The following is a 288,358-nucleotide window of genomic DNA, read 5'->3' on the forward strand; positions in this document are numbered from 1 at the left end:
TCTAATGTCCATTCCTTGTGTTCTGTAGCCCAATCAAGTCTCTTCTGCTTGTTGCCTGTCCTTAGCAGTGTTTCCTAGCATCTATTTTACCATGAAGGCCTGCTGCACAAAGTCTCCTCTTAACAGTTGTTGTAAAGATGTGTCTGCTGCTAGAACTCTGTGTGGCATTGACCTGGTCTCTAATCTGAGCTGCTGTTAACCTGCGATTTCTGAGGCTGGTGACTCAGATAAACTTATCTTCAGAAGCAGAGGTGACTCTTGGTCTTCCTTTCCTTGGGCGGTCCTCATGTGAACCAGTTTCTTTGTAGCGCTTGATGGTTTTTGCAACTGCACTCGGGGACACTTTCAAAGTTTTCCCAATTTTTGGACTGACTGGCCTTCATTTCATAAAGTAATGATAGCCACTCATTTTTCTTTACATAGCTGCTTTTTTCTTGCCATAATACAAATTCTAACAGTCTATTCAGTAGGACTATCAGCTGTGTATCCACCAGACTTCAGCTCAACACAACTGATGGTCCCAACCCCATTTATAAGGCAAGAAATCCCACTTATTAAACTTGACAGGGCAAACCTGTGAAGTGAAAACCATTTCCGGTGACTACCTCTTGAAGCTCATAGAGAATGCCAATAGTGTGCAAAGCAGTCATCAAAGCAAAATGTGGCTACTTGTCAGGACTCTGAACATTTTTTACCTTTTGTGCATTACTGCCCTTTTCCAAGATGGCATCTTTGGTCTCATGTGCACTGTGTCTTCCTGCTATAAAACTCCGCCCCAGCCTTCAGTCTGTGCTAGAGTATTCTGCCTTGCATCCAGCTCCTGACCTCTGATTACTCCCTGGCTATATACCTGCTCCTGTGAACCTGTGTGGAGATCCTGCTACTCTCCTCTGAGTTCCTGCTGCATACACCAGTTCCAGTAATCCTCCTTCATCTGCTGCTCGTATTTACTTCCATCTGCATTTGCTGGACATGTATGCTGTTTGCTGGTTTGCAAAAACCTGAGACTATTAACCAGGCCTCCCTGGTTGAGCTAAGATATTATTTGAACTGCCTTATAAGCTTATCTATCTGTGTTTGGACTAAGACAAGGATTTATTTGTGTCAAGTATCCTCAAGAATAATTGTGCTTCATAGACTTTCTGCGTGATTGCATTTTCCTCTGAAGTTTCCTATAGACTGCTGAGCTGCATTTGATATTTGCACCAAGTGTTGTGGACTTGAGTTTTTCTCTGCACCTGTTTGAATCACCGTGTGATAATATAGACTTTACCACTTATAAAACTGTGTCCTGTAGTTGTCTTGTTCCACGCAAAGAGTCTTTTGAGTTATCCCCTATAATTATTACACTACTTTGAAGAACCTAGAATATAAGACATAATTTCAGTTGTTTTACACTTTTTTGTTAAGTATATAATTCCACATTTGTTAATTTATAGTTTTGATGCCTTCAGTGTGAATTTACAATTTTCATAGTCATGAAAATACAGAAGAATCTTAAAATGAGAATGTGTGTCCAAACCTTTGGTCTGTACTGTACATAAACACTGCTCAAAAAAAAGGAACGCTTAAACAACAGAATATAACTGCAAGTAAATCTAACTTCTGTGAAATCAACAAATCAAACTGTCCACTTAGGAAGCAACATTGTTTGACAATCAATTTCACAAGCTGCTGTGCAAATGGAATAGACAACAGATGGAAACTATTGGCAATTATCAAGACACACTCAATAAAGGAGTGGTTCTGCAGATGTGAACCACAGACCACATCTCAGTACCAATGCTTTCTGGCTGATGTTTTGGTCACTTTTGAATGCTGGTTGAGCTTTCACACTCGTGGAAGCATAAGACGGACTCTACAACCCACACAAGCGGCTCAGGTAGTGCAGCTTATCCAAGGATGCCACATCAATGCGTGCTGTGGCAAGAAGGTTTGGTGTGTCTGTCAAAGTAGTGTCCAGAGGCTGGAGGCACTACCAGGAGACATATGACGTGGTGGGCGCTGTAGGAGAGCAAAAACCCAGCAGCAGGACCGCTACCTCAGCCTTTGTGCAAAGAGGAACAGGAGGAGAACTGCCAGTGCCCTGCAAATTGACCTCCATGAGGCCACAAATGTGCATGTGTCTGCACAAACGGTTAGAAACCAACTCCATGAGGATGGTCTGAGTGCCTGACGTCCACAGATGGGGGTTGTGCTCACAGCTAGTGTTGAGCATTCCGATACCGCAAGTATCGGGTATCGGCCGATACTTGCGGGTATCGGAATTCCGATACCGAGATCCGATACTTTTGTGGTATCGGGTATCGGTATCGAAACAACATTAATGTGTAAAAGAAAGAATTAAAATAAAAAATATTGCTATACTCACCTCTCCGACGCAGCCTGGACCTCACCGAGGGAACCGGCAGCGTTCTTTGCTTAAAATGCGTGCGTTTACTTCCTTCCGTGATGTCACGGCTTGTGATTGGTCGCGTGCCGCCCATGTGGCCGCGACGCGACCAATCACAGCAAGCCGTGACGTAATTTTCAGGTCCTCAATGCCTAATTCTAGGCATTCAGGAGTTTAAAATTACGTTCCGGCTTGTGATTGGTCGCGTCGCGGTCACATGGGCGGCACGCAACCAATCACAAGCCGTGACGTAATTTTAAAATGCGTGCGTTTCCTGCCTCCCGTGACGTCACGGCTTGTGATTGGTCGCGTCGCCCATGTGACCGCGACACGACCAATCACAAGCCGGAACGTAATTTTAAACTCCTGAATGCCTAGAATTAGGCATTGAGGACCTGAAAATTACGTCACGGCTTGCTGTGATTGGTCGCGTCGCGGCCACATGGGCGGCACGCGACCAATCACAAGCCGTGACGTCACGGAAGGAAGTAAACGCGCGCATTTTAAGCAAAGAATGCTGCCGGTTCCCTCGGTGAGGTCCAGGCTGCCTCGGAGAGGTGAGTATAGCAATATTTTTTATTTTAATTCTTTCTTTTACACATTAATATGGATCCCAGGGCCTGAAGGAGAGTTTCCTCTCCTTCAGACCCTGGGAACCATCAGGGATACCGTCCGATACTTGAGTCCCATTGACTTGTATTGGTATCGGGTATCGGTATCGGATTAGATCCGATACTTTGCCGGTATCGGCCGATACTTTCCGATACCGATACTTTCAAGTATCGGACGGTATCGCTCAACACTACTCACAGCCCAACACCATGCCGGATGCTTGACATTTGTGACAGAACAACAAGATTGGCAAATTCGCCACTGGTGCCCTGTGCTCTTCACAGATGAAAGCAGGCTCACACTGAGCACCCGTGACAGAGTCTGGAGATGCCGTGGAGAGTGATCTGCTGCATGCAACATCCTTCAGCATGATCAGTTTGGCAGTGGGTCAATAATGGTGTGGGGTGGCATTTCTTTGGAGGGTCGCACAGCCCTCTATGTGCTTGCCAGATGTAGTTTGACTGCCATTAGGTACCGAAAAGAGATCCTCAGACCCCTTGTGAGACTATATGCTGGTGCGGTTGGATCTGGGTTCCTCCTAATGCAGGACAATGCCAGACCTCATAGGGCTGGAGTGTGTCAGCAGTACCTGCAAGATGAAGGCACTGAAGCTATGGACTGGCCCGCCCATTCCCCAGACCTGAATCCGATTGAACACATCTGGGACCTCATGTCTTGCACCATCCACCATCGTCACGTTGCACCACAGACTGTCCAAAAGTTGGCGGATGCTTTAGTCTAGGTCTGGGAGTAGAACCATCAGGAGACCATCCGCCGCCTCATCAGGAGCATGCCCAGGCGTTGTAGGGAGGTCATACAGGAACGTGGAGGCCACACACACTACTGAGCATCATTCCCTTGTCTTGAGGCATTTCCACTAAAGCAATTTTTTAAATTATATTACAAATATTATGTTATTGTTGGCTTTATTTGGTAGAAAAGACAGGTATCGTTTTAGTGGAAATTTTTTCTTCACATTCGAAGATTTATAAAGAATTTGGGGACGTGTATTTATAGTAACATAGTTTTTAAGGTTAAAGGTAGACTTTAAGTCCATCTAGTTCATCCCATAGCCTAACCTAACATGCCCTACCATGTTGATCCAGAGGAAGGCAAAAAAAAAACAAAAGAGCAAGCTCCACACTGGGGAAAAAAATTCCTTCCCGACTCCACATATGGCAATCAGACTAGTTCCCTGGATCAACGTGCTATCAAGGAATCTAATATATATAACCTGTAACATTATACTTTTCAAGAAAGGCATCCAGTCCCCTCTTAAATTTTAGTAATGAATCACTCATTACAACATAATACGGCAGAGAGTTCCATAGTCTCACTGCTATTATAGTAAAGAATCCGTGTCTGTTATTATGCTTAAACCTTCTTTCCTCCAGACGTAGATGATGCCCCCTTGTTCCTGTCTCAGGCCTATGATTACAAAGATCATCAGAAAGGTCTTTGTATTTTCCCCTCATATATTTATACATTGAAATAAGATCACCCCTTAGCCTTCGTTTTTACAAACTAAATAGCACCAAGTGTAATAACCTATCTTGGTATTGCAGACCTCCCAGTCCTCTAATAACCTTGGTCGCTCTTCTCTGCACCCGCTCTAGTTCAGCTATGTCTTTCTTATACACCGGAGACCAGAATTGTACACAGTATTCTAAGTGTGGTTGAACGAGTGACTTGTATAGACGTAAAATTATGTTCTCCTCATGAGCATCTATGCCTCTTTTAATACATCCCATTATTTTATTTGCCTTTGTAGCAGCTGCCTGACACTGGCCACTAAATGTGAGATTGTCATCCACCCATACTCCTAGGTCTTTTTCATTGACGGTTTTGCCCAGAGTTTAAGAATTAAGCACATAGTTATACATCTTATTACTTCTGCCCAAGTGCATGACCTTACATTTATCCCCATTAAAGCTCATTTGCCATTTATCAGCCCAAGCTTCTAGTTTACATAAATCTGTTGTGATTTTGCTTTTTGCTCCCTCTAGTGGTCATTAGTGATTTGACTCTGGAGCTTCTGTCTTTTCCTATATCATCACCTGGGCCGTTAGTTCAGAGGCGTTGCTATATAAGCTCCCTGGACCTTCAGTTCAATGCCTGGCATCGTTGAAATCAGAGCTAATCTGTTGTGCTCTTGTCCTATGATCCTGGTTCCTGTATTTCAAGCTAAGTCTGCTTCCTTGCTTTTGTTTTGTTTGGTATTTTTGTCCAGCTTGTTCCAATCTGTATCCTGACCTTTGCTGGAAGCTCTAGGGGGCTGGTGTTCTCCCCCCGGACCGTTAGACGGTTCGGGGGTTCTTGAATCTCCAGCATGGATTTTTATAGGGTTTTTGTTGACCAGATAAGTTATCTTGCTATATTCTGCTATTAGTAAGCTGGCCTCTCTTTGCTGAACCTGGTTCATTTCTGTGTTTGTCATTTCCTCTTACCTCACCGTTATTATTTGTGGGGGGCTTGTATCTTGCTTTGGGGTCCCTTTCTCTGGAGGCAAGAGAGGTCTTTGTTTTCTTCTCCTAGGGGTAGTTAGATTCTCCGGCTGGCGCGAGTCATCTAGCAATCACCGTAGGCATGATCCCCGGCTACTTCTAGTGTTGGCGTTAGGAGTAGCTATTTGGTCAACCCAGTTACCACAGCCCTATGAGCTGGATTTTTGAATCTCGCAGACTTACACGTTCCTCTGAGACCCTGTCCACTGGGGTCATAACAGTATGCCAGGCCAGTATTAAATGTTTAATGCATTGCAGAAGTGGGATTATAAGAAAGAAAATTTTGAGGTTTTTTTTTCCCTCTCTCATTTTTTTTTTTTTTTTTTCTTTTCCCCTTTACCTCAGAGTGGCTTAAGCTTGCTGCAGACATGAATGTCCAGACCTTGATTACAAGTGTGGACCAGCTTGCCGCTCGTGTGCAGGGTATACAAGATTATGTTACCAGAAATCCTAGGTCTGAACCCAAGATTCCGATTCCTGAACTGTTTTCAGGAGACCGATTTAAGTTTAGGAATTTCAGGAATAATTGTAAATTGTTTTTGTCCCTGAAACCTTGTTCGTCTGGAGACTCTGCTCAACAAGTAAAAATTGTTATTTCATTCTTACGGGGTGACCCTCAAGATTGGGCTTTTTCGTTGGCGCCAGGAGATCCGGCATTGGCTGATATTGATGCGTTTTTTCTGGCGCTCGGTTTACTTTATGAGGAACCCAATCTTGAGATTCAGGCAGAGAAAGCCTTGCTGGCTATGTCTCAGGGCCAGGACGAGGCTGAGGTGTATTGCCAAAAATTTCGGAAATGGTCCGTGCTGACACATTGGAACGAGTGTGCACTGGCCGCTAATTTTAGAAATGGCCTTTCTGAGGCCATTAAGAATGTTATGGTGGGTTTTCCCATTCCCACAGGTCTGAATGATACCATGTCTGTCATGATTCTCAATGGCGAGAGAACATAGCCCAGCATATATGAGAACTAGCTCTTGGAAGATGGAAACTATACTGACCATGAACTAAACCTGCCGCACAACTAGAAGTGGCCGGGTAGCATGCCTACGTTTTTTTATCCCTAGATGCCCAGCGCCAGCCGGAGAACTACCTAATCCTAGCAGAGGAAAAGACAGTCCTGGCTCACCTCTAGAGAAATTTTCCCAAAAGGCAGACAGAGGCCCCCACATATATTGGCGGTGATTTTAGATGAAATGACAAACGTAGTATGAAAATAGGTTTAGCAAAATCGAGGTCCGCTTACTAGATAGCATGAAGACAGAAAGGGCACTTTCATGGTCAGCAGAAAACCCTATCAAAACACCATCCAGAAATTACTTTAAGACTCTAGCATTAACTCATAACACCAGAGTGGCAATTTCCGCTCACAAGAGCTTTCCAGACACAGTAACGAAACAGCAGCTGTGAACAGGAACAAAATGCAAAAACACACAAGGACAAAAGTCCAACTTAGCTGGGAGTTGTCTAGTAGCAGGAACATGCACAGAAAGGCTACTGATTACATTGTTGACCGGCATGAAACTGACAGAGGAGCAAGGTTATATAGCGACTCCCACATCCTGATAGGAGCAGGTGAACAGAGGGGATGATGCACACAAGTTAAATTCCACAAGTGGCCACCGGGGGAGCCCAGAATCCAATATCACAACAGTACCCCCCCCTCAAGGAGGGGGCACCGAACCCTCACCAGAACCACCAGGGCGATCAGGATGAGCCCTATGAAAGGCACGGACAAGATCGGAGGCATGAACATCAGAGGCAGTGACCCAAGAATTATCCTCCTGACCGTATCCCTTCCATTTGACCAGATACTGGAGTTTCCGTCTGGAAACACGAGAGTCCAAGATCTTTTCCACAACGTACTCCAACTCACCCTCAACCAACACCGGAGCAGGAGGCTCAACGGAAGGCACAGCTGGTACCTCATACCTGCGCAACAATGACCGATGAAAAACATTATGAATCGAAAAGGATGCAGGGAGGTCCAAACGGAAGGACACAGGGTTAAGAATCTCCAATATCTTGTACGGGCCGATGAACCGAGGCTTAAACTTAGGAGAAGAAACCCTCATAGGGACAAAACGAGAAGACAACCACACCAAGTCCCCAACACAAAGCCGAGGACCAACACGACGACGGCGGTTGGCAAAAAGCTGAGTCTTCTCCTGGGACAACTTCAAATTGTCCACCACCTGCCCCCAAATCTGATGCAACCTCTCCACCACAGCATCCACTCCAGGACAATCCGAAGATTCCACTTGACCGGAGGAAAATCGAGGATGAAACCCCGAATTACAGAAAAACGGGGACACCAAGGTGGCAGAGCTGGCCCGATTATTGAGGGCGAACTCCGCCAAAGGCAAAAAAGCAACCCAATCATCCTGATCCGCAGACACAAAACACCTCAAATATGTCTCCAAGGTCTGATTAGTCCGCTCGGTCTGGCCATTAGTCTGAGGATGGAAAGCAGACGAAAAAGACAAATCTATGCCCATCCTAGCACAGAATGCCCGCCAAAATCTAGACACGAATTGGGTCCCTCTGTCAGAAACGATATTCTCCGGAATACCATGCAAACGAACAACATTTTGAAAAAACAGAGGAACCAACTCGGAAGAAGAAGGCAACTTAGGCAAGGGAACCAGATGGACCATCTTAGAGAAACGGTCACACACCACCCAGATGACAGACATCTTCTGAGAAACAGGCAGATCCGAAATAAAATCCATCGAGATGTGCGTCCAAGGCCTCTTCGGGATAGGCAAGGGTAACAACAATCCACTAGCCCGAGAACAACAAGGCTTGGCCCGAGCACAAACGTCACAAGACTGCACAAAGCCTCGCACATCTCGTGACAGGGAAGGCCACCAGAAGGACCTTGCCACCAAATCCCTGGTACCAAAGATTCCAGGATGACCTGCCAACGCAGAAGAATGAACCTCAGAGATGACTCTACTGGTCCAATCATCAGGAACAAACAGTCTACCAGGTGGGCAACGATCAGGTCTATCCGCCTGAAACTCCTGCAAGGCCCGCCGCAGGTCTGGAGAAACGGCAGACAATATCACTCCATCTTTAAGGATACCTGTGGGCTCAGAATTACCAGGGGAGTCAGGCTCAAAACTCCTAGAAAGGGCATCCGCCTTAACATTCTTAGAACCCGGTAGGTAAGACACCACAAAATTAAACCGAGAGAAAAACAACGACCAGCGCGCTTGTCTAGGATTCAGGCGCCTGGCAGACTCAAGGTAAATTAAATTTTTGTGGTCAGTCAATACCACCACCTGATGTCTGGCCCCCTCAAGCCAGTGACGCCACTCCTCAAAAGCCCACTTCATGGCCAAAAGCTCCCGATTCCCAATATCATAATTCCGCTCGGCGGGCGAAAATTTACGGGAAAAAAAAGCACAAGGTCTCATCACGGAGCAGTCGGAACTTCTCTGCGACAACACCGCCCCAGCTCCGATTTCAGAAGCGTCGACCTCAACCTGAAAAGGAAGAGCAACATCAGGCTGACGCAACACTGGGGCGGAAGAAAAGCGGCGCTTGAGCTCCCGAAAGGCCTCCACAGCATCAGGGGACCAATCAGCAACATCAGCACCCTTCTTAGTCAAATCAGTCAATGGTTTTACAACATCAGAAAAACCAGCAATAAATCGACGATAAAAGTTAGCAAAGCCCAAAAATTTCTGAAGACTCTTAAGAGAAGAGGGTTGCGTCCAATCACCAATAGCCTGAACCTTGACAGGATCCATCTCGATGGAAGAGGGGGAAAAAATGTATCCCAAGAAGGAAATCTTCTGAACCCCAAAAACACACTTAGAACCCTTCACACACAAGGAATTAGACCGCAAAACCTGAAAAACCCTCCTGACCTGCTGGACATGAGAGTCCCAGTCATCCGAAAAAATCAGAATATCATCCAGATACACAATCATAAATTTATCCAAATAATCGCGGAAAATGTCATGCATAAAGGACTGGAAGACTGAAGGGGCATTTGAAAGACCAAAAGGCATCACCAAATACTCAAAATGGCCCTCGGGCGTATTAAATGCGGTTTTCCACTCATCCCCCTGCTTGATTCGCACCAAATTATACGCCCCACGGAGATCAATCTTAGAGAACCACTTGGCCCCCTTTATACGAGCAAACAAATCAGTAAGCAGTGGTAACGGATATTGATATTTAACCGTGATTTTATTCAAAAGTCGATAATCAATACACGGCCTCAAAGAGCCGTCTTTCTTAGACACAAAGAAAAAACCGGCTCCTAAGGGAGATGACGAAGGACGAATATGTCCCTTTTCCAAGGACTCCTTTATATATTCTCGCATAGCAGCGTGTTCAGGCACAGACAGATTAAATAAACGACCCTTAGGGTATTTACTACCCGGGATCAAGTCTATGGCACAATCGCACTCCCGGTGCGGAGGTAGTGAACCAACCTTGGGTTCTTCAAAAACGTCACGAAAGTCAGACAAGAATTCAGGAATCTCAGAGGGAATAGATGATGAAATGGAAACCAAAGGTACGTCCCCATGAGTTCCTTTACATCCCCAGCTTAACACAGACATAGCTCTCCAGTCGAGGACTGGGTTATGAGATTGCAGCCATGGCAATCCCAGCACCAAAACATCATGTAGATTATACAGCACCAGAAAGCGAATAACCTCCTGGTGATCCGGATTAACACGCATAGTCACTTGTGTCCAGTATTGTGGTTTATTACTAGCCAATGGGGTGAAGTCAATCCCTTTCAGAGGTATCGGAGCCTCCAATGGCTCCAAATCATACCCACAGCGTTTGGCAAAGGACCAATCCATAAGACTCAAAGCAGCGCCAGAGTCGACATAGGCGTCCGCGGTAATAGATGACAAAGAACAAATCAGGGTCACAGATAGAATAAACTTAGACTGTAAAGTGCTAATTGAAACAGACTTGTCAGGCTTCTTAGTACGCTTAAAGCATGCTGATATAACATGAGTTGAATCACCACAATAGAAGCACAACCCATTTTTTCGTCTAAAATTCTGCCGCTCGCTTCTGGACAGAATTCTATCACATTGCATATTTTCTGGCGTTTTCTCAGTAGACACCGCCAAATGGTGCACAGGTTTGCGCTCCCGCAGACGCCTATCGATCTGAATAGCCATCGTCATGGACTCATTCAGACTCGCAGGCACAGGGAACCCCACCATAACATCCTTAATGGCATCAGAGAGACCTTCTCTGAAAATCGCCGCCAGGGCGCACTCATTCCACTGAGTAAGCACAGACCATTTGCGGAATTTTTGGCAGTATATTTCAGCTTCATCTTGCCCCTGAGACAAGGACATCAAGGCCTTTTCCGCCTGAAGCTCTAAATGAGGTTCCTCATAAAGCAACCCCAAGGCCAGAAAAAACGCATCCACATTGAGCAACGCAGGATCCCCTGGTGCCAATGCAAAAGCCCAGTCTTGAGGGTCGCCCCGGAGCAAGGAAATTACAATCCTGACCTGCTGTGCAGGGTCTCCGGCAGAGCGAGACTTCAGGGACAAAAACAATTTGCAATTATTTTTAAAATTTTGAAAGTGAGATCTATTCCCCGAGAAGAATTCAGGCAAAGGAATTCTAGGCTCAGACATAGGTGCATGAACAACAAAATCTTGCAAATTTTGTACCTTTGTGGCGAGATTATTCAAACCTGTAGCTACACTCTGAAGATCCATTTGAAACAGGTGAACACAGAGCCATTCAAGGATTAGAAGGAGAGGAAGAGAGGAAGGCTGCAGTATAGGCAGACTAGCAAGTGATTCAATTAAGAGCACACTCAGAACTAGAGGGAAAAAAAAAAAAAAAATATTGTAGCAGACTTCTTTTTTCTCTCCTTTCTCAGCCAGTAATTTAACCCTTTTTTGGGCCGGTCAAACTGTCATGATTCTCAATGGCGAGAGAACATAGCCCAGCATATATGAGAACTAGCTCTTGGAAGATGGAAACTATACTGACCATGAACTAAACCTGCCGCACAACTAGAAGTGGCCGGGTAGCATGCCTACGTTTTTTTATCCCTAGATGCCCAGCGCCAGCCGGAGAACTACCTAATCCTAGCAGAGGAAAAGACAGTCCTGGCTCACCTCTAGAGAAATTTTCCCAAAAGGCAGACAGAGGCCCCCACATATATTGGCGGTGATTTTAGATGAAATGACAAACGTAGTATGAAAATAGGTTTAACAAAATCAAGGTCCGCTTACTAGATAGCATGAAGACAGAAAGGGCACTTTCATGGTCAGCAGAAAACCCTATCAAAACACCATCCAGAAATTACTTTAAGACTCTAGCATTAACTCATAACACCAGAGTGGCAATTTCCGCTCACAAGAGCTTTCCAGACACAGTAACGAAACAGCAGCTGTGAACAGGAACAAAATGCAAAAACACACAAGGACAAAAGTCCAACTTAGCTGGGAGTTGTCTAGTAGCAGGAACATGCACAGAAAGGCTACTGATTACATTGTTGACCGGCATGAAACTGACAGAGGAGCAAGGTTATATAGCGACTCCCACATCCTGATAGGAGCAGGTGAACAGAGGGGATGATGCACACAAGTTAAATTCCACAAGTGGCCACCGGGGGAGCCCAGAATCCAATATCACAACACATGTCCCTGGCTATTCAAATTGACCGGCGGTTGCGGGAGCGCAAAACCGCAAATTCCCTCATGTTGTTGTCTGAACAGACACCTGATGTGATGCAATGTGATAGAAAAACCGCAAATTCCCTCATGGTGTTGTCTGAACGGACACCTAATTTGATGCAATGTGATAGAATCCTGACTAGAAATGAGAGGAAAATTCATAGACGCCGGAATGGCTTGTGCTACTACTGTGGTGATTCTACACATGTTATCTCAGCATGCTCTAAACGTATATCTAAGGTTGTTAGTCCTGTCACCGTTGGTAATTTGCATCCTAAGTTTATTCTGTCTGTAACTTTGATTTGCTCACTGTCATCTTATCCTGTCATGGCGTTTGTAGATTCAGGTGCTGCCCTGAGTCTTATGGATCTCTCATTTGCTAAGCGCTGTGGTTTTATTCTTGAACCATTAGAAAATCCTATCCCTCTTAGGGGTATTGATGCTACGCCATTAGCAGAAAATAAACCGCAGTATTGGACACAGGTTACCATGTGCATGACTCCTGAACACCGCGAGGTGATACGTTTTCTCGTTCTACATAAAATGCATGATTTGGTTGTTTTGGGGCTGCCATGGTTACAGACCCATAATCCAGTCCTTGACTGGAAGGCTATGTCAGTGTCTAGTTGGGGCTGTCGTGGTATTCATGAGGATTCCCTGCCTGTGTCTATTGCTTCTTCTACGCCTTCGGAAGTTCCGGAGTATTTGTCTGATTATCAGGATGTCTTTAGCGAGTCCAGGTCCAGTGCATTGCCTCCTCATAGGGAATGTGACTGTGCAATAGATTTGATTCCAGGCAGTAAATTTCCTAAGGGAAGACTGTTTAATCTGTCGATACCTGAACATACCGCTATGCGTTCATATATCAAGGAGTCTCTGGAGAAAGGACACATCCGTCCGTCTTCTTCCCCTCTTGGTGCGGGATTCTTTTTTGTGGCTAAAAAGGACGGATCTTTGAGGCCTTGTATTGACTATCGGCTTTTAAATAAGATCACTGTCAAATTTCAGTATCCTTTGCCGCTGTTGTCTGACTTGTTTGCCCGGATTAAAGGTGCCAAGTGGTTTACCAAGATAGACCTTCGTGGTGCGTACAACCTTGTGCGCATTAAGCAAGGGGATGAATGGAAAACCGCATTCAATACGCCCGAAGGTCATTTTGAGTACTTGGTGATGCCTTTTGGGCTCTCTAATGCCCCTTCAGTTTTTCAGTCCTTTATGCATGACATTTTCCGGAACTATCTGGATAAATTTTTGATCGTTTATCTGGATGATATTCTGTTTTTTTCTGATAATTGGGACTCGCATGTGGAGCAGGTCAGGATGGTCTTTAAAATTTTGCGTGAAAATTCTTTGTTTGTCAAGGGCTCAAAGTGTCTTTTTGGTGTACAGAAGGTTCCCTTTTCGGGGTTCATTTTTTCCCCTTCTGCTGTGGAGATGGACCCAGTCAAGGTCCGAGCTATTCTTGATTGGACTCAGCCCTCGTCAGTTAAGAGTCTTCAGAAGTTCTTGGGTTTCGCTAACTTCTACCGTCGTTTTATCGCTAACTTTTCTAGCATTGTGAAACCTTTGACGGATATGACCAAGAAGGGCTCCGATGTGGTTAATTGGGCTCCTGCTGCCGTGGAGGCTTTCCAGGAGTTGAAACGTCGGTTTACTTCGGCGCCTGTTTTGTGCCAGCCTGATGTCTCGCTTCCCTTTCAGGTTGAGGTGGATGCTTCAGAGATTGGAGCAGGGGCCGTTTTGTCGCAGGGAGGCCCTGGTTGCTCTGTTATGAGACCTTGCGCCTTTTTCTCTAGGAAGTTTTCGCCTGCTGAGCGAAATTATGATGTGGGCAATCGGGAGTTGTTGGCCATGAAATGGGCATTTGAGGAGTGGCGTCATTGGCTCGAGGGTGCTAAGCATCGTGTGGTGGTCTTGACTGATCACAAAAATCTGATGTATCTCGAGTCTGCTAAACGCCTGAATCCTAGACAGGCCCGCTGGTCATTGTTTTTCTCCCGTTTTGACTTTGTTGTCTCGTATTTACCAGGTTCAAAAAATGTGAAGGCCGATGCTCTTTCCAGGAGCTTTGTGCCTGATGCTCCTGGAGTCGCTGAACCTGTTGGTATTCTTAAGGATGGTATTATCTTGTCAGCTATTTCTCCAGATCTGCGACATGTGTTGCAGAGATTTCAGGCTGATAGGCCTGATTCTTGTCCACCTGACAGACTGTTTGTGCCTGATAAGTGGACCAGCAGAGTCATTTCCGAGGTTCATTCCTCGGTGTTGGCAGGTCACCCAGGAATTTTTGGCACCAGAGATCTGGTGGCCAGATCCTTTTGGTGGCCTTCCTTGTCTAGGGATGTGCGGTCATTTGTACAGTCCTGTGGGACTTGTGCTCGAGCTAAGCCTTGCTGTTCTCGTGCCAGCGGGTTGCTCTTGCCCTTGCCTGTCCCTAAGAGACCTTGGACACATATCTCCATGGATTTCATTTCTGATCTTCCGGTGTCTCAAGGCATGTCTGTTATCTGGGTGATATGTGATCGCTTCTCCAAGATGGTCCATTTGGTTCCTTTGCCTAAGCTGCCTTCCTCTTCCGATCTGGTTCCTGTGTTTTTCCAGAACGTGGTTCGTTTGCACGGCATCCCTGAGAATATTGTGTCAGACAGAGGATCCCAGTTCGTTTCCAGATTCTGGCGATCCTTTTGTAGTAGGATGGGCATTGACTTGTCGTTTTCGTCTGCTTTCCATCCTCAGACTAATGGACAGACGGAGCGAACTAATCAGACTTTGGAGGCTTATTTGAGGTGTTTTGTCACTGCTGATCAGGACGATTGGGTGACCTTCTTGCCGTTGGCTGAGTTTGCCCTTAATAATCGGGCTAGTTCCGCCTCCTTGGTTTCGCCGTTTTTCTGCAACTCTGGTTTCCACCCTCGTTTTTCTTCGGGTCATGTGGAACCTTCTGACTGCCCTGGGGTGGATTCTGTGGTGGATAGGATGCAGCGGATCTGGAATCTTGTGGTGGACAACTTGAAGTTGTCACAGGAGAGGGCTCAGCGCTTTGCCAACCGCCGCCGCGGTGTGGGTCCCCGACTACGTGTTGGGGATTTGGTGTGGCTTTCTTCCCGCTTTGTTCCTATGAAGGTTTCCTCTCCCAAATTTAAACCTCGTTTTATTGGTCCTTACAAGATATTGGAAATCCTTAATCCTGTATCCTTTCGCCTGGATCTTCCTGTGTCGTTTGCTATCCACAACGTGTTTCATAGGTCCTTGTTGCGGCGGTACGTTGTGCCTGTGGTTCCTTCTGCTGAGCCTCCTGCTCCGGTGTTGGTTGAGGGCGAGTTGGAGTACGTGGTGGAGAAGATCTTGGATTCTCGTCTCTCCAGGCGGAGGCTTCAGTACCTGGTCAAGTGGAAGGGCTATGGTCAGGAAGATAATTCCTGGGTGGTCGCCTCTGATGTTCATGCGGCCGATTTAGTTCGTGCCTTTCACGCCGCTCGTCCTGATCGCCCTGGTGGTCGTGGTGAGGGTTCGGTGACCCCTCACTAAGGGGGGGGTACTGTTGTGATTTTGCTTTTTGCTCCCTCTAGTGGTCATTAGTGATTTGACTCTGGAGCTTCTGTCTTTTCCTATATCATCACCTGGGCCGTTAGTTCAGAGGCGTTGCTATATAAGCTCCCTGGACCTTCAGTTCAATGCCTGGCATCGTTGAAATCAGAGCTAATCTGTTGTGCTCTTGTCCTATGATCCTGGTTCCTGTATTTCAAGCTAAGTCTGCTTCCTTGCTTTTGTTTTGTTTGGTATTTTTGTCCAGCTTGTTCCAATCTGTATCCTGACCTTTGCTGGAAGCTCTAGGGGGCTGGTGTTCTCCCCCCGGACCGTTAGACGGTTCTGGGGTTCTTGAATCTCCAGCGTGGATTTTTATAGGGTTTTTGTTGACCAGATAAGTTATCTTGCTATATTCTGCTATTAGTAAGCTGGCCTCTCTTTGCTGAACCTGGTTCATTTCTGTGTTTGTCATTTCCTCTTACCTCACCGTTATTATTTGTGGGGGGCTTGTATCTTGCTTTGGGGTCCCTTTCTCTGGAGGCAAGAGAGGTCTTTGTTTTCTTCTCCTAGGGGTAGTTAGATTCTCCGGCTGGCGCGAGTCATCTAGCGATCACCGTAGGCATGATCCCCGGCTACTTCTAGTGTTGGCGTTAGGAGTAGCTATTTGGTCAACCCAGTTACCACAGCCCTATGAGCTGGATTTTTGAATCTCGCAGACTTACACGTTCCTCTGAGACCCTGTCCACTGGGGTCATAACATAAATCCTCCTGTAGTATAAAATTGTCCTCCTGTGTATTGATTACCCTGCAGAGTTTAGTGTCATCTGCAAATATTGAAATTCTGCTCTGTATGCCCCTTAAAAGGTCATCAATAAATATGTTAAAAAGAAGAGGGCCCAATTCTGACCTCTGTGGTACCCCACTGCTAATTGTGACCCAGTCCAACTGTGCTCCATTAATAACCACCCTTTGTTTCCTATCCCAGAGCCAGCTCTCAACTCACTCACACATATTGTCCCCTATCCCCATTATTCTCATTTTATGCATCAACCTTTTGTGTGGCACTGTTTCAAAAGCTTTTGAAAAGTCCATATACACTACGTCCACTGCATTCCCTTGGTCCAGTCTGGATCTTACCTCTTCATAAAAACTGATCAGATTAGTCTGACAGGATTGGTCCCTAGTAAACTCATGTTGATATTGGGTCATGAGGTTATTCCTCTTCAGATACTGCAGCATAGCGTCCCTTAGAATACCCTCCAGGATTTTACCACCAGTAGAGGTTAAGCTTACTAGCCTATAATTTCCTAGCTCAGTTTTTGTCCCCTTTTTGAATATTGGCACCACTTTTGCTATACGCCAGTCCTGTTGTACAGATACTGTTATTATGTAGTCTTTAAAGATTAAAAATAATAGTCTATCAACTTAAATGGAACCTGTCACCCCGTTTTTTCCGTATGAGATAAAAATACTGTTAAATAGGGCCTGAGCTGTGCATTACAATAGTGTATTTTGTGGACCCCGATTCCTCACCTATGCTGCCGAAATACGTTACCAAAGTAGTCGTTTTCGCCTGTCAATCAGGCTGGTCTGGTCAGATGGGCGTGGTGTCTTCCCCCAGATCTTGCTTAGTTTTCTGTTGGTGGCGTAGTGGTGTGCGCATGCCCAAGTCCAGAATCCACTGCACAAGGGAGGGAAAATAGCGCGATCTGCGCTATTCCCCTGGTGATCGGTGGGGGCGGCCATCTACCTGTGGCCGCGCGTGCGCAGATCGAGCGCTCTGCTGCCCGGGGCTTCAGGAAAATGGCCGCGGGATGCCGCGCGTGCGCAGATGGAGATCGCGGCGGCCATTTTCCTGAAGCAGAGTTCGCATCTCTAAGGACTATTACACCTGTGAAACAAACTTTGTGGTATATATCATAAAGTGCCCTTGCGGGTTACTTTATGTGGGGGAGACCACCCAAGCGGTTAGAGATCGTATCTCTAACCATAAATCAACTATCCGCTGTGGGAAAATATGGCTCCCCCTCCCTCTTCATTTCAAGGAAGCTAACCACAATATAGCACAATTAAGATTCCAAGTCTTAGAGCGAGTTCCTCGACCTAGGCGAGGAGGGAATCTCATAAAATTATTAAAGCAACGAGAAACCTTTTGGATTTACACGCTCGACACCCTGCATCCACGAGGCCTAAACCGCGAGATGGACTGGCTAATTTGATTTTTCTCCTATATAGGCCAACTGACCACTTGCACAACCGTCTTCAATGACAAACGCGTTGTGGCTGGTAAGATACATACCCTAGGGCATGTTTCCTTACATGAGTTTTTCATTTTTTCTTTTTTGAAAAAATTTTTTTTCATCTTTTTCATTTTCTTCATTTATTTTATTTTTTTCATTATTTTTTTCATTTTTTTCATTAGTTTTCATGTTGGTAACAATTTACTACATAGTATTTTTCATCCTCAAGCACGAAAAGTGTGTCCCTCCCTGGCAGCCCTTTTTTTATTTATCATTTTTTATTTTTCATTTTATTTTATTTTTAGTTTATATTCATTTTTTCATTTCATGAGTTCATTTCATTTCCTTTATTTCTTTATTTCATTATTTCATTACTTTTATTTCATTTCTTTTCTTTGACTTTTTCTTATTTTCTTCATTAAGGTTTGGACTCCTACCATTACGTATGTCATTGTACTGTATCTCATGTGATCTGTTGTATATTTATGACTGTGATGTGTTCACTCATGCAGCCTTGGGCCCTCTAAGGTTGGCATTACTCTGAACCCCCATATAGGATCCATTTGCATTTAGCATACTCTTCCTAGACACCATTCTCAATCATTTGAACAATAGGTGCTGATGTGCCATTATAATGCACAGCATGCTAGCATAGATCAGTGGGGCCACACGGTATAATGCACAAGTGCCAAACATCCACATTCAGGCACGAACATTCCACACACTATTCTGTGCGCAGATGCCTGGCCTGAACACACACATAACCCGATCAGCTTACAAACGCAGGCACTGTAAACCAGCGTCCAGCCGGGTGTGGTGCGCAGGCGCCGCTTTGCCTGTCCACACACAGGGAGAGAACTCTCGTGCGCAGGCGCCAGCTCTGGGAACGGACGCAGGCGCGGTATACCAGCGCTCTGCCATGTGTGATATACGCAGGCGCCGCCCTGCCTGCCCACACATAGTAAGGGAACCCTCGTGCGCAGGCGCCGGTGTCCCCCTGCACTTCCGGTCATATGACCGACTGGGGATACAGATAAAACGCCGGGTGCCATGCAGCACGCCGAGCTGCCTCACCGCCGTGACACAGGACTGTGTCGGCTTCCTCCACTACGCCAGAACTTTTGTGGTCCCCTGCATTAAATAGTGACACAGGTACTTAGTAATACCTTGAATGGATATTATAACGGGTCCTTCATACCATTTCCCATATGATACATGGTCCCATTTATAATTGCTCCCCCCTTTTTTTTCCTTGCACATAGCGCTATACCCTCTAATTACGTCTGGGACACTGCAAAATATACAGAACGGATACAGGCTGACATCCAGTATTGACTGCATCCTTAGGACAGGTATTCCTATGATTCCGTATACCCCTCATTTCAACCAGTCCACACCATTGGGCCTCGTTGTTCCTATATGTATATATTACAGCCACAAGTCTGGGTCCAGCCGCTGATACGGTTTTTGTGCATGGGCTTATATTCGCTAGCACTCCGGCTAGGTCAGTATCGCTATGACATACTACTCTATTTGGGGTGGAGACAATAATAACCAGGCCCTAAAGAGGGAATTATTGTCAACACTATACTGTATACTATACATATATGCAGGGTCGGACTGGAGTACCTTGGGCCCACCAGAGAAAAATCTTTCTTGGGGCCCACCATGCCGTTTAAAAATACCACACAGGATAGATCCTATATACCACACCACACCGGAGAGCTGACGGATCCTCTATATACTACTCCACACGGGACAGCAGACAGATCCTCTATATACTACACCACACAGGAGAGCTGACAGATCCTCTATATGCTACACTACACAGGAGAGCTGACAGATCCTCTATATACTACACCACACAGGAGAGCTGACAGATCCTCTATATACTACACCACACAGGAGAGCTGACAGATCCTCTATATACTACACCACACAGGAGAGCTGATAGATCCTCTATATACTACACCGCACAGGAGAGCTGACAGATCCTCTTTATACTATACCACACAGGAGAGCTGACAGATCCTCTATATGCTACACTGCACAGGAGAGCTAGCAGATCCTCTATATACTACACCACACAGGAGAGCTGACAGATCCTCTATATACTACACTACACGGGAGAGCTGACAGATCCTCTATATACTACACCACACGGGAGAGCTGACAGATCCTCTATATACTACACCACACAGGAGAGCTGACAGATCCTCTATATCCTACACCGCACAGGAGAGCTGACAGATCCTCTATATACTACACCACACAGGACAGCTGACAGATCCTCTATATACTACACCGCACAGGAGAGCTGGCAGATCCTCTATATACTACACCACACAGGAGAGCTGACAGATTCTCCATATACTACACCACACTGGAGAGCTGACAGATCCTCTATATACTACACCACACAGGAGAGCTGACAGATCCTCTATACACTACACCACACGGGAGAGCTGACAGATCCTCTATATACTACACCACATAGAAGAGCTGACAGATCCTCTATATACTACACCACACAGGAGAGCTGACAGATCCTCTATATACTACACCACACAGGAGAGCTGACAGATCCTCTATATCCTACACCGCACAGGAGAGCTGACAGATCCTCTATATACTACACCACACAGGACAGCTGACAGATCCTCTATATACTACACCGCACAGGAGAGCTGGCAGATCCTCTATATACTACACCACACAGGAGAGCTGACAGATTCTCCATATACTACACCACACTGGAGAGCTGACAGATCCTCTATATACTACACCACACAGGAGAGCTGACAGATCCTCTATACACTACACCACACGGGAGAGCTGACAGATCCTCTATATACTACACCACATAGAAGAGCTGACAGATCCTCTATATACTACACCACACAGGAGAGCTGACAGATCCTCTATATACTACACCACACAGGAGAGCTGACAGATCCTCTATATACTATACCACACAGGAGAGCTGACAGATCCTCTATATGCTACACCGCACAGGAGAGCTGGCAGATCCTCTATATACTACACCACACAGGAGAGCTGACAGATCCTCTATATACTACACTACACGGGAGAGCTGACAGATCCTCTATATACTACACCACACGGGAGAGCTGACAGATCCTCTATATACTACACCACACGGGAGAGCTGACAGATCCTCTATATACTACACCACACAGGAGAGCTGACAGATCCTCTATATCCTACACCGCACAGGAGAGCTGACAGATCCTCTATATACTACACCACGCAGGAGAGTTGACAAATCCTTTATATACTACACCACACAGAAGAGCTGACAGATCCTCTATATACTACACCACACAGGAGAGTTGACAAATCCTTTATATACATACATACATATATACAGACATCTCTGTATACTACACTACACAGGAGAGCAGTAATGTAGGTCCACTGTGTGTAGTAAAATACTTACCGGTGGCCATATTCCACTGCAATTAAGACACAAGCAACGACACAGCGGTAGAACACGGCGACTGCTGCATATTTTATTACACACAGGGAAGCTTTCTGTTGGGGTGAGACATTGTTTTTATTAGTATGATTTTGGGATAGATGTGATTTTTTTCATCACTTGCTACAGCTTTTTTTGTGTAATTGTGGCGAACAGAAAAAAGGACATTTGGCGTTCTTGAGTTGTTTCTGTTTACGGTGTTTACTGATCGAGTTAATTGTTTTTATAGTTTGATAGATCGGACTTTTCTGAACCCAGCAATACCAAATACGTGTTTTTTATTTTTTAAATATATTTATTTTCAATTGGATAAAAAGGGGTGATTTGAACTTTTAGGAATTTTTAAAATTTTGTTTTTACCTTTCACTGGTACAGTTAGCCCCCTTAGAGGACATGAAGATGCGATCATCCGATCGCATGTGCTATTATATACAGTGATGCCACAGCATCACTGCATATAGAAGAAATTATGGTCTCCTTTAAAGCCTGGCCACTGGAAGAAGACCCCTGGCTGTCATAACAACCCATTGGCGACCCACGATCACATCATGGGCGCCAATGGGTGAGAGAATGACGCACATATGTTGGCATGTGTTATATGCTGCTGTCAGAGATTGATGGTGGGATTTAACACGAGCCATACATGTAAGGCGGATGTCGTAAAGGTGTTAATTACCTGAGGACCCCCTCCCCCACTGTGTCACCTAATATCCCGTGGACCCCTCTCCCACTGTGTCACCTCTATTTTCCTGTGTGTCCCCTCCCCCACTGTGTCACCTCTATTTTCCTATGGGCCCGCTCCCCCACTGTTTCATCTCTATTTTCCAGTGTGTCCGCTCCCCCACTGTGTCACTTCTATTTTCCTGTGGCCCCCCCCCCCCACACACACACACTGCGTCACTTCTATTTTCCTGTGGGCTTACTGAGAGAGGGAAAGGGGAGCCACAGTAAAATAGAGGTGGTTGACAAAATGGGGAGGGGACCCACAAGAAAATTAGAATATCACTGTGGGCCCCCTCCCGTGTAGTGTCACCTTTAGGTTGTATGGGGCCCCCTCCCTTAACTGCCTCTATGGCCAGAGATCTACTCGGGGTGCAGGCATCAAAAAGTTCTGTACTTACAGTCACACTGACTGCAGCCATCAGACTCCCTCTGCTCCTCTGTGTACAATACATGGCTGTGCCGTGTGCTGCTTGGGTAGGACTGCTGACCAATCACAGCACAGCTCCTTGCCTGAGCTGTGCTGTGAGCTCACACAAAGAAAACTAACGCTGATTGGCTGAATTGCAGCCAATCAACGTTTACACTGCTGCCCAGGGCTTTGTGGAAGAGGAGCAGAGATACGAGCACAGGAGACAGGTGACTGCGGGACAACTGTCGTGTGCCAGTGCGTGTCTCCTCTCAGACTCAGCCTCACAGTCAGCTGTTCCTCTGACTGTGCTGGCTGAAGTGAGGGTCGGCACTCGGCACGCACACACAACTCTCAGTAATGGCAGCGGCAGCAGGTGATGTGAAGGAGCTGCGCCTGCACTTCCCATCACCTGTGCAGTCTGCCAGTGCGGTGCCACTGCCGGCTATACAATAAAGTGCGCCCTGCTCTCCGCAGCTATGAGCATGCAGGGCAGGCACAGATGAAGGAGGCAGGAGCTGGGGGCGGGGCCCACCGGAGAATTCTCTGGTGTCCCGGTGCCCCAGTCCGACGGTGCATATATGTGTCGGGTGCAGACCCCCTTCTGCCGTGGACCTAGTGTCTCTGCTGCCTCCTTTTGCTATATTGTTCTTTTCAGGTTATGCTTCTTCATCATTCTATTTGACTCACCAAACGTAAAGGGTCCTTTCTTTGTGTACAATACAGTTCCATTAGGGTATGTTCTTCCTCCATAATTGTGTACTCCAGATCCAACATGAACTCCTTCCCTCAACTCCTTCTCTCAATTGTCTAGTAATTCATGATATATTTTGTTCTTTGAAATATATGATCCCTAGTCGTTAATCTTTACAGAATATGTCAAACTATCGGCTATTGAATTACCGTGATATGGATTTCTTTCCTTTATGTACAATTGTAAATATGTATATACTTACTTGTGAGTGACATTATTTTATTTTCTACTTGTTACAGCGATTTTGTGAACAAGGCTACGGGTTAGCCGAAACGTCAATTCGCCAAGTACCTTTTTCCTCTGATATAAATTTAATAAACTTTTGGAATTATGCATTTGAAAACCATATGAGTGCAGTGATTTTTTGGAATTTAATAAAGGATACATGGAAACTTATTATTTTGTTATCACTATTACCAAAGTGACCCCCAACCCTTATATTTGATATGCGGTCTGGCCTGTTGGTTAATATTAGGTCTAGCAGTGCCCCCCTTCTTGTTGGGTCCTGAACTAGTCATGAAAGGTAGTTGTCTCTCATAGTTGTCAAAAACCGATTACCTTTGCTGGAGTTGCAGGTTTCTGTTCCCCCATAATAAAGACTTCTCCTTGAGTCACAGCTTCATCTATTTGCTTTATGAGGATATTCTCTGTTGCTTCCAATATTTTTGGAGACTTATCACAAACCCCTATCAGTAATTTATTATTTTTTCCCCCTCCCCTTATCTCCACCCACAGGGACTCTACATTTTCATTAGATTCACCTATATTATTACGCAGGATGGGTTTTAAGAATGATTTTACATATAGACACACATCTCCCCCTCGCTTATCTGTACAGTCATTTCTGAATAGACTATAGCCCTGCAAGTTAACAGTCCAGTCACGGCTCTCATCCAGCCATGTCTCAGATATCCCCATCATGTCATAATTATGCTCCAACAAAATTAATTCTAATTCCTCCATTTTGTTGGCGAGGCTTCTGACATTAGTATACATGCACTTGATGTATCTCTCTGTACCTCTATTCTTTCTTAAATTATTAACTGTTCTAACCCCAGCCCCCATGCCACCACCACCCCCAACTTCCTTATTTGTGCCTAGGTCTCTATCTGCACTATCGTCCCCTCATATAAAATAAATACCCTTCCCCCAAATCCCTAGTTTAAACACTCCTCCAACCTTCTACCCATTTTCTCCCCAGCACAGCTGCACCTTCCCCATTGAGGCACACCCCATCCCTAGCATGTAGCCAACTGAGAAGTCGTCCTAGTTCTCCAGGAACCCAAACCCCTCCTTCCTACACCAATTCTTGAACCACTAATTAACCTCCCTAATCTCCCGTTGCCTCTCTGACGTGACACGATGTACAGGCAGTATTTAAAAGAATACCACCTTGGAGGTCCTTGCTTTCAGCTTGTAGCCTAATTCCCTGAAATCATCTTTAAGGACCTTCCACCTACCTCTAACTTCGTCATTTGTGCCAATGTGCACCATGACCGCTGGGTCCTCACCAGCCCATCCCAGTAATCTGTCCACCAGATTAGCGATGTGTCGGACTCAAGCACTAGGTAGGCAGCACACCGTTCAAGGATCCCTGTCTTTGTAACAGATTGCCCTATCTGTTCCCCTAATAATTGAATCCCCCACTACCAGCACATGTCTGGCCTGCCCTGCTCTCCTATTTCCCTCCTAACTGTAACAGACACTCCTCCAGCTTTCAGTGGACATGCCGGGCTGCAGCAGTGCTACCCCGGTACTGGCACCCCCTCATCTGCTAATTTAGCAAACTTATTGGGGTGTGCCAGATCACGGCTAGCCTCCCTGGCACTCTACCTTCTACCCTGCTTCCTAACTGTCACCCAGCTTTCTGATTTGCTGTCCTGCAGCTCCATCCTACCATCCCCCCTCATCAATCCCATTGAGCGTCTGCTCAGTGAGCAGAAGGCTCCTCTCTATATTGTCTATGGATCTCAGTCTTGCCAGTTGCACATTTAGATCCAGTATCTAGGCTTCCAATCGCACAACATGCTCACATCTCGCACAGTAGTAGGCACCCTTGACCGGCTGATCAATGATTGCATACATGTGGCAAGATGTACCCTGGATGGCATTAACAATAGTGGAGCACATTTCCTAATGGGGATTGCACCAGAGAGAAAAGTTAAATAAAAATAAATACAAAGCATTAATAAAATGCAGACAGCAATTCAGCAATTCCTCCTTTGGAAACTCCCTGAATCCAAAGTCACTGAATCACAAGTCACACTTACCGCTGGTCGCATTTACGCTAAGGTTACACTCAGCTTGTTCACACTCGCTAAGCTGAATATTTAAAGAGATTTTTTTTCCCCCCAGCAGCAATCCACCTTGCTGTTCAATGCTCTTCCACTTTTTTTTACTTTCTTAAGCATCTATTCCAGATAGTTATGTTCAATAGTCAACTATGATAATGATAATGGTACATGTAAAGCGCTGTTGAAATTAATGGCACTATTTAAGAGTGTAAAATATATAAATACTATTTGTAGCTGTGCAATGTCTGGCATATTACATATTATTGGAGCAATTCTCTTTGACATAGAATAGCACCACTTAAGAAATACCCTTAACAAAATGTAGGGGTAGGACTAATTTTGAATCTAAAGGTACCGTCACATTAAGCGACGCTGCAGCGATAGCGACAACGATGCCGATCGCTGCAGCGTCGCTGTTTGGTCGCTGGAGAGCTGTCACACAGACCGCTCTCCAGCGACCAACGATGCCGAGGTCCCCGGGTAACCAGGGTAAACATCGGGTTGCTAAGCGCAGGGCCGCGCTTAGTAACCCGATGTTTACCCTGGTTACCAGCGTAAAAGTAAAAAAAACAAACAGTACATGCTCACCTGCGCGTCTCCCAGCGTCTGCTTCCTGACACTGACTGAGCAAGCTCCGGCCCTAACAGCACAGCGGTGACGTCACCGCTGTGCTTTCACTTTCACTTTAGGGCCGGATCTCAGAGCAGGAAGCAGACGCTGGGAGACGCGCAGGTGAGCATGTACTGTTTGTTTTTTTTACTTTTACGCTGGTAACCAGGGTAAACATCGGGTTACTAAGCGCGGCCCTGCACTTAGTAACCCGATGTTTACCCTGGTTACCAGTGTAAAACATCGCTGGTATCGTTGCTTTTGGTGTCAAACACAACGATACACGGCGATCGGACGACCAAATAAAGTTCTGGACTTTATTCAGCGACCAGCGACATCACAGCATGATCCTGATCGCTGCTGCGTGTCAAACTAAACGATATCGCTAGCGAGGACGCTGCAACGTCACGGATCGCTAGCGATATCGTTTAGTGTGATGGTACCTTAAGACTGTTACTAGCTGTAGATACATATGAATAACCCCAGTTTGCACCAATCTCACCTGAACAAAGCTAAAAAAAACTGTGTCCAGAAAACAAATATTAAGTGGTTTGCAGGAATGGGTAAGAGAAAGCATTCAGTAGTTTACATTAAAGTAGGCATATGCAGGTACGGTAGCCACAGCTGTTGATCACATTATAAGCAGGTTATCCAAGTAATGACCGTACCAAACAAATTAGTAAAATGGATATGGGTATTGGAAATGACATTTTACTCCCACCAAGCCATAAAAAAAGTAGTTTTAGATGGAGGAAATTTGGGCCATGTTGACGATACTGTAATGTCAAAAAGAAAAAAACAGTTAATGAAGATAAAAAAGTTGTGTTGTAGGAGGTAATAAACTGTGACACATAATTTGTGAAATCCAAACTATATTTACTATATGCATTTAAGAACAAAAAGTGTCCTAAAATAGCCATCTTGTGTGGTATTACAGCATATAGGGACACAACATCCACCATGATTCAAATACAATTGTCCTCCCAGAAGATTTGATCTGATTGTTGGAGGGCATTTTAATATGTCATTTTACTTGTGGAATTAACAGGAGACTGTCTACCCAGGCACAAAAAATTTCATTAAGGCAGCCAAAAGACATCTTATTCTTTTCACGCAACGGTTTTCACCTTTCTTTCCCTAACGAGAGTTTTTTGTCTTAATTCCACAAATGTCAAGAATAGGGTTGAGCGAAACGGACCGGTCATTTTCATAAGTCGCCGACTTTTGGAAAAAGTCGGCGTCTCATGAAACCCGACCCAATCCCTGTGTGGGGTCGGCCATGCGGTACGCGATCTTGGCGCCAAAGTCGCGTTTCGTATGACGCGTTTAGCGCCATTTTTTCAGCCAATGAAGGAGCGTGGGCAGAGTGATGACATAGGTCTTAGGGGAGTGAACGTCTATCGCCATTTTATCGCTTGTGCGCAGTAGGGATTTGCAATGTGCAACATGAAATTTTCTGTGCTGGGACGGAGGAGAGAGAGAGAGAGAGAGAGAGAGAGAGAGAGATATTTTCTCCATTGACGTGCAAAGGGTTTCGTGTTCCGGCCGATCCCAGACTTTTCGCAGTAATCGGCCGATTTCGTCCGACTCGACTTTTCAAATAGTCGGGTTTCGCGAAACATGACTCGACCCTAAAAAAGTCAAAGTCGCTAAACCCTAGTCAAGAAATATTACAGATGTCTTTTAACAACTAGATCAAATCTTCTGGGAGGACAATCTTGCCACTGATCCACTTGTTGACTCAGGTCTACTATATGCTAGAGTCAAATCTATGCATGCTCGACTTGTCAACACAGTGGAAAATAAAGAATGTGCATGAAGTTAGATATGTAAAATTAAAATAAATAGATCAATAATATACATGAGAAAAACCAAACAAAAAAAAACATAAGGTATATTTTTTTCCTAAAGATTAAGAATAAGTTAACTTTAATGTGGAGCATAAAAATACCAATATTGACATTTATGAGATTATTAATGTCCCCTATATACCTTAATTAAGCTAAAGTATAAACAGGTAAAGTGCATATGTGCCTTGAGCAATCAAAACAAAATTAATGTGCACACTCTCTCAACATCATTGTGTACTCATTTTAGTTTTTAGGGCTGTATGTAGATATTTCAACACCAGGTCATAATCCTGATCTGTTTCCCCTCGCTTTGAATTGAAGATTCATCAGGAGAACAGGGAAGATCCTTTGTCAAGATATATTGGAGGCAATAGAGGCCATATCACCCAGCTCTGCACTGGAACTACACCTGGTGTCTGTGTTTGTTAAAATGATATGTCCCCTATAAATATGATAGCTGAGGGAGGAGATGACGCAGGTTTCTGGTGGCATGTGTTCAGGGCCGGACTGGCCATAGGGCACTTCTGGCAAATGCCAGAAGGGCCGGTGCCAGTGGTGGGCCGCTCAATCCGCCGCCCCCGCCGTCGCATTCAACTATACCGGCGTATAGACGCCGGTACAGTTGAATGCAATGATGGAGGAGAGAGCGTCTACAGACGCTCCTCTCCCATCATTCCCCGCTCTGCCTCTGACACTGCGGGTGCGCGATGATGTCATATCATCGCGCACCTGCTGTGTCCCGGGCAGACTGCAGCTGCTGAGACAGGAGCAGGAACCAGGAAGCAACGCTGGGCACGAGGAGAGGTGAGGAGAGGTTTTTTTTTTTCTGGACTGTGGGGCCATTCTCGGAGGAGGTGAGGGGAGGAAGAGAAGAGATGTGGGCTGTATATAGTTCTCTGTAGGCTGTGCTCTGTGCTGTATACTGCTGTGGGCTGTATATAGTTCTCTGTGGCTGTGCTCTGTGCTGTATACTGCTGTGGGCTGTATATAGTTCTCTGTGGGCTGTGCTCTGTGCTGTATACTACTGTGGGCTGTATATAGTTCTCTGGGCTGTGCTCTGTGCTGTATACTACTGTGGGCTGTATATAGTTCTCTGTGGGCTGTGCTCTGTGCTGTATACTACTGTGTGCTCTGTGCTATATATAGTTCTCTGTGGGCTGTGCTCTGTGCTGTATACTACTGTGGGCTGTATATAGCTCTCTGTGGGCTGTGCTCTGTGCTGTATACTGCTGTGGGCTGTATATAGTTATCTGTGGGCTGTGCTCTGTGCTGTATGCTACTGTGGGCTGTATATAGTTCTCTGTGGGCTGTGCTCTGTGCTGTATATAGTTATCTGTGGGCTGTGCTCTGTGCTGTATACTACTGTGGGCTGTATATAGCTCTCTGTGGGCTGTGCTCTGTGCTGTATACTGCTGTGGGCTGTATATAGCTCTCTGTGGGCTGTGCTCTGTGCTGTATACTACTGTGGGCTGTATATAGTTCTCTGTGGGCTGTGCTCTGTGCTGTATACTGCTGTGGGCTGTATATAGTTCTCTGTGGGCTGTGCTCTGTGCTGTATGCTACTGTGGGCTGTATATAGTTCTCTGTGGGCTGTGCTCTGTGCTGTATATAGTTCTCTGTGGGCTGTGCTCTGTGCTGTATACTACTGTGGGCTGTATATAGTTCTCTGTGGGCTGTGCTCTGTGCTGTATACTACTGTGTGCTGTATATAGTTCTCTGTGGGCTGTGCTGTATATAGTACTCTGTGGGCTGTGCTGTATATAGTACTCTGTGGGCTGTGCTGTATATAGTACTCTGTGGGCTGTGCTGTATATAGTACTCTGTGGGCTGTGCTGTGTATAGTACTCTGTGGGCTGTGCTGTATATAGTACTCTGTGGGCTGTGCTGTATATAGTACTCTGTGGGCTGTGCTGTATATAGTACTCTCTGGGCTGTGCTGTATATAGTACTCTCTGGGCTGTGCTGTATATAGTACTCTGTGGGCTGTGCTGTATATAGTACTCTCTGGGCTGTGCTGTATATAGTACTCTCTGGGCTGTGCTGTATATAGTACTCTCTGGGCTGTGCTTTATATAGTACTCTGGGCTGTGCTGTATATAGTACTCTGGGCTGTGCTTTATATAGTTCTCTGTGGGCTGTGCTGTATATAGTTCTCTGTGGGCTGTGCTGTATATAGTTCTCTGTGGGCTGTGCTGTATATATTACTTTGTGGGCTGTGCTGTTTATATTACTTTGTGGGCTGTGCTGTATATATTACTCTGTGGGCTGTGCTGTATACTACTGTGTGGTCTGTGCTGTATACTACTGTGTGGTCTGTGCTGAATACTGCTGTGTGGGCTGTGTTATCTACTACGCGAGCTGTGCTATAGTATGCAGGCTGTGCTGTATACTATGCGGTTTGTGCTATATAATATGCGGGCTTTGCTATATACTATGGGGAGTATATTATATTCTATGGGGGAGGCCATGTTATGTACTATGTGGCTGTGTTATATACTATTGTGGGGGTATATTATATTCTATGGGGGAGGCTGCGTTATATACTATGGGGGGCTGCATTATATTCTATGGGGGGCTACATTATATATTATGGGGAGGTGGGCTGTATTATATTCTATGGGGGTTACATACTCTGGGGTGGCTGCATTATACTCTGTGGGGTGGCTGCATTATACTCTGGGGTGGCTGCATTATACTCTGGGGTGGCTGCATTATACTCTGGGGTGGCTGCATTATACTCTGGGGTGGCTGCATTATACTATATGTGGGCTGCATTATACTGTATCGAGGACTATGGGGAATACGTTATACTATATGAAGAACTATGGGGTGCATTATACTATGGGAAGTGAATTGTACTACATGGATGACTGTGGCGGTGCATTATACTATATGGAGCACTATGAGGATTGTATTATGCTATATGGAGGACTATGAGGATTGTATTATGCTATATGGAGGACTATGAGGAGTGTATTATACTATGTGGAGGACTGAGCAGTGTATTTTAATATATGGAGGACTATAGGGAGTGTATTATACTATATGGAGGACTATGGAGCACATTATAATATATGGAGGACTATGGGGTGTATTTTACTAAACAAGTAAAATGCTGCATATTCGGATTGTTTTTGCTGGAACAAAAAGCCTTGTTGTCAGCAGCACATTGCCAGTGTAAACTGTAGATGTGCTGCTGAAAACATGATACTGTATGGTGATCTATTAGTGATCGTTCTGTCTCATCATTATTCCTCAGCTGGTGGAAAGAGGCCGGGAAACAAGCGTTGAACAACTTCAGTATTGTCGATCAAACTCGTTTAGCGGCCTGAACTCAGCGCACGTAAATACAACAGAAAGGCTTCTGTGTGATGTGCAATATGTTAGCATTTGGGGACCCATTTTAAACTTTGCCTAGGGCCCCACTTTGCCTAAAACCGGCCCTGCCTACAAGTGTACAAAGATATTATACAGTCACCATGTGACAAGTGGGCCTGTGTAACTTCAAATGCCAGGGCTGAATTTTAGTCCCAGTCCGGCCCTGCATGTGTTCCACTCATCTCAAATGTAGATGTCAACATCTTTTTGTGGTGCATGTGGAGCGCCCCCAGACGCAGGGCCACGGGGTACTCGGTACCGGGCCTCTCTCTCTCAGTTCTGGGGTTGTCACGGTGGCTAGACCCGGTCCGTGACCCTGCTAAGGGGCGTCCAATGAAAGGAGTGATGGTGTAGATCGCGGTGAATAACGAGGACACAGGGTTGCAGTCTCTTTACCTCTTTACTGATGGCTTCAGGATCCTCAATCCAGAGTACTGTTAACAGGGCTGGCTGAGACCGGCCGGTCCGATGGCACCTCCAGAGTTCCCTTTGCAGGTGGAAATCTGTGCCTACCTTCTAGTGCCTGTGTGTTGTAGTACTTCCCTGCTGAGCACCACGGGATAGTCCTCACAACTGTTGTGTCTGTTTCTGATGTTCTTTCTCACAACTTTTATCTGTTCTGATGTTCTTCTCCATCCCCCAGACGATATGGCTAGGACGCACCTGTATGACGGGTAGGCCTGGAGTTCTTCCAGGACCCTAGTGACGCTTCTCTCCCACAGTTGCCCCCTATGTCTGCTTAGGTGATTTAGGTGAGACAGCCAACCTATAATTAACTGTCCTGCCGTTGGTTTGAAGTAATGCTTGGAGCCCAATACTTCCTCGGCGTTCCGGCCACCGGCTATGTGCCTCAGTAGGATGTTGCCTCGATCTTACGGCACGACTCCTACTGGTGTTATCTCCTTTTTGCTATGTTTTCGTTTCTCACTCTTCACAATAAACCTCGCTTCTTGTCCTTTCTTGAGATACCGCCGCAATGTCGTGCAGGCGCGGTTCCTTAACGCTCTGCCTTGTTCGCTAGGCCTCTGTCAGGATCCCACCCCTGACAGGGACCCCCCTGAATCTTTCCCCTGCAACACCCCCTGCCACAGGATGTTGCCTTGTTCCAACCCAGTCAGATTCTGTCTAACTTCCTATCCAACCCCCAGTTTTAACAGATTGTGAGGAGTGGCCTAATACATGGTACCCTTTGCTCCCCCTGGAGGCCAGACTGTGAATTGTATTGGTGTCTGTGATAACTGGTCAGGTGAACTCCTTAAGTGCCATAAGACTTACCATCACTCCCCTTAGCGGCGGAGCGTCAGTACTGCAACGACCAGGACTCTGGGACGCTGCACTCCCCCCCCCCCGGTTAAATCCAGTACTCCCGGACTGGGAAGAAAACAACAATACATGTCAGCAAAAAGACATACAAATTTTGAAATGCAATAAACAAGTATTAAGTAATAATAACAGTGCTTCCCTTTATGGGAGGTGAGGACTCTTGAACGTTACAAACAAAACATGGTTAAATATTTTAAATAACATGCTATAAATAACTTCTGTTACCCAGCCGGGTATTCTACTAAGTGCAAATTCTGATCAATTATTTAACTTTGCCTTTAAGGACGTATAAGCTGGATCCACTAAAGGCCTATTATAAAACTCTAAGGTATAAATTAACTTTTCTTTATTTTTCTCTTCTAAGTGCAACATTTTCTTTTTACTCTCTGATTTGTCTTATGCAGGACCACCTGTCTATCTGCCCAGGCCTACTGCCTCTTCTCTTAGTACAAAATCACTGAGCCATCTCTCTATGGCTCCTAGGAGGACTCACCCACTAACCCCTACGGATCTACTTCCTGTCCTCAATTTCTAGCAACATTATCAAACATTTTCTATAACTGAGTAGCTGGCTACATATATCTTGCTATGTAGAACATTATTACTATTCACTTTCTTTTAAGGCAACATTATACATTAAGTGCAACTGGTGAACATCCTCTTTAAGAGGGAACCAAGTCTCTTTAAAGTAGTACAACTTCTCAAGTTGCAAGTCCGTCTACAGCAGGAACTCCTGTGCTGTTTCCAGGAACAGTTTCTTCGCAAAGAGTTCTTTTTCTTGTAAAACCAGTAGGGGGCACCCATAATAGGGTGCAAACTATTTACAGCACAGTTTGTTAACCATTCACCGTCCATGATTAGGCAGTCTCTTTTCAAAATAGGGGGTGTAAAAGGAGCAAAAAGGAAAGTAAAAGCAAAAATAAAAACAAGAGCGAAAATAAAAAGCAATAGGGATCCCGGGTAAACAAAGGGATCGCTTTAAGAATAACCCAGGTTGGGTATAAGCAGCAAAAAAAGCAGGGAAACAAACATTTAACTATTTACATACTCGTGGTTCCCTAGGTTTTGTTGGACGGCTTCCAGTGCTGCACCTGGCACTTAACCCTTCTTGGCCTGGGAAAAGTGAGGTCCAGGGTTACACCCAGTGCTGGACAAACGCCGTTAATCCATCTTTCATGTATGGTTAAATCATGCGCAGCGATGGAGGTCTGCGCAACTTGAGTATTGGCATTTGCTGCAGCAGAGGTAGCGGCTGCTGCAAGATCAGTCACTGGAACGGAGTCAGCAGCTGTGGCACTAGCAGTCGCTGGAGTGGTGTCGGTCATCAGGACAGGATATATAATAAAACCTGGCACTCAACTTTTTTTAACTGGAAATATATTTATTATCAGCAACAAAACGTTTCGGTCCCGGACTGGACCTTCATCAGTTACTGAAAGTGCAAATCAAACAATATACAAAAATTGAAATAATATACAAAATGCAAAAAGTAAACAAACAAATTGAAATAAACAAAGTATATACAGAGCTGGACATCCAGTATATAAAGGATATGGCAAAATAGTTATTAAGATAGTACAAAAAAACATTCAGAACCGTCCAATATTGGCACAATGCTACCTCGGGTGGTGAATGGCTTATATATTGAAAGTGAGAGGATAGTCACATACCGTGCTATGAAGGATATTTGGGAGAGACGTGCTCATATGAGCAGATGATAGTTAGTTATCTGAAAATGGAGGTTAAAATATATAAGTGATAGGCCAAGAGGTGTGATGATGAAGAAGGAGCAGGACATACCCATAAGGATGCAGATTGTTAACCTGTGTAGAGATGTACGGGCAAAAAACCTCCTGGGTATAAAGTGCAGAGTAGGTTAAGTAACAGACATCGGTATATGTGACCGGTCAGTGTGTGGGGTTACCTTACCGTATAGAGGTGGCGTGGCTGACGCGGTGTCCACCGCTAGTCTGACGCCATTAACGCTGGAAATTCGCTATATATACATGCTGCCCAGGAGCGCCTGTGTACCGCTAACCGGAAGTGGGCGTGTCCGGCGCGCAGTGATGTCAGCTGGGGCCAGGAACGACATAACCAGCATGGTGGTGCATTCCAGGGAGCTGCGCTTGCGTGTCACACTAAAATGCTTGCCTAGTAGGAGGAGGAACGACGTAACCAGCATGGTGGTGCGTTCCAAAATGCAGCGCTTGCGTGTCACACTAAGGGGTGTGCCCAATAGGAGGATGTGCTCCCTTTACCAGAACGGTGATATGCCTAGGGTGGTAGAATATCACCAGGAATAGTGCATGTGCCTGGTCGTAAATAAGTATATATGCTGGGTGGCACGTTAGAGCAATGAACTATGTGGAGGCATGCACTGGAGGGACAGTGGTTGGTTAAAGATGTATATACATGTAAACTCACACATATATATACACATACGCATGTATATATCTACATATATATACACACACATGCTATGGTGGAACCCAATGGATGAAAAAATATACAGGGAGGCAACAATACATTCATTACGCTGAACCAGTGCAGGTGGATAGAGGGTGAGCCGTCAGGTTATAGTGAGTGCCAAGTAGGAGGATTCTGGATCCAGAGGTCAATACAGGCGATTCTAAAACAACAGAAAAGGGGAATAATTAGCACATACAAGGCAAAAGAGGCAAAACAGATAGATATTAAGATCACATACAGTAGTTGCCCAATGATTTAAATAAAAGCCAGTAAGTCATAATCCCTGTTTAACCCTTTTGGTGATAGGGTTTCCAGGGTCTGTATCCAGAACGCTTCCCGTTTTTTTAGGAGCGCAATCCTATCACCTCCTCGTCGTTGTGGGGGGGTTGAATCAATAACCTGGTATTTCAATTGTGAAATGGTGTGACCATGGGTGGAAAAATGATGAGGTACTGGCAATAATAGATTATTGCAGCGAATAGTAGATTTATGTTTGGATATTCTATCTCGCACAGGTTGAGTGGTTTCCCCAACGTATAACAAGCCGCATGGGCATTTGACGAGGTAGATGACAAACGACTATTCGCATGTGTAGTAGTTTTTAATCTGGAAGCTTTTGCCTGTGTGTGGATGTTGGAAAGTGCTACCCTTTTGTACATTTCCACATTGGGCACAATGTAGACATGGGAATGTCCCCATTTTGGGATGTGACAGGAATCTTGATTATTTTGTCGTCTGTGAGGGACCGAAATCCGCCCTAACCAGGGTGTCCCTGAGATTCTGTGGTCTCTTAAAACATGGAAGGAAAGGGAGTTTGAACTCCGGAACTGTGGGATATGCTGTGGAGAGTAAGGGCCAATGTCTTCGGATGTGTTTGTGGAGAATGGAGGTGAACGGGTGGTAAATGTGTACAAAGGGGACTCGTTTACCCTGATCCTCACTCCGGATACGGGGAGGAGGGTTTTGTTGTTCTCTTAAGACTCGTTTGGGGTAGCCACGTCGGTTGAACTTGGCGGTCATGTCCTGTAAGCATTTGTCCCGTAACTCCTGGTCAGAGACAATGCGGCGTACGCGTTGGTATTGTGATCTGGGGATACAGCGTTTGACTGCTGGTGGATGAAAACTATCGTAATGCAAAATGCTATTACGATCGGTGGGTTTAATATGGAGGTCCGTGGTTAAGTGACCCTCCTCGTCCTTCAGAACAACCGTATCTAGAAAACTTACGGAACAGGTGTCATGGGTTATGGTAAACCTTATACCTGGCCATGCTCCATTCAAAAACATGAAGAACGATTCCAGGGATTCCAACGTGCCCCCCAACAAGCAAAATATGTCATCTATGTAACGTGTCCAATAGAGGACGTTGGAGATGAATAAAGGATGTTTATAGATGATGGACTCTTCGAAGTGTGCCATATAGGCATTAGCATACGGGGGCGCAACGTTGGAACCCATGGCGGTCCCGCGTATCTGGAGAAAAAACTGATCCTGAAAGAGAAAATGGTTATTAAACAGAATCAAGGAAAGAAGATCCACACATAAATTTATCTGATTGGAATCCAGGCCGACAGATGTCAATAGGTGGTGGACTGAGTTAATACTCTCTATATGGGGAATCGAAGTGTACAAGTCCTTCACATCCATAGTAACTAGGATGGTCTGAGGTGGTATAGTACCCATAGATTGAATTTTATTCAAAAATGCCCCTGTGTCCAGAAGAAAGGATGGGGTGTTCCGAATAATGGGCGTGAGGACCTTCTCTAAAAAGATTGATAGAGGGGACAAAATGGATTCGGTGGATGCCACTATCAGTCTACCCGGGGGATTCTGTAAATTTTTGTGGATCTTGGGTAGAATGTAAAAAACCGGTATAACCGGATTTCTTTTGGTCAAGAATTCAACGGTTTTAGAGTCAAGAATCCCTAATGCGGAATATTTTTGTAATGTGGCCTGTATCTTGATTTGAATATCACCCGTGGGATTCCTACTAAGTTTAGTATATACCGACTCATCCTGTAACTGACGTGCAACTTCTGACAAGTACATGGATTTATCCATGACCACCAAGGCGCCCCCTTTGTCAGCTGGCTTGATTACGAAATTGCTATCCTCCCGGAGGGATCTGAGGGCCTGTGTTTCAACAATGGACAGATTGGGAAGGAAGAATAGTCTCCCTTTCTCAATGTCATCCCGTATATCAAGAAAGGATTTATATACAAAATTAATAAAGGTTTCAACCGCATGTGACCCCTGTGGTGGACGGAAATTGCTTTTGCACCTTAATCCTAACTTGGAGATGGATAGAGGGTTATTAGGTATACCTTCATCAGGAGGGGAAGGTAGTGTGGTAGAGAAATACGCCTTCAATCTAAGAAGGCGAAAAAAACGTTGCAAATCCATTTCTAATTGGAAGGTCTGACATTTATATGAGGGGCAGAAGGAGAGACCTTTTTGTAACACATTCAGTTCAGCGATGCCCAAGGACCTAGAAGAAATATTAATCACCAATGATTCCATACCCTGGAGCGCGTCACCCGCATCCTGTCCGTGTTGTCGTTTCTGTTGCCGCCCCGCCTCGTTTTCTTTGTGGGAACCGGCGCTTTTGTCCTAAAAAAGGAGCCTGGCTGGAGGAAGGTGCGTCCCGTTCTACATCGGATCCCGAGGTCGAGAAGTCTGTTGAAGATCTTGGATTCCGTGTGGGTGGACGTCTTGTAGAGAAGTTGTCGTGCCATCGATAGATTTGGTTCTGTTCGTAATCGATGGTGTTTCTGGAGAACTTGCTTCTTTTACGATTTTCTGTGTCTCTCTTGTGTTGTTCAATTCGGACCTGGATCTGTGCTTTGAGTGCGCTGAGCTCCTCGGATGTACCTGCTGAAGTTAGTTGTGCTTTGATGTTTCTGATCTCTGCTGCGTTGGCCTCGATCTTCTTGTGTAGGAACTCCACCGTAAGGGTCATCAGGTCAAAGGAACATTTGTTTAGAATTTGTATATACTTAGAACAATAGTCGGAGTTATCGTGAAATAGTGTGGGACGTAGTGCCACCCTCAGCCCCCTGGGAATGCGCTTAACCCTTAGATACTCAGATAGGGTGGCGCAATGGAGCTCAATGCTGACCTGGTGCCGGAGTGCCTTTTCTAGATCCCGATCACGTGTCTCGTGTGGTGGACTTTTTAGAAAGTCACATGAAAAGGTCGATTGTGCCAAAATATTGGAAGATTCTTCCGTGTTATAAGAAAACGTATCTGCGGGCGTAGCCATCTATGGCGTGCAAACACGTAGAGGAGATATAACTTAATCAAGAAACGTGTGCACTGCCTTTCAACTTATGGTGCTCAGGTAGGTTCCAACACCATGACAATATATAATAAAACCTGGCACTCAACTTTTTTTAACTGGAAATATATTTATTATCAGCAACAAAACGTTTCGGTCCCGGACTGGACCTTCATCAGTTACTGAAAGTGCAAATCAAACAATATACAAAAATTGAAATAATATACAAAATGCAAAAAGTAAACAAACAAACTATTCTTCCCTCCCAATCTGTCCATTGTTGAAACACAGGCCCTCAGATCCCTCCGGGAGGATAGCAATTTGGTAATCAAGCCAGCTGACAAAGGGGGCGCCTTGGTGGTCATGGATAAAACCATGTACTTGTCAGAAGTTGCACGTCAGTTACAGGATGAGTCGGTATATACTAAACTTAGTAGGAATCCCACGGGTGATATTCAAATCAAGATACAGGCCACATTACAAAAATATTCCGCATTAGGGATTCTTGACTCTAAAACCGTTGAATTCTTGACCAAAAGAAATCCGGTTATACCGGTTTTTTACATTCTACCCAAGATCCACAAAAATTTACAGAATCCCCCGGGTAGACCGATAGTGACATCCACTGAATCCATTTTGTCCCCTCTATCAATCTTTTTAGAGAAGGTCCTCACGCCCATTATTCGGAACACCCCATCCTTTCTTCTGGACACAGGGGCATTTTTGAATAAAATTCAATCTATGGGTACTATACCACCTCAGACCATCCTAATTACTATGGATGTGAAGGACTTGTACACCTCGATTCCCCATATAGAGGGTATTAACTCAGTCCACCACCTATTGACATCTGTCGGCCTGGATTCCAATCAGATAAATTTATGTGTGGATCTTCTTTCCTTGATTCTGTTTAATAACCATTTTCTCTTTCAGGATCAGTTTTTTCTCCAGATACGCGGGACCGCCATGGGTTCCAACGTTGCGCCCCCGTATGCTAATGCCTATATGGCACACTTCGAAGAGTCCATCATATATAAACATCCTTTATTCATCTCCAACGTCCTCTATTGGACACGTTATATAGATGACATATTTTGCTTGTGGGGGGGGCACGTTGGAATCCCTGGAATCGTTCTTCATGTTTTTGAATGGAGCATGGCCGGGTATAAGGTTTACCATAACCCATGACACCTGTTCCGTAAGTTTTCTAGATACGGTTGTTCTGAAGGACGAGGAGGGTCACTTAACCACGGACCTCCATATTAAACCCACCGATCGTAATAGCATTTTGCATTACGATAGTTTTCATCCACCAGCAGTCAAACGCTGTATCCCCAGATCACAATACCAACGCGTACGCCGCATTGTCTCTGACCAGGAGTTACGGGACAAACGCTTACAGGACATGACCGCCAAGTTCAACCGACGTGGCTACCCCGAACGAGTCTTAAGACAACAACAAAACCCTCCTCCCCGTATCCGGAGTGAGGATCAGGGTAAACGAGTCCCCTTTGTACACGTTTACCACCCATTCACCTCCATTCTCCACAAACACATCCGAAGACATTGGCCCTTACTCTCCACAGCATATCCCACGGTTCCGGAGTTCAAACTCCCTTTCCTTCCATGTTTTAAGAGACCACAGAATCTCAGGGACACCCTGGTTAGGGCGGATTTCGGTCCCTCACAGACGACAAAAAAATCAAGATTCCTGTCACATCCCAAAATGGGGACATTCCCATGTCTACATTGTGCCCAATGTGGAAATGTACAAAAGGGTAGCACTTTCCAACATCCACACACAGGCAAAAGCTTCCAGATTAAAAACTACTACACATGCGAATCGTCGTTTGTCATCTACCTCGTCAAATGCCCATGCGGCTTGTTATACGTTGGGGAAACCACTCAACCTGTGCGAGATAGAATATCCAAACATAAATCTACTATTCGCTGCAATAATCTATTATTGCCAGTACCTCATCATTTTTCCACCCACGGTCACACCATTTCACAGTTGAAATACCAGGTTATTGATTCAACCCCCCCACAATGACGAGGAGGTGATAGGATTGCGCTCCTAAAAAAAGGGAAGCGTTCTGGATACATACCCTGGAAACCCTATCACCAAAAGGGTTAAACAGGGATTATGACTTACTGGCTTTTATTTAAATCATTGGGCAACTACTGTATGCGATCTTAATATCTATCTGTTTTGCCTCTTTTGCCTTGTATGTGCTAATTATTCCCCTTTTCTGTTGTTTTAGAATCGCCTGTATTGACCTCTGGATCCAGAATCCTCCTACTTGGCACTCACTATAACCTGACGGCTCACCCTCTATCCACCTGCACTGGTTCAGCGTAATGAATGTATTGTTGCCTCCCTGTATTTTTTTTCATCCATTGGGTTCCACCATAGCATGTGTGTGTATATATATGTAGATATATACATGCGTATGTGTATATATATGTGTGAGTTTACATGTATATACATCTTTAACCAACCACTGTCCATCCAGTGCATGCCTCCACATAGTTCATTGCTCTAACGTGCCACCCAGCATATATACTTATTTAGGACCAGGCACATGCACTATTCCTGGCGATATGCTACCACCCTAGGCATATCACCGTTCTGGTAAAGGGAGCACATCCTCCTATTGGGCACACCCCTTAGTGTGACACGCAAGCGCTGCATTTTGGAACGCACCACCATGCTGGTTACGTCGTTCCTCCTCCTACTAGGCAAGCATTTTAGTGTGACACGCAAGCGCAGCTCCCTGGAACGCACCACCATGCTGGTTATGTCGTTCCTGGCCCCAGCTGACATCACTGCGCGCCGGACACGCCCACTTCCGGTTAGCGGTACACAGGCGCTCCTGGGCAGCATGTATATATAGCGAATTTCCAGCGTTAATGGCGTCAGACTAGCGGTGGACACCGCGTCAGCCACGCCACCTCTATACGGTAAGGTAACCCCACACACTGACCGGTCACATATACCGATGTCTGTTACTTAACCTACTCTGCACTTTATACCCAGGAGGTTTTTTGCCCGTACATCTCTACACAGGTTAACAATCTGCATCCTTATGGGTATGTCCTGCTCCTTCTTCATCATCACACCTCTTGGCCTATCACTTATATATTTTAACCTCCATTTTCAGATAACTAACTATCATCTGCTCATATGAGCACGTCTCTCCCAAATATCCTTCATAGCACGGTATGTGACTATCCTCTCACTTTCAATATATAAGCCATTCACCACCCGAGGTAGCATTGTGCCAATATTGGACGGTTCTGAACGTTTTTTTGTACTATCTTAATAACTATTTTGCCATATCCTTTATATACTGGATGTCCAGCTCTGTATATACTTTGTTTATTTCAATTTGTTTGTTTACTTTTTGCATTTTGTATATTATTTCAATTTTTGTATATTGTTTGATTTGCACTTTCAGTAACTGATGAAGGTCCAGTCCGGGACCGAAACGTTTTGTTGCTGATAATAAATATATTTCCAGTTAAAAAAAGTTGAGTGCCAGGTTTTATTATATATTGTCATGGTGTTGGAACCTACCTGAGCACCATAAGTTGAAAGGCAGTGCACACGTTTCTTGATTAGGTCATCAGGACAGGGTCGTCCTTCATACCTGCTTCAAATGCGGTCCCTCCGGTGCCGGCTGCTCCGTCCCCGCTAGGGTCTGGAACGCTGGTTGCAGGGCCTTGTGCTGCAGCGTTGTCATCTCTGTTGGCAACATCTCGCTTTCCGGCAGGACCCTGCTTTCTGGCTTCAGGGCGCTGGAACTCCTTTCCTGCTCCAGACCAGGCGAGGCTGCCAACAGGCATCTGGTGAGGCTCCCGATGAAGGTCTTCTTCCACCAGGCCTCAGTGCTCGGCTGCATCCGCCGGAGTTGGTCGCTGAGCTTGTCCACTCTGGCCTGCAGGAATTCAGCATCAGCGGTGGAGGCCTGGTTACGGTGCCCCTCCGGGTAACTGGGGGAGTCCTCTGCTCCGACCCTACGCTCCGGCTCTGGGTGGCTGGCCATGGCATCCTCCACGTGGCTGACTTCTTCTTTGTCCTTTTCCCGCTCTCTCCTTCGTGGGCGGTTTCACTTACTTTGTCTCCGCCCCCCATTGAGGATCAGGAGGCAGATCTCGGCTGCTGACGGACACGTCCTCACGGGACAGAAATATTTAGACTGGGCGGCCATTGTTATTTGTGCTCTTCAGTTCATCCACGCCCACAAATCCATGCCCTTCTTCATCTCCTGTGCTCCCCTTGGCGCTATAATGGCGGCGGTTTTGGCGGGAAGCGGCAATACACAGTCTTTGCAATAAGTCACAGCTCAAGCACAATTCAGACACAGTTCCAAGGCACACATGACCTGATTCTTCAGGCTTAAGTAGATCCTGTTCATGACGCCAAGTTTGGAGCGACCCCAGATGCAGGGCCGTGGGGTACTCGGTACCGGGCCTCTCTCTCTCAGTTCTGGGGTTGTCACGGTGGCTAGACCCGGTCCGTGACCCTGCTAAGGGGCGTCCAATGAAAGGAGTGATGGTGTAGATCGCGGTGAATAACGAGGACACAGGGTTGCAGTCTCTTTACCTCTTTACTGAAGGCTTCAGGATCCTCAATCCAGAGTACTGTTAACAGGGCTGGCTGATACCGGCCGGTCTGATGGCACCTCCAGAGTTCCCTTTGCAGGTGGAAATCTGTACCTACCTTCTAGCACCTGTATGTTGTAGTACTTCCCTGCTGAGCACCACGGGATAGTCCTCACAACTGTTGTGTCTGTTTCTGATGTTCTTTCTCCCAACTTTTATCTGTTCTGATGTTCTTCTCCGTCCCCTAGGTGATATGGCTAGGACGCACCCGTATGACGGGTAGGCCTGGAGTTCTTCCAGGATCCTAGTGACGCCCCTCTCCCACAGTTGCCCCCTATGTCTGCTTAGGTGATTTAGGTGAGACAGCCAATCTATAATTAACTGTCCTGCCGTTGGTTTGAAGCAATGCTTGGAGCCCAATACTTCCTCGGCGTTCCGGCCACCGGCTACGTGCCTCAGTAGGATGTTGCCTCGATCTTACGGCACGACTCCTACTGGTGTTATCTCCTTAATAAGATAATAAAATAAGATAGACCAAACAAGGCAAGTCTTTGTTTTCCAACCACCACAACCCCTTTGTATGAGAGACCAATGCCCAAACCCCATAACTTCACTCTCCAAAATCTCTAAAGGGGAGCTTGTTTATCTTCTCTCCAAATCACACCTCACCACTTGTGCACTTGACCCCATCCCATCCCACCTCCTCCCCAACCTCACCACCACACTAATCCCATCCCTATCCCATCTCTTTAACCTTTCACTAACTTCTGGTACCTTCCCCTCTGCCTTCAAACTTGCCACAATCACACCTATCCTCAAAAAGAACCATGGAAAGTAATGGAAAAGCTAGCACACAATCAATGAAGTTCACGGTGCTAGTGAACGGGATGTTGAGTCCCCCAAGTCATCAAATTCAAAAGATCACTGCACTCGTATAGTTTTCAAATGCATAATTTCAAAAGTTTATTAAATTTGTGTCAGAGAGAAAAAGGTTCTTGGCGAATTTGACGTTTCGGCTAACCCGTAGCCTTGTTCACAAAAATCGCTGTAACAAGTGAAAGATAAAACAATGTCACTCACTGGTCGGCTTCCTCCACTACGCCACCAACGCTTGCCCCCTACCTACACACAGGACCAGGACGTGAGGCCACAGCACAGTGATCTGATAAGTATACCACCAACCCTGGGAACTATATAGCTCATACCATCATCCCTTCTATACAGGTACATTAATCCGGAACCTACAGGCAACATTTCCCATTATAGTGAGGAGACACCACTGTAACCAGTGGCCAGCACTTTTGTGGCCCCCTGCAGCGATTGGTGACACAGGTACTGAATTAGATCTTTAACAGGCATTATAACGTGTCCTCCATACCATTTCCATATAGGAGACATGGTCCCTTATATAACTCTTTCCCCCTTCTCTTTTCTCACACATAGCACTATACCATCACACTATATCTGGGACACTGCAAAAAATACTGAACGGATACAGGCTGACATCAAGTATTGACTACATCCACGGGACAGGTATTCCAATAGCTTCATATACCCCACAGCTCTATCTATCTACACTATTGGACCTCATTGTTCTTACATGTATATATTGCAGCCACAAGTCTCGGTCCAGCCGCTGATACGGTTTTTGTGTATGGGCTTATGTTCGCTAGCACTCCTGCTAGGTCAGTATATCTATGTTGTACTACTCTGTTTGGGGTGGAGATAAGAATAACCAACATCTAAGGAGGGAATTACTGTCAATATTACATTATGGGTTGGGCGCAGGCCCCCCCCCCCTCTGCTATGTACCGTATAACTCTGCTGCCTCCTTATGCTATATTGTTCCTTCCAGGTTATGCCTCTTCATCGTTTTATTTGACTCACCAAATGTAAAGAGTCCTCTCTTTGTATGCAATACAGTTCTAACAGGGTATGTTCTTCCTCCATAAGTGTTTTCTCCAGATCCAACATGAACTCCCTCTCTCAAACTCCCCCTCTCGATCGTCGAGTTGTTCATATGTCTTGGAAAATATGTGATTCCTAGTCGATAATCCCTATATGATATGCCCAACTATCGGCGATTGCATCACCGTGACATAGATTTCTTTCTTTTGTGTACAAATTGTAAATATGTATATACTTACCTGTGAGTGACATTGTTTTATCTTTCACTTGTTACAGCGATTTTTGTGAACAAGGCTACGGGTTAGCCGAAACGTCAAATTCGCCAAGAACCTTTTTCTCTCTGACACAAATTTAATAAACTTTTGAAATTATGTATTTGAAAACTATACGAGTGCAGTGATCTTTTGAATTTGATATCCTCAAAAAGACATCCCTTGACCCAAGTGGTATGTCCAGCTATCGCCCCAAATATTTGTTTCCATTTGCTTCCAAACTCCTTGAGCAGTACGCCCATGCTGAACTTTCCTCTCACTTTGCATCTAACTTTCTCTTTGACAACTTACAACCTGGCTTCTGTCCCTACCATTCCGCTGAGACTGCCCTGACCAAAATTACTAACGACTTACTTACATCCAAACCTAACAGACAATTCTCTATACTCCTCCTCCTAGACCTGTCATCTGCCTTCGACACAGTTAACCACTGCCTCCTACTACAGATCCTCTCTTTCTTTGGGGTCAAAGACCTTGCCCTATCTTGGATCTCTTCATACCTTGCCAACCGCACATTTAGCGTTTCCTACTCCCATACTACCTCTTCATCTTGCCCCCTCTCTGTTGGAGTCCCCCAAGGCTCTGTCCTAGGACCCTTACTTCTCTCAATCTATACACTCGGCCTGGGACAACTCATAAGGTCCTAAGGCTTCCAGTACCATCTATATGCCGATGACACTCAGATCTACCTCTCTGGCCCAGATGTCACCTCTCTGCTCTCCAGAATCCCAGAGTGTCTATCAGCCATATCCTCCTTCTTCTCCTCTCTCTTCCACAAGCTCAATGTGGACAAATCTGAACTCATTATCTTTCCTCCATCACGCATATCTTCCCTACCTGATCTATCTATCAAAATAAATTAAATCACACTTTCCCCTGTCCCCAAAATCTGCTGCCTCGGAAAAACCCTTGACTCTGCCCTGTCCTTTGAACCGCACATCCAAGCTCTCGCCACCTCCTGTCGCCTCCAGCTCAAAAATATTTCCAGAATCCATCCTTTCCTCAACCCACACTCTACCAAAATGCTCGTGTATGCCCTAATCATCTCCCGCCTTGACTATTGCAACATACTCCTCTGTGGCCTACCTTCTAACACTCTCGCACCCCTCAAGTCCATCCTTAACTCTGCTGCCCGACTAACTAATCTCTCTCCTCGCTACACTCCTGCTTCACCTCTTTGCAAATCCCTTCACTGGCTCCCAATTTCCCAGCGTATCCAGTTTAAATTGCTAACACTGACCTACAAAGCCATCCAACACCTTTCTCCTCCGTATATTTCCACACTAATCTCGCAATGTCTTCCCTCATGTAATCTCCGGTCCTCCCAAGACCTCCTTCTCTCCTCCACGCTTATTCGCTCCTCACTCAATCGCCTCCAAGACTTCTCCCGAATATCACCCATCCTCTGGAATTCAGTGCCCCAACACATCCGGTTATGCACTACTTTTGGATCCTTCAAAAGAAACCTGAAAACCCACCTCTTCAAGGAAGCTTACAGCCTATAAAGACCACACGGCCACCTCAACACCATTGGAGCTACTGCAACCCTCGACCTACTGTCTCCTTTCCCATAATCCTGTAGAATGCAAGCCCGCAAGGGCAGGGTCCTCTTCCCTCTGTACCAGTCTGTCATTGTTAGTTTTGTTTACTGTAAGTGATATTTGTATTTTGATGTAACCCCTTCTCATGTACAGCACCATGGAATTAATGGTGCTATATAAATAAATAATAATAATAATAATAATAAGTGAGAGTGGAGACCATAAGCAACAACATAGATACAAGTATTTGGATTCGTTCGGAACTGTCCAGTGAGCTAAAGAGCTCAGAGGGAAGAGCTGCTGACTGGTGCACAGGAGCTGCTGGGTTTGAATCCAGATAGTACTCCCCTCCATCCAGGATGGCTTCTGGACATCCCAGGCACTGGCTTCTCTAGTTGTCTCAGATAAAAAGCTCTTGTAAGCCTGGGTGCATAGATTTTTTCCCTCTGGCTCCCATGAATTATTTTCTGTTTCATAACCCTTTCAATACAGCAAATATTGTAGTCTCCCTCTAAATTTTCTAAAGTCCACAATTTAATTCACGATTAGTGTTGAGCGATACCTTCCGATAACGGAAAGTATCGGTATCGGAAAGTATCGGCCGATACCGGCAAAGTATCGGATCTCGCCGATTCCGATACCCGATACCAATGCAAGTCAATGGGATGAAAATATCGGAATTAAAATAAACCCTTTCTTTCCTTGTAGGTTCATTCTACATGAAGGAAAACAGCTAAGAATAATGTAGGATGTATTGGGGGAGGTGGCGGAGACATGAAAGGCATAGAGGTTTAGCCCAATCAAATAGAATAGCAGGATTTTTCTTTTTTTTAAGACGTTCGGAGTTACAAAGATATAGACTATGTTAAGATTTTTTTTATATTTTGTCAGATACTGATGTTTCACTACTTCCACGCCCTTCACCTTTTTTTTTTTTTTTACTTCTCCCACACTTTGTTCTTCATCATCATCAGCATCTTTGACATCAACGTCTTCTTCACGTTATTCATCTTCTTCTTCATCTTCTACTTATTATTATTTTTTTTACATTGTTCATATTCTTTTTATTTAACTATTATTATTCTTCATATTCAACTTCTTCATCATATTCTTATTTGTGACAGGCATTCCCGTAGTTGTTATCTATAAAAGTTTGAAGATTACACCTTCCGTTCTGCCTGTCACAAAAGAGTTACATTTGTCTGTGTTCAGTTTGGCCTGCAGCATCAGGCTTTATCCAGGGGCACCACGAGGAGGAACGGACTCACCCCCATACACTGCTTAGTCTTCTTCCGCTTATAATTTAGATAATATCTTTTGCTCTGATATTTAGTCTTATGCTTAATGTTCTTCTGCTCTTTGTTCTGCAGCCTCTTGTTCTTCAGCTTCTCGGTCTTCCAGGTCGTCGTCGTCTCCAGGGTCGTCGTCTCCGAGGTCGTTGTCATCAAGTTGGTCTTCAGGGTCTTCGTCTCCAGGGTCGTCGTCATCTCAGTGGTTGTCGTCTCTGGTGTCATCGTCATCTTAGGGGTGGTCTTCCGGGTCATCGTCTTTATGGTCTTGAACTTGGAAATGTAGCAGAAGGTACAAGAAGGCTGAGAAAATGCCGAGAAACAGCTGATGGAACTGGAACTCGGATGGCTACCCGAAGGTCCAAGAGCCAATGGAACTACCGAGGACCAGCTGACGTTACTGGAACCCGGTTACTAAGCAGGAGGTACCCATGCTTGAAAGCACTACCAAGGACCACCTGACGTTGGTGGAACTCGGATACCCAGAGGGAGGCACCTAAGCCAAAGGCTCTGCCCGGAACCAGCTGATGGTACTGGAACCAGGATGGGGAGCAGAAGGTACAAGAGCAAAAGACACTGCCGAGAACCAGCTGACGGTACTGGAACCGGGATGGGTAGCCGAAGGTCCAAGAGCCAATGGAACTACCGAGGACCAGCTGACGTTACTGGAACCCGGTTACTAAGAAGGAGGTACCTGTGCCTGAAAGCACTACCAAGGACCACCTGACATTGGTGGAACTCGGATACCCAGATGGAGGCACCTAAGCCAAAGGCTCTGCCCGGAACCAGCTGACGGTGCTGGAACCAGGATGGGGACCTATTCAAGCTTGTCTTGCTAGAGCCCCAACTATCGGTGTTGGAGCAAAGGGTCAGCAGGGGGAACAGAGTGTAGGCCGAAGCCTGCACTGGAGGCATTTGTAGGTCTGTTGTGTCTGCATGGAATTTGCAGGACACGTTGCTGGCTACACAGCAGGGGAACAGCTGGCGTTGCTGAACCCCACTGACACAGTGGCGAGTCGTTTTCTCTGTGCAGCCAGCACTTCCGGGCACCAACTGGCATTGTTAGAGCCCAGGGTCAGCAGGAGGAGCAGAGGGAGCAGAGTGTAGGCCGAAGCCTGCACTGGCGGCAGCTTTGTGTCTGCGTGGCTTTTGCAGGACACGTTGCTGGCTACACAGCAGGGGAACAGCTGGTGGTGCTGAACCCCACTGACAGAGTGGCGGGTGTTTTGCTCTGTGCAGCCAGCACTTCCGGGAACCAACTGGCGGTGTTAGAGCCCAGGCTCTGCGGGAGGAGCAGAGTGTAGGCCGAAGCCTAATTGAACCAATTTTAAAGGTAACCTTTAACCCCCCTCAGGGGTTACAAACTACAAGAGCCACACCTTGGGCAGCAGTAATGCTGCACAAGTCAAAGGTTGCTCTTTTAATTTTGCTCCTTGCACACGCTGAAAGAATTACGTATAACATTTAGGCCCTTATACAGTCAAACTGTCTTGGAGGCGGGAGTTCCCTTCGTAATGAGACGCAGCACAGCTGGCAAAAATGCCACCTTGGTGCTTTGCGCGGCCTCCTGAGCATCGCATTTTGCTGGACAGGAGTCTCCGGTGTTGCGTTAACCCTTGGCCATGCGCTGTCCGTCTCCTGACATCATTTAATGTCGGCCGGAGCGGTTTGCGATGCCCATGAATCTCAGCCCCGAAGTGTCTTCTCATTTATTCACACTGCGGGGCTGGGATTCATGGCCTGGCGCAGTACATATGTTCGCCTCTCGCTCGGGTCCTTACACCTGCTTCAGACTGTGCGGCATCAGCTGATCCCTTATCACATGCCACGGCCATGAAGCCGCACAGTCTGAAGAAGGCGGAAGGAGATGAGTGACAGCCTGGCGAAGATATGCACTGCTCATGCCCGTCAATCACACCCTCGCAGTCAAAATAAATAAGACACCGAGGGGCGTTGTGTCGGGCAGGGCAGCCGCAGAGGCACAGCCAGCCAAACAATGATGTCAGAAGAAGGGCTGCGCTACCAAGGGGGTCGCTGCGTGTCATTACAAAGAAAAGTCACACCTGAGGGACGTTTTAATGGTCTCAGGGGACACATTTTAGACGTGTTCTGTTCCACGTGTGCAAGGAGAATAAGTTTATGAGCCACCTTGCACACATGCAGCATTACTGCTGTACAAGGTGGCTGTAAAACATACAAACACCTGGGGGAGGGGGGACAGGTTCCCTTCAATTTCAGTTCTTGTGTCTGCGTGGCTGTTGCAGGACACGATGCCGGCTACACAGCAGGGGAACAGCTGGCGTTGCTGAACCCCACTGACACATTGGCGGATGTTTTTCTCTGTGCAGCCAGCACTTCGGGGCACCAACTGGTGGTGTTAGAGCCCGGGGTCAGCAGGAGGAGCAGAGGGAGCAGTGTAGGCCGAAGCCTGCACTGGAGGCAGCTTTGTGTCTGCGTGGCTGTTGCAGGACACGATGCCGGCTACACAGCGGGGGAACAGCTGGCATTGCTGAACCCCACTGACACATTGGCTGGTGTTTTTCTCTGTGCACCGGGCACCAACTGGCGGTGTTAGAGCCCAGGGTCAGCAGGAGGAGCAGAGTGTAGGCCAAAGCCTGCACTGGAGCAAGTTGAAAGGGAACCTTTAACCCCCCCAGGCGTTTGTAGCTGAAAGAGCCATCTTGTACAGCACTAATGCTGAAAAAGGTAAACTTAGCTCTTTTAATTATGGTCCTTGCAAACGCTGAACTTGACACTTATGAAATGTGTCCCCTCACACCGTTAAACCGTCCGGTCGGAGGGACTTTCCTTTGTCATGTGACACAGCACAGCTGTCATTCTTACCCCCTTGGCGATGTGTGCCGCCTCCTCAGCGTTGTTTGAATCTGTCCCGGAGCCTGCGCTGTTATGTTAGCCCTTGGCCATGCACACATTTTGCGCTGCCCGTCTTCTGACATCATTTGGTGTCAGGCTGGCTGCACCTGTGCGGCCGCGCTGGCCAAGATCCCACCTCGCAGTGTCGTCCAATGTAATCCCACTGCGGGCCTGGGATCCATGGGCATGCGCAGTGCATATCCTCGCCTCTCACTCTCCTCCTTCCAGCTTCTTCAGACTGTGCGGCGTCATGGCCGTGGCATGGTATTAGGGATCAGCTGACGGTGCACAGTCTGAAGAAGGCGGAGGGAGATGAGTGAGAGGCGGAGGTTAAGATATGCACTGCGCATGTCCATGGATCACAGGCCTGCAGTGGGATTAAATCAGAAGACACTACGAGGCGGGATCTCGTCCAGCGCGGCCGCACAGGCGCAGCCAGCCTGACACCAAATGATGTCAGAAGACGGGCAGCGCAAAATGTGTGCATGGCCAAGGGCTAACATAACAGCGCAGGCTCCGGGACAGATTCAAACAACGCTGAGGAGGCGGCGCACATCGCCAAGGGGGTAAGAATGAAGGCTGTGCTGCGTCACATGACAAAGGAAAGTCCCTCCGACCGGACGGTTTAACGGTGTGAGGGGACACATTTCATAAGTGTTAGGTTCAGCGTGTGCAAGGAGCATCACGAAAAGAGGCACTTTTTCCTTTTGCATCATTACTGCTGCACAAGGTGGCTCTTTCAGTAACAAATGCCTGGGGGGGGCAGGTTCCCTTAAATTTAAGTTGTTGTGCCTGCGTGGCGGTCGCATGACACGTTGCCGTATACACAGCAGGGGAGCAGCAGGCATTACTGAACCCCACTAACACATTGGCGAGGTGTTTGGCTCTGTGCGGACAGCACTTCCGGACAACAACTAGCGGTGTTGGAGCCCAGGGACAGCAGGAGGAGGAGGTGGAGGAGATAGGAGGGATTGCCACACACACAGCTGGGGAACAGCTGACGTTACTGAACCCCAAGAACAGAGGAGGGACTGGTGAGACTGTGCGGACAGCACTTCCGGACAACAACTAGCGGTGTTGGAGCCCAGGGACAGCAGGAGGAGCAGAGGAACACAGTGTGGGCCGAAGCCAGATTGCAGCAAGTCAAAAGGGAACCTTTAACCCCCCCCAAGGCTTTTGTAGCTGAAAGAGCCATCTTGTGCAGCACTAAGGATGCAAAAGGAAAAGGTGGCTCTTTTAATTATGCTCCTTGCAAACACAGAACTAAACACTTATAAAATGTGTCCCCTGATACTGTGAGACCGTCCCGGAGGTGGGACTTTCCTTCGTAATGGGACACAGCAAAGCCGTCATTCCTACCCCCTTGGTGCCGTGCGCCGCCTTGGCCAGCGCGGCCGCACGGGCGCAGCCAGCCTGACACCAAATAATGTCAGAAGACGGGCAGCGCTAAGTGTGCATGGCCAAGGGATAACATAACAGCGCAGGCTCCGGGACAGATTCAAACAACGCTGAGGAGGCGGCGCACGGCAACAAGGGGGTAGGAATGACGGCTTTGCTGCATCCCATTACGAAGGAAAGTCACACCTCCGAGACGGTCTCACGGTATCAGTGGACACATTTTAGAATAAGTGTTAAGTTCTGCATGTGCAAGGAGCAAAAGTAAAAGAGCTACATTTTCCTTGTGCAGCATTACTGCTGCACAAGGTGTCTCTTTCAGTAACAAACGCCTTGGGGGGGACAGGTTCCCTTACATTTAAGTTGTTGTGTCAGCGTGGCGGTTGCAGGACACATTGCCGGCTACACAGCTGGGGATCAGCTGACGTTACTGAAACCCAATAACACTGGGTCGTATGTTTTGACTGTGCAGGCGGCACTTCCGAGCCTCAACTGGCGGTGTTGGAGCCCAGGAATTACAGTTCAGGGTGTAGAAATATGAACACAACAGGTGGCCTGGATAGTGTAGACAGTCACCCAATATATTTAATCAGGAAGAGGAGTGGCAAATTCCTGCGAGATCCAGGCCTTGTTCATTTTCAGGAAAGTAAGCCGGTCAACGTTATCGGAGGATAGTCGCAAGCGACGGTCTGTTAGTACACCACCTGCTGCACTAAAGACGCGTTCCGATAATGCACTAGCCGCAGGGCAAGCCAGCACCTCCAATGCATACTGGCTTAGCTCTGGCCATGTATCCAGCTTAGAGACCCAAAATTTGAAAAGGGAAGAGCCGTCTGGGAGTACAGCAAGAGGGCAAGACATGTAGTCTGTCACCAAAGAAAAAAGAAGGAGCAGCATCCATTCCAGGTGATAGGTATCAAAAAAAGTCTTTATTCTGCCATCACAGAAAGTTACAACGTTTCGGCCAGATGGCCTTTGTCAAGTATGTAGTCTGTCACCATCTGACGGAACCGTTGCCTCCTGCTGACCGGAGCCGCCAGTGATGGTGTAGACATTTGTGGCGGGCACAGAAAACTGTGCCACAGTTAGGCCATACTGGTCTTGCCTTGGGCAGAGGCACTGCTTCTGCTCCCTCTTTGTGCAGAGCCTCCTCCACTGCCTGGATGCACTGAGCTGCTTTGTAAAGCACTAGCAGCACTGCTCTCAGTTGGAATGGAGAAGATGATGGAATTCACCAGTCTGTCTTGGTACTCCCGCATTTTACGATCCCAGTTCAATGGTGTGATGAGGCTTTGTACGTTGTCCCGGTAGCGAGGATCGAGGAGGGTGTACACCCAGTAGTCACCCATGTTGAGAATGTGGGAGATGCGGCGGTCGTTTCTCAGGCACTGCAGCATGTAATCCACCATGTGCTGCAGACTGAAGCCTGAACGGCGCGGAGTGCGACTTTGCGCCTGATGCAGCTGGTACTCCATTACTGCTTGCTGCTGCTCACCCAACCGCTCCAACATTTGTAACGTGGAATTCCACCTGGTAGGTAGGTCACATATGATGCGATGTTCCGGAAGGCGTAATCGGCGCTGCAGAGCCGCAATGTGCGATTTTGCCGTGCTGGAACGCCGCAAGTGAGCACACTCTAGGAGGACCTTGTGCAGCAGTGCATCAAGATCCGGATAGTCCCTCAAAAAACTCTGCACGACCAAGTTGAGCACATGTGCCAGACATGGGATGTGAGTGAGGTTGCCGAGGCCCAGAGCTGCCACCAGATTTCGGCCATTGTCACACACTACCATGCCTGGCTGGAGATTCGCTGGCACAAACCACACATCGTTCTCCTGCTTGATGGCATTCCAGAGCTCATGCGCTGTGTGGCTTCGATTCCCCAAAGAAATTAATTTCAAGACGGCCTGTTGACGTTTGGCCACGGCTGTGCTCATGTCGGTCGTAACAGGTAAACGTTCACGGGTCCATGTGGATGTGGACTGTGACGGCTCCTGCAGCGATGATTCTGAGGAACTTGTGTAAGAGGAGGAGTCAATGCATACCGACTGGATTCCTGCAATCCTTGGAGTGGGCAGGACACGTCCTGCGCCACTCGCACGATCTGTACCCGGCTCAACAACATTAACCCAATGGGCAGTGAGGGAAAGGTATCGCCCCTGTCCATGGTGACTGGTCCACGCATCGGTGGTGAGGTGGACCTTGCTACTGACGGCATTCAGTAGCGCGTGTTTTATGTGTCCCTCCACATGCTTGTGCAGGGCAGGGACGGCTTGCCTGCTGAAATAAAAGCGGCTGGGCACATTATACTGTGGGACTGCCAATGACATCAAGTCACGGAAGCTGTCAGTCTCCACCAGCCTGAATGACAGCATTTCCAGTGACAGAAGTTTGGCAATGCCTGCACTCAGAGCCTGTGCTTGTGGGTGGTTTGCCGAGAAAGGCCGTCTTTTCTCCCATGCCTGTACTACCGATGGCTGTAGACTGGGCTGGGAGTGTGAGGATGACTGGGAACGTGGTGCTGCGGGTGGAATTACAGTGGGTCTCTGGACAACAGTGCCAGAGGTTCTTCCATGGCGATCCTGTGAGGAAGCCGAACCAGCTGCATGTGAGCTGGAGGAAGAGGCAACATGAGCTGAAGAGGTGGTAGCTGCCACTGTTGGTTGGCCTAGCTCTTCAGTGTGTTTTTCTAACTCCGCCGCGTGCCTGGTCCGCACATGTTTCCACATGTTGGAGGTATTGAGGTAGCTGACATTTCTCCCTCTTTTGACTTTCTGATGACACAACTTGCATTTGACATAGCAAATGTCATCTGCAACTGTGTCAAAAAAGGCCCAGGCACAGCAAGTCTTGGGAGCGCCCTTTTTGGCTGTTGGAAGAGGCATGCTCCTAACGGGTGACAAAGTGGAGGCTACAGGCTGCGCAGTCTTCCCCCTCCCTCTACCTCTTTGGCCCATTCTGGGAATCTCTTCCTCGGAGCTGCTCCCACCACCTTCCTGTCCCTCACGCCATGATGGGTCAAGGACCTCATCATCTACACTACCCTCTGCCACCAACTGCTCCTCCTGGGTAGTCTCAGCAGCAGAGCACGCACCAGAAAGTGGCACCTGAGTGTCATCAGCGGATGCGTTCTGCGGTGTGGTGACCGGAGGCACTGGCCCACCTGCCTCTTCAGACTCAGAGAGAAAAAGCTGTTGGGCATCACTGCACACTGCCTCTTCTTCCATTTCTCCAATGCTGCTTGGCTGGCCCCCTGTTTCCAAGCCAAGAGATTCAGAGAACAGAAGTAGAGACGGCTCCTGTCCTGGTCTCTCTGTCTGCCTGGGCAATTTGGCAGGTGGTGAAGAGACAGATGGGTGTTATGACCCCAATGGCGAGGGTCTCAGAGATATCAGCAAGTCTGCAAAGTACAAAAATCCAGCTCATAGGGCAGTGGTAACTGGGTTGACCATATATCTACTCCTAACGCCAACCCTAGAAGTAGCCGGGGAACATGCCTACGTTGGTCGCTAGATGTCTCGCGCCAGCCGGAGAGCTAACTACCCCTAGAAGAGGAAAACAAAGACCTCTCTTGCCTCCAGAGAAAGGACCCCAAAAGTAGGATACAAGCCCCCCACAAATAATAACTGTGAGGTAAGAGGAAATGACAAACACAGAGATGAACTAGGTTTAGCACAGAGAGGCCCACTTACTAATAGCAGAATATAGTAAGATAACTTATATGGTCAACAAAAACCCTATCAAAAATCCACGCTGGAGATTCAAGAACCCCCAAACCGTCTAACGGCCCGGGGGGAGAACACCAGCCGCCCTAGAGCTTCCAGCAAGGTCAGGATACAGATAATATACAAGCTGGACAAAAAATGCAAACAAAAACGAATTGCAAAAAGCAAAAAAGCAGACTTAGCTTAATCAAGCAGGAACCAGGATCAGAAGACAAGAGCACTACAGATTAGCTCTGATATCAACGTTGCCAGGCATTGAACTGAAGGTCCAGGGAGCTTATATAGCAACACCCCTGACCTAACGACCCAGGTGAGCATAAAAGGAATGACTGACAACCCCAGAGTCAAATCACTAGTAGCCACTAGAGGGAGCCAAAAAGTAAATTCACAACAGTACCCCCCCCTTAGTGAGGGGTCACCGAACCCTCACCAAGACCACCAGGGCGATCAGGATGAGCGGCGTGAAAGGCACGAACTAAATCGGCCGCATGCACATCAGAGGCGACCACCCAGGAATTATCCTCCTGACCATAGCCCTTCCACTTGACCAGGTACTGAAGCCTCCGCCTGGAGAGACGAGAATCTAAGATCTTCTCCACCACGTACTCCAACTCGCCCTCAACCAATACCGGAGCAGGAGGCTCAGCAGAAGGAACCACAGGCACAACGTACCGCCGCAACAAGGACCTATGAAATACGTTGTGGATGGCAAACGACACCGGAAGATCCAGGCGAAAGGATACAGGATTAAGGATCTCCAATATCTTGTAAGGACCAATGAATCGAGGCTTAAATTTGGGAGAGGAGACCTTCATAGGAACAAATCGAGAAGACAGCCATACCAAATCCCCAACACAAAGTCGGGGACCCACACCGCGGCGGCGGTTGGCAAAACGCTGAGCCTTCTCCTGTGACAACTTCAAGTTGTCCACCACATGATTCCAGATCCGCTGCAACCTATCCACCACAGAATCCACCCCAGGACAGTCAGAAGGCTCCACATGTCCCGAGGAAAAACGAGGGTGGAAACCAGAGTTGCAGAAAAATGGCGAAACCAAGGTGGCAGAACTAGCCCGATTATTAAGGGCAAATTCAGCCAACGGCAAGAAGGTCACCCAATAATCCTGATCAGAAGAGACAAAACACCTCAAATACTCCTCCAGAGTCTGATTAGTTCGTTCCGTTTGTCCGTTAGTCTGTGGATGAAAAGCGGACGAAAACGACAAATCTATGCCCATCCTACCACAAAAGGATCGCCAGAACCTGGAAACAAACTGGGATCCTCTGTCCGACACAATATTCTCAGGAATGCCGTGCAAACGAACCACGTTCTGGAAGAACACAGGAACCAGATCAGAAGAGGAAGGCAGTTTGGGCAAAGGAACCAGATGGACCATCTTGGAGAAACGATCACATATCACCCAGATGACAGACATGCCCTGAGACACCGGAAGATCCGAAATGAAATCCATAGAGATGTGTGTCCAAGGTCTCTTCGGGACAGGCAAGGGCAAGAGCAACCCGCTGGCACGAGAACAGCAAGGCTTAGCTCGAGCACAAGTACCACAGGACTGCACAAATGACCGCACATCTCTTGACAAGGAAGGCCACCAAAAGGACCTGGCCACCAGATCTCTGGTGCCAAAAATTCCCGGGTGCCCTGCCAACACTGAGGAATGAACCTCGGAAATGACTCTGCTGGTCCATTTAGCAGGCACAAACAATCTGTCAGGTGGACAAGAGTCAGGCCTACCAGCCTGAAATCTCTGCAACACACGTCGCAGATCTGGAGAAATAGCTGACAGGATAACTCCTTCCTTAAGAATACCCACAGGTTCAGCCACTCCAGGAGCATCAGGCACAAAGCTCCTAGACAGAGCATCGGCCTTCACATTCTTAGAACCTGGTAAATACGAAACCACAAAGTCAAAACGGGAGAAAAACAATGACCAGCGGGCCTGTCTAGGATTCAGGCATTTAGCAGACTCGAGGTACATCAGATTTTTGTGATCAGTCAAGACCACCACACGATGCTTAGCACCCTCGAGCCAATGACGCCACTCCTCAAATGCCCACTTCATGGCCAACAACTCCCGATTGCCCACATCATAATTTCGCTCTGCCGGCGAAAACTTCCTAGAGAAAAAGGCACAACGTCTCATAGTAGAGCAACCAGGGCCTCTCTGCGACAAAACGGCCCCTGCCCCAATCTCCGAAGCATCCACTTCAACCTGAAAGGGAAGTGAGACATCAGGCTGGCACAAAACAGGCGCTGAAGTAAACCGGCGCTTCAACTCCTGGAAAGCCTCCACGGCAGCAGGAGCCCAGTTAGCCACATCAGAGCCTTTCTTGGTCATATCCGTCAACGGTTTAACAACGCTAGAAAAATTAGCGATAAAACGACGGTAGAAGTTAGCAAAACCCAAGAACTTCTGAAGACTCTTAACTGACGAGGGTTGAGTCCAATCATGAATAGCTCGAACCTTGACTGGGTCCATCTCCACAGCAGAAGGGGAAAAAATGAACCCTAAAAAGGGAACCTTCTGTACACCAAAGAGACACTTTGAGCCTTTAACAAACAAAGAATTTTCACGCAAAATCTTGAAAACCATCCTGACCTGTTCCACATGCGAGTCCCAATCATCAGAAAAAAACAGAATATCATCCAGATAAACGATCAAAAATTTATCCAGATACTTCCGGAAAATGTCATGCATAAAGGACTGAAAAACTGAAGGTGCATTAGAGAGCCCAAATGGCATCACCAAGTACTCAAAATGACCTTCGGGCGTATTGAATGCGGTTTTCCATTCATCTCCTTGCTTAATGCGCACAAGGTTGTACGCACCGCGAAGGTCTATCTTGGTGAACCACTTGGCACCTTTAATCCGGGCAAACAAGTCTGACAACAACGGCAAAGGATACTGAAATTTGACAGTGATCTTATTCAAAAGCCGATAGTCAATACAAGGCCTCAAAGATCCGTCCTTTTTAGCCACAAAAAAGAATCCCGCACCAAGAGGGGAAGAAGAAGGACGGATATGCCCCTTCTCCAGAGACTCCTTGATATATGAACGCATCGCGGTATGTTCAGGTACCGACAGATTAAACAGTCTTCCCTTAGGAAACTTACTGCCTGCAATCAAATCTATTGCACAGTCACATTCCCTATGAGGAGGCAATGCACTTGACCTAGACTCGCTGAAGACATCCTGATAATCAGACAAATACGCCGGAACTTCCGAAGGCATAGAAGTAGCAATAGACACGGGCAGGGAATCTCCATGAATTCCATCACAGCCCCAACTTGACACTGACATTGCCTTCCAGTCCAAGACTGGATTATGGGTCTGTAACCATGGCAACCCCAAAACAACCAAATCATGCATCTTATGCAGAACAAGAAAACGTATCACCTCCCGATGTTCAGGAGTCATGCACATGGTAACCTGTGTCCAAAACTGCGGCTTATTTTCTGCCAATGGCGTAGCGTCAATACCCCTAAGAGGGATAGGATTTTCTAATGGCTCAAGAACAAAACCGCAATGCTTGGCAAATGACAGATCCATAAGACTCAGGGCAGCACCTGAATCTACAAACGCCACGACAGGATACGATGACAGTGAGCAAATCAAATTTACAGATAGAATGAACTTAGGTTGCAAATTACCAATGGCGACAGGACTAACAACCTTAGTAAGACGCTTAGAGCATGCTGAGATAACATGTGCAGAATCACCACAGTAGTAACACAAGCCATTCTGGCGTCTATGAATTTTCCGCTCATTTCTAGTCAGGATTCTATCACATTGCATCAAATTAGGTGTCTGTTCAGATAACACCATGAGGGAATTTGCGGTTTTGCGCTCCCGCAACCGCCGGTCAATTTGAATCGCCAGGGCCATGGAATCATTCAGACCTGTGGGAATGGGAAAACCCACCATCACATTCTTAATGGCTTCAGAAAGGCCATTTCTAAAATTTGCAGCCAATGCACACTCGTTCCACTGGGTCAGCACGGACCATTTCCGAAATTTTTGGCAATACACCTCAGCCTCGTCCTGGCCCTGAGACATAGCCAGCAAGGCTTTTTCTGCCTGAATCTCAAGATTGGGTTCCTCATAAAGCAAACCGAGCGCCAGAAAAAACGCATCAATATCAGCCAATGCCGGATCTCCTGGCGCCAGCGAGAAAGCCCAATCCTGAGGGTCGCCCCGTAAAAAAGAAATAACAATTTTCACTTGCTGAGCGGAGTCTCCAGAGGAACAGGGTCTCAGGGACAAAAACAATTTACAATTATTCCTGAAATTTCTAAACTTAAATCGGTCTCCGGAAAACAGTTCAGGAATCGGTATCTTAGGTTCTGACATAGGATTTCTGGTAACATAATCTTGTATGCCCTGCACACGAGCAGCAAGCTGGTCCACACTTGTAATCAAGGTCTGGACATTCATGTCTGCAGCAATCACAAGCCACTCAAAGGTAAAGGGGAAAAGAAAAAAAAATGAGAGAGAGAAAAAAAACTCAGAACTTTCTTTCTTATAATCCCACTTCTGCAATGCATTTAACATTTAGTACGGTCCTGGCAAACTGTTATGACCCCAATGGCGAGGGTCTCAGAGATATCAGCAAGTCTGCAAAGTACAAAAATCCAGCTCATAGGGCAGTGGTAACTGGGTTGACCATATATCTACTCCTAACGCCAACCCTAGAAGTAGCCGGGGAACATGCCTACGTTGGTCGCTAGATGTCTCGCGCCAGCCGGAGAGCTAACTACCCCTAGAAGAGGAAAACAAAGACCTCTCTTGCCTCCAGAGAAAGGACCCCAAAAGTAGGATACAAGCTCCCCACAAATAATAACGGTGAGGTAAGAGGAAATGACAAACACAGAGATGAACTAGGTTTAGCACAGAGAGGCCCACTTACTAATAGCAGAATATAGTAAGATAACTTATATGGTCAACAAAAACCCTATCAAAAATCCACGCTGGAGATTCAAGAACCCCCGAACCGTCTAACGGCCCGGGGGGAGAACACCAGCCGCCCTAGAGCTTCCAGCAAGGTCAGGATACAGATAATATACAAGCTGGACAAAAAATGCAAACAAAAACGAATTGCAAAAAGCAAAAAAGCAGACTTAGCTTAATCAAGCAGGAACCAGGATCAGAAGACAAGAGCACTACAGATTAGCTCTGATATCAACGTTGCCAGGCATTGAACTGAAGGTCCAGGGAGCTTATATAGCAACACCCCTGACCTAATGACTCAGGTGAGCATAAAAGGAATGACTGACAACCCCAGAGTCAAATCACTAGTAGCCACTAGAGGGAGCCAAAAAGTAAATTCACAACAGATGGGTGCTCTCCAGTGCTCTGTGTCTGAGAGGATGTGGCACTAATTGAAGTCAATGCGTTAGCTGCCATCCATCCGACAACGGCTTCAATTTGTTCTTCACGCAGCAGCGGTGTACGGCGCTCTCCGACAAAGCTGCGCATGAAGGACTGTTCCCTGGTGAAACTGGGTGTTGATGAGTCACCGGTGCCCGCAGCAGGCACAGAATCCACATGTCCTCTCCCTGCTCCGCGCCCACGCCCACGTGATTTACTCCCTGCCTTCACTGATAAAGATAAGCAGAAAAGTACTAACGGCTTTGTGTGCTTATTCCTGAACAGCTCCTAACAGGTATAAGAAACACTAATTTTCTAAAGTGTGGACTAGACTTTAATATCAGCTAATGTGGCCTACACAACTGTAAAGTGGTGTGTTTGGTGAACTTTATTATTTATTTATTTTTGGGGGGCTGAACTGACAACAGGGAGAGCTGCACTCACACGGAGACCGTGCGGACAGCCGTAAACGGTGCTGCAAGGCCCCAAAAACCTCCTCTGTGTTATCCTATGTAGTGTTTTTCCACAATTTAGCTGAATACGGGTGGAAAGACACTAATAGGAATTTTTTGAAAAAATGTGCACCTGCCTGCACTACTTAAAAAAAGGAAAATGGATTTTACGGTATGACGTACTGACGCACCCTGAGCTGGCTACAACCGGCTAAGGCTGCACACACACTACAGGGCGAGCTGCAGTCACACGGAGACCGTGCAGACAGCCGTAAACAGCGCTGCAAGGCCCAAAAAACTACTCTACGTTATCCTATGTAGTGTTTTTCCACAATTCAGCTGGATACGGGTGGAAAGACACTAATAGGAATTTTTTGAAAAAAATGTGCAGCAGCCTGCACTACTTAAAAAAAGGAAAATGGATTTTACGGTATGATGCACTGACGCACCCTGAGCTGGATACAACCGGCTATGGCTGCACACAGACTACAGGGCGATCTGCAGTCACACGGAGACCATGCAGACAGCCGTAAACGGCACTGCAAGGCCCCAAAACACTCCTCTACGTTATCCTATCTAGTGTTTTTCCACAATTTAGCTGGATACGGGTGGAAAGTCACTAATAGGAATTATTAGAAAAAATGTGCAGCAGCCTGCACTACTTGAAAAAAAAAAATTGGATAGAACAGTATGAGGCAGTGAACCACCCTCCCTGAACTGAATACAACCAGCTATGGCCTATGGCTGCACACAGACTAGAGAGTGGGCTGCACTCACACACACACACACACACAGACCTTGCAGATCGCTGTGAAAACAGCACTGCAAGGCAAAAGCAAGGTGATTAGTAGGTGAACACAGCGGTTGCTAAATTAGCCTTGGAAAAGAACAATGAAGCAAATCGCTATCTCAACTGGCCCTCAGTCAGCACACAGCGTCCTGTCACTAACTGAATTCACAGCAGAGTGAGCGCAAAATGGCGCCAGCGACTTTTAAACTGCAAAATGACATCATTTCAGCAGCCAATCACAGCCTTGCCAGTATTTACATGCCCACCATGCTGAACAGGATGTGCCCACACTCAGAATCATTCCTCATTGGCTGAATTCGTGCAGTTTGAATCCTGGGAACTTCCGATTCTGGTATCCGATATGCGGCAAGTATCGGATCTTGGTATCGGAATTCTGATACCGCAAGTATCGGCCGATACCCGATACCTGCGGTATCGGATTGCTCAACACTATCCACAATGTACAGTGGGGGAAATAAGTATTTGATCCCTTGCTGATTTTGTAAGTTTGTCCACTGACAAAGACATGAACAGTCTATAACTGCAAAATGCAAATAAATGTATATAATTTATACCATGTGATTTTCTGGATTTTATTTTTGATATTCTATCTCTCAATGTTAAAAGTAACCTACCCTTAAAATTTTAGACTGTTCATGTCTTTGTCAGTGGGCAAACTTACAAAATCAGCAAGGGATCAAATACTTATTTCCCCCCACTGTACTCATCTTTACCATGGACTTTTTCTGGTGGAGGAGGTGGCTGAGTTCTTCCTGGAAATGGGTTCTCACTGAATGGCTTGAGCAAGGACAAATGTACACAGGGTTAATTTTAAGGCTGCTAGGAAGTTTTAAATGGAAAGCAAATGGGTTATTTTATGTAGAAATTTGAAAAGGTCCTATGAATTTTTGACCCAATTTAGCAGACAGTACATTTTTTTCAGATTTTTGGTAGAAAGCCAAACCTTGTCACCGACCTGAAGGGTAGGAGGGGCTTTGCAACATTTATCTGCTGTTTCTTTGTAACATCTCAGTTTTTTTTGAGCTTTTGGCAACTCTTTAAGTCTGTTTGCAACAGCAGAAACCTAAGCATTAAATCACAGATTAGGAATAAATACCGAATGCAAGCCACAATTAACAAAAATTGGGCTTTGGGATGTATAACTGTGTTTGGAGTTATTATAGGCAAATTCTGCAGTCAGTAAATTGTCCACCCAGTCATCCTGCAGGTAAGAAATACAACAGTGCAGGTATTTTTCAAGGGTTTGGTTAGATCTTTTAGTCTAGCCATTGGATTGTGGGTGTAAGGCAGTAGACAAATTGACAGTAACTCCTAATGCTGAATAGAAGGCATGGAGGAATGGGCCAACATACCACCAACAGTGTGTGCCAACCTTGTTTACAGAAAACTTTGACCTCTGTCATTGCCAACAATGGATATATAAGAAAATATTGAGATGAACTTTTGTTAATGACCAAATACTTCTTTTCCACCATAATTTGCAAAATTAGGCCGGGATCACCCATGCAAGAAACACGGCCGAGTCTCACATGTTAATAACTGGCCCTGCCACCTGCACTCCGGAGAGGAGCGTGCGGCCGCATAGCAATAAATGCAGCCGCCCACTCCGCTCCTGAGTGTCGGTGGCAGTTCCAGGTATTAACATGTGAGACTTGGCCGTGTTTCTCGCATGTGTGATCCCGGCCTACATCTTGCCAAATCAGACAAAGTGATTTTCGGGATTTGTTTTCTCATTTTGACTCTGAGAGTTGTGGTCTACCTATGATGTCAATTACAAGACTCTCTCATCTGTTTAAGTGGGAGAACTTGCACAATTAGTGGCTGACTCAGTACTTTTTTTCCCCATTGTACGTACCCGAATGCCATTAGATTCAATGGGAGGCAAAAAACAAATGCATAGACAACACCTTAAGGAGTGACAAAAAGCTTCCCAAACATCTAAAATAAGTGGCAGACACCAGGAAAAGTGGCATCAATTGACCAACAATAGAAATTAGCAAATGGCACAGCAGCACACAGCCATGGGCCATGCATTAGATATCAGGCTCTGGCCCAGCATTTACAGCTTGGAATTGAAGTTTTAACCCTGCTGTGGAACCATGGGGTCATATAGACCCCAGCGCTGAATAAATTTAAATATTTCTAAAACTGGTCAATCTCAGACATTGATCTTCTATGTATTTTCAAGTAACATATTTCTGCTTATGTTGATGATATTTTGAGTTTGTTTTTCAATTTAGTTTCAAATTTATTTTCAATTTTCTGTGTTCGGGACTCTCCTGAACCCATAGTACCTTTATTGTCTGACATTTTTTTTTTATATTTTCTGTTTATTCACAGGTTTTGTAATATAATTGTAAATAAACAATGGCTAGTTCCAAGTGACACCAGCAGTGTTACAGGACAGCATAAACGGTGCTATGTTTGTACTTGATTGAAGGACAAAAAGATGAGATTTGTTTGCAATGACAGCAAGAAGTTCATTTGTGAAGAACATGATACTATGACGTGTAGTGAATGCAAAGGCTAAATTTATTGCCAGATCATTCATTATCATTATGTTTTTACTAAAATCCACACAGTTGCAGTTATTGTGCATTTTTTATCGAATTCAAATACTTTTAGTTATCAGTAAAGCATTTTGGTGTAAATTTCAATTTGTGTTTGATGATGACAAATAAATCACTTCAAAGTTACATTTGATTTCATAACTGTGTTCTGAAATCATGACAGAATAAAACTTGATTATTCTGAATAGCCAGCATGTTCATTTTAATGAAATATGTTGATTTTGAGCCTGGGGTCATATAGACCCCATGGTAGCAAAGCAGTGATATTTTTCATGGTTCCACAGCAGGGTTAATGAGGACCTGCTGGTTGAGGGAGCAGTGTAAACCTTCTTAGCTGGGAGGTCTTACGTCTCATGCAACATCTCCAAGTTTTTTTTTTATTCCAGCCGCACCGAGATGGCACAAACATCAGTTTATTAGACTTCTATTGGTAGAAAAATGTAAAGAAAATAACACAGGCAGTGGACTGAAAGTAAGTGCAGGCCTGCTTGTCTGGGAGACCAACATACACAGCAACAGAGCAAATTGAGACGCAACTTGGAGTTTCTACATTTAAAAAATAATTGTCACACTCCACTAAAGTGGCATCAATTTCCATAGAGTAGAAGTATTATAATACATCTCTGACACACCTTCTACCACAGGCAACCCACCATTTCTATAAATTGTTTGTAACATCATCAGCAGTAGAAACAGCAAGCATAGAAGCCACCACAAAGATGGCAAAGACTGCAATAACGCAAGATTATTTCATGACACTAAAAATTACGCAATCGTCTAATCTGCCCAATCTGCGACTGGGGTGGTAAATTCATCAGTGATCCAAGACTTGTTAATTTTAATGACAGATAGGCAGTCTACACATTGAGGGGATAGTCAGATGGGCTTATCCATCTAGACACCACCAGCAGCGCTAAAAACACATTCTGAAAGAATGCTCACTGCCGGCAAGACAAAACCTTCAAGGTGTGACAGGCGAGCTCAGGCCAATCTTCTATTTTTGAAGACTAAAATGTAAAAGGGTCCAAACCCCCCTGATGGCATTGATATTGAGCTCCAGATACTCCTGCACCATCCTCTCCAGTGATTCACAACTTAAAAACTTGTACTCTGCTCTGCTGGTGCATGGGTTGGTCTAAAAAATGTATTAAATGACTCACATAAATTGCTTACACTTACTCTGCTGCTGCTGCTGCTAATGTTTTGGCAATGATACCTTGTCATTCTCAAGGTTGGACATCTACAACTGGGATGCACACTGTGTGCCTTACTGCTGTTTTGGGAAAAACCACTCTTAAGATTGTCTACAATTGTATTTCGATACTCCAGAATGCGAGTGCAGCGCCCCAGAGACCTGGTCGTTGTAATAACGTTGCTCTGCCGCTAAGGGGGAGTGATGGTACGTCTGATTGCACTAAAAGAGTTTACCTGACCAGGTATCACAGTCACACATTACACTTCACACTCTGGCCACCAGGGGGAGCAAAAGGTTCTATGTATTAGGCCACTCCTCACACTCTGGTAAAACTGGGGGTTGGATAGGAAGTTAGAGAGAAGCTGACTGGGTTTTGCCCAGGTAACGTCTAGTGAGAGGAGAGCGTTACTTGGGAATATTCAGGGGGGTCCCTGTCAGGGGTGGGATCCTGGCAGTGGCCTAGCAAAAGGACAGATCGTTACGGAGCCGTGCCTGCACCTCATTGCGGTGGCATCATAAGAAAGGACATGAAGCGAAGGATATTGTGGAGAAGTGAGAAACGAGATCACAGCACAAAGGCGATAGAACCAGTAGGAGTCGTGCCCCGAGATCGGCAACATCCAACAGCCAAGGAAGTAATAAACTCTATGCATTACTTCGAACCAACGGCAGGGCAGTTAACTTTAGGTTGGCTGTCTCACCTTTTACACCTAATGAAGACAACGGAGGCAATTGTGGGAGAGGGGCATCTCTAGGGTCTCTATAAAATAACTCCAGGCCTACCCCGTCATATGGGTGCATCCTATCCATATCATCTGGGGGACGGAGAGAGAAAGAACAGAAACATACACGACAGTTGTGAGGACTATCCCGTGGTGCTCAGAAGGGAAGTACTACAACACCCAGGCGCTAGTAGGTAGGCTACTGATTTCCACCTACAAAGGGAACTCCGGATGTGCCTTCGGACCGGCCCATCTCAGCCTGCCCTGTTAACAGTGCTCTGGATTGCGGATGCCGAAGCTTTCAGTATAGAGGTAAAGAGACTGCAACCCTGTGTCCTTGAAATTTACTGCAACCTACACCGTCACCTACATCTTTAATTGGGCACCCCTTAGCAGGGCCACGGACCGGGTCAGGCCACCGTGACATTCCCAGAATCGAGAGACCCGGTACCGAGTACCTGCTGTCCTGCATTTGGGGGACGCTCCACGTGCATCCCTTTCCATGGGGAGGAAACATCTGGCTAAATTTACTCTTGTAATGTGGATCTAACAGAGTGGCAACAAAGTAGGCAGCACTATTTCTAACCCTAAGAATACAGGCATCATGTTGAAGGTAGTGCAGCAATAAGGAGCTCATGTGTCAGGTGCCACCATGAAGTCCAAGTCCATGCTTTTTTGGTAGCAGGGTAACATTCAAGGTTGTTTCCTCCATCCCCACCTGCCAACCATGGAAAACAGAGAGCATATCTTGATCTCCTGACTGTTACTCATCCATCACTTCATCCTCCTCAATTTGTTCCTCGGCTCCTGCATCTTCACTAACAGTTGGTGTGGTACCATGAACCTCCCTTGATCGCTGTAAGCCTCTCTCCCATGTAACCCGCCTGTGCGACAACAATCCATAAATTTGAGATATTATTATCTGTTCCGCATCCTCCTATGCTTCCAACACTTCCTATGGGGCAATCACCTTCTCACGCAAACTATTCAAAGAGTGCTTCAGCATGTAGATGACCAGATTAGTGATGCTGATGGCGGCATCGTCAGTGCTAATCATCTTATTAGCCATTTAAAAGTTTTGAAGAAGGAAGCAGAGGTTCTTCTCCTGTGCCCACTCCGCAAGCGTTATTTGCCACATGTCCAGGCTAAATTAGCACAGGCTGTGAAAAAGATCATACTGCACTAGGGCTCGTTGCTGCTGCCACAGCCACTGCAACATATACAGAGTGGAATTCCACCATGTCAGCACATCGCTAATCAAACAGTTAACCGGTAGGCGATGCGATGCGAGTCGATAACCTGCTGGGTGCAATCGTCAGAAGTGAGCACACAGTGACCGTGCTTTATGAAACACTGCATTCAGGCCGGGAAAGTGGTGTAAAAATTGGTATACCACCAGGTTGAGGATGTGAGCCATGCAAGGCACATGTGTGAGGATGCCTTCCCTGGCTCCAAGTTTAGTGGAGACAGCCATTGCTGTCTGGCCTGGATGCCTGGATACTCATTCACAACTAGGGTTGAGCGAAACGGGTCGTTCATTTTCAAAAGTCGCCGACTTTTGGCAAAGTCGGCGTCTCATGAAACCGAGCCGATCCCAGCGTTGCATCGGCCATGCGGTACGCGACTTTCGCGCCAAAGTCGCGTTTCAATGACGCGAAAAGCGCCATTTCTCAGCCAATGAAGGTGAATGCAGAGTGTGGGCAGCGTGATGACATAGGTCCTGGTCCCCACCATCTTAGAGAAGGGCATTGCAGTGATTGGCTTGCTGTCTGCGGCGTCACAGGGGCTATAAAGGGGCGTTCCCGCCGACCGCCATCTCACTGCTGCTGCTCTGAGCTTAGGGAGAGGTTGCTGCCGCTTCATTAGAAGCAGGGAGAGCGTTAGGCAGGGTCCATTAACCACCAAACCGCTTGTGCTGTAGCGATTTCCACTGTCCAACACCACCTTCGGTGTGCAGGGACAGTGGAAGCTACATTTTTTTTTCTCTCAGCGCTGTAGCTCATTGGGCTGCCCTAGAAGGCTCCCTGATAGCTGTATTGCTGTGTGTACGCCACTGTGCAAACCAACTGCTTTTTTCAAAGCACATATCCTCTTGTTCCTTCCTTTCTGCACAGCTATCTTTTTTGTTTGTCCACACTTTTTATTTAATTTGTGCATCAGTCCACTCCTTATTGCTGCCTGCCATACCTGGCTGAGATTACTGCAGGGAGATAGTAATTGTAGGACAGTTTCTTTTTTTTTTTTGTGGGAGATTAAGATTGGCATTTCTGCTAGAGTGCCATCCCTGTGTGTGCCATCTCTCACTCAGTGGGCCATAGAAAGCCTATTAATTTTTTTGCTTGATTTGGGTTCTAAAATCTACCTGAAAAAAAATCACTACATCAATCAGTGGGAGATTAATATTGCCCTTTCTGCTTGTGTGCCACTCCTGACTCCTGTGTGTGCCATCTCTCACTCAGTGGGCCATAGAAAGCCTATTTATTTTTTATTATTTTGTTTCTAAAGTCTCCCTGAAAAAGAAAAAAAAAATAAAACAGTGGGAGATTAATATTGCCCTTTCTGCTTGTGTGCCACTCCTGACTCCTGTGTGTGCCATCTCTCACTCAGTGGGCCATAGAAAGCCTATTTATTTTTTATTATTTTGTTTCTAAAGTCTCCCTGAAAAAGAAAAAAAAAAGAAAACAGTGGGAGATTAATATTGCCCTTTCTGCTTGTGTGCCACTCCTGACTCCTGTGTGTGCCATCTCTCACTCAGTGGGCCATAGAAAGCCTATTTATTTTTTATTATTTTGTTTCTAAAGTCTCCCTGAAAAAGAAAAAAAAAATAAAACAGTGGGAGATTAATATTGCCCTTTCTGCTTGTGTGCCACTCCTGACTCCTGTGTGTGCCATCTCTCACTCAGTGGGCCATAGAAAGCCTATTAATTTTTTTGCTTGATTTGGGTTCTAAAATCTACCTGAAAAAAAAACACTACATCAATCAGTGGGAGAAAAATATTGGCCTCAGTCAGGGCTTGTGTGCCACTCCTGACTCCTGTGTGTGCCATCTCTCACTCAGTGGGCCATAGAAAGCCTATTAATTTTTTTGCTTGATTTGGGTTCTAAAATCTACCTGAAAAAAAAACACTACATCAATCAGTGGGAGAAAAATATTGGCCTCAGTCAGGGCTTGTGTGCCACTCCTGACTCCTGTGTGTGCCATCTCTCACTCAGTGGGCCATAGAAAGCCTATTAATTTTTTTGCTTGATTTGGGTTCTAAAATCTACCTGAAAAAAAAACACTACATCAATCAGTGGGAGAAAAATATTGGCCTCAGTCAGGGCTTGTGTGCCACTCCTGACTCCTGTGTGTGCCATCTCTCACTCAGTGGGCCATAGAAAGCCTATTAATTTTTTTGCTTGATTTGGGTTCTAAAATCTACCTGAAAAAAAAACACTACATCAATCAGTGGGAGAAAAATATTGGCCTCAGTCAGGGCTTGTGTGCCACTCCTGACTCCTGTGTGTGCCATCTCTCACTCAGTGGGCCATAGAAAGCCTATTAATTTTTTTGCTTGATTTGGGTTCTAAAATCTACCTGAAAAAAAAACACTACATCAATCAGTGGGAGAAAAATATTGGCCTCAGTCAGGGCTTGTGTGCCACTCCTGACTCCTGTGTGTGCCATCTCTCACTCAGTGGGCCATAGAAAGCCTATTAATTTTTTTGCTTGATTTGGGTTCTAAAATCTACCTGAAAAAAAATCACTACATCAATCAGTGGGAGAAAAATATTGGCCTCAGTCAGGGCTTGTGTGCCACTCCTGACTCCTGTGTGTGCCATCTCTCACTCAGTGGGCCATAGAAAGCCTATTTATTTTTTATTATTTGGTTTCTCAAGTCTCCCTGAAAAAGGAAAAAAAAATAAAACAGTGGGAGATTAATATTGCCCTTTCTGCTTGTGTGCCACTCCTGACTCCTGTGTGTGCCATCTCTCACTCAGTGGGCCATAGAAAGCCTATTTATTTTTTATTATTTGGTTTCTAAAGTCTCCCTAAAAAAGAAAAAAAAAAGAAAACAGTGGGAGATTAATATTGCCCTTTCTGCTTGTGTGCCACTCCTGACTCCTGTGTGTGCCATCTCTCACTCATTGGGCCATAGAAAGCCTATTTATTTTTTATTATTTGGTTTCTAAAGTCTCCCTGAAAAAGAAAAAAAAAATAAAACAGTGGGAGATTAATATTGCCCTTTCTGCTTGTGTGCCACTCCTGACTCCTGTGTGTGCCATCTCTCACTCAGTGGGCCATAGAAAGCCTATTTATTTTTTATTATTTGGTTTCTAAAGTCTCCCTGAAAAAGAAAAAAAAATAAAACAGTGGGAGATTAATATTGCCCTTTCTGCTTGTGTGTCACTCCTGACTCCTGTGTGTGCCATCTCTCTCTCAGTGGGCCATAGAAAGCCTATTTATTTTTTATTATTTGGTTTCTAAAGTCTCCCTGAAAAAGAAAAAAAAAGAAAACAGTGGGAGATTAATATTGCCCTTTCTGCTTGTGTGCCACTCCTGACTCCTGTGTGTGCCATCTCTCACTCAGTGGGCCATAGAAAGCCTATTTATTTTTTATTATTTGGTTTCTAAAGTCTCCCTGAAAAAGAAAAAAAAAATAAAACAGTGGGAGATTAATATTGACATTTGTGCTTGAGTGACAGTCCTGCGTGTGTGGCATCTCTGTGATTTGGTGCCACAGAAAACAGAGTGTGTAACATTGTGCCTGATTTTCCTTGTGGTCTCACCAACCTGTTAAGGGATATTGAAATCATACTGAAGTTATAGCTCACCGTGTAAGTTGTTTGACAGCAACAAATAAAGTTACTTTGTTTAAGTTTTTAAAACAATGAGGAAGTCTGGTGCAAGAGGTCGTCGTGGCCGTGGGCGTTCATTGTCAGCAGGTAATGATGGTAGTGGTAGTGGGGCATCAGATGGTCGTGGGGATAAAAATATTCCACCTAAGTGTGGAGTTGTGGAGCCAGTTTCGTCGTCTGGCTACACAAGGCCTCGAACGCTCTCTTTTCTGGGAGTACGAAAACCGCTTTTAAAGGCGGAGCAGCAACAGCAAGTTTTGGCTTACATTGCAGACTCAGCCTCTAGCTCTTTTGCCTCCTCTTCTGAAACTGGTAAATGTAAAAGCAGCGCGTCACTTGTGGATGTTCACGGTCAGGGACAAGTCACTTCCTTGTCCTCTTCAGCAAAAACTACAACAAGAGAGAAGGATGCAGCAGGCGACACAACGGGTTACTCCATGGAGCTCTTTACACATACCGTCCCTGGCTTACAAAGTGAAACACTTAACAGGCCATGCCCATTACAAGTAGATTCTGACATGGAGTGCACTGATGCACAGCCACAGCCAGAGTACTATGCTGCTCCTTTGACTCAGACCACCACATTGCCCTCTCAGGGTACTGATCCACAATCAGACCCTGATGAGACTATGTTGCCCCGCCACGAACGCTATACCACCGACCGACACAGTGACACAGACGAAGTTGCACACGAGCTCGAAGAGGAGGTAATAGATGACCCAGTTGTTGACCCCGATTGGCAGCCATTGGGGGAACAGGGTGCAGGCGGCAGTAGTTCAGAAGCGGAGGTGGAGGAGGGGCCGCAGCAGGCATCAACATCGCAACAGGTTCCATCTGCCGGGCCCGTATCTGGCCCAAAACGCGTGTCAAAGCCAAAACCTGTTGGAGGACAGCGTGGCCATCCGGTTAAAGCTCAGTCTGCAATCCCTGAAAAGGGATCCGATGCTAGGAAGAGTGCAGTCTGGCATTTTTTTAAACAACATCCAATTGATCAGCGCAAAGTCATCTGTCAAAAATGTTCAACTAGCTTAAGCAGAGGTCAGAATCTGAAAAGTCTCAATACTAGTTGCATGCATAGACACTTAACCACCATGCATTTTCAAGCCTGGACTAACTACCAAATGTCCCTTAAGGTTGTAGCACCCTCGGCCAATGAAGCTAGTCAGCAACGCAACATCCCTTCCGTCACTGTAAGGCCACCATTTTCCGCACCACCGGCAGTATCTGTGCAGGTTTCTTTGCCAGCCAAAAGCAGTCAGGGTCAGGGAATCACCAGTTTTGTAGGAGGAAATATTGCATCTAGGGCACCGGCGGAAACAATACCGTCTCCAACCGTCTCTCAGTCTGCCATGTCCACCGGCACACCCGAAAGTTCCACGATCTCCAGCTCTCCAGTCCAGCTCACACTACATGAGACTCTGGTTAGAAAAAGGAAGTACTTATCCTCGCATCCGCGTACACAGGGTTTTAACGCCCACATAGCTAGACTAATCTCGTTAGAGATGATGCTCTACCGGTTAGTTGAAAGCAAAGCTTTCAAAGCCCTGATGGAGTACGCTGAACCACGATACGAGCTACCCAGTCGACACTTTTTTCCAGAAAAGCCATCCCAGCCCTGCACCAGCATGTTAAACAGCGCATCGTCCATGCACTCAGGCAATCTGTGAGTACAAAGGTGCACCTGACTACAGATGAATGGACCAGTAGGCATGGCCAGGGACGTTATGTGTCCATCACGGCACACTGGGTGAATGTGGTGGATGCAGGGTCCACAGGGGACATGAATTTCGGGACAGTTGTGCCTAGCCCACGGTCTAGGAAACAGTTGGCTGTAGGCGTTCGCAACCCCTCCTCCTCCTCCTCGTCCTCCTGCAGAAGCTACAGCTCTTCCACAGACCACAGTCGGCCAACCACTCCATCGGCAGATGACACTGTTGCACACCAGTGGTCCCATTATGGGCCAGCTACTGGCAAGCGTCAGCAGGCTGTATTGGCTATGAAGTGTTTGGGCGACAACAGACACACCGCGGAAGTTCTGTCCGAGTTCTTGCAACAAGAAACGCAGTCGTGGCTGGGCACAGTAGATCTTGAGGCAGGCAAGGTAGTGAGTGATAACGGAAGGAATTTCATGGCTGCCATCTCCCTTTCCCAACTGAAACACATTCCTTGCCTGGCTCACACCTTAAACCTGGTGGTGCAGTGCTTATTGAAAACTTATCCTGGGTTCTCCGACCTGCTCCTCAAAGTGCGTGGACTTTGCTCACATATCCGACGTACGCCTGTACACTCCAGCCGTATGCAGACCTATCAGCGGTCTTTGAACCTTCCCCAGCATCGCCTAATCATAGACGTTGCAACAAGGTGGAACTCAACACTGCACATGCTTCAGAGACTGTGCCAACAGAGGCGGGCTGTTATGTTTTTGTGGGAGGATACACATACACGGGCAGGCAGTAGGATGGCAGACATGGAGTTGTCAGGTGTGCAGTGGTCGAAGATACAAGACATGTGTCAAGTCCTTCAGTGTTTTGAGGAATGCACATGGCTGGTTAGTGCAGGCAATGCCATAATAAGCATGAGCATCCCCCTAATGCGTCTGCTGATGCAAAGTTTGACGCACATAAAGGATCAGGCGTCTGCATCAGAGGAAGAGGAAAGCCTTGATGACAGTCAGCCATTGTCTGGTCAGGGCAGTGTACAGGACGAGGTAGCGGGCGAAGAGGAGGTGGAGGACGAGGAGGATGATGGGGATGAGTATATTTTTAATGCGGAAGCTTTCCCGGGGGCACTGGAAATTGGTTGCGTGGCAAGGCCGGGTTCTGGTTTTTTGAGGGACACAAGTGACGTAGATTTGCCTGAAACTGCCCCTCAACCAATCACAACCGGAGATTTGACAACTGGAACTTTGGCCCACATGGTGGATTATGCCTTACGTATCCTAAAAAGGGACACACGCATTACGAAAATGATGAACGATGACGATTACTGGTTGGCCTGCCTCCTCGATCCACGCTATAAAGGCAAATTGCAAAATATTATGCCACATGAGAACTTGGAACTAATATTAGCAACCAAACAATCAACTCTTGTTGACCGTTTGCTTCAGGCATTCCCAGCACACAGCGCACGTGATCGTTCTCACACGAGCTCCAGGGGGCAGCAGACTAGGAGTGTTAGGGGTGCACACATCAGAAGTGGCGTTGGACAGAGGGGTTTTCTGACCAGGTTGTGGAGTGATTTTGCTATGACCGCAGACAGGACAGGTACTGCTGCATCAATTGAAAGTGACAGGCGACAACATTTGTCCAGTATGGTTACTAACTATTTTTCATCCCTTATCGATGTTATCCCTCAACCGTCATTCCCATTTGATTACTGGGCATCAAAATTAGACACCTGGCCAGAATTGGCAGAATATGCATTGCAGGAGCTTGCTTGCCCGGCAGCAAGTGTCCTATCAGAAAGAGTATTCAGTGCTGCTGGTTCAATATTAACCGAAAAAAGGACTCGTCTGGCTACCCAAAATGTTGACGATCTAACATTCATTAAAATGAACCACAACTGGATTTCGAAATCTTTTGCCCCACCTTGCCCGGCCGACACCTAGCTTTCCTATGAAAAGCTCTTGCCTGTGGACTACTGTGAATTACTTTTCTAATGTCTAATTTTCTGCAGCTGATTGGCCAGCATACGACATGTTTACACCTCCCTAAATGGCCAAACTCCCCACACGGGGCCGTGGTATCGCGACTTGGCGCAAGCACCCGTGAGACTGCTGTTTGTCTGAAGAGGTGGGTGTGCTTGCTTTTGGTCGACGGCATTGCTACTGGGTCCCTCATAGTACAATAAAGTGTCTCTGGCGGTGGTGGTGCGCACCCAACGTCAGACACACTGTTGTAACATGAGGGGCCCTGGGCCTGTACCGCCGGCCACAAGAGAGATCACCCACCCCCAGGTCAAACATTGCTCTACCACTTCCACAGTTATCTCTCACACTTCCACCAATGTTTAGTCTATGCGCTGACATCCTTCCATACCTGCCACTGACAATACCATTGTGTTGACATGTATGATGGTACTTAACATAGTCAGGGGCAGTGTCCTCTATTTACCACAGTAAATACTTTGCGCTAAATTAGTAGGTCTGAAACAACGCAGAGGATCCCACCCCTGAACCTAATGATTGCACCCTTTAGTGTTTTTGTTTTGTTTTAATGTGAGACATTCACATTTAATTGTTGTTTTTGACTACTAACTGGCAGACACTCATTACAATCGGCCTCCGTTGACCAGACCACTGCTGCCCGTGTACCCCTGGAAACAATTATAAAGTGCCTACAGCCAGCCCATTTTATTGTGTTAGACCTTCGAAGCCTGTCTGCGGTCCCTCCTTCCACTAGGCCTCCACTGACCAGACCACTGCTGCCCGTGTACCCCTGGAAACAATTATAAAGTGCCTACAGCCAGCCCATTTTATTGTGTTAGGCCTTCGAAGCCTGTCTGCGGTCCCTCCTTCCACTAGGCCTCCACTGACCAGACCACTGCTGCCCGTGTACCCCTGGAAACAATTATAAAGTGCCTACAGCCAGCCCATTTTATTGTGTTAGGCCTTCGAAGCCTGTCTGCGGTCCCTCCTTCCACTAGGCCTCCACTGACCAGACCACTGCTGCCCGTGTACCCCTGGAACCTATTTTACAGTGCCTACAGCCAGCCCATTTTATTATGTTAGGCCTTCGAAGCCTGTCTGCGGTCCCTCCTTCCACTAGGCCTCCACTGACCAGACCACTGCTGCCCGTGTACCCTTGGAACCTATTTTAAAGTGCCTACAGCCAGCCCATTTTATTGTGTTAGGCCTCCGAAGCCTGTCTGCGGTCCCTCCTTCCACTAGGCCTCCACTGACCAGACCACTGCTGCCCGTGTACCCCTGGAACCAATTATAAAGTGCCTACAGCCAGCCCATTTTATAATGTTAGGCCTTCAAAGCCTGTCTGCGGTCCCTCCTTCCACTAGGCCTCCACTGACCAGACCACTGCTGCCCGTGTACCCCTGGAACCTAATTTACAGTGCATAGAGCCTATTTTTTTATTTTTTTTAATATTAATAAAGCCATGATGGACTACGCTGTACCACGCTATGAGCTACCCAGTTGACAATTCTTTTGCGAGAAAAGCCATCCCACCCCTCCACCAGCATGTTAAAGACCACATTGTCCTTGCATTCTGTCAATCTGTGAGTCCAAAGGTACACCTGACAACAGACACATGGACCTGTAGGCATGGCCACGGAAGGTTACGTGTCCTTTGTGGCGCAATGGGTTAATGTATTGGATGCATGGTCCACACAGGGGACAGCCTGCTAAGTCTGTCTGCAGTCCCTAATTCAAGTTGTCCTCAACTGAATACAGCTGAGCTTCTACCTTCTCGCTCTGATTAACTGCTGTTTTTAAAAAAAAATTGGTGGTTCCGGCCTACTAACGGTGTCTGCCCCTGCCTGGTGTTGTCCTCAACTGAATAAAGCTGAGCTTCTACCTTCTGGCTCAGATTAACTGCTGTTTTTAAAAAAAAATTGGTGGTTCCTGCCTACTAACGGTGTCTGCCCCTGCCTGGTGTTGTCCTCAACTGAATAAAGCTGAGCTTCTACCTTCTGGCTCTGATTAACTGCTGTTTTTTTTAAAAATTGGTGGTTCCGGCCTACTAACGGTGTCTGCCCCTCCCTGGTGTTGCCCTCAACTGAATAAAGCTGAGCTTCTACCTTCTGGCTCTGATTAAGTTTTTTTTTTTTTTTTTTTAATTGCTGGATGGGGCCTAATACCTCTGTTTGCTGCTCCCTGGTGTTTGTCCTCAACTGAATAAAGCTGAGCTTCTACCTTCTGGCTCTGATTAACTGCTGTTTTTTAAAAAATTGGTGGTTCCGGCCTACTAACGGTGTCTGCCCCTGCCTGGTGTTGTCCTCAACTGAATAAAGCTGAGCTTCTACCTTCTGGCTCTGATTAACTGCTGTTTTTTAAAAAATTGGTGGTTCCAGCCTACTAACGGTGTCTGCCCCTGCCTGGTGTTGTCCTCAACTGAATAAAGCTGAGCTTCTACCTTCTGGCTCTGATTAAGTTTTTTTTTTTTTTTTTTTAATTGCTGGATGGGGCCTAATACCTCTGTTTGCTGCTCCCTGGTGTTTGTCCTCAACTGAATAAAGCTGAGCTTCTACCTTCTGGCTCTGATTAACTGCTGTTTTTTAAAAAATTGGTGGTTCCTGCCTACTAACGGTGTCTGCCCCTGCCTGGTGTTGTCCTCAACTGAATAAAGCTGAGCTTCTACCTTCTGGCTCTGATTAAGTTTTTTTTTTTTTTTTTTTGTTAATTGCTGGATGGGGCCTAATACCTCTGTTTGCTGCTCCCTGGTGTTTGTCCTCAACTGAATAAAGCTGAGCTTCTACCCTCTGGCTCTGATTAACTGCTGTTTTTTTTAAAATTGGTGGTTCCGGCCTACTAACGGTGTCTGCCCCTCCCTGGTGTTGCCCTCAACTGAATAAAGCTGAGCTTCTACCTTCTGGCTCTGATTAACTGCTGTTTTTTTAAAAATTGGTGGTTCCGGCCTACTAACGGTGTCTGCCCCTCCCTGGTGTTGCCCTCAACTGAATAAAGCTGAGCTTCTACCTTCTGGCTCTGATTAACTGCTGTTTTTAAAAAAATTGGTGGTTCCGGCCTACTAACGGTGTCTGCCCCTGCCTGGTGTTGTCCTCAACTGAATAAAGCTGAGCTTCTACCTTCTGGCTCTGATTAACTGCTGTTTTTTAAAAAATTGGTGGTTCCGGCCTACTAACGGTGTCTGCCCCTGCCTGGTGTTGTCCTCAACTGAATAAAGCTGAGCTTCTACCTTCTGGCTCTGATTAAGTTTTTTTTTTTTTTTTTAATTGCTGGATGGGGCCTAATACCTCTGTTTGCTGCTCCCTGGTGTTTGTCCTCAACTGAATAAAGCTGAGCTTCTACCTTCTGGCTCTGATTAACTGCTGTTTTTTAAAAAATTGGTGGTTCCTGCCTACTAACGGTGTCTGCCCCTGCCTGGTGTTGTCCTCAACTGAATAAAGCTGAGCTTCTACCTTCTGGCTTTTGGCCTATACTATCAGATATTAAACTGCATTTGGCCTACTAGTGTGGTTGGGCCCTTGAAACAGTGTCTGCTGCTCTTGGGTTTGCTACTCCACTGAACAAAGCAATGCCGCCTGTTTAGTCCTGTTACCAATTTTGAACTGCATTTAGCCTACTTTATTCTTTGGCCCTATATATGTTTCCTCTTCATCCTGCCCATTGCCCAGCCACTGCTAGATGAGTCTGCTGGTACATTGACCTAGACCACTACATTCCCCTTGCCCTCTACACAGCCAGAATCTGACCCTGCTGAAAGTAAGGTTCCCCTTCCCGCATGTTATACCACCTTACACAGGGACAAAGAGGAAGGTGCAGATGAAAGTGCAGGTTCCTTCATCAGGTGGGGGGGGGGCATACTCGTTGGCGACGTCACTGGCACAGGGCCCCTCAGAGTACGCAAAAGTGTCGCTGCTGGTGGGAGGCGCCCTGTTATGACCCCAATGGCGAGGGTCTCAGAGGAACGTGGAAGTCTGCAGAATACAAAAATCCAGCTCATAGGGCAGTGGTAACTGGGTTGACCATATATCTACTCCTAACGCCAACACTAGAAGTAGCCGGGGATCATTCCTACGTTGATTCTAGATGACACGCGCCAGCCAGAGAATCTAGCTACCCCTAGTAGAGGAAAACAAAGACCTTTCTTGCCTCCAGAGAAGGGGACCCCAAAGCTGGATAGAAGCCCCCCACAAATAATGACGGTGAGGTAAGAGGAAATGACAAACACAGAAATGAACCAGGTTTAGCACAGAGAGGCCCGCTTACTGATAGCAGAATAAAGAAAGGTAACTTATATGGTCAACAAAAACCCTATCAAAATCCACACTGGAAATTCAAGAACCCCCGAACCGTCTAACGGTCCGGGGGGAGAACACCAGCCCCCTAGAGCTTCAGCAAAGGTCAGGATGTAGATTTGGAACAAGCTGGACAAAAATACAAAACCAAAACAAATAGCAAAAAACAAAAGGCAGACTTAGCTGATATAACTGGAACCAGGATCAGTAGACAAGAGCACAGCAGACTAGCTCTGATAACTACGTTGCCAGGCATTGAACTGAAGGTCCAGGGAGCTTATATAGCAACACCCCTAACTAACGACCCAGGTGCGGATAAAAGGAATGACAGAAAAACCAGAGTCAAAAAACTAGTAACCACTAGAGGGAGCAAAAAGCAAATTCACAACAGTACCCCCCCCCTTAGTGAGGGGTCACCGAACCCTCACCACGACCACCAGGGCGATCAGGATGAGCGGCATGAAAGGCACGAACTAAATCGGCCGCATGAACATCAGAGGCGACCACCCAGGAATTATCCTCCTGACCATAGCCCTTCCACTTGACCAGGTACTGAAGCCTCCGCCTGGAGAGGCGAGAATCCAAGATCTTCTCCACCACGTACTCCAACTCGCCCTCAACCAACACCGGAGCAGGAGGCTCAGCAGAAGGAACTACAGGCACAATGTACCGCCGCAACAAGGACCTATGAAATACATTGTGAATAGCAAACGACACAGGAAGATCCAGACGAGAAGATACAGGATTAAGGATTTCCAATATCTTGTAAGGCCCAATAAAACGAGGTTTAAATTTGGGAGAGGAGACCTTCATAGGAACAAAGCGGGAAGAAAGCCATACCAAATCCCCAACGCGTAGTCGGGGACCCACACCGCGGCGGCGGTTGGCAAAGCGCTGAGCCTTCTCCTGTGACAACTTCAAGTTGTCCACCACATGATTCCAGATCTGCTGCAACCTATCCACCACAGAATCCACCCCAGGACAGTCAGAAGGCTCCACATGACCCGAAGAAAAGCGAGGATGGAAACCAGAGTTGCAGAAAAAAGGCGAAACCAAGGTGGCGGAACTAGCCCGATTATTAAGGGCAAACTCAGCCAACGGCAAGAATGTCACCCAATCGTCCTGATCAGCAGAGACAAAACACCTCAAATAAGCCTCCAAAGTCTGATTGGTTCGCTCCGTCTGTCCATTAGTCTGAGGATGGAAAGCAGACGAAAACGACAAATCAATGCCCATCCTACTACAAAAGGATCGCCAGAACCTGGAAACGAACTGGGATCCTCTGTCTGACACAATATTCTCAGGGATGCCGTGCAAACGAACCACGTTCTGGAAAAACACAGGAACCAGATCGGAAGAGGAAGGCAGCTTAGGCAAAGGAACCAAATGGACCATCTTGGAGAAGCGATCACATATCACCCAGATAACGGACATGCCCTGAGATAGCGGAAGATCAGAAATGAAATCCATGGAGATATGTGTCCAAGGTCTCTTCGGGACAGGCAAGGGCAAGAGCAAACCGCTGGCACGAGAACAGCAAGGCTTAGCTCGAGCACAAGTCCCACAGGACTGCACAAATGACCGCACATCCCTTGACAAGGAAGGCCACCAAAAGGACCTGGCCACCAGATCTCTGGTGCCAAAAATTCCCGGGTGACCTGCCAACACCGAGGAATGAACCTCGGAAATGACTCTGCCGGTCCACTTATCCGGGACAAACAGTCTGTCAGGTGGACAAGACTCAGGCCTATCAGCCTGAAATCTCTGCAACACACGTCGCAGATCCGGAGAAATAGCTGACAAGATAACTCCATCTTTAAGAATACCAACAGGATCAGCGACTCCAGGAGCATCAGGCACAAAGCTCCTAGAAAGAGCATCGGCCTTCACATTCTTTGAACCTGGTAAATACGAGACAACAACATCAAAGCGGGAGAAAAACAATGACCAGCGGGCCTGTCTCGGATTAAGGCGTTTAGCAGACTCGAGATACATCAGATTTTTGTGATCAGTCAAGACCACCACACGATGCTTAGCACCCTCAAGCCAATGACGCCACTCCTCAAATGCCCATTTCATGGCCAACAACTCCCGATTGCCCACATCATAATTTCGCTCGGCAGGCGAAAACTTCCTAGAGAAAAAGGCACAAGGTTTCATAACAGAGCAACCAGGGCCTCTCTGCGACAAAACGGCCCCTGCCCCAATCTCCGAAGCATCCACCTCAACCTGAAAGGGAAGTGAGACGTCAGGCTGGCACAAAACAGGCGCCGAAGTAAACCGGCGTTTCAACTCCTGGAAAGCCTCCACGGCAGCAGGAGCCCAGTTAGCTACATCGGAGCCCTTCTTGGTCATATCCGTCAAAGGTTTCACAATGCTAGAAAAATTAGCGATAAAACGACGGTAGAAGTTAGCGAAGCCCAAGAACTTCTGAAGACTCTTAACTGACGAGGGCTGAGTCCAATCAAGAATAGCTCGGACCTTGACTGGGTCCATCTCCACAGCAGAAGGGGAAAAAATGAACCCCAAAAAGGGAACCTTCTGTACACCAAAGAGACACTTTGAGCCCTTGACAAACAAAGAATTTTCACGCAAAATTTTAAAGACCAACCTGACCTGCTCCACATGCGAATCCCAATTATCAGAAAAAACCAAAATATCATCCAGATAAACAATCAAAAATTTATCCAGATACTTCCGGAAAATGTCATGCATAAAGGACTGAAAAACTGAAGGCGCATTGGAGAGCCCAAAAGGCATCACCAAGTACTCAAAATGACCTTCGGGCATATTGAATGCGGTTTTCCATTCATCACCTTGCTTAATGCGCACAAGGTTGTACGCACCACGAAGGTCTATCTTGGTGAACCACTTGGCACTCTTAATCCGGGCAAACAAGTCAGACAATAGCGGTAAAGGATACTGAAATTTGACAGTGATCTTATTTAAAAGCCGATAATCAATACAAGGTCTCAAAGATCCGTCCTTTTTTGCCACAAAAAAGAATCCCGCACCAAGAGGGGAAGAAGACGGACGAATATGTCCTTTCTCCAGAGACTCCTTGATATATGAACGCATAGCGGTATGTTCAGGTACCGACAGATTAAACAGTCTTCCCTTAGGAAATTTACTGCCTGGGATCAAATCTATAGCACAGTCACAGTCCCTATGAGGAGGCAGTGCACTGGACTCAGACTCACTGAAGACATCCTGATAATCAGACAAATACTCCGGAACTTCCGAAGGCGTAGAAGAAGCAATAGACACAGGCAGGGAATCCCCATGAATACCACGACAGCCCCAACTTGAGACTGACATAGCCTTCCAGTCCAGGACTGGATTATGGGTCTGTAACCATGGCAGGCCTAAAACAACCAAATCATGCATTTTATGTAAAACCAGGAAACGTATCACCTCGCGGTGTTCAGGAGTCATGCACATGGTAACCTGTGTCCAATACTGCGGTTTATTTGCTGCCAATGGTGTAGCATCAATACCCCTAAGAGGAATAGGATTTTCTAATGGTTCAAGAGTAAAACCACAGCGCTTAGCAAATGAGAGATCCATGAGACTCAGGGCAGCACCTGAATCTACAAACGCCATGACAGGATAAGATGACAGTGAGCAAATCAATGTTACAGACAGAATAAATTTAGGTTGCAAATTACCAACGGTGACAGGACTAACAACCTTAGCTATACGTTTAGAGCATGCTGAGATAACATGTGTAGAATCACCACAGTAGTAGCACAAGCCATTCCGGCGTCTATGAATTTTCCGCTCATTTCTAGTCAGGATTCTATCACATTGCATTAAATCAGGTGTCTGTTCAGACAACACCATGAGGGAATTTGCGGTTTTTCTATCACATTGCACCGAATTAGGTGTCTGTTCAGACAACACCATGAGGGAATTTGCGGTTTTGCGCTCCCGCAACCGCCGGTCAATTTGAATAGCCAGTGCCATAGTATCATTCAGACCTGTGGGAATGGGAAAACCCACCATAACATTCTTAATGGCTTCAGAAAGGCCATTTCTAAAATTAGCGGCCAGTGCACACTCGTTCCAATGTGTCAGCACGGACCATTTCCGAAATTTTTGGCAATACACTTCAGCCTCGTCCTGCCCCTGAGACATAGCCAGCAAGGCCTTTTCTGCCTGAATCTCAAGATTGGGTTCCTCATAAAGTAAACCGAGCGCCAGAAAAAACGCATCAAGATCAGCCAATGCCGGATCTCCTGGTGCCAGCGAAAAAGCCCAATCCTGAGGGTCGCCCCGTAAGAACGAAATAACAATTTTTACTTGCTGAGCAGAATCTCCAGATGAACAGGGTCTCAGGGACAAAAACAATTTACAATTATTCACGAAATTCCTAAACTTAAACCTGTCTCCGGAAAACAGTTCAGGAATCGGTATTTTAGGTTCTGACATAGGATTTCTGATAACATAGTCTTGTATGCCCTGCACACGAGTAGCCAGCTGGTCCACACTTGTAATCAAGGTCTGGACATTCATGTCTGCAGCAAGCATAGCCACTCTGAGGTAAAGGGGAAGAAGAAAAAAAAAAAAAAAACTCAGAATCTTCTTTCTTATAATCCCTCTTCTGCAATGCATTAAACATTTAATACTGGCCTGGCAAACTGTTATGACCCCAATGGCGAGGGTCTCAGAGGAACGTGGAAGTCTGCAGAATACAAAAATCCAGCTCATAGGGCAGTGGTAACTGGGTTGACCATATATCTACTCCTAACGCCAACACTAGAAGTAGCCGGGGATCATTCCTACGTTGATTCTAGATGACACGCGCCAGCCGGAGAATCTAGCTACCCCTAGTAGAGGAAAACAAAGACCTTTCTTGCCTCCAGAGAAGGGGACCCCAAAGCTGGATAGAAGCCCCCCACAAATAATGACGGTGAGGTAAGAGGAAATGACAAACACAGAAATGAACCAGGTTTAGCACAGAGAGGCCCGCTTACTGATAGCAGAATAAAGAAAGGTAACTTATATGGTCAACAAAAACCCTATCAAAATCCACACTGGAAATTCAAGAACCCCCGAACCGTCTAACGGTCCGGGGGGAGAACACCAGCCCCCTAGAGCTTCAGCAAAGGTCAGGATGTAGATTTGGAACAAGCTGGACAAAAATACAAAACCAAAACAAATAGCAAAAAACAAAAGGCAGACTTAGCTGATATAACTGGAACCAGGATCAGTAGACAAGAGCACAGCAGACTAGCTCTGATAACTACGTTGCCAGGCATTGAACTGAAGGTCCAGGGAGCTTATATAGCAACACCCCTAACTAACGACCCAGGTGCGGATAAAAGGAATGACAGAAAAACCAGAGTCAAAAAACTAGTAACCACTAGAGGGAGCAAAAAGCAAATTCACAACAGCGCCCCCGCCATGCAAACACACCGCCGTACTTTGAGGGGCCCTGTGCCAGTGCCAATGCGAACGAGTGGGCCCCCCCTGCTTGCTCAGGATCACAGCACTTGCAACGTTGAAATACTTACCTCTCCCTGCTCCACCGCCGTGACGTAGTCCGCGTTTCCTGGGCCCACGAAAAACTTGAGCCAGCCCTACTCCCCCCACAACTTTTGCCAAATGACCCCCAATTTCCAATGCCCAACTATTATTATAAAGTTAATTAAGATTGACAAGCTTCAGAAACAAGAATGGATGTTTTGGCATTAAAATGGGCACTGTAGGTGTTTTCCTGGCCTCCACTCACTGCCGACTATGCTTCCCCATTGACTTGCATTGAGTTTCGTGTTTCGGTCGATCCCCGACTTTCAGCGATAATCGGCCGACTGCACTCGACTCGGCTCGGGACAAAGTCGGGTTTCACAAAACCCGACTCGATCTTAAAAAAAATGAAAGTCGCTCAACCCTATTCACAACTATTGAGCTGTGTGGCTGCAATCTCCAAGGCATATTAATTTAAACACTGCCTGATTGGGGAGAGCCATGGCTATGCAGTACGGAGGTGGGGAGAGTCTATCAGCACTGTTGGAACACATGTCTGATTAAAGAAGAGGTTGAGAGCACAGGTAGAGGCCCTAGAAGAGGTGGAGGAGGCATAAGCAGTGGGGGAACTGTTAGATACAGAGGTTTGTCCCTCAAGCCTTGGAGATTCAAAGACTTGAGGAGTAGCCCCTTGACCGCCTGCCCCCACAACCACCAGAGTCACCCATTGCCCAGATAGCGAGATGTAACACCCCTGCCCATGTTTGCTGCTGTGCTATTAGAGGGTGGAATATGGAGAACAGGACAAACTGCTCAACTGTGAGTGAGGTGCAGTTAGAAATGTTATGGTGGATTGAGAAAAATATGTTGTGCTCGGAGACACAAAAGCAGCAGTCATGTCTACTTCCATAACAACTGACCAGCTCTTACTCACCCCGACTATGGTGGGTAAACAATTGTCATTTCTGTGGCTAGAGTTCTGTGTGTGAACACGTGCAATGGTGATGGAGAAGGAAGAAGCAGCAGATGGGTTGACTGGACAGTTGGTGAAGCCCATTAGTCCGCATTTTATCAAAGTGATTTTCCCACACTAAGACATGTTGATAGCAAATGTGCCAGTTCATGCATGTAGTTGTGAAATTTTTCCAATTTTTGACACTACTGAGGTTTTTTTTTTTGGAGATTTGACAAATAATTTGTGTTGGATCATCCTTTGCGGTCTCAAAAAATGCTAGGAAACCCTTGCTGCCCCTGCAAACCGCACACTCACGACCTGTGCTGGTCAGAGGCAAAGTTGAAGCTGTGGATGCAGTGCTTGCCATGGAGGCATCACTTCATGTCTGTGTGGTAAGCCACAATTTAACCTCATCATCCTCCTTCTCCACCTCTTCTGCTGAGCTACTCAGCTGCATATCTCTGGGTTAACACCAAGTGGGATCTACAACCTCATCATCATCCTCAATGTTCTCACACTCCTCACCCTGAGAGTCACCTCCCTCATCTTACTGAGTACATTATGCATGAGCCTCTGGTATCTGAGTCTCATCAGGATCACTTCCACCCTTGGTGGTTAACGTCTGGTGATGAGGGTCTGGATTCTGCTCAGACCCTACTTTGTCCGACCATGGATCCAACATGAAAACATTTTGCAGATGCTTTTCTTCTCTGGATTCTGTGATTCTTTGGAGTAGAACTATGATGACAATGGAATACACTGTGTGAACAGCTCTTCCACCCAGCTCTTTTTCCTTTTTCCCCACTCATGTTGTAAGTAGCTTTCCCTTCTTGTACCCTGCTTTTTCACAACCTTAGGCCCACAGCTGTCAGTCACTTGTCACTAAATGAACAATCACTATTTAGTTTCTTAGATAGTGTGCCTGAACAACACTGTTATGCATCACATTTTTTAAATGGATATATAGCCTTATGATTTGCCACTTGAACACAGTTTTAGCATAGTTTGAAGTAGCTAATTGCACCTAGTGGCTGCACTACTATAATAGGCCTAACAATTTTTAAGTGGAAATCTGGCATTCTGATATGCCACTGAAACACAGTTTCAGCACAATTGATTCAGTGTAGCTAATTGGGCCTCGTGGTTGCACCACTATATTAGGCCTAATACATTTTTAAGTGGAAATATGGCCTTCTAATTGGCCACCAAAACCCAGCTTTAGCACAAACAATTTAACAAATGGGGCTTCCAGAGACTACCAAACAGTATTTGCACAATCTATTTTGATGCTGGAAGATCAATTTCACACAGGATCCTATCTACAGTGCCTTGCGAAAGTATTCGGCTCCCTGGAACTTTTTAACCTTTCCCCACATATTATGCTTCAAACATAAAGATACCAAATGTAACTTTTTGGTGAAGAATAAACAACAAGTGGAACACAATTGTGAAGTTGAATGAAATTTATTGGTTATTTTAAATTTTTGTGGAAATTCAAAAACTGAAAAGTGGGGCTTGCTATATTTTTCAGCCCCTTTACTTTCAGTGCAGCAAACTCACTCCAGAAGTTCATTGTGAATCTGTGAGTGATCCAATGTTGTCCTAAATGCCTAATGATGATAAATATAATCCAGCTGTGTGTAATCAAGTCTCCGTATAAATGCATCTGCTCTGTGATAATCTTGGGGTTCTGTTTGAAGCACAGAGAGCATCATGAAGAGCAAGGAAAACAACAGTCAGGTCCGTGATACTGTTGTGGAGAAATTTAAAGCTGGATTTGAATACAAAATGATTTCCAAAACTTTAAACATCCCAAGGAGCCCTGTGCAAGCGATCATATTGAAATGGAAGGAGTATCATACCACTGCAAATCTATCAAGATCTAGCCGTCCCCCTAAACTTTGATCAACTTTGAACAAGGAGAAGACTGATCAGAGATGCAGCCAAGAGGACCATGATCACTCTGGATGAACTACAGAGATCTACAGCTGAGGTGTGACAGTCTGCCCTTAGGACAACAATCAGTTGTACACTACACAAATCTGGCTTTTATGGAAGAGTGGCAAGAAGAAAGCCATTTCTCAAAGATATCCATAAAAAGTGTTGTTTAAAGTTTGCAACAAGCCATCTGGGAGGCACACCAAACATGATGAAGAAGGTGTTCTGGTCAGATGAAACAAAAATTGAACTTTTTGGCAACAATGCCAAACGATATGTTTGGCGTAAAAGCAACACAGCTTATCACCCTGAACACACCATCCCCACTGCTTTTCTTCAGCAGGGACAGGGAAGATGGTTAAAATTGATGGGAAGATGGATGGAGCCAAATACAGGACGATTCTTGAAGAAAACCTGTTGGAATCTGCAAAAGACCTGAGACTGGGATGGAGATTTGTCTTCCAACAAAACAATGATCCCAAACATAAAGCAAAATCTACAATGGGATGGTTCACAAATAAACGGATCCAGGTGTTAGATTGGCCAAGTCAATGTCAAGACCTCAATCCAATTGAGAATCTGTGGAAAGAGCTGAAAACTGCTTTTCACAAATGATCTCCATCAAACCTCACTGAGCTCGAGCTGTTTGCCAAGGAAGAATGGGCAAGAATTTAAGTCTCTAGATGTACAAAACTGATGGAGACATACCCCAAGTGAACAAAAAATGAATACACCAGTCCGAAAAATTGTAGATACAAGCAGGGTGTGACTATAACTAAAATATAACTTTTAATAAATAGGTTTAAAAATGGTATAAAATACCCATATAAACACACAAAGACGGACTCACAAGAAGATAACATTCATTAGAATGTAAAACTACAATAATCCCCGAGATATTACACCTCTATTTCACTTTGTCAATCTCATAGGGGAAAAAAGGTTCTCATAATATGAGAATCACCATACAAGAACCATCAACCATCGCATGTCTCATATTCCCAATACCTTTATGTGGGATGGAAACACAGTAGTGGTGATAAATGAATGCAAATGGAACGATCTCACCTCAAAGTTCTCTTTCTTTGTCATCACATCGGAATTTATCTAGATGAAGTTTTGAAAACGTTTTTAACATCGTTGAACTCTTACACAAGGGATTCAATGGATTTACTACGGAAAATTGATGGCCTGTTTTTGGAACCAGGGGCCCTGCTTTGCAGTATCGACGTAGAGGCACTCTATTCGTCTATAAGACATAAGGACGGACTGCGGGCAGTTGAGTTCTTCATTGGAAGCAGGGGCCAACAATATGCTGGACATAATAAATTGATTTTGGACCTACTTGAGTTTTGTTTGACTAAGAACATCTTCCTCTTCAACGGCTCTTTCTTCCACCAGCTCAGGGGCACCGCTATGGGCAATTCTTGTGCGCCTGCGTATGCAAATCTGCTCCTGGGCTGGTGGGAGGAAACCGTAATTTTTGGGGAGTCTTTTATGGAAGAACAGGTCAATATAGGGTTTTGGTCCCGCTATATTGACGACGTGCTGTTAATTTGGAATGGTGACGCTACATCTTTGACTAACTTTGTATCAAAATTGAACAACAATCAGTTGGGTCTGTCCTTTACTTTTGAATATCATGGGGACCAATTACCATTCTTGGACCTACATCTGCAGAGGAGACCAGATGGATATCTGGACACTAAGACCTATAGGAAGCCGACCTCTACGAATGCCCTCCTCAGATGGGACAGCCACCACCCGGTACCCCTGAGGAGAGGCATTCCTAAGGGCCAGTATTTACGAATGAGGCGCAATTGCTCCTCGGACGAGGAGTATAAAATTCAAGCAGATGATTTGCGGACACGTTTCCTAGCCAGAGGATATCCCGATGGCATCCTAAGGAAGGCCTATAATGAGGTCAAAGGGGTGGATAGAAATGGTTTACTTGTGCCAGCCCTAAAAAGGGAAGAAATACCTACTTGCAGATTTATTCCTACCTTTAATAATGGGGCTCAGAGAATACGGTCAATACTGCAAAAACATTCGCCTATCTTGAATATGGACGAGGATATTGGAGAGATGGTGGGGGATTCCCCAAGAATCACTTTTAAAAAAGGTAAATCGGTGGGTGATAGACTTGTACACAGTCACTATTCACCACCAGCAAATGGTACATGGCTCCCGAATCCACCCAAGGGTTGCCATAAATGCAGTGGCTGTGTGGCATGCCCGGTTATTGCAGTGGGATCCAGTTTTGTGAGTGGAGTAACAGGGAGAGAGTACCAAATTTACCACTTCATAAATTGTAGATCAAAAGGAGTGATTTATAGAGCAGTTTGCTTTTGTGGATTGGAATACATAGGCAAAACTATACGCGAATTTAGAAGACGCGTTGGGGAACATCTGAGAGACATTGCTCTAAAAAGAGATACATCCCTGGCCAGACATATTAACAACGAACATAATGGTAACAGTCGGGAGTTAAAATTTATGGGGATTGACAGGATTGGTGCACCCAAGAGGGGAGGCAATTGGGATCAGATGTTACTACAGTGTGAAACCAAGTGGATCTTCCGCCTCAAGACACAAACACCAAGAGGTTTAAATGAAATCCTGACATATAGTTGCTTTCTGGAAGGTTAGGTCAAGTAATTTAATACACCATATTTTCCTATTCTTCCTTCCCCCCTCTTTCTCTCCCCCTCATTAGGGTTCAATAGGGCTGTTAACAGGGTCAGCCGCCGAGGAATGGGGGCGCCATTCTTGCGTTCTTTCTGTCCTAGGGTGCCAACCTCCATATGTTAGGTAGGTAATGAGCATTAGGAGCACTTTAGGGCAAGAATGGGGGTTCACATGTAATACTATCCCTCCATCTGCTTTTGTCCGTGCATCAATCTCCATATTCTTTAGAGAAAACCCACTAAGACTGTTACCCCGCCCTCCCCCTCCATCTCTCTGATATACCCATTCTGGAGTCCTAATTTGGATTATTATATGAATCAAATCTCTTCCCCCCTCTTTAGTGGGGAATATTTTATATAGCCTATCTGACTCAGTTTTTTTTCCTTTTTTTTCCTTTTTTTGGGAATTTAGCCGGCATATGTCTGTTATTAGGATCCTCCCTCCTATTTAGGAGGTTTGTTAGGATCTTTTTGTTTCAGAATTAACCCTATAATGATAATTTGTGGATATACCCTAATTAGGCTTTCCTTAAAAGAAATAGGGGTTATTATACTTCTTCTTTTGTAACGCTGCCTGTAAGGATTAGCATTATTATTTTTCTCTTTTAAGGCAGCGTCGGTATCTGGACTCCAGGAGTCACGTAGCAACCGGCACGCCTCCTGTGAGAATGTGCCTGAGTAACGCGGTGCTATGGAAACATAACTCACACGCGTCACCGGAAATGACGCTTCCGGTTCACCGGAAATGACGCTTGCGGTTCAGCTATGCGCTCCAGCCTGGGCGCTTAGCATATGACATAATCAGCCTGTTACCCTGAGTGAGTACAGGGCGGGGTTTTTAAGAACAGCGGACACTGCTTGCTAATGATTGCCTCATATGTTGTGAAATTGGATTCTGGGCTCCCCCGGTGGCCACTTGTGGAATTTAACTTGTGTGCATCATCCCCTCTGTTCACCTGCTCCTATCAGGATGTGGGAGTCGCTATATAACCTTGCTCCTCTGTCAGTTTCATGCCGGTCAACAATGTAATCAGTAGCCTTTCTGTGCATGTTCCTGCTACTAGACAACTCCCAGCTAAGTTGGACTTTTGTCCTTGTGTGTTTTTGCATTTTGTTCCTGTTCACAGCTGCTGTTTCGTTACTGTGTCTGGAAAGCTCTTGTGAGCGGAAATTGCCACTCTGGTGTTATGAGTTAATGCTAGAGTCTTAAAGTAATTTCTGGATGGTGTTTTGATAGGGTTTTCTGCTGACCATGAAAGTGCCCTTTCTGTCTTCATGCTATCTAGTAAGCGGACCTCGATTTTGCTAAACCTATTTTCATACTACGTTTGTCATTTCATCTAAAATCACCGCCAATATATGTGGGGGCCTCTGTCTGCCTTTTGGGAAAATTTCTCTAGAGGTGAGCCAGGACTGTCTTTTCCTCTGCTAGGATTAGGTAGTTCTCCGGCTGGCGCTGGGCATCTAGGGATAAAAAAACGTAGGCATGCTACCCGGCCACTTCTAGTTGTGCGGCAGGTTTAGTTCATGGTCAGTATAGTTTCCATCTTCCAAGAGCTAGTTCTCATATATACTGGGCTATGTTCTCTCGCCATTGAGAATCATGACAGTTTGACCGGCCTCAAAAAAGGGTTAAATTACTGGCTGAGAAAGGAGAGAAAAAAGAAGTCTGCTACAATTTTTTTTTTTTCCCTCTAGTTCTGAGTGTGCTCTTAATTGAATCACTTGCTAGTCTGCCTATACTGCAGCCTTCCTCTCTTCCTCTCCTTCTAATCCTTGAATGGCTCTGTGTTCACCTGTTTCAAATGGATCTTCAGAGTGTAGCTACAGGTTTGAATAATCTCGCCACAAAGGTACAAAATTTGCAATATTTTGTTGTTCATGCACCTATGTCTGAGCCTAGAATTCCTTTGCCTGAATTCTTCTCGGGGAATAGATCTCACTTTCAAAATTTTAAAAATAATTGCAAATTGTTTTTGTCCCTGAAGTCTCGCTCTGCCGGAGACCCTGCACAGCAGGTCAGGATTGTAATTTCCTTGCTCCGGGGCGACCCTCAAGACTGGGCTTTTGCATTGGCACCAGGGGATCCTGCGTTGCTCAATGTGGATGCGTTTTTTCTGGCCTTGGGGTTGCTTTATGAGGAACCTCATTTAGAGCTTCAGGCGGAAAAGGCCTTGATGTCCTTGTCTCAGGGGCAAGATGAAGCTGAAATATACTGCCAAAAATTCCGCAAATGGTCTGTGCTTACTCAGTGGAATGAGTGCGCCCTGGCGGCGATTTTCAGAGAAGGTCTCTCTGATGCCATTAAGGATGTTATGGTGGGGTTCCCTGTGCCTGCGAGTCTGAATGAGTCCATGACGATGGCTATTCAGATCGATAGGCGTCTGCGGGAGCGCAAACCTGTGCACCATTTGGCGGTGTCTACTGAGAAAACGCCAGAAAATATGCAATGTGATAGAATTCTGTCCAGAAGCGAGCGGCAGAATTTTAGACGAAAAAATGGGTTGTGCTTCTATTGTGGTGATTCAACTCATGTTATATCAGCATGCTTTAAGCGTACTAAGAAGCCTGACAAGTCTGTTTCAATTAGCACTTTACAGTCTAAGTTTATTCTATCTGTGACCCTGATTTGTTCTTTGTCATCTATTACCGCGGACGCCTATGTCGACTCTGGCGCTGCTTTGAGTCTTATGGATTGGTCCTTTGCCAAACGCTGTGGGTATGATTTGGAGCCATTGGAGGCTCCGATACCTCTGAAAGGGATTGACTCCACCCCATTGGCTAGTAATAAACCACAATACTGGACACAAGTGACTATGCGTGTTAATCCGGATCACCAGGAGGTTATTCGCTTTCTGGTGCTGTATAATCTACATGATGTTTTGGTGCTGGGATTGCCATGGCTGCAATCTCATAACCCAGTCCTCGACTGGAGAGCTATGTCTGTGTTAAGCTGGGGATGTAAAGGAACTCATGGGGACGTACCTTTGGTTTCCATTTCATCATCTATTCCCTCTGAGATTCCTGAATTCTTGTCTGACTTTCGTGACGTTTTTGAAGAACCCAAGGTTGGTTCACTACCTCCGCACCGGGAGTGCGATTGTGCCATAGACTTGATCCCGGGTAGTAAATACCCTAAGGGTCGTTTATTTAATCTGTCTGTGCCTGAACACGCTGCTATGCGAGAATATATAAAGGAGTCCTTGGAAAAGGGACATATTCGTCCTTCGTCATCTCCCTTAGGAGCCGTTTTTTTCTTTGTGTCTAAGAAAGACGGCTCTTTGAGGCCGTGTATTGATTATCGACTTTTGAATAAAATCACGGTTAAATATCAATATCCGTTACCACTGCTTACTGATTTGTTTGCTCGTATAAAGGGGGCCAAGTGGTTCTCTAAGATTGATCTCCGTGGGGCGTATAATTTGGTGCGAATTAAGCAGGGGGATGAGTGGAAAACCGCATTTAATACGCCCGAGGGCCATTTTGAGTATTTGGTGATGCCTTTTGGTCTTTCAAATGCCCCTTCAGTCTTCCAGTCCTTTATGCATGACATTTTCCGCGATTATTTGGATAAATTTATGATTGTGTATCTGGATGATATTCTGATTTTTTCGGATGACTGGGACTCTCATGTCCAGCAGGTCAGGAGGGTTTTTCAGGTTTTGCGGTCTAATTCCTTGTGTGTGAAGGGTTCTAAGTGTGTTTTTGGGGTTCAGAAGATTTCCTTCTTGGGATACATTTTTTCCCCCTCTTCCATCGAGATGGATCCTGTCAAGGTTCAGGCTATTGGTGATTGGACGCAACCCTCTTCTCTTAAGAGTCTTCAGAAATTTTTGGGCTTTGCTAACTTTTATCGTCGATTTATTGCTGGTTTTTCTGATGTTGTAAAACCATTGACTGATTTGACTAAGAAGGGTGCTGATGTTGCTGATTGGTCCCCTGATGCTGTGGAGGCCTTTCGGGAGCTCAAGCGCCGCTTTTCTTCCGCCCCAGTGTTGCGTCAGCCTGATGTTGCTCTTCCTTTTCAGGTTGAGGTCGACGCTTCTGAAATCGGAGCTGGGGCGGTGTTGTCGCAGAGAAGTTCCGACTGCTCCGTGATGAGACCTTGTGCTTTTTTTTCCCGTAAATTTTCGCCCGCCGAGCGGAATTATGATATTGGGAATCGGGAGCTTTTGGCCATGAAGTGGGCTTTTGAGGAGTGGCGTCACTGGCTTGAGGGGGCCAGACATCAGGTGGTGGTATTGACTGACCACAAAAATTTTATTTACCTTGAGTCTGCCAGGCGCCTGAATCCTAGACAAGTGCGCTGGTCGTTGTTTTTCTCTCGGTTTAATTTTGTGGTGTCTTACCTACCGGGTTCTAAGAATGTTAAGGCGGATGCCCTTTCTAGGAGTTTTGAGCCTGACTCCCCTGGTAATTCTGAGCCCACAGGTATCCTTAAAGATGGAGTGATATTGTCTGCCGTTTCTCCAGACCTGCGGCGGGCCTTGCAGGAGTTTCAGGCGGATAGACCTGATCGTTGCCCACCTGGTAGACTGTTTGTTCCTGATGATTGGACCAGTAGAGTCATCTCTGAGGTTCATTCTTCTGCGTTGGCAGGTCATCCTGGAATCTTTGGTACCAGGGATTTGGTGGCAAGGTCCTTTTGGTGGCCTTCCCTGTCACGAGATGTGCGAGGCTTTGTGCAGTCTTGTGACGTTTGTGCTCGGGCCAAGCCTTGTTGTTCTCGGGCTAGTGGATTGTTGTTACCCTTGCCTATCCCGAAGAGGCCTTGGACGCACATCTCGATGGATTTTATTTCGGATCTGCCTGTTTCTCAGAAGATGTCTGTCATCTGGGTGGTGTGTGACCGTTTCTCTAAGATGGTCCATCTGGTTCCCTTGCCTAAGTTGCCTTCTTCTTCCGAGCTGGTTCCTCTGTTTTTTCAAAATGTTGTTCGTTTGCATGGTATTCCGGAGAATATCGTTTCTGACAGAGGGACCCAATTCGTGTCTAGATTTTGGTGGGCATTCTGTGCTAGGATGGGCATAGATTTGTCTTTTTCGTCTGCTTTCCATCCTCAGACTAATGGCCAGACCGAGCGGACTAATCAGACCTTGGAGACATATTTGAGGTGTTTTGTGTCTGCGGATCAGGATGATTGGGTTGCTTTTTTGCCTTTGGCGGAGTTCGCCCTCAATAATCGGGCCAGCTCTGCCACCTTGGTGTCCCCGTTTTTCTGTAATTCGGGGTTTCATCCTCGATTTTCCTCCGGTCAAGTGGAATCTTCGGATTGTCCTGGAGTGGATGCTGTGGTGGAGAGGTTGCATCAGATTTGGGGGCAGGTGGTGGACAATTTGAAGTTGTCCCAGGAGAAGACTCAGCTTTTTGCCAACCGCCGTCGTCGTGTTGGTCCTCGGCTTTGTGTTGGGGACTTGGTGTGGTTGTCTTCTCGTTTTGTCCCTATGAGGGTTTCTTCTCCTAAGTTTAAGCCTCGGTTCATCGGCCCGTACAAGATATTGGAGATTCTTAACCCTGTGTCCTTCCGTTTGGACCTCCCTGCATCCTTTTCGATTCATAATGTTTTTCATCGGTCATTGTTGCGCAGGTATGAGGTACCAGCTGTGCCTTCCGTTGAGCCTCCTGCTCCGGTGTTGGTTGAGGGTGAGTTGGAGTACGTTGTGGAAAAGATCTTGGACTCTCGTGTTTCCAGACGGAAACTCCAGTATCTGGTCAAATGGAAGGGATACGGTCAGGAGGATAATTCTTGGGTCACTGCCTCTGATGTTCATGCCTCCGATCTTGTCCGTGCCTTTCATAGGGCTCATCCTGATCGCCCTGGTGGTTCTGGTGAGGGTTCAGTGCCCCCTCCTTGAGGGGGGGGGTACTGTTGTGAAATTGGATTCTGGGCTCCCCCGGTGGCCACTTGTGGAATTTAACTTGTGTGCATCATCCCCTCTGTTCACCTGCTCCTATCAGGATGTGGGAGTCGCTATATAACCTTGCTCCTCTGTCAGTTTCATGCCGGTCAACAATGTAATCAGTAGCCTTTCTGTGCATGTTCCTGCTACTAGACAACTCCCAGCTAAGTTGGACTTTTGTCCTTGTGTGTTTTTGCATTTTGTTCCTGTTCACAGCTGCTGTTTCGTTACTGTGTCTGGAAAGCTCTTGTGAGCGGAAATTGCCACTCTGGTGTTATGAGTTAATGCTAGAGTCTTAAAGTAATTTCTGGATGGTGTTTTGATAGGGTTTTCTGCTGACCATGAAAGTGCCCTTTCTGTCTTCATGCTATCTAGTAAGCGGACCTCGATTTTGCTAAACCTATTTTCATACTACGTTTGTCATTTCATCTAAAATCACCGCCAATATATGTGGGGGCCTCTGTCTGCCTTTTGGGAAAATTTCTCTAGAGGTGAGCCAGGACTGTCTTTTCCTCTGCTAGGATTAGGTAGTTCTCCGGCTGGCGCTGGGCATCTAGGGATAAAAAAACGTAGGCATGCTACCCGGCCACTTCTAGTTGTGCGGCAGGTTTAGTTCATGGTCAGTATAGTTTCCATCTTCCAAGAGCTAGTTCTCATATATACTGGGCTATGTTCTCTCGCCATTGAGAATCATGACACTCATACCCCCGTTTTGAGTGTCCACCACGTTTTTGTAGGGACACCTTGTAAATTTCCCCTGATGAGTTTGGATAACGAAACGCGTAGGGAAATGGTTTCTTTATTCTGGGGCTAAGCAAAAATCCTTTTGGCAGCGTGGGTGGATGATTGTGTGGCCGGAATGTGCCCCCCCTCCCGGATGCAGCGCCAATAGTGAGCGGTTCTTTCCTTTATCAAAGAAAGAGAACTTTGAGGTGAGATCGTTCCATTTGCATTCATTTATCACCACTACTGTGTTTCCATCCCACATAAAGGTATTGGGAATATGAGACATGCGATGGTTGATGGTTCTTGTATGGTGATTCTCATATTATGAGAACCTTTTTTCCCCTATGAGATTGACAAAGTGAAATAGAGGTGTAATATCTCGGGGATTATTGTAGTTTTACATTCTAATGAATGTGATCTTCTTGTGAGTCCGTCTTTGTGTGTTTATATGGGTATTTTATACCATTTTTAAACCTATTTATTAAAAGTTATATTTTAGTTATAGTCACACCCTGCTTGTATCTACATACCCCAAGTGACTTGCAGCTGTAATCGCAGCAAAATGTGGCACAACAGTGAGGGTGATCAATAAGTAGAACAGGCTGCCATGAGAGGTGGTGAGTTCTAATTCAATGGAAGTCTTCAAACAGAGACTGGACAGACATATGAGATGATGTAGTAAATCCTGCATTGAACTGGGGGTTGGACACGATGACCCCGGTGGTCCATTCCAACACTAACATTCAATGACACACATAGACCCATTCACTTGAATGGGTTTGTGCACATGTCAGTGTGTTTCCACGGACCATGTGTCCATGGGAAAAGCTCACTGACATGTCTGTTTTTTCTCATCATCTCAGGCCACCAAATGTCCCTCACTTGTGCTCATGGAGAACACACATGGATGTGTGACGCATACAGGAACCTGAGTTACAGCACTACAGTGATTGCTGTTCCCCGTAGCTGAAGATGGCTCTCATCATTCTCCCCTGCTATGCCAGTGATCAGCACGAACAGTATAGAATAATGAGAGTTGTATTCAGGTGATCACAATGACAGCAGGCGTTGGCTGATGGGGCTATTACTCCCATCAGCCTATGCCTGCTGCCGCTAATAACAGTGACAGCAGGAGTGGCTGATGGAGGTATTCGCCGCCTGTGCTGTTAATAAATAAATACATGAAAAATCCGTCTTGGGTTCCCGTGTAATTTTGATAACCAGCCAGGCAAAACAGCTGGGGACTGCAGTCTTAAGCAGTCAGCTTCAGCAAGGCTGGATATCAAGAATAGAGGGGTCTCCATGCTCTCTTTTTAATTATCTAAATAAATAATTAACTAAATGGGATGGGTCCCCCCATTGCTTACAAACTGCCTTGCTAAACCTGACAGCAGGAGGCTGGTATTCTCAGGCTGTTAAGACGCCATGGATTTTTGCCCCCCAGCCTAAATATAGCAGCCTGCAGCTGCCTAGAAATGTTATACTCACCTAACGCGTAATTCCACTGAATAACTTGCCTTCTGTAATAAAGCAAAAATAAAAAACAACAATATCCCTCACCTCTCCATCGTTCTGTCCCATGCCATTATCCATGTCTGGGGATTAATAGTTTTCAACCTGGACTTTGCTAAGATGCGACCGTCCAAGCTGATAACCACTGATGAATGAGCATGTCAGTGGCAAGTGCTGACATCATCAAAGTTACCTACGGTAACTGAGGCACTTGGCTTTGGGGAATGGCACTTACTGTACCGCTTCTTCCTTGGTGACTGCTGTGTGGTACTAATGCAGCACACAGTTGCCACACTTGTGCCATATGTATTACACACATGGACAATGACATCTCAGGTACCATTTTGACGATTAGCTCTCGCGCTAATGGAAGGTAGGTTAAGTGAGTTAATGGGCTGTGAATTCCCAGGACCTTTCTGATGGCACCGGGAGCATGACATGAGAGTTTTCTCATACTCGTGGTGATGGCAGACAGGTCCTACTGGGATCACCACGAGAATCTTGGCAGCAGTAGCAGATGCTGCTCAGTGTCTCTGCTGGATGACAGGCTGTATGCAACCATGCAGCCTGCCATCTAGATGTAGCAGAGCTAGTCATGGGACAAATGGATTAGCACCATCTCTGTGTAAAGGTGAGGAATATTGTTGTTTTTTCATTTTTAACTTTTTTGCAGGTCACAAGGACGTCGGTGGAATGGGCGAGGTCGTAAGCATGGTTTAATTAAGATTTACTAAAGAAAGTCTGTGTCATTCTTCAACTAAAAGGACTTTATTCTGGGTGTCTGTGTTTTCATGCAATGTGACTATGGGGTTAGTAATGGTGGCATCTTATTGACGCCCCTCCATTACTTACCTTAGGGCTTGATGGCACCTGACAATACAAAGGTGACATTAAACTCTCCAAATATCACCGCACTTGCCAACGCTACAGAGAAAGTGGGAAGAAAAGATGTGCCTTTTCTGGGGTGGCTGAAAGCTGATATTTTTAGCCTGGGGGCAGTATCCATGGCCCCTTCCTAGGCTATTAATATAGGAAAATAGAAAAAATTGGAGTCTGGCTCAAAAGGACTGGATTTTCCTTTTCTTTTTATTTTTCAAAAGAAAATATGGTGCATACAAAAGAAAAATTTAGATAGACGACATGACCCAGTCGACGCTGACATGTTCATGAGTAAGACACCCTAGTGCAGTCAAAACGTGTAGACTGGGTCATGTTGACCATGTCATTTTTTTTGTATGCAACATATTGTCTTTTGATAAATAAATAGAAAAGGAAAATCCAGTCCTGTTGAGCCGGACTACAATTTTTTCTACTTTCCTTGATGTGAAGCCAGGGCGAGGTTGGTGTCTGGGCCCCAGGTGGATGAGCATAGAGCAACTGGGTGAGCTGGAATCAAGTTTCTATAACTATTAATATCAGCCCGCAGCTGTCTGCATAGCCTTTGCTGGTTACTAATTATAGGTGGACTGCACATCATTTTTTTAGGGTCCTCCATTTTAATAGCCAGTAAAGGCTAAGTATACAATTGTGAGCTGATATTAATAGCTTGGGAAGCTCCATGGTATTTTCCCAGGCTTTAAACATCGGCCCCAGCCATTGGTTTTCCCTCTGCTGATTACAAAAATTATGCGGTAGCCCACGCCATTTTTTCAGAAAAATAATCTTTTATGAATTAAATACATGTACAGTAAGCTGTACACACACTGTACTAATTGTATTTGACACAGACATCTGTGTAACTATCTATTCTCTTTGTATTTACTGTATGTAATCCATCTCTTCTATCCTGTCAGATCCTGCTGTGATTTTACATTATGCGGCTGCTGAATTGCCAGCTTGTTTTCTATCTATCGATGTAATACATATACCTATATATATGTGTGTCACTAATATCTATATACTGTATCTATGTATTCTATGTGTATATATTTATTCTACCTATTCTATTCTAACCTGTCACATTGTGATTTTACTGTACGTGGCACATGAATTGCCTACTGTTATTACATCTTTTACCGAATGTTACCGACTTTTTCCAATTTTAAGAAAAATGCTTGTGTTACCGATGACGATTCCAAATATACCATTTTCATGCCAAATTTATATGTGGCGATTGTTTTTCGAACATATTCAATGATCTCTAATTATAACTCTATCTTCCAAGAACTGGGTAAATGGGTGGTTTATTGATAGAGCCTATCAAATCACTAACTCTACGGGGCAATGTTATTGTCTCTAATATTGTTGTCTTTAGAGTGAGTATCTTAAATGTTGTTTGTCTTAGAGGCTCAAAGAGAGATCTTGTTAACACCTTCAGGACTAGGTTTAGATTCTTGGGGGGGGGTATTCTTGAGGCCAGTATGAATCTAGATCTATCACATGCCTTAATAAACCTAATTATTCACCATCTGAAGCTAGATTATATTTATATAAGGCTCCTAGAGCCGACACTTGCACTTTAAGAGTGCTAGTGGCTAGGCCCATTTCTATTCCCTTCTGAAGGAACTCTAATATTGCTTTAATCAGAACTTCCCCTTCCAGGGATGGTCACAAACTAGACAAACATTTTGCCCAAGTCCTACCATATATTTTAGTATTTACTGGCTTCCTGTTCTGAAACAAAGTAGACTAAGGCCTGGGAGAATCATTTTTGGATTAATAACGACCTCTCAAAATCCTGGTAGGTAAATGCAGGCCTGACAGCTGAGGATGACAAACTGGGCTCTGCCTGAGGAGATCCGGAATATCTGGAAGGATCCAGGTATTTAACACAGACATCATTCTCATCCATGTGAACCATGGCCTATTGGGCCAAAAAGGAGCAATTAAAATAACCTTTGCTCGCTTTTCCCAAATTTTCTTCACTACCACGGGATTTAATACTAAACAGAGGGTGGGGGGTGGCATAGACTAGGGAATGTGTAGTGAGTTTATTGCATAAGGAGTTTCTCTCAGATCTAGAGAGCAGAATTTTACCATCTTTTTGTTTCGCTCTATCTCTGGCTGTCTCCAGTGATGCACAATTTTCTGGAATAGTCCAGGATTCAGCCGTTCTTTCATTCAGTTCCCTCAAGGACCAGAAATCAACTGATGCGGAGGATAGGTACTGCCCTTTTGTTCAGTAGACTTCCTGTCATTGATGGGTGGACACCCTCTATCAGGTGGGGCTGTCATGGGAGAAGGGTAAATATATGCTTTCTATGATTACTTGATAAATTGTCCAGAAGAAAAAGCAAAAAAAAATAGTTTGGCAGCATTGCCTTGCATAGAAGTGTTAGATGTTTGTTAGGGCTTTGGCACTGTAAATTGTCATGCTCATGAAATTCAGTATTTCCCAAAAATATGTTTCCACTATACATCTCCTTTCTGTTCTTGCCACTTCAAAGATGGTAAAATTGATGAAAATACATATTGTTCCATGCTCGCTGAAACAAATGGTATTTCATTTTTATAGATACATATGCCTTTCAGTATGAAGTTGTCAACAACTGGAAAGAAAAGTGTCTCTGTATTTTTATAATAACTAGCTGATATAAAGGTGTAGCAAAGATCTGTGCACTTTTTTTTTGTGGGCTGCAGTATGTAGACCTAAATATGCATAGCATGCTGCGACAGAGCAATATTATCTGCCAATCATGCTGGTAATTCAATTCTTGGAGTTGTTGGTGTTATAATAAGAGTGCAAAGGTTTCTTACATATGAATGTTTGCAAGTTTAGATAGCACTTTTCACAAAAACTTTTTTTTACATCTAACATACAAAAATGTAGAAACATGGAAAAACTAATGCTATTATCACATTTAAATTGAAGGTTCTGACACAACATAATTTGTAAGAGCAAAACAGCAAATACTGATATAAAGGACAAAACTGTGTATACAGTGAGTTTTGTGTTGAGGCCTTTTCTCCTTGGTGCAGATAGCATGGTAATCACCTATGTTACCATGGCAGCAGTTAAAAGATTCTTATACTAAATGGTATTTATTTCATCAAGGCCCCATGCTGGCAAAATTTTCGTGGCCACTTGAGCCTCCTCCCGGGCTCCAATCCAGCTCTGCCTCAACCCCCCTAACCTTCCACAGTCCTACAGCCCACTCTTAGAAAAACTATACTTCTGCACCGTCTTCACTAGTGATGAGCGAATATGTACAGAAAAAGATCGACAAACATAAGTTTGGCACGAATACTTTACATTCGGATTTGTGATTGGTAACACAAGCATTTTTCTTAAAATCGGAAAAAGTCAGTAACATTCGGTAAAAGACAGAATAAAAGCCGACAATTCATGTGACACAGTCACTAAAATCATAGCGTGGCAGGTTAGAATAGATAGAAAAGATATACACCCTTAGAATATATATCTATCTATATATATATATATATATATATATATATATATATATATATATATATATATATTGTATATAGACATCAGTGATAGATATATACATATATATATATATATATATATATATATATGTATATATATATATATATATATATATATATATATATATATATATATATACTGTATATATTGTGTCATATATATTACATAGATTGATAGAAGAAAAGCCAGCATTTCAGCAGCTATGTTACTGTAAAATCACACCAGGAGCTGACAGGATAGAAGAGATGGATTACATACAGTAAATATATATATCTATATATATAATTGTCTAAGGGTTTTGCCGTCTGTCTGTCTGTCTTTCTGTCTGTCTGTCTGTCCTGAAAATTCCGCGTCTCTGATTGGTCGAGGCCGTCAGGCCTCGACCAATCAGCGATGGGCACAGCATGGCGACGATGATGTCATAATGGAAAACCCGCGTCTCTGATTGGTCGAAGCCGCCAGGCCTCGACCAATCAGCGACGGGCACAGTATCGACGTAGATGTCATAATAGTTGCCATGGCGACGATGATGTCAAAAAGGTTGCCTCGACCAATCAGCGACGGGCACAGTCTGCCGCGAATGCTGGAATCATCATTGTCCATATCGGGGACATGCATATTCTAGAATACCCGATGCGTTTGAATCGGGCCACAATCTAGTATATATATATATATATATATATATATATATATATATATATATAATATGCAGATATATATTTGTCACTGACAAATACAATTAGTACAGTGTGTGTGCAGCTTACTGTACATGTATTTAATTAATAAAAGATAATTTTTCTGAAAATAATGGAGTGGGCTCTCGCTTAATTTTTGAAACTAGCAGAGGGAAAGCAGACGGCTATCGTTAATGCAGGTAACAAGTTGATTAGGAGCGTCTAACTCGTCTGTAGGAGCCAGGATTCTTAATGATTGGTAAGGGGTCAAATTTTTATTTCTCACTGCATAATCCAAATAAATGTATATAATTTGTACAATGTGATTTTCTGGATTTATTTTTAATATTCTATCTCACAATGTTAAAATTAACCTACCCTAAAAATGACAGACTATTCATGTCTTTGTCAGTGGACAAACTTGCCAAATCAGCAAGGGATCAAATACTTATTTTCCCCACTGTATGTTTTTTAAAAAATGAATAGTAATACTACATACAAGAAACAAATACCGTTACACCCTAGCCAGGCCACATATTACCACCACATAGTGACCGAATAGTAACACATACAAGGAACAAATACTACCGCACCATGACCAGACCACATATTACCACCACATAAAATAATGCCACCTACAATGACACACAAGCCTCCCAAAGAAGCAAATACTGTGAAACGTGCATCGGGCCACGGACTCGGCGGGTACCATATTCACATCCCATATGGGTAAGCACTATATGTAGCACCTTTACAAGCACTCTACACTTTACTATAGTGCTAACATTTTTTGCTAATTAAACAGAGATTTTGCCTTTATCTGGGAAACGCTACGGTTAAGACTCACTGCGAGACTGGTTGTACACTTAGGCTGTGTGCACACGTTGCTGATTTTTCGCGTTTTTTTCACGATAAAAATGCTATTAAACTGCAAAAAAAGCATACAATATGCATCCCATCATTCCGCAATTTTTGTGCACATAATGCGTTATTTCCACGAAAAAAACGCATTGCGGTAAAAAACGCAGCATGTTCATTAATTTTGCGGTTTTTTTGCGGATTTCCCACTATAAAATGCATTGGGAAATGTCCGGAAAAAAACACACCAAAAACGCACCAAACCGCGGTAAAAATGCGCAAAAACGCATGCAGATTTCTTGTAGAAAATTTCAGGTTTTTTTCAGGAATTTTCTGCAAGGAAACCTGAACGTGTGCACATAGCCTTAATATAAAGTGATCTGGTTATGTAGCTACACCATGTGGCTATGTGGCTCAAGAGACAAATTGATACAATATGCTATACAGGCATACAGTATAGATTCTATTTTGTGTACTTTATGAATTGAGTGTTTCTTGCTGCATAGTCCAAATATAGAATTACATGGTACTGCTGTCTCCGTCTGCTGTGTCATCACTAGTGTTGAGCATTCCGATACTGCAAATATCGGGTATCGGCCGATATTCGCTGTATCGGAATTCCAATACCGAGTTCTGATATTTCTGCGATATCGGATACCGGAATCGGAAGTTCCCACAGTGCAAAAATGCAATATAATTGAGTGTGGGTGGTGCGTGGGCGGAGACTGCGTGTCTCTGTGTGGGCGGGGTCTGTGTGGGACCGTGGTTGGTCTGTGCGTGCCTGCCGGGAGGTCTGTGCGGCCTCTCCGGGGTCTGTATGGCCTTTCCGGGGTCTGTGCATGCCTGCCAGGGGGTCTGTGCGGCCTCTCCGGGGTCTGTATGGCCTCTCCGGTGACTGTGCGTGCCTGCCGGGGGTCTGTGCAGCCTCTACGGGGTCTGTACGGCTTGCCAGGGGGTCTGTGTGACCTCTACGGGGTCTGCACGGCCAGCCGGGGGGTCTGTGTGGCCTGCCAGGGGGTCTGTGCGGCTTGCCGGGGGGTCTGTACAGCCTGCCGGGGGGGTCTGTGCGTCCTCTCCGGGGTCTGTGCAGCTTGCCGGGGGTTCTGTACAGCCTGCCGGGGTCTTTGTGTCTGTGCATGCATCGTTTAATGGGACTACAAGTCCCATCGGGCTATGCCTGCTACAATGACAGTGATTGACACATTAGCCAATGATGGGACAGTAGTAGTCCCATCATCCGGCTAATGTGTTGATTGTAAGAAATAAAAAATACTCCATACATGCTACATACATGCTACATGCATGATACATACATGCTACATACATGCTGCATACATGCTACATACATGCTACAAACATGCTACATACATGCTGCATGCATACATACTACATACATTCTACATACATGCTACATACATGCTAAATACATACTACATACATGCTACATACATGCTACATACATGGCCCATACATGCTACATACATGCTAAATACATGCTACATACATGCTACATACAGTACAGACCAAAAGTTTGGACACACCTTCTCATTTAAAGATTTTTCTGTATTTTCATGACTAGGAAAATTGTACATTCACACTGAAGGCATCAAAACTATGAATTAAAACATGTGGAATTATATACTTAACAAAAAAGTGTGAAACAACTGAAATTATGCCTTATATTCTAGGTTCTTCAAAGTAGCCACCTTTTGCTTTGATGACTGCTTTAATAATAATAATAATAATAATAATAATAATAATAATTTTATTTATATAGCGCCAACATATTACGCAGCGCTTTACAAATTATAGAGGGGACTTGTACACTCTTGGCATTCTCTTGATGAGCTGCAAGAGGTATTCACCGGGAATGGTCTTCCAACAATCTTGAAGGAGTTCTCAGAGATGCTTAGCACTTGTTGGCCCTTTTGCCTTCACTCTGCGGTCCAGCTCACCCCAAATCATCTCGATTGGGTTCAGGTCTGGTGACTGTGGAGGTCATGTCATCTGGCGTAGCATCCCATCACTCTCCTTCTTGGTCAAAAAGCCCTTACACAGCCTGGAGGTGTGTTTGGGGTCATTGTCCTGTTGAAAAATAAATTATGGTCCAACTAAACGCAAACCGGATGGAATAGCATGCTGCTGCAAGATGCTGTGGTAGCCATGCTGGTTCAGTATGCCTTCAATTTTGAATAAATTCCCAACAGTGTCACCAGCAAAGCACCCCAACACCCTCACACCTCCTCCTCCATGCTTCACGGTGGGAGCCAGGCATGTAGAGTCTATCACCCGATGTCACTGTTCTATAGGGGAGATCGTCATGGGACACTCGTTATTAATTGGACTACAGCGGACAGGTAGTATACGGTTATTATTTTACGTTTTTTGCAGGTGCTGAAGTATGGTAAGTATAGTGAAATGAAGAATATTAAAATACTTTTTCCTAATGTGTGCGTGTTTTATTAACCCTTTCTTACTATTGGATTAATAATGGATAGGCGTCTTATTGACGCCTCTCCGTTATTAACCCGGCTTAATGTCACCTTACAATAGCAAGGTGACGTTAACCCCTTATTACCCCATATCCCACCGCTACACGGGAGTAGGAAGAGAGGGGCTGTGCCGGAATGGGCGCATCTTACAGATGCGCCATTTCCAGGGCGGCTGCGGACTGGTATTTGTAGCCAGGGGGGCCAATATCCATGGCCCCTCTCTGGCCGGCGTCACACTAGCGAGCTTTACGGACGTATGAGAGGTGCAGAAATTACGGATTGCATACAGTACAATGATTCTCTATGTCCCAGCTCCTATCTGCCGTATTTTACTGATCCGTATTATACGGTCTTGTACGGCCGTAGAAAATCGCAGCATTCTGCGTTTGTCACCGTATTGCGCAAAAAAATTGCCAATGAAAGTCTATGGGGGCGAGAAAAATACGGATTACACATGGACCAGCAGTGTGACTTGCGAGAAATACTCAGCGGTGTTCTATAGAAAAGCTGGTAATTCAATTGCCGGCTTTTTCTTTCTCCTTCAAAAACCGAAATGATATGAGACATGGTTTAGATACAGTAAACCATCTCATATCCCTTTTTTTGGCATATTCCACACTACGAATGTTAGTAGTGTGTATGTGCAAAATTTGGATGCTGTAGCTTGTAAAATAAAGGGTTCAATCACGGAAAAAATTGGCGTGGGCTCCCGCGCAATTTTTTCCACCAGAGTGGTAAAGCCAGTGACTGAGGGCAGATATTAATAGCCTAGAGAGGGACCATGGTTACTGGCCCCCCCTGGCTAAAAACATCTGCCCCCAGCCACCCCAGAAAAGGCACATCTGAAAGATGCGCCTATTCTGGCACTTGGCCTCTCTCTTCCCACTCCCGTGTAGAGGTGGGATATGGGGTAATGAAGGGTTAATGTCACCTTGCTATTGTAAGGTGACATTAAGCCAGATTAATAATGGAGAGGCATCAATTATGACACCTATCCATTATTAACCCAATAGTACGAAATGGTTAATAAAACACACACAAAAAGTATTTTAATGAAATAAAGACACAGGGTGTTTTAATATTTTATTATACTGGTAATCCACCTGAAGACCCTTGTTCCGTAAAAAAGGAAAAAAAAAATCAACAATATCCCATACCTTCCGTCGTTCTGTCAGTCTCACTCTGTAAATCCATCTGAAGGAGTTAAATTATTTTACAGCCAGGAGCTGTGCTAATGGGACTGACAGAACGACGGAAGTTATGGGATATTGTTGATTTTTTATTTTTCCTTTTCTACAGAATGAGGGTCTTCAGGTGGATTATCAGTATAATAAAACTAGCTGTTTCCAGCCAGTTAATGCTCGGCATGCTCATTGCTATCTAATTAACGCTGCTAGTGATTAAACTAAAGTAAATAATTACAACAATCAATAGCACTTACGCAGGTGGTAAATCAACTTAAAATGAAGTTAATAACAATAATAATAATTTAATATCATATAGTATACTAATACATTTTATTCACAGTGTAAAATCAAAAGCAAACTGGATTCATGTGGTATTGTGTGGGGACAGAGCCTCGTGTAGTAATGTGTGGGGACAGAGCCTCGTGTGGTAATGTGTGGGGACGCAGCCTCATGTGGTAATGTGTGAGGATGGAGCCTTGTGTGGTAATGTGTGGGGATGGAGCCTCTTGTGGTAATGTGTGAGGACGGGGCCTCATATGGTAGTGTGTGGGGACGGAGCCTCGTGTGGTACTGTGTGAGGACAGAGCCTCGTGTGGTAATGTGTGAGGACGGAGCCTCATATGGTAATGTGTGGGGACGGAGCCTCGTGTGGTATTGTGTGAGGACAGAGCCTCGTGTGGTAACGGGTGGGGACAGAGCCTCGTGTGGTAATGTGTAGGGACAGAGCCTCGTGTAGTAATGTGGGGAGTGGGATTATGTGTGGTAATATGGTGTGGGGGTGGGATTATGTATGGTAATATGGTGGGGGCGGGATTATGTGTGGTAATGTGGTGGGGGGCGGGATTGTGGGTGGTAATGTGGTGGGGGGGGCGGGGTTATGTGTGATAATGTGGTGGGGGGCGGTGTTATGTGTGGTAATGTGGTGGGGGCGGGATTATGTGTGGTAATGTGGTGGGGGGCGGCATTATATGTGGTAATGTGGTGGGGGGCAGGATTATGTGTGGTAATGTGGTGGGGGGCGGGATTATGTGTGATAATGTGGTGGGGGGAAAGTATTATGTGTGGTAATGTGGGGATTATGTGTGGTAATGTGGTGGGGGGGCGGAAATATGTGTGGTAACATGGTGGGGGGGCAGTATTATGTGTGGTAATATGGTGGGGGGCGGGATTATGTGTGGTAATGTGGTGGGGGGCGGGATTATGTGTGGTAATGTGGTGAGGGGTGGGATTATGTGTGGTAATGTGGTGGGGGGGCGGGATTATGTGTGGTAATGTGGTGGGGGGCAGGATTATGTGTGGTAATGTGGTGGGGGGGCGGAAATATGTGTGGTAACATGGTGGGGGGGCAGTATTATGTGTGGTAATATGGTGGGGGGCGGGATTATGTGTGGTAATGTGGTGGGGGGCGGGATTATGTGTGGTAATGTGGTGAAGGGTGGGATTATGGGTGGTAATGTGGTGGTGGGGCGGGATTGTGTGTGGTAATGTGGTGTGGGGTGGGATTGTGTGTGGTAATGTGGTGGGGGGCGAGATTATGTGTGGTAATGTGGTGGGGGGCAGGATTGTGTGTGGTAATGTGGTGGGGGGTGGGATTATGTGTGGTAATGTGGTGGGGGGCGGGATTATGTGTGGTAATGTGGTGGGGGGCTGGATTGTGTGTGGTAATGTGGTGGGGGGCAAGATTATGTGTGGTAATGTGGTGGGGGGGTTTATGTGTGGTAATGTGGTGGGGTGGCGGGATTATGTATGGTGATGTGGCGGGGGGCGGGATTGTGTGTGGTAATGTGGTGGGGGGCGGGATTGTGTGTGGTAATGTGGTGGGGGTGGGATTGTGTGTGGTAATGTGGTGGGGGGCGGTATTATGTTTGGTAATGTGGTGGGGGGCGGGATTGTGTGTGGTGATGTGGTGGGGGGGCAGGATTATGTGTGGTAATGTGGTGGGGGGCGGGTATATGTGTGGTAATGTGGTGGGGGGTGGGATTATGTGTGGTAATGTGGTGGTGGGGCGGGATTGTGTGTGGTAATGTTGTGTGGGGTGGGATTGTGTGTGGTAATGTGGTGGGGGGCGAGATTATGTGTGGTAATGTGGTGGGGGGCAGGATTGTGTGTGGTAATGTGGTGGGGGGTGGGATTATGTGTGGTAATGTGGTGGGGGGCGGGATTATGTGTGGTAATGTGGTGGGGGGCTGGATTGTGTGTGGTAATGTGGTGGGGGGCAAGATTATGTGTGGTAATGTGGTGGGGGGGGTTTATGTGTGGTAATGTGGTGGGGTGGCGGGATTATGTATGGTGATGTGGCGGGGGGCGGGATTGTGTGTGGTAATGTGGTGGGGGGCGGGATTGTGTGTGGTAATGTGGTGGGGGTGGGATTGTGTGTGGTAATGTGGTGGGGGGCGGTATTATGTTTGGTAATGTGGTGGGGGGCGGGATTGTGTGTGGTATTGTGGTGGGGGGCGGGACTGTGTGTGGTAATGTGGTGTGGGGGTGGTATTATGTGTGGTAATGTGGTGGGGTTCGGTATTATGTTTGGTAATGTGGTGGGGGGGTGGGATTGTGTGTGGTAATGTGGTAGGGGGCAGGATTGTGTGTGGTAATGTGGTGGGGGACGGGACTGTGTGTGGTAATGTGGTGGAGGGCGGTATTATGTGTGGTAATGTGGTGGGCGGGCAGGATTGTGTGTGCTAATGTGGTGGGGGGCGGGATTATGTGTGGTAATGTGGTGGGGGGCGGGATTGTGTGTGGTTATGTGGGGGGGCACAGCTACTGTGCAGGGGGTGGGATTAGCGAGTAATCACGATGCCTCTTATATATATAGATATTAAAACACCCTGTGTCTTTATTTCATTAAAATACTTTTCAATAATGTGTGTGTGTTTTATTAACCATTTCGTACTATTGGATTAATAATGGATAGGTGTCATAATTGACGCCTCTCCATTATTAATCTGGCTTAATGTCACCTTACAATAGCAAGGTGACATTAACCCTTCATTACCCGGTATCCCACCGCTACATGGGAGTGGAAAGAGAGAGGCCAAGTGCCAGAATAGGTGCATCTTCCAGATCTGCCTTTTCTGGGGTGGCTGGGGCAGATGTTTTTAGCCAGGGGGGCCAATAACCATGGTCCCTCTCTAGGCTATTAATATCTGCCCTCAGTCACTGGCTTTACCACTCTGGCGGAGAAAATTGTGCGGGAGCCCACGCCAATTTTTTCCGCGATTTAACCCTTTATTTTGCAAGCTACAGCGCCCAAATTTTGCACATACACACTACTAACAGTAATGTGGAATATGCAAAAAAAAAGGGATATGAGATGGTTTACTGTATGTAAACCATGTCTCATATCATGTCGGGTTTGTGAAGAAGAAAGAAAATGCTGGCAATTGAATTTCCGGCTTTTCACATATCTCGCGCTGAATTAAATATAAATACAGTATATATATATATATATATATATACATATACTGTATATATGTTTTAACAAACATTTGAGCACATAAATCCATTAGATGTTGGTTTTGCAAGCCTGCGAGAAAGCATCGCAGTACGGATGTCATACGGATTACATACGGAGGATGCCATGCGCAAAATACACTGCCACACCCTGCCTACGGATGACATACGGATCACTATTTTGGGAACATTTCTGCGTATTACGGCCGTAAAAAACGGACTGTATTTTCATACGCTGAGTGTGACGCCGGCCTCTAGGCTATGAATATCAGCCCGCAGCTGTCTGCGTAGGCTTTCTGGCTATAAAATATAGGGGGACCCCATGTCATTTTTTTTTGGAATCCCCGTATTTTAATAGCCAGTAAAGGCTACGCAGACAGCTGCGGGCTGATATTCATAGCAGGCTACAAATATTTGCCCCCAGCTGTCGGCTTTCCCCCTCTGGCGCAGATAATTGTGCGGGAGCCCACGCCGTTTTTTTCCATTTTTTTTGTTTTTTTTTAATTCAACGCTCATAAAGGCCTCTTTCACACTTGCGCCGGTACGGATCCGTCGCTATGCGTCGGTCCGACGTACCGACACACGTTGTGAAATTTGTGCACGACGTGGGCAGCGGATGCAGTTTTTCAATGCATCCGCTACCCACTCTGAAGTCCAGGGAGGAGGGGGCAGAGTTTCTGCAGCGCATGCGTGCTAGAAAATGGCGCACGCGACGGACAAAAAACGTTCACTTGAACGTTTTTTCGTGCCGACGGTCTGTCAAAACACGACATGTAGTTTTGGGTGCAGTTTTTGGTGCAGGGTTAGATGCGGTTTTTGATGCTGTTTTTGATGCAGTTTTCATTCCGTTTTTTGACCGGTTTTGATGCAGTTTTTGGAAATAAATACATAAACAGAAAATGTGCATGATTTGAATGGAAACATGCATGAAAAAACGGATTTGGAGGCCGGATTCATCATTTCACATCTCAGTTTCATCCGTTTTTTGCTGGATCCGTCGCTGTGCTTTTTTTTTGCCGGACGGAAAAAACGTTCCTCTGTATGTGTGCGGGAACAGCTTTTTTGATGGATCCTGCAAAAAATGGATGAAATGTGTGGCCATCAGGCGCAATCCGGTGCTAATACAACTCTTTGAGAAAAAAACGGATCTGGCGGAAAAAACTGATCCAGCGGAAAAAAAACGGATCCAGCGGAAAAATGGATCCAGTGGAAAAACGGATCTGGCGGAAAAAAACGGATCTGGTGGAAAAAATGGATCCAGTGGGAAAAAAACGGATCCGGCGGAAAAAAAGGATCCGGTGAAAAAAAAATGGATCTAGCAGAAAATACCGGATCCGGTGGATAAAAATGGATCTGGCGGAAAAAAAACGGATCCGGTGGAAAAAAACGGATCCAGTGGAAAAAAACTGATCCGGTGAAAAAAATGGATCCGGTGAAAAAAAGGGATCCGTTTTTTCCAAAACTCACCGGATTGTGCCTGACGGCAAAACCCTGATGTGTGAAAGCAGCAAGATATATGGATAGATACATCTATGTATCTATAGATATATTTATCTATAAATATATCTATAGATAGATATATCCATAGAAATATAATAGAAAGGCTGATGTTTCTAAGGCTACTTTCACACTTGCGATCCATAGCAATCCGTCGTTTTGGGAAAAAAAGGATCCTGCAAATGTGCTAGCAGGATGCGTTTTTTTTTCCCATAGACTTGTATTAGCGACGGATTGCGATGGATGGCCACACGTCGCGTCCGTCGTGCAACGGATCCGTCATGTTTTGGTGGACCGTCGGCACGAAAAAACGTTCAAGTGAACATTTTTTTGTCTGTCGCGTCCGCCATTTTCTACCGCGCATGCACGACAGAAACTCCGCCCCCTCCTCCCCGGACTTCAGAGTGGGCAGCGGATGCATTGAAAAACTGCATCTGCTGCCCACGTCATGCACAAATTTCACAATGTGCATTGGTACGTCGGCTCGACGCATAGCGACGGACCCGTACCGATGCAAGTGCGAAAGAGGCCTTTATGAGCGTTGAATTTAAAAAAATGGAAAAAACGGCGCAGGCTCCAGCACAATTTTCTGCGCCAGAGGGGGAAAGCCGACGGCTGGGGGCCAATATTTGTAGCCTGCTATGAATATCAGCCTGCAGCTGTTTGCGTAGCCTTTACTGGCTATTAAAATAGGGAGACCCCCCAAAAAAAAATGATGTGGGGTCCCCCTATATTTTATAGCCAGAAAGGCTACGCAGACAGCCGTGGGCTGATATTCATAGCCTACAGAGGGGCCATGGATATTGCCCACCCCGGCTACAAATACCAGTCCGCAGCCGCCTCAGAAATGGCACATCTGTAAGATGCGCCAATTCCGGCACTTAGCCCCTCTCTTCCCACCCCTGTGTAGCGGTGGGATAAGGGGTAATATGGGGTTAATGTCACCTTGCTATTGTAAGGTGACATTAAGCTGGGTTAATAACGGAGAGGCATCAATAAGACACCTATCAATTATTAATGCAATAGTAAGAAGGGGTTAATAAAACACGCACACATTAGGAAAAAGTATTTTAATATTCTTCATTTCACCATACATACCATACTTCTGCGCCTGCAAAAAACATAAAATAATAAACCGTATACTACCTGTCCGCCATAGTCCAATTAATAACGAGTGTCCCACGATGATCTCCCCTATAGAACAGTGACATCGGGTGATGTCACTGCTCTATAGGACCCTCAGTGACACACTGACAGGAGACAATGGCTCCTGCAGTGCATCACTGAGAGGTTACTAGAGTTCAGAGTCTTACTTTATGGCAATTGCTGCCTGGGAAAATTTGTCATACAGCAATGCCATAAGTCAGACTAGGACTTTTTCTTTACAGTGGCGGAGGAATACCTTCCTCCCATCATTGTGATTCTGGGGCCCCTAGAGAGCGGTCACATTATCTGATGCTGCTGCTCTCCACGGGAGATCGTCGTGGGACACTCGTGGATTTCTGCGGACAGGGAGTATATTGGTTGTTTGTTTTTTTCATATTTTTTACAGGTTGACACTGGCTTCTGGGAACAAAATGACAAGTAATGTTGAGTCTGTAATCTATGTTTAATGTACTGTATGTCTGTATGTATGTCATGTATGAATGTATTGTATGGAGTATGTATGTATGTATGTAGTATGTATGGATGTAGTATGTATGGAGTATGTATGTATGTAGTATGTATGTAGTATATATGGATGTTGTATGGATGTAGTATGTATGGAGTATGTATGTAGTATGTATGTAGCATGTATTTAGCATGTATGTAGCATGTATGGAGTATGTATGGAGTATGTATGTAGCATGTATGTAGCATGTATGGAGTATGTATGGAGTATGTATGTAGCATGTATGGAGTATGTATGGAGCATGTATGGAGCATGTATGGAGCATATATGGAGTATGTATGGAGTATGTATGGAGCATATATGTAGTATGTATGGAGTATGTATGGAGTATGTATGTATGTAGTATGTATGTAGTATGTATGGATGTTGTATGGATGTAGTATGTATGGAGTATGTATGTAGTATGTATGTAGCATGTATGTAGCATGTATGTAGCATGTATGTAGCATGTATGGAGTATGTATGGAGCATGTATGGAGCATGTATGGAGCATGTATGGAGCATGTATGGAGTATGAATGGAGTATGTATGGAGTATATATGTAGCATGTATGGAGTATGTATGTAGCATGTAGTATGTATGTAGCATGTAGTATGTATGTATCATGTATGTAGCATGTATGGAGTATGTATGTAGCATGTATGTAGCATGTATGTAGCATGTATGGAGTATGTATGACGTATGTATGGAGTATTTTTTTTCATTCAACACATTAGCTGGATGATAGGACTACTACTGTCCCATCATTGGCTAATGTGTCAATCACTATCAGTGTAGCAGGCATTGTCCAATTGGACTTGTAGTCCCATCGGACGATGCCTGCACACATGCACAGAGCCCCAGCATGCCGCACAGAGCCCCGACCCACCACCCAGAGACCCCCCACGCCACACAGAGACCCCCCACGCCACACAGAGACCCCCCCATGCCACACAGAGACCCCCCCACGCTTCACAGAGACCCCCACACCACAGAGCCCAGGCAGCCCACATACAGCCCCGGCATGCCGCATACAGCCCCGGCAGCCCACATACAGCCCCGGTAGGCACGTACAGATCCCTGGCAGGCCCACACAGACACTCACAGTGTCCGCCCACGCACCACCCATGCACCGCCCACACTCTTCCCCCCTCCGGAACAGCATACTGAAGGATAGAAAGGGCTTATTTACGTTCCGATATTTGTGTCCCATTGACTTGCATTGGTATATGTTATCGGTGTCGGTGATATCCGATATTTTTTGGATATCGGCCGATCCAATCCGATACCGATACTTTTGAATATCGGAAGGTACCGCTCAACGCTAGTCATCACCAATCATCCATCACTTTTACTGAGATTTTATATGTTTTTTTGTATTGTTTAATAAAGTTGCATATTTTTCACTAATTGTGGTACTTTGTAATATATTTTGGGGCATCATACTCCAGTTTTCTCTATAGGTACAATTTACAATGGGAGTTGTCCTGCTTTCCTGTGGTAATTTTGTCATCCTTTTCCATATAGGGTATTAATAGATGTTTCAAATATGTCTGTTTATGTTTAATTGTATGTTTTTTTCATGTATGAGAAAAACAGAATTTGTTTCATCAGTTATTTTGTTCAGAGTTTCATCAGATCTTCCACATTGTCAAAGTTTCATCTGAGTTTCATCAGTTTTTGTCTGATGAGGAAAAAAAAGCAATTGCAAATGTGATCAGCTGCATGTGTGTGCAGAATTATTAGGCAAGTTGTATTTTAGAGGATTATTTTTATTATTGATCAACAACTATGTTTTCAATCAACCCAAAAGACTCATAAATATCAAAGCTTAATATTTTTGGAAGTTGGATTGTTTTTTTTTTTAGATTTGGCTCCTCTTAGGATGATATCTGTTTGTGCAGGTAACTATTACTGTGCAGAATTATTAGGCAATTTAATAAAAACCAAATATATTCCCATCTCACTTGTTTATTTTCACCAGGTAAACCAATAGAACTGCACAAAATTTAGAAACAAACATTTCTGAACTGCAAAAACAAAACCCCAAAAAATTAGTGACCAATGTAGCCACCTCTTATTATGTTGACACTCAACAGCCTTCCATCCATAGATTGTCAGTTGGTTGATCTGTTTATGATGAACATTGCGTGCAGCAGCCACCATAGCCTCTCAGACACTGTTCCGAGAGGTGGACTGTTTTCCCTCCCTGTAGATCTCACATTTTACGAGAGACCACAGGTTCTCTATGGGGTTCAGATCAGGTGAACAAGGGGGCCATGTCATTATTTTTTCTTCTTTGAGACCTTTACTAGCCAGCCATGCTGTGGAGTAGTTGGAGGCATGAGATGGAGCATTGTCCTGCAAGAAAATCATGTTTTTCTTGAACGATACTGACTTCTTCCTGTACCACTGCTTGAAGAAGTTGTCTTCCAGAAACTGGCAGTAGGTCTGGAGGTTGAGCTCCACTCCATCCTCAACCCAAAAAGGTCCCACAAGTTCATCTTTGATGATACCAGCCCATACCAGTACCCCACCTCCACCTTGCTGGCATCTGAGTCGGAGTGGAGCTCTCTGCCCTTTACTGATCCAGCCTCTGGCCCATCAAGAGTCACTCTCATTTTTCAGTCCACAAAACCTTTGAAAAGTCAGTCTTAAGATATTTCTTGGCCAAGTCTTGACGTTTTATCTTATGTTTCTTGTTCAAAGGTGGTCGTTTTTCAGCCTTCCTTACCTTGGCCATGTCCCTGAGTATTGCACACCTTGTGCTTTTTGTTACTCCAGTAATGTTGCAGCTCTGAAATATGTCAAAACTGGTGGCAAATGGCATCTTGGCAGCTTCACGCTTGATTTTCCTCAATTCACGGGCAGTTATTTTGCGCCTTTTTTGACCAAAACGCTTCTTGCGACCCTGTTGGCTATTTGCCATGAAACACTTGATTGCTAGGTGACTACGCTTCAAAAGTTTGGCAATTTCAACACTGCTGCATCCCTCTGCAAGACATCTCACAATTTTGGACATTTCAGAGCCCATCAAATCTCTTTTCTGACCCATTTTGCCAAAGGAAAAGAAGTTGCCTAATAATTAAGCACACCTTATATAGGGTTTTGATGTCATTAGACAACACCCCTCCTCATTACAGAGATGCACATCACCTGATTTACTTACTTGGTAGTTGGTTCTCAAGCCTGAACAGCTTGGAGTAGGACAACTTGTATAAAAAGTATCATGTGATCAAAATACAACTTGACTAATAATTCTGCACACAGTGTATAATAAGTACGAGTGCTCTCCTTGAAATACACAGATAGAACTCGCACGTGAAAAGCTGATGTCTGAAAGAGCCCTGAAGCACAGTTTGTTTTTTTAAGTGAGTTTTCTGAAACTGAGAAAGCCCTTTTAAAAATGGAATATTGAGGGCATTAAAAAAATGAATTACTCACCACACCCAAGCTTGTCGTGGTAGGGAAGGTCAGGGTTAGCACACACGCACACACCTTGGAAGATGTGATTCAGCAGTTATGGGGTCAAAGGGAGAGGACACTGCTGTGCTTTGACTAAGGCCCGCGTCACTCTAAACTTATGAAAATCGATCCGAATCTCCCTGCCGAGAGTCGCACAACTGTTTTCCATATGGTCATCCTTGTATAATGCGTTTGCAATATGATGATGCGATTTTCTCGCACCTATGTAGCCGTATGACATCCGCATGACATGCGTATGGCTTTACATATCTCACTGCTTTTCTACATTGAATTTAATGGCTCAATGGGCTGAATTGAGGAAAATGTGTGCATATTTGTCTCAAGCTAGATGACTGGTCCGTGTGGTGTCTGAGCTTTTCTCGCACCCATAGGCCTGCATTGGCAAGTCTCGGACAATATACGCATACAGTCACAGCATGCTGCGATTTTACATGCATGTCGAATACGCCTGAGAAAAAAATACGGTGATGGGAGCTGCCTTATAAATTAACAATGGTCCGAGTGCTATGTGATTTTTTCTCGCATAGCACTCATCCATATTTTATGGTAGTGTGACTCCAGAATTACACAGCACAAATGCCTCCTACACTGTGTTCCAAATTATTATGCAAATTGGATTTAAGTGTCATAAAGATTTAATTGTTTTGTTTTTCAAATAAACTCGTGGATGGTATTGTGTCTCAGGGCTCAATGGATCACTGAAATCAATCTTAAACACATGTGAAAATTGGTTTTCCAGGTGATTCTAATTAAAGGAAAACTACTTAAAAATGATGTTCCACATTATTAAGCAGGTCACAGTTTTCAAGTAACATGGGAAAGAAAAAGGATCTCTCTGCTGCTGAAAAGCATCAAATAGTGCAATGCCTTGGTGAAGGGATGAAAACATTAGAAATTTTCCAAAAACATAAGCGTGATCATCGTACTGTTAAGAGATTTGTGGCTGTATCTGAGCACAAATGTGTTTGTGCTGATAAAGGCATAATGAGGAAGATTTCTGCCAGGCAACTTCATCGGATTAAGAGAGCAGCTGCTAAAAAGCCATTACAAAGCAGCAAACAGATATTTGAAGCTGCTGGTGCTTCTGGAGTCCCTCGAACCTCAAGGTGTAGGCTCCTTCAAAGGCTTGCTGTGGTGCATAAACCTACTATTCGGCCACGCTTAAACAGTGTTCACAAGCAGAAATTGTTGTATTGGGCCCACACATACATGAAGACTAATTTCCAAACAGTCTTGTTTACTGATAAGTGTTGAGCAAAACTGGATGGTCCAGATGGATGGAGTAGTGGATGGTTGGTGGATGGCCACCATGTCCCAACAAGGCTGCAACGTGTTGTGAATTTGCTTTTTGCTCCCTCTAGTGGTTACTAGTTTTTTGACTCTGGTTTTTCTGTCATTCCTTTTATCCGCACCTGGGTCGTTAGTTAGGGGTGTTGCTATATAAGCTCCCTGGACCTTCAGTTCAATGCCTGGCAACGTAGTTATCAGAGCTAGTCTGCTGTGCTCTTGTCTACTGATCCTGGTTCCAGTTATATCAGCTAAGTCTGCCTTTTGCTTTTTGCTATTTGTTTTGGTTTTGTATTTTTGTCCAGCTTGTTCCAAATCTATATCCTGACCTTTGCTGGAAGCTCTAGGGGGCTGGTGTTCTCCCCCCGGACCGTTAGACGGTTCGGGGGTTCTTGAATTTCCAGTGTGGATTTTGATAGGGTTTTTGTTGACCATATAAGTTACCTTTCTTTATTCTGCTATCAGTAAGCGGGCCTCTCTGTGCTAAACCTGATTCATTTCTGTGTTTGTCATTTCCTCTTACCTCACCGTCATTATTTGTGGGGGGCTTCTATCCTGCTTTGGGGTCCCCTTCTCTGGAGGCAAGAAAGGTCTTTGTTTTCCTCTACTAGGGGTAGCTAGATTCTCCGGCTGGCGCGTGTCATCTAGAATCAACGTAGGAATGATTCCCGGCTACTTCTAGTGTTGGCGTTAGGAGTAGATATATGGTCAACCCAGTTACCACTGCCCTATGAGCTGGATTTTTGTATTCTGCAGACTTCCACGTTCCTCTGAGACCCTCGCCATTGGGGTCATAACAGTTTGCCAGGCCAGTATTAAATGTTTAATGCATTGCAGAAGAGGGATTATAAGAAAGAAGATTCTGAGTGTTTTTTTTTTTCTTCTTCCCCTTTACCTCAGAGTGGCTATGCTTGCTGCAGACATGAATGTCCAGACCTTGATTACAAGTGTGGACCAGCTGGCTACTCGTGTGCAGGGCATACAAGACTATGTTATCAGAAATCCTAGGTCAGAACCTAAAATACCGATTCCTGAACTGTTTTCCGGAGACAGGTTTAAGTTTAGGAATTTCGTGAATTGTAAATTATTTTTGTCCCTGAGACCCTGTTCATCTGGAGATTCTGCTCAGCAAGTAAAAATTGTTATTTCGTTCTTACGGGGCGATCCTCAGGATTGGGCTTTTTCGCTGGCGCCAGGAGATCCGGCATTGGCTGATCTTGATGCGTTTTTTCTGGCGCTCGGTTTACTTTATGAGGAACCCAATCTTGAGATTCAGGCAGAAAAGGCCTTGCTGGCTATGTCTCAGGGGCAGGACGAGGCTGAAGCGTATTGCCAAAAATTTCGGAAATGGTCCGTGCTGACACATTGGAACGAGTGTGCACTGGCCGCTAATTTTAGAAATGGCCTTTCTGAAGCCATTAAGAATGTTATGGTGGGTTTTCCCATTCCCACAGGTCTGAATGATACTATGGCACTGGCGATTCATATTGACCGGCGGTTGCGGGAGCGCAAAACCGCAAATTCCCTCATGGTGTTGTCTGAACAGACACCTAATTCGGTGCAATGTGATAGAAAAACCGCAAATTCCCTCATGGTGTTGTCTGAACAGACACCTGATTTAATGCAATGTGATAGAATCCTGACTAGAAATGAGCGGAAAATTCATAGACGCCGGAATGGCTTGTGCTACTACTGTGGTGATTCTACACATGTTATCTCAGCATGCTCTAAACATATAGCTAAGGTTGTTAGTCCTGTCACCGTTGGTAATTTGCAACCTAAATTTATTCTGTCTGTAACTTTGATTTGCTCACTGTCATCTTATCCTGTCATGGCGTTTGTAGATTCAGGTGCTGCCCTGAGTCTCATGGATCTCTCATTTGCTAAGCGCTGTGGTTTTACTCTTGAACCATTAGAAAATCCTATTCCTCTTAGGGGTATTGATGCTACACCATTGGCAGCAAATAAACCGCAGTATTGGACACAGGTTACCATGTGCATGACTCCTGAACACCGCGAGGTGATACGTTTCCTGGTTCTACATAAAATGCATGATTTGGTTGTTTTAGGGCTGCCATGGTTACAGACCCATAATCCAGTCCTGGACTGGAAGGCTATGTCAGTCTCAAGTTGGGGCTGTCGTGGTATTCATGGGGATTCCCTGCCTGTGTCTATTGCTTCTTCTACGCCTTCGGAAGTTCCAGCGTATTTGTCTGATTATCAGGATGTCTTCAGTGAGTCTGAGTCCAGTGCACTGCCTCCTCATAGGGACTGTGACTGTGCTATAGATTTGATCCCGGGCAGTAAGTTTCCTAAGGGAAGACTGTTTAATCTGTCGGTACCTGAACATACCGCTATGCGTTCATATATCAAGGAGTCTCTGGAGAAAGGACATATTCGTCCGTCTTCTTCCCCTCTTGGTGCGGGATTCTTTTTTGTGGCAAAAAAGGACGGATCTTTGAGACCTTGTATTGATTATCGGCTTTTGAATAAGATCACTGTCAAATTTCAGTATCCTTTACCGCTGTTGTCTGACTTGTTTGCCCGGATTAAGGGTGCCAAGTGGTTCACCAAGATAGACCTTCGTGGTGCGTACAACCTTGTGCGCATTAAGCAAGGTGATGAATGGAAAACCGCATTCAATACGCCCGAAGGTCATTTTGAGTACTTGGTGATGCCTTTTGGGCTCTCCAATGCGCCTTCAGTTTTTCAGTCCTTTATGCATGACATTTTCCGGAAGTATCTGGATAAATTTTTGATTGTTTATCTGGATGATATTTTGGTTTTTTCTGATGATTGGGATTCGCATGTGGAGCAGGTCAGGTTGGTCTTTAAAATTTTGCGTGAAAATTCTTTGTTTGTCAAGGGCTCAAAGTGTCTCTTTGGTGTACAGAAGGTTCCCTTTTTGGGGTTCATTTTTTCCCCTTCTGCTGTGGAGATGGACCCAGTCAAGGTCCGAGCTATTCTTGATTGGACTCAGCCCTCGTCAGTTAAGAGTCTTCAGAAGTTCTTGGGCTTCGCTAACTTCTACCGTCGTTTTATTGCTAATTTTTCTAGCATTGTGAAACCTTTGACGGATATGACCAAGAAGGGCTCCGATGTAGCTAACTGGGCTCCTGCTGCCGTGGAGGCTTTCCAGGAGTTGAAACGCCGGTTTACTTCGGCGCCTGTTTTGTGCCAGCCTGACGTCTCACTTCCCTTTCAGGTTGAGGTGGATGCTTCGGAGATTGGGGCAGGGGCCGTTTTGTCGCAGAGAGGCCCTGGTTGCTCTGTTATGAAACCTTGTGCCTTTTTCTCTAGGAAGTTTTCGCCTGCCGAGCGAAATTATGATGTGGGCAATCGGGAGTTGTTGGCCATGAAATGGGCATTTGAGGAGTGGCGTCATTGGCTCGAGGGTGCTAAGCATCGTGTGGTGGTCTTGACTGATCACAAAAATCTGATGTATCTCGAGTCTGCTAAACGCCTGAATCCTAGACAGGCCCGCTGGTCATTGTTTTTCTCCCGCTTTGATTTTGTTGTCTCGTATTTACCAGGTTCAAAGAATGTGAAGGCCGATGCTCTTTCTAGGAGCTTTGTGCCTGATGCTCCTGGAGTCGCTGATCCTGTTGGTATTCTTAAAGATGGAGTTATCTTGTCAGCTATTTCTCCGGATCTGCGACGTGTGTTGCAGAGATTTCAGGCTGATAGGCCTGAGTCTTGTCCACCTGACAGACTGTTTGTCCCGGATAAGTGGACCAGCAGAGTCATTTCCGAGGTTCATTCCTCGGTGTTGGCAGGTCACCCGGGAATTTTTGGCACCAGAGATCTGGTGGCCAGGTCCTTTTGGTGGCCTTCCTTGTCAAGGGATGTGCGGTCATTTGTGCAGTCCTGTGGGACTTGTGCTCGAGCTAAGCCTTGCTGTTCTCGTGCCAGCGGTTTGCTCTTGCCCTTGCCTGTCCCGAAGAGACCTTGGACACATATCTCCATGGATTTCATTTCTGATCTTCCGCTATCTCAGGGCATGTCCGTTATCTGGGTGATATGTGATCGCTTCTCCAAGATGGTCCATTTGGTTCCTTTGCCTAAGCTGCCTTCCTCTTCCGATCTGGTTCCTGTGTTTTTCCGGAACGTGGTTCGTTTGCACGGCATCCCTGAGAATATTGTGTCAGACAGAGGATCCCAGTTCGTTTCCAGGTTCTGGCGATCCTTTTGTAGTAGGATGGGCATTGATTTGTCGTTTTCGTCTGCTTTCCATCCTCAGACTAATGGACAGACGGAGCGAACCAATCAGACTTTGGAGGCTTATTTGAGGTGTTTTGTCTCTGCTGATCAGGACGATTGGGTGACATTCTTGCCGTTGGCTGAGTTTGCCCTTAATAATCGGGCTAGTTCCGCCACCTTGGTTTCGCCTTTTTTCTGCAACTCTGGTTTCCATCCTCGCTTTTCTTCGGGTCATGTGGAGCCTTCTGACTGTCCTTGGGTGGATTCTGTGGTGGATAGGTTGCAGCAGATCTGGAATCATGTGGTGGACAACTTGAAGTTGTCACAGGAGAAGGCTCAGCGCTTTGCCAACCGCCGCCGCGGTGTGGGTCCCCGACTACGTGTTGGGGATTTGGTATGGCTTTCTTCCCGCTTTGTTCCTATGAAGGTCTCCTCTCCCAAATTTAAACCTCGTTTTATTGGGCCTTACAAGATATTGGAAATCCTTAATCCTGTATCTTTTCGTCTGGATCTTCCTGTGTCGTTTGCTATTCACAGTGTATTTCATAGGTCCTTGTTGTGGCGGTACATTGTGCCTGTAGTTCCTTCTGCTGAGCCTCCTGCTCCGGTGTTGGTTGAGGGCGAGTTGGAGTACGTGGTGGAGAAGATCTTGGATTCTCGCCTCTCCAGGCGGAGGCTTCAGTACCTGGTCAAGTGGAAGGGCTATGGTCAGGAGGATAATTCCTTGGTGGTCGCCTCTGATGTTCATGCGGCCGATTTAGTTCGTGCCTTTCATGCCGCTCATCCTGATCGCCCTGGTGGTCGTGGTGAGGGTTCGGTGACCCCTCACTAAGGGGGGGGGTACTGTTGTGAATTTGCTTTTTGCTCCCTCTAGTGGTTACTAGTTTTTTGACTCTGGTTTTTCTGTCATTCCTTTTATCCGCACCTGGGTCGTTAGTTAGGGGTGTTGCTATATAAGCTCCCTGGACCTTCAGTTCAATGCCTGGCAACGTAGTTATCAGAGCTAGTCTGCTGTGCTCTTGTCTACTGATCCTGGTTCCAGTTATATCAGCTAAGTCTGCCTTTTGCTTTTTGCTATTTGTTTTGGTTTTGTATTTTTGTCCAGCTTGTTCCAAATCTATATCCTGACCTTTGCTGGAAGCTCTAGGGGGCTGGTGTTCTCCCCCCGGACCGTTAGACGGTTCGGGGGTTCTTGAATTTCCAGTGTGGATTTTGATAGGGTTTTTGTTGACCATATAAGTTACCTTTCTTTATTCTGCTATCAGTAAGCGGGCCTCTCTGTGCTAAACCTGATTCATTTCTGTGTTTGTCATTTCCTCTTACCTCACCGTCATTATTTGTGGGGGGCTTCTATCCTGCTTTGGGGTCCCCTTCTCTGGAGGCAAGAAAGGTCTTTGTTTTCCTCTACTAGGGGTAGCTAGATTCTCCGGCTGGCGCGTGTCATCTAGAATCAACGTAGGAATGATTCCCGGCTACTTCTAGTGTTGGCGTTAGGAGTAGATATATGGTCAACCCAGTTACCACTGCCCTATGAGCTGGATTTTTGTATTCTGCAGACTTCCACGTTCCTCTGAGACCCTCGCCATTGGGGTCATAACAGCAACGTCAGCGAGGAGGTGGAGGAGTCATGTTTTGGGCCAGAATCATGGGAAACAGCAGGTAAGGCCCTTTAAGGTTCCTGAAGGTGTGAAAATGACCTCTGCAAAGTATATAGAGTTTCTGACTGACAACTTTCTTCTATGGTCTAAAAAGCAGAAACGTGCCTTCAGGAGCAAAATCATCTTCATGCTGACAATGCCCCATCTCGTGCTGCAAAGAATACCTCTGAGTCATTGGCTGCTATGGGCATAAAAGGAGATAAACTCATGGTGTGGCCACCATCTTCCCCTGACCTCAACCCTATAGAGAACCTTTAGAGGATCATCAAGCAAAAGATCTATGAGGGTGGGAGGCAGTTCACATCCAAACAGCAGCTCAGGGAGGCTATTCCAACTTCATGCAAAGAAATACAAGCAGAAACTCTCCAAAAACTCACAAGTTCAATGGATGCAAGAATTGTGAAGGTGACATCAAAGAAGGGTCCTATGTTAACATGTAACTTGGCCTGTTGGGATGTTTTGGCGTTAAATAGCTTTTTTGTTCAGTTAATGTGACCTCCTAATGCTGCAAATTCCACAAATGAGCTTTTTCAGTTCTTTAAAACATATCAAATGTTTAGAAATTCTACTGTGCATAATAATTTGGAACAGTGCATTTTGAGTTTTTATTCATTTTGGAGATTATACTGTTATCATTGGGAGGTTTCTTCAATAAAATTCCATGTATAATCTAACGGGTGATGACTTTTATTAGACTGACTGTCATTTGCACCGAACATTTAGGAAAATCTGATAAAAATGTAATTTGCATAATAATTTGGAACATAGTGTAGTTCCTATCTCCCATATGCCTCACTTAGCAGATTGACTAGTTACAAGTTATAGGCAGAAGCTTCTAGGCAAGTCAGTGCCTACTACTTCTCATAGATGCTCCAACTAGAGCTGCTCTGCTTTGAAGGATCACAGCAGCTGCTCACTTCCTTCTGCAGAAGCAGCTTCACCAAAAGTAAGACAGTGGAGGCGGGGCTAACAATAGGCTAGCTGTTCACCTTTGATTTCCTGCTCTTCCATTGTTTCTGTCTGGGGCTGCCATTTTCCCACGTCTGGTCTGTCCGTGGGGCTTGGTGAGCAAAAGCAAAAGAGGAAGGCCCAGACGGGGCCCAGGACATCCTTTTTTGCTTCTGCTCACTGGGCCTCATACATCAGTATGGGTAGTAATGCCTTTATGGTGGCCCTGCCTCTGTAGTCTGATCTATGGATTTTTATGTACTTTGTTTATTACATGTAATTATTTTTATCTACTTATAAGACCTTCTAAATTATTATGTCATCCATATAGTATTGCTAAGATATATTTATTGTTATGCCTAACTTCCCCTCTAGTCTCTCACTATATCACTATATACAGTATTATATGGCCTTCAGCCAGTACTTCTCAATACACCCATTTTTATTTTTCACCTATTATTTTTCACATATTATGAGTATGACCTGTGATTATTTCTATATTTTACCTAATAGAGTGCAGACAAATATTTTTTATGATTTAGGTAATAACTATTTGGATTAGTGTGGCGCCCCTAGGGGTATTTGCCACAAAAATAGTTATTGACACCAAATACAAATATTAAAATAGCAAGACTGCACTACCATCTCTGGCCAGAAGGGGGAGCTCCAGAGACTCCCCTTGATCTATTCTGGTCTGAGAAAAGGACTGGCAGTTGGGTTGAGGAGCTGAAAGTGAGAGGTCGTATAACTGAACTCCTAACAGCCCTATGACGGATTATAGGCCCGTAATACCCATAGTAGGAAAAGAGGAATAGAGAAAAAGGACATTGTGAGAACCGGGTAGCAATAACCTCTACCCAGAATAGGCGCAGAGATGGATACCGGATCCGTGGCTATATTTATTATATATAATACGGCAACCGGAAGGAAGTGAGGTGATATCAGCTTCACCAGGGTAAGACGCAGCAACAGACACAGAGTTCAGCGGTACTCCCAGAGGGGGTAAGCCGACAAAAAGGACTTGGGTTGTCCGTCAAACCAGAGCACAGAAGAGACAGATTGGGTCGGCAGCCAGTTCACAAACAGCAGCAGGGCCATATAGAAACTGCGCATAATAAGAGGTGGAAATCCTGACAGGGTCAGAGTAATTCAGAATTCTCATACAGACTCCGGTGACAGTATTGATTGCAATTCCCTTTGTGTTGAAGTAAACTGGTTAAACGTTTCAGCGCCTCAATCTTTCATTTGGACAATAGCCATCGATCCAGGATCAGGGTCATCACAGCTGGGAGGACCTGCTGCTAATAAAGTAAGTGTCTGTTCCTTCATGATACCTCTTACATTGTGCATTGCCTGAGGCCACAGCACCGGGTCAAGTCACTAGTGACATCCCCCTCAAGAGACGGACCTCATTGATCTGGTGCTGGGTACCTCGGTCTCCCGGGCGTCACATTAGCTAATTGGGTCTCCAGCCTGCACCCCAATATTAGGCCTCACAATATTTAAGTAGAAATTTAGCCTTCTGATTTGTCACTGAAACACAATTTTATCATAAATGATTTGGATCAGCTAATTTGGCCACCTTGCTGCACCCAAATATTAAGCCTAACAATTTTTAAGTGGAAATCTGGCCTTCTGATTTGTCACTGAAACACAGTTTTATCACAAGCAATTTCATCATCAAATAGGCCCTCCTCCGACTGCCACATAGTTTTTGCACAATCTAGTTAGATGCTGGAAGATCGAATTCACACAAAACAGGATCCTATCTAGCTAACTGAAAGCTTGATTTGCAGCACTATCAGGAGCTGCTTCACTGCACTGTGACACTGAGAAAATGGCGCCATCAAAACAAGATGTCTGCATTTTATATGGCCAGGGACATGTGACTTTGGCAGCCAATCACAGAAGATCTTGTTTCATGATGTTGTGGATGGTTTCTACGCAGTGATTGGTTACCGGAATCAATACACATTATGTTAAGAGAAGGGAAAAAAAAAGCGCGCAGCTCCTCTAACCTCTCCACACACCCTCCTCTCATGTCCCCCATCTCCTCTTCTCATCATACAGCACCATTATCCTAGCTAAGGTAATAACAAAAGAATTACTGGAAATCCAATGATTAACAAACTTTGATCGAATTTTGCCAACTTTGAGTAAAAATGCTTGTGAAACCTAAACACGAATCCGAATGTGCTATGTTCGTGCCGAATTTGAGATTGGCGAACAATTTCTGAAAAAGTTTGCATATGTTTATTTTCTACCCCCTATTCCATAAGCCTGACAAAATTAGTACTTGCCAGAAATACCTTTCAACCTTTCACCAATTTTTAACAAGACAACCAATTATAGATAATATTGCTCTTTTGTTAAATTTAAGTCATTTTTGAAGATCATCTTTACAGTTTTCCTTGGTAAATCTAATGGCTTGGAATTTTTTTGTACCCCGGTCCTGTTTGATTACTTTCAACAATGAGATCCTTTTGCTACGTTGTAAGCTGTTTCCTGTTCATGGGTTTTGCTGTAAAAAGCAACTAGGAAAATGTTATAAAAATACTACTTGAAAAGTTAATCAGAATCAATTTAAATAATGGCAGCTGTGAACTGACTTCTATTTTACAAGGTATTCACATTTAGGCAATCACATTATTTTGCTTTGTTATTTTAATCCCGCCCCCTCAAAATGATTTCAGTTTCTTTATTAATGAATTTACACAGATTATAGGTGACATTAAAGGTGAAAAATGTTTCTTTCTGTAATCATTTTTTTAATGACAAAAAATGACATTTTAATAGTGATATGTAGACTTTTTATATCCACTTTAGCAAAAATATTTAACCCCTCTCTTCTTTCCGTTATCTCTCCATCCTTCTTTAAATGCACCATGATAACTATTTACTAAAAAAGTTACTACCAAAACTGCTAATTCTACACCTGACTTTAAACTGTCCTACATTTCTTATTTTCTGGAATGCTTGTTGTGCTCTGGTGTAATCCACTATCTTTCCGATTACTCTCATCTTTAATTTTGCAATCTACTTTCTACTCTTTTCAGTCTACAGAAACTGCCCTTACTAAAGTAAATAATCACTGACTGTGGTGGAAAAATATTAAAACTTAACCTTTATTAATAGTAATTAAATAATAATATAACAATCCACCGTGCTCAAGTGTAGTCTGTCCTATATGACCCTTATAAAGGCTTTGAAAAGGACACCAATATATATTTAAAAAAAATGGCACTGTATTTACAAATTGATGAGAGAACATCCCCTGTAATTGTCAGGAGACATCTCCAGGTATCCTATCTCATGGGCAATATTAGATCGGTATTCCACTAAACCTTTATCCTGAGGATATACCATATTCTCATTTCTATTTATTAACAGCCAATTTCCAAACAAACTGTCAATAAACTAAAGTGCTATTATATTGCACATATTCTCAAACGGAGTGGCGATTCTCCATCATACAGTGTCAATCTTTTAACCACACAGTAGCTCTTATGTCCACTTAAGGCAAAAAAGTGACATCCACTAGCCGAGGTGGATGACAAATACCCTTAGTCTCTAGATGTCATCTCTCATAGGCACATGCTATCACATTCATTTTATTATTTAATTACTATTAATAAAGGTTACGTTTTATTGTTTTTCCACCACAGTCAGTGATTTTTGGAATTTTTGGTGGTACATATATATATATATATATATATATATATATACACTCACCAGCCACTTTATTAGGTACACCATGCTAGTAACGGGTTGGACCCCCTTTTGCCTTCAGAACTGCCTCAATTCTTCGTGGCATAGATTCAACAAGGTGCTGGAAGCATTCCTCAGAGATTTTGGTCCATATTGACATGATGGCATCACACAGTTGCCGCAGATTTGTCGGCTGCACATCCCAAAGATGCTCCATACAAGGCAGGATGGATCCATGCTTTCATGTTGTTTACGCCAAATTCTGACCCTACCATCCGAATGTCGCAGCAGAAATCGAGACTCATCAGACCAAGCAACGTTTTTCCAATCTTCTACTGTCCAATTTCGATGAGCTTGTACAAATTGTAGCCTCAGTTTCCTGTTCTTAGCTGAAAGGAGTGGTACGCGGTGTGGTCTTCTGCTGCTGTAGCCCATCTGCCTCAAAGTTCGACGCACTGTGCGTTCAGAGATGCTCTTAGGCCTACCTTGGTTGTAACGGGTGGCGATTTGAGTCACTGTTGCCTTTCTATCAGCTCGAACCAGTCTGCCCATTCTCCTCTGACCTCTGGCATCAACAAGGCATTTCCGCCCACAGAACTGCCGCTCACTGGATTTTTTTTCTTTTTCGGACCATTCTCTGTAAACCCTAGAGATGGTTGTGCGTGAAAATCCCAGTAGATCAGCAGTTTCTGAAATACTCAGACCAGCCCTTCTGGCACCAACAACCATGCCATGTTCAAAGGCACTCAAATCACCTTTCTTCCCCATACTGATGCTCGGTTTGAACTGCAGGAGATTGTCTTGACCATGTCTACATGCCTAAATGCACTGAGTTGCCGCCATGTGATTGGCTGATTAGAAATTAAGTGTTAACAAGAAGTTGGACAGGTGTACCTAATAAAGTGGCCAGTGAGTGTATATATATATATATATATATATATATATATATATATATATATATATATATATATTTATATATATATATAGTTTAAGGGTGCCAATCAGTGATGCTTCCTAAAGTTAAGAATGATCTGCTAACAACTAAATCTAATGGTCTTTCTTTACCCACTTTTAATTCTCCTAGATCTCTAAGCACCATTTCACACTATTAATAACCATCTCCCACTCAATATGCTCCACTGTCAGACTCACGGACACTGCAAACTTTTAGTTCTCTTCTAACCTCTCTGACCTCTATTTCAGTGTTTCTTTTGCTGGTTCTTCTCCTCATTCTTTTTACTATCAAGGTTCATCAGGGCTTAGTCCCATGTGTCACCCTCTTTTCTTTTTACATCACTACTATTGGTAAATCATCAGCAGATTTGGTTTCAGTGCCATCTCTTTGATGACACACAATTATGAACATATTTTCCTGACATCACACCTGCATTTCTACAAAATACCATTGATTATCTGTCTGCTGTCTCTGACATCATTTCCTCCCTCTATCTGAAACTGAATCTGTTTAAAAAACAATTTCTTAAGTTTCCTCTTTCTACTTATTAATCAAAATCTGAAATTGGAATTTCTGTGGATGATGCTAACTTCTAAGCAGCACGCTCACTGTCTTTGGATTGAATTTAACATAGAGCTTTCCTCCACCCCCTGTATCCAACTATTTTCTTATGTAACCTGAACCTCAAAAACATCTTGAGAATTTGTTATTTTCTTTGCTTGAACACTGCAAAAATTATTACTGTTTTTCTGAGTCATTTCCATCTGGACTACTGCAACTCTCTGTTATTCAGATTTTCTCATATTAAATTCTCTCCTCTCCAATCTATTCTGAAGGCAACAGCCATAGCCATATTTCTATCCTGCCATTAGGCCAAGACCTCTTTGCTGTGCCAGTCTTTGCAGTGGTTGGGCATCTACTACAGAGTATAAACTCCTCTTGTTTGAATTGTCGAATAATGTACTGCTGTGAAATTTATTGCATAGTTTGTACATGTCCCATTTGGTTTGAAGTGTACTGTGGAATATATTGGTATTAGAGAAATAATTTTATTAAATAAGTACTCCCATGAATATTTTTAAATTAAATGTATGTAAATGTGTGTGGTGTGTTATATGATTGCATTAATATACTCACCTACCACCACTTTCTCTGGGATCCAGCTCCATTCTTCTCAGTAATGTCACTGCCCTTTATAATCTCATGGTCATGCTGCACTCCATATATGTTATGCAAGTGCTGTGCGAGTGTGCATTTTTTTGTTTTTTTCTCTCCTAGCATCTGTATGACATGCATATGACACCTCTATGCCATGTGTTTTTAACATAATCTTTTACATACTATAATACTGTATGTAACATAAAGCTAGATAGATACATACAAAAATGAAGGCAGCACTCCCAAAATAGAAAATTGGAAAAATGTATAGATGACGTATCAGTGATTGCTGTCATTATGGGCTATTAGATTTTTCTAATTTTCCATTTTGGGAGTGCTGCGTTCATTTTTGCATGTATATTGGAGGATTTGTTTATGCCTGGGAGGCTCTTCACCCCTGCCCCCCCCCTTTTTTTTGGTGGGGAGTGTTGCTGCCTTGATTTTTTTTCAATTTAGATAGATAATTTCACAACCCTCCTAATATTATAAACTTGCACCCATTAGTGCATTTGATGTGGAGTTTATTGTACAGCTTCTTATACTTGTTTAATCTAATAAATACATTTTAAAAATTACATGAAAACAGCAAAGGTAAAACAAACGGCTGTGAGCTGATGTCAGGTTGGGAAATTCCATGGTTATTGGTCCCTTTTCAGCCTAAAAATACCAGTCCAGACCCACCAAAGAAGTAGAACATCAATCACATGAGATGATCCAATTCTGTCTCTTTGCTTTCTTCTTAATTGCCCTGGTGCGGTGGCAATCGGGTAATGCGGTTTGGAGATTACATAAGCTGTAAATTGTCCAAAAACACAGCTGACTTCAAATCCTTGTGTTAGTAATGGAGAGACATCAGGCAACCCTATTACTAACCCAGTAATAAAAAGTAAATAACACACGCAAAATACTTTATTTAAAAAAAAAAACACTCTCATACACTTTCCCTGGTTATCCAATTTCTAAAAAAAAACATACAGGTCCCACGTAGTCCAAGGAATCCAACCTAGTACACAAATGGAAACCTGAATTGAATAAAAAGAGAAAGGTAAGAACAAAAGACTTTCCCTTGCTCATATTTTTGTTAAAAAACAGGTTTGACATAATTCAGTACTTCCCATGATGTTCTCCAATTTTCCTTGTTTTTGAAGAATTCACAGATGACATCAACCCAAAACGCCACTACTCCGATTGTCAACGCACCATGGCAACTGGGAAGAGTGAAGAGAAAGCGCCAGAATAGCGCATGTGATGGTACTCTTCTAAGGCAGATGTGGGCTGTTTTTTTTTAGACTAGGAAGGGACCAGTAACCATGACTTCCCAGCCTGATAATATCTGCTCACAGCTGTCTACTTTATCTTTGCTGGTTTCATAAAATAGGGGGACCCCATATCTTTTTTCAATGATTTATTTAGGCTAGTTTCACACTAGCGTTCAGCAGGGCTGCGGAAGGCTGGATACTTCCTCTGTGAAGCCCCACCCACTTCTCCGCCTCTTCATTCAGCTCCACCTACAGCTGCATGCATCCTGCATACCCTATCTTTAACATTGGGTACGCAGGCCATGCGGATGTATGCGGATGCCTCCACATGCGTCGCTTTGACGGTGTGGCGATGGCAACAAATTGCAATTTATCAAAACGACACATACAGAGGCATCCACATACATCGACATGGCCTGCATACCTAATGGTAAGATAGGCAGAGCTGATCGGAGGAGGTGCGGCAGTGGGCGGAGCTTCATGGAGGATGTACGCAGCCCTCCATCCGCAAATGTGAAACCAGCGTTATTCATTAGGTTAAATAAGCCTAATAAGCTGTACCATAAACTCCACATCAAAGGCACTAAAGAGTGCAAGTTAATAATATGTAGGGGTGTTGTGAAGTCATATATCTATTCTGAGGGTTCTGGCTGTCAACTTCCTTTGCTTGGCCAATGCAATTTCCTGGATCCTTTGAGATGTGTGCATAAAAATCGGATGGTAAATGGTTAGGACCTGGTAACTCACTGCCACTATTCACACTAGGAAGTGGCAGATTTGCCATGAAAAGCGTCAGCAGAATAAAGCTTTTAAGAACATTTCCATCATTCTGTGATTGGCGCGGACACATTGAGAAACCGGTCTTCTTCTTCCTTCTTTGTGACATTATAGTCTAAGGAACAGTTGCATGTACATATTGTCCACACAAGTCTACGGGTCTGTGAAAAATCACTGATAGCACACACTAATATCAGTGTGCAATCTGTGTGCTGTCAGGTTTTAACCCCTTCACGACATCTATCGTACATGTACAGCGCATGCCAGAAGAATGTAAATGGAACGGACTAACACAGTGAGGCTGCCCCATACCTGGCAGATCATGGCTGTGTGTTACAGACAGGACCTGCCTCTAACAATCAGCTGATGAGACTAGAGTTGAGCGAATTTTTTCGGATTTGGTTGCTGAATCTGAATTTGACATATTCATGCCATATTGGTACCCTATTCGTGTTGAATATATGTTTGTCGATCGGTTCTGAACATATTCGGTAATTTCTACTCCCATTGATTCTAATGATGTTCGTTGTGTTAGACAAATATTGTAAAAAGAAAATTCGCTGCTGATCGTATTCGAAACTAAATCTGAACAAATTCACTCAACTCTACTGATGACTCCCTGTGCCTGTCATTATGAAGCTCCTTTGAAACCTTGCCTTTGGGTGAGCTTAATAGGAGACCATGACCTCTGCTTTATGCAGCGATGTTGTGGCATTGCTGTATATAGCACAAGCGATAGGACAATACTTCCCGGTCAGACATCTCTCACACAGCCCAATCAGATCTCACACTTTGCACTGATGAGGGGCAGTACCCCGGAACACAGTGTCTGCAAATTGAGATTCTGGTTTGGCTTTTATCCTAAGTTATGTGACACGGCTCATTAAAGGGTCAACATTGACTGTTAGGATTGCTACCTCCAATAGGTGGCACTAGAGTTCTAGTACTCTTCCTCTCTAAAGAGACAATTTGCATAACTATCAAAGCAAAAGAGTTGTGGCTCTGGGAAGAAGGGGAGGAATAAGCGGAAGCTCAAAACTGGAAATCAGCAGCGGCATGAAGGGATTCAAAATTGTAGTGGATAATGGTTGTTTTTTTATTCTTTTGTACGAAAAAAATTACTGATAAAACACTGATGGTAATAATTAATACATGGACCAAACACTGTTGAAAATTATAAAAAAAAAACATTTTTTGTATACCAGAAATATCACCGAAGTCTGAATGAGATCATAGAAGATTAGGAAGGCAAAGTAAATTTGCAAAAAGTAAAAATTGTCTCCCAAAAGGTAAGACTTAATTGAATTTTAAATGAGGAATCATCATGTAGAGTTTAGAAGCCTCTCCGAAAAAAGTACAGAATGAAATGCTTACAGAAAAAAATATTATGTCACCCTGTTTCTTTAATCTGAGCAGTCTAATAATTGGCTGTCTCATCTATGTCTGGTTTTGTAAAACTCCAGTTTAAATTGAAGTTCCCTGTTGGAATTAATTGCAGGTCTTTCAGAAGTTTGGAATTACTGGATGCTAGATTTGTGTATTTAAACATTGTAAATCTTCTTAAAATATTATTTTTGTTAACAAGACAATTAATTTGGAGCGGATCTCTCCACATCCAGAATGGTCACCTTTTTTATTTATATATTTTTTCAAAACGACACAAGTGTTCATAGTTCTCTGCTGGAGAGAATATAATGTTCTCTGAGTGGAATCATTATGATACTATGAATATAATTAGAGCAAATTGCAGCATTGCAGTTATTAATGTTTAGTAGCAGGCATAAAGTTAGAGGAAAGCACAGATGGAAATGTGATTGCAGCATTTACCAGAAACATATACATTGTGGATCATTTACTTTGGTTCATCATTTCCAGCAACTCACGTAATAAATCAATGCATCAAAAAGAAGCATTGCCCTCCCTCTATGACAAGATAAAACTAATCGGCCAACAATTACAGAAAATTAGTTTTAAATACTTAGGTTACCGTCACACAGTGCCATTTTCATCGCTACGACGGCACGATTCGTGACGTTGCAGTGTCGTATGATTATCGCTCCAGCGTCGTAGACTGCGGTCACACGTTGCAATACATGGCGCTGGAGCGATAATTTCATGACGTATTTGCGATGTAGAAGCCATTGGTTACTGTGCGCACATCGTATACAACCTGTGTCACACGATGCAATCATGCCGCCACAGCGGGACACTAGACGACGAAAGAAAGTTTCAAACGATCTGCTACGACGTACGATTCTCAGCGGGGTTCCGGATCGCAGTAGCGTGTCAGACACTCTGATATCGTAACGATATCGCTAGAATGTCACGAATCGTGCCGTCGTAGCGATGAAAATGGCACTGTGTGACGGTACCCTTACAATAAATTGATAGCAATCATCAAAGAAAATGTGTCACTTGAAGATTGGGTGCACACCACTGTATTTTCCATCTGATTGCGATTCGACAAACTATAGGATCGCAATCGGACCAATATTAGTCTATAGGCCTGGACATATACAGTGGGCTTGGAAAGGACCCCTTTAAATTTTTCACTCTTTGTTTCATTGCAGCCATTTGGTAAATTCAAAAAAGTTTATTTTTTTCTCATTAATGTACACTGTGCACCCCGTCTTGACTGAAAAACAGAAATGTAGAAGTTTTTGCAAATTTAATAAAAAAGAAAAACTGAAATATCACATGGTCATAAGCATTCAGACCCTTTGCTCAATATTGAGTAGAAGCACCCTTTTGAGCTAGGAATCATCACAGGATGAAACGCGTTGGAAGACGCTAATCATGACAGAGGCTTGTTCAATATCTTGCTCCATGACAGAGAAAATATGGATCTTAAGTTTCCTTTGGGTGAGATAAAACCTTGCTGACTACTTTTATGCAGTGCACTGTTCATTGCACGTCAGTCAGTACCCATAACATATGTCGACTACAAAGCATCTAAAACACTATGAATGATTAATTGAATACAGACAAATATTGCAACACTTTTTAGCACTGTTATATAACACCAAAATGTACCACAGTGCACGTAATAGCATATGAATGAGTAACTTAATACAGACACATTTTTTTATGCTTTTTTGAGTGTTCATATACCACCAAAATGTATCAGAAAATACCTAATACTCCATGGATGAGTAATTGAATCCAGAAAAAATTTGAAACACTTTTTTTGGAGTAAAGTCCAGCTCACCATGATTTGCATCCTGGGGTTGTTAGGAGAACGGAATCGCTGCGTCAAGGAGTGGAACATGCGGAATGAAGGAATTCCAGCTCCAAGTATTGTGAATGTTTTATTCACACAAAATGCTTTAGGGACATACAGAATCAACAATACAGCTTACAAGACACGTGGCATCGACTAATTTCAGGTGTCTACACACCTTTAATCATAACCAAGAGAACGTTTTGCGTCATTTGCCCTCTAAGAAAGTAAGTGGCGCAAAACATGCATTGGGGTAATGAGACAGTGTGGTTTTGGACTTTGCTATGGGTAATTACATGCTCTAATATACTTTTCATTAGATGTATTGGTGCAACTTTGCATCAGTTGGGCTTTTGTGGCAACTATTGCAAAGAGAATGACTTTACAAATACACTGGTCAAAAAATAAAGGGAACAGTAAGATACCACATCCTAAATATCACTGAATGAAATATTCCTCTTGCAAATCTCTATTCATGACTTAGTGGAATGCTTTGAGAACAATAAAACAAAAATTGTCAATGTAAATCAAAATCCCATGGAGGTCTGGATTTGGAATGATACTCAAGACCAAAGTGTAAAATCTAATTACAGACTGATCCATATTCAGTAGAAAGACAAGAAAATGATGCTCAGTAGTCAGTGTGGCCTCCACGTGCCTGTATGTATGCATTAAAGTTAGCAGTGGGCAGCCCACCATAGGGCGTCATTAATAGGCTGAGAACGAGATGCTCTACATTCCTTGTGTGAACATTGCCACATACAGATTATATTTTTGCACTGGTGTGCCATACAGCCAATCCCCGATTGAAGGCTGGCTGTCTCATTTGGTATTTTTGCACCTGTGCTGTTGCCATTTTACTTGGGTCCACTGCACCCTGTTAGTGCATTTGTATTGAGGCCCAGTTAGACAGGTAAGTATCTCTGCCTGTTTTTGGTTTTTCTTCATGTTTTAGAGAGGGGCAAGGGCAATAGTATAGTATCTCATCATCCAGTGGATACATAAATCAATGTAAAATTGCTGCTTAATAATATATGATCTAGGTAGTTTGATTTTCCCAGCCGATGTAAATAAATATTATGCATATACAATTGTATATCTTACAATATAATAATTATGTATAGACAATATCCATAATACAATAAGTAGTAAGCCGAACATCTCATTAAACTACCACAGTCATTTAATAAATGTGAATTGCTGTTATGCGAATAACCTTAAGCCGTGAAGTTGCAGAGGCATGAATCTTGCATTGAAGTCAAGTGTATCACAAACAATTTGATACCAGAAAGAAAACAAATACATGTGGAAACATTTGAGATGGTAACTAGAGATGAGGGACCTCCCTAGTGTTCGTGTTCGGTTCGGTTCGTCGAACAGGGAGATGTTCGACGAACTGTTCATCGTACGTTCAACGAACACCGTCAAACCCCATTGAAACCAATGGCAGGCAAACACAAACACATACAAACACATGGAAAACACATAGAAAACACCTTAAAAGGTGTCCAAAAGCTGACAAACTGCTCAGAAGACACAACAAACACATGGAAAAGTCATAACTACATATAGTCATGTGAAAAGAAAAGAGGTGGAGGAGTAAAAGGAGGAGGAGACACAGATATAGGCATGTCATGCCCTTCTAAAATCAAGAAAGGCTGGAGAAAAATCTAAACTCACTCTACCAACACCCAGACGTCTTGACAAAGTTTTTTTAAAAAGAAATATCTTTAGGTAGAATGGCGGGTCCATTCAGAATACTTTCCTTAGATGACGTAGTGGTACCCCTGTTGGGAGTTGTGCCAAAAAATGAACCCAATACATTCAGACTAATCCACCATTTGTCATATCCAAGGGGCAAGTCAGTAAATGACAACATCGATGCGGAACCAAGTACAGTACTATGTACTGTACCTCCTTTGATGAGGCAATCAGGTGGGTCAAGAAGTTGGTAAGGGGCACTCTAATGGCCAAAACAGACATTGAGGGGGCGTTCCGGTTACTACCTGTGCCTCCAAATAGTGTACTCCCATTGGGCTGCTTCTGTGAAGGAGCATACTACATAGATCGCTGTTTGCCCATGGGGTGCTCCATATCCTGCTCACTATTTGAGGCGTTTAGTTGCTTCCTCGAATGTGTCGTCATGGACGTTTGTAAGGCGGCACATATTATCCATTACCTCGATGACTTCTTATGCCTGGGGCAAAGATTCGCCACAGTGTGAAAACACGCAGTAGTCCACCTGTGAGAAGGAGAGAGCTGGAGGGAGAGTGGACACCCCAGAGCCGAGGGGTTAGATTGAGAAAGAAAGAAGGCGGTGTAGCTTGCTTCATGGGTGGGTTACTCTGCTGAGTAGCAGAAATTGCTACTAGGCCCAAAAGGATTTCCTGGGCTAGATGCCGTTAAAAAATAGTACTTAGGTAAAAAGGCGGTGTAGCTTTCTTCATGGGTGGGGTACACTGCTGAGCAGCACTAAATTCAACTAGGCCCAAAAGGATTTCCGGAGCTAGATGCCGTTACAAAATAGAAGTTAGGTAAACAGGCAGTGTAGCTTGCTTCATGGGTGGGGTACGCTGCTGAGTAGCACTAAATTCTACTAGGCCCAAAAGGATTTCCTGTGCCAGATGCCGTTACAAAATAGCAGTTAGGTAAACAGGCGGTGTAGCTTGCTTCATGGGTGGGGTACGCTGCTGAGTAGCACTAAATGCTACTAGGCCCAAAAGGATTTCCTGGGCTAAATGCCGTTACAAAATAGAAGTTAGGTAAACAGGTGGTGCAGCTTGCTTCATGGGTGGGGTACGCTGCTGAGTAGCGCTAAATTCTACTAGGCCCAAAAGGATTTCCCGGGCTAGATGCCGTTACAAAATAGTAGTTAGGTAAACAGACGGTGTAGCTTGCTTCATGGGTGGGGTACGCTGCTGAGTAGCACTAAATTCTACTAGGCCCAAAAGGATTTCCTGGGCTAGATAAAATTACAAAATAGTCGTTAGGTAAACAGGCGGTGTAGCATGCTTCATGGGTGGGGTACGCTGCTGAGTTGCACTAAATTCTACTAGGCCCAAAAGGATTTCCCGGGCTAGATGCCGTTACAAAGTAGTCGTTAGGAAAAGAGGCGGTGTAGCTTGCTTCATGGGTGGGGTACGCTGCTGAGTAGCACTAAATTCTACTAGGCCCAAAAGGATTTCCTGGGCCAGATGCCATTAAAATAGTAGTTAGGTAAACAGGCGGTGTAGCTTGCTTCATGGGTGGAGTACTGTGCTGAGTAGCACAAAATGCTCTTAGGTACAAAACGATTTCCTGGGCTAGATGCAGTTAAAATTAGTAATTATATCAACAGGCAGTGTAGCTTGCTTCATGGGTGGGGTACGCTGCTGAGTAGCACTAAATTCTACTAGGCCCAAAAGGATTTCCTGGGCTAGATGCCGTTACAAAATAGTAGTTAGGTAAACAGGCGATGTAGCTTGCTTCATGGGTTGGGTACGCTGCTGAGTTGCACTAAATTCTGCTAGGCCCAAAAGGATTTTTTGGGCCAGATGCCGTTAAAATAGTAGTTAGGTAAACAGGCAGTGTAGCTTGCTTCATGGGTGGAGTACTGTGCTGAGTAGCACAAAATGCTATTAGGTACAAAACGATGTCCTGGGCTAGATGCAGTTAAAAATTAGTAATTATATCAACAGGCTATGTATCTTACTTCATGGGTGGGGTACACTGCTGAGTAGCACTAAATTCTGCTAGGCCCAAAAGGATTTTTTGGGATAGATGCCGTTACAAAATAGTAGTTAGGTAAACAGGCGGTGTAGCTTGCTTCATGGGTGGGGTACGCTGCTGAGTTGCACTAAATTCTGCTAGGCCCAAAAGGATTTTTTGGGCTAGATGCCGTTACAAAATAGTAGTAAGGTAAACAGGCGGTGTAGCTTGCTTCATGGGTGGGGTACGCTGCTGTGTAGCACTAAATTCTGCTAGGCCCAAAAGGATTTTTTGGGCAAGATGCCGTTACAAAATAGTAGTTAGTTAAACAGGTGGTGTAGCTTGCTTCATGGGTGGGGTACGCTGCTGAGTAGCACTAAATTCTACTAGGCCCAAAAGGATTTCCCGGGCTAGATGCCGCTACAAAATAGTCGTTAGGTAAACAGGCGGTGTAGCTTGCTTCATGGGTGGAGTACTGTGCTGAGTAGCACAAAATGCTATTAGGTACAAAACGATTTCCTGGGCTAGATGCAGTTAAAAATTAGTAATTAGATCAACAGGCGGTGTAGCTTGCTTCATGGGTAGGGTACGCTGCTGAGTAGCACTAAATTCTACTAGGCCCAAAAGGATTTCCTGGGCTAGATGCCGTTACAAAATAGTAGTTAGGTAAACAGGCGGTGTAGCTTGCTTCAAGGGTGGGGTACGCTGCTGAGTTGCACCAAATTCTACTAGGCCCAAAAGGATTTCCTGGGCCAGATGCCGTTACAAAATAGTAGTTAGGTAAACAGGCGGTGTAGCTTGCTTCATGGGTGGGGTACGCTGCTGAGTAGCACTAAATGCTACTAGGCCCAAAAGGATTTCCAGGGCTAGATACCGTTACAAAATAGAAGTTAGGTAAACAGGTGGTGCAGCTTGCTTCATGGGTGGCGTACGCTGCTGAGTAGCACTAAATTCTACTAGGCCCAAAAGGATTTCGCGGGCTAGATGCCGTTACAAAATAGTAGTTAGGTAAACAGGTGGTGTAGCTTGCTTCATGGGTGGGGTACGCTGCTGAGTAGCACTAAATGCAACTAGGCCTAAAAGGATTTCCAGGGCTAGATACCGTTACAAAATAGAAGTTTGGTAAACAATTGGTGCAGCTTGCTTCATGGGTGGGGTACGCTGCTGAGTAGCACTAAATTCTATTAGGCCCAAAAGGATTTCCAGGGCTAGATGCCGTTACAAAATAGTCGTTAGGTAAAGAGGCGGTGTAGCTTGCTTCATGGGTGGGGTACGCTGCTGAGTAGCACTAAATTCTACTAGGCCCAAAAGGATTTCCTGGGCCAGATGCCGTTAAAATAGTAGTTAGGTAAACAGGCGGTGTAGCTTGCTTCATGGGTGGAGTACTGTGATGAGTAGCACAAAATGCTACTAGGTACAAAACGATTTCCTGGGCTAGATGCAGTTAAAAATTAGTAATTATATCAACAGGCAGTGTAGCTTGCTTCATGGGTGGGGTACGCTGCTGAGTAGCACTAAATTCTACTAGGCCCAAAAGGATTTCCTGGGCTAGTTGCCGTTACAAAATAGTAGTTAGGTAAACAGGCGGTGTAGCTTGCTTCATGGGTGGGGTGCGCTGCTGAGTTGCACTAAATTCTGCTATGCCCAAAAGGATTTTTTGGGCTAGATGCCGTTACAAAATCGTAGTTAGGTAAACAGGCAGTGTAGCTTGCTTCATGGGTGGGGTACGCTGCTGAGTAGCACTAAATTCTGCTAGGCATCCTTTTGGGCTAGATTCCGTTACAAAATAGTAGTTAGTTAAACATGCGGTGTATCTTGCTTCATGGGTGGGGTACGCTGCTGAGTAGCACTAAATTCTACTAGGCCCAAAAGGATTTCCCGGGCTAGATGCCGTTACAAAATAGTCGTTAGGTAAACAGGCGGTGTAGCTTGCTTCATGGGTGGGGTACGGTGCTGAGTAGCACTAAATTTTACTAGGCTCAAAAGGATTTCCTGGGCCAGATGCCGTTAAAATACTAGTTAGGTAAACAGGCGGTGTAGCTTGCTTCATGGGTGGAGTACTGTGCTGAGTAGCACAAAATGCTATTAGGTACAAAACGATTTCCTGGGCTAGATGCAGTTAAAAATTAGTAATTAGATCAACAGGCGGTGTAGCTTGCTTCATGGATAGGGTACGCTGCTGAGTAGCAATAAATTCTACTAGGCCCAAAAGGATTTCCAGGGCTAGATGCCGTTACAAAATAGTAGTTAGTTAAACAGGCGGTGTAGCTTGCTTCATGGGTGGGGTACGCTGCTGAGTTGCACCAAATTTTACTAGGCCCAAAAGGATTTCCTGGGCTAGATGCCGTTACAAAATAGAAGTTAGGTAAACAGGTGGTGTAGCTTGCTTCATGGGTGGGGTACGCTGCTGAGTAGCACTAAATTCTACTAGGTCCAAAAGGATTTCCTGGGCCAGATGCCGTTAACAATAGTACTTAGGTAAACAGGCGGTGGGTGGCTGGGCTACTCTGCTGACTAGCAAACACTGAAGCTTTGGAGCAGACCTCTGAATCCCAGGCCATAGTATGAGTAAACAACTCTGCAGGTGACCCCACCCACCTGGAATTGATGATGGCAACGTCATGTAAAACTCAGCAAGGGGACTAAATAAAGGAGTCTCCATTTTTTCAAAAAATTCGGCCACAGACACCACTTAAGTGGCATCAATTTCGCCAGAGTTTTTTAAAATGGTTGGTTAGGTGATTTTCAAAAATCATCAAGCTTTTAGTCTCCCCAAGATGACACAGGGGTAGAAAAGTCCTTGCGGATCCAGGATTTGTTCATCTTGATGAACGTTAGTCTGTCTACATTGTCACTGGACAGCCGTGTGAGCTTATCTGTCAGCACACCACCAGCAGCGCTGAACACACGTTCAGAGAGAACGTTGGCTGCGGGGCACGACAAGATCTCCAAGGCGTGAGTGGCGAGCTCAGGCCATTTTTCAAGATTGGAAGCCCAAAATGAGCAAGGGTCCAGTTCCACAGTCATGGCATCGATGTTAACTTGGAGATCCTCTTGTACCAACCTCTCTAGGCGTTGGCTGTGCGTCAGGCTTCTTGTCTCCTGTGGCCTTGCAAAGGATGGTCTAAAAAAATCTTGAAACAATTGGAAAAAATTGCTGTTACCACCAGATACGATGTTACTGTTATGGTTAGAGTGACGACTCGATAGTCCCACGGTTGGCAAGTTAGAACTCAGAGATTGACTACATGCACCACTGGTGTTTTGTGGAAAAGCAAATGTTAGATTCTGTAACAGTCTCTGCTGATACTCCTGCATGTGTGAATCCCTTTTTATGGCAGGAATTATTTCACCAAATTTGCTTTTGTACTGGGGATCTAAGAGTGTGGCAACCCAGTAGTCGGCATTACTTCGGATTCTGACAATCCGAGGGTCATGTTGCAGGTAGTGCAGCAAGAAGGCACTCATGTGTCTTGCGCATCCAGGAGGACCAAGCCCTTGTTGTCTTGGTGGTGGCGAGGTGATAATCATGCTTCCTTCATCTGCCGTCTCCCCCCAACCTCGCACAACAGAAATTTTATCAAGGTCTCCCTCATCTGATGAGTCTTCCATGCCCAGCGTCAGTTCGTCCTCCACTTCTTCCTCACCTCCTGCACCTTCCTCAACAGTTTGGCTGCTACCATGCACCCTCAGAAATCCCTCTCCCCCAGCCTCCAATGCCAGCCGCCTTGGTGCTGCCAACCTTCTTGACCTTGGAGATATGATCCCTTCTGCATACGACTCCTCCTGTTCCTCCTCCTCTTGTTCCACCACCTGACTCTGGACACTGTGTAAGGTGTGCTCCAGCATGTAAATCACCGGAATGGTCATGCTGATAATGGCATCGTCAGCACTAAACATCTTAGTTGCTATTTCAAAACTGTGAAGAAGGGTGCATAGGTCCCTGATCTGAGACCACTCCTGCAGCATGATTTGCCCCACCTCTTGATCTCGTTGGCCCAGGCTATACATCATAACGTATTGCACCAAGGCTTGTCGGTGCTGCCACAGTTGCTGCAACATGTGCTGAGTTGAATTCCACCATGTGGGCACATCGCATTTCAGCCGGTGAACTAGCAGGCCCAACGACTTCTGTAGAGATGCAAATTGTCGAGCTGGGGGATGCGAATGGCGGAAGTGAGCACACAGCGACCGTGCCCTTTGCAGAAGCCCATCTAGTCCGGGATAGTGGGATAAAAATTGCTGGACAACAAGGTTCAAAACGTGAGCCATACAAGGCACGTGTGTGACATTGCCCCAGCGAAGGGCCGCACCCAGGTTTGCAGCATTGTCGCACACAGCCTTCCCTGGCTGCGGGTTGAGTGGAGACAAATATTGATGGAACTAGGTCTCCAGAGCTGACCACAACTCCTCAGCTGTGTGACTCACATTTCCCAGACATTTCAATGTAAACACTGCCTGATGCTGTTGAGCCCTGGTGACAGCATAGTGAGGAGGTGTGCAGGATTCCTTCTGCGCAATTACAACGCAGGTGGCATTACCAGACAGGCTTTGGGTGCATGTGGAGGACCGAGAGGAGGTTGAGGAGGCAGAAGCAGTGGAGGAACTTCTAGATGCAGAGGATCGATGAGCAACTCGTGGGGTTGGCAAGACTTGGACAGCAGCCCCTTCTCCTGATGTCGCCGTAGTTACCCAGTGCCCAGTCACTGACATGTAATGCCCCTGTCCATGTCTACTCGTCCAAGTGTCTGTTGTGAAATGCACCCTGTCACACACAGAGTTTCTCAAGGAAGTGGTGATGTTGTGTGCAACATGCTGGTGTAGCGCAGACACAGCTTTCTTTGAGAAGTAGTGGCGACTGGGCATCTGGAACTGGGGCACTGCGACGGACATAAGGTCTCGAAAATCCTCTGTGTCCACCAGGTGGAAAGGCAGAATTTCTGTAGCCAACAGCTTGCAGATGGAGAAATTCAACCTCTTAGCTTTGTCATGGCTAGGAGGAAATGGTCTTTTACTTGTCCACATCTGAGGGACTGAGGGCTGGCTGCCGTGCTTAGACGGAGTTGAGTAGGGTGTCCCCGGCAAACTGCTGGTCTGTGAGGAAGGTGCAGGCGGAGATGTTATGTTGCCTTGATCAAAATGTGGTGTCGATGTCGGAGAGCGCTCAACACCAGCAGGTGTTTCCACTTGCAAATGTCCTGACAACCTGCCAATCACACTGGCTGTTGTGGGCAAAGAGGTGGAAGGTCTGCATCCAAAACCAAGTGCGACTGCTGTCCCCACAGTCACAGACGATGAAGAGGACGCGGATACACTTGATGGGGCAGACGGTGGTTGACCCGGCCCACTAGGCCGCATTGTAGCACAGTGAGCTTCCCACTGCAACTTATGCCTCATATCCATGTGATGGTTCATGCATGAGTACTCAAGCTAGTGATTTTTTTACCTCTACTGAGATTTTGTTGACAAATCTTACAGACAACATGAGTTGTGTCATCCTTTGCGATGCCAAAAAATGCCCAGGCTATGCAAGGCTTAGAGCCCGTGCGACCTGAAGAGCCACCATTACTTCTGGTCTGAGGCACAGTTGGGGTTGAGGATGCAGTTGATGACATGCTTCCAGTACTCCGTCTCTGTCCAGGAAGGTGCACCGTTACCTCGTCATCAGACTCATCACTAGCATCCTCCTCCACCTCCTCTGCTGACCTCATGGACTGGCGGACTGGGGGTTGACAGTAAGTGGGGTCTACAACCTCGTCATCATCATCCTGTGTGTTCTCACACCCGTCGTCCTCAGAGCCCCGATCGAAAAGTCACATTTTCGTTCCAATCAGGTATCTCAGTCTCATCATCATCTTCCTCATTGTCTCCACCAACAGGAGTTACAGTTTGGGAACGAGGGTCTACATTATGCTCAGAACCTTCTTCATCTGGGCCTGGATCCAACTCACAAAGATTCTGGGCATCAGTGCAGATCATTTCCTCATCTGGATTCACAGAAGCTCTGGAGCAGACCTCTGATTCCCAGCCTATAGTATGCGTAAACAGCTCTACAGACTCAACCATGTGTGTTACCCCATGCTCAGATGTGCAGCTGGGGACTTGGGAGCTGTGAGGAAGCAAGTGCGATTGGGGTGACAACTCCAATCTGGAGTACTGGAGGACTGGAGTAGTTGTGATGTTGAAGTTGACATGGAGGAGAGCCCACTTGAATGAGCACTTGATATCCGTTCAAGCACCTGCTGTTTTTGTGCCTCATCTGGAATTTTTGGCGATGCTTGTAGCGATGGTCGTAAGAAAGGGATCATATCAGATTGTCCATGAAAAGAAGTAGACATCTTACTTTGGCTGGAAGACGGTCTTTTTTCTGCAGATGTTACTGTTGCTTTATCACCTACCCCACAGACACAACCTTTTTTTCCCTTTCCAACACACCTATTCCCCATTCCACCAGCAGCAGGCCTTTTGCCACTCATTTTAGTGCTTAACTAATTGGCAACTCTGTATCTGTAGTTGTTGGCACAACAACCGATGGATGAAAACCGAGCAGAACTGAATGGCCAAACTGTGGTACTAGGCCCAAAACTATTAACTGGATTAGATGCAGTAAAAATTGAGATACACAGGCGGTATAGTTTGTTTCACAGGCGGGCTACTCTGCTGATGTGCAAACACTGCTACTAAGCCCAAAAGCCCAACACTGTTAACTGGATTAGATGCAGTAAAAATTGAGATACACAGGCGGTATAGTTTGTTTCACAGGAGGGCTACCTTGCTGACGTGCAAACACTGCTACTAAGCCCAAAAAACCCAAAACTATTAACTGGATTAGATGCAGTAAAAATTGAGATACACAGGAGGTATAGCTTGTTTCACAGGCTGACTACTCTGCTGACGTGCAAACACTGCTACTAAGCCCAAAACCCCAAAACTATTAACTGGATTAGATGTAGTAAAAATTGAGATACACAGGTGGTGTAGCTAGCTTCACAGGCGGGGTACTCTGCTGACGTGCACACACTGCTACTAAGCCAAAAACCCAAAAACGATTTACTGGTTTAGATGCAGTAAAAGTTGAGACACACAGGCGGTATAGTTTGTTTCACAGGCGGGCTACTCTGCTGACGTGCAGACACTGCTCCTAGGCCCAAAACTATTATGCCAAAAGGAGAAAAATTCAGAGCAATGATTTATAAAACAAACTTTAATTGCCATAAATAGTACAAAAATATATATCAAAACATTACATTATTTAATGACTAGAGCACAGGATGAATGTCCCAGGAATGCTGGAAAAGCGCCCATCCCCCCACTCCCCCAGATGTAAATACCCTTGTAATGGTATGCATAAGGAAACGCACCTACACTATCCAACCAAGGTCCCCCCAAAACAGTGGGATTCTATAGTAATGCCATTAAGTATGGTGGTAAAAATTGAGATAAACAGGCGGTATAGTTTGTTTCACAGGCGGGCTACTCTGCTCATGTGAAAACACTGCTACTAAGCCCAAACCCCAAAACTATTAACTGGATTAGATGTAGTAAAAATTGAGATACACAGGTGGTGTAGCTAGCTTCACAGGCGGGGTACTGTTGTGAAATAGACTTTTTTGGCTCCCTCTTGTGGTTACTAGTGATATGACTCTGGGATTTCCTTCCCTCAGTTTGCACCCAGCTGGGTCGTTACTTCAGGGGTGTTGCTATATAAACCTCCTGGAACCTTAGTCCAGTGCCTGGCATCGGTGTTATCAGACACATTCTGTTTGCTCCTGTTTGCTGGTCCTGGTTCGTGCAAAATTAAGCTAAGTCTTGCTTCTTTGTTTTTTGGGTTATTTGTTTGCTATCATTTTTGTCCAGCTTGTACTAAATGTGATTCCTGACCTTGCTGAAAGCTCTAGGGGGCTGGTGTTCTCCCCCCGGGCCGTTAGACGGTTCGGGGGTTCTTGAATTTCCAGTGTGGATATTTTTGATAGGATTTTTTGCTGACCATATAAGTTATCTTTCTATATTCTGCTATTAGCTAGTGGGCCTCTCTTTGCTAAATACCTAGCTCATTCTTATGTTTGTCTTTTCCTCTTACCTCACCGTTATTATTTGTGGGGGGCTTTCTATCCAACTTTTGGGGTATTTCCTCTGGAGGCAAGAAAGGTCTTTCTTTTCCCTTCTAGGGGTAGTTAGCTCTCCGGCTGGCGCGAGACGTCTAGGATCAACGTAGGAACGTTCCCCGGCTGCTGGTATTTGTGGTGCTAGGATTAGTTATATGGTCAGCCCAGTTACCACTGCCCTATGAGCTGGTTTTCTGTATTTACAGACTTAGCATTATTCCTGAGACCCTCTGCCATTGGGGTCATAACAGTATGCCAGGCCAACATTGAATGTTTACAGCATTGCAGAAGTCGGATAATAAGAAAGGAAATTCTGAGTTTTTTTTTTTCTTTCCTTCTCTTCCTCCCCTTTACCTTTGAGTGGCTTGTGCTTGCTGCAGACATGAATGTCCAGACCTTGATTACAAGTGTAGACCAGCTGGCAGCTCGTGTGCAGGGTATACAAGATTTTGTTACCAGTAGTCCTATGTCTGAACCTAAAATACCTATTCCGGAATTGTTTTCTGGAGACCGATTTAGGTTTAGGAATTTCAAGAATAATTGTAAATTGTTTCTTTCTCTGAGACCCCGTTCATCTGGAGATTCAGCTCAGCAAGTTAAAATTGTTATTTCTTTTTTGCGGGGCGACCCTCAGGATTGGGCTTTCTCGCTAGCGCCAGGAGATCCGGCATTGGCGAATATTGATGCGTTTTTTCTGGTGCTCGGATTGCTTTACGAGGAACCCAATCTTGAAATTCAGGCAGAAAATGCCTTGCTGGCTATTTCTCAGGGTCAGGATGAAGCTGAAGTGTATTGCCAAAAATTTTGGAAATGGTCCGTGCTTACTCAGTGGAATGAGTGTGCTCTGGCCGCAAATTTCAGAAATGGCCTTTCTGAAGCCATTAAGAATGTGATGGTGGGTTTCCCCATTCCTACAAGTCTGAATGATTCTATGGCGCTTGCTTTTCAAATTGACCGGCATTTGCGGGAGCGCAAAACCGCTAATCCTCTGGTGGTGTTGTCTGAACAAACACCTGATTTAATGCAATGTGATAGAATTCAGACTAGAAATGAACGGAAAAATCATAGACGTCAGAATGGGTTGTGTTTTTACTGTGGTGATTCTACACATGTTATATCAGCATGCTCTAAACGCCTAACAAGGGTTGTTAGTCCTGTCGCCATTGGTAATTTGCAACCTAAATTTATTTTGTCTGTGACTTTAATTTGCTCTTTGTCTTCTTACCCTGTTATGGCGTTTGTGGATTCAGGTGCTGCCCTGAGTCTTATGGATCTGTCATTTGCCAAGCGCTGTGGTTTTGTTCTTGAACCGTTAGTAAATCCTATTCCTCTTAGAGGTATTGATGCTACGCCATTGGCGGAAAATAAACCGCAGTTTTGGACGCAGGTGACCATGTGCATGACTCCTGAACATCGGGAGGTGATTCGTTTTCTTGTTCTGCATAAAATGCATGATTTGGTCGTTTTGGGTCTGCCATGGTTACAGACCCACAATCCAGTCTTGGATTGGAAGGCAATGTCTGTGTCAAGTTGGGGCTGTCGGGGAATTCATGCTGATTCCCCGCCGGTGTCTATTGCTTCCTCTACTCCTTCGGAAGTTCCTGAGTATTTGTCTGATTATCAGGATGTATTCAGTGAGTCCAGATCCAGTGCTCTGCCTCCTCATAGGGACTGTGACTGCGCCATAGATTTGATTCCAGGTAGTAAATTTCCTAAGGGAAGATTATTTAATCTGTCTGTACCTGAGAATGCCGCAATGCGTTCATATATCAAGGAGTCTCTGGAGAAGGGGCATATCCATCCATCCTCTTCCCCTCTTGGTGCGGGATTCTTTTTTGTGGCCAAGAAGGACGGATCTTTGAGACCTTGTATTGACTATCGGCTTCTGAATAAAATCACTGTAAAATTTCAGTATCCTTTGCCTCTCTTGTCGGACTTGTTTGCCCGGATTAAGGGTGCCAAGTGGTTCACCAAGATAGATCTTCGTGGTGCGTACAACCTTGTGCGCATTAAGCAAGGTGATGAATGGAAGACTGCATTTAATACGCCCGAAGGTCATTTTGAGTACTTGGTGATGCCTTTTGGGCTTTCTAATGCTCCCTCAGTATTTCAGTCCTTTATGCATGATATTTTCCGGAAGTATCTGGATAAATTTATGATTGTTTATCTGGACGATATTCTGGTTTTCTCTGAAGATTGGGACTCACATGTGGAGCAGCTCAGGATGGTGTTTCAGGTTTTGCGTGAGAATGCCTTGTTTGTTAAAGGCTCAAAGTGTCTCTTTGGAGTATAGAAAGTTCCCTTTTTGGGGTTTATTTTTTCCCCTTCTGCTGTGGAGATGGACTCAGACAAGGTCCGAGCTATTCATGAGTGGACTCAACCCACGTCAGTGAAGAGTCTTCAGAAGTTCTTGGGTTTTGCTAACTTCTACCGTCATTTTATCGCTAATTTTTCTAGCGTTGTTAAACCTTTGACGGATATGACCAAGAAAGGTTCTGATGTTGCTAACTGGGCTCCTGCAGCCGTGGAGGCGTTCCAGGAGTTGAAGCGCCGGTTTACTTCGGCGCCTGTTTTGTGCCAGCCTGATGTCTCACTTCCCTTTCAGGTCGAAGTGGATGCTTCTGAGATTGGGGCAGGGGCCGTTTTGTCACAGAGAGGCCCTGGTTGCTCGGTAATGAAACCATGTGCTTTCTTCTCTAGGAAGTTTTCGCCTGCTGAGCGGAATTATGATGTTGGCAATCGGGAATTACTGGCCATGAAGTGGGCATTTGAGGAGTGGCGTCATTGGCTCGAGGGTGCTAAGCATCGTGTGGTGGTCTTGACTGATCACAAAAATTTGATGTATCTCGAGTCTGCTAAACGCTTGAATCCTAGACAGGCCCGCTGGTCATTGTTTTTCTCCCGTTTTGACTTTGTGGTCTCGTATTTACCAGGTTCAAAGAATGTGAAAGTGGATGCTCTTTCAAGGAGCTTTGTGCCTGACTCTCCTGGAGTCACAGAACCTGTTGGTATTCTTAAAGAAGGAGTTATTTTGTCAGCCATTTCTCCTGATTTGCGACGTGTGTTGCAGAGATTTCAAGCTGGTAGACCTGACTCTTGTCCACCTGACAGACTGTTTGTTCCTGATAAGTGGACTAGCAGAGTCATTTCCGAGGTTCATTCCTCGGTGTTGGCAGGTCATCCGGGAATTTTTGGCACCAGAGATCTGGTGGCTAGGTCATTTTGGTGGCCTTCCTTGTCACGGGATGTACAATCATTTGTGCAGTCCTGTGGGACTTGTGCTCGAGCTAAGCCTTGCTGTTCCCGTGCCAGCGGGTTGCTCTTGCCCTTGCCTGTCCCGAAGAGGCCTTGGACACATATTTCCATGGATTTCATTTCTGATCTCCCGGTGTCTCGGGGTATGTCTGTCATCTGGGTGGTATGTGATCGTTTTTCAAAAATGGTCCATTTGGTGCCCTTGCCTAAGCTGCCTTCCTCTTCCGATCTGGTTCCTGTGTTCCTTCAGAATGTGGTTCGTTTACACGGCATTCCTGAGAATATTGTGTCTGACAGAGGATCCCAGTTTGTTTCCAGGTTCTGGCGATCCTTTTGTGCTAGGATGGGCATTGATTTGTCGTTCTCGTCTGCCTTTCATCCTCAGACTAATGGACAAACTGAGCGAACTAATCAGACTCTGGAGGCTTACTTGAGGTGTTTTGTTTCGGCAGATCAGGATGATTGGGTGACCTTCTTGCCGTTGGCTGAGTTTGCCCTAAATAATCGGGCTAGTTCCGCTACTTTGGTTTCGCCATTTTTCTGCAACTCTGGTTTCCATCCTCGTTTTTCCTCGGGACATGTGGAGCCTTCTGACTGTCCTGGGGTAGATTCTGTGGTGGATAGGTTGCAGCAGATCTGGAATCATGTGGTGGACAACTTAAAATTGTCACAGGAGAAGGCTCAGCGTTTTGCCAACCGCCGCCGCGGTGTGGGTCCCCGACTTCGTGTTGGGGATTTGGTGTGGCTGTCTTCTCGATTTGTTCCTATGAAGGTCTCCTCTCCTAAATTTAAGCCTCGCTTCATCGATCCTTACAAGATATTGGAAATCCTTAATCCAGTGTCCTTTCGCTTGGGTCTTCCGGTTTTGTTTGCCATTCACAACGTGTTCCATAGGTCTTTGTTACGACGCTACGTTGTGCCTGTGGTTCCTTCTGCTGAGCCTCCTGCTCCGGTGTTGGTTGAGGGCGAGTTGGAGTACGTGGTGGAGAAGATCTTGGATTCTCGTCTCTCCAGGCGGAGGCTTCAGTATTTGGTCAAGTGGAAGGGTTATGGTCAGGAGGATAATTCCTGGGTGGTTGCCTCTGATGTGCATGCGGCCGATTTAGTTCGTGCCTTTCACGCTGCTCATCCTGATCGCCCTGGTGGTCTTGGTGAAGGTTCGGTGACCCCTCCTTAAGGGGGGGGTACTGTTGTGAATTAGACTTTTTTGGCTCCCTCTTGTGGTTACTAGTGATATGACTCTGGGATTTCCTTCCCTCAGTTTGCACCCAGCTGGGTCGTTACTTCAGGGGTGTTGCTATATAAACCTCCTGGAACCTTAGTCCAGTGCCTGGCATCGGTGTTATCAGACACATTCTGTTTGCTCCTGTTTGCTGGTCCTGGTTCGTGCAAAATTAAGCTAAGTCTTGCTTCTTTGTTTTTTGGGTTATTTGTTTGCTATCATTTTTGTCCAGCTTGTACTAAATGTGATTCCTGACCTTGCTGGAAGCTCTAGGGGGCTGGTGTTCTCCCCCCGGGCCGTTAGACGGTTCGGGGGTTCTTGAATTTCCAGTGTGGATATTTTTGATAGGATTTTTTGCTGACCATATAAGTTATCTTTCTATATTCTGCTATTAGCTAGTGGGCCTCTCTTTGCTAAATACCTAGCTCATTCTTATGTTTGTCTTTTCCTCTTACCTCACCGTTGTTATTTGTGGGGGGCTTTCTATCCAGCTCTCCGGCTGGCGCGAGACGTCTAGGATCAACGTAGGAACGTTCCCCGGCTGCTGGTATTTGTGGTGCTAGGATTAGTTATATGGTCAGCCCAGTTACCACTGCCCTATGAGCTGGTTTTCTGTATTTACAGACTTAGCATTATTCCTGAGACCCTCTGCCATTGGGGTCATAACAGGGTACTCTGCTGACGTGCACACACTGCTACTAAGCCCAAAACTCCAAAACGATATACTGGGTTAGATGCAGTAAAAATTGAGATACACAGGCGGTGTAGCTAGCTTCACAGGCGGACTAATCAGATGACTATCAGACAATGCTACTAGCCCAAAAGGATTGCCTGAGCTAGATTACACCAAATGCTGTGACTAACACTTGCACATCACTGGCTCAGACCTGCCTGGCAAACAGTGCTATGAACTGCTGTAACCTACCCTGAAAAGGGCTGATATTACAACTTGTCCCGACTCTCAACTCCCTAAACCTATCTCTCAGAAAATTTGCTGGCAAAAAAAGACTCTTTGACTGTATAGCGCCCACAGCAGCAGCGGTGCCGTCTAACACTAAGCTGCAGCAGTGAGGAAATGGTGGCGATGGGGCAAATGGCTGGTTCTTATAGGGCAAGGACATGTGACATACACAGCCAATGACACATGCCCTTGCTTGTGTGCATCACATGCACATTGCTGTGTGTGTGCGCACCTCTGATAGGCTGAGAGACTGCACCTCCCCTCTGTAAATGCGGGAAAGAAAAAAAAATGGAGATCGGCGTTATTTCAGCACAGATCTATCCCCCACCCGCCCACTATACACTGAAACAGTCCATTAACAATGATAAACAGTTTTAATGTGCAAATCAAGCTGGGCTTTTGGTGAACGAACAGTTATCGAACAGAGACTCGAACAGCCGAATTTTAAGCAAATAGTTCGGGTTCGTCGAACGACTCGAACACCGCCCAAAACAGCTCGAATTTGAACTTGGCGAACAGTTCGACTCAAACACCACTCATCTCTAATGGTAACAAGCTTCAACGTGACAGCAAAGGAAAACTGCAGTACTGGTAATGGTCATATAAAAGGAGTAAATAAAGGTCCCCACGTGTGTCAATAGTACAGCTTCCTCAGGGTTCATACAATTTTTACCTTTACTTATCAATATTTATATATATGTTCTGTGACTTTCTCATGTAATATGTATTAGATTAATTAATATTAGTGTGGGGATTTACTTGCTTATAGCCCACTGGTTTGGACACATAGGCCGGAGTCACACTACCTTAGAATATGGAAGAGTGCTATGCGAGAAAACATCGCATAGCACTCGGACCAGTGTTAATCTATGGGGCATCTCCCATCGCCATATTTTTTCTCAGCCGTATTCGACATGCTTGTAAAATGGCAGAATGCTGTGATTGTTACTGAGACTCGGCCGAGACTCGCCAATGCAAGCTTATGGGTGTAAGAAAAACTCGGACACCACATGGACCATCCATCTAGCTTGCAACAAATACGCACACATTTTCCTGATTTCAACCCATTAAGCCATTAATTTCAATGGGGAAAATCAGTGAGAAATATAAAGCCATGCGAATGTCATACGGATACATAGCTGCGAGAAAATCTCATCATGACATTGCAAACACATTACACAATGACGACCATACTGAGAACACTTGTGCGACTCTCAGCAGGGAGACATGGACCAATTTTCCATACTTTTAGTGTGACACCGGCCTTAAATGGGTTGTTCATTTCCAGTTTTTAGTTTTAGCATATGCTAAAATGTCAATTTATTGCTTTTTTTACTTGCTGTTCAATTTTTTTTTATTGTATTGCAAAAGTTGAATTTTTGGATGTGCCAGAACTTATGAGCATCTTCTTTGTCTTTTTCTTTTGTGCATACATTTATACCCCCTTTCCTGTGCACTCCTTCTATATGCGTTATTTTTCATGGTGCCTAGCTAAGCCTCTTTGTCTAAGGGTACTGTCACACAGTGGCACTTTGATCGCTCCGACGGCACGATCCGTGACGTTGCAGCGTCGCTTGATTATCGCTCCAGCGTCGTAGACTGCGGTCACACTTTGCAATGCACGGCGCTGGAGTGATAATTTCATGACGTAGTTGCGATGTGGAAGTCATACGGGACATTGGGAATATCGTGCACACCTTTGTTACACGCTGCAATCATGCCGCCACAGCGGGACACTTGACGACGAAATAAAGTTTCAAACGATCTGCTATGACGTACGATTCTCAGCGGGGTCCCTGATCGCAGTAGCGTGTCAGACACAGCGATATCGTAACTATATCGCTGGAACGTCACGGATCGTGCCGTTGTAGCGACCAAAGTGCCACTGTGAGACAGTACCCTAACCCTACATGAGTACATAAAGCCAAAAGGCAACACAAAACAGAGCCAAAGATAGGTGCAACGCTGTATCCAGGAAATATGTAATCCTTTTTCTTAATTGTTAATAAAAAAATAAATAATATATTATTATATACTGCTATTTTATTATTACTTATAATTTGTAATAAAATATTATCTTTCAGTTTATGGTATTCATACATTTCTCAGAAGCTAAGAAAGAGATTAACAGAATATTGTTTTATTGGCACACATTGTAAGACTCACTAGTTTATACCAATTAATAATTCAGAGACGTGCAAATGATTAGACTCATTTATTTGGAAGCATTTTGAAAATCACTTTAAAACAGCTGTATCATTTATTTTCTCATGTCAATGACTTTATCCTAATCACACAAAGTTTGAGTTGAAATTAAATGTCATGCAGAAAATGTATTTCATCTAATAAGCTTGGGAATGGAGACGCTTGGCTGAAATAACGTGCAGTCACAGTGGGGGAGGGGTAATGATACGGAGGGGGTTAGGAAATGCTCGTCACTTTAAACTATTGTCGCTGTTATAATACAGGCATGAAACACATATTGTTCGGTGGATCCTGGGGTAGAGGAAATAGAAAGTGATTGAAAAATTATATAAAATGAGAGAGGAGCAATGCAATAATTAGAACATATTTATTTTCTTGTCTGTGTAGATATTTAACAGCTCAAACCTCAAGGCAAAGAGAACTGCCAAATTTCTGCAAACATATTTTATTTGCATCGCATTCTGTTTACCAATGCCAGCAGCAGATTCTGAATCAGATACTGTTGTAAAGCGATTCATTTTTCGGTTGACAACTCAGGAGGATGCTATTTCAGGATTCTGTTTGGAGTGCTTCCATAATGAGTCCTATTGGACAAGTTGTACAGTCTTCCTGACAATTTATCTTCGAAGCGAGGGAGTTGGTATAGCAACATTAATTAATATGCCACAAAGTGAATGCTAAGCTAAAATGCAGAATAACAAAAAGACTCTTTTAATTGTTTGAAATTAAAAGGTTTATTCTCCTTGACACCGGCATTGGTGAGTGATAGATTGCAATATTCTCACAAAAGAATCGGGGAGGGCTGATAAGACACAAATCATATGCAGATTAATTATCAGAATCGACATCAGATATAATTCTGTTAGATCAAATATTGAAAGATATATTGCATAATATATGTGGCTAATTCATTTTTCAAAAAGCTATTTGTATTTACAAATGTAGATCATGTTGATTGCTTGGGGAAACTGAATGATACAGCAGAGGATTTTTTATGCTTCATTAATTTTGCTCATTTCACATTTATTGAAGTTTGCATAGATAGAAGTATTAGTTTAATATTTTAGTTCTCTGCTTACTGGGTCATTCATTTGCCCTTGTCCTGTAGAATATAAAAAATAATCTGAATACTTTTTATTTACTACAGAACGTGGTACGTATTTAACAGAGCAAAGGTAATATTCACAACTTATTTTTTAGACACTAGCGGATCAATTCGCGAATGACTGAGTTTAAATTGATTTTCTTGAAATCCGCAGTTTCATGTCAATTCAAATACTCAGAGATTAACAAAACTAACAAAAATGTGCAACGTCATATTGCACAGGAAGCACACTTAGTGAGCCGGCTAATGTGATGTCATGGGTTTACCACAATAGAGAGACGCCTGAAGACTGCTGTGTCTAATTTCACATACTTCTGCACTAATTAGAAGCACTTCACCATCATGTTAAACAGTTCGGGTTTCTGCTAGCAGTGCAGGTGTTAATCAGTCCAGTTGAGATCTCCTGGAGCTTACCTGCTTTGATTGTCTATGTTGTTCAGTGTTGGCCACTCCCCTCTGCTATATATACTCACCTAAAACAATCAGAGACTGCCAGTGTTGGTTTCATACTGCCTTGTTCTGGAGTTGGAGGTGTTGGTTGTTTGAGGAGGTGTATGGAGTGTTGTTCAGAAGACTGTTGCTTGGTGATTTGTCTGTGTGCATATCTTCATCCTCTCCTTTTTGGTCTTTCCATCCTTTACTTCCAAGTATTCCATTATGTTCTTTGTGAGTGCATATTTGTATGATTGGTATGTTCATTCTCTTGCTAGTCTGATTTGTGTATTCTTATATAGGGAAACTCCTCTCTTCCCTGGGTGGGGGAGGAGACTGATAAGGGCTGATTTAGGACCTCAGCAAGGCATGTGGCCCTGGCATCTTCACCACTAGAAGTTTTCCAGAGAGCAGGGATATCTAAGGAACCCCTAGCTTTAGGGATAGGGAAGGCCTCAAGCCCCAGGATATCCTTCATCAGTGCCGTGACATTAACACTTGTCAAACCACTTTATCATAGATCCAGTGACTGCTCTGGAAGGGCAACTGCAGCAACTCAACCTGGACATGGCAGACTCACACACAGTTGTTTTGAAGCACCCAAACGTGTCTGGGAGTCCAAGATCGCTTTGCCTGACAGATTCTTTTAGGAGGGGGTGAGACAAGTTTGTTTTTTTCAGGGAGGCCTGTAAGTTTTACAGTAAATTATGTCTTCACTACTCAGGAACTGAGGAGCAATAGGTGGGGATCATAATATCTCTCATTCAGGGTGATCCCCCAAAGCCTGGGCATGTTTTCTCCCAGCAGTCACTCAGTTACTTCAATTGATTGTGGAATTTTTTTAGGTGCTGGGTCATACAGTGGGTGAGGAAAGTATTAAGACCCCATTTAAATATTTCACTGTTTCATTGCAGCTATTTAGTAAATACAAAAATGTTCATTTTTTCTCATTAATGTACACTCTGCACCCCATCTTGGCTAAAAAAAACAAACAGAAATACTGAGCAAAGGGTTGAATACTTATGACCATGTGATATATCAGTTTCTCTTTTTTAATAAATTTGCAAAAAAAATCTACATTTGTGTTTTTTTTCAGTCAAGATGCGATGCAGAGTGCACATTAATGAGAAAAAAATGAACTTTTTTGAATTTACCAAATAGCTGCAATGAAACAAAGAGTGAAAAATGTAAAGGGGTCTGAATGCTTTCGATCCCCACTGTATATATGACAACTTTGTGCTTCCCTGGCCATGTCTGCACTTTGTCAGCTTCAGCAGGGAGACTGGCCGGAGGGGGAATATTTCTCCAAACTTCGGAGGTGGTCCACAGATGCTAAGTTGAATGACCCCGCGCTCCATAGCCAGCTCAGTCAAAGGCAATCTCTATGGTTAAAGAATGCCTTTGCTTTGTATGAGACTCCATTTTCCCTTGTGGCAGCCATAAAGGGGAGTGTATTTTTTCTGTAATGGAAAAGGTCATTTTGTGGGTGCTTGTTTTTTCTTATCACACCATAAACAGCCACTGGAAAATGAAATATATGGAGCCCAAGCTGCAGGTAGGTTGGTAACCTGGGTATACACATTTTCTCCGTGGGTGGGTCTCAAATTTTTTTACCAGCCGAGGTCCATTTGGACAAAAATAATGATACTATTTCATTGTTTCTGGACATTGAGACCAAGTTTAATTTGATCCACGTTAGGTTTGTCCAAGTCCAGGGCCTCAAATCATATAAACAATCTGAAACAATACCCACAATCACCATTGACTGTCAGCGCTGGCCATAAAGTAAAAGCAGAGCACAGCAGTGACATCACCGCTGTGCTGTGCTTTACGGCCAGCACTCACAGTCAGTGCGGGAAGCAGACGGCGAGGGACGTGTGACAGACAGCAGAAGGTGAGTATGTACTGTTTGTTTTTTTTATATTTACAATGGTAACCAGGGTAAACATCGGGTTACTAAGCACGGCCCTGCGCTTAGTAACCCGATGTTTACCCTGGTTACCCGGGGACCTCGGCATCGTTGGTCGCTGGAGAGCTGTCTGTGTGACAGCTCCCCAGCGACCACACAACGACTTACCAACGATCACGGCCAGGTCGTATCGCTGGTCGTGATCGTTGGTAAATCGTTTAGTGTGAAGGTATCTTTACAGAAAACGTTTGACCGCTGTCATTGCCAACAAATGACATATAACAAAATATTGAGATTAACTTTTGTTAATGACCAAATACTTATTTTCCACCATAATTTGCAAAATATATCTTGCCAAATCAGACAAGGTGGTTTCTGGATTTGTTTTCTCATTTTTACACTCATAGTTGTAGTCTACCTATGATGTCAAATATAGGCCTCTCTCATCTTTTTAAGTGTGAGAACTTGCACAATTGGTGGCTGACTAAACATTTTTTTCCCCGCTGTACTTTAAGTCAACTACCTGTGTTACTTTCCTTACATTGGTCTACCAATAGTGCTGTGTGAAACTGTTGTTTGTGTCATCTGAGTGTGGCTGGAATAAAAAAAAATTGGAGGTGTTGCATGAGGTATTGGGTCTCCTTGCTAAGAAGGCTTACACTGCTCCCTTATACACCAGATCCTCATTAAAACTTAAATTTCAAGCTGTAAATACTGGGTCAAACCCTGATTCCCTATGCATGGACTGTGGCTGACTGCTTCTGAGCCACCATAAGAGGTTCTACTGTGGGTTAATTGATAAATCAACAACTTGTGTTACTTTCCTTACATTTTTCTACCAATATTACTGTATTAAACTGATGTTGGTGCCATCTGAGTGTGGGTGAAATAAAAAAATAAATGGAGGTGTTGCATTAGGTATCAGGTCTCCCAGCTACGAAGGCTTACTCTGCTTCTTTAACCACCAGGTCCTCATTGAAACTTCAATTTCAAGCTGTAAATGCTGGCTCAGACCCTGTCTCATGCATGGCCCTTGCCTGACTGCTGCGCCATCATAACAATTTTACTGTGGGTCAATTGATGTCACTTTTCATGATGTCTACCACAAATTTGAGTTTTTTGGGAGCCTTTTGCCCTGCCCCCTGAAGGTGTTGTCCTTGTGTTTAATTTTACCTCCCATTGAATTCAATGAGATTCAGATACATTCGAGGAACCGTTCGGCGAACATCGGTCCATTCTGCAATTCCGAACCAAACCAAAGGTTTTCTCATTTCTAATAGAAAATACATAACCAATACTTTGGTGAAGTAGCCTTTGAATTTATGACAGCATTTAGTGTTTGGGTAGAAATCTATCATCATGGCACATCTATAATATTTGCCAAGTGTTCCTTGCAGTAACACTCTAAACTTGTCAGATTGATAGGGCCTCTTCTGTGTAAAGTCCTCTTCAGGTTAACACACAAATTTAAAATTTGATTTGTGTCTGAGCTCTGGCTGGGCCATTTCCAAACTTTAATTTTCTTCTGGCAAAGCTATTCTTTTGTTTTTTTGGAGGTATTCTTAGAATCATTGTCATGCTGGAAGGAGCCATTTCTCTTATACTTTAGCTTTTTATTGTAGGCATGTATGTTTTGCTGCAAAATGTATTTATATTTGAATTGCTCATAATTCCCTCCAGCTTTACTAAAATCCAAGTTATATCTACCAAAAAGTAGCATCAATGCATAATGCTGCCTCTTCCATGTTTCACTGTGGCTATTGTGTTCTGTTGGTGATGTGCAGTGTCGGTTTTGCGCCAAATATACCTTTTAGAATTATGATCAAAATGTTCAACCTTGGTCTCATCAAACCATAACACATTTTTCCTCAAACTTTAGGCACACTTGATTAAGGGTTTGGCAAAACATAACTAGGCTTTAATGTTTTTCTTTATAATAAAAGGATCCTATCTTGCCACCCTATCCCACAGGCCACACATGAAAAATATGAAAAATACAGGAGACTGTTGTCACTAGAGATTAGCGACTATTTCAATATTTGTTTCACCTCAAGATCGCCGCATTTGCAATATTTGCAATATTTGCCGATTTAATCACCAAATACAGCCGAACATACACAGCACAAAAGCCGGTGTTTACCATGCTGTGTGATAAGGTGTGACACTCCAGTGTAGCTCTTCTGATCGGCGGTATCGTTACTGCTGTCAGAGCCCTGTGGGGTCACACTGTTAGTCAGATGTCGGTGTGACCCAGCAGTGATGCAGTAACCCGCGGTAAAAAGTTTACTGCAGGTCAGCAGGCTCTGGCTGATGAGATACTACTTCTCCTGTTGTGAATTCGGTTCTCGAGCTCCCTCCTGTGGTTATGAATGGTACTGCCACCATTGGTACGGTACAGCCAAAATTTCTTTTGTCCGTTACTCTGATTTGCTCTTTGTCGTCCTATTCTGTTATGGCATTTGTGGATTCAGGCGCTGCTCTGAATTTGATGGACTTGGAGTTTGCCAGGCGCTGTGGTTTTTTCTTGGAGCCCTTACAGTATCCTATACCATTGAGAGGAATTGATGCTACACCTTTGGCCAAGAATAAGCCTCAGTACTGGACTCAATTGACCATGTGCATGGCTCCTGCACATCAGGAGGATATTCACTTTTTGGTGTTGCATAATCTGCATGATGTGGTCGTTTTGGGGTTGCCATGGCTACAGGTCCATAATCCAGTATTGGATTGGAAATCAATGTCTGTATCCAGCTGGGGTTGTCAAGGGGTACATGGGGATGTTCCATTGTTGTCTATTTCGTCTTCTCATCCTTCTGAAGTCCCTGAGTTCTTGTGAGATTACCGGGATGTATTTGATGAGAACAAATCCAGTGCCCTACCTCCTCATAGGGATTGCGATTGTGCTATTAATTTGATTTCTGGTAGTAAGTTTCCGAAGGGCCGACTGTTCAATTTATCTGTGCCAGAACACGCTGCAATGCGGAGTTATATAAAGGAGTCCTTGGAGAAAGGGCATATTCGCTAGTCATCGTCACCGTTGGGAGCAGGGTTCTTTTTTGTGGCCAAGAAGGATGGTTCTCTGAGACCTTGTATAGATTACCGCCTTCTCAATAAAATCACTGTCAAATTTCAGTACCCTTTGCCGCTACTGTCTGATTTGTTTGCTCGGATTAAGGGGGCTAGTTGGTTCACCAAGATAGATCTTCGAGGGGCGTATAATCTTGTGCGTATTAAACGGGGCGACGAATGGAAAACAGCATTTAATACGCCCGAGGGCCATTTTGAGTACTTGGTGATGCCATTCGGGCTTTCTAATGCTCCATCTGTGTTTCAGTCCTTTATGCATGACATCTTCCGAAAGTACCTGGATAGATTCATGATTGTATATTTGGATGATATTTTGGTCTTTTCGGACGATTGGGAGCCTCATGTGAAGCAGGTCAGAATGGTGTTCCAGGTCGTTCGTGCTAATTCCTTGTTTGTGAAGGGATCTAAATGTCTCTTTGGAGTTCAGAAGGTTTCATTTTTGGGCTTCATTTTTTCCCCTTCTACTATCGAGATGGACCCTGTTAAAGTTCAGGCCATTTATGATTGGACTCAGCCTACTTCTGGGAAGAGCCTTCAGAAATTCCTGGGCTTTGCTAATTTTTACCGTCGCTTCATCGCAAATTTTTCTAGTGTTGTTAAACCATTGACTGATTTGACCAAGAAAGGTGCTGATGTGGTCAATTGGTCCTCTGCGGCCGTTGAGGTTTTTCAGGATCTGAAGCGTCGTTTTTCTTCTGCCCCTGTGTTGTGTCAGCTAGATGTTTCGCTCCCGTTTCAGGTCGAGGTGGATGCTTCTGAGATTGGAGCAGGGGCTGTTTTGTCTCAAAGAGGTTCTGATGGCTCTGTGATGAAATCATGTGCTTTCTTTTCTAGAAAGTTTTCGCCGGCTGAGCGCAATTATGATGTGGGCAATCAAGAGTTGTTGGCTATGAAGTGGGCGTTTGAGGAGTGGCGACATTGGCTTGAAGGAGCCAAGCATCGTGTGGTGGTCTTGACGGATCACAAGAATCTGACTTATCTCGAGTCTGCCAAGCGGTTGAATCCTAGACAGGCTCGATGGTCGCTGTTATTCTCCCGCTTCAATTTTGTGGTTTCGTACCTTCCAGGTTCTAAGAATGTGAAGGCTGATCCCCTTTCAAGGAGTTTTGTGCCTGATTCTCCGGGAGTTCCTGAGCCAGCTGGTATTCTCAAAGAGGGGGTAGTTTTGTCTGCCATCTCCCCTGATTTGCGGCGGGTGCTGCAGGAGTTTCAGGCTGATAGACCTGACCGTTGCCCAGCGGAAAAGCTGTTTGTCCCTGATAGATGGACTAGTAGAGTTATCTCTGAGGTTCATTGTTCGGTGTTGGCTGGTCATCCTAGAATCTTTGGTACCAGAGATTTGGTGGCTAGATCCTTTTGGTGGCCTTCCTTGTCACGAGATGTGCGTTCTTTTGTGCAGTCTTGTGGGACTTGTGCTCGGGCTAAGCCCTGCTGCTCTCGTGCCAGTGGGTTGCTTTTGCCCTTGCCGGTCCCGAAAAGGCCCTGGACGCATATTTCCATGGATTGTATTTCAGATCTCCCTGTCTCTCAGAGGATGTCAGTTATCTGGGTGGTTTGTGATCGCCTTTCTAAGATGGTCCATTTGGTACCTTTGCCTAAATTGCCTTCCTCCTCTGATTTGGTTCCATTGCTTTTCCAGCATGTGGTTCGTTTACATGGCATTCCAGAGAACATCGTGTCGGACAGAGGTTCCCAGTTTGTTTCAAGATTTTGGTGGTCCTTTTGTGCTAAGATGGGCATTGATTTGTCTTTTTCTTCAGCTTTCCATTCTCAGACAAATGGCCAAACCGAACGAACCAATCAGACTTTGGAAACATATCTGAGATGCTTTGTTTCTGCTGATCAGGATGATTGGGTGTCCTTCTTGCCTTTGGCTGAGTTCGCCCTTAATAATCAGGCCAGTTCAGCCACTTTGGTTTCGCCTTTTTTCTGTAATTCTGGTTTCCACCCTCGTTTTTCTTCAGGGCAGGTTGAGCCTTCGGACTGTCCTGGTGTGGATTCTGTGGTGGACAGGTTGCAGCAGATTTGGACTCACGTGGTGGACAATTTGACATTGTCCCAGGAGAAGGCTCAACGTTTCACTAACCGCCGTCGCTGTGTTGGTCCCCGACTTCGTGTTGGGGATTTGGTTTGGTTGTCGTCTCGTTTTGTTCCTATGAAGGTTTCGTCTCCTAAGTTTAAGCCTCATTTCATTGGTCCTTATAAGATTTCTGAAATTCTTAATCCTGTGTCATTTCGTTTGGACCTTCCGGCTTCTTTCGCCATCCATAATGTGTTCCATAGGTCGTTATTGCGGAGATATGTGGCTCCTATGGTTCCCTCCGTTGATCCTCCTGCCCCGGTGTTGGTTGAGGGGGAGTTGGAGTATGTGGTGGAGAAGATTTTGGATTCTCGTATTTCGAGACGGAAACTTCAGTACCTAGTCAAGTGGAAAGGTTATGGTCAGGAGGATAATTCCTGGGTGGTTGCCTCTGATGTTCATGCTGCCGATCTTGTTCATGCCTTTCATTTGGCTCGTCCGGATTGGCCTGGAGGCTCTGGTGAGGGTTCGGTGACCCCTCCTCAAGGGGGGGTACTGTTGTGAATTCGGTTCTCGAGCTCCTTCCTGTGGTTATGAATGGTTCTTCGGCGAGTTCTGTTCATGGACTCCCTCTGGTGGCTGTGAGTGGAGCTGCTGGTTCTGAGGTTCCTTCTCCAGCTGATCTCGTTTAGGCCTTGGCTGGCTGCTCTATTTAACTCCACTCAGATCGTTACTTGATGCCAGCTGTCAATGTCCTAGTACTGTTTTAGTTCTCTTGGATCTTTCAGATGACCTATCTACTTCAGCAAAAGCTATGTCCCTGCTAGCTTACTTGTTACCACTGTTATTTTGTCCAGCTTGCTATCATGATTTTGTCCTGTTAGCTGGAAGCTCTGGGATGTAGAGTGGCACCACCGCGCCGTGAGTCGGTGCGGTGGTTTCTTTTGCACACTCTGCGTGTTTTTTTTGTTAGTTTTTTATGCTGACCGCAAATATACCTTTTCTATCCTCAGTCTGTTTAGTTAAGGCTGGCCTCCTTTGCTGAAACCTATTTCATTCCTGTGTTTGTGACTTCCATCTTAACTCACAGTCAATATGTGTGGGGGTCTGCCTATTTCTTTGGGGAATTTCTCTGAGGCAAGGTAGGCTGTATTTTCTATCTTTAGGGGTAGTTAGCTCTTAGGCTGTGAAGAGGCGTCCAGGCAGAGTCAGGAACGCTCCACGGCTATTTTTAGTTGTTGTGATAGCATTAGGGGCTGCGGTCAGCAGAGCTCCCACTTCCCAGAGCTCGTCCTGTATTACTAGTTTGCTCATCTGGTCATTTCTAGTGCTCCTAACCACCAGTTCAATCATAACATTCTCCCATCAGCCTGCGTCAGCTGTCACTGATAACAGTGACAGCAGGTGCTGCTGAGGGGAGAAGTAGTCTCTCGTCAGCCACCGTCTGTAGTCAAAGTAAAAAAAACCTTACTGCCATCAGATTCCTGCGGGGTCACTCTCTCAAATGTCAGCGGGACAACCAGAGATACTGTGACCTGCAGTGGTGACCAGCAGTAAAAAGCTTACCACAGGTCACCAGGCACCAACAGATCAGAGACTAATCCTCCCATCAGGCTATGTCTGCTGTCCCTGTTAACAGTGATAGTAGGAGCTGCTGATGGGAGAAGTAGTCTCAGCTGGCACCTGTGCTCAAAGGTTAAAAAAAATAAATAATAAAAAACACAATATATTTACCTAAAGCAATATCCCTGACGCCCTCCTATAAAAAATGTAAAATAAAAAAGCAACATATTTTGTGGTTTCCAAAATGGAGTTCCACTGTTTAGGCACATCAGGGGCTCTTCAAATGCAAAATGGTATCTGCTATCGATTCCAGCCAATTTTGAGTTCAAAAAGTCAATTGATGCTCATTCTTTTCTGAGCCCTGCCATGCACCTAAACAGTGGATTTCCCCACATATGGGGTATAGGTGTACTCAGTAAAACTTTTAAAACAAATTTTGTGGTCCATTATTCTTGTTACCTTTGTGAAAATAAAAAAGGCTGGGTCTAAATTACATTTTTTGTGAAACATGTTTACTTTTTCTTTCCATATTGCTTTAGTTTTTGTGACGCACCTAAAGGGTTAATAAACTTCTTTAATGTGGTTTTGAACACCTTGAAGAGTGCAGATTTTAGAATTTGTCACTTCTGGGCATTTTCTGTTATACAGGCACCTCCAAATCAAATGTGATGTGGTCTCTAAAAAAATTGTTTTGTGACTTTTGTTGGAAAAATGAGAAATCTCTGGTAAAATTTTAACCCTTTAAACTTCCTAACATAAAAAAATTAAGTTTCCAAAATTGAGTTGATGTAAAGTAGACATGTGGGAAATATTATTTATGAGCTATTTTGTAAGCCATGACTCTGATAAGGGCATAAAAATTAAATATTGAAAATTGCTATATTTTCCAACTTTTTACCAAATTTCTGCATTTTTGTTCATAAAAAAAGCAAGTCATATACAAGATTTACCAATATTATGAAGTACAAAATGTGATGAAAAAACAGTCTCAGATCAATGGGATCCATTGAGGCATTCTAGAGTTATTACTAGTGTTGAGCATTCCGATACCGCAAGTATCGGGTATCGGCCGATACTTGCGGTATCGGAATTCCGATACCGAGTTCCGATATTTCTGCGATATCGGAAATCAGAATTGGAAGTCCCCACAGTGCAAAAATCACTATAATGGAAAGTGGGCGGTGCGTGGGCGGAGACTGCGTGTCTCTGTGCGGGTGGGGTCTGTGCGAATGTGCGTGCCTGTCGGGGGGTCTGTGCGGCCTCTCTTGGGTCTGTACGACCTGCCGGGGGGCTGTGTGGCCTCTCCAGGGTCTGTACGACCTGCCGGGGGGTCTGTGCGGCCTCTCTGGGGTCTGTAAGGCCTGCCAGGGGGTCTGTGCAGCCTCTCCGGGTTCTGTACGGCCTGCCAGGGGGTCTGTGCAGCCTCTCCGGGGTCTGTACGGCCTGCCGGGGGGGTCTGTGCGGCCTCTCCGAGGTCTGTACGACCTGCCGGGGGGTCTGCGCGGCCTCTCCGGGGTCTGTGTGACCTGCCGGGGGGTCTGTGCGGCCTCTCCGGGGTCTGTACGACCTGCCGGGGGGGTCTGTGCAGACTGCTGGGGGTCTTTGTGTCTGTGCAGGCATCGTCCGATGGGACTACAAGTCCCATCGGACGATGCCTGCTACACTGACAGTGATTGACACATTAGCCAATGATGGGACAGTAGTAGTCCCATCATCCGGCTAATGTGTTGAATGTAAAAAAAAAAAAATACTCCATACATGCTACATACATACATGCTACATACATACATACATACATGCTACATACATACTCCATACATACATACATGCTACATACATACTCCATACATGCTACATATATACATACATGCTACATACATGCATGCTACATACATACATGCTACTACATACATGCTACATACATACATGCTACATACATGCTACATACATACATGCTGCATACTTGCATGCTACATACTACATACATACATTCTACATACATACATGCTACATACTACATACATTCTACATACATACATACATGCTACATACTACATACATACATTCTACATACATACATACATGCTACATACATACTACATATGTGCTACATACATACTATATACATACATAGATGCTACATACATGCTACATACTACATACATACATACCACATACATACTTACCACATACATACTACATACATACATACTACATACATACATGCTACATACATACATACTACATACATGCTACATACTACATATATACATGCTACATACTACATACATACATGCTACATACATACATACCACATACATACATACCACATACATACTACATACATACATGCTACATACATACATATAACATACATGCTACATACTACATATATACATGCTACATACATACTACATACTACATAAATACATGCTACATACATACTGCATACATACATCCATACATACATGCTACATACATACTACATGCTACATACATGCTACATACATACTACATGCTACATACAGTACATGCTACATACTACATACATGCTACATGCATGCTACATACATACTACATGCATACATACTGCATACATACATACATACAATACATACATATTAGACATACAGTACATTAAACATGGATTACTACTCACCATTACTTGTCACTTTGTTCCCCGAAGCCAGTGTCATCTGTTAAAAATGTGAAAAAAACAAACAACCAATATACTCCCTGTCCGCAGAAATCCACGAGTGTCCCACGACGATCTCCCATGGAGAGCAGCAGCATCAGATAATGCGACTGCTCTCCAGGGGCTCCAGGAACACAATGATGGGAGGAAGGTATCCTTCCGCCACTGTATTCCTCCGCCACTGTAAGAAAAAAAGTAACCAAGTCTCACTTTATGGCATTGCTGTATGAGACATTTTCCCATGCAGCAATTGCCATAAAGTGACACTTTGAACTCAGGTAACCTCAGTGATGCACTGCAGGAGCCATTGTCTCCTGTCAGTGTGTCACTGAGGGTCCTATAGAGCAGTGACATCACCCGATGTCACTGTTCTATAGGGGAGATCGTCGTGGGACACTCGTTATTAATTGGACTACAGCGGACAGGTAGTATACAGTTTATTATTTTACGTTTTTTGCAGGCGCTGAAGTATGGTAAGTATGGTGAAATGAAGAATATTAAAATACTTTTTCCTAATGTGTGTGTGTTTTATTAACCCTTTTCTTACTATTGGATTAATAACGGATAGGCGTCTTATTGACGCCTCTCCGTTATTAACCCGGCTTAATGTCACCTTACGATAGCAAGGTGACATTAACCCCTTATTAACCCATATCCCACCGCTACACGGGAGTGGGAAGAGAGGGGCTAAGTGCCGGAATTGGCGCATCTTACAGATGCGCCATTTCCGGGGCGGCTGCGGACTGGTATTTGTAGCCGGGGGGGCCAATATCCATGGCCCCTCTCTAGGCTATGAACATCAGCCCGCAGCTGTCTGCGTAGCCTTTCTGGCTATAAAATATAGGGGGACCCCACGTCATTTTTTGGGGGGGTCCCAAAGGCTGATATTCATAGCAGGCTTCAAATATTGGCCCCCGGCCGTCGGCTTTCCCCCTCTGGCGCAGAAAATTGCGTGCTCCCACGCTGTTTTTTTCCGTTTTTTTTTTTTTTTTAAATTCAATGCTCATAAAGGCCTCTTTCACCCTTGTGTCGGTACGGGTCCGTCCGTGGTGCAGGTTTTTGGTGCCTTTCTGGGTATAAAATATAGGGGGACCCCACGTCATTTTTGGGGGGGTCCCCCTATTTTAATAGCCAGTAAAGGCTACGCAGACAGCTGCGGGCTGATATTCATAGCAGACTACGAATATTGGCCCCCGGCCGTCGGCTTTCCCCCTCTGGCGCAGAAAATTGCGCGGGATCCCACGCCGTCTTTTTCCGTTTTTTTTTTTTTTTAATTTAACGCTCATAAAGGCCTCTTTCACCCTTACGTCGGTACGGGTCCGTCGCTATGCGTCACGTTGTGAAATTTGTACATGACGTGGGCAGCGGATGCAGTTTTTCAACGCATCCGCTGCCCATTCTGAAGTGCGGGGAGGAGGGGGCAGAGTTTCTGCTGCGCATGCACGGTAGAAAATGGTGGACGCGATGGACAAAAAAACGTTCACTTGAACGTTTTTTCGTGCCGACGGTCCGCCAAAACTCGACGGATCCGTTGCACGACGGACGCGACGTGTGGCCATTCGTCACGATCCGTCGCTAATACAAGTCTATGGGAAAAAAACACATCCTGCGAGCACATTTGCAGGATCCGTTTTTTTCCGCCATATCCGTATTTTTCCGTTGGATCCGTTTTTTTTCACCAGATCCGGTTTTTTCCGCCGGATCCGTTTTTTCCTGCCGGATCCTTTTTTTCCACCAGATCCGTTTTTTTCTCATAGAGTTGAATGATGGCCACACGTTTCATCCGTTTTTTGCAGGATCCATCAAAAAAGCTGTTTCCGCCGGACGGAAAACACATAGGAACGTTTTTTGTCCGTTTTTTTCATGCATGTTTCCATTCAAATCATGCACATTTTCCGTTTATTTATTTTCCAAAAACCTCATCAAAACCTGCATCAAAACTGCACCAAAAACTGCATGAAAAACCGCACCAAAAACCTGCAGCAAAAAAAGCACAAAAAAACTGCAGCAAAAACAGCATCAAAAACCGCATCAAAAAGCTACATCAAAAACAGCACCAAAAACTGCATCAAAAACCGCACCAAAAACCTGCACCACGGACGGACCCGTACCGACACAAGGGTGAAAGAGGCCTTTATGAGCATTGAATTTAAAAAAAAAAAAAAAACGGAAAAAAACAGCGTGGGAGCACGCAATTTTCTGCGCCAGAGGGGGAAAGCCGACGGCCAGGGGCCAATATTTGAAGCCTGCTATGAATATCAGCCTTTGGGACCCCCCCAAAAATGACGTGGGGTCCCCCTATATTTTATAGCCAGAAAGGCTACGCAGACAGCTGCGGGCTGATGTTCATAGCCTAGAGAGGGGCCATGGATATTGGCCCCCCCGGCTACAAATACCAGTCCGCAGCCGCCCCGGAAATGGCGCATCTGTAAGATGCGCCAATTCCGGCACTTAGCCCCTCTCTTCCCACTCCCGTGTAGCGGTGGGATATGGGTTAATAAGGGGTTAATGTCACCTTGCTATCGTAAGGTGACATTAAGCCGGGTTAATAACGGAGAGGCGTCAATAAGACGCCTATCCGTTATTAATCCAATAGTAAGAAAAGGGTTAATAAAACACACACACATTAGGAAAAAGTATTTTAATATTCTTCATTTCACCATACTTACCATACTTCAGCGCCTGCAAAAAACGTAAAATAATAAACTGTATACTACCTGTCCGCTGTAGTCCAATTAATAACGAGTGTCCCACGACGATCTCCCCTATAGAACAGTGACATCGGGTGATGTCACTGCTCTATAGGACCCTCAGTGACACACTGACAGGAGACAATGGCTCCTGCAGTGCATCACTGAGGTTACGTGAGTTCAAAGTGTCACTTTATGGCAATTGCTGCATGGGAAAATGTCTCATACAGCAATGCCATAAAGTGAGACTAGGGACTTTTTTTACAGCGGCGGAGGAATACAGTGGCGGAAGGATACCTTCCTTCTGTCATTGTGTTCCTGGAGCCCCTGGAGAGCAGTCGCATTATCTGATGCTGCTGCTCTCCACAGGAGATCGTCGTGGGACACTCGTGGATTTCTGCGGACAGGGAGTATATTGGTTGTTTGTTTTTTTCACATTTTTTACAGATGACAATGGCTTCGGGGATCAAAATGACAAGTAATGGTGAGTATGTAATCTATGTTTAATGTAATGTATGTCTATATGTATGTATTGTATGCAATGTATGCAGTATGTATGTAGCATGTATGTATGGATGTATGCATGTAGTATATATGTAGCATGTATGTCGTATGTATGGATGTATGTATGTAGCATGTATGTATGTAGCATGTATGTAGTATGTATGTAGCCTGTATGTAGCATGTATGTAGTGTGTAGCATGTATGTATATAGCATGTATGTATGTAGCATGTATGTATGTAGCATGTTTGTATGTAGCATGTATGTATGTATGTAGCATGTATGTATGTAGTATATAGCATGTATGTATGTATGTAGAATGTATGTATGTAGCATGTATGTATGTAGAATGTATGTATGTAGCATGTATGTATGTAGCATGTATGTAGTATGTAGCATATTTATGTAGCATGGATGTATGTAGCATGTATGTATGTAGTATGTAGCACATATGTATGTATGTAGAATGTATGTATGTAGCATGTATGTGGCATGCATGTATGTGGCATGTTTGTATGTGGCATGTATGTATGTATGTAGCATGTATGCATGTAGCATGTATGTATGTATGTATGTAGAATGTATGTAGTATGTATGTATGTAGCATGTATGGAGTATTTTTTTTTTCATTCAACACATTAGCCAGATGATGGGACTACTACTGTCCCATCATTGGCTAATGTGTCAATCACTGTCAGTGTAGCAGGCATAGCCCGATGGGACTTGTAGTCCCATCGGACGATGCCCGCACTGAGACCCTCGCACGCCGCAGAGACCCCCCCACACAGCAGAGACCCCCCATGCCGCAGAGACCCCCCCATGCCGCACAGACCCCCCATGCCGCAGAGACCCCTCCCCACGCTGCAGAGACACCCCCATGCCGCAGAGACCCCCCAGCACGCCACAGAGACCCCTTCACACCGCAGAGACCCCCCCACACCGCAGAGACCCCCCCACGCCGCAGAGACCCCCCCAGCACGCTGCAGAGACCCCCCCACGCCGCAGAGACCCCCCCACACCGTAGAGACCCCCCACGCCACAGAGACCCCCCAGCACGCCGCAGAGACACCCCCCACGCCACATCAAGCCCCGGCACGCCGCATCGAGCCTGGGCAGCCCGGATACAGCGCCACATAGAATGAGTTCCCTGGCAGGCCCGCACAGACCCCGCCCGCACACACACAGACACTCAGTGTCCACCCACGCACCGCCCACACTCTTCCCCCCTCCAGAACCCCATATAGAAGGACAGAAAGGGCTGATTTACATTCCGATACTTGTGTCCCATTCACTTGTATTGGTATCGGGTATCGGTATCGGCGATATCCGATATTTTTTGGATATCGGCCGATCCAATCCGATACCGATACTTTTGAATATCGGAAGGTATTGCTCAACACTAGTTATTACCACATAAAGTGACACTGGTCAGAATTGTAAAATTTGGCTTGATTATTAACCAGTTATTGACCGCCGATACTCCTTTTAATGGTGGCAGCTAAGAGTATTTATTCCTCAGTGTCATTTTTTAATGGCTCTGAGAAATAAGGTTATAGCGCCTCCCAGTGTCGGAAAATCTCCAGGGTCTCGGCTACATGCTTTGGGTCAGTTTATACCGTCCCCAGTCTTGTGATCACTATTATTCATGGAATAATGGTGATCGTAAAAAAAAGTCCAATTTCCCATTCATTTCTCTCTCCTCTGATAAGATCTAGCATACCAGAGGAAAGAGAAATGGTGTCCCCCCGAGCTTCCCCCAGGACCTCTGGTATCCCTGGACCCTCTGGCTCTGTCTCCCAGCACGTGGCATCTTCTTCCTGGAAGAAAATAGTGTGGGCAGTGATCAAAATTAAAAAAAATAGTAAATCAAGCCCTCCTTTATCACCCCCTAAGTTAGGTAAAAATAATAAAATAAAAAAGTATTTGTTTCCATTCTTTGCAGTTAGAGTTAGGGTTGGGGCTAGTGTTAGGTTTGAGTCTAGGGTTGACGTTAAAGATAGGCTTATGGCTGGGGCCAGGGCTGCCACTAGGAATTTCAGGGCCCCATACTGCCAAAATTTCGGGGGCCACTTGAAACTCTGTCCAGGCTCCACCCCCAGTTCCACCTCCACCCTATCTCCGCCCCCACCCCTCAAACCTTCCACAGTTCCTCCGCCCTCTCTTGTAAAAGCTCCACTTCTGGTGAATATTGGTCTGCACTTTGACCGCGGTGCATGGAGCGGCCGCGGGTCTCCTGACCTGAACTCAGCAGCCTCACAGCATGTATGAGGATGCTGGTCAGAAGATCGGCGCCCACTTCATGCACTGCTGTGTGAGCACAGACCGATAGCCACATTTCACAAATTCACAAATAATAAAGATGTTTCCCGATCATACTGTATATACCAACTTGCATCAATAATTCCCCACCCACCTTCCAAACCCCAACCAGAACTTATAAGCTACTGGAGGATCCTGAGTTGCTGCCTGATGTTATAATTGGGCATTTGGTTTTGCAGCAGGTCAGGATCATCCAGTAGCTTATACATCCCACTAGCCTCCCCCTGTGCCCTGTTGGATGCGGCCCCCAGTCCCCACTAGCCTTCTATCATTAGCCAAAGAATACCAGTCCAGACGCAGCCACAGAGAGTCACCTGAAGCCTCTTCTGACCGGAGCGACTCACCCTGCTCGTTCGGTCCGCCTGCCGCCTTCCGCCTGCTCATCTGTCGCCTCCAGTTAGAACAGAACAGAAGAAGCGATGACCTTCAAGACCACCCAACCTGCAACACTGAGAAGGGGTTATACCACTGTGCCCACCAGACAGGGTCACACAGGGGAGAATGAGATACAGCTCAGCAGACAGAATAACACAGGAGAGGATTAGATAAACGGCTCAGCAGACCGTATCACACAGGAGAGGATTAGATACACGGCTCAGCAGACCGTATCACACAGGAGAGGATTAGATACGCGGCTCAGCAGACCATATCCCACAGGAGAGGATTAGATACACGGCTCAGCATACAGTATCACACAGGAGAGGATTAGATACATGGCTCAGCAGTCAGTATCACAAAGGAGAGGATTAAATACATGGCTCAACAGTCAGTATCACACAGGAGAGGATTAGATACATGACTCAGCAGTCAGTATCACACAGGAGAGGATTAGATACACGGCTCAGCAGACTGCATCACACAGGAGAGGATTAGATACATGGCTCAGCAGACATTATCACACAGGAGAGGATTAGATACACAGCTCAGCAGATGGGATCATACAGAATAGGATTAGATACAGCTCAGCAGACGGGATCACACAGAATAGGATTAGATACAGCTCAGCAGACGAGATCACAAAGAATAGGATTAGATACAGCTCAGCAGACGGGATCACACAGAATAGGATTAGATACAGCTCAGCAGACGGGATCAGACAGAATAGGATTAGATACAGCTCATCAGACGGGATCATACAGAATAGGATTAGATACAGCTCAGCAGATGGGATCACACAGAATAGGATTAGATACAGCTCAGCAGACGGGATCAGACAGAATAGGATTAGATACAGCTCATCAGACGGGATCATACAGAATAGGATTAGATACAGCTCAGCAGATGGGATCACACAGAATAGGATTAGATACAGCTCAGCAGACGGGATCACATGAGAGAACTCATCCTGCTGCCCGCCCGCTGCCTCCACCTGCTCATTCATCATCCGCTGTCCGCCCCCGCATGACACACCGCACGCTGCTTTGCTCCAGAATGAGGAAGTGGAGCAGCATGTGATATCAGGAAGGACCATGATGCACCCAGGCCGGCCGCAGCTTAAAGGTGCAGTACCAATTTGAGTTTGCCAGATGCATTAACAACACTGTAGGTGTATCTTTAAAACACCACAGTGTTGTTATGCATCGGGCATTCGGATTGGAAGCCTTGAACAAAATGTCTAGGGGCCCGATGAGGAGAAGCAATGAGAGGGGGGCCCGAGAGGAACGGGCTGTCAGCCCCCCTTTCTGCTTCTAATCACTGGGCCCCATACAGTTCTAAGGGCAGTAATGCCCTGATGGCTGCCCTGGCTGGGGCTAGGGTTAGGGTTGGGAATAGGGCTAGGGTTTGGGTTAGGGTTAGGGTTGGGGTTCGAGCAAGGGTTAGAGTTTTGGCTAGGGTTAGGGTTGGGGCTTTGGTTAGGGCTGGGGCTAGGGTTAAGGTTGTGTTGGAGTTAGGCTTGTGTTGGGGTTACGGTTAGGGTTCTGATTGTGGTGTTGGGGTTATGGTTGTGGTGTTGGTGTGAGGGTTGTGTTTGGGTTAGGGTTGCATTGGGATTAGGGTTTTATTGGGGATATAATTGTGTTGGGGTTACAAATAGGCCTGGGGTCAAAGCAAGGGTTAGCGTTGAGCTAGGGTTAGGGTTGTGTTGGGTTTAGGGTTGTGTTATGGTTACGGTGTTGGCATTCGGGTTAGCGTTGTGATTAGAGTTAGGGATGGAATTATGGGTAGGGTTGGGATTAGAGTCAGGGGTAGGGCTGTGCTAAGGTTGGAGTTAGAATTGAGGGTTTTTCACTGTTTAGGTACATTAGGGGGTCTCCAAACGTGACATGGTGCCTGCCATTGATTCCAGCCAATTTTGCCTTCAAAAAGCCAAATGGTGCTCCCTTTATTCTGAGCCCTGCCTTGCGTCCAAACAGAAGCTTTCCCCCACATAAGGGGTATCTGCGTACTTTGGAAAAATTGCACAACAAATTTTGTGGTCCATTTTCTCATGATAACCTTGTGAAAATAAAAAAGACTTGGTCTAAAGTAAATTTTTTGTGAAAAAATTAAAATGTTCATTTTTTCCTTCCACATTGCTTTAGTTCTCGTGAAGCACCTGAAGAGTTAATAAACTTCTTGAATGTGATTTTGAGCACATTGAGGGGTCAAGTTTTTAGAATAATGTCTCTTTGGGATATTTTCTGTCATATTTACAGCCAAAACTCTCTTCAAAGGTGAGGTGGTCCCTAAAAAAATGGTTTTCAAAATTTTGTGTTAAAAAGAGAAATTGCTGGTCAAATTTAACCCTTATAAGTTCCTAACAAAAAATTATATTTCCAAAATTGTGCTGATGTAAAGTAGACATGTGGGAAATGTTATTTATTGACTATTTTGTGCAATATGAGTCTCTGATTTAAGGGCACAAAAATTAAAAATTTGAAAAATGCAAAATTTTCAAAATTTTTGCCACATTTTCATTTTTTCATAAATAAACGCAAGTTAAATCAAAGAAATTTTACCACTAACATGAAGTACAATATGTCACAAAAAATAATCTCAGAATTAGTACGTCCGAGGTCAGATGCCCTGCTTTGATGTGGGCTCCAGTGGTGAGGTCACATCAAAGCCGTGACATGTCAGCTGTTTTGCACAGCTGACATGTGCGCGCAATAGCGGCGAGTGGAATCACGATCCACCCGCCACTATTAACTAGTTAAATGCCGCTGTCAAATGCTGACAGCGGCATTTAACTACCGCTACAGCCGGAAATGCACTCATCGCCGACCCCTGTCACATGATTGAGGGTCTGCGATGAGTCAGGATAGTAACCATAGAGGTCCTTGAGATCTCTATGGTTGCTGATGCCGGCTTGCTGTTAGCGCCACCCTGTGGTCGACACTCATAGCAAGCCTGTAATTAAGCTACATAGGAGCAATCTGATGATCGCTGCTATGTAGCAGAGCCGATCAGGCTATGCCAGCTTTTAGCCTCCCATGGAGGCAAAAGTAAAAAAAATGTGTAAAAAAATATGAAATAAATAAAAAAATATAAGTTTAAATCACCCCCCTTTCGCCCCATTCAAAATAAAACAATAAAAATAAAATCAAATATACACATATTTGGTATCGCCACGTTCAGAATCGCCCGATCTATCAATAAAAAAAGGATTAAACTGATCACTAAACGGCATAGTGAGAAAAAAACTCGAAACGCCAAAATTAAGTTTTTTTGGTCGCCGTGACATTGCATTAAAATGCAATAATGGGCGATCAAAAGAGCGTATCTGCACCAAAATGGTATCACTAAAAATCTCAGTTCGGCTCTCAAAAAATAAGCCCTCACCCGACCCCAGATCATGGAAAATGGAGACGCTACGGGTATTGGAAATGGTGCAATTTTTTAGCAAAGTTTGGAATTTTTTTCCCATTTTCTAGTGCATGTCAAGGTAAAACCAATGATGTCGTTCAAAAGTACAATTCGTCCCACAAAAAATAAGCCCTCACATGGCCATATTGACGGAAAAATAAAAAAGTTATGGCTCTGGGAATGAGGGGAGTGAAAAACGAACACGGAAAAACGGAAAATCCCAAGGTCATGAAGGGCTTAAGGACAAAATTGGTTCGGTCACTAAGGGGTTAAGGTCAAAATTGGCTTAGTCACTAAGGGGTTAAAAAAATCAATGGTGTAAAGACCCTTTTGGTTCTGCTAGACAATAATGCATATATTAGAGATATATCATTCCATACACTCACAGTTCAGTCATTCCATACAATTCAATAGAAATGTCTGTCTAATTCTTAAATAATTAATCCAATTATGTTCTGTCAAAAATAGCAATTGACAATTATTAATCTTCCAGTATTAGTCACATTAATGTACTTAATGTCAAAACTCAAATAGAAATATCCTACTAATGTCAGTAAAGAGGGGATTTAATATGTGTATGTTAAGAGTTTTATGATCTAAAACTATTATTCAAATATTACCACGTGTTACTAAATGAAGAATAAGAAAGAAGTTGAAATAATATATACTCCATACAATGATAAAATGTATGCACCTGTTTTTGATATTTAATCGGAGAGTAGCATAAACTAGTGCAAGTTAGCCTGATTCCAATGATGTACCACTTAGTTCACTGGATGCAGCAGTTATGGCACAGAGTTTTTAGATCAAGCATGCAGCAGTGCTCAGAAAGCTAACCACGTCCACACTAGGCTCGCTATGTACATATTCTATTGACAGAGAAGTGGGCAATTTTAGACCACTGATCACACGCTGCTGTAGTCCAGCATTGATTATCTCCTTGTAATAAAATTTAATTGTAAGTAAACAAGAGCACACCGCCAAAACAGTGAAACATTGTTGAAGAGAAAAATGCACCATGTCTAGTGTTGAGCGATACTTTCCGATATCGGAAAGTATCGGTATCGGAAAGTATCGGCCGATACCGTCAAAATATCGGATCCAATCCGATACCGATACCCGATCCCAATGCAAGTCAATGGGACGAAAATATCGGAATTAAAAGAAACCCTTTATACACTTGTAGGTTCATTCTACATGAAGGAAAACAACTAAGAATAATGTAGGATGTATTGGGGGACGTGGCGGAGATATTAAAGGCACAGAGGTTTAGCCCAATGTAATAGAATAGCAGGATTTTGCGTTTTTTTTTATGACGTTCGGCGTTAGAAAGAATTTGACTATGTTAATTTTTTTTTTAATGTCAGATATTGATGTTTCACTGCTTCCACGCTCTTCACCTTTTTTTTTACTTCTCCCACGCTTTCTTCTTAATTATCCTCATCATCAGCTTCTTTGACATCAACTTCTTCACCTTATTCATCTTCTTCTTCATCTTCTACCTATTATTTTTTGGGTTACATTGTTCATATTGTTTTTAGTTTACTATTATCTTCATCATATTCTACTTCTTCATCATATTCTTATTTGTGACAGGCATTCCCGTAGTTGTTATCTATAAAAGTTTGAAGATTACACCTTCCGTTCTGCCTGTCACAAAACAGTTACATTTGTCCGCGTTCAGTTTGGCCTGCAGCATCAGGCTTTATCCAGGGGCACCACGAGGAGGAACGGACTCACCCCCATACACTGCTTAGTCTTCTTCTGCTTATAATTTACATAATATTTTTTGCTCTGATATTTTGTGTTATGCTTAATGTCCTTCTGCTCTTTGTTCTGCAGCCTCTTGTTCTTCTGCTTCTCGGTCTTCCAGGTCGTCGTCGTCTCCAGGGTCGTCGTCTCCGGGGTTGTCGTCATCGGGGTGGTCTCCGGGGTCGTCATCATCGGGGTGGTCTTCAGGGTCATCGTCTCCAGGGTCGTCGTCATCACGGTGGTTGTCGTCTCTGGTGTCGTCGTCATCTTAGGGGTGGTCTTCCGGGTCATCGTGTTTAGTCTCTTGAACTTGGAAATGTAGCAGAAGGTACAAGAAGGCTGAGAAAATGCCGAGAACCAGCTGATGGAACTGGAACTCGGATGGCTACCCGAAGGTCCAAGAGCCAATGGAACGACCGAGGACCAGCTGACGTTACTGGAACCCGGTTACTAAGCAGGAGGTACCTGTGCTGAAAGCACTACCAAGGACCACCTGACGTTGGTGGAACTCAGATACCCAGAGGGAGGCACCTAAGCCAAAGGCTCTGCCCGGAACCAGCTGACGGTACTGGAACCAGGATGGGGAGCAGAAGGTACAAGAGCAAAAGACACTGCCGAGAACCAGCTGACGGTGCTGGAACCCGGATGGGTAGCCGAAGGTCCAAGAGCCAATGGAACTACCGAGGACCAGCTGACGTTACTGGAACCCGGTTACTAAGCAGGAGGTACCCGTGCCTGAAAGCACTACCAAGGACCACCTGACGTTGGTGGAACTCGGATACCAAAGGGAGGCACCTAAGCCAAAGGCTCTGCCCGGAACCAGCTGACGGTACTGGAACCAGGATGGGGAGCAGAAGGTCCAAGAGCAAGTGTCTGCGTGGCTTTTGCAGGACACGTTGCCGGCTGCACAGCAGGGGAACAGCTGGCGGTGCTGGACCCCACTGACACATTGGCTGGTGTTTTTCTCTGTGCAGCTAGCACATCTGGGCCCCAACTGGCGGTTTGTTAGAGCCCAGGGTCAGCAGGAGGAGGAGGAGCAGGAGCAGGGGGAGGGGAGTGTAGGCCGAAGCCTGCACTGGCGGCAGCTTTGGGTCTGTTGTGTCTGCGTGGCGGTCGCAGGACACGTTGCCGGCTACACAGCAGGGGAACAGCTGGCGGTGCTGGACCCCACTGACACATTGGCGAGGTGTTTGGCTCTGTGCAGCCAGCACTTCCGGACAGCAACTAGCGGTGTTGGAGCCCGGGCTCTGCAGGGGGAGCAGAGTGTAGGCCGAAGCCTACTTGAACCAATTTCAAAGGTAACCTTTAACCCCCCCTCAGGGGTTAGAAAGTAGAAGAGCCACAGCTTATGCAGCAGTAGTGCTGCACAAGTCAAAGGTTGCTCTTTTAATTTCGCTCCTTGCACACGCTGAATGAAACACGTATAACATTTAGCCCTTTATACAGTCAAACTGTGTTGGAGGCGCGAGTTCCCTTTGTAATGAGACGCAGCACAGATGTCAAGAATCCCACCTTGGTGCTGGGTGCAGCCTCCTGAGCGTTGTTATTTGCTGTACAGGAGTCTGCGCTGTCGTGTTATCCCCTGGCCTAGCGCTGTTAGCGCTGCCCATCTTCTGACATCATTTAATGTCGGCCGGTGCGGTTCGCGATGACCATGAATCCCAGCCCCGCAGTGTCTTAACATTGTAAAAACACTGCGGGGCTGGGATTCAGGGCCTGGCGCAGCACATATGTTGGCCTCTCACACTCGGGTCCTTACACCCGCTTCAGACTGTGCGGCGTCATCTGATCCCTTATCGCATGCCACGGCCATGAAGCCGCACAGTCTGAAGAAGGCGGAAGGAGAGGAGGGACAGGCGAACTGATGCACTGATCCTGCCCATCAATCACACCCTCGCAGTCCCAATAAATAAGACACCGAGGGGCGTTGTGTGGGTCAGGGCGGCCGCAGAGGCGCAGCCAGCCAAACAATGATGCCAGAAGACGGGCAGCGCTACCAAGGGGGTTGCAGCGTGTCATTACAAAGGAAAGTCACACCACCGGGACGGTTAAATGGTCACACAGAGGACACATTGCAGACGTGTTTTCAGTTCCACATGTGCGAGGAGAATACGTTTCTGAGCCACCTTGCACACATGCAGCATTACCGCTGTACAAGGTGGCTGGATAACGTAAAAACGCCTGGGGGAGGGGGGACAGGTTCCCTTCAATTTCAGTTCTTGTGTCTGCGTGGTTTTTGCAGGACACGTTGCCGGCTGCACAGCAGGGGAACAGCTGGCGGTGCTGGACCCCACTGACACATTGGCTGGTGTTTTTCTCTGTGCAGCTAGCACATCTGGGCCCCAACTGGCGGTTTGTTAGAGCCCAGGGTCAGCAGGAGGAGGAGGAGCAGGAGCAGGGGGAGGGGAGTGTAGGCCGAAGCCTGCACTGGCGGCAGCTTTGGGTCTGTTGTGTCTGCGTGGCGGTCGCAGGACACGTTGCCGGCTACACAGCAGGGGAACAGCTGGCGGTGCTGGACCCCACTGACACATTGGCGAGGTGTTTGGCTCTGTGCAGCCAGCACTTCCGGACAGCAACTAGCGGTGTTGGAGCCCGGGCTCTGCAGGTGGAGCAGAGTGTAGGCCGAAGCCTACTTGAACCAATTTCAAAGGTAACCTTTAACCCCCCCTCAGGGGTTAGAAAGTAGAAGAGCCACAGCTTATGCAGCAGTAGTGCTGCACAAGTCAAAGGTTGCTCTTTTAATTTCGCTCCTTGCACACGCTGAATGAAACACGTATAACATTTAGCCCTTTATACAGTCAAACTGTGTTGGAGGCGCGAGTTCCCTTTGTAATGAGACGCAGCACAGATGTCAAGAATCCCACCTTGGTGCTGGGTGCAGCCTCCTGAGCGTTGTTATTTGCTGTACAGGAGTCTGCGCTGTCGTGTTATCCCCTGGCCTAGCGCTGTTAGCGCTGCCCATCTTCTGACATCATTTAATGTCGGCCGGTGCGGTTCGCGATGACCATGAATCCCAGCCCCGCAGTGTCTTAACATTGTAAAAACACTGCGGGGCTGGGATTCAGGGCCTGGCGCAGCACATATGTTGGCCTCTCACACTCGGGTCCTTACACCCGCTTCAGACTGTGCGGCGTCATCTGATCCCTTATCGCATGCCACGGCCATGAAGCCGCACAGTCCGAAGAAGGCGGAAGGAGAGGAGGGACAGGCGAACTGATGCACTGATCCTGCCCATCAATCACACCCTCGCAGTCCCAATAAATAAGACACCGAGGGGCGTTGTGTGGGTCAGGGCGGCCGCAGAGGCGCAGCCAGCCAAACAATGATGCCAGAAGACGGGCAGCGCTACCAAGGGGGTTGCAGCGTGTCATTACAAAGGAAAGTCACACCACCGGGATGGTTAAATGGTCACACAGAGGACACATTGCAGACGTGTTTTCAGTTCCACATGTGCGAGGAGAATACGTTTCTGAGCCACCTTGCACACATGCAGCATTACCGCTGTACAAGGTGGCTGGATAACGTAAAAACGCCTGGGGGAGGGGGGACAGGTTCCCTTCAATTTCAGTTCTTGTGTCTGCGTGGCTTTTGCAGGACACGATGCCGGCTGCACAGCAGGGGAACAGCTGGCGGTGCTGAACCCCACTGACACATTGGCTGGTGTTTTTCTCTGTGCAGCTAGCAGTACCGGGCCCCAACTGGCGGTGTTAGAGCCCAGGGTCAGCAGGAGGAGCAGGGGGAGCGGAGTGTAGGCCGAAGCCTGCACTCGAGCAAGTTGAAAGGAAACCTTTAAACCCCCCCCCCCCAGGCGTTTGTAGCTGAAAGAGCCATTGTGTACAGCACTAATGCTGGAAAAGGTAAACTTAGCTCTTTTATTTATGGTCCTTGCACATGCGGAACCTAACAGTTATGAAATGTGTCCCCTCACAGCGTAAAACCGTCCGGTAGGTGGAACTTTCCTTTGTCGTGTGACGCAGCACAGCCATCATTTTTACCCCCTTGGCGCCGTGCGCCGCCTCCTCAGCGTTGTTTGAATCTGTCCCGGAGCCTGCGCTGTTAGGTTAGCCCTTGGCCATGCACACATTTTGCGCTGCCCGTCTTCTGACATCATTTGGTGTCAGGCTGGCTGCGCCTGTGCGGGTGCGCTGGCCGAGATCCCGCCTCGCAGTGTCGTCTAATGTAATCCCACCGCGGGCCTGTGATCCGTGCCCGTGCGCAGTGCATATCCTCGCCTCTCACTCCCCTCCCTACGGCTTTTTCAGACTGTGCGGTGTCACGGCCGTGGCATGCTATTAGGGACCAGCTGACATCGCACAGTCTGAAGAAGCCGTAGGGAGGGGAGTGAGAGGCGAGGATATGCACTGCGCACGGGCACGGATCACAGGCCCGCGGTGGGATTACATTAGACGACACTGCGAGGCGGGATCTCGGCCAGCGCACCCACACAGGCGCAGCCAGCCTGACACCAAATGATGTCAGAAGACGGGCAGCGCAAAATGTGTGCATGGCCAAGGGCTAACCTAACAGCGCAGGCTCCGGGACAGATTCAAACAACGCTGAGGAGGCGGCGCACGGCGCCAAGGGGGTAAAAATGATGGCTGTGCTGCGTCACACGACAAAGGAAAGTTCCACCTACCGGACGGTTTTACGCTGTGATGGGACACATTTCATAACTGTTAGGTTCCGCATGTGCAAGGAGCACCAAGAAAAGAGGCACTTTTTCCCTTTGCATCATTACTGCTGCACAAGGTGGCTCCTTCAGTAACAAACGCCTGGGGGGGGGGGGGACAGGTTCCCTTAAAGTAAACTTGTTGTGACTGCGTGGCGGTCGCAGTACACATTGCCGTATACACAGCAGGGGAACAGCTGGCGGTGCTGAACCCCACTAACACATTGGCGAGGTGTTTGGCTCTGTGCGTACAGCACTTCTGGACGGCAACTGGCGGTGTTGGAGCCCAGGGATAGGTGGAGGAGGAGGAGGTTGGAGGAGGTAGGAGGGATTGCCACACACACAGCAGGGGAACAGCTGACGTTACTGAACCCCAATAACAGAGGAGGGACTGTTGACTGTGCGTACAGCACTTCTGGACGGCAACTGGCGGTGTTGGAGCCCAGGGACAGGTGGAGGAGGAGGAGGTTGGAGGAGGTTGGAGGAGGTAGGAGGGATTGCCACACACACAGCAGGGGAACAGCTGACGTTACTGAACCCCAATAACAGAGGAGGGACTGTTGACTGTGCGTACAGCACTTCTGGACGGCAACTGGCGGTGTTGGAGCCCAGGGACAGGTGGAGGAGGAGGAGGTTGGAGGAGGTAGGAGGGATTGCCACACACACAGCAGGGGAACAGCTGACGTTACTGAACCCCAATAACAGAGGAGGGACTGTTGACTGTGCGTACAGCACTTCTGGACGGCAACTTGCGGTGTTGGAGCCCAGGGACAGGTGGAGGAGGAGGAGGTTGGAGGAGGTTGGAGGAGGTAGGTGGGATTGCCACACACACAGCAGGGGAACAGCTGACGTTACTGAACCCCAATAACAGAGGAGGGACTGTTGACTGTGCGTACAGCACTTCTGGACGGCAACTGGCGGTGTTGGAGCCCAGGGACAGGTGGAGGAGGAGGAGGTTGGAGGAGGTAGGAGGGATTGCCACACACACAGCAGGGGAACAGCTGACGTTACTGAACCCCAATAACAGAGGAGGGACTGTTGACTGTGCGTACAGCACTTCTGGACGGCAACTGGCGGTGTTGGAGCCCAGGGACAGGTGGAGGAGGAGGAGGTTGGAGGAGGTAGGAGGGATTGCCACACACACAGCAGGGGAACAGCTGACGTTACTGAACCCCAATAACAGAGGAGGGACTGTTGACTGTGCGTACAGCACTTCTGGACGGCAACTGGCGGTGTTGGAGCCCAGGGACAGGTGGAGGAGGAGGAGGTTGGAGGAGGTTGGAGGAGGTAGGAGGGATTGCCACACACACAGCAGGGGAACAGCTGACGTTACTGAACCCCAATAACAGAGGAGGGACTGTTGACTGTGCGTACAGCACTTCTGGACGGCAACTGGCGGTGTTGGAGCCCAGGGACAGGTGGAGGAGGAGGAGGTTGGAGGAGGTAGGAGGGATTGCCACACACACAGCAGGGGAACAGCTGACGTTACTGAACCCCAATAACAGAGGAGGGACTGTTGACTGTGCGTACAGCACTTCTGGACGGCAACTGGCGGTGTTGGAGCCCAGGGACAGGTGGAGGAGGAGGAGGTTGGAGGAGGTAGGAGGGATTGCCACACACACAGCAGGGGAACAGCTGACGTTACTGAACCCCAATAACAGAGGAGGGACTGTTGACTGTGCGTACAGCACTTCTGGACGGCAACTGACGGTGTTGGAGCCCAGGGACAGGTGGAGGAGGAGGAGGTTGGAGGAGGTTGGAGGAGGTAGGAGGGATTGCCACACACACAGCAGGGGAACAGCTGACGTTACTGAACCCCAATAACAGAGGAGGGACTGTTGACTGTGCGTACAGAACTTCTGGACGGTAACTGGCGGTGTTGGAGCCCAGGGACAGGTGGAGGAGGAGGAGGTTGGAGGAGGTAGGAGGGATTGCCACACACACAGCAGGGGAACAGCTGACGTTACTGAACCCCAATAACAGAGGAGGGACTGTTGACTGTGCGTACAGCACTTCTGGACGGCAACTGGCGGTGTTGGAGCCCAGGGACAGGTGGAGGAGGAGGAGGTTGGAGGAGGTTGGAGGAGGTAGGAGGGATTGCCACACACACAGCAGGGGAACAGCTGACGTTACTGAACCCCAATAACAGAGGAGGGACTGTTGACTGTGCGTACAGCACTTCTGGACGGCAACTGGCGGTGTTGGAGCCCAGGGACAGGTGGAGGAGGAGGAGGTTGGAGGAGGTAGGAGGGATTGCCACACACACAGCAGGGGAACAGCTGACGTTACTGAACCCCAATAACAGAGGAGGGACTGTTGACTGTGCGTACAGCACTTCTGGACGGCAACTGGCGGTGTTGGAGCCCAGGGACAGGTGGAGGAGGAGGAGGTTGGAGGAGGTAGGAGGGATTGCCACACACACAGCAGGGGAACAGCTGACGTTACTGAACCCCAGTAACAGAGGAGGGACTGTTGACTGTGCGTACAGCACTTCTGGACGGCAACTGGCGGTGTTGGAGCCCAGGGACAGGTGGAGGAGGAGGAGGTTGGAGGAGGTTGGAGGAGGTAGGAGGGATTGCCACACACACAGCAGGGGAACAGCTGACGTTACTGAACCCCAATAACAGAGGAGGGACTGTTGACTGTGCGTACAGCACTTCTGGACGGCAACTGGCGGTGTTGGAGCCCAGGGACAGGTGGAGGAGGAGGAGGTTGGAGGAGGTAGGAGGGATTGCCACACACACAGCAGGGGAACAGCTGACGTTACTGAACCCCAATAACAGAGGAGGGACTGTTGACTGTGCGTACAGCACTTCTGGACGGCAACTGGCGGTGTTGGAGCCCAGGGACAGGTGGAGGAGGAGCAGGTTGGAGGAGGTAGGAGGGATTGCCACACACACAGCAGGGGAACAGCTGGCGGTGCTGAACCCCACTAACACATTGGCGAGGTGTTTGGCTCTGTGCGTACAGCACTTCTGGACGGCAACTGGCGGTGTTGGAGCCCAGGGATAGGTGGAGGAGGAGGAGGTTGGAGGAGGTAGGAGGGATTGCCACACACACAGCAGGGGAACAGCTGACGTTACTGAACCCCAATAACAGAGGAGGGACTGTTGACTGTGCGTACAGCACTTCTGGACGGCAACTGGCGGTGTTGGAGCCCAGGGACAGGTGGAGGAGGAGGAGGTTGGAGGAGGTTGGAGGAGGTAGGAGGGATTGCCACACACACAGCAGGGGAACAGCTGACGTTACTGAACCCCAATAACAGAGGAGGGACTGTTGACTGTGCGTACAGCACTTCTGGACGGCAACTGGCGGTGTTGGAGCCCAGGGACAGGTGGAGGAGGAGGAGGTTGGAGGAGGTAGGAGGGATTGCCACACACACAGCAGGGGAACAGCTGACGTTACTGAACCCCAATAACAGAGGAGGGACTGTTGACTGTGCGTACAGCACTTCTGGACGGCAACTGGCGGTGTTGGAGCCCAGGGACAGGTGGAGGAGGAGGAGGTTGGAGGAGGTTGGAGGAGGTAGGAGGGATTGCCACCCACACAGCAGGGGAACAGCTGACGTTACTGAACCCCAATAACAGAGGAGGGACTGTTGACTGTGCGTACAGCACTTCTGGACGGCAACTGGCGGTGTTGGAGCCCAGGGACAGGTGGAGGAGGAGGAGGTTGGAGGAGGTAGGAGGGATTGCCACACACACAGCAGGGGAACAGCTGACGTTACTGAACCCCAATAACAGAGGAGGGACTGTTGACTGTGCGTACAGCACTTCTGGACGGCAACTGGCGGTGTTGGAGCCCAGGGACAGGTGGAGGAGGAGGAGGTTGGAGGAGGTAGGAGGGATTGCCACACAGCAGGGGAACAGCTGACGTTACTGAACCCCAATAACAGAGGAGGGACTGTTGACTGTGCGTACAGCACTTCTGGACGGCAACTGGCGGTGTTGGAGCCCAGGGACAGGTGGAGGAGGAGGAAGTTGGAGGAGGTTGGAGGAGGTAGGAGGGATTGCCACACACACAGCAGGGGAACAGCTGACGTTACTGAACCCCAATAACAGAGGAGGGACTGTTGACTGTGCGTACAGCACTTCTGGACGGCAACTGGCGGTGTTGGAGCCCAGGGACAGGTGGAGGAGGAGGAGGTTGGAGGAGGTAGGAGGGATTGCCACACACACAGCAGGGGAACAGCTGATGTTACTGAACCCCAATAACAGAGGAGGGACTGTTGACTGTGCGTACAGCACTTCTGGACGGCAACTGGCGGTGTTGGAGCCCAGGGACAGGTGGAGGAGGAGGAGGTTGGAGGAGGTAGGAGGGATTGCCACACACACAGCAGGGGAACAGCTGACGTTACTGAACCCCAATAACAGAGGAGGGACTGTTGACTGTGCGTACAGCACTTCTGGACGGCAACTGGCGGTGTTGGAGCCCAGGGACAGGTGGAGGAGGAGGAGGTTGGAGGAGGTTGGAGGAGGTAGGAGGGATTGCCACACACACAGCAGGGGAACAGCTGACGTTACTGAACCCCAATAACAGAGGAGGGACTGTTGACTGTGCGTACAGCACTTCTGGACGGCAACTGGCGGTGTTGGAGCCCAGGGACAGGTGGAGGAGGAGGAGGTTGGAGGAGGTTGGAGGAGGTAGGAGGGATTGCCACACACACAGCAGGGGAACAGCTGACGTTACTGAACCCCAATAACAGAGGAGGGACTGTTGACTGTGCGTACAGCACTTCTGGACGGCAACTGGCGGTGTTGGAGCCCAGGGACAGGTGGAGGAGGAGGAGGTTGGAGGAGGTAGGAGGGATTGCCACACACACAGCAGGGGAACAGCTGACGTTACTGAACCCCAATAACAGAGGAGGGACTGTTGACTGTGCGTACAGCACTTCTGGACGGCAACTGGCGGTGTTGGAGCCCAGGGACAGGTGGAGGAGGAGGAGGTTGGAGGAGGTTGGAGGAGGTAGGAGGGATTGCCACACACACAGCAGGGGAACAGCTGACGTTACTGAACCCCAATAACAGAGGAGGGACTGTTGACTGTGCGTACAGCACTTCTGGACGGCAACTGGCGGTGTTGGAGCCCAGGGACAGGTGGAGGAGGAGGAGGTTGGAGGAGGTAGGAGGGATTGCCACACACACAGCAGGGGAACAGCTGACGTTACTGAACCCCAATAACAGAGGAGGGACTGTTGACTGTGCGTACAGCACTTCTGGACAGCAACTGGCGGTGTTGGAGCCCAGGGACAGGTGGAGGAGGAGGAGGTTGGAGGAGGTAGGAGGGATTGCCACACACACAGCAGGGGAACAGCTGACGTTACTGAACCCCAATAACAGAGGAGGGACTGTTGACTGTGCGTACAGCACTTCTGGACGGCAACTGGCGGTGTTGGAGCCCAGGGACAGGTGGAGGAGGAGGAGGTTGGAGGAGGTTGGAGGAGGTAGGAGGGATTGCCACACACACAGCAGGGGAACAGCTGACGTTACTGAACCCCAATAACAGAGGAGGGACTGTTGACTGTGCGTACAGCACTTCTGGACGGCAACTGGCGGTGTTGGAGCCCAGGGACAGGTGGAGGAGGAGGAGGTTGGAGGAGGTAGGAGGGATTGCCACACACACAGCAGGGGAACAGCTGACGTTACTGAACCCCAATAACAGAGGAGGGACTGTTGACTGTGCGTACAGCACTTCTGGACGGCAACTGGCGGTGTTGGAGCCCAGGGACAGGTGGAGGAGGAGCAGGTTGGAGGAGGTAGGAGGGATTGCCACACACACAGCAGGGGAACAGCTGACGTTACTGAACCCCAATAACAGAGGAGCGACTGTTGACTGTGCGTACAGCACTTCTGGACGGCAACTGGCGGTGTTGGAGCCCAGGGACAGGTGGAGGAGGAGGAGGTTGGAGGAGGTAGGAGGGATTGCCACACACACAGCAGGGGAACAGCTGACGTTACTGAACCCCAATAACAGAGGAGGGACTGTTGACTGTGCGTACAGCACTTCTGGACGGCAACTGGCGGTGTTGGAGCCCAGGGACAGGTGGAGGAGGAGGAGGTTGGAGGAGGTAGGAGGGATTGCCACACACACAGCAGGGGAACAGCTGACGTTACTGAACCCCAATAACAGAGGAGGGACTGTTGACTGTGCGTACAGCACTTCTGGACGGCAACTGGCGGTGTTGGAGCCCAGGGACAGGTGGAGGAGGAGGAGGTTGGAGGAGGTAGGAGGGATTGCCACACACACAGCAGGGGAACAGCTGACGTTACTGAACCCCAATAACAGAGGAGGGACTGTTGACTGTGCGTACAGCACTTCTGGACGGCAACTGGCGGTGTTGGAGCCCAGGGACAGGTGGAGGAGGAGGAGGTTGGAGGAGGTTGGAGGAGGTAGGAGGGATTGCCACACACACAGCAGGGGAACAGCTGACGTTACTGAACCCCAATAACAGAGGAGGGACTGTTGACTGTGCGTACAGCACTTCTGGACGGCAACTGGCGGTGTTGGAGCCCAGGGACAGGTGGAGGAGGAGGAGGTTGGAGGAGGTAGGAGGGATTGCCACACACACAGCAGGGGAACAGCTGACGTTACTGAACCCCAATAACAGAGGAGGGACTGTTGACTGTGCGTACAGCACTTCTGGACGGCAACTGGCGGTGTTGGAGCCCAGGGACAGGTGGAGGAGGAGGAGGTTGGAGGAGGTAGGAGGGATTGCCACACACACAGCAGGGGAACAGCTGACGTTACTGAACCCCAATAACAGAGGAGGGACTGTTGACTGTGCGTACAGCACTTCTGGACGGCAACTGGCGGTGTTGGAGCCCAGGGACAGGTGGAGGAGGAGGAGGTTGGAGGAGGTTGGAGGAGGTAGGAGGGATTGCCACACACACAGCAGGGGAACAGCTGACGTTACTGAACCCCAATAACAGAGGAGGGACTGTTGACTGTGCGTACAGCACTTCTGGACGGCAACTGGCGGTGTTGGAGCCCAGGGACAGGTGGAGGAGGAGGAGGTTGGAGGAGGTAGGAGGGATTGCCACACACACAGCAGGGGAACAGCTGACGTTACTGAACCCCAATAACAGAGGAGGGACTGTTGACTGTGCGTACAGCACTTCTGGACGGCAACTGGCGGTGTTGGAGCCCAGGGACAGGTGGAGGAGGAGGAGGTTGGAGGAGGTAGGAGGGATTGCCACACACACAGCAGGGGAACAGCTGACGTTACTGAACCCCAATAACAGAGGAGCGACTGTTGACTGTGCGTACAGCACTTCTGGACGGCAACTGGCGGTGTTGGAGCCCAGGGACAGGTGGAGGAGGAGGAGGTTGGAGGAGGTAGGAGGGATTGCCACACACACAGCAGGGGAACAGCTGACGTTACTGAACCCCAATAACAGAGGAGGGACTGTTGACTGTGCGTACAGCACTTCTGGACGGCAACTGGCGGTGTTGGAGCCCAGGGACAGGTGGAGGAGGAGGAGGTTGGAGGAGGTAGGAGGGATTGCCACACACACAGCAGGGGAACAGCTGACGTTACTGAACCCCAATAACAGAGGAGGGACTGTTGACTGTGCGTACAGCACTTCTGGACGGCAACTGGCGGTGTTGGAGCCCAGGGACAGGTGGAAAAGCAGAGGAACACAATGTAGGCCGAAGCCTGAGAAAGTCGAAAGGGAACCTTTAACCCCCCCCCAAGGCGTTTGTAGCTGAAAGAGCCAGCTTGTGCAGCACAAAAGATGCAAAAGGAAAAGGTGGCTCTTTTCATCATGCTCCTTGCAAACACAGAACTAAACACTTATAAAATGTGTCCCCTGCAACCGTAAAACCGTCCCGGAGGTGGGACTTTCCTTCGTAATGTGACGCAGCACAGCCGTCATTCCTACCCCCCCGGCGCCGCGCACCGGCTCCTCAGCGTTGTTTTATTCCGTCCCGGAGCCTGCGCTGTTATGTTATCCCGTGGCCAGGCACACTTAGCGCTGCCCGTCTTCTGGCATCATTTGGTGTCAGGATGGCTGCGCCTGTGCGGCCGCGCTGGCAGAGAGCCCGCCTCGCAGTGTCTTCTGATTTAATCCCACTGGGGGCCTGGGATCCATGGACATGCGCAGTGCATATCCTCGCCTCTCACTCCCCTCCCTACGGCTTCTTAAGACTGTGCGGTGTCACGGCCGTGGCATGCAATTAGGGACCAGCTGACACCGAACAGTCTGAAGAAGCCATAGGGAAATGAGTGAGAGGTGGAGGTTCAGATATGCACTGCGCATGTCCATGGATCCCAGGCCCCCAGTGGAATTAAATCAGAAGACACTGCGAGGCGGGCTCTCTGCCAGCGCGGCCGCACAGGCGCAGCCATCCTGACACCAAATGATGCCAGAAGACGGGCAGCGCTAAGTGTGCCTGGCCACGGGATAACATAACAGCGCAGGCTCCGGGACGGAATAAAACAACGCTGAGGAGCCGGTGCGCGGCGCCGGGGGGGTAGGAATGACGGCTGTGCTGCGTCACATTACGAAGGAAAGTCCCACCTCCGGGACGGTTTTACGGTTGCAGGGGACACATTTTATAAGTGTTAAGTTCTGCGTGTGCAAGGAGCTAAACAAAAATAGCTACCTTTTCCTTGTGCAGCATTACTGCTGCACAAGGTGGCTCTTTCAGTAACAAACGCCTTGGGGGGGGGGACAGATTCCCTTACATTTCAGTTGTTGTGTCAGCGTGGCGGTCGCATGACACATTGCCGGCTACACAGCTGGGGATCAGCTGACGTTACTGAAACCCAATAACACTGGGTCGTATGTTTTGACTGTGCAGACGGCACTTCTGAGCCTCAACTGGCGGTGTTGGAGCACAGGAATTTAAGTTCAGGTGGTAGAAAGATGAACACAACAGGAGACCTGGATAACGTATACAGTGACCTAATTATTTAATCAGGAGGAGGAGTGGCAAATTCCTGCGAGATCCAGGCCTTGTTCATTTTCAGGAAAGTAAGCCGGTCAACGTTATCGGAGGATAGTCGCATGCGACGGTCAGTTAGTACACCACCTGCAGCACTAAAGACACGTTCCGATAATACACTGGCCGCAGGGCAAGACAGCACCTCCAATGCATACTGGCTTAGCTCTGGCCATGTATCCAGCTTTGAGACCCAAAACTTGAAAGGGGAAGAGCCGTCTGGGAGTACAGCAAGAGGGCAAGACATGTAGTCTGTCACCATCTGACGGAACCGTTGCCTCCTGCTGACTGGAGCCGTCTGTGATGGTGTAGACTTTTGTGGGGGGCACAGAAAACTGTGCCACAGTTGGGCCATACTGGTCTTGCCTTGGGCAGAGGCACTGCTTCTGCTCCCTCTTTGTGCAGAGCCTCCACCACTGCCTGGACGCACTGAGCTGCTTTGGAATGCACTAGCAGCACTTCTCTCAGTTGGAATGGAAAAGATGATGGAATTGACCAGTGTGTCTTGGTACTCCCGCATTTTTCGCTCACGGTTCAACGGTGTGATGAGGCTTTCTACGTTGTCCCGGTAGCGAGGATCGAGGAGGGTGAACACCCAATAATCAGACATGTTGAGAATGTGGGCGATGAGGCGGTCGTTTCTCAGGCACTGCAGCATGTAATCCACCATGTGCTGCAGACTGCCAACTGCCCAAGAAACGCTGTCCCCTGCTGGAGGCGTGATCTCTGCCCGCTCGTCATCACCCCACCCTCGCTGTACACACTGAGTACTGGACAATTCGGTAACTCCCTCCTCTGGACGGATGTCTTCCTCCTCCATTGACTCCTCCTCATCCTCCTCACAAACTGTCCCCTGCCTAAGCGTTTGTGAGGAACCACGTGGCGCTGACTGTCCAGAAGATGATGGAAATGGTGAATCCTCATCCTCCACCTCTTCCACAACATCATCCCTTAGCGCTTGCAGTGATTTTTCAAGCAGGCAGATAAGGGGGACAGTCATGCTGACTAGTGCATCATCTGCACTCGCCATCCGCGTGGAATAATCAAAGGGACGCAAAACCTGGCAGACGTCATTCATAGTGGCCCACTCTGTGGTTGTGAAGTCTGTACGGCGCTGACTGCAACTTTTTTGCGCCTGAAGCAGCTGGTACTCCATTACAGCTTGCTGCTGCTCACACAACCGCTCCAACATATGTAACGTGGAATTCCACCTGGTAGGTAGGTCACATATGATGCGATGTTCCGGCAGGCGGTGTCGGCGCTGCAGAGCCGCAATGCGCGCTTTTGCCGTGCTGGAACGCCGCAAGTGAGCACACTCTAGGCGGACCTTGTGCAGCAGTGCATCAAGATCCGGATAGTCCCTCAAAAAGCTCTGCACGACCAAATTGAGCACATGTGCCAGACATGGGATGTGAGTGAGGTTGCCGAGGCCCAGAGCTGCCACCAGATTTCGGCCATTATCACACACTACCATGCCTGGCTGGAGATTCGCTGGCACAAACCACACATCGCTCTCCTGCTTGATGGCATTCCAGAGCTCCTGCGCTGTGTGGCTACGATTCCCCAAAAAAATTAATTTCAAGACGGCCTGTTGACGTTTGGCCACGGCTGTGCTCATGTCGGTCGTAACAGGTACACGTTCATCACGGGTCCATGTGGAGGTGGACTGTGACGGCTCCTGCAGCGATGATTCTGAGGAACTGGTGTAAGAGGAGGAGTCAATGCGTACAGAATGGATTCCTGCAATCCTTGGAGTGGGCAGGACACGTCCTGCGCCACTCGCACGGTCTGTACCCGGCTCAACGACATTAACCCAATGGGCAGTGAGGGAAAGGTATCGCCCCTGTCCATGTTGACTGGTCCACGCATCGGTGGTGAGGTGGACCTTGCTACTGACGGCGTTCAGTAGCGCGTGTTTTATGTGTCCCTCCACATGCTTGTGCAGGGCAGGGACGGCTTGCCTGCTGAAGTAAAAGCGGCTGGGCACATTGTACTGTGGGACTGCCAATGACATCAAGTCACGGAAGCTGTCAGTCTCCACCAGCCTGAATGACAGCATTTCCAGTGAAAGAAGTTTGGCAATGCCTGCAGTCAGAGCCTGTGCTCGTGGGTGGTTTGACGAGAAAGGCCGCCGTTTCTCCCATGCCTGTACTACCGATGGCTGTAGACTGGGCTGGGAGTGTGTGGATGACTGGGAAAGTGGTGCTGCGGGTGGAATTACAGCGGGTCTCTGGACAACAGGGCCAGAGGTTCTTCCACGGCGATCCTGGGAGGAAGCCGAACCAGCTGCGTGTGAGCTAGAGGAAGAGGCAACACGAGCTGAAGAGGTGGTAGCTGCCGCTGTTGGTTGGCCTACCTCTTCAGTGTGTTTTTCTAACAACGCCGGGTGCCTGGTGCGCACATGTTTCCACATGTTGGAGGTATTGAGGCTGCTGACATTTCAACCTCTTTTGACTTTGTGATGACACACGTTGCATCTGACATAGCAAATGTCATCTGCAACTGTGTCAAAAAAGGACCAGGCACTGCAAGTCTTGGGAGCGCCCTTTTTGGCTTTTGGAAGAGACATGCTCCTAACGGGTGCCAAAGCGGAGGCTGCAGGATCCGCAGTCTTCCCCCTCCCTCTCCCTCTTTGGGCCGTACGGGGAATCTCTTCCTCAGAGCTGCTCCCACCACCTTCCTGTCCCTCACGCCAAGATGGGTCGAGGACCTCATCATCTACACTACCCTCTGCCCCCAACTGCTCCTCCTGGGTAGTCTCAGCAGCAGAGCACGCACCAGTAAGTGGCACCTGAGTGTCATCATCAGCTGATGTGGCCTGCGATGTGGTGACCGGAGCCACTGGCCCACCCGCCTCTTCAGAGGAAGACAGAAAAAGCTGTTGGGCATCACTGCACCCTGCCTCTTCTTCCATTTCTCCAATGCTGCTTGGCTGGCCCCCTGTTTCCAAGCCAAGAGATTCAGAGAACAGAAGTAGAGACGGCTCCTGTCCTGGGCTCTCTGTCTGCCTGGGCAATTTGGCAGGTGGTGAAGAGACAGATGGCTGCTCTCCAGTGCTCTGTGTCTGAGAGGATGTGGCACTAATGGAAGTTGATGCATTAGCTGCCATCCATCCGACAACGGCTTCAATTTGGTCTTCACGCAGCAGCGGTGTACGGCGCTCTGACACAAAGCTGCGCATGAACGACTGTTGCCTGGTGAAAGTGGGTGCTGATGAGTCACCGGTGCCCGCAGCAGGCACAGAATCCCCACGTCCCCTCCCTGCTCCGCGCCCACGCCCACGTGCCTTACTCACTGCCTTCTTCATCTTGGTTGACTGATAAAGATAAGCAGAAAAGTACTAACGGATTTGTGTGCTTATTCCTGAGCAACTCCTCCTAACAGGTATAAGAAACACTAATTTTCTAAAGTGTGGACTAGACTTTAATATGAGCTAATGTGGCCTACACAAATGTAAAGTGGTGTAACTGGTGTGTTTGGTGAACTTTATTATTTATTTCTTTTTTGGGGGCTGAACTGACAACAGATAGAGCTGCAGTCACACAGAGACCGTGCAGACAGACGTAAACGGCGCTGCAAGGCCCAAAAACCCTCCTCTACTTTATCCTATGTAGTGTTTTTCCACAAATTAGCTGGAGACGGGTGGAAAGACACTAATAGGATTTTTTTAAATTAATTAGCAGCAGACTACACTACTTGAAAAAAAATTAAAATTGATTTGGCGGTATGACGCAGTGAACAACCCTGAGCTGGAGACAACCAGGCTACGGCTGCTCACAGACTACAGGGCGAGCTGCAGTCACACGGAGACCGTGCAGACAGCCGTAAACGGCGCTGCAAGGCCCAAAAACCCTCCTCTACTTTATCCTATGTAGTGTTTTTCCACAAATTAGCTGGAGACGGGTGGAAAGACACTAATAGGATTTTTTTAAATTAATTAGCAGCAGACTACACTACTTGAAAAAAAATTAAAATTGATTTGGCGGTATGACGCAGTGAACAACCCTGAGCTGGAGACAACCAGGCTACGGCTGCTCACAGACTACAGGGCGAGCTGCAGTCACACGGAGACCGTGCAGACAGCCGTAAACGGCGCTGCAAGGCCCAAAAACCCTCCTCTACTTTATCCTATGTAGTGTTTTTCCACAAATTAGCTGGAGACGGGTGGAAAGACACTAATAGGATTTTTTTAAATTAATTAGCAGCAGACTACACTACTTGAAAAAAAATTAAAATTGATTTGGCGGTATGACGCAGTGAACAACCCTGAGCTGGAGACAACCAGGCTACGGCTGCTCACAGACTACAGGGCGAGCTGCAGTCACACGGAGACCGTGCAGACAGCCGTAAACGGCGCTGCAAGGCCCAAAAACCCTCCTCTACTTTATCCTATGTAGTGTTTTTCCACAAATTAGCTGGAGACGGGTGGAAAGACACTAATAGGATTTTTTTAAATTAATTAGCAGCAGACTACACTACTTGAAAAAAAATTAAAATTGATTTGGCGGTATGACGCAGTGAACAACCCTGAGCTGGAGACAACCAGGCTACGGCTGCTCACAGACTACAGGGCGAGCTGCAGTCACACGGAGACCGTGCAGACAGCCGTAAACGGCGCTGCAAGGCCCAAAAACCCTCCTCTACTTTATCCTATGTAGTGTTTTTCCACAAATTAGCTGGAGACGGGTGGAAAGACACTAATAGGATTTTTTTAAATTAATTAGCAGCAGACTACACTACTTGAAAAAAAATTAAAATTGATTTGGCGGTATGACGCAGTGAACAACCCTGAGCTGCAGACAACCAGGCTACGGCTGCTCACAGACTACAGGGCGAGCTGCAGTCACACGGAGACCGTGCAGACAGCCGTAAACGGCGCTGCAAGGCCCAAAAACCCTCCTCTACTTTATCCTATGTAGTGTTTTTCCACAAATTAGCTGGAGATGGGTGGAAAGACACTAATAGGATTTTTTTTAATAAATTAGCAGCAGACTACACTACTTGAAAAAAAAAAAAAAAAAAAAAAAAACAGTATGAGGCAATGAACCACCCTCCCTGAACTGAATACAACCAGCTATGGATGGCCTATGTGGCTGCACTCAGACTAGAGAGTGGGCTGCACTCACACACACACACACACAGACCTTGCAGATCGCTGTGAAAACAGCGCTACAAGGCAAAAGCAAGGTGACTAGTAGGTGAACACAGCGGTTGCTAAATTAGCCTTTGGAAAGCACAAAGAAGCAAATCGCTATCTCTAAACTGTCCCTCAGTCAGCAAACAGCGTCCTGTCACTAACTGAATTCACAGCAGAGTGATCGCAAAATGGCGCCAGCGACTTTTAAACTGCATCATGACATCATTTCAGCAGCCAATCACAGCCTTGCCAGTACTTTCATGCCCTCCATGCTAAACAGGATGTGCCCACACTTGGAATCATTCTCATTGGCTGAATTTCTGAATTTTGAATCTTGGAACTTCCGATTCCGGTATCCGATACGCGGCAAGTATCGGAATACCGGTATCGGAATTCCGATACCGCAAGTATCGGCCGATACCCGATACTTGCGGTATCGGAATGCTCAACACTAACCATGTCATGATCACTAAAAAAAAAAGGTTGTCCTCCAAAAGTGGAACTACACGACATTTTATACTGAAGATGTCTTATCCAATTAGAAGTCCAGAAAGAAAATAAAAATCAATTAGAGATGAGCAAATTGATTTGATGCAAATCAAACTTTATGAAATAGATCCGGTGAATTTTAACAATTTCCAATCTGATTTGCATGAATTAACAAAAAACTGACCACTGACTTTTTACACAAAGCAGAAGATTGCATCACCCAGGGAAGGCTCAAATGGTCTCAGGCTTAGCTATGTCGGTTTTCCATATTTTCTTACTGCTATCACATCACATTTTGTCATCATTATAGCTTGCAAAAAATCCAAAGTAAAGGAATGCACCAGCCATTTTATGGTGATTCTAGATAGTACGAGAACATCAGAACTAACAACTCCACATCAGAGATAGGGAGAGAAAGCCACAAAATGTTGGGCAAATACTACACTGTTTGTTGTGCAACTATATCAGTGAAGAAGATAAGCGTAGTCTGCAAATGTGGACATTCAATTGATAGGGGAAGAGAGAGAGAAAAAATTCAGGTATGAGTGCTAGTGATTAATTACACAGAAACATAGTGGGGCTGGAATGTGTCTGACTGCATTTGAATTGCACATTTTTATTTTCTATTCTTTATGCAGAAGAAAGCAGCAAGCTAATACAATATTTCTTAAAGAAATAAAATCTAAAGTCAGTGTATATCTGAGAAAGTGTGCTTGTCATAAATGACTGAACTGAGTTTTTGCAATTCTTGTTCAATACTTTTTGGGAAAGTGGGGAATATATGTGATAAAAAATACAAAAGAAAAACTAAAAAGAATACAAACAATTGACAATGTGTGTGTTACAAAATTCATTTTGTATTTATTTTATTTAGCATAAGTTTAATAGTTAAATTAGATATCACACCAACACTGTAGCATGTTTAGCTTTTTGTACATGTGCATAGCATTTCTTGTTCAGTCCTTTTTTGAAAAGGGGTGCAGAATAATTACCTTTCTTTAATTAAAATCCATAAAATAATTGTATTTTTTTACACACTTGTTTTAGTTTTAGAATTTGATACATATATGCCACACCTATACAGTAGCTTGGTCCTTTGCAGGCTTTTTTGAAGTTTACCTTCATAACATTTCTTGTTCACTTCTGTCCTTTTACACCTCCCCAGTGTATTAGTGGGAACAATCGCTGTCCCTGAGCACATATAGCAACATCCATGGCTCAAGGGAGAAAAGAAAGCAGGTCTGCAATATGTGGAAGGCCCAAGCTGTCCTCCTACTCCTTCTCTTCCTGCTTATCTTACTGGTAACCAGGCCACATTCTAAAGTATTACCTGGTTGGGGTCATCACTATTGCTTTTTTTACTCTGGATTTCCCCTCGCCCTTTTTCTTTGTCACACCATCAGAAATCCATTCCTGATTGTGTGGCCAGGAAATGTAAACTCCCACTTGTCTGATTGCGTGCAGACTCAACTCAACTGTTGAACTTAATTGATTCCACTGTTTTTGAAAAAATTATTGTATTCACTCAGCCTTGATGAAACATACTCAGTTATCAGTACTACTAATAGAAAAGGATTATCAATCTGTGCTCTCACATGTAGGAGAGCGTGTACCACTTTCCAGACTTGACATTTACTTTAAAAAAGCAATGCACCATGGACAGTTGGAGCAGCATTATGGTCATGAAGTGTTAAAGTCTTTCATGGCCCACTGGATGGATGATAAGCCACCATGGTCGAATAATAATAATAATAATTTTATTTATATAGCGCCAACATATTCCGCAGCGCTTTACAACTTATAGAGGGGACTTATACAGACAATAGACATTACAGCATAACAGAAATCACAGTTCAAAACAGATACCAGTAGGAATGAGGGCCCTGCTCGCAAGCTTACAATCTATGAGGAAAAGGGGAGACACGAGAGGTGGATGGTAACAATTGCTTTAGTTATTTGGACCAGCCATAGTGTAAGGCTCGGGTGTTCATGTAAAGCTGCATGAACCAGTTAACTGCCTAAGTATGTAACAGTACAGACACAGAGGCTATTAACTGCATAAAGTGTATGAGAACATGATGGAGGAACGTGATTATGTTGTTGTTTTTTTATTAATAGGCCACACAGGGATAATTAGGTTAATGCGTTGAGGCGGTAGGCCAATCTGAACAAATGAGTTTTTAGGGCACGCTTAAAACTGTGGGGATTGGGGATTAATTGTATTAACCTAGGTCGAATGCTAGGTTATTAGTCTTTTAATTTTTGTAAGGGCTGCTAAGCTGCATTACATCTCACGAGCATGTGTGACAAAAGCAATACAGTAGACAAGTTCCTACTTTGAAACTAGCAACAAAACTTGTGCCGTGACATTGGCTGCACTATGATTAGGCAAAATAATTCATGCTCCATGCGGGCTTCATGCTCTACTTTCAATTGCAAAAAATTCTTAAAGAAAATATATATCTTGGTACCTTTTTAGCCAGTCGATAGAAAAATATTTAGAATTGAGAGTCCTCAGTGGTTGATACCCTTGAATGACTAACTGAAAAGATGGTAACAAATTGCAAGCTTTCGAGACTACTCAGGCCTCTTCCTCAGGCATAGACTAATACAAATTCTGAAGAATTAAACATTTATATACAATACAGCAGAAAGATAATGCAATGGATTAGACAAGTGAGGTGAAGCCGAGCTATCATTATGGGAGAGTGATAAACCGTTGTGTCCATAAATATTGGAACAGTTCATAGATAAGGAGTGTGAATGTTTTATTGTGCTCTGATTGTGGTCCGGTTCTGTGTCATGATGCCCCAACAAGGTCTGAGGAGCAAATTCCTTAATTGATGTAGAAAGACATAAATCCATGTGACAGATTTATTCCTGCACTGAAATTGTCAAAGATCATCATCAGCTATACTCCCAGACCCTTCTGTCTGATTTTAAATTACTCTTTAATATAAGTAATCTTATGTCCATTATGCTGTGATCAGGGAGAAAAAAATGTTTTGCCACAGGTAGATCTATTCTTTTTTCTCTTATTTTGTGGCGATGAGAATTCATCCTTGTTCTCAGTTTTTACTCTATGCTAACATATGGTCTGACTACATTTTGAAACATTTCAATCCTGATGGACTTGCATTAAGCATATGTTGAGGTGCATGTACGAGCCGCTTTTAGCAGTGACAGATTATATCATGAAACAGGTGAGCTGTACCTTGGAATCCAGCACTGACAGCTGATTATGGAAATGTGTTGCTTTTTGAGGCCCTTGAAAAAAATAATTCATTTGTCAGCAATTATATCCATCTCATATTTATATTGATAAAAATGATCACAAGAAAGCAACAGGCTATGGAGTAAGAACAGTAACTTTTTTAATGCTGCCCTGGGACTGTTGGGAAACTTAATGACTATATTACATTTAGTAGCATGTGGAGGAGTTAAAGGGATAAAAGGAGAAGTTCAAGCAGGTGGATTTGGAAGGGAAAACTGATTTTTCTAAACTTAGTTGCAAAGCTACAAAAGAGGACTAAAAAAATAAAAAAAAAACAGCTGAAAAACGAACGGCAGCACCGCTTACCTGCCCTGGTCTATGAACAAATGCACTACAGGATGCAGCAAGCCCACATATTAAGATGTTGCAAAACGCAGGTGCAAAATACTAAATAGACAGCCACTCAGATCCTACCCATTCATGGAGATGATGACTGCTTAGTATACATTTGCACAATAGAGGCTTTTATAGGACGCTGTTCACATGCAGATAATGAATAGTGCCTGTTTCTCAGCCTATTAGTCACGCCCAAACTATTCGATTAGGTGGGCTGGCCAGCACTCTCTCAGTGCATCCCGTGTGAACACCCCTGTATACAAGACCCAATGAGCTGGTTTTGGCTGCACCTTGAAAAATAAATTGCACAAAATACATATAAATATGTGAGGTAGTGGTCGATATTTTGGCCAAGATATGCAAGCTTGCAACCCAGCATCAAGCGTCCTCACACTTGCGAATTCTATCACTAAACTTAGTATCAAAGCCACAAAAAAGGACTAAAAATCCCCCCAAAATGCAAACATACATATTTTCTATATGGGTTGGCTGCATCCTGTAGTGCATTTGTTCAGAGACCTGGGCAGGTAAGCAGTGCTGCCCTTTTTCAGCTAAATTTTAAAACAGAGTTATCCCAGTCATATCCTGAGGACTAGGTTGATGGAAAGTGTGAAATTATTGATGACAATTGACAACAAATGCAACGCTGCCTATGATAACTAGTGATGAGCGAGCGTGTTCGACACTGCTCGGTACTCGCCCGAGCATCTCACTGCTCAAGATGCTCAGAGCTCGCCGAGTATTTCCTGGGTTGTTGGGCAGGAGCTCGGGTCCCTGCTCTGCATGTTTAGTGATCTTTAGAGAGTGAATGAACATTCACGGATTGTCTACCACACACTCTAATGCCGCAGCCATGTTGGTTGTGGAATTACAGTGATTGGCTGGCCGCACAGCATCATCAGACCTGGCACCGCCCTGCTCATCACAGTCTACTCCAAAATCAGGCAGTGTAGGGAGAGTTGCTGCTGAACTAGGAAGAGATTTGCTTGTGTGTTGGTGTAGGTATACCACAATATATTAGACACATATCCATCTCAACTAACAATCCTTCTGAGGACTAATCCAGCTGCATATATATCAAAGCTAGGCAGGCAGGCAGTGTATGTGGCAGACTGCAGTGCATATAGAAAGAGGGTCCATTCCAGTTCTGTCTGTTGCAGCTGCTTTGACAGATATTTCTAGACATAGCCCCAGGTATAAAGGGCCAGGAATATTTCTTATTTGGATCGTAATCCTGATTATTTGCTTAAAAAGCAATCCAGAGAACACCATTTTTGCTCCATTTGCTTGTTGGCACTGCAGAATACAGCCAGATCCTTTCTGTATTACAGTGCTAAAAATCCATCTATTTAAAACTGTGGTTTGTCCATCACATGGATCACATATAAGTGCGCACAAAATTCTGCCATTTCTGGCCTCCATTTAAATTTTGTTGCAGTGTTTTAGTGAAGTTATTGACACCAGTTTGCTGGTGAAACCAGTTGCCTACAGGCCAGCTATTTAAAACTATGGTTTGTCAGTCTGACTGATCACATATAATTGCGCTCAAAATTCTATCATTTCTGGCCTCCATTTAAATTTTGTTGCAGTGCATTAGCAATGTTGTTGACACCAGTTTGCTGGTAAAATTAATTACTTACAGGCCAGTGATTTAAAACTGTGGTTTGTCTGTCACATGGATCACATACACTCACTGGCCACTTTATTAGGTACACCTGTCCAACTTCTTGTTAACACTTAATTTCTAATCAGCCAATCACATGGCGGCAACTCAGTGCATTTAGGCATGTAGACATGGTCAAGACAATCTCCTGCAGTTCAAACCGAGCATCAGTATGGGGAAGAAAGGTGATTTGAGTGCCTTTGAACGTGGCATGGTTGTTGGTGCCAGAAGGGCTGGTCTGAGTATTTCAGAAACTGCTGATCTACTGGGATTTTCACGCACAACCATCTCTAGGGTTTACAGAGAATGGTCCGAAAAAGAAAAAAAATCCAGTGAGCGGCAGTTCTGTGGGCAGAAATGCCTTGTTGATGCCAGAGGTCAGAGGAGAATGGGCAGACTGGTTCGAGCTGATAGAAAGGCAACAGTGACTCAAATCGCCACCCGTTACAACCAAGGTAGGCCTAAGAGCATCTCTGAACGCACAGTGCGTCGAACTTTGAGGCAGATGGGCTACAGCAGCAGAAGACCACACCGGGTACCACTCCTTTCAGCTAAGAACAGGAAACTGAGGCTACAATTTGTACAAGCTCATCGAAATTGGACAGTAGAAGATTGGAAAAACGTTGCTTGGTCTGATGAGTCTCGATTTCTGCTGCGACATTCGGATGGTAGGGTCAGAATTTGGCGTAAACAACATGAAAGCATGGATCCATCCTGCCTTGTATGGAGCATCTTTGGGATGTGCAGCCGACAAATCTGCGGCAACTGTGTGATGCCATCATGTCAATATGGACCAAAATCTCTGAGGAATGCTTCCAGCACCTTGTTGAATCTATGCCACGAAGAATTGAGGCAGTTCTGAAGGCAAAAGGGGGTCCAACCCGTTACTAGCATGGTGTACCTAATAAAGTGGCCGGTGAGTGTATTATTGCTCTCAGAATTCTGCCATTTGTAGTGAACATGGAAAAAATTGTCCTCCATTTCAAATGGGCAAGGCGCATGGCAAGGGATGGAAAATGGATGTGATGGTGCTGGCGATGGTGCTTGCAGAAGCTGAAGCCGTGGGCAAGCTGAAATTGTGCCACAACAAACAGCCACATATTCTTGCCCGACCTTCCTGCCCCAATTACTAGGGGATCACAGCAAACCTCTATTGAACTCAGAGCAGTGTCGGAAGGTTGTTGGTTGGGTAGCAGATAATGCTTCCAGTCACTTTGCCACCACCACTAACACCCCCCCTGTTTTCCACACGGTCAAGTCTCAGTAGTCATGAGTCTGGACTGCATATTCCTCATCCTGATCCTCTTTCCTCCCACCATGCCGAGTGCCTGGAAAAAACTGATCACTTTTCCATTTATAAATTCGGCCTTTTGCCCAGTCCACTTGAACCAAGGCAAGAGGACATCACATGTAGTGATATCCAAATATTTGAGCAGCCACGGTCACACGAAGGCAATAGTGGGAAAGTGTCACATGAGATAGACGATGATGAGACACAGCTGCCAGAAAGTCAGGAGGAGGACCAGGGTGTGGAAGTGTAAGACGAGGTGGTGGATGATATAGTAACTGACCTAACCTGGCAAGAGGACATGCAAAGCGGGGACAGCAGCACACAGGGGGAGGGAGGCATAGCACCCCTACAGGCAGGGAGAAGCGGTGTGGTACTCACAGACAGAAGGCGGGCAACAGTTCCCTGTACCACCAACACAACGGAAGTTGCCAGTCCAACTGTTAGGTCTTCCCAAGTCGGGTTGTTTTTTAAAGACTTTTCTGATAACCCCAAAAAGGCCATTTGCACCACTTGCCAGGCCAGCATCAGCAGGGGTAGCAAAACTACCATCCTGACCATCACCAGAATGATCAGGCACATGGCAGCAAAGCACATTAGCCGTGCCCTCAACAATGAAGTTACTGGGAAAGTCCACCTAACCACAGACACGTGGACAAATGCTTGTGGGCAGGGGTGGTACATCTCGCTGACAGAACATTGGGTTAACATAGTGGAAGCCGGGATCCAGTCAGACCTTAGGATTGAAAATGTCCTCCCGACAAAGAGGATTGAGGGCCCTAGATCAATCAGGGTTGCCCTCACTGTCTACAGCTCCTGCACCTCATCATTCTCATCTTCAGCCTCCATCTCTGAAATAACAACATCAATCACAGGTTGGAAGAACTGCAGCACTGCATCAGTCAAGCGGCAACAGGCTGTGCTGAAACTAATATGCTTAGGTGACAAATTGCACAATGCTGAAAAGTTGAGGACAGTTCTGAAAGAGCAGGCAGGTCCATGGCTAACACCACTGAACCTACAGCCAGCCTTGGATGTGTGTGACATTGGCCAGAACATGGTGGCGGCTCTGAGGCGATGCGAGCTCACACAAGTACAATGCCTGGCCCATGTGCTTAACCTTGTGGTTCAGTGGTTTACAAAATCCTACCCAGAGCTGCCCGATCTATTTGTCAAAGTACGCCGCCTGTTTGCCCATTTTAGAAAGTCAGCTACTGCTTTCGCCGCCATTGCCATGCTTCAGCAGCGTTGGCAGTTCTGGCTCACTGACTGATCTGTGATGTCCCTACGTGTTGGAACTCTACACTGCAGATGTTGGAAAGGATTTGTGAGCAGAAGAAGGCATTTGTTGACTACCAGCATCAACAAGACCATCGGTATTCAGTTCAGACATTACACATAAGACCTCAGGAGTGGACATGGATGTCAGACATATGTACCATCCTCCAAAACTTTGAGGATGCCACAAACATGGTGAGCGGCGATGATGTCATAATTAGCCTCACCATGAAAAAGTAGATGTGTGCACAGCCTTAAAAAGGTGCCAGAGTAGGTTCCCACACCGTAGTATATAGCAAAATCTCGGCATTCAACTTACCATAAGACAGGTGATTTAATGGTGTCCACAAAATAACAGAAACATTTTGGTCCTACATCTGGATGTTCATCAGTCACAGTTGATACTGTGACTGATGAAGGTTCGGATGTAGGACCGAAACGTTTCTGTTATTTTGTGGACACCATTAAATCACCTATCTTACGTTAAGTTGAGTGCCGAGTTTTTGCTATATAATTAGCTTCACCGTCCTGCTTCTCTGTTTTCTGAAACGCTCTCTGCTCACAATCAAAGACTATACATTGCAGGCAGAGCCAGATGAGATGGAGCAAAGAACCATGCAGTGTGTTTACACACAGTGTAGCCTCATCTCATCCCAACATGGATTGGGTGACAATGAGGAAGAGAAGAAGGAGGAGGAAGAAGAACAAGAGCTAGTTTCATGTTCTATAGATGGTACTACCTGCACAACTGCCATACCGTCTGGTTAGCGTGGATGGGCTGAGGACAGGGAGGAGGAGGTTGAGGAGAGCAGGGTCAGTCGTCCTCTTGGTGAGGACATGGAAGTTTTGCCTGTTAGCAGTCTGGCATGCATGGCTGAGTTTACGGTATGTTACGCTGCCTTTCCCGTGACCCTCGCATTCTCAAAATTTTGGTTGACTGTCATTACTGGCTGATGACACGTCTAGACCTACTGTCAGGACTCTGAACATTTTTTATTACCTTTTTGTGCATTACTGCCCTTTTCCAAGATGGCGTCTTTGGTCTCATGTGCACTGTGTCTTCCTGCTATAAAACTCCACCCCAGCCTTCAGTCTGTGCTAGAGTATTCTGCCTTGCATCCAGCTCCTGACCTCTGGTGACTCCCTGGCTATATACCTGCTCCTGTGAACCTGTGGGGTTATCCTGCTACTCTGCTCTGAGTTCCTGCTGCATACACCAGTTTCAGTAATCCTCCTTCATCTGCTGCTCGTGTTTACTTCCATCTGCATTTACTGGACATGTAAGCTGTTGCTGCTCTGCAAGAACCTGAGGCTATTACCCAGACCTCACTGGTTGAGCTAAGATATTATTTGAACTGCTTTATAAGCATATCTATCTGTGTTTTGGACTAAGCAAGGACTTATTCGTGTCAAGTATCCTCAAGAATAATTGTGCTTCATAGACTTTCTGTGTGATTGCATTTTCCTCTGAAGTTCCCTATAGACTGCTGAGCTGCATTTGATATTTGCACCAAGTGTTGTGGACTTGAGTTTCTCTCTGCACCTGTTTGAATCACTGTGTGATAATATAGACTTTACCACTTATAAAACTGTGTCCTGTAGTTGTCTTGTTCCACGCAAAGAGTCTCCTGAATTATCCCCTATAATTATTACAGGATACTTTAGCCTAAAAAAAAGGAGACTGCTGGAACAATGACTGCAGAAAGCAGACTAGAGCAGGTGTTTTCCATAATTAGATCACTGCAGAAAGATGTGGAAGGTCTGCAAAAGAAGTTTGGAAGCTTTGAACACAATCAACAAGTGTTTGGACAGACTTTGCAGGACTTAAGCACCCGCATGGCAGCCCAGGAAAACAAACTTGCAGGCATAGAGTCCCAGTATGGACGGGCTATTCAGGACATAAGCACGCAAATAGCTGCACAAGTGACTTTTCCCTCTGGGCAACCGCCACCAGCTAGCCCACCTAATTTGCCCCCATTCAGATTTAATGGTGATCCCGACAAATTTCGTGGCTTTGTGAATCAATGTATGCTATATTTTGATGTGCATGTTGACCGTTTTCCTAATGATAGATCCAAAGTATTGCGTGTAATAATGATGATGACCGCACGAGCGCTCGCCTGGGCGAATCCGATGATTGAGTCTCGTGACCCACGGTTAAATAACTTGGATGATTTTTTGGCCGCTATGGCATTAATGTTTGATGATCCTAATCGCTGTGCAACTGCTGAATCTGCTTTATTGTCTTTATGCCAGGCTAAACGTTCTGTTATTGAGTATGCCACTGAATTCAGTAGATTAGCGGTAGATACCATTTTGGGAAAGTTATGCACAATTGCCTATTTTTAAAAGGGATCTGTCTAGTATTGTAAAAGATGAACTAGCTCGCTCTGAGTCACCACAAGTGCTGGAGACATTTATACAGCATTGTGTGCACATTGACATTCGCCTTACTGAGCGTAGTCAGGAGAAGTTTGCTTCATATAACCATATTTCTAACTTTTCCCTTCCTTCCAAAGAGCCTGCAGGTAAAACATCTTAGGAGGTGGAGGAGGTGCCCATGCAAATTGATTCTGTTCAGAGGCGCGAGATCAATGAGCACCGGGAGCATTGCCTTCGTGAAAGTGAATGTTTCTACTGCGGCCAGTCTGACCACTTCTTGATCAATTGTCCTAAGTGTCCTAGACGGCCTAACAAGGTGCTAGCAGCAGTAGGGGAGTATGACAACTGTGATTATGAATCTGACATCTCTGAATGTAGCCTGCCTTTAAATGCTGTATTCCATTCACTTTCTATGACTTCACCCCCCAAGGAGCTTAAGGAAAAGAACTCTCACTGTTCTTTACCTATTAAGATCCTGTGTTCAGGACAGTGGATTTCCAGTGCAGCTATGATTGACTCTGGTGCAGGTGGCAATTTCACGGATATCGCATTTGCCAAGGAACATGGTATTGAAATTCAGCAAAGAGCCTCCCCAATTACAATGGAAACAGTGGATGGGTCACCTTTAATCTCTGGGCCTGTGGATCAGGAGACCGTGCCCCTTGAAATTTTGTTAGAGCCTAATCATCAGGAGAAACTTTCTTTCTTGCTAATTTCTTCTCATTTTCCTGTGATTTTAGGCATTCCTTGGTTGCGTTCTCAGAACCCAATCATCAACTGGGAGACCAAGGAGATTATCTTTCCAACAAGGAGCAACTCAGCGTTAACAGAAGCTGTCCCTGAGTCCACGGCTACGGAACCATTGTACAGGTATTTTCTTTACCTCCAGCATATAAAGAGTTCTCTGACATCTGTGACAAGAAGAATGCAAATCAGCTTCCTCCACACAAGCATTATGACTGTCCCATTGAGTTGCTTCCTGGGGCAGCTATTCCTTTTGGTAATGTATACCCTTTGGCGGCACCTGAGCTTCAAGCCTTGAAGGAGTATATTGATGAAAATCTGGCCAAAGGCTTCATACGTCCTTCTTCCTCACCAGCAGGGGCACCTATCTTTTTTGTAAAGAAGAAGGATGGGACACTGAGACCCTGTGTTGACTATCGGGAACTCAATAAGGTAACCGTATGAAACCGTTACCCTTTGCCTCTGATTCCCGAATTACTGGAAAGAGTCCGCCATGCTAAGGTGTTCTCTAAACTGGATCTTCGTGGGGCTTATAATTTGGTGCGTATTCGTCCAGGGGATGAGTGAAAGACAGCATTCAGATGCCGGTATGGACACTTTGAATCTCTTGTGATGCACTTCGGGCTTTGTAACGCCCCTGCAACGTTTCAACACCTTGCTAATGACATTTTCAGAGATTTGTTGGACCAGTTTGTAGTGATCTATTTGGACGATATACTAATCTTTTCTGACTCTCTACAGGAACATGAAGAACATGTCAAAACTGTTTTAAGATGTCTGAAAGAGAACCATCTGTATATTAAGCCTGGGAAATGCGAGTTCCATCGTTCTGAGATACAGTTCTTAGGTTATATCATCTCTCCCCAGGGGCTGAACATGGAATCTGGTAAGATTCAGGCTATCCTTGACTGGCCGGTACCCAAGAACGTTAAGGAGGTCCAATGTCTTATTGGTTTTGCAAATTTCTGCAGACGCTTCATTCGAACTTTTTCTGATATTGTCTGTCCCATTACTTCCTTGACAAAGAAGGAAAAGCCCTTTAAGTGGTCATCACAGGCTCAAGAAGCTTTTGATCGGCTTAAGATCTGTTTCACATCAGCACCGCTGTTGATACACCCAAATCCAACACTTTCTTTCATTATGGAGGTGGACGCTTCTGATAATGCTTTGGGGGCTATTCTCTACCAAAGAACTGGAGAGAAGGGTCTGCTACATCCTTGTGCTTTCTTTTCCCATAGACTAACCTCAGCAGAGAAGAATTACGATGTGGGAGACAAGGAATTGCTGGCTATTATTGCGGCTTTCAAAGAATGGAGGCATCATCTGCAAGGAGCTGCACAACAGATCATAGAGCTAACTGACCATCGCAATTTAGAGTTCCTTAGATCCAATAGATGTCTTTCTCCTCGTCAGGCTCGTTGGAACTTCTTTTTAAATCAATTTAACTTTGTTATCTCGTACCGTCCAGGTTATGGTAATGGGAAGGCTGATGCTTTATCCCGAATCCATACTGCAGATTCCATACCTGGAGCCCTGTCCAAGACCAATCTATCTGATGCCAATTTCATCGGAGCTATCCACGATCAGGACTTGTGGAAGGAGTGCAGGGAGGCCTATGACGGTGATGTATTTCTGGGCAACCGACCTGTGGATATTAATCTTGTCTTTAAGGGTGGCATGGGGTTCAGAGATCGATGTATCTACGTCCCTGAGGTCATCCGTCTGCAGATCCTCAAGTTGGTACATGACTCCAAGTTGGCTGGTCACAGGGGGGTACAGAAGACACAAGCATTCCTGAGCCGATTCTTCTGGTGGCCAACTTGCCTGAAGGATACCAAGGACTATGTTCTCTCTTGCGAGGTATGTGCTCATTACAAGACTCCTCATGTGGCACCTACGGGTCTTCTACAACCATTACCTGTTCCACCCCACCCTTGGAGGTCTATATCAATGGACTTTATTGTGGAGCTGCCTACATCGGGGGGCATGAATACAATCATGGTGGTAGTTGATCGCCTGACTAAAGCTGCTCATTTTGTTCCATGCACCGGCCTCCCCTCAGCTAAAGATACAATGAACTTGGTTATACAGAATGTCTTTCGGTTGCATGGGGTTCTGGATGAGATCATCTCTGACCGTGGAGTGCAGTTCACTTCAAGATTCTGGAAGGGGTTTTGCTCTGCAATCAATATTAATGTCTGTCTCTCTTCCACTTACCATCCCCAGACAAATGGTCAGACTGAGCGTCCCCACCAGACGCTGGAACAATATCTAAGATGCTATGTCAGCCATCTCCAGGATGATTGGTTGGAGTTGCTGCCGTTAGCCAAATTTTCATATAACAATTCTCAGAGCGCCTACACTAAATTTACACCTTTCTTTGCCAATCTGGGTTATCATCCATGTATCTTACCTAGGTCTCCAATTATTTCTCCGGTTCCAGCAGTGGAGGAAAGGCTGACTGCGATGAGGCAAAATCTGGAGGTTCTGAAGGAATCCCTGACCACAGCTCAAGAACGTTATAAGAGATCGGCTGATAGATTCTGTAAACCTGCACCCATGTTCAAGGTAGGAGATTCCGTGTGGTTAGCAACTAAGAATCTGAAGTTAAACATTCCTTCACAAAAACTTGGACAGAAATTCATTGGCCCTTTCAAGCTCAACAGTATTGTGAGCTCTGTGGCCTGCCGGCTGAAGCTGCTTAGGACTATGAAGGTACACCCAGTTTTTCATGTATCTTTACTAAAGCCTGTATCTCCTAATACCTTCCAGGGACGTGTTGTGCCACCTCCGCAGCCTGTGGTGATTGATGGGCAAGAACAATTTGTGGTGGAGGAAATTGTTGATTCCAGGATTCGCAGGAATCGGCTCCAATATCTGATAAGATGGCAGGGATATCCCCCTGAGTAAGACTCTTGGGAACCTGTGGAAAACATCAATGCCTAACAGAAGATTTCTCATTTTTATCAGAGATTCCCTAAAAAACCACGTCCAGGATCGTCCTGAGGCCGCCTCTAAGGAAGGAGTAATGTCAGGACTCTTAACATTTTTTACTACCTTTTTGTGCATTACTGCCCTTTTTCAAGATGGCATCTTTGGTCTCATGTGCACTGTGTCTTCCTGCTATAAAACTCCACCCCAGCCTTCAGTCTGTACTAGAGTATTCTGCCTTGCATCCAGCTCCTGACCTCTGGTGACTCCCTGGCTATATACCTGCTCCTGTGAACCTGTGGGGTTATCCTGCCACTCTGCTCTGAGTTCCTGCTGCATACACCAGTTTCAGTAATCCTCCTTCATCTGCTGCTCGTGTTTACTTCCATCTGCATTTACTGGACATGTAAGCTGTTGCTGCTCTGCAATAACCTGAGACTATTACCCAGACCTCCCTTGTTGAGCTAAGATATTATTTGAACTGCCTTATAAGCATATCTATCTGTGTTTTGGACTAAGCAAGGACTTATTCATGTCAAGTATCCTCAAGAATAATTGTGCTTCATAGACTTTCTGCGTGATTGCATTTTCCTCTGAAGTTTCCTATAGACTGCTGAGCTGCATTTGATATTTGCACCAAGTGTTGTGGACTTGAGTTTCTCTCTGCACCTGTTTGAATCACCGTGTGATAATATAGAGTTTACCACTTATAAAACTGTGTCATGTAGTTGTCTTGCTCCACGCAAAGAGTCTCCTGAGTTATCCCCTATATTTATTACACCTACCCTACAAGGATAACTTTCTATCTCTTATTCCTGAGGCAGACAGGTGTACTAAAATGGTGCAGTACAAGAAGGCCCTTGTTGTGGAATTATTAAAAAAAATCCCAACTGAAAATGCTGGTGGAAGAGGTCTCAGTTCAACTCCAAACCAGCAGAGGTAAGGGAACACTGGCAAAGTTCTGGGAGAGTTTTCTCAGACCCTCCCATCGCACAGACCCTGGGTACTCTCACAAGGAGTGCAAAGTTTGGGAGGATGTTGATGGAGTACCTTGCTGACCATACCAACATCCTCCGTGATTCCTCTGCACCTTATAATTGTTGGGTATCCAAGCTGGACACGTGGCATGAACTAGCTCTCTTCTCCTTGGAGGTCCTGGCCTGCCCTGCTCCTAGCATTTTGTCAGAGCGGGTTTTTAGTGCAGCTGGTGGAATTATAACTGATAAGTCCATCTGCTTGTCAACTGAAAATGCTGACAGGCTGACTCTTATAAAAATGAACAAGGGCTAGATTGGGCCAGACTTCTCAACACCACCGAATGATAGCAACATAACATAACCCCAAATCCACTGTCTTTTTTTGGGAGGTCTGTTGTGAATTCTGTCTGGGCTCCCTCTGGTGGCCTCTAGCTATACTGCGGGTCTGGAGATGGGCTCAGCTGCCTCATTTCCTGCTATGCTGGTTCCTATTTAACTCCACCTGCACCTTTGTTTGTTGCCTGCTGTCGTTGTATTCAGTACTGGTTCTGATCTCTCTGGACTTCCTTGTGACCTGTCTCCATCCGGAGAAGCTAAGTCCTGCTAGTTCATGTTTGCTCATTTTTGTCTTGAAAATGTTTCATTATATGATGAGTTCAGTCCAGCTTGCTTATATGTGATTTTTTGCTTGCTGGAAGTTCTGGGGTGCAGAGTGCGCCCCTCACATCGTGAGTCGGTGTGGGGGTTCTTGTATTTTCTGCGTGGATAGTTTTTGTACTGACCGCACAGATCCCTTGCTATCTTCAGTCTATTTAGCTTTAGCGGGCCTCATTTGCTTAAACCTGTTTTTCATTACTACGTTTGTATTTTCCCCTTAACTCACCGTTATTATTTGTGGGGGCTGTCTAAACTTTGGGGTCATTTCTCTGAGGCAAGTGAGGCTTGACTTTCTCTCTAGGGATAGTTAGTTCCTCAGGCTGTGACGAGGCGTCTAGGTTTTTAGGTAATACTCCACGGCTGCCTTTAGTGTGTATTGGATAGGTTCAGTGTTGCGGTCAGTATAGTTTCCACATCCCCAGAGCTCGTTCTAATATTTTGTTTACCTATCAGGTCAGTTTGGTGATCCTACCACCGGATCATAACAGTACAGCAGGCCAATAAAGAGTTAATGCATTGCAAAAGAGGGATAAGAGAAATCCTGAGTTCATTTTTTTTTTTTTCTGCAGTGTGTCTTGCCTCTCTCTTCCCCTTAATCTCTGGGTGGTTCAGAATTCAGCTGCAGCTATGGACCTTCAGAGTCTGTCTTCTAGTGTGGATCATCTCACTGCTAGAGTACAAGGCATTCAGGATTATGTAGTTCGCAGTCCTATGTCAGAGCCTAAGATACCTATTCCTGAGTTGTTCTCCGGAGACAGATCTAGGTTTTTGAACTTTAAAAATAATTGCAAATTATTTCTTTCTCTGAGACCTCGTTCCTCTGGTGATCCGGTTCAGCAAGTTAAAATTGTTATTTCTTTGTTGCGTGGTGACCCTCAAGACTGGGCATTCGCCCTGGCGCCAGGAGATCCTGCATTGCATAATGTGGATGCGTTTTTTCTTGCGCTGGGTTTGCTTTATGATGAACCTAATTCTGTGGATCAGGCAGAGAAAATCTTGCTGGCTTTGTGTCAGGGTCAGGATGAAGCAGAGGTTTACTGTCAGAAATTTAGAAAATGGTCTGTGCTCACTCAATGGAATGAGTGTGCCCTGGCAGCGATTTTCAGAAAGGGTCTTTCTGAAGCCATTAAGGATGTTATGGTGGGGTTCCCCACGCCTGCGGGTCTGAGTGAGTCAATGTCTTTGGCCATTCAGATTGATCGGCGTTTGCAGGAGCGCAAACCAGTGCACCATCTGGCGGTATTTTCTGAGCAGAAGCCTGAGTCTATGCAATGTGACAGGATTCTGACCAGAATTGAACGGCAAAATCACAGACGTCAGAATGGGTTGTGCTTTTACTGTGGTGATTCTGCTCATGTTATCTCAGATTGTTCTAAGCACACAAAAAACTTCGCTAGGTCTGTCACCATTGGTACTGTACAACCTAAACTCATTTTGTCTGTTACTTTAATTTGCTCTCTGTCATCCTACTCAGTTATGGCTTTTGTGGATTCAGGTGCCGCCCTGAATTTGATGGATTTGTCTTTTGCCAGGCGCTGTGGTTTTGTCTTGGAGCCTTTGCAATTCCCTATTCCACTAAAGGGAATTGATGCCACGCCATTGGCCAAGAATAAACCTCATTTGCATGATGTTGTCGCGTTGGGTCTGCCATGGCTGCAGGCTCATAATCCAGTCCTGGATTGGAAAGCAATGTCTGTGTCAAGTTGGGGTTGCTAGGGGATTCATGGCAATGCTCCTTTGGTGTCAATTGCTTCTTCTACTCCTTCTGAAGTCCCTGAATTTTTGTCGGACTACCAGGATGTATTTGATGAGCCCAAGTCCAGTGCCCTACCTCCTCATAGGGATTGTGATTGCACCATAAATTTGATTCCTGGTAGTAAGTTCCCTAAGGGATGACTTTTTAATTTGTCTGTACCAGAACATGCCGCTATGCGGAGTTATATCAAGGAGTCTTTGGAGAAGGGGCATATTCGCCCGTCCTCATCCCCTTTGGGTGCAGGGTTCTTTTTTGGGGCCAAGAAGGATGGTTCTCTAAGACCCTGTATAGATTATCGCCTTCTAAATAACATCACGGTCAAATTTCAGTATCCTTTGCCACTGTTGTCCGATCTGTTTGCTCGGATTAGGGGGGCCAGTTGGTTCACCAAGACAGATCTTCGTGGAGCGTATAATCTTGTGCGTATAAAGCAGGGAGATGAATGGAAAACAGCATTTAATACGCCCGAAGGCCATTTTGAGTACTTGGTGATGCCTTTTGGGCTTTCTAATGCCCCTTCTGTGTTCCAGTCCTTCATGCACGACATTTTCCGAGAGTATCTGGATAGGTTTATGATTGTGTACCTGGATGATAATTTGGTCTTTTCTGATGATTGGGAATCTCATGTGAAGCAGGTCTGGATGGTATTTCGGGTCCTGCGAGCCAATGCCTTGTTTGTGAAGGGCTCTAAATGTCTCTTCGGAGTCCAGAAGGTTTCCTTTTTGGGCTTTATTTTTTCTCCTTCTACCATTGAGATGGATCCAGTCAAGGTCCAGGCTATTCATGACTGGACTCAACCTACATCGGTAAAAAGTCTTCAGAAGTTCTTGGGTTTTGCTAATTTTTACCATCGCTTCATCACTAATTTTTCCAGTGTGGTTAAGCCTTTGACGGATTTGACTAAGAAGGGTTCTGATGTGACGAATTGGTCTCCTGCGGCTGTGGAGGCCTTTCAGGAGCTCAAACGTCGGTTCTCTTCGGCTCCTGCCTTGCGTCAGCCGGATGTCTCTACCTTTCCAGGTCGAGGTTGATGCTTCTGAGATTGGAGCAGGGGCTGTCTTGTCACAGAGAAACTCTGATGGCTCTGTGATGAGGCCATGTGCTTTCTTTTCAAGAAAGTTTTCGCCTGCCGAGAAGAATTATGATGTTGGTAATCGGGAGTTGTTGGCAATGAAGTGGGCATTTGAGGAGTGGTGACATTGGCTTGAGGGAGCCAAACATCGTGTGGTGGTCTTGACTGATCACAAGAATTTGACTTATCTCGAGTCTGCTAAACGGCTAAATCCTAGACAGGCTCGATGGTCGCTGTTTTTCTACCGTTTCAATTTCGTGGTTTCATACCTTCCGGGTTCGAAGAACGTGAAGGCTGATGCTCTTTCTAGAAGCTTTGTGCCTGACTCTCCGGAAGTTTCTGAACCAGCTGGTGTCCTCAGAGAAGGGGTGATTTTGTCTGCCATCTCCCCTGATTTACGACGGGTACTGCAGGAATTTCAGGCCAATAGACCTGATCGTTGTCCACCGGAGAGACTGTTTGTCCCGGATAGATGGACCAGTAGAGTCATTTCCGAGGTTCATTCTTCGGTGTTGGCAGGTCACCCTGGGATTTTTGGTGCCAGGGATTTGGTGGCTAGGTCCTTTTGGTGGCCTTCCTTGTCGCAGGATGTGCGTTCCTTTGTGCAGTCCTGTGGGATTTGTGCTCGGGCCAAGCCTTGCTGTTCTCGTGCCAGTGGTTTGCTTTTGCCTTTGCCTGTCCCGAAGAGGCCCTGGATGCATATTTCCATGGATTTTATTTCGGATCTTCCAGTCTCTCAGAAGATGTCTGTTATCTGGGTGGTTTGTGATCGTTTTTTGAAAATGGTCCATTTGGTGCCCTTGCCTAAGCTGCCTTCCTCTTCTGATTTGGTTCCACTGTTTTTTCAGAATGTGGTCGTTTGCATGGTATTCCTGAGAATATTGTGTCTGATAGAGGATCCCAGTTTGTGTCCAGATTTTGGCGGTCCTTTTGTGCTAAGATGGGCATTGAATTATCTTTTTCATCGGCCTTCCATCCTCAGACAAATGGCCAAACCGAACGTACTAATCAGACCTTGGAGACTTATCTGAGATGTTTTGTTTCTGCTGATCAGGATGACTGGGTGACCTTTTTGCCATTGGCTGAGTTCGCCCTCAATAATCGGGCTAGTTCTGCTACTTTGGTTTCACCTTTTTTTTGCAATTCTGGTTTTCATCCTCGTTTTTCCTCGGGTCAGGTTGAGCCTTCTGACTGTCCTGGGGTGGATTCTGGGGTGGATAGGTTGCAGCAGATTTGGAACCACGTGGTGGACAATTTGACGTTGTCACAAGAGAAGGCTCAGCGCTTTGCTAACCACCGTCGCTGTGTGGGTCCCCGACTTCGTGTGGGGGATTTGGTGTGGTTGTCTTCTCGTTATGTTCCGATGAAGGTTTCCTCTCCTAAGTTCAAGCCTCGTTTCATCGGTCCTTATAAGATTTTGGAAATCCTCAACCCTGTGTCATTTCGTTTGGACCTCCCAGCATCATTTGCCATTCACAATGTGTTCCATAGGTCATTGTTGCGGAGATATGTGGTTCCTGTGGTTCCTTCTGTTGATCCTCCTGCTCCGGTCTTGGTCGAGGGAGAATTGGAGTATATGGTGGAGAAGATCTTGGATTCTTGTGTTTCGAGACGAAGGCTTCAGTACTTAGTTAAATGGAAGGGCTATGGTCAGGAGGATAATTCCTGGGTTGTCGCCTCTGATGTCCATGCGGCCGATTTGGTTCGTGCCTTTCATTCGGCTCGTCCTGATTGGCCTGGGGGCTCTGGTGAGGGTTCGGTGACCCATCCTCAAGGGGGGGGGTACTGTTGTGAATTCCATCTGGGCTCCCTCTGGTGGTCTTAAGCTATACTGCGGGTCTGGAGATGGGCTCAGCTGCCTCATTTCCTGCTATGCTGGTTCCTATTTAACTCCACCTGCACCTTTGTTTGTTGCCTGCTGTCATTGTATTCAGTACTGGTTCTGATCTCTCTGGACTTCCTTGTGACCTGTCTCCATCCGGAGAAGCTAAGTCCTGCTAGTTCATGTTTGCTCATTTTTCTCTTGAAAATATGTTTCATTATATGATGAGTTCAGTCCAGCTTGCTTATATGTGATTTTTTGCTTGCTGGAAGTTCTGGGGTGCAGAGTGCGCCCCTCACATCGTGAGTCGGTGTGGGGGTTCTTGTATTTTCTGCGTGGATAGTTTTTGATAGTTTTTGTACTGACCGCACAAATCCCTTGCTATCTTCAGTCTATTAAGCTTTAGCGGGCCTCATTTGCTTAAACCTGTTTTTCATTACTACGTTTGTATTTTCCCCTTAACTCACCGTTATTATTTGTGGGGGCTGTCTAAACTTTGGGGTCATTTCTCTGAGGCAAGTGAGGCTTGACTTTCTCTCTAGGGGTAGTTAGTTCCTCAGGCTGTGACGAGGCGTCTAGGTTTTTAGGTAACGCTCCACGGCTGCCTTTAGTGTGTATTGGATATGTTCAGTGTTGCGGTCAGTATAGTTTCCACATCCCCAGAGCTCGTCCTAATATTCCGTTTACCTATCAGGTCAGTTTGGTGATCCTACCACCGGATCATAACAGAGGTCTATTCCCACGCACCTCTTCACACACACACATGGGTATACGCTTCCTGATTTTGGCTATTTGCTGTTGTCCTCCTCATTACCCTCATCCTCCTCCTGCACCACCATATCACCAGGGTGACCGTGGTCCATGATGCAACACACATATAAATTTTTTAAAGGGTGTTAATGATGCCCTTCTAAATAACCTTCTAAATCACCTTCTAAATAACGTCACGGTCAAATTTCAGTATCCTTTGCCACTGTTGTCCGATCTGTTTGCTCGGATTAGGGGGGCCAGTTGGTTCACGAAGATAGATCTTCGTGGAGCGTATAATCTTGTGCGTATAAAGCAGGGCGATGAATGGAAAACAGCATTTAATATGCCCGAAGGCCATTTTGAGTACTTGGTGATGCCTTTTGGGCTTTCTAATGCCCCTTCTGTGTTCCAGTCCTTCATGCACGACATTTTCCGAGAGTATCTGGATAGGTTTATGATTGTGTACCTGGATGATATTTTGGTCTTTTCTGATGATTGGGAATCTCATGTGAAGCAGGTCAGGATGGTATTTCGGGTCCTGCGAGCCAATGCCTTGTTTGTGAAGGGCTCTAAATGTCTCTTCGGAGTCCAGAAGGTTTCCTTTTTGGGCTTTATTTTTTCTCCTTCTACCATTGAGATGGATCCAGTCAAGGTCCAGGCTATTCATGACTGGACTCAACCTACATCGGTAAAAAGTCTTCAGAAGTTCTTGGGTTTTGCTAATTTTTACCGTCGCTTCATCACTAATTTTTCCAGTGTGGTTAAGCCTTTGACGGATTTGACTAAGAAGGGTTCTGATGTGACGAATTGGTCTCCTGCGGCTGTGGAGGCCTTTCAGGAGCTCAAACGTCGGTTCTCTTCGGCTCCTGCCTTGCGTCAGCCGGATGTCTCTCTACCTTTCCAGGTCGAGGTTGATGCTTCTGAGATTGGAGCAGGGGCTGTCTTGTCACAGAGAAACTCTGATGGCTCTGTGATGAGGCCATGTGCTTTCTTTTCAAGAAAGTTTTCGCCTGCCGAGCGGAATTATGATGTTGGTAATCGGGAGTTGTTGGCAATGAAGTGGGCATTTGAGGAGTGGCGACATTGGCTTGAGGGAGCCAAACATCGTGTGGTGGTCTTGACTGATCACAAGAATTTGACTTATCTCGAGTCTGCTAAACGGCTAAATCCTAGACAGGCTCGATGGTCGCTGTTTTTCTACCGTTTTAATTTCGTGGTTTCATACCTTCCGGGTTCGAAGAACTTGAAGGCTGATGCTCTTTCTAGAAGCTTTGTGCCTGACTCTCCGGAAGTTTCTGTGTAACAACTCTGCTGGCATCTCGGCATGGCCTCCCGTCTCTCACTCTATCTTACCCACTGCTCCAGGTCATGTTGTGTTTTCTGTTTCTTGCCAGAACCATGTTCTGTGTCTCTGCTCTCTGCATGCTTCATAGTTCTGTGTATAGAGGGGCGGCGCCTGAACTCTCTGGTTCTTATAGGAATCAGGTGCATCTGTCCAATCTGTTCCTGACCAATTGCCAGGAGACCTCCAGTATTTAGTTCAGCTCCACCCAGTGGTCTGGGCCTGTGCAATGTGTTAGCTCAGTTAGTGTCTTGCTTCTGAGTTTGCCTGGCCTTTCTCTGAGTTTCTCCCTCTCCGGAGGATTCTCTGTGTTATTTCCTTGGTCTTGTTGTCCGCCCACCAGGAGGCAGTATATCCTGGTCCCAGTGTCTTTGTCCTTGTGTCTTGTTCCATTGCCTTGTCTGTACTTAGTCTTATCTCTGTCTCCTAGTCTTTGGCTTCCTTCCCTGTTGTCTTTCCTTGTATTCTCAGTCTGCTTTCACTCCGCACTCTTGCAGCTCTGCCTGCTCTGAACCTTTGTTACTTTACCTCTGCTCCTCACTTCTGCGTTTCTGCTCCTTTCTACTCAGCTTATCTTCTGCTGTTGCAGTTATTCCTTGCTGCAGCTTCTCTCCACATTCTTTGTGGCTCTGCTCAGCTTTGCTGCAGAGACCCCTCCCGCTGCACCTCTCTGCTCCTTGCAGTTCTACCTGGCTCCGCTCCTTGCGGTTCTACCTGGCTCCGCTCCTTGCGGTTCTACCTGGCTCCGCTCCTTGCGGTTCTACCTGGCTCCGCTCCTTGCGGTTCTACCTGGCTCCGCTCCTTGCGGTTCTACCTGGCTCCGCTCCTTGCGGTTCTACCTGGCTCCGCTCCTTGCGGTTCTACCTGGCTCCGCTCCTTGCGGTTCTACCTGGCTCCGCTCCTTGCGGTTCTACCTGGCTCCGCTCTTTGCGGTTCTACTTCTCCTGCACTTGGCTCCGCCGCCAGCTCTTGGCTCCGCCTCCTGCCTGTCTGCACTTGGCTCCGCCTCCAGCTCCTGGCTTCGCCTCCTGCCTGTCTGCACTTGGCTCCGCCTCCAGCTCTTGGCTCCGCCTCCTGCGGGTTTTGCACTTGGCTCCGCCTCCAGCTCTTGGCTCCGCCTCCTGCGGTTTTGCACTTGGCTCCGCCTCCTGCTCTTGGCTCCGCCTCCTGCATTTCTGTTCTTGGCTCTAGCTCCTGTGCTGTCGCTCTGCATCCGCTCTTGCGGTCTTTATCTACTTATTCCTAGGTCCTCGTGTCTGAACAGGTTCTTACCCGTTCTACATACCTGCCTGCAGACCGGTCCCTACCGGTTCTTCCAGTGTACCAGTCTTGTCCACCAGTCCTGCCAGAGAGCCAGCCGTGCCCGCCTGCCTACCAGAGAGCCAGCCGTGCCCGCCTGCCTGACAGTGTTCCTGTTGTACCCGTCTGCCTGCCTATGTGCCAGCCGTGCCCGCTTGCTTGTCTATGTTCCGTTCCCCGGTGGGATCAGCAGCCACGACCAGACTCCACCCTGGAGTGGTACCTGGTAGCTTCCTATTGCACAAGTCTGACCTCACCATCAGAGGCTCCAGCGAACACCTAGGAAGCTACTTACTTAAGCCCCTTCCAGGGAGGTTTGGTCTGTGGTCCAGTGGGCCACTCCCCCACACGCCCGCGCCAACCAGTCTGGGCGCGAGCATGACATTCTGAACCGGCTGGTGTCCTCAGAGAAGGGGTGATTTTGTCTGCCATCTCACCTGATTTACGACGGGTACTGCAGGAATTTCAGGCCAATAGACCTGATCGTTGTCCACCGGAGAGACTGTTTTTCCCGGATAGATGGACCAGTACAGTCATTTCCGAGGTTCATTCTTTGGTGTTGGCAGGTCACCCTGGGTTTTTTGGTACCAGGGATTTGGTGGTATAGGTCCTTTTGGTGGCCTTCCTTGTCGCGGGATGTGCGTTCCTTTGTGCAGTCCTGTGGGATTTGTGCTCGGGCCAAGCCTTGCTGTTCTCGTGCCAGTGGTTTGCTTTTGCCTTTGCCTGTCCCGAAGAGGCCCTGGACGCATATTTCCATGGATTTTATTTCGGATCTTCCAGTCTCTCAGAAGATGTCTGTTATCTGGGTGGTTTGTGATCGTTTTTTGAAAATGGTCCATTTGGTGCCCTTGCCTAAGCTGCCTTCCTCTTCTGATTTGGTTCCACTGTTTTTTCAGAATGTGGTCGTTTGCATGGTATTCCTGAGAATATTGTGTCTGATAGAGGATCCCAGTTTGTGTCCAGATTTTGGCGGTCCTTTTGTGCTAAGATGGGCATTGAATTATCTTTTTCATCGGCCTTCCATCCTCAGACAAATGGCCAAACCGAACGTACTAATCAGACCTTGGAGACTTATCTGAGATGTTTTGTTTCTGCTGATCAGGATGACTGGGTGACCTTTTTGCCATTGGCTGAGTTCGCCCTCAATAATCGGGCTAGTTCTGCTACTTTGGTTTCGCCTTCTTTTTGCAATTCTGGTTTTCATCCTCGTTTTTCCTCGGGTCAGGTTGAGCCTTCTGACTGTCCTGGGGTGGATTCTGTGGTGGATAGGTTGCAGCAGATTTGGAACCACGTGGTGGACAATTTGACGTTGTCACAAGAGAAGGCTCAGCGCTTTGCTAACCACCGTCGCTGTGTGGGTCCCCGACTTCGTGTGGGGGATTTGGTGTGGTTGTCTTCTCGTTATGTTCCGATGAAGGTTTCCTCTCCTAAGTTCAAGCATCGTTTCATCGGTCCTTATAAGATTTTGGAAATCCTCAACCCTGTGTCATTTCGTTTGGACCTCCCAGCATCATTTGCCATTCACAATGTGTTCCATAGGTCATTGTTGCGGAGATATGTGGTGCCTGTGGTTCCTTCTGTTGATCCTCCTGCTCCGGTCTTGGTCGAGGGAGAATTGGAGTATGTGGTGGAGAAGATCTTGGATTCTTGTGTTTCGAGACGAAGGCTTCAGTACTTAGTTAAATGGAAGGGCTATGGTCAGGAGGATAATTCCTGGGTTGTCGCCTCTGATGTCCATGCGGCCGATTTGGTTCGTGCCTTTCATTCGGCTCATCCTGATCGGCCTGGGGGCTCTGGTGAGGGTTCGGTGACCCCTCCTCAAGGGGGGGTACTGTTGTGAATTCCGTCTGGGCTCCCTCTGGTGGCCTCTAGCTATACTGCGGGTCTGGAGATGGGCTCAGCTGCCTCATTTCCTGCTATGCTGGTTCCTATTTAACTCCACCTGCACCTTTGTTTGTTGCCTGCTGTCGTTGTATTCAGTACTGGTTCTGATCTCTCTGGACTTCCTTGTGACCTGTCTCCATCCGGAGAAGCTAAGTCCTGCTAGTTCATGTTTGCTCATTTTTCTCTTGAAAATATGTTTCATTATATGATGAGTTCAGTCCAGCTTGCTTATATGTGATTTTTTGCTTGCTGGAAGTTCTGGGGTGCAGAGTGCGCCCCTCACATCGTGAGTCGGTGTGGGGGTTCTTGTATTTTCTGCGTGGATAGTTTTTGATAGTTTTTGTACTGACCGCACAAATCCCTTGCTATTTTCAGTCTATTTAGCTTTAGCGGGCCTCATTTGCTTAAACCTGTTTTTCATTACTACGTTTGTATTTTCCCCTTAACTCACCGTTATTATTTGTGGGGGCTGTCTAAACTTTGGGGTCATTTCTCTGAGGCAAGTGAGACTTGACTTTCTCTCTAGGGGTAGTTAGTTCCTCAGGCTGTGATGAGGCGTCTAGGTTTTTAGGTAACGCTCCACGGCTGCCTTTAGTGTGTATTGGATAGGTTCAGTGTTGCGGTCAGTATAGTTTCCACATCCCCAGAGCTCGTCCTAATATTCCGTTTACCTATCAGGTCAGTTTGGTGATCCTACCACCGGATCATAACAGAGGTCTATTCCCACGCACCTCTTCACACACACACATGGGTATACCCTTCCTGATTTTGGCTATCTGCTGTTGTCCTCCTCATTACCCTCTTCCTCCTCCTGCACCACCATATCACCAGGGTGAACGTGGTCCATGATGCAACACACACATAATTTTTTTAAAGGGTGTTAATGATGCCCTTAAAAAAATTGGTATACAGTATGTTCATGTATACCCCCCAGGGATAAATGTCAGCCCAAATACTTAGTGCATGTGCATTGCAAGTCTAGGAGATCAGCTCCTTTCTAACGGGAACATTTTTTATGAGACACTCCTACACATCTCTTCCAAGAGGCATTTGAGTGCCACCAAATTTTTGGCAGCTCTTGCATTCACTGCATAGGTAAACGCTATAGGAGACCCATTTCCTAATAATGGGAACATTGTTTCCAGGAGGCCCTCCTGTACGTCTCTTCAAAGGGGTATTGGGTGCATCCAAAATTTGGGCAGCCCTGCCACTCACTGCACAGGCAAACACTATGGGAGACCCACTTGCTAATAATGGGAACATTTTTTCATCAGGCCCTCCTCTGCGTCTCTTCAAAGGGGCATTGGAGTGCCTCCAAATTTATGACAGCCCTTGCATTCACTGTTCCCATTGATTTCTGCAATTTCTATTCCCTCTGCAGACCGCCTTGTGGGCCTTCCAAAAAATGCCCGAGTTTCCCATAGACTTGCATTGGGCTCATTGCTCGGGTCAAGCACCCGAACATTCCAATTTGCTCAACCTGAGCAACGAGCACCTGAGCATTTTAGTGCTCGACCATCGCTAATGATACCCAAACATTGCAGTGGGTTGTGGATATTGAAAAAATAGGCTCTCAGTCATGCTGTTGAGCTTGTAAAGAAGCATACTTGGTTGCCTGTGGGATGGCAGGCATATAGTTGGCATGCTGCAAACAGATAATTAATTGTAAGCCATGTTTTTATACATTTGCTGTAAATGGTGTGCTTGGTTTTATCGTAACTTTATTCTTTCATGAGTTATTTACAAGTTTCTCTTTGTTTACAGCCATTGACATGTCACTGAGGTTAACATGCGAGGAGTGGATAGAAATTGTTGTAGTCTGGTGAATGCAGTACCCGGGTCATTGCAGCAGATTTCAATGCAAGACAGTCTATGCAAGAAAACTGTCACAATTCCCATGTTATTTAGGTGTATCCATATAAATGGCCCACCCAAAAAAGTTTGCCTCATCTCTGAACATAATGTTCTGCTTAAAGTTTAATCTTTAAACTGAGGGTCCTGTTCCAATTTTTGCTTTGCCCATTCTGCAAATTCGATGCGCCAATATGGGTCATCCTCGTGGAGCTGCTGCAGCAGCTGGATTTTGTAAGGGTGCCATCTGTGAGTAGCTAATATCTGCAGAAGGGATGTTCGACTGATGCCAGACCGGCGCAGTAAAACATTAGTCACATTTATCCTGCACTCTTTGCTGAATGCTAATGCTGACGTTTCCTTGTAAATCTCTTACATACGTGATTCAGATGGAAACCTCAATGGAAGATTCCCTATAATGAGGCAGACGGAGACATTTTGGACTCTGTCTGGCCTGGGATCCGGAAGTGTCCATCTTTAAGCATGCATAAAACTGCAGTTGACCACAGTTTTGCACACCTCTGAAAAGGACACCACTAAACAGAGGCCAGAATTAGTACAGAGTAATGCTGCTGACTCATTATACTTAATGGATCCCTCAGAAGTTTCATCTAAATCATGTAATTCAGAGATTTAGATGGAAACCCCAATATAGAGTAAGCGCTCAGCATAGAGTGCAGGAAAAATGTGATTCAAAATATTATGTAAAATGTTTCTAATACAATCTTCAACTCCCACAAAAAAGCATTCCCTACTTTGGTCCATCATCTGTTAATGGAATATTAGGGGGCTTGCATGTTAATAATAGCACAAAGGCACTGGAAAAGTGCTATGTCCACCCCCCTGAAAAAAAAAATCAGCAAATGTTCCCCTCCATTCTGAACCTTACAGTATGTCGAAATCACATTTAGCTTCCACAGGTTTCACTTTTTGTTAGCAAAGAGAGCCTGTTTAATTTATGGAATGCACGTCTCCGGAAACAGAAGCAAGTATTGAGCACTACAATGGCAGATTTGAAATTTTCACTAAGCAACATCCATTGCTGCTTGTTTCTGGAAAACACCCATTGAGTCAAAAATATCACTACACCTGTAGATAAATTCCCAGAGGAGTGCAATTTCAAAATTAGGGTCACTTTAGGGGTAATTATGCTCTTCTGGCATTAGAGGATCTGTATATAGAATCTTCAGACTATTCTATGAACATTTGTTCTCCAAGAGTCAAATAGTGCTCCTTCCCTCCTGAGACTCGCCTTGTGGCTATGCAGTAATGTACAGATATATATGCAGTTTTGACATATTCAGCTGAAATTGTGTGACAAATTTTGATGCAGTTTTTAACAATTTTCTCTTGCAAATTGTAAAATCTGGGACTTAGGGTTGAGCGACTTTTATTTTTATAGGATCGGGTCGGGTTTCACGAAACCCGACTTTCTCAAAAGTCGGGTCGAGTGAAATCGGCCGATCCTATAAAAAAGTCGGGGTCGGGGTCGGCCGAAACACGAAACCCAATGCAGTGCAATGGGATACTATGGTTCCCAGGGTCTGAAGGAGAGGAAACTCTCCTTCATGCCCTGGGATCCATATTAATGTGTAAAATAAAGAATTAAAATAAAAAATATTGATATACTCACCTCTCCGGAGGCCCCTGGACATCACCGCTGGTAACCGGCAGCCTTCTTTGCTTAAAATGAGCGCGTTTAGGGCCTTCCATGACGTCACGGCTTCTGATTGGTCGCGTGCCGCTCATGTGACCGCCACGCGACCAATCACAAGCCGTGACATAATTCTCAGGTCCTAAATTCCTCATTCTAGGAATTTAGGACCTGAGAATTACGTCACGGCTTGTGATTGGTCGCGTGAGCGGTCACATGGGCGGTCGCGACCAATCACAAGCTGTGACGTCATCTAAGGCCCTTCACGCGCTCATTCTTAGGAAGGAAGGCTGCCGGAAAGAAGCCGAGGGTGAGTATATTCCTACTAGGTATATACTCACCCTCGGACGCGCCCTGCTTGTTTCCGGCAGCCTTCCTTCTTAAGAATGAGCGCGTGATGGGCCTTAGATGACGTCACGGCTTGTGATTGGTCGCGGCCGCCCATGTGACCGCTCACGCGACCAATCACAAGCCGTGACGTAATTCTCAGGTCCTAAATTCCTAGAATGAGGAATTTAGGACCTGAGAATTACGTCACGGCTTGTGATTGGTCGCGTGGCGGTCACATGAGCGGCACGCGACCAATCAGAAGCCGTGACGTCATGGAAGGCCCTAAACGCGCTCATTCTTAAGAAGGAAGACTGCCAGTTAGTACCAGGGCACGTCCGAGGGTGAGTATATCAATATTTTTTATTTTGATTCTTTATTTTACACTTAAATATGGATTCCGATATCGATTTCCGATATCGCAAACATATCGGAACTCGGTATCGGAATTCCGATACCAGATTCAGAAGATCGCCGACCTCATGGCCGACCCCACACAGGGGTCGGGTCGGGTTTCATGAAACCCGACTTTGCCAAAAGTCGGCGACTTCTGAAAATGGCCGACCCGTTTCGCTCAACCCTACTAGGACTAAAATAATTTTTTTTGGTAAAAATATAATTATATAATTTTTTTTTTCACCCCTCAATAATTTAAAATTATGTGATACATCTGTGGTGTCAATATGATCACTGCACCCCTAAATTAATTCAGAGATGCAGCTTGTAAAATGTGGACAAATATGGGGGTTGCTGCTGCCCTAGGACCTCAGGGGCTCTGCAAATGTGACATGGCACCCTCAAACCATAACAGCAAAATCTGCACGACAATCTGGCGCTCCTTCCCTTCTGAGCTTTGCACTGTGCCTCAAAAGTAGTTTTCAACCACTTGTTGGGTATTGGCATACTCAGGATAAATTGCACAACAAATTATTATATGTTCATGTTCTCTTATTACACCTTTTGAAAATTAAAAACTTGGGGCCAAAGCAACATTTTATTGGTAATATTTCAATGACTGAGCCCAATGTTATACAATTCTGTGAATCACCTGAGGGATAAATACTCATTACTCCCTTAGATGTAGAGTGGAACAATTTGTTTTTATACACACCGCTCCCACAGATACAGGTACAGAGTAGGAAAAAATTGGTTAGGCACACTACTCCCACAGACAAGTCTGCACAGTAGAACAAATTGATTTTATGCACACTACTTCCACAGCCATGGGTGCAGAGTATAAAAAATTGGTTAGGCACTCATAGGCGATGAATGATGACACTAACTCGCCTTAGGTGATAGTTCCTTTTCCATGCTGTTATTATATTGACACATCATATCATCCAAGATTTTTTATCTTACACTCTTGCTTGTGGATGGTACAAGTGAACTCCACTGGTAATTAAAGTCTGTATTATCCCATCAGTGCTATGTTCAATTATGAGCAGCATATTTTGTAATTTTTTTCCTGTGGCAAAGCCTTTCATTCTGATTGAATGTTTTTAATTTTATTTTCTTTTTTTTCACACTTTTGTTATGTTGGATCCCTCATTGGGTCCTGTAATACCACTATACACGTAAGTGCAATACATCTAGTTAATTAATGGAGTTCTCACCTTCTGTGAGTCACCTGTTTACCCATTATGTGTAATGTTTTGCAGTACCATTCATATAGCTGTGCATTTAACCCCTTTACCCCCAAGGGTGGTTTGCACGTTAATGACCAGGCCAATTTTTACAATTCTGACCACTGTCCCTTTATGAGGTTATAACTCTGGAACGCTTCAACGGATCTTACCGATTCTGACACTGTTTTCTCGGGACATATTGTACTTCATGATAGTGGTCAAATTTCTTCGATATAACTTGCGTTTATTTGTGAAAAAAATGGAAATTTGGCGAAAATTTTGAAAATTGTGCAATTTTCCAAACTTGAATTTTTATGCCCTTAAATCACAGAGATATGTCACACAAAATACTTAATAGGTAACATTTACCACATGTCTACTTTACATCAGCACAATTTAGGAACCAACATTTTTTTTGTTAGGGAGTTATAAGGGTTAAAAGTTGACCAGCAATTTCTCATTTTTACAACACCATTTTTTTAGGGACCACATCTCATTTGAAGTCATTTTGAGGGGTCTATATGATAGAAAATACCCAAATGTGACACCATTCTAAAAACTGCACCTCTCAAGGTGCTCAAAACCACATTCAAGAAATGTATTAACCCTTCAGGTGTTTCACAGGAATTTTTGGAATGTTTAAATAAAAATTAACATTTACATTTTTTTTATACAAAATTTATTTCAGCTCCAATTTGTTTTATTTTACCAAGGGTAACAGGAGAAAATGGACCCCAAAAGTTGTACAATTTGTGCTGAGTACGCTGATACCCCATATGTGGGGGTAAACCACTGTTTGGGTGCCCAGCAGAGCTCAGAAGGGAAGGAGCGCCATTTGACTTTTCAATGCAAAATTGACTGGAATTGAGATGGAACGCCATGTTGCGTTTGGAGAGCCCCTGATGTGCCTAAACATTGAAACCCCCCACAAGTGACACCATTTTGGAAAGTAGACCCCCTAAGGAACATATCTAGATGGTGGTGAGCACTTTGACCCACCAAGTGCTTCACAGAAGTTTATAATGCAGAGCCGTAAAAATAAAAAATCATATTTTTTCACAAAAATTATATTTTCGTCCCCAATTTTTTATTTTCCCAAGGGTAAGAGAAGAAATTAGACCACAAAAGTTGTTGTGCAATTTGTCCTGAGTATGCCGATACCCCATATGTGGGGGGAAACGACTGTTTGGGCTCATGGCAGAGCTCGGAAGGGAAGGAGCGCCATTTGACTTTTCAATGCAAAATTGACTAGAATTAAGATGGGACGCCATGTCGCGTTTGGAGAGCCCCTGATGTGCCTAAACATTAAACCCCCCCACAAGTGACACTATTTTGGAAAGTAGACCCCGTAAGGAACTTTTCTAGATGTGTTCTGAGAGCTTTGAACCCCCAAGTGTTTCACCACAGTTTATAACGCAGAGCCGTGAAAATAAAAATTCTTTTTTTTTTCACAAAAATGATTTTTTAGCCCCCAGTTTTGTATTTTCACAAGGGTAACAGGATAATTTGGACCCCAAAAGTTGTTGTCCAATTTGTCCTGAGTAGGCTGATACCCCATATGTGGGGGGGAACCACTGTTTGGGCGCATGGCAGAGCTCGGGAGGGAAGGAGCGCCATTTGGAATGCAGACTTAGATGGATTGGTTTGCAGGCGTCACGTTGCATTTGCAGAGCTCCTGATGTACCAAAACAGTAGAAACCCCCCACAAGTGACCCCATATTGGAAACTAGACCTCCCACGGAACGTATCTAGATGTGTTGTGTGGAAACTTCCTGAAGAAGAAGCCATGAGCTCCGAAACGCGTTGAATAAACCACCCGAACACCTTATAACTATATCTGGATCCATTATTTGTCGCAGCAGCGCGGATTTTATCCACATTCATCTATTATAATGTCTCTAAGAGGTCGCAGCGCCGACCTGTGGATCTGCAGCAGCTGACAAACTACACGCCTTTACTGTGTACCACCAGGTGAGCAGTTCTCTCATAATTGATTAGAGGCAATCCTGAGGATAAGACCCTATTTGCGCTTTTTTTGTCTCCTACTTTTCTATACTAGTACCCAAACAGTAGAAACCCCCCACAAGTGACCCCATATTGGAAACTAGACCTCCCAAGGAACTTATCTAGATGTGTTGTGTGAACTTTGATCCCCCAAGTGTTTCACTACAGTTTATAACGCAGAGCCATGAAAATAATTTTTTTTTCCACAAAAATGATTTTTTAGCCCCCAGTTTTGTATTTTCCCAAGGGTAACAGGAGAAATTGGACCCCAGAAGTTGTCCAATTTGTCCTGAGATATGCTGATACCCCATATGTGGGGGGAAACCACTGTTTGGGCGCATGGCAGAGCTCGGAAGGGAAGGAGCGCCATTTGGAATGCAGACTTAGATGGATTGGTCTGCAGGCGTCACGTTGCATTTGCAGAGCCCCTGATGTACCCAAACAGTTGAAACCCCCCACAAGTGACCCCATATTGGAAACTAGACCTCCCAAGGAACTTATCTAGATGTGTTGTGAGAACTTTGAGCCCCCAAGTGTTTCACTACAGTTTACAACGCAGAGCTGTGAAAATAAAAAATCCTTTTTTTTCCCACAAAAATGATTTTTAGCCCCCCAAATTTATATTTTCCCAAGGGTAACAAGAGAACTTGGACCCCAACAGTTGTCCAATTTGTCCCGAGTACGCTGATGCCCCATATGTTGGGGTAAACCCCTGTTTGGGTGCACGGGAAAGCTCGGAAGGGAAGGAGCACTGTTTTACTTTTTCAATGCAGAATTGGCTGGAATTGAGATCGGACGCCATGTCATGTTTGGAGAGCCCCTAGTGTGCCTAAACAGTGGAAACTCCCCAATTCTAACTGAAACCCTAATCCAAACGCACCCCTAACCCTAATCCCAACGGTAACCCTAACCACACCCCTAACCCTGACACACCCCTAACTCTAATCCCAACCCTAATCCCAACTGTAAATGTAATCCAAACCCTAACTCTAACTTTAGCCCCAACCCCAACTCTAACTTTAGCTCGAAGCCTAGCCCCAACCCCAACCCTAGCCCTAACCCTAGCCCTAACCCTAACCCTAGCCCTAACCCTAGCCCTAACCCTAACCCTAATGGGAAAATGGAAATAAATACATTTTTTAATTTTATTATTTTTCCCGAACTAAGGGGGTGATGAAAGGGGGTTTGATTTACTTTTATAGCATTTTTTATAGCGGATTTTTATGATTGGCAGCCATCACACCATAAAAGCCGCTTTTTATAGCAAAAAAGTTTTTGCGTCTCCACATTTTGAGACCTATAATTTTTCCATATTTTGGTCCACAGAGTCATGTGAGGTCCTGTTTTTGCGGGACGAGTTGATGTTTTTATTGGTAACATTTTCGGACACGTGACAGTTTTTGATCGCTTTTTATTCCGATTTTTGTAAGGCAGAATGACAAAAAAAAACAGCTATTCATGAATTTCTTTTGGGGGAGGCGTTTATACCGTTCCATGTTTGGTAAAATTGATAAAGCATTTTTATTCTTCGGGTCAGTACGATTACAGCGATACCTCATTTATATCATTTTTTTATGTTGTGGCGCTTTTATACGATAAAAACTATTTTATAGAATAAATAATTATTTTGGCATCGCTTTATTCTAAGGACTATAACTTTTTTCTTTTTTCTTTGATGATGCTGTATGGTGGCTCGTTTTTTGAGGGACAAGATGACGTTTTCAGCGGTAACATGGTTATTTATATCCATCTTTTTTATCGCGTGTTATTCCACTTTTTGTTCGGCGGTATGTAGTGTTGAGCATTCCGATACCGCAAGTATCGGGTATCGGCCAATACTTGCGGGTATCGGAATTCCGACACCGAGATCCGATACTTTTGTGGTATTGGGTATCGGTATCGAAACAACATTAATGTAATAATGTGTAAAAGAAAGAATTAAAATAAAAAATATTGCTATACTCACCTCTCCGACGCAGCCTGGACCTCACGGAGGGAACCGGCAGCGTTCTTTGCTTAAAATTTGCGCGTTTACTTCCTTCCGTGACGTCCCGGCTTGTGATTGGTCGCGTCGCCCATGTGGCCGCGACGCGACCAATCACAGCACGCCGTGATGTAATTTCAGGTCCTTCAGGATTTTAAAATTACGTTCTGGCTTGTGATTGGTCGCGTCGCGGTCACATGGGCGACGCGACCAATCACAAGCCGTGACGTCATGGGAGGCAAGACAGGCGCACATTTTAAAATGCGCATGTGTCCTGCCTCCCATGACGTCACGGCTTGTGATTGGTCACGTAGCCCATGTGACCGCGACGCGACCAATCACAAGCCAGAACGTAATTTTAAAATCCTGAAGGACCTGAAATTACGTCACGGCTTGCTGTGATTGGTCGCGTCGCGGCCACATGGGCGGCACGCGACCAATCACAAGCCGGGACTTCACGGAAGGAAGTAAACGCGCGAATTTTAAGCAAAGAACGCTGCCGGTTCCCTCCGTGAGGTCCAGGCTGCGTCGGAGAGGTGAGTATAGCAATATTTTTTATTTTAATTCTTTCTTTTACACATTTATATGGATCCCAGGGCCTGAAGGAGAGTTTCCTCTCCTTCAGACCCTGGGAACCATCAGGGATACCGTCCGATACTTGAGTCCCATTGACTTGTATTGGTATCGGGTATCGGTATCGGATTGGATCCGATACTTTGCCGGTATCGGCCGATACTTTCCGATACAGATACTTTCAAGTATCGGACGGTATCGCTCAACACTAGCGGTATGATAATAAAGCGTTGTTTTTTGCCTCATGTTTTTTTTTTCCTACGGTGTTCACTGAAAGGGTTATCTAGTGATATAGTTTTATAGGTGGGGTCGTTACGGACAAGGCAATACTAAATATGTGTGTACTTTTATTGTTTTTTTATTTAGATAAAGAAATGTATTTATGGGAATAATATTTTTTTTTCTTTATTTTGGATTTTTTATTTTTTACTTTTTTTTTACACATGTGGAAATTTTTTTTTTTTACTTTTTTACTTTGTCCCAGGTGGGGACATCACAGATCGCTGATCTGACAGTTTGCACAGCACTCTGTCAGATCACCGATCAGACTTACAGCACTGCAGGCTTACCAAGCGCCTGCTCTGAGCAGGCACTCGGTAAGCCACCTCCCTCCCTTCAGGACCCGGATGCCGCGGCCATCTTGGATCCAGGGACCTGCAGTGAGGAGGAGGTAAGAGACCCTCGCAGCAACGCGATCACATCGTGTTGCTCTGGGGGTCTCAGGGAAGCACGCAGGGAGCCCCCTCCCTGCGCAATGCTTCCCTGTACCGCCGGCACACCGCGATCATGTTTGATCGTGGTGTGCTGGGGGTTAATGTGCCGGGGGCGGTCCGTTACTGCTCCTGGCACATAGTGCCGGATGTCAGCTGCGATAGTCAGCTGACACCCGGCCGCGATCGGCCGCGCTCCCCCCGTGAGCGCCGCCGATCTCGCTTGACGTACTATCCCGTCGGTGGTCATACGGGCCCACCCCACCTCGACGGGATAGTACGTCCAATGTCAGAAAGGGGTTAAATTATGTATAAGTGCATTCATGATTCTTTAAGTGAATTTTGCTCTGTTTACATTTGTGTGTTTTTTACTGCCATTTCAATTGGCTGATCATATGATGTTTTGAATTAGTGAGAGGTAATATAAATATGTGGGTGTGTACTCTAGGTAGAAACTGTCTCCCTTTATCATGTGATGTACTAATAAAGAAGGATATACTTTTTACTACTGTGGATGCTGTTTTCGCTTTCTTCATTTTTGGATCTTATGAACGATTGAGATCATACTCTTATTCACATACTTGCAAACACTGCCTACATAAAAATTAATTTGTGGTGAGGTGCTGCCTTACACTTGTTCTTTTTCTTATGTGGCACAGTGTCATTGAAAGGCCTGCATGCCCATGGGATCACACTGCTTCCACCATGTTTTTCAAATGATGTGTATTCTTTAGATCATGAGCCATTCTAAGTGTTCTCCATACTTTCTTCTTCACATCATTCTGGTAAAGGTTGATTTTAGTTTAATCAGGACCCTCGCAGTATCTGTTCACACATCCACATAGCCCTCTGTATCTTTACTTGTACACACATTGGCTGGTGACCGCTTCATGCAGCATTACACGAATAACCTTTTTATTTGATTGATGGATGGAGCATACAATAAAAGCTCTCTTTACCATTAACCTTTCTTGTTTACGTTATTTCTTCATAGATTGTAAGCTTATGAGCAGGAACCCTCACTCCTTTTGGTATCTGTTGAGTTATGTGTTATTCTGTAATGTCTTTATTGTCTGTAGAAGTTCATGCTAAAATGTAAAGTGCTGGAGAATAAGTTGGCAGTAAAGAAATAAAGATTGTTATTATTATTATTATTATTATTATTATTATTATTATTATTATTATCCCATGAAATGGAATGCTTTTCCAGAACTGGGCTGGCGTTTTCAGATGCTTTTGTAAAATTCTCATCTGGCCTTTCTATTTCTAAGGCTGATTAATGGTTTGCACCTTGAATTGAACTTAAATACTGAAACACCTACATCGTGAAGAGTTTTCTAAAGTTGGGTTGATGTTATGAAGGGGTGTTTCTTCACCATGAGAAAAGATTCTGCAATAATTCTCAAGTCCAGGCCTTTTTGAATTCCCAAGCTCACCTGTGCGCTTTTTGTTTTGCAGAATGTACCAAACTGTTGATTTTGACACTCCTAACATTTCTGCTATCTTTGATGTATTTCTTCTTCTTTTTAGCCTTAATGATGGTCTTCTTTTCCATTCAGAACTCCTTTGAGCGCATGTTGTGGAATCACAGCAACAGCTGTCAAATGCAAGTGCCACACCTGGAATCAGCTTCAGACCTTTTACCTGCTTAATTAATGATAGATTAATTGGGGAACAGCCCATACAGCCCATTATACGTCTTTTGCGAACTGTCCAATTACTTTTGGTTCCTTTAAAATAAGGAAGCTATATAGTAAAGAGCTTTAATTCTTAAACATTAACATCAGTTAGGATGTAAATACCCTCAAACTGACGCTGAAATTCTTTTGGTAAACAACTAAAATTCCGAAACTTCTGTCACTGTCCAAAAATTCTGGACATAACTCTAACGTATATGTTTAAATCACCTTATCTTTCCAGTTTTAATATCAATAAATAAAAAATAATGTGACTAGTATTATCTCATTCATAATAGTGTGATATTTCATTATACAGAATAATTTCAAGTATATGTTGTCTAAGGGGTAAGGTTTCTCCTTGTGGAGAGTGACATACCAGATCTGGCTTGTCAAGGTAAGGAGGCTTATTCGCCGTGCAATGCTCCATTGGAAAATTTAATATGCAAATTGCCTCTTCAGAGAAAAAGAGGACTTGAACTCTATAGCTGCGCCTGTTGGAAGTAGCGATCCTACGAGTCACAATCAACCATTTAATGAGTCTTGCAATATGCCTTGGGATAAAAGCCAAATCAGTCTCTCAATTCGCAGACATGGTGTTTCGGGTGTTTACTCTCGTCAGTGCAAAGCATGAGAACTGATTTGGCTAGGTGAGAGGCTCTGAACTGAGGTCTAAGGGGTAAGGTTTTTCCTTGTGGGAGGTGACATACCAGATCTGGCTTATCAAGGTAAGGAGGCTTATTCGCCATGCAATGCTCCTCTGGGAAATTTAATATGCAAATTGCCTCTTAAGAGAAAAAGAGGACTTGAATTCTATAGTGCCACATGTTGGCGCTGTAGAGTTCAAGTCCTCTTTTTCTCTGAAGAGGCAATTTGCATATTAAAGTATATCTTGAACACCCAAAAAAATACAAATGCAAATTTTTAGTTTCAGTGATCAATATGTCATGCAACCCAAAATAATATCAACACAAATGTCAGCTCGACATGCAAAGGACAAGCCTGGAAACATCTCCATTGATGTAAAAGTAAAGCAGCTTCAGGTGTCAGAATGTACTAGCAACTAATGATGATCAAATGAAATATTCGGATTCTGCAAAATCGGCACAAATATTTTCTAATATCCGTGTATTTGTACCTAATAACTAATCCAATGCAAGTCAATGGGAAAGCCAAATATTTTTGGCTGTACCCAACAAACAGGTCTGGGGGCATGGGAAAAAGCTGAAAATGATGAGACAGAGCTAAAACTAAATGAAAACAGCATGGAAAAGATCCCTGCGTGCCTTTCAGACTCATAAATGGTATCTGGGAATAATCTAGTCAGACTATTTTAGACTGTTTTGCGGATTTTAAAAGAGACAAACCAAACTAAACCTATTTTTTTTAAAGGGAAAAATGCTAAGAAACATTTTTTCCTTCATAACTACATGTATATAACGCTAACATAAAAATATATATACAGTAGAGGAAATAAGTATATGATCCCTTGCTGATTTTGTAAGCTTGCTCACAGACCAAGACATAAACAGTCTATAATTTTAAGGGTAGGTTAATTTTAACATTGAAAGAATATCAAAAATAAAATCTAGAAAATCACATTGTGTACATGATATAAATTGATTTGCATTTTGCAGTAAGAAATAAATATTTGATCCCTTACCAACCATTAAAAGATCTGGCTCCTACAGACCACTTACTCGCTCCTTATCAACTCATTACCTGCATTAAAGACAGCTGTCTTACATAGTCACCTTTATAAAACACTCTACAACATGGGCAAGACCAAAGAGCTTTGTAAGAATGTCAGGTACAAGATCATAGACCTGGACAAAGCTGGAATGGGCTTTAAAACCTTAAGTAAGACGCTGGGTGAGAAGGAGACAACAGTTGGGTGCAACAGTAAGAAAATGGAAGAAATATAAAATGACTGCCATTCGTCATCAATCTGGGGGCCGTGCAAAATCTCACCTCATGGGGTATCCTTGATCATGAGTAAGGTGAGAGATCAGCCTAAAACTACACAGGGGAACTTGTTAATGAACTCAAGGCAGCTGGGACCACAGTCACGAAGAAAACCATTGCTGACACATTACGCCCTAAAGGTTTAAAATCCTGCTGCGCCCACAAGGCCCCCCTGCTCAAGAAGGCACATGTGCAGGCCCATCTGAAGCTTGCCAATGAACCCCTGGACAATTCTGTGAGTGATTAGGAAGAAGGTGCTGTGGTCAGATGAGACAAAAATGTTCTCTTTGACATTAACTCAACTCGCTGTGCTTGGAGGAAGAGAAATGCTACCTATGACTCTAAGAACACTGCCCCCACTGTCAAGCATGGAGGTGGAAACAATATGTTTTGTGGATGTTTCTGTGCTAAGGGCACAAGACTACTTCACCGCATCAATGGGAGAATAGATGGAGCCATGTGTTAGGCGTCAAGTTCCTGCCGCTGCACAGGGGTAATCTCGAGCCATGTCCGCTGCGGTCTCCCATTCTTCTCCAGCCGCAGTGGAGCCTGCTCAGCGGAGACGTCGGTCCCAGCACCTGGCTCGGACAGATACTGCGCGTTTGGTTACTGCTGCCATTCCGGGTCCAGCCATTATAACCAGTACTGTTCGGCGGCGAGCAGGCGCTCCTGGGACTAAGTACTGCTTTTCTCCTCCTGAGCATGCCCAAGCGAAGACCTCTCATTGGAGGTCGGGGGTCACACGCTCAGGTTCTGTAGCAGCTCCTATTGGTCCACTAGGAAGGTCCTGAACTGCCACAAATATAAAAGGTTTGCATGGCCACACCGCCATGCGCTAGTATAATTTGTGTTTGGCATATGCCAGTTGATACTCTGCCACACTGTATATAAGTGGTGTGAGTCTGTTTAGCCTTGGGGCTGTACACTCAGGCAGTAGCTAGCCTCAGTGGGGGCAATTAGCCTTGGCTTAGCATCTGGTTCCTTCATGTGTGCTGTTAGCACAGAAGAGTTCCAGAGCAAGCCCAACTTTTAGTTAGGGTTTTAGTCCCTGTGTACAGCGCGACTCTGTGAGGCAACAGAGCTCGCTTTCATTTCACACGGGGTGAAGTTTAACCCACGTGTGAGCTCAGTGTCCATCCACCATTAATTGCAGCAGGTATCTCTGCACTGTGGACCCCGGGCTGCGAACACACCTTGTATCTATCACCATATTACTTGGTGCATTCCGCTAGCCCTAACACCATATACCGTAAAATCCTGAGGGATAGCCTCCTTCCTTCTGCCAGGACATTAAAAATGGGTCGTGGCTGATAGGGTTGAGCGAAACGGATCGGACAAATTCAAAAATTGCCAACTTTCGGCAAAGTCGGGTTTCATGAAACCCGACCCGATCCTAATGTGGGATTGGCCATGAGGTCGGCTATCTTCGTGCCAAAGTCGCGTTTTGTATGACGCGTCCAGCGCCATTTCTCAGCCAATGAAGGAGGACGTAGAGTGTGGGCAGCGTGTTGACATAGGTATCGGTCCCCACCATCTTAGAGAAGGGCATGACAGTGATTGGCTTACTTTATGCGGCCTCACAGGGGCTATAAAGGGGCGTGCACGCCAACTGCCATCTTACTTCTGCCGATGTTAGCATAGGGAGAGGTTGCTGCCGCTTCATCAGAAGAAAGGATATAGTTAGGGAGGGAAGATTAACCCCCAAACCGCTTGTGCTGTAGCAATTTCCACTGTCCATCACCACCTTTTTTTGCAAGAACAAAGGAGGCTATTTTTTTGTGCATCAGCTCTGTAGCTTATTAGGCTGCCTTATAAGGCTCCCTTATAGCTGCATTGCTGTTTGCATGCTGCTGTGCAAACCAAGAATCATGTTGCTCTTTTCTGCACATTTATCTTGTTTATTTGTCCACACTTTTGTGTGCAGTAGAGTTGAGCGATACCTTCCGATATTTGAAAGTATCGGTATCGGATTGGATCAGCCGATATCCAAAAAATATCGGATATCGCCGATACCGATATCCGATACCAATACATGTCAATGGGACACAAATACCGGACGTGATCCTGGATGGTTCCCAGGGTCTGAAGGAGAGGAAACTCTCCTTCAGGCCCTGGGATCCATATTCATGTAAAAAATAAAGAATGAAAATAAAAAATATGGATATACTCACCCTCGGACGGGCCCTGGCTGTCACCGCTGCAAGTGTCTGCCTCCGTTCCTAAGAATGCAGAGTGAAGGACCTTCGATGACGTCGCGGCTTGTGATTGGTCGCGTGACCGCTCATGTGACCGCTCACGCGACCAATCACAAGCCGCGACGTCATCCCAGGTCCTACACTCACTGCATTCTTAGGAACGGAGGCTGCCGGTTGCACCACTGAGGTCCAGGGTCTGTCGGAGGGGTGAGTATATCCATATTTTTTATTTTTATTCTTTATTTTTTACATGAATGTGGATCCCAGGGCCTGAAGGAGAGTCTCCTCTCCTCCAGACCCTGGGAACCATACGCACCGCACATGCCTGGGAACTTATAGAAACTTCCGATTTCGATTTCCGATATTACAAAAATATCGGAACTCGGTATCGGAATTCCGATACAGCGAATATCGGCCGATACCCGATATTTGCAGTATTGGAATGCTCAACACTAGTGTGCAGCAGTCCTTTTTGTTGCTGCCATACTTGTCCTGAGATCATTGTAGGGAGATTGAAATTGCACTACAGTCCTTGTATTTTTTTCAGATATCTTCCAGCCACTTTCTGCCACTTACATTGTGTTGTGTTATACACTGGGCCTGAGTTGTGGTGCAGTCTCCCCAAAATAAAAGGGAGTTTCAAATTGTCACAAAGTGAATATATGTCAGTTCTGTTAGTTTGTCATATATCAGCCAGCCACTTTCTGCCACTTACATTGTGTTGTGGTATACACTGGGCCTGAGTTGTGGTGCAGTCTCTCCCAAAGAAAGGGAGATTCAAATCATCACAGAGTGGATATATGTCAGTTCTGTTAGTTTGACGTATATCAGCCAGCCACGTTCTGCCACTTACATTGTGTTGTGTTATACACTGGGCCTGAGTTTTGGTGCAATCTCCCCTCAAAAAAAGGGAGATTCAAATTGTCACAAAGTGGATATACGTCAGTTCCGTTAGTTTGTCTTATAACAGCCAGCCACGTTCTGCCACTTACATTGTGTTGTGTTATACACTGGGCCTGAGTTGTGGTGCAGTCACCCCCCCAAAAAAGGGAGATTCAAATTGTCACAAAGTGGATATACATCAGTTCTGTTAGTTTTTATTATAACAGCCAGTTTGTCGTATATCAGCCAGCCACATTCTGCCACTTACATTGTGTTGTGTTTTACACTGGTGTTATGGACCTGGTGGTTAGGAGCACCCGGAATGACCTGATGAGTAAACTAGTAATCGGAACAAGCTCTTGGAATGTGGGAACTCTGCTGACCTCAAACCCTACTCCTATCACACACACTAGAAATAGCCGTGGAGCGTACCTAACTCTCCCTAGACGCCTCTTCACAGCCTAAGAGCTAACTACCCCTAAAGATAGAAATAGAAGCCTAACCTTGCCTCAGAGAAATTCCCAAAAGGTAAAGGCAGCCCCCACATATATTGACTGTGAGTTAAGAGGAAAGTCACAAACACAGGAATGAAACAGGTATTAGCAAAGGAGGCCAGACTTCACTAAATAGTCAGAGGATAGAAAAGGAAACTATGCGGTCAGCACAAAAAACTACAAAAACCACGCAGTGTATGCAAAAGACCCCCACACCGACTCACGGTGTGGAGGCGCAACTCTGCACTCCCAGAGCTTCCAGCTACTAAGGAAATATCATGATAGCAAGCTGGACTAGAATTTAGCAGTACTAAGAAATATATTCAGGCAGCAGTAACAACAAATGAACTAGCAGGGACTTAGCTTCTGCTGGAGTAGACAGGTCCTCAGAGAAGTCCAAGAGAGATCTGAACCAATACTGAAACATTGACAGCTGGCATGAAGTAACGATCTGAGTAGAGTTAAATAGGGAAGCCAGCATAACAATAAACGAGGGCAGCTGAGGAAGCAAACCTCAGAGACCAGCAGTTCCGCTCAAAGCCAATAGAGGGAGTCCAAGAGCAGAACTAACCAAAGTACCATTCATGACCACAGGAGGGAGTCCGAGAAATGGAATTCACAACAGTACCCCCCCTTGAGGAGGGGTCACCGAACCCTCACCAGGGCCCCCAGGCCAATCAGGACGAGCCAAATGAAAGGCACGAACTAAATCGGCAGCATGGACATCGGAGGCAACAACCCAGGAATTATCCTCCTGACCATAGCCCTTCCACTTAACCAGGTACTGGAGCTTCCGTCTCGAAATACGAGAATCCAAAATTTTTTCCACAACATACTCCAACTCTCCCTCAACCAACACTGGAGCAGGAGGATCAACGGAGGGAACCATAGGCGCCACATACCTCCGCAACAACGACCTATGTAACACATTATGGATGGCAAAGGAAGCTGGAAGGACCAAATGAAATGACACAGGGTTGAGAATTTCAGAAATCTTACAAGGACCAATGAAACGAGGCTTAAACTTAGGAGAAGAAACCTTCATAGGAACATAACGAGAAGATAACCAAACCAAATCCCCAATACAAAGTCGAGGACCAACACAACGACGGCGGTTAGCGAAACGTTGAGCCTTCTCCTGGGACAACGTCAGATTGTCCACCACGTGAGTCCAAATTTGCTGCAATCTGTCCACCACAGAATCCACACCAGGACAGTCAGAAGGCTCAACCTGCCCTGAAGAAAAACAAGGATGAAAACCAGAATTGCAAAAAAAAGGCGAAACCAAAGTAGCCGAACTAGCCCGATTATTAAGGGCAAACTCAGCCAATGGCAAAAAGGTCACCCAATCATCCTGATCAGCAGAAACAAAGCATCTCAGATAGGTTTCCAAAGTCTGGTTGGTTCGTTCGGTTTGGCCATTTGTCTGAGGATGGAAAGCCGAAGAAAAAGACAAATCAATGCCCATCTTAGCACAAAAGGACCGCCAAAACCTAGCGACAAACTGGGACCCTCTGTCCGACACAATGTTCTCCGGAATGCCATGCAAACGAACCACATGCTGAAAGAACAATGGCACCAAATCAGAGGAGGAAGGTAATTTAGGCAAGGGTACCAAATGGACCATCTTAGAAAAGCGATCACAAACCACCCAGATGACAGACATCCTTTGAGAGACAGGAAGATCTGAAATAAAATCCATGGAAACATGCGTCCAGGGCCTTTTCGGGACCGGCAAGGGCAAAAGCAACCCACTGGCACGAGAACAGCAGGGCTTGGCCTGAGCACAAGTCCCACAAGACTGCACAAAAGAACGCACATCCCGTGACAAGGAAGGCCACCAAAAGGACCTAGCCACCAAATCCCTGGTACCAAAAATCCCAGGATGACCAGCCAACACCGAGCAATGAACCTCAGAAATAACTCTGCTAGTCCATCTATCAGGGACAAACAGTCTCTCCGCTGGACAACGGTCAGGTCTATCAGCCTGAAACTCCTGCAGCACCCGCCGCAAATCAGGGGAGATGGCAGACAGAATTACCCCCTCTTTGAGAATACCAGCTGGCTCAGGGACTCCCGGAGAATCAGGCACAAAACTCCTAGAAAGGGCATCAGCCTTCACATTGTTAGAACCTGGAAGGTATGAGACCACAAAATCGAAACGGGAGAAAAACAGTGACCATCTTGCCTGTCTAGGATTCAACCGCTTGGCAGACTCGAGATAAGTCAAATTCTTGTGATCCGTCAAGACCACCACGCGGTGCTTGGCTCCCTCGAGCCAATGTCGCCACTCCTCGAATGCCCACTTCATAGCCAGCAGCTCCCGATTGCCAACATCATAATTACGCTCGGCAGGCGAAAACTTTCTAGAAAAGAAGGCACATGGCTTCATCACAGAGCCATCAGAACTTCTTGGAGACAAAACAGCCCCTGCTCCAATCTCAGAAGCATCAACCTCAACTTGAAAAGGGAGCGAAACATCTGGCTGACGCAACACAGGGGCAGAAGAAAAACGATGTTTCAGCTCCTGAAAAGCCTCCACGGCCGCAGAGGACCAATTCACCACATCAGCACCCTTCCTTGTCAAATCAGTCAAAGGTTTAACCACACTAGAAAAATTAGCGATGAAGCGACGGTAAAAATTAGCAAAGCCCAGGAATTTCTGAAGACTCTTCACAGATGTAGGCTGAGTCCAATCATAAATGGCCTGAACTTTAACAGGATCCATCTCGATAGTAGAAGGGGAAAAAATGAAGCCCAAAAAGGAAACCTTCTGAACTCCGAAGAGACATTTAGACCCCTTCACAAACAAGAAATTAGCACGAAGGACCTGGAATACCATTCTGACCTGTTTCACAAGAGACTCCCAATCATCTGAAAAGACCAAAATATCATCCAAATATACAATCATGAATCTATCCAGTTACTTTCGGAAAATGTCATGCATAAAGGACTGAAACACAGATGGAGCGTTAGAAAGCCCGAATGGCATCACCAGGTATTCAAAATGGCCCTCGGGCGTATTAAATGCTGTTTTCCATTCATCGCCCTGTTTAATACGCACAAGGTTATACGCCCCTCGAAGATCTATCTTGGTGAACCAACTAGCCCCCTTAATCCGAGCAAACAAATCAGACAGCAGAGGCAAAGGGTACTGAAATTTGACCGTGATTTTATTGAGAAGGCGGTAGTCTATACAGGGTCTTAGAGAACCATCCTTCTTGGCCACAAAAAAGAACCCTGCTCCCAACAGTGATGAAGACGGGCGAATATGCCCTTTCTCCAAGGATTCCTTTATATAACTCCGCATAGCGGCGTGTTCTGGCACGGATAAATTGCAAAGTCGTCCCTTAGGAAACTTACTACCAGGGATCAAATTTATAGCACAATCACAATCCCTATGAGGGGGTAGGATACTGGATTTGGGCTCATCAAATACATCCCGGTAATCCGACAGAAACTCAGGGACATCAGAAGGAGTGGATGAAGAAATTGACATCATCGGAACATCGCCATGTACCCCTTGACAACCCCAACTAGACACAGACATTGATTTCCAATCCAATACTGGATTATGAACCTGTAGCCATGGCAAACCCAACACGACTACATCATGCAAATTATGCAACACCAAAAAGCGAATATCTTCCTTATGTGCAGGAGCCATGCACATGGTCAACTGAGTCCAGTACTGAGGTTTATTCCTGGCCAAAGGCGTAGCATCAGTTCCTCTTAATGGAATAGGATACTGCAAAGGCTCCAGGAAAAAACCACAACGCCTGGCAAACTCCAAGTCCATCAAATTCAGGGCAGCGCCCGAATCCACAAATGCCATAACCGAGTAGGACGACAGAGAGCAAATCAAAGTAACAGACAAAAGAAATTTAGGCTGTACAGTTGCAATGGTGACAGACCTAGCAAACCGCTTAGTGCGCTTAGGACAATCAGATATAGCATGAGTAGGGACACCACAGTAAAAACACAGCCGATTCTGACATCTGTGTTCTTGCCGTTCAGTTCTGGTCAAAGTCCTATCACATTGCATAAGCTCAGGCCTCTGCTCAGAGGACACCGCCAAATGGTGCACAAGCTTGCGCTCACGCAAACGCCGATCAATTTGAATGGCCAAGGACATTGATTCATTCAGACCAGCAGGTTTGGGGAAGCCCACCATAACATCCTTAAGGCCCTCAGAGAGACCCTTTCTAAAAATTGCTGCAAGGGCACACTCATTCCATTGAGTAAGCACAGACCACTTTCTAAACTTCTGACAATATACCTCCGCTTCATCCTGACCCTGACACAAAGCCAGCAAGGTTTTCTCTGCCTGATCCACTGAATTCGGTTGGTCATAAAGCAATCCAAGCGCCAGAAAAAACGCATCTACATTAAGCAATGCAGGATCTCCTGGCGCAAGGGAGAATGCCCAGTCTTGAGGGTCGCCACGTAACAAAGAAATAATAATCTTTACTTGCTGAATGGGGTCACCAGAGGAGCGGGGTTTCAAAGCAAGAAACAGTCTACAATTATTTTTGAAATTCAGAAACTTAGATCTATCCCCAGAAAACAAATCAGGAATTGGAATTCTAGGCTCTAACATCAGATTCTGAACTACATAATCTTGAATGTTTTGGACCCTTGCAGCGAGTTGATCCACACAAGAGGACAGACCTTGAATATCCATATCTACACCTGAGTCCTGAACCACCCAGAGATTAAGGGGAAAAGAGAGACAAAACACACTGCAGAGAAAAAAAAATGGGTTCAGACCTTCTCTTATCCCTCTTTTGAGATGCATTAACACTTTGTGGGCCAGCTGTACTGTTATGGACCTGGTGGTTAGGAGCACCCGGAATGACCTGATGAGTAAACTAGTAATCGGAACAAGCTCTGGGAAAGTGGGAACTCTGCTGACCGCAAAACCTACTCCTATCACACACACTAGGAATAGCCGTGGAGCCTACCTAACTCTCCCTAGACGCCTCTTCACAGCCTAAGAGCTAACTACCCCTAAAGATAGAAATAGAAGCCTAACCTTGCCTCAGAGAAATTCCCAAAAGGTAAAGGCAGCCCCCACATATATTGACTGTGAGTTAAGAGGAAAGTCACAAACACAGGAATGAAACAGGTATTAGCAAAGGCGGCCAGACTTCACTAAATAGTCAGAGGATAGAAAAGGAAACTATGCGGTCAGCACAAAAAACTACAAAAACCACGCAGTGTATGCAAAAGACCCCCACACCGACTCACGGTGTGGAGGCGCAACTCTGCACTCCCAGAGCTTCCAGCTACTAAGGAAATATCATGATAGCAAGCTGGACTAGAATTTAGCAGTACTAAGAAATATATTCAGGCAGCAGTAACAACAAATGAACAAGCAGGGACTTAGCTTCTGCTGGAGTAGACAGGTCCTCAGAGAAGTCCAAGAGAGATCTGAACCAATACTGAAACATTGACAGCTGGCATGAAGTAACGATCTGAGTAGAGTTAAATAGGGAAGCCAGCATAACAATAAACGAGGGCAGCTGAGGAAACAAACCTCAGAGACCAGCAGTTCCGCTCAAAGCCACCAGAGGGAGTCCAAGAGCAGAACTAACCAAAGTACCATTCATGACCACAGGAGGGAGTCCGAGAAATGGAATTCACAACACACTGGGCCTGAGTTGTGGTGCAGTCTCCCCCCAAAGAAAGGGAGATTCAAATTGTCACAAAGTGGATATAAGTCAGTTCTGTTAGTTTTTATTATAACAGCCAGCCACGTTCTGCCACTTACATTGTGTTGTGTTATACACTGGGCCTGAGTTGTGGTGAAGTCTCTCCCCCCAAAAAGGGAGATTCAAATCGTCACAAAGTGGATATGCGTCACTTCTGTTAGTTTTTATTATAACAGCCAGTCACGTTCTGCCACTAACATTATGTTGTGTTATAAACTGGGCCTGAGTTGTGGTGCAGTCACCCCAAAATAAAAGGGAGATTCAAATTGTCACAAAGTGGATATACGTCAGTTCTGTTAGTTTGTCGTATATCAGCCAGCCACATTCTGCCACTTACATTGTGTTGTGTTATACACTGGGCCTGAGTTTTGGTTCAGTCTCCCCAAAATAAAAAGGGAGATTTAAATTCTCAACAAGTTTATATACACCTTCTACCTTGTTTTACAGTGCCATATAACGGTTGTTATTTTGGTAAGATTTTCCCAAAAATGAGGAAGTCTGGTGGAAGAGGCTGTGGGCGGTCGTTGCCAGCTGGTACTGATGGTGGTGGTGGTGGTGGAGCATCTGGTGGTAGTGGGAAAAGCAAAATAGCACCTAAGGCCCGAGGTGTTGAGCCAGCGTCATCGTCTGGCTACACAAGGCCTTGAAGGCTCCCTTATCTGGGAGTAGGAAAACCGCTTTTTAAGCCAGAGCAGCAGGAAAAAAATTTGGCTTTCCTTGCTGACTCAGCCTCTAGCTCTTTCGTCTCCTCTTCAGAAAGTTCCAAATATAAAAGCAGCGAGTCGTCAGTGGATGCTCCCGGTCAGGAACAAGTCGCTTCCTTGTGTCTTTCACCCAAACCAAAAGTGAAGGATGCAGCAGGCGACACTTCAGGTTACTCCATGGAGCTCTTTACACATACCGTGCCTGGGTTAGAAAGGGAAATTGTTAACAGCCCATTACAAGATGAATCGGACATGGAGTGCACTGATGAACAGCCACAGCTAGATTATTATGCTGTTCCATTGACTCAGATCACTACATTGCCCTCGCAGTGTACTGAGCCAGAATCTGACCCTGATGAGACACTATGGTGCCCTGTCCCGAACGCTATAGCACATTACACGTTGACACAGAGGAAGGTGCACATGAGATTGAAGAGGAGGTGATAGATGACCCAGTTGTTGACCCAGATTGGCAGCCATTGGGGGAAGAGGGTGCTGCTGCCAGTAGCTCAAAAGCGGAGGAGGATGATCCGCAGCAGCCATCTACATCGCAACAGCTTTTATCTGGCAGGCCCTTATCTGGCCCAAATCGTTTGTCCAAAACAAAAACAGTTTTAGGACAGTGTGGCCATCCGGTGAAAGTAGCACAACGTGCAATGCCTGAAAATTTATTCCATAGTAGGAAGAGTGCAGTGTGGAAATTTTTTAACCAAGATCCGAATGATCAGTCAAAAGTTACCTGTAAGAAATGCGCAAAGACCTTTAGCAGAGGGAAGAATCTTCAAAATGTAAATACAACGTGCATGCTTAGACATTTAAACAGCATGCACTTGCAAGCCTGGACTAACTACAAAACGTCCCGTACTGTTGGTGCACCTGCTCAGAATGAAGGTAGTCAGCAACGCTACATTGCTTCCCTCACTGTAAGCGCACCGGTTAGGACACCACCAGGAGCAAATGTGGAGGTATCGTCGCAAGGCCAAAGCAGTCAGGGAATCACAAGGTTTTTGGTAGGAAACACTGTATGTAGGCCAACATCAAGAATACCATCACCAACCCTCTCTCAATCCACCATGTCCACCACCACCACCACCGCTAGTCCCACCATATGCAGCTCTCCAGTCCAGCTCACCCTACAAGAGTCTCTCATTAGGAAAAGAAAGTACTCATTCTCTCATCCACGAACACAGGGTTTGAATGCCCAAATTGCTAGACTAATCTCGTTAGAGATGATGCCCTACCGGTTGGTTGAAAGCGAAGCTTTCAAAGTCCTGATGGCCTACGCAGAACCACGCTATGACCTACCCAGTTGGCTCTTCTTCTGGTGGCCCTCCACCAGCATGTCAAAGAACGCATTGTCCATGCACTGAGGCAATCAGTCAGTAGAAAGGTGCACCTCACAACAGATGCATGGACCAGTAGGCATGGCCAGGGACATTACGTGTCCATCACGGCACACTGGGTTAATGTGGTGGATGCAGGGTCCACAGGGGACAGCCATAGTGGGACAGTTCTGCCTAGCCCACGGTCTAGGAAACAGTTGGCTGTAGGCGTTCGCCACCCCCCCTCCTCCTCCAGAAGCAAAAGCTCATCCACAGAGTGCAGTTGCACGACCACTCCATCCGCAACTGCCAGTGTTGCACACGAGGTATCCCATTATCGAACAGCTAGTGGTAAGCGTCAGCAGACTGTGTTACAAATGAAGTGTTTGGGCGACAACAGACACACCACGGAAGTTCTGGCCAAGTACTTGCAGCAAGAAACTCAGTCATGGCTGGGCAGTGTACATCTTGAGGCAGGCAAGGTAATCAGTGATAACGGAAGGAATTTTATGGCTGCCATAGCCATTTTAGAACTGAAACACATACCTTGCCTGGCTCACTCCTTGAACCTGGTGGTGCAGTTCTTCCTGAAAAATTATCCGGGGTTACCAGCCCTGCTCCTGAAGGTGCGAAGACTTTGCTCACACATCCGCCGGTTGCCAGTACACTCCAGCTGTATGCTGAACCATCAGCAATTGCTGAATCTTCCCCAGCACCGCCTAATAATCGACGTTGTAACAAGGTGGAACTCCACACTGCATATGCTTCAGAGGCTGTGCGAACGGAGGCATGCTGCAATTTATTTGTGGGAGGATACACATACACGGGCAGGCACTTGGATGGCAGACATGGATATGTCTGGTGTGCAGTGGTCGAAGCTACAAGACCTCTGTCAAGTCCTTCAGTGTTTTGAGGAATGCACATGGCTGGTAAGTGCAGACGACGCCATCATACGCATGAGCATCCCACTAACGCATCTGCTGATGCAAAGTTTGACGCACATTAAGGAGCAGCCATTGTCTGCTCAGGGAACTCTCCTGGACGAGGTGGCGGATGAAGAGGAGGAGGAGGAGGATGATGGGGATGAATATTTATGGGAGGAGGATGCTTCTCAGGGGGCAATAGAAACTGGTGGCGTTGCAAGGTCAGGTACAGGGTTTTTGCAGGACACAAGTGATGTTGATTTGCAAGAAAGTGCTCATCAACCAAGCACAAGCAGTGAATTGACACCTGGAACATTGGCCCACATGGCTGAGTATGCCTTGCGTATCCTAAAAAGAGACCCCCGCATTATCAAAATGATGGCCGTCGATGATTACTGGTTGGCCTGCCTCCTGTATCCACGATTAGTGTTGAGCGATACCTTCCGATATCGGAAAGTATCGGTATCGGAAAGTATCGGCCGATACCGGCAAAATATCGGATCTCGCCGATACCGATACCCGATACCAATGCAAGTCAATGGGACGAAAATATCGGAATTAAAATAAACCCTTTCTTTCCTTGTAGGCTCTTTCTACATGAAGGAAAACAACTAAGAATAATGTAGGATGTATTGGGGGAGGTGGCGGGGACATTAAATAAATAGAGGTTTAGCCTAATCAAATAGAATAGCAGGAATTTTAAATTTTTTTTAAGACGTTCGGAGTTACAAAGATATTGACTATGTTAAGTTTTTTTTATTTTGTCAGGTATTGATGTTTCACTACTTCCACGCCCTTCACCCTCTTTTTTACTTCTCCCACACTTTCTTCTTCATCATCATGAGCATCTTTGACATCAAGTTCTTCTTCACCTTATTCATCTTCTTCTTCATCTTCTACCTATAATTTTTTTTTGTTACATTGTTCATATTCTTTTTATTTAACTATTATTCTTCTTCATATTCAACTTCTTCATCATATTCTTATTTGTGACAGGCATTCCCGTAGTTGTTATCTATAAAAGTTTGAAGATTACACCTTCCGTTCTGCCTGTCACAAAACAGTTAGATTTGTCCGCGTTCAGTTTGGCCTGCAGCATCAGGCTTTATCCAGGGGCACCACGAGGAGGAACGGACTCACCCCCATACACTGCTTAGTCTTCTTCTGCTTATAATTTAGATAATGTATTTTGCTCTGATATTTAGTGTTATGCTTAATGTTCTTCTGCTCTTTGTTCTGCAGCCTCTTGTTCTTCTGCTTCTCGGTCTCCCATGTCGTCGTCGTCTCCAGGGTCGTTGTCTCCGGGGTCGTCGTCATCGGGGTGGTCTTCAGGGTCATCGTCTCCATTGTCGTCGTCATCTCAGTGGTTGTCATCTCTGGTGTCGTCGTCATCTTAGAGGTGGTCTTCCAGGTCATCGTCTTTAGGGTCATGAACTTGGAAATGTAGCAGAAGATTCAAGAAGGCTGAGAAAATGCCGAGAAACAGCTGATGGAACTGGAACTCGGATGGCTACCCGAAGGTTCAAGAGCCATTGGAACTACCGAGGACCAGCTGACGTTACTGGAACCCGGTTACTAAGCAGGAGGGACCCGTGCCTGAAAGCACTACCAAGGACCACCTGACGTTGGTGGAACTCGGATACCCAGAGGGAGGCACCTAAGCCAAAGGCTCTGCCCGGAACCAGCTGACGGTACTGGAACCAGGATGGGGAGCAGAAGGTACAAGAGCAAAAGACACTGCCGAGAACCAGCTGACGGTGCTGGAATCCGGATGGGTAGCCGAAGGTCCAAGAGCCAATGGAACTACCGAGGACCAGCTGACATTACTGGAACCCGGTTACTAAGCAGGAGGTACCCGTGCCTGAAAGCACTACCAAGGACCACCTGATGTTGGTGGAACTTGGATACCCAGAGGGAGGCACCTAAGCCAAAGGCTCTGCCCAGAACCAGCTGACGGTACTGGAACCAGGATGGGGAGCAGAAGGTACAAGAGCAAAAGACACTGCCGAGAACCAGCTGACGGTACTGGAACCCGGATGGGTAGCCGAAGGTCCAAGAGCCAATGGAACTACCAAGGACCAGCTGACGTTACTGGAACCCGGTTACTAAGCAGGAGGTACCCGTGCCTGAAAGCACTACCAAGGACCACCTGACGTTGGTAGAACTCGGATACCCAGAGGGAGGCACCTAAGCCAAAGGCTCTGCCCGGAACCAGCTGACGGTACTGGAACCAGGATGGGGACCTATTCAAGCTTGTCTTCTTACAGCTCCAACTAGTGGGGTTGGAGCAAAGGGTCATCAGGGGGAGCAGAGTGTAGGCCAAAGCCTGCACTGGAGGCATTTGGAGGTCTGTTGTGTCTGCGTGGCATTTGCAGGACACATTGCCAGCTACACAGCAGGGGAACAGCTGGCGGTGCTGAACCTCACTGACACATTGGCTGGTGTTTTTCTATGTGCAGCTAGCACTTCCGGGCACCAACTGGCGGTGTTAGAGCCCAGGGTCAGCAGGAGGAGAGGGAGCAGAGTGTAGGCCGAAGCCTGCACTGGCGGCAGCTTTGTGTCTGCGTGGCTTTTGCAGGACACGTTGCCAGCTACACAGCAGGGGAACAGCTGGCAGTGCTGAACCCCACTGACAGAGTGGCAGGTGTTTTGCTCTGTGCAGCCAGCACTTCCGGGCACCAACTGGCAGTGCTAGAGCCCAGGGACAGCAGGAGGAGAGGGAGCAGAGTGTAGGCCGAAGCCTAATTGAACCAATTTTAAAGGTAACCTTTAACACCCCTCAGGTGTTACAAACTAGAAGAGCCACACCTTGGGCAGCAGTAATGCTGCCCAAGTCAAAGGTTGCTCTTTTAATTTTGTTCCTTGCACACGCTGAATGAAACACGTACCACATTTAGGCCCTTATACAGTCAAAACTGTCTTGGAGGAGGGAGTTCCCTTCTTAATGAGACACAGCACAGCTGGCAAAAATACCACCTTGGTGCTTGGCGCGGCCTCCTGAGCATCGCATTTTGCTGTACAGGAGTCTGCGCTGTTGCGTTATCCCTTGGCCATGCGCTGTCCGTCTTCTGACATCATTTGATGTCGGCTGGTGCGGTTTGCGATGCACATGAATCCCAGCCCAGCAGTGTCTTTACATTGTTTCACACTGCGGGGCTGGGATTCATGGCCTTGCGCAGTACATATGTTCGCCTCTCACTCGGGTCCTTACACCTGCTTCAGACTGTGCGGCGTCAGCTGATCCCTTATCGCATGCCACGGCCATGAAGCCACACAGTCTGAAGAAGGCGGAAGGAGATGAGTGACAGGCGAACATATGCACTGCTCATGCCCATCAATCACACCCTCGCAGTCAAAATAAATGACACCGAAGGGCGTTGGGTCGGGCAGGGCGGCCGCAGAGGCGCAGCCAGCCAAACAATGATGTGAGAAGACGGGCAGCGCTACCAAGGGGGGTGCAGTGTGTCATTACAAAGGAAAGTCACACCTGAGGGACGTTTTAATGGTCTCAGGGGACACATTTTAGACGTGTTCCGTTCCACGTGTGCAAGGAGAATAAGTTTATGAGCCACCTTGCACAAATGCAGCATGACTGCTGTACAAGGTGGCTGTAATACATACAAACGCCTGGGGGGGACAGGTTCCCTTCAATTTCAGTTCTTGTGTCTGCGTGGCTTTTGCAGGACACGTTGCCAGCTACACAGCAGGGGAACAGCTGGCGGTGCTGAACCCCACTGACAAATTGGCTGGTGTTTTTCTCTATGCAGCTAGCACTTCCGGGCGCTAACTGGCGGTGTTAGAGCCCAGGGTAAGCAGGAGGAGAGGGAGCAGAGTGTAGGCCGAAGCCTGCACTGGTGGCAGCTTTGTGTCTGCGTGGCTTTTACAGGACACGTTGCCAGCTACACAGCTTTACCTCTCATTGGGGTATGTTGTTATACTGTTTTTAAATGGTTTTATTCAAGTTTTGTGTGTTCTGGACTCAAATAAAATATATATTTTTCTACTTTTTGATCTTTAAAATTTGATATTTACATTTAGGATGTTCCCCAATTGGTGTTGCCTCTTTTTTCTTTATCTTCTTTAGTGCACAATTTGACACACCTTGGGTTGATTGCCCTCTATTTTATGATATATTGTGGGTGGTGCCCTCCATTCTCTTCCAGTTCTCCGTTCTCTTGGGTGGCTCTTGTTCCTCCCACTTCTGGAGTGTGGCACACTTGATTGATATTTAAAATCGTTATTGTTCTATTTGTACATCTTTTATAAGTTTTTTGGCTTTATTGCAATTACTTAAGTGGCATGGATCTCTCTACTAGAGAAACGGCTTGGAGTAACAGAGTTTTGGGTCTGTTTGATAATGTAGCAAACACTACATTGGTTGGTCCAAATAAGGAGTCTGATTTCCATATTGTGTCCTCTAAAATTACGGATCTCCATAAGAATTTAACTAAAATCTGGTGGAATATTAGTAGCCTTGAAGAATACAAAAAAGCGGGGTTTGTACCCCGCGGGCTACGTGTACAGATATTCCCGGCTTGGGAGGTAACCCCAGATTTTCGCAAAATATGGGATTCAGGGCTTGCTAAATGCTCCACCATTTTGATTGACATGCTGATTGAGCATGATCAGGCCCTGCTGAGTAAAACTAAAGATGAGATTAAGATTCTTGAAACTAAACTCAATGATTTTGATAAAGACACCTTGGTTACCCCTTTCCAGCTTAAACTAAAAACTATTATTGACACTTTTGAAAAGGATATAATTTACCGTAAGAGGAATAAATTTCACAGGGATAAATCGGACTTTCAGAGTGGCAGAGCCTATAAGTGGGTACACCACGGTAATCGACGACCTTTTTTTGAGAATTCTGGTGACATATGGACCACTGCGCCTAGAGAAGAAACTGCGTCCAGTGATTTTTAATCTTCAGACCCCAGCGAAACAGAAGGCGCCAGCGGAGGGGTCACAGAAAACATCACACAGTACTGAAAGAAGGGCAGAGTCTACAGGAATTGGTCTCCAACATACAGGAGGGAAACCAGGTCCAACAACAGAAAGCGCTAAGTAATGCTCTTGATGGTAAGAGTATGGAAGGTAATTTACAAATTATTAACCTCTCTTTACATGTTTTATCGGTTCCTGAGCAGTCTGTTCTTTCTAGAGGTCTATCCTTTTCCCCAATGAATCCTCTTAATAAATTCATATTGATTAAGGACCTTTATCTGTTTTGCCGCCAGCTTACTTTTAAACTTTTTTACCATCAACCATCTCTCATAGATACTCTTCCGGATAATGAGAAACAAACTTTTTGTGATCTTTTGGATCTGCTGGAAGAAAATGAGCCACAAGGTAGCAGCGGCAGATTCACCAGGCGACTTCCATCTCAAGCTACCCCATCCTTCTCCTTATTTCCTGTGGTACAGATCTTTTTCGACAAGGTCTGTAACGATATTGAGAAACTCAAGTTGGATCGTCTCAGGGGCAATAATCTGGGTAAGGAGGAAAGAGAGGCATTACATAATTTAAAAATCAATGGGGCATTCGTCATACGTGAAGCTGATAAGGGGGGGAATGTTGTGCTATGGCCACATGAGCAGTACTGTAAAGAAATTAGTCACCAACTTAATAAAGGTCTTTGTTATACAGTACTACCCTCGGATCCCACCACGTTTTTCAAGGGACAATTGGATCATTTGATCCAGACAGCTTTACATGATAATGTCATCACAAAAAAAGAAGGTACCTTTCTAACCACCCCTACTCCGGTGGTTCCCACTTTCTATGCACTCCCCAAAGTGCACAAGTCTATGACTGAACCACCTGGCAGACCTATAGTCTCCGGTATTGGCAGCATATTCGAACGTCCATACATTTATGTAGATCACTTTTTGCAGCCATTGGTGACCTCTCTTAAATCTTTCACCAGAGACTCATCTCATTTCATGCAGCTTGTGGAGGAATTGGAAATTCCAGAAGGATCTTTTCTTGTTTGCATGGATGTCGAATCCTTGTACACAAGCATTTCCCATCAAACAGGTATGCAGGCTGTCAATTATTTCTTTGACAAATTTTCGGATGAGTCTCCGTCATTTGATACCTTCCTTTTAAAGCTGTTGTATTTTATACTGGTCAAAAATTACTTTGTCTTCGACAGAAATTTTTACCGCCAGATTTCTGGTACGGCTATGGGGGCGCGTTGCGCGCCCTCATATGCCAACCTTTTTCTTGGATGGTGGGAGGAGACTATCGTCTATAACCATTCTGCCTTCAAGTCAAATGTTTTGACCTGGCACAGATATATCGACGATGTATTTTTACTCTGGAAGGGCTCTTTGGAGAACTGTCATCAGTTTATTGAAGACCTGAATTGTAATTTACTCAACATTAAACTGACGTCTATAATTTCAGATTCTTCAATTGAGTTCTTGGATCTCAGATTGTCCATTGAACAGGCGGGCATCGTCTGTACTCTGTTTCGTAAGGGCACGGCGACGAATAGTCTCCTCCACTTTACCAGCTTCCATCCTAATCATCTCAAAAAAGGCATACCGAAGGGCCAATTTCTTTGGGTCAGAAGAAATTGTAGCAAGGATAGTGATTTCATGCGACAGTCCAAGGACCTCTCGGATCGGTTCAAGAAGAGGGGTTACCCCCGGAGGGCTATTTCAGCAGCTTTTCAGAATGCACGGAAACAGAATAGGAGGGATCTTTTCACTAAAAAAGGTACGTGAAGGCTCCCTCCCGATTTCACTGATCACTACCTTCAACAATCAGTGGTCAGATATTCGGGGAAGTTTGGATCAAAATTGGGGCATTCTCATGAGTGACAAGAGGACTATTCCATTTGTCTCACATTCCCCTTGTTTGGTTGCCAGAAGGGCCAAAAATCTGAGAGATAATTTATGCCATAGTCACTACCAGTGCCCAACAGTGAGACTTAATTGTGGCAGTAGGACTTTTGGATCATATCCGTGTGGTAACTGTAATGTTTGCCAGTATATGATCGGTCAGGATGGATGTTCTATTTCAACTCTCTCATTTCAGATCCGCTCGAGGGAATTTTTTAATTGTAGATCGCGAAATGTGGTTTACGCCATCCTGTGTGATTGCCCAATGGTTTATGTCGGCCAGACGACACAGGAGATAAGGAGAAGGACACAGCAACATCTTTCAAATATCTCGACAGCCCGGAGGGATAAAGAGAAAAACAAGCCTTTAACATCAGTCGCCCAACATTTTTTGGATCAACATCGTGGTAGACCCTCCAGTTTTAGGGTCATGGGACTTGAATCTGTTAAGAAGAACATTAGGGGGGGTGATATACATAATCGCCTGCTCCGTTGTGAAACCAAGTGGATCTTTACCCTACAAAGTCTCTCACCTAAAGGCCTCAACGAGGAATTTCTCTTTACTGGATATTATAAGCAATTATAGTGTGTTGTGTGTGTTTTTTTTTTCTTTTCAGGCATTATCAGCTTTACTTATCCCTAAGGACGTGTTGCTTAAACAGCGTTTGGCACATAATATTTATTAGTTTCTGTCCGAAGTGGGCTAATTTAATACATGATTATTGAATCTGTTATTGGGACCATATATATCCATTCATGTGACGATTTTGCTGATTTGTTATTGAAATTTCTTTTATGTATGACCAGCCGGATTGTTCCTATGGGGTGTGCTGTATCATACATTTCTTTTGCACACATTATACACATTTCTTTCAGTCAGGCTCTTTTCTCTGGGCCAATGTGTATGTAGCCTTATCCCTCCTTTGTTATGACATTTTTTGTGCCCTTTTAGTACATTCTTGAGGCACTTAGTTATGTAATTTATGGCGTAATTGTTTAAAGCTATCCTCAATAAATTTACTGAGTACTAAATATTACATATTAAATGTTTCTTTCATTGTTTATCATCACTTTAGTTGAGGCCTGTATTGTGGGTTGGGTATGGGCACCAGAACCTGGGCACCATGGGTATTACCAGCATATTTTTCAGAGGGTAAAATTTATCCATGTTTCCCCCGGCAGTAGGTGCAGTAGGTACGAGTATAATGAAGCCTGTTTGTATTTGACTTTATTCTGTTATCTACCGTTATTGCTGTTTAGGCGTGTGTGTATTGATATTATATTATTTGGTCAGCACCTGATGGGATTTCATTGCGTTGGCGTGGACCTCTTATTAGCATTAGGGGCCAGGGCACATTATCTGCCCGCAAAGGTTTCAGTCTTGGGCTCGTGCGCGTGCATATTTTAATCTGCACCATCTTGGTATACCTCACGCTTATATCTTTAAACGCCATTGCTTACTATTTTATGAGTATCGCCGTTTGCGCGTGCGCACTTCTATTTGCACCGTCCATATTGGCACACCCAGCGTCTATGTGTAAAGAAGCTAATGTGTGTTACCCGGTTACATTTTTTCCACTTCCGGGTCCTCGCTGTGGCTCTTTAATCAGCATTAGTGCATATCATCTGCCTGTAAAGGTCCCAGTCCTGGGCTCGCGCGTGCGTACCCTAATCTGCGCCATCTTGGCATACCCTGCGCTTATAGGTTAAAGCGCTACTGCTCACTACCTGTTTGTATTTTTTCTTTTCCTTTTCATGGGTTCCGCCGTTCGCGCGTGCGCACATTTACTTGCGCCGTCCATATTAGCATACCCGGCATCTAAGTGTTAAGAAGCTAATGCATGTTACCCGGTGATATTTCTTCTACTTCCGGGTCCTCGCTGTTTGGGCATGCGCATTCAGTTAGCGCCGTCCATTTTGGTATACCCGGCGTCTTTGCTCCCAGGCTTCCTCCAGGTATGGCGTCTCTTGTGTATATGCATGCCATGTGCTTCTCCAGCTGTTTGCACTTTGGCTACTTCTGTAGTCTGTATATAAAGCACCGTTTGAGTCCTCTACTTTCACCCCTCATGAAGCCACTCCTGTGGCGACACACGTTGGGTCTTTGACCCCCCCTGGTCCCCTTTTTCTCCTTCCACACATACACAGTTTTGGGACAGGCTCCTCAGGCGATCTCTCCTTACATGGGTAATTTGTCCATGGGGCTGATAGGTTTATCTCTCCTTTGAGCTTTTCTACTGCATTTATTATGATTTATTTTGGGCATGCTACTATATGGTTACTATAGGGAGGAAAATCCGGCTGGTCTTCCTTTTGTCTAGTATTTTACTAGGATTTGCTGTTGCTCTGTATTAGTGCACTTATCCTGTATGTTGGTATCTTTATATTTACAGACTTGGTATACGACTCATATTTAGCCATGTTACTATGATACAGGTATACTGTGCACCCACGGTTAGCATTGATTTATATATATAGTTAGCATGTGCCCTCAATTGTAGTTGTTTTAAAGCTCATTATATGTGGCTTGTTTTTCAGCATCTATATAGCCTTGTTATCCAATACCATCTTGTTGATACGGTATTACCACCAACTGTGCATGTGTGGGTCCAGGGGGGCTTTACCTCTCATTGGGGTATGTTGTTATACTGTTTTTAAATGGTTTTATTCAAGTTTTGTGTGTTCTGGACTCAAATAAAATATATATTTTTCTACTTTTTGATCTTTAAAATTTGATATTTACATTTAGGATGTTCCCCAATTGGTGTTGCCTCTTTTTTCTTTGTCTTCTTTAGAACCCCACTGACAGAGTGGCGGGTGTTTTGCTCTGTGCAGCTAGCACTTCCGGGTGCCAACTAGCGGTGTTAGAGCCCAGGGTCAGCAGGAGGAGCAGATAGGAGGTATTGCAGCACACACAGCAAGGGAGCAGCTGACGTTACTGAACCCCAATAACAGAGGAGCGACTGTTGACTGTGCGGACAGCACATCCAGGCACCAACTAGCGGTGTTAGAGCCCAGGGACAGCAGGAGGAGCAGATAGGAGGTATTGCAGCACACACAGCAGGGGAGCAGCTGACGTTACTGAACCCCAATAACACTGCAGCAAGTGTTAACTGTGCATCCAGCACTTCCAGGCACCAACTGGCGGTGTTAGAGCCCAGGGACAGCAGGAGGAGAGGGAGCAGGGTGTAGGCCGAAGCCTGCAATGGAGGCAGTTTTAGGTCTGTTGTGTCTGCGTGGCGTTTGCAGGACACGATGCCGGCTACACAGCAGGGGAACAGCTGGCGTTGCTGAACCCCACTGACACATTGGCTGGTGTTTTTCTCTGTGCAGCTAGCACTTCCGGGCGCCAACTGGCGGTGTTAGAGCCTGGGGTCAGCAGGAGGAGCATAGTGTAGACCGAAGCCTGCACTGGAGCAAGTTGAAAGGGAACCTTTAACCCCCACCCCAGGCGTTTGTTGCTGAAAGAGCCATCTTGTACAGCACTAATGATGCAAAAGGAAAAGGTGGCTCTTTTAATTATGCTCCTTTCAAAGTCTGAACTAGACACTTATGAAATGTGTCCCCTCACACCGTTAAACCGTCCCAGAGGTGGGATTTTCCTTTGTAATGTGACGCAGCCCAGCCGTCATTCCTACACCCTTGGCGCCGTGCACCGCCTCCTCAGCGTTGTTTGATTCTGTCCCGGAGCCTGCGCTGTTATGTTATCCCTTGGCCAGGCACACTTAGCGCTGCCCATCTTCTGACATCATTTGTGTTATGGTCTGGTGATTAAGGAGCGACATGCGACTAGCTCTGAGCAGGTGGTAACTATACTGACCGCAGTTCCTAATCTTAACACAAACACTAGCAATAGCCGTGGAATGTTCCTGTCACTCCCTGGACATCTCGTCACAGCCAGAGATCTAGCTACCCCTAAAGGTAGAAACAGGAAAGCTATCTTGCCTCAGAGAAAATCCCCAAAGGATAGGACAGCCCCCCACAAATAATGACTGTGAGAGGAGAAGGAAATGACATACGTAGTATGAAACAAGATTTAGCAAAGGAGGCCACTACTAGCTAGACAGAATTAGTAAAAAACAGAAAACTGTGCGGTCAGTAATAAAAACTAGAAAAAGTCCACCGCAGAGAAATGCAAAAATCTCCACACCTGACTAAAGGTGTGGAGGGCAAACTCTGCTGCCCAGAGCTTCCAGCTTAGCTAAATAGATCCATACTGATAAGCTGGACAAATGAGCAAAACATAGAAAATGCCAAACAACAAAGTCCACAACAAGTGAACTGCAAAAAGACAAGCAAGGACTTAGCTTAGCTGAAATGGTCAGAGTGGCAGGGAAATCCTCAGAGAGCCATGACTCCAGGCTCAACAATTGACAACGGGCATTGAATTAGGGATAAGGCCAGACTAATATAGCCGAGCCAGAAAGATGATCAGTGAGAACAGCTGCTGATGCTAACTCCAAGAAGCAGCCATACCACTCAAAACCACAGGAGGGAGCCCAAGAGCAGAATTCACAAAAATGCTACCTATAACCACCGGAGGGAGCCCAAGAGTGGAATTCACAACAGTACCCCTCCCCCTTTGAGGAGGGGTCACCGAACCCTCACCAGAGCCCCCAGGCCGATCAGGACGAGCCAAATGGAAAGCACGAACCAAATCGGCGGCATGGACATCGGAGGCAACCACCCAAGAATTATCCTCCTGGCCATAACCCTTCCACTTGACAAGATACTGAAGCCTCCGCCTCGAAAAACGAGAATCCAAAATTTTCTCAACCACATATTCCATCTCCCCCTCAACCAACACCGGGCAGGAGGATCAACAGATGGAACAAGGGGTACCACATATCTCCGCAACAAAGATCTATGGAAAACATTGTGGATGGCAAAAGAGGTTGGAAGGGCCAAACGAAAAGACACTGGATTGATAATCTCAGAAATCTTATAAGGACCAATAAACCGAGGCTTAAACTTAGGGGAAGAAACCTTCATCGGAACATGACGAGAGGATAACCAGACCAAATCCCCCACACGAAGCCGAGGACCAACACACCGACGGCGGTTAGCAAAGCGCTGAGCCTTTTCCTGGGACAATGTCAAATTGTCTACCACATGAGTCCAAATCTGCTGCAACCTGTCCATCACAGAATCCACAACAGGACAATCAGAAGGCTCAACCTGCCCTGAAGAAAAACGAGGATGGAAACCAAAATTACAAAAGAAAGGCGAAACCAAAGTAGCCGAACTAGCCCGATTATTAAGGGCAAACTCGGCCAACGGCAAGAAAGCCACCCAATCATCCTGATCAGCAGACACAAAGCATCTCAAATAGGTTTCCAAGGTTTGATTAGTTCGCTCAGTTTGGCCATTTGTCTGAGGATGGAACGCCGAAGAAAAAGACAAATTAATGCCCATCTTATCACAAAAGGCCCGCCAAAACCTGGAAACAAACTGGGAACCTCTGTCAGACACAATATTCTCTGGAATGCCATGCAAACGAACCACATGCTGAAAAAATAATGGAACCAAATCAGAGGAGGAAGGCAATTTAGGCAAAGGTACCAAATGGACCATTTTAGAGAACCGGTCACAAACCACCCAGATAACAGACATCCTCTGGGACACAGGAAGATCCGAAATAAAATCCATGGAAATATGCGTCCAAGGCCTCTCCAGGACAGGCAAAGGCAAAAGCAACCCACTAGCGTGGGAACAGCAAGGCTTAGCCCGGGCACAAGTCCCACAGGACTGCACAAAAGAACGCACATCCCGCGACGAGGAAGGCCACCAAAAGGACCTAGCAACCAAATCTCTGGTACCAAAAATCCCAGGATGACCGGCCAACACAGAACAATGGACCTCAGAAATTACCTTACTTGTCCATCTATCAGGAACAAACAGCTTCCCCACAGGACAGAGGTCAGGTTTATCAGCCTGAAATTCCTGAAGCGCCCGCCACAAATCAGGGGAGATGGCAGACAGAATCACCCCTTCCCTAAGAATGCCAACCGGCTCAAGGACTCCAGGAGAATCAGGCAAAAAACTCCTAGAGAGGGCATCCGCCTTAACATTCTTATATCCTGGAAGAAATGAGACCACAAAATCAAAACGGGAGAAAAACAGGGACCACCGAGCCTGTCTAGGGTTCAGCCGCTTGGCTGACTCGAGGTAAATCAGATTCTTATGATCGGTCAAGACCACAATGTGGTGCTTGGCTCCCTCAAGCCAATGTCGCCACTCCTCAAATGCCCACTTCATAGCCAACAACTCCCGATTGCCGACATCATAATTGCGTTCCGCAGGCGAAAACTTTCGGGAAAAGAAGGCACATGGCTTCATCAAGGAACCATCAGAATTCCTCTGTGACAAAACGGCCCCTGCCCCAATCTCAGAAGCGTCAACCTCAACCTGAAAAGGAAGAGAAACATCCGGCTGACGCAAGACAGGGGCAGAAGTAAATCGGCGTTTAAGCTCCTGAAAGGCCTCAACAGCCTCAGAGGACCAATTAGTCACATCAGCGTCTTTCTTCGTCAAATCGGTCAGGGGTTTAACCACACTAGAGAAGTTGGCAATGAAACGGCGATAAAAATTAGCAAAGCCCAAAAATTTCTGAAGGCTCTTCACAGATGTGGGTTGAATCCAGTCATGAATGGCTTGGACCTTAACAGGATCCATTTCTATAGACGAAGGAGAAAAAATAAACCCCAAAAAAGAGACCTTCTGAACTCCAAATAGGCACTTAGACCCCTTCACAAATAGAGCATTATCACGAAGGATCTGGAATACCATCCTGACCTGCTTCACATGAGACTCCCAATCATTGGAAAAAATCAAAATATCATCCAAATACACAAGCAAGAATTTGTCAAGATAATTGCGGAAAATATCATGCATAAAGGACTGAAATACAGAAGGAGCATTAGAAAGCCCGAAAGGCATCACCAGGTATTCAAAATGGCCTTCGGGCATATTAAATGCAGTTTTCCATTCGTCACCCTGTTTAATACGAACAAGATTATATGCCCCTCGAAGATCAATCTTGGTAAACCAACTAGCCCCCTTAATCCGAGCAAACAAATCAGAGAGCAAAGGTAAAGGGTATTGGAATTTGACCGTGATCTTATTAAGAAGGCGATAATCAATACAGGGTCTCAAGGAGCCATCCTTCTTGGCAACAAAAAAGAATCCCGCTCCCAATGGTGACGAAGATGGCCGAATATGCCCCTTCTCTAAAGACTCCTTGACATAGCTCCGCATAGCGGCATGCTCTGGCACAGACAGATTGAAAAGTCGGCCCTTAGGGAACTTACAGCCAGGAATCAAGTCAATAGCACAATCACAGTCCCTATGTGGAGGAAGGGAACTGGACTTGGGCTCATCGAATACATCCTGGAAATCTGACAAAAATTCAGGAACATCAGAAGAGGGGGAAGAGGAAATTGACATTAAAGGAACGTCACTATGTACCCCTTGACAACCCCAACTAGTCACAGACATTGATTTCCAATCCAGCACTGGATTGTGTACTTGTAACCATGGAAAACCCAGTAAAACAACATCATGTAAATTATGCAACACCAGAAAACGACAATCTTCCTGATGTGCTGGAGCCATGCACATAGTCAGCTGAGTCCAATACTGAGGTTTATTCTTGACCAATGGTGTAGCATCAATACCCCTTAAGGGTATGGGACTCTGCAAAGGCTGCAAAGAAAAACCACAGCGCCTGGCGAATTCTAAGTCCATTAAGTTCAGAGCAGCGCCCGAATCCACAAATGCCATGACAGAAAAAGATGACAGTGAGCAAATCAGGGTCACAGACAGGAGAAACTTAGGCTGCACAGTACTAATGGTAACAGATCTAGCGACCCTCTTAATACGCTTAGGGCAATCAGAAATAGCATGAGCAGAATCCCCACAGTAAAAACACAGCCCATTCTGACGTCTGTATCCCCTCTGTTCCGCTCTAGTCAAAATCCTATCACATTGCATAGGCTCAAGACTCTGCTCCGAGGACGCTGCCATATGGTGCACCACTTTGCGTTCGCGCAGGCGCCAATCAATCTGAATGGCTAGAGACATAGACTCGCTCAAACCAACAGGCGTGGGGAACCCCACCATAACATCTTTAAGGACTTCAGAAAGACCCTTTCTGAAAATTGCTGCCATAGCGCCCTCATTCCATTTAGTAAGTACAGACCATTTTCTAAATTTCTGGCAGTATAATTCTGTCGCTTCCTGACCCTGACACAGGGCCAACAGTGTTTTCTCAGTATGCTCTACAGAGTTAGGTTCGTCATTAGTGTTGAGCGATACCGTCCGATACTTGAAAGTATCGGTATCGGAAAGTATCGGCCGATACCGGCAAAGTATCGGATCTAATCCGATACCGATACCCGATACCAATACAAGTCAATGGGACTCAAGTATCGGACGGTATCCCTGATGGTTCCCAGGGTCTGAAGGAGAGGAAACTCTCCTTCAGGCCCTGGGATCCATATTAATGTGTAAAAGAAAGAATTAAAATAAAAAATATTGCTATACTCACCTCTCCGATGCAGCCTGGACCTCACCGAGGGAACCGGCAGCGTTCTTTGCTTAAAATGCGCGCGTTTACTTCCTTCTGTGACGTCACGGCTTGTGATTGGTCGCGTGCCGCCCATGTGACCGCGACGCGACCAATCACAGCAAGCCGTGACGTAATTTTCAGGTCCTCAATGCCTAATGCATTCAGGATTTTAAAATTACGTTCCGGCTTGTGATTGGTCGCGTCGCGGTCACATGGGCGACGCGACCAATCACAAGCCATGACGTCACGGGAGGCAGGAAACGCGCGCATTTTAAAATTACGTCACGGCTTGTGATTGGTTGCGTGCCACCCATGTGTCCGCGACGCGACCAATCACAGCAAGCCGTGACGTAATTTCAGGTCCTGAATGCCTAATTCTGCATTCAGGACCTGAAAATTACGTCACGGCTTGCTGTGATTGGTCGCGTCGCGGTCACATGGGCGGCACGCAACCAATCACAAGCCGTGACGTAATTTTAAAATCCTGAATGCCTAGAATTAGGCATTGAGGACCTGAAAATTACGTCACGGCTTGCTGTGATTGGTCGCGTCGCGGCCACATGGGCGGCACGCGACCAATCACAAGCCGTAACGTCACGGAAGGAAGTAAACGCGCGCATTTTAAGCAAAGAACGCTGCCGGTCCCCTCGGTGAGGTCCAGGCTGCGTCGGAGAGGTGAGTATAGCAATATTTTTTATTTTAATTCTTTCTTTTACACATTAATGTTGTTTCGATACCGATACCCGATACCACAAAAGTATCGGATCTCGGTATCGGAATTCCGATACCCGCAAGTATCGGCCGATACCCGATACTTGCGGTATCGGAATGCTCAACACTATTCGTCATACAATAATCCGAGCGATTGAAAAAATGCATCTACATTAAGCAATGCTGGATCCCCTGACTCAAGGGAGAATGCCCAGTCCTGAGGGTCACCACGCAGCAGAGAATTTACTATTTTTACTTGCTGAATGGGGTCACCAGAGGAACGGGGTTTCAGAGCAAAAAACAATTTGCAGTTATTTTTAAAGTTCAAAAACTTAGTTCTATCCCCGTAAAACAAATCCGGAGTAGGAATTCTAGGCTCTAAGGCCGGAGTCTGAACAACATAATCTTGAATACTCTGTACTCTTGCAGCAAGCTGATCCACACGAGAAAACAGCCCCTGAACATCCATGCCCGCATCCAAATCCTGAATCACCCAGAGATTAAGAGGAAGGAAAAAGACAAAACAGACTAAAGAAAAAAAAATGGCTCAGAACTCTTTTTCTTTTCCTTCTTTTGAGATGCATTCAGCTCATTTTTGGCCAGTTGTACAGTTATGGTCTGGTGATTAAGGAGCGACATGCGACTAGCTCTGAGCAGGTGGTAACTATACTGACCGCAGTTCCTAATCTTAACACAAACACTAGCAGTAGCCGTGGAATGTTCCTGTCACTCCCTGGACATCTCGTCACAGCCGGAGATCTAGCTACCCCTAAAGGTAGAAACAGGAAAGCTATCTTGCCTCAGAGAAAATCCCCAAAGGATAGGACAGCCCCCCACAAATAATGACTGTGAGAGGAGAAGGAAATGACATACGTAGTATGAAACAAGATTTAGCAAAGGAGGCCACTACTAGCTAGACAGAATTAGTACAGAACAGAAAACTGTGCGGTCAGTAATAAAAACTAGAAAAAGTCCACCGCAGAGAAATGCAAAAATCTCCACACCTGACTAAAGGTGTGGAGGGCAAACTCTGCTGCCCAGAGCTTCCAGCTTAGCTAAATAGATCCATATTGATAAGCTGGACAAATGAGCAAAACATAGAAAATGCCAAACAACAAAGTCCACAACAAGTGAACTGCAAAAAGACAAGCAAGGACTTAGCTTAGCTGAAATGGTCAGAGTGGCAGGGAAATCCTCAGAGAGCCATGACTCCAGGCTCAACAATTGACAACTGGCATTGAATTAGGGATAAGGCCAGACTAATATAGCCGAGCCAGAAAGACGATCAGTGAGAACAGCTGCTGATGCTAAATCCAAGAAGCAGCCATACCACTCAAAACCACAGGAGGGAGCCCAAGAGCAGAATTCACAAAAATGCTACTTATAACCACCGGAGGGAGCCCAAGAGCGGAATTCACAACACATTTGGTGTCAGGCTGGCTGCGCCTGTGCGGCCGCGCTGGCCGAGATCCCGCCTCGCAGTGTCGTCTAATGTAATCCCACCGCGGGCCTGGGATCCATGGCCATGCACAGTGCATATCCTCGCCTCTCACTCCCCTCCCTCCGGCTTCTTCAGACTGTGCGGTGTCACCGCTGTGGCATGCTATTAGGGATCAGCTGACGGCGCACAGTCTGAAGAAGGTGGAGGGAGAAGAGTGAGAGGCGGAGGTGAAGATATGCACTGCGCATGCCCATGGATCCCAGGCCCGCAGTGTGATTAAATCAGATGACACTGCGAGGCAGGATCTCGTCCAGCGCGGCTGCACAGGCGCAGCCAGCCTGACACCAAATTATGTCAGAAGTCGGGCAGCGCTAAGTGTGCCTGGCCAAGGGATAGCATAACAGCCCAGGCTCCGGGACAGAATCAAACAACGCGGAGGAGGCGGCGCATGTCGCCAAGGGGGTAGGAATGACGGGTGTGCTGCATCACATTACAAAGGAAAGTCCCACCTCTGGGATGGTTTTACGGTATCAGTGGACACACTTTAAAAGTGTTAAGTTCTGCGTGTGCAAGGAGCTAAACAAAAATAGCTACCTTTTCCTTGTGCAGCATTACTGCTGCACAAGGTGGCTATTTCAGTAACAAACGCCTGGGGGGGGACAGTTTCCCTTACATTTCAGTTGTTGTGTCAGCGTGGCGGTCGCAGGACACATTGCCGGCTACGCAGCTGGGGATCAGCTGACATTACTGACACCCAATAACACTGGGTCGTATGTTTTGACTTTGTAGACGGCACTTCTGAGCCTCAACTGGCGGTGTTGGAGCCCAGGAATTACAGTTCAGGTGGTAGAAAGATGAACACAACAGGAGACCTGGATACTGTAGACAGTCACCCAATTATTTAATCAGGAAGAGGAGTGGCAAATTCCTGCGAGATCCAGGCCTGGTTCATTTTCAGGAAAGTAAGCCGGTCAACGTTATTGGAGGATAGTCGCATGCGACGGTCAGTTGGTACACCACCTGCAGCACTAAAGATGCGTTCCGATAATACACTAGCCGCAGGGCAAGCCAGCACCTCCAATGCATACTGGCTTAGCTCTGGCCATGTATCCAGCTTAGAGACCCAAAACCTGAAAGGGGAAGAGCCGTCTGGGAGTACAGCAAGAGGGCAAGACATGTAGTCTGTCACCATCTGACGGAACTGTTGCCTCCTGCTGACTGGAGCCGTCTGTGATGGTGTAGACATTTGTGGCGGGCACACAAAACTGTGCCACAGTTGGGCCATACTGGTCTTGCCTTGGGCAGAGACACTGCTTCTGCTCCCTCTTTGTGCAGAGCCTCCTCCACTGCCTGGACGCACTGAGCTGCTTTGTAAAGCACTAGCAGCACTTCTCTCAGTTGGACTGGAGAATATGATGGAATTCACCAGTGTGTCTTGGTACTCCCGCATTTTATGCTCCCGGTTCAACGGTGTGATGAGGCTTTGTACGTTGTCCCGGTAGCGAGGATCGAGGAGGGTGAACACCCAATAATCAGACATGTTGAGAAAGTGGGCGATGCGGCGGTCGTTTCTCAGGCACTGCAGCATGTAATCAACCATGTGCTGCAGACTGCCAACTGGCCAAGAAACGCTGTCCCCTGCTTGAGGTGTGATTTCTGCCCGCTCGTCATCACCCCACCCTCGCTGTACACACTGACTACTGGACAATTGTGTAACTCCCTCCTCTGGACGGATGTCTTCCTCCTCCATTGACTCCTCCTCATCCTCCTCACAAAGTGTCCCCTGCCTACGCGTTTGTGAGGAACCACGTGGCGCTGACTGTCCAGAAGATGATGGAAATGGTGAATCCTCATCCTACACCTCTTCCACAACATCATCCCTTAGCGCTTGCAGTGATTTTTCAAGCAGGCAGATAAGGGGGACAGTCATGCTGACTAGTGCATCATCTGCACTCGCCATCCGCGTGGAATAATCGAAGGGACGCAAAACCTGGCAGACGTCCTTCATAGTGGCCCACTCTGTGGTTGTGAAGTCTGAACGGCGCGGAGTGCGACTTCTTTGCGCCTGATGCAGCTGGTACTCCATTACTGCTTGCTGCTGCTCACACAACCGCTCCAACATATGTAACGTGGAATTCCACCTGGTAGGTAGGTCACATATGATGCGATGTTCCAGAAGGCGGAATCGGCGCTGCAGAGCCGCAATGCACAATTTTGCCGTGCTGGAACGCCGCAAGTGAGCACACTCTAGGCGGACCTTGTGCAGCAGTGCATCAAGATCTGGATAGTCCCTCAAAAACTCTGCACGACCAAGTTGAGCACATGTGCCAGACATGGGATGTGAGTGAGGTTGCCGAGGCCCAGAGCTGCCACCAGATTTCGGCCATTATCACACACTACCATGCCTGGCTGGAGATTCGCTGCCACAAACCACACATCACTCTCCTGCTTGATGGCATTCCAGAGCTCCTGCGCTGTGTGGCTTCGATTCCCCAAAGAAATTAATTTCAAGACGGCCTTTTGAGGTTTGGCCACGGCTGTGCTCATGTCGGTCGTAACAGGTAAACGTTCACGGGTCCATGTGGAGGTGGACTGTGACGGCTCCTGCAGCGATGATTCTGAGGAACTTGTGTAAGAGGAGGAGTCAATGCATACAGACTGGATTCCTGCAATCCTTGGAGTGGGCAAGACACGTCCTGCGCCACTCGCACGATCTGTACCCGTCTCAACAACATTAACCCAATGGGCAGTGAGGGAAAGGTATCGCCCCTGTCCATGTTGACTGGTCCACGCATCGATGGTGAGGTGGACCTTGCTACTGATGGCGTTCAGTAGCGCGTGTTTTATGTGTCCCTCCACATGCTTGTGCAGGGCAGGGACGGCTTGCCTGCTGAAATAAAAGCGGCTAGGCACATTGTACTGTGGGACTGCCAATGACATCAAGTCACGGAAGCTGTCAGTCTCCACCAGCCTGAATGACAGCATTTCCAGTGACAGAAGTTTGGCAATGCCTGCAGTCAGAGCCTGTGCTCGTGGGTGGTTTGCCGAGAAAGGCCGCCTTTTCTCCCATGCCTGTACTACCGATTGCTGTAGACTGGGCTGGGAGTGTGAGGATAACTGGGAACGTGGTGCTGCGGGTGGAATTACAGTGGGTCTCTGGACAACAGTGCCAGAGGTTCTTCCATGGCGATCCTGAGAGGAAGCTGAACCAGCTGTGTGTGAGCTGGAGGAAGAGGCAACACGAGCTGAAGAGGTGGTAGCTGCCGCTGTTGGTTGGCCTAGCTTTTCAGTGTGTTTCTGTAACTCCGCCGCGTGCCTGGTCCACACATGTTTCCACATGTTGGAGGTTTTGAGGTTGCTTACATTTCTCCCTCTTTTGACTTTGTGATGACACACCTTGCATTTGACATAGCAAATGTCATCTGCAACTGTGTCAAAAAAGGACCAGGCACTGCAAGTCTTGGGAGCGCCCTTTTTGGCTTTTGGAAGAGACACGCTCCTAACGGGTGCCAAAGTGGAGGCTACAGGATCCGCAGTCTTCCCCCTCCCTCTCCCTCTTTGGCCCATTCGGGGAATCTCTTCCTCAGAGCTGCTCCCACCAACTTCTTGTCCCTCACGCCACGATGGGTCAAGGACCTCATCATCTACACTACCCTCTGCCACCAACTGCTCCTCCTGGGTAGTCTCAGCAGCAGAGCACGCACCAGAAAGTGGCACCTGAGTGTCATCAGCGGATGCGTTCTGCGGTGTGGTGACCGGAGGCACTGGCCCACCCGCCTCTTCAGACTCAGAGAGAAAAAGCTGTTGGGCATCACTGCACACTGCCTCTTCTTCCATTTCTCCAATGCTGCTTGGCTGGCCCCCTGTTTCCAAGCCAAGAGATTCAGAGAACAGAAGTAGAGACGGCTCCTGTCCTGGGCTCTCTGTCTGCCTGGGCAATTTGGCAGGTGGCGAAGAGACAGATGGGTGCTCTCCAGTGCTCTGTGTCTGAGAGGATGTGGCACTAATTGAAGTCGATGCATTAGCTGCCATCCATCCGACAATGGCTTCAATTTGGTCTTCACGCAGCAGCGGTGTACGGCGCTCTCCGACAAAGCTGCACATGAAGGACTGTTCCCTGCTGAAACTGGGTGATGATGAGTCACTGGTGCCCGCAGCAGGCACAGAATCCCCACATCCTCTCCCTGCTCCGCGCCCACGCCCACGTGCCTTACTCCCTGCCTTCTTCATCTTGGTTGACTGATAAAGATAAGCAAAAAAGTACTAACAGCTTAGTGTGCTTATTCCTGAACAGCTCCTAACAGGTATAAGAAACACTAATTTTCTAAAGTGTGGACTAGACTTTAATATGAGCTAATGTGGCCTACACAACTGTAAAGTGGTGTGTTTGGTGAAGTTTATTCTTTATTTATTTTTTGGGGCATGAACTGACAACAGGGAGAGCTGCACTCACACAGAGACCGTACAGACAGCCGTAAACGGCGCTGCAAGGCCCCAAAAACCTCCTCTACGTTATCCTATGTAGTGTTTTTCCACAATTTTGCTGGATACAAGTGGAAAGCCACTAATAGGAATTATTTGAAAAAATGTGCAGCGGGCTGCACTATTTGCAAAAAAGGACAATGGAATGGATAGAACTGTATGAGTCAGTGAACCACCCTGAGCTGGATACAACCGGCTGTGGCTGCACACAGACTACAGGGCGAGCTGCACTCACACGGAGACCATGCAGACAGCCGTAAATGGCGCTGCAAGGCTCCAAAAACCTCCTCTACGTTATCCTATGTAGTGTTTTTCCACAATTTAGCTGGATACGGGTGGAAAGCCACTAATAGGAATTATTTGAAAAAATGTGCAGCAGGCTGCACTATTTGCAAAAAAGGACAATGGAATGGATAGAACTGTATGAGTCAGTGAACCACCCTGAGCTGGATACAACCGGCTGTGGCTGCACACAGACTACAGGGCGAGCTGCACTCACACGGAGACCGTGCAGACAGCCGTAAACGGCGCTGCAATGCCCAAAAAAACTACTCTAGGTTATCCTATGTAGTGTTTTTCCACAATTTACCTGGATACGGGTGGAAAGTCACTAATAGGAATTATTTGAAAAAAATGTGCAGCATCCTGCACTACTTGCAAAAAGGGACAATGGAAAGGATAGAACAGTATGAGGCAGTGAACCACCCTGACCTGAATACAACCAGCTATGGCTGCACACAGACTAGAGAGTGGGCAGCACTCACACACACACAGAGACCTTGCAGATGGCTGTGAAAACAGCGCTGCAAGGCAAAAGCAAGGTGAACACACAGCGGTTGCTAAATTAGCCTGGGAAAAGCACAAAGAAGCAAATCGCTATCTCAAATGGCCCTCAGTCAGAACACAGCGTCCTGTCACTAACTGAATTCACAGCAGAGTGAGCCAGAAAGGGCGGCAGCGTTTTTCATAGTGCATCATGACATCATTTCAGCAGCCAATCACAGCCTTGCCAGTAGCTACATGCCCACCATGCTGAACAGGATGTGCCCACACTTGGAATCATTCCTCATTGGCTGAATTTGTGCAGTTTGAATCCTGGGAACTTCCGATTCCGGTATCCGATATGCGGCAAGTATCGGATCTCGGTATCGGAATTCCGATACCGCAAATATCGGCCGATACCCGATACTTGCGGTATCGGAATGCTCAACACTATCCACGATATAAAGGAAAATTACAAAATATAATACCACATGAGAACCTTGAGCAATTCTTGGCTACCAAACAAGCAACTCTTGCAGACCGTTTGGTTCAGGCATTCCCAGCTCACAGAGGCGGTGATAGTTCTCACACAAGCCATAGGGAGCAACATGGCAGAGGTGTTAGAGGTGCACAAGTCCGAAGTGGCATTGGACAGAGGGGTTTTATGACCAAGTTGTGGAATGATTTTGCAATGACCGCTGACACGACAGGTCCTGCTGCATTGATTCAAAGTGACAGGAGACAGCATTTCTCCAGTATGGTTACAAACTACTTTTCCTCCCTTATCGATGTTCTCCCTCACAGGTCATTCCCCTTTGATTACTGGGCATCTAAAATAGACACCTAGCCTGAATTGGCAGAATATGCATTACAGGAGCTCGCTTGCCCTGCTGCTAGTGTGCTATCAGAAAGTCTTCAGTGCTGCTGGTTCAATACTGACCAAAAATAGGACACGTCTGGCTACCCGAAATGTTGATGATCTAACCTTCATTAAAATGAACCAATCATGGATTTCAAAAAACTTTTCCCCACCTTCCCCAGCTGACACGTAGCTTGCCTGAAAAATGTCTTGCTTTTGGCCTCCTCTTACTGACTGCTCTAATTCCTCCATTTGCAGCTGCTGAATGTCCACCATAGGCCATTTTTATACCACCCTAAATGGGCTGACTCCACCCACAGGGCCGTGGTCACCACCTGGTGCAAGCACCCGTGTGAGTGCCGTTTGCCTGGACAGGTGGGTGTACCCACTCTTGGGCAAAGGCACTGGCACAGGGTCCCTCATAGTACAATGAAGTGTCTCTGATGGTGGTGGTGCACAACCAACGTCAGACACCCCGTCTTAATATGAGGGGCCCTGTGCCAGTACCGCCGCCCACGAGAGTGTCCCCCCCTGCTCGAACAGTGCTCTACCACTTGCAATACTTACTACTCCCTGCTCCACCACTGTGTAGTCTGTGCTGTTAAATCCTTCAATGGCACTGCCAATACAAATTTGTTGAAATGATAGATGATAGTTAAAATATTCTGGGGCCCTGGCCTCCATTTACACCAGTTAATACTTTGCGCCTACTACCACTGTCTACTACTCAGCAGAGGAGCCCACCCCTGTACCTAGCTATGCCACCTGTTTATTTATGAATAATTTTTTGGCAGACATTTAGCCTACTTACTTATTTGGGCCTACTAACTGTGTCAGCCTCTCATTACAGTTGTCCTCCACTGAACAAAGCAATGCTGCCAGTTTAGTCCTGTTACCAATTTTGAACTGCATTTAGCCTACTTACTTATTTGGGCCTACTAACTGTGTCAGCCACTACTTACAGTTGTCCTCCGCTGAACAAAGCAATGCCGCCAGTTTAGTCCTGTTACCAATTTTGAACTGCATTTAGCCTACTTACTTATTTTGGCCTACTAACTGTTTCAGCCTCACATTCCAGTTGTCCTCTGCTGAACAAAGCAATGCCGCCTGTTTAGTCCTGTTACCAATTTTGAACTGCATTTAGCCTACTTACTTATTTGGGCCTACTAACTGTGTCAGCCTCTCATTACAGTTGTCCTCCACTGAACAAAGCAATGCCGCCTGTTTAGTCCTGTTACCAATTTTGAACTGCATTTAGCCTACTTTATTATTTTGGCCCATATCTGTGTTTCCTCCTCATCCTGTCTATTGTCCAGACACTGCTACATGAATCTGCTGTTACATTGACCCAGACCACTACATTCCCCTTGCACTCTACACAGCCAGAATCTGACCCTGCTGAAAGTCAGGTTCCCTTCCCGCATACTATACCACCTTACACGGGGACAAAGAGGAAGGTGCAGATGAAAGTGCAGGTTCCTTCATCAGGTGGGGGGGCATACTTGCTGGCGACGTCACAGGCACAGGGCCCCTCATAGTACACAAAAGTGTCTCTGCCTGTGGGAGGCGCCACCCGCTATCAAACACACCGCCGTACTTTGAGGGGCCCTGTGCCAGTGCCAATGCCAAAGAGTGGGCCCCCCCTGCTTGCTCAGGATCACAGCACTTGCAAAGTTGAAATATTTACCTCTCCCTGCTCCACCGCCATGACGTATTCCGCGTTTCCTGGGCCCACGAAAATCTTGAGCCAGCCCTACCCCCCACAACTTTAGACAAAAGCCCCCCAATTTTCAATGCCTAACTATTATTATAAAGTAAATTAAGAGTGACAAGCTTCAGTAATAAGAATTTATGTTTTTGGCATTACAATGGGCACTGTAGGTGTTTTCCTGTCCTCCACTCACTGCCGACTTTGATTCCCCATTGACTTGCATTGGGTTTCGTGTTTCAGTCGGCCCCCGACTTTTCGCAATAATCGTCCGATTTCATCCGCTCCAACTTTTGACAAACTCGATCCGAAAAAAGTAAAAGTCGCTCAACTCTAGTGGCTGAGTCTTCCAGGCAGACAATGACCCAAAATATACAACCAAGGCAACAAAGGAATGGTGCAAAAAGAAGCACTTTAAGGACATGAAGTGGCCTGTTCCTCCTGACATGTGTGCAAACCTCATCATCAGCTACAAAAACGTCTGACTGCTGTGCTTGTCAACAAAGGTTTTGCCACCAAGTATTGTTTGCCAGAGGGATCAAATACTTATTTCTCACTGCAAAATAAAAATAAATTTAGATCATTTATACACTGTGTTTTTCTGGATATTATTTTTTATATTCTATCTCTCAATGTTAAAATTAACCCACCCTTTGTCATGACTTTGACAGTGGGCAAACTTACAAAATCAGCAAGGGATCAAATACTATTTCCCCGTTGTATATATATATATATATATATATATATATATATATATATATATATATATATATATGCCTCCTCTTTAGCATATGTTCACATGGAGCATTTTGTCTTTAGTTTTTCCTTTAACATTTGTGAGGGCTCTCACTCCTTCATTGTATAGTGGAGTACATATTCCCCATCTCTTTACAATGCCATTTCAAACATGGCATTATGAATTTTGGCCTTTTCCCGCCACCACCACCATGTTCACCGCCATGTCATTATGTGGCCCTCGCTTTCAATTTGCAAAGTGCCAGCAAGTGGCGTGAAACCTGAGTTTATTAAGGGCCCTTAGGTGGCCCTGTATCATACATTTGGGAGAGCTCTCTCTCCTACATTTGAGAGGTACCTCCCTCATGCCAAATAGCAAGGTAGTAAAAAACATATTCCCTATCCCTTTACAATGCCATTTCAAACATGCCCATTTGAATTTTGGGCTTTACCCGCCACCACGACCATGTCCACCGCCATGTAATCATGAGGCCCTCAGAGGGCCACCAGGTGCTGTGAAACCTGCATTTTGTACGGTTCACAGTTCATTTTTGCTACCGGATGCCAATGGAACCACTGTCATAGCACGTGAAGCCGCTGTAAATTCAATATAATATAGGTTTCGGGGGAGCTGTATGATCAATGTCAGTTAGCTGGATTCTTACCAGACACCAAAAGCATTAGAATTATATTCTGAATATAGTGTATGAAAGTGAGGGCCTGTATTGTGGTCAGTCTGTCAGGCCAGAAACCCAAATAAATAGAAATTGAGAAAAACGTGGATTTCCTGATGAAGACATCTTAGTATTTTGAAACATGCTGAATAAAACCACATTTTATTTAATATACCTGGATCTTCAGTTATTCGGCAGCACAGAATAAGTCCACGTTTTTTTCCCAATTTCTATTTATATGGTGGCCGTTACTGGACCTGTGGATCTGCTGCAGCGAATATTTCCTATATGCTAAATTTATAGCTCCATCTGGTGAGTACAATTTGATTGTATTAAACTGATTGTATAGTGGATAAGACCCTATTTGCGCTATTTTCTCCAGCAGCACCTACTTAGGCCTGAAACCCATGTCAGGAACACGCTCAAGCCTCATTTTACTTGGAAGCAGCCTTCTCAAGGGAAAGAGACAGGAGTCCAATTGACCAATCTGCACAAGCCTACGCACATCTTCTGGAAACTACCCAACAAGGCTAAATGTATCTTTTGCAAGGCTAAAGCGTGGCAATGACCATATTCCAATATGTGTAAGGCTGCGGCCTGAATAGGTCTGTGGAGCATATTTACCAAGTCTCCTAGACTTGCTTAAAATGTACAGAAACTGGCATATACCTCACCACCATGTTTTTGTAAGGATCCAAATTTAGAAAATGTAAGGGAAGCGACAGTTTAATAAAGAGACAGAAGTCTCATTTAGGAGCCTATAAAAGTCAGCAGTGATCTTTGTCCAGCATCGTACATTGTAAATTACTAATGAATATGTATGCCCTATCTAACTAATAATTCATGAACAGTCATATATGCAGACAAGAAACAACTGAATGCTGCTCTAGGGCAACATATTGGATGTGGTTGCTGACTGTTGTGTCTGTGTAACTGCAGGTTGTGGACAGAAGGCATCAGCACCTCCTTCCTGGACAGCAGAGTGGGAATGAAGTAACTAAGGGGAAGGGCCAGTGGTTTCACTGTCAAACACAGATTTTGTACCCAGGCATTCCGCCCTCCTACTGGGGTGCTGCATATATGAGCAGTATATGGCGTATGCTAACAGAGGTATGTCAAATTTTCCTTTACTAAAGGATGTGTGAGAAAAATTTTCAAACTAGAAGCATATATATAGAGCATGTTTCATTACTCATATTGCTATCCTGTTTAAGGCTGAAACCTGAAGAATTGTGAGGAGCATATTAATGCATTCATGTTCCAAAATGTCCAAGTGCAGGCCCAAAAATCAAAATAAGGCTACCAGATACACGCTTAAATAGACCGTGAGATGGGCAACACAATAAACAAATTCTAATAATAGAATATGTCGAGATTGAGAGTAGAAATTTGACAGAAATTTGACCTTTGCACAATGTACAAGGGTTTCCAAAAATTAACCCAAGGGGTCTGTATCACACAGGCTGAAAGACGCCATGATGGGGATATCACAACACACTATGCAGTTATTACAAGAGGTCATAAAAAACATAATTTTCTATTGTTTTAATAAATACCGTTTCTTTATCTAGCTGGTGTGTGACTAGCGCAAAGCCTGCTGAGATACGCAAACGTCATTATTTATCTCTAATTTTCATGAGTCTGCTGTTACTGTGTGTATTAAAGTTGATATCTTAAAATAAATTGCCACACATTGCTAGATATATTGACTTTGTATATAACACCTCTGTGAGGGTATTTGTCAAAAATAAAGCCATAATTTTTTTTTCATAAGCATAAAGCATTTAATATGAGAAAGGGTGATATTAATGGATGTGGATGTAGTGGTGCCCGACAAGGCCATGTTACAGTTCAGAAAGTGGCTAGATCTCATTTTAGCTTCCAGTCAAAATATGGTCAGCATGCTACACCACTGAAAAACCCAGACAATTGCGAGGATGTTGTGGGTTGGAAGGCAGACAAGGCTCCAGCGTGCTGACAAGCAGCACCACAAAGTCTTCCACACTGTCCAGTCTCAGTAGCTAAGAGGCTGGGCCTCTGAATCCTCAACCTCACCCTACAGTCTCACACCATCAAGAGTCCTGGGAGACATATGACCCAAAGGCTGGTCACTCTGAGCTACTGTTGACATTCTCTTGCAACTTGTCAGACCTCTCAATGTGCACCATTAACGAGGGTCATGAGGAGGTGAAATGCAGTGATTCCCAAGCATTTGAGCACTCATGGCTAGAACAAAGAAACGTTGGGAAAATTAAATTCATGTCTGGAGAGGTGGAAAATAATCATGACGCACAGTGGCCATCAGGTCAGCCTAAAATCGCAACACAGAAGGAGGATCAGATTGAAGAATTGTAAGATAATATGTTCTTTGATGAGGCCACTGATTCAACATGGCACAGTGGCATGCCTAGCAAGCACAGCAGTGAAGACAGATGTATGGCCATTTTTTTCTAGTGCCAGTATGGTTCACTGTTGTGAATTCCGTTCTGGAGCTCCCTCCTGTGGTTGCTAATGGTATTTTTGTGAGTTCTGCCCTTGAGCTCCCTCTGGTGGTTTCGAGTGGAACTGCTGCTCTTTTAGGTAGCTGTAGCAGCTGCCTTCACTGATCGCCTTGCCTGGGTTTGTTATTTAAACCTGCTCCGGGCTTTAGTTCATGCCAGCTGTCAATGTTCTTGGTTGGATTTGGTTCTCTCCTTGGATTTCTCACATGGCCTGTCCTTGTCAGCAAAAGATAAGTTTTTGCTAGTTCTTGTTTGTCCATTTGTTTTGGACTCTATTGCTCTGCAAATATGTCTCTTTTTGTCCAGCTTGTCACTATGTCATATTCAGGCTAGCTGGAAGCTCTGGGGTTGCAGATTTGCCCCTCCACACCGTGAGTCGGTGTGGAGTTCATTTTTTGTAAACTCTGCGTGGATTTTGTAGTTTTTTATACTGACCGCACAGTATCCTTTTCTCTCTGTCTATCAAGTTTAGTATTGGCCTCCTTTGCTGAAATCTGATTTCATTTCTGTGTACGTAATTTCCCTCTCCACTCACAGTCAATATTTGTGGGGGGCTGTCTTTCCTTTTGGGGTTTTCTCTGAGGCAAGATAGCTTTCTATTTCCTACTTTAGGGGTAGTTAGTTCTTAGGCTGTGAAGAGGTGTCTAGGGAGAGTCAGGAACATCCCACGGCTATTACTAGTGTTGTTGTTAGGATTAGGGACTGCGGTCAGTAGAGATACCACCTCCTCAGAGCTCGTCCCATGTTGCGTTTTAGCCACCAGGTCATATCAGTGTGGCCTCTTAATCACCAGTTCATAACAGTTCACTATTTGAGCAGCTTATGTAGTAACATAGTAACATAGTTATTAAGGTTGAAGGAAGACTTTAAGTCCATCTAATTCAACCCATAGCCTAACCTAACATGCCCTAACATGTTGATTCAGAGGAAGGCAAAAAAAAACATGTGGCAAACAGTAATCTCCACATTGGGGAAAAAAATTCCTTCTCGACTCCACATACGGCAATCAGACTAGTTCCCTGGATCAACACCCTATCATGGAATCTAGTACATGTAACCTGTAACATTATGCTTTTCAAAAAAGGCATCCAATCCCCTATTAAATTTTAGCAATGAATCACTCATTACAAAATCATACGGCAGAGAGTTCCATAGTCTCTCTGCTCTTACAGTAAAAAAATCCACATCTGTGATTATGCTTAGACCTTCTTTCCTCCAGACATAGAGGATGCCCCCTTGTCTCCATCTCAGGTGTAAGAGTAAAAAGGTAATTAGAAAGGTCTCTGTACTGTCCCCGTGTTATTTTTGATTAAAGGTGCAGTACTACATGTAGTGTTACTTGGCGTTGATCCCTGCACTATTGCCAGACAGTCTCTGTGTTTTATACTGAAATTTTGTTAAAACTGTGTAATGTAATAGAGAAAAAATTTATGGCTAACAAACTCGTTGGGTGTTTTTAACCCTTTGTTTTTTGGTATAAAGATTTAAAAAGTTTGCCTAGTTTATGATGTAATATGGGTATTTTGTGAATTATTTTATATTTAACAGAAAGCAGAAATATCCAACAGCCCACCCACAGGCCAAAATGCTAAACACTCACATAGCCAGATTGGTAGCCCTGAAAATGTTGCCATTTCAAATTGTGGAAACTGAGTCTTTCTGCGACCTCTGGGCAGTGGCAGCCCTATGTTAAAGGGCACCTGTCACCCCATTTTTTCAGTATGAGATAAAAATACTGTTAAATAGGGCCTGAGCTGTGCATTACAACAGTGTATTTTGTGGACCCTGATTCCCCACCTATGCTGCCAAAATACGTTACCAAAGTAGCCGTTTTCGTCTGTCAATCAGGCTGGTCTGGTCAAAAGGGCGTGGTGTCTTCCCCCAGATCTTTCTCAGTTTTCCGTGGGTGGCGTAGTGGTTTGCGCATGCCCAAGGTCCCGAATCCACTGCACAGGGGAGTTAAAAGAGCGCGATGTGCACTATTTCATTGGTGATCGGTGGGGGCGGCCATCTTCCTTTGGCCGCGCGTGCGCAGAAGCGGCGCTCTGCTGGCCGCGGCTTCAGGAAAATGGCCACGGGATGCCGCACGTGCGCAGATGGAGATCGCGGCTGTCATTTTCCTGAAGAAGAGTTCGCCCTTTAATAGATTCTCATCTGACACTATTTTTTCCGAAGTGCCGTCAACGAATTACATAAGCAGTCATGTTGCACAATATAAGCCTTGCTCTGGCCAACGCAGTCACAGGGAAGGTTTACTTTACCACAGACACGTGGAAAAGTTCTTATGGACAGGGATGCTACATTTCCCTTATGGCATGCTGGTTGAACCTGGTGGAGTCTGGGACAGAGTCAGAGGCAGGGACATCACACATTTCACCAACACCAAAAATAGCGGTCCCAACTTCCATCAGTCTCCTCGTATTACAGTTCCTGTCTCTCCTCCTCACCAAAAGTAGCCTCCCCATCACTCGCCAGCTTGGAGGTCTGCAGCATTACCTTGGCAAAGCGGCAGCACACTCTGCTGAACATCATCAGTTCAGGTGATAAAGCTCACAATGCAGCCGAGCTGTTTAAAAGAATGTGATAAATGAACAGACCGATCAGTGGCTCTCCCCACTGAACCTCCAACCAGGTCTGGTTGTGTACGATAATGGGTGTAACTTTGTGGTGGCTTTAAAGCTTGGCAAGTTGGTAAACACGTTTCATGTATGGCGCACATTCTGAACTTGGATGTACAGCGTTTTTTAAAAACATACCCTTACTAGCTGGACCTACTAGCCAAGGTACAGAGTGCCAAAGCACATTTCCAAAAGTCATCTCAGGTTTTCACCGGACTAGCTTTGCTGCAGCAGCACTTTGATTTGCCTTGTCACAGATGGATTTGAGACCTGCTCACATTGTTAGGGCAAGCGGAACGCACCAAATAATTAGAATAGATAGAGTAAGGTGCGTTCGCAGCCAGTGGTCCACCGTGCAGAGATGGAACCTGCTGCTAAGTAATGATGGACTATATGGTGGTACAATGTGGATACACACACAGGTTAACTTCACCCTGTGTGGAGGAAGCAAACCCTGTTGCATCACAGGGCCGTGGTACCGCACCAAGAGCGCAAGCAAGGAGTCTCAGAACTCAATCCCAAGACACAGGATTTGAGTTCATATAGACCTCTTGCGCTCGACACAGCAACTGGGGTGTCAGAGAGAAAGAAATAATATTAATAAAGATGCACGAGAGTGCGTGCGGTGCCGCACTGGTGGACGCCACTAACTACCCAGGCTTGGGTCAGGAAAGCGCTGTGAAAGCGCACAGTGCCGCACTGGCAGTCAAAGCAATAGACGCTGTTTTGTGTGTTACGTGCTGATGGGTAAGTTGGGCGCTAGATATCTATCATCCACCTTACGCGAGCAGTCATTCAATAGGGATGGGATTTTTAAGGACGACTTGCACTCATCAACACACACACATATACAAATGTACACTAGCGCATGGCCGTGCGGTAATGCAAACATTTTATAGCTGCAGCATGTACAGGACCTTCCCAGAAGCACCAATGGGAAGCTGCCACAGAAGTTGAGCACCTTCAGGACCTTCCTGGAGGACCAATGGGATCTGTTGCAGTATCTGAGTATGTGACCCTCGATCTCCAATGGGAGATCTTGCCCTGGGCATGCCCAGAAGGGGAAAAGCAGGACTTTGTCCCAAAAGCGTCTGCTCACCGCTGCCCACCACTGGCTTCAATGGCAGAAGCTGGAACAGCAGCAGTAACCCTATGCACAGAGTGAGCAAGACACTGGGACCGACGTCTCTGCTGAGCAGACTCCAGTGCGGCTGGAGAAGAATGGGAGACCGCAGCGGAGATGGCTCGAGATTCCCCCTGTGCAGAGGCGGGAACTTGACACCTAACACACATGCTATAATTTGACCTTTAATATTAATAATTGTATTTTTATATCACCAACATATTCCACAGCAGTTTATATTTTAGAGGGGACTTATGTAGACAGTAAAATACATTACAGAATAACAATAATCACCAATACAACAGATACCAAGAGGAATGTGGGCCCTGCTCTCAAGATTATAATCTAGGAGGAAACAGGGGAGACACAAAATGTGGATGGTAACAATTGCTTTACATTTTTTGACCAGCCACAATGTAAGAAATCAGGTGTTCATATAAATGAAGTAGTTTGGCAACCAGTATGTCTAAAAGTACAGGCATAGAGTGCTATTAAGTGCATAAAGCGTGTGAGAAAAAGATACAAGGGTAATGGTTATGAAGAAAATTTGGGTCTGCAACATGTACTTGCAATGACGAGAACACCCAGCTGCCTGCCTTTCACCATCCCTCCTATTAAATCTCTCCCTAATTAAATCCCCACCTATCAAACAAGTAGTGTTTTGACAATCATCAGCTCTTACAAGAGCTTTTTGGAATGAATAACGCTCACTGTAACCTCTTATCACTTTCCCTACGCTCAAACTATGCTCTCATTACGCTGTTTCCGGCTGCAATGTGCGAAAGATGGCACCGGCAGCCTTTAAATAGTCCCTATGATGCTGGAAGGCCAGCCAATCACAGTAGTGCCACACCAAAGATGGCACTGGCATTACTGATTTGGCAAGCCAGCCCAGCCTGTTGTTTGGCTGCAAATGAAGTGCCAAAGATGCTGGGCGGGTCACTCGAATATACTCAGGCGAATACCTAATTACTTGCCGAGTATCGAATAGCCCAAATACCGTACTATTCGTGCGAGGACCCTCCATAGTCTAATCCCTTTATGTACATTCATCTCCCTTGAGGAGATCTCCCCACTACAAGGTGATGAAACACATAGGGATGGTTTGTACTAAGATATTTTTAGAGGAATAGGTCACACTTGGGCACTGTCCTTGTCAGGATGGGAGATGTTGCATTGGGCATGACAGGGAATGTAATTTTACCTTTCTGACTTTATTTCCCTTTTCTCCCTCATGCATTCTGTTTTTGCTGATAGAAAACTTCTAATGGTAAGATCTAACCATTTTTTATTTGAACACTGGCTTATTTTATCACTTTACTGTCTGTGTATGTTGTTGCGAGGTATTGCCTACCCATATTTTAATCTTGAATATTAAGTTATATTTTATCTTTATCTGATCCTGCTTACCCCTATTTAGATTTACTGGATTCTTGCACTCCTAGTAGGTTTTACGTTTCTGTTATATTACCGGTGAAACCTATAAAACATTCTTTAAAAAAGTGGAGGAATATACAGCTTTGTCATGATGCTAATATTATAGAATCTACTGTCGTTTAGTTAAGAAAAATGTATGTTTAAAGAATAATATTGTGGATGTACTTATAACACTTGATGGTCCATTAGAAAAGCAATTTTCCATTAAAAAAAAAACTTCTCAGTGATTTCCAACCTTTGAATCCACATCTGGAATATTGCTTCACTTTTATGGATAGATGCTAGTTTTGGACTCTCAACATAATAAGCCACTAGACCATTTCCTGCTAATGAGGCATTGCAATTGTTTTTCCATAGGATGGCAGATTAGCAGGGATCATAGACTATCGAGTTACAGAATCCTTTTTTTTTCAACATTGCCTGTAAGAAATCAAAACTGATTTTACTACTGCAGAGAACCATACACAGAAAGTTAGGTTACTTGGCAGTGATGCTGCATTGTTAATGTTAGATTTCTTTGCACACAGCAGCTTCAAACAGTCTCAGCTTTTGTCGCTGACTATCAGAATTCAAAGAATTCCCAATACAGTATGGGGTCATTTCACTTGCAATCGTCTTTGAGAAGTGAGTAGAAAGCTAAATAGATGTGACACTTTCTTTGGGTAATGTGGTCTGAGCACGTGTTACATTCTTAGGTGTATTTCACAATATATTTAACAAATCATAAGAAAAAATTGTTATCGCTCAATGACTAATTAAAGTTGAGTTGAATGTCGTTATGTTTGTTTTATGACTTCATTGTCAGTACAGTAAAAATTGAGAAATATTAGGGCAAGTGCAGGCGTCTGTGTATTCTCTCATTAGGTCAATTATGAAAATTGTACTCTGGTCAAACACTGAGTAGAGTTTAATCAAAGTGTGATAATAGTGTAATACAATTTTCTCAGATTGAGCAAAGAAATTTTCCATTTCTCTATTTTGTCAGTCTATGGAAACTGGACTGCACACAGATCTCATCTGAGCGCAGTCTGATGGTTTTCACAGACTCATTGACTAGCATGGCCGAGAGTGATTCAAACCAGGCATGGAGTGTATCCAAACCAAACATGTGCATGGTCCCATAGAAAAATATTGGTTCCAGTGCAATCCAGTGTTCTGTCAAACTGCACTTCGACAGAAAATATGGTCAT

This window comes from Ranitomeya variabilis, chromosome 1 (assembly GCF_051348905.1).
Source record: "Ranitomeya variabilis isolate aRanVar5 chromosome 1, aRanVar5.hap1, whole genome shotgun sequence".
Taxonomy (NCBI): domain Eukaryota; kingdom Metazoa; phylum Chordata; class Amphibia; order Anura; family Dendrobatidae; genus Ranitomeya; species Ranitomeya variabilis.